Raw genomic sequence first — 263,625 nt, forward strand, 5'->3', positions numbered from 1 at the left:
AAAATTCATAAAGTCTCACGCAATAGGTTAAGAGTAGGAGACAATATAAAATGGTTTCATGGTTATAGGCTTCCTTGGTCATTCAGACAGTAAAGAATCTGATACTGACCCCACAAATTGCCATTCTTTCAAAGTTCCAATTACACACACACACACACACACACACACACTGCCTTCTATCACATTCATCCATATACAATTATTTATTGAGTGTCTGCCATGTCTGGGCACTGTTCTATATGCTGCCCATACAGTGAAAGACAACAAAAAAGATTTCTACTCTCACAGAGCTTACCTTCTAGAAGAAGAGACAGTATCAAAGTAAACAAGATCATTCAGATAGTAAGTGCTATGAAGATACTACAGTAGCTGCTTTAACAGTGAGAGACTGAGTGGGGAGGTGTAGCTAACTTTCTGACCACCTTTTTTGGTGGTCAGAAAAGGACTTTCTGAGGAAGTAACATGTGACATGAGACTTGAATGACTAAAAGGATTTAGCTTTGCAAAAATCTAATGGAAGGACATTCAAGTCCCTAAGATAGGAGCAAGCTTTGTATGTAAGAAACCTAAGTCTAATGTGGATAAAACATTGTGAGCAAAGAGGAGAGTGGTTGGAGAGGTATGATAAGATGCAGTGGAAGACTTTAAAGCCAGTTTGAAAAAATTGTTTAAGCCATTCTATGGGCAATAGGACTGTAAAAGTGACATCAGAGAGATTAGGAGGAAGTTACAATTGTCTAAGCATGGAATGGTGGTGGCTTAGACTATGGAAGCAGTGAAGAAAAAAGTGGATGAGTAGAGGATGCATTTTGAAGATAAAACCAAAGGACTCTGTGGGTTAGCTGCAGAAGATGCAGGCACTGGTTTATCAAATAAGCCCCTTGATTTACTCAATGGTGCTAAATCCATAGATTACTAGCTCTTCCCACTCAGCTCTTGGTGACGGGATGAGTCGTGTTCATGCCAGTTGACTCCACTAGTCCTAGCCACAGTTGGCCAAGAGTGGATATGTGACCCCAATCTATGTTATCTTTCTTGTAATTAGAATTCTGAGAAGTTAAGTCAGTGATGAGAATAGTTGCTAAAAGGTCATATAGTTTCAGAAAGAGAGGTGGTCATGACTTGCTCTAAGTATGAAGATGAGTGGGCAATGTGTCTGGTTTTTAGAGATAAGAATAAAACAAAAAGAGAAACAGATGAGACATTATTTAATTTCAGGAGAGTACCCCTTGAGGGGTTTTCTGAAGTTGGATGGGTTATGAGATCTTTTCACTTGAGCTAGATGGAATAACTGCCAAAAGCAAAAAGAGAGAGGTGATTCTAGCATACATAGGCCAGGTTTATACTTGTTCCTCATCTACAGTGTCTCAGGAATAGGGAGAGATCGTGGGACGAGTTGGCTTATCCTGCAATTTTAAGAACTTTTTGGGAAAGACCATATTTACCACTGCCAGAAACAGAGAAACAAGGGAGCATTGTCCTAGATCCAACATTTCCCTGTAATCCTAGCTCCAAATCTTCTAAGAGGTGTACAAAGGGTTTTGGAGAAAACTCAGCATTTGGAGGATCCTGGGAGTCATCTGAGGCTATTTGCTCTTCTTTACCTCCAACCCCCAGTGACACATTAAATTAATCGTTAAGTCCTCTAGAGTCTATACCCTTAATATCTCTTGAATCTATATCCTCATATCTAACCCCTTAGCCACTGCCCTAATTCACACCCTCCCATTTCTCATCACAATTACCACAGTCTCCTAACTGGTCTCTTTCCTCTAAGTCAGTATCCACACTGTGACTGAAGTGAGGTTTCTAAAGTTCGTATCTGTTCAAATACTGATAATATTGCAGAATATTTCTGCCTTTAACAATGCAAATAATTCCTTCTCTCGGTGATGCAAATTAATTTTGTCTGGAAGAGAATTTACATTTATAAAAGTCAAATACCCTTGTGAATCAGTCTTAGTGTCTTATTGGTTCTTTCATTAATTAGTGAAATATGGCTTTATTTTATATTTGTATAAGGCTCATGATTTTAACTTTTTGAAAATTATCCCATAACACAAATAACAGGAAGTAACCCACATTTGCTGAGGTCAAAAATAAAACCATATGAATGGATAGAAGGATGCATCATCAACCCAGGATAAGAGTTAAACGGCCTCAGTGAGAAGTAGAATCAGCTACTGGAGGCCCCAAGAATCTGGGGAGTAGTCTGTGTCTTCACTTGACTCCTCTCTAGGCAACAGACTGATACTTCTCAGCAAATTGGTTTTTTCTGCAACTCAGGCCATTTGACAAGTAAAATTTGACACCACTCTCAAATTTTCATGGTAAGTCTGCTGCTGCTAAGTCACTTCAGTCATGTCCGACTCTGTGCGACCCCATAGACGGCAACCATGAGTAAAAGTGTAATTCTCTCTCCCCCAAGTCCAAATTCTCAGGGAAAGGGTTCCAATTGGCATAGCTTAGGCTAAGGCCCCACCCTGGACCCTTTATCTGTACAAACATGCAGTTTTTCACTGGTCTCCCTGACTAAAGCCCTCTCCACTTTGCCCCCAGAATTGTAGTTCTAAAATTCATATTTGATTTACCATCCTGCCTCAAGATAAAATATTTCTCCACTGCTTACTGGATGAGTCCCAGCTCCTTTGTTTGTCATGGAAGGCTCTTCATTATCACATCCCTGACCATCTTTGCTATACTCTCTGCATCGGTCCCACATCTCGATCATATCAGTTGCTTTGCCCCATTGTTCTTATATGCATGCTTCCCCCACACCTTTTATCTCCCACTCATTATTCAAAGCTCAGCTCACATGACTTTTGTGAGGCCTGAGGATGTATTACACAATATGACGTTTATCTGCTTCCTTGACTGTGACCTAATGAGCCTGGGAGTGCCTAGAGCACAGGATCTCAGACTCTTTTTCACAAAGGATGGAACCTAGTGAGGTTCTAATAACTATTCATTGAAAGCCCACCTGCCCCCACCCCACTTTGGATACAAGAAGACAACAGTCTTCAGTGTCTCACATACACATACACCCTGCCTAGGAGCAGGAAGCACATGAGTTCTGATAAAGAAAAAAATATTCATTACACTTGTTAAAGATGGTAAGGCAAACTTTATTTGCAGGGGCGGGGCAGAGGGGAGGGTAGGGAGGGGCCGGGGATCATGGAATAGCTATAGGAACCACTGCAATGAGGTGCTGCAGTAGGGGAGAGATTGAGCTCAACTCAGACCCCAACAAAGACAAGTGATAATTTATTAGCAGGGTAGCAGCAGGGTAGAGATCAGTGGCTGGAAAATTACAGCCTTCATCTATTCTGGCTGCTATAATAAAACACCAGGGACTCCCCTGGTGGTCCAGTGGTTAGCCTTTGTGCTCCCAATGCATGGGGCAGGGGTTTGGTCCTTGGTTGGGACCGAAGGTCCTGCATGCTGCATGCCGTGGCTAAAAAACACACCACACTACAGACTGGGTAGCTTATAAGCAAATTTCTTAGAGTTCTAGAAGCTATAAGTCTGAGACCAAGGTGCCAGCATGGCCACTAGGTGCTCTCTGGTCAGCTACTTCCCCATCTGAAGGACTGGGCTAGGGAGCTCCATGAGATATCTTCTGTGATGCTACTAATCCTAATCATGCAAGATCCTCACGACCTAATCACCTCTCAAAGGCCCCACCTACTAATGTTTGGGGGTTAGGATTTCAACATATGAATTTTGGAGGGACATGAACATAGCATTTACTAAGAAAAAACATCAGAGGAAAGGGGGATTCTTGGTAGATCAACTCAACAGAATTCTTGCTGAAAGCAGGCCAAGGTGATAAATACCAAGGACGGTCAGATATCAAGAGCGGAGAATTTCCAATAAACCGATTTAAAGGGATTCTTGCTTAAACTGGATTCTACAAGGACAAAGAGGGAAGCCCAAAGTCAAGCCTGGTCCAGGGCCGACTCAGAAGAACCTGACTAAATTTTTGGCCAGAGGAGACAGTCTTTGTTCCGTTCTAGACTTTACCAGGCTTCTTCATCCTGGCTATGCTGGGGTGCTTTTAAAAATATCAAGGCTGGGCACCACCCAACCCCTACTCCACCCTACCCGTGCTTCTGGATCAATTGGTCTCTGCTGAGGTCAGGCTTTAGTTTTGTCTTTCTATTTTTCCCAAGAGGTTGTACTGCGGTGTCAGACAGAGAATCGCTCCATTAGGCGACGGCGGATGCGCAGATGCACCTGCCTTCCACACGCCAGTTAAGCCGCGCGCGAGGGTATTCTAGGTTCCAGCACACCCCAGCCACTTAGCCGGCACCACCCCGAAGGGGCGGGGCCCAGGCCGCAGAAGGCGGGGCCACGGCTGAAGCTCAGCCGCTCCCCTCTCGGGAAAGCACTGCGCGTGACTCGCGGCGCTCAATGCAGAGGGAGCCAGGAGGTGGGCGATCACCCCCACTGGCCCAGAGGGCCGAACTACTGGCCATCCCAAGGGGCGGCAGGAGGGCAATTCAGATCGGACCATCGGCGCCACAGCTGCAGGGGAGGACCGGGCGTTACCAAGCTGTCTGAGAGAAGGGGGACGACTGCTTGTCACGGCTGCTACGCGACCCCTGCAGGGCGCGAGACGCTTCCGCTGCCTGCGCGATAGGACCACGCCGAGGCGAGAAACCAGGTAGGACGCGTCTTTGGGGCAGGCGAGATCCCGGAGATCCGCTGTCCTCGCGTTCCAAATGATCCCTTGGGAGAAAGGCCCTCAGTTTGCTCACCTATCCAGTCCTTAGCGCGCCCTCCCTTCCCTTCAGCCCTTCGCCCTCGTCCCGTCAGCCCCACCCTTCGGTCTTGCTTGACCCTCTGGACCAACCTCATCTTCAGTCCTATCCCTTCAGTTCCGCCATCCACTAAATCCTCAGTCACCCAGGACAAGCCATCCTTTGGGGCGTCACCTCAGGTCCACCCTAACCGTCTCCTCAAACTGTCCCTTCGAGACACCCCCTCAGCTGACTCGCGCCCAGGGGTCATCGTTGTCCCCACATCTCCTGTGACGGCCCTGGAGGAGCGCGCGTGGCCGCTCAGCACCCAACCCGGCGACTGCGGCGAGAGTCCTCTGCACGCCGGGTCCTTTGCACCCTCCGCCCCTTTGGCCCCTGGTTCCCACTTTGATGCCTGTTTGAGCCGGGCTGGGATCGCTCTCTCACATACAGTTTTACCTTGGGAAAACCTGTGGCCTGGCATTTTGCCAGCCCACTGCTACCGCTCTTACCTGCTGCAAAGGGTATCGTGATCCCGTTGCCCAGGGCTGCCTTGGGATGCCAGGCTGGCCCTGAGGACACCAGGGGGCTGCCCTGGAGGCAAGGACCGTACACGATTCATGTGTATCTCCAGTGCCCAGCACAGTGCCTGGCACATGGTAGACTCGGTAAATATTTGATGGGTGAGTGAATGAATGAAACCAATGCAGAGGCTGTGAGGCAGTGTTTCATGGGAAGACGTGTCACTAGTTACATGAATTGGGGGGAAAAACGAAGGGCGTCAGGGGATTACTTGCGGTGCTCATGGTGGGAGCATAAAACTGAACATACTCAGTCTCTCAGTTCATGCATCTAATTTCATTTACATAGAAGCTTCTTTTTATTAGCTGTTTTACCTTTATGTTTACCAAAAAGAAAAAATTAAGGTCCAAGCCTGCAGAAATTTTTATTGGTCAGTCCTTCAGTGGCTGCCCAGATAATCTTTAAAGAGCTTTACCCAGGTGACCCCCCTCCTCTTGCCCTAGAGACTAACTGCTCCCTCTAGGGAAGAATTGTGGAGGCTAGCCACATCCTTCAAACCTGATTCAGTGTACCTGATCAGCTGGTGCTTCAGGACAGGTTGGAAGAATGACCTCAGTTACTTTACCCTTTTAATTCTTGGATACCTCCCCTTCCCCTGCCTCCAATGGAGAGGGGAGACATCCCAGCCTGGCCTAGTGTGAGACTTATCAAAGATTCCTAAATACTACTATAGTATGATCAGGCCATATGAGCCATTTATATCTCAGTAGACCAGCATCAGGCAGGGATTACCACTATCTGAACAGTGTCAGTAATAAACAAGAACACAGGCCTTTTAAAGATGGGATTCTCAAAGAACAGAGAGCCTGAAATCTGTTTTTGTTGGTTCCTAAGAGGATGACATGAACAGATTCAATTTCCTGAAGCTAAGACAGGGTTCGGCGATCTCAATTTTGGCCCAGGGTCCATGGGGAAATAGATGATACTGCTGACTGATGAAACAATGGCTGGAAAGCTGCAGGAGTTTATAAGAAGTAGTTGCCTGACGACTAGAGGCATTATTGTCACTGGGGCTCAGAGTACTGTTGTTCAGTCACTGAGTCGTGTCTGACTCTGTGACCCCATGTACTGTAGCACACCAGTCTTCTCGGTCCTTCACTATCTCCCTGGGCTTGCTCAAACTCTTATCTTTTGAGTCAGTGATGCCATCCAACCACCTCATCCTCCGTGACCGCCTTCTCCTCTTGCCCTCAATCTTTCCCAGCATCAGGGTCTTTTCCAATGAGTCAGCTCTTCACATCAAGTGGCCAAAGTATTGGAGCTTCAGCATCAGTCCTTCCAATGAATATTCTGGGTTGATTTCCTTTAGGATTGACTGGTTTGATCTCATTGCTGTCCAAGGGACACTCAAGAGTCTACTCCAGCACCACAGTACGAAAGTGTCAATTCAGAGTATTGGTAGGTAAAAACTGTGACTGGAGTTTCTTGGGGGGCTCCGTGGAAATTAGTAATGGCAATGGTGTCAGGGAGTTGGGAGATCCCACCGCTGTCTCTGGTGTTCTGCTATGCCAGTCCCTCCTCACTCACATATGTGCTCAGTTGTATTCGACTCTGCGTGTCCCTCCTACTGTATGGCTGTAGAGCATTCTCCGTCATTGTTTCTCTTCTGCTTTGAGCCAGGTCAAAATCTGATTTCCTCTGATTTTTATGTTAAGTGCCTAAGGTCCCTTTTTGAGGCCAGTCCTTCCTGACTGGAAGCTGGGTATGCTCTCACTCATTTCTAGCTTTGGTTTATCCTTCTCTACTTTTTCTTTCTCCCATTCTCTGACTTTGTAACTTTAGAAAGTAAGTCTTGGATCACAGATACTCAAAGCAGGAAGGGGCTCCTGAGCAGAATTAAGCATGGAGTTTAGAGACCAGTACTTTTAATTTTTTTTTTTTTTTTGGTTAACCAATATGTTTTTTTTGGTTGGTTTTTTTTAGAAGCGGAGCTAAAAGAGTCTTCTTCCACTCCGCGCTAAGGATTCTGGGAACAAGGAAATAACGTGAGAGACCTGGTTAACCAATATGTTTTTAATCAGCTTTTCTACACTAGTCTGTCTAGGTCCCTGTTAAGACCTCAGTATCCCCAAAACACTCTGGATTATTTATTTTATCTTCACTTCCAATATGGCAGAGCATTGCCAGATAAAATACAGGATGCCAAGTTAAATTTGAATTTCAGATAAATAACAGAGTATCCCGTGTTTTTATTTGCTTCCTGTATTTTTATTTGCTTCCCTAGTTCATGGGAAGGTTTATGTGTTCTATTTTTCTCTGTGCAACTTTAGGACAATAACTCATCGTTTTTTTCTGTTACTCATACACAATGACTGAGCACTTAGTAAAAGTCAGTTGACTGAGATGGCTCACTGACTGCATGTTAGGGTAAGGGCAGGCTCTGTAGAGATAGTCCGTTGATCAGTGTTGAGGTTACCCAGAAAACACTCACTCAAACATTGACATATGATATTATAGTTCCTGTCAAATGAGTCTGTCATGCAAAATGAGTGTATTGTTTTGAATGACCACATATAAACATTGCTCTGAGATTGACTTCAGGGGGTGAGGGTGGAGAATGGGATGCATTCTAATGAAAAGTTATAACTCATAGCAGAATCTCTCTGGTATTACATTTATTCTTTTTTACTTAAGTTGTGGTAAAATTTATATAACATGAAATTTACTATTTAAACAGTTCTTAAACATACAATTCAGTGTCATTAAGTACATTCACATTGTTGTTCAGTCATCACCACCATCTATCTCCAGAACTTTTATCTTCTCAGACTGAAACTGCATACTCGTTAACAATAACTCATTTCCTGTTCTCCCAGCCCCTGACAACCACCATTCTACTTTCTTTCTCTATGATTTGACTACTCTCGGTACTACGTGTAAATTAATCATACAATATTTGTCTCTTTGTGACTGGTTTATTTCACTTAACAAAATGTCTTCAAGGTTCATCCATGTGGTAGCTTGCATCCCAATTTCCTTCCTTTTTAGGGCTGAATAATATCCGTTGCAAGTATATATCACATTATTTTTATCCACATAAAAGCTTGGGTTGCTTCCACTTTTTAGCTATTGTGAATAAAACTGCTTTGAACATTGGTGTACAGATATGAGTCCCTGTTTTCAATTCCATTGGATATATATCCAGAAATGGAACTGCTGAATCATATGGTAATTTTACATTTAATTTTTTGAGGAACTGCCTTACCATTTTTCACAGTGGCTGTACCATTTTACTTTCCCACCAGCAATGTCAAGCATTCCAGTTTTTCCACAGATTTGCCAACACTTATTTTGTGTTTTGTTTTTTTAAATAATAGTCATCCTAATGGGTCTGAGGGCTTCCCTGGTGGCTCAGACGGTGAAGCGTCTGTCTGCAATGCTGGAGTCCCAGGTTCGATCCCTGGGTTCAGGAAGATCCCCTGGAGAAGGAAATGGCAACCCACTCCAGTACTCTTGCCTGGAAAATCTCATGGACAGAGGAGCCTGGTAGGCTACAGTCCATGGGGTCACAAAGAGTTGGACACTACTGAGCGACTTTACTTATTTTAATGGGTCTGAAGTGGTATCTCATTGTGGTTTTGATTTGCATTTTTCTAATGGCTTGTGATGTTTAGTATCTTTTCTTGTGCTTATTGGCTGTTTTTATATTTTCTTTGAAGAAAAGTCCATTAGAAATCCTTTGCCTGTTTTTAATTGGGTTATATCTTTCTATTGTTGAATTGTAAGAGTTCTTTATATATTTAGGATAGAAGTCCCTTATTATGATATTATGATTTGAAAATATGTTCTCCCATTTCATGGGGTTGCCTTTTCACTCTTTTGTGATTCTTTGATACACAAAAGTTTTTAAATTTTGATGAGGTCCTATTTACCTATTTTTTCTGTTTGTCTGTGCTCTTGGTGTAGCCAATAAATCATTGCCAAATTCAATTCTTCTTTATCCATTCATCTGTCATGAAGCTTTTTCCCTATGTTTTCTTCCAAGTTTTCTTGAATAGATTTATCTCTTATGGTTAGGTCTTGATCTATTTTGAGTTAAATTTTGTATGGAGTGTAAGATAAGGGCCCATTCTTTTGCATGTGGATATCCAATTTTCCTAACACCGTTTGTTGAAGACTGTCCTTTCCCCTTTGAATAGTGTTGCCATTCTTGTTGAGTATCAATTGACCAGAAATGCCAGGTTTATTTCTAGGCTCTCTATTTTTTTTTTTTTTATTGAGGTATAGTTGAATTACAGTGTTCAGCAAAGTGACTTGGTTATACATATATATACTTTCTTTTTCATATTCTTTTCCATTGAATATAGTTCCGTGTGCTATACAGTAGGACCTTGTTGTTTATCCATTCTGTACATACCAGTTAGCATCTGCTAATCCCAAACTCCCAATCCACCCCTCCAACCCCCCACACCTTGGCAACCACCAGTCTATGCTCTATGCCCCTGATTTTGCTTCTGTTTCTTAGATTCATTTGTGTCATATTTTCAATTCCACATACAAGTGATATCATATGGTATTTGTCTTTGTCTTTCTGACTACTTCATTTAGTATGATAATCTCTAGTTGCATCCATGTTGTTGCAAATGGCATTATTGTGTTCTTTTTTATGACTGAGTAGTACTTCATGGCATCACTTGGATGGCATCACCAACTCAGTGGACGTGAGTTTGAGAAAACTCCAGGAGATAGTGAAGGACAGGGAAGACTGGTGTGCTGCAGTCCATGGGTCACAAAAAGCCAGACACAACTTAGCGACAGTGCTTCACAGTATATACACACCACATCTTCTTTACCCACTCATCCGTCAGTGGACATTTAGGCTGTTTCCGTGTCTTGGCTACTGTGAATGGTGCTGCTGTGAACATAGGAATGCATGTATCTTTTTGTGTTATAGTTTTGTCTGGGTATATGCCCAGGAGTGGGATTGCTAGATCGTTTCATGGGCTTCCCTGGTGGCTCAGACAGTAAAGAACCTGCCTGCAATGCAAAAGACCCAGGTTCGATCCTGGGTCAGAAAGATCCCCTGGAGAAGGAAATGGCAACCCACTCCAGTATTTTTGCCTGGGAAATCCCATGGACAGAGGAGCCTGGTGGGCTACGGTCCATGGGGTCGCAAACAGTCAGACACGACTGAGCGACTAACACTTTCAACTTTTGTGGTAATTCTATTTTTAGTTTTCTGAGGAACCTCCATACAGTTTTCCACCGTGACTGCACAGCTTACATTCCCATTAATGGTGTAGGAGGGTTCCTTTCACCATTTGTTAGCATTTGTTACTTGTAGACTAAAAAAAAAAAAAATTTCAATGGTTGGTTTGTTTGGCTGCACCAGGTCTGTTACAGAATGTGATTTCATAGTTATGGCATGTGGGACCTAGTGCCTCAACCAGGGATTGAACCCTGGCACCCAGCATTGGGAGCATAGAATCTCGCCACTGGATCACCAGGGAAGTCCCCACCTTTAATGATGGCCATTCTGACCCTCATGAGGCAGTACCCTGCTCTTTTGATGACTGTAAGCTGTGTGGTAAGGAAGTATGACTCCTACAACTTTGTTCTGTTTTTCAACCTTTTTTTTAACTATTAAGGATCCCTTGTGATTTCATACAAATTTTAGAATGAATTTTTCTATTTCTGTAAAAATTACCATTAGGATTTTGAAAGGGATCTCACTGAATCTGTGGATTGCTTTGGGCAGTTGACATCTTTTCATTATTACAGAAAGAACACAGTATTAGTTGCTTAGTCATGTCCAACTCTTTGTGACCACATGGACTGTAGCCCACCAGGCTTCTCTGTCCATGGGGTTCTCCAGGCAGGAATACTGGAGTGGGTAGCCATTCCCTTCTCCAGGGGATCTTCCCAACCTAGGGACTGAACCTGAGTTTCCCTCATTGCAGGCAGATTGTTTACAATCTGAGTCACCAGGGAAGCCTCACATAAGATCTACCCTCTTAACAAATTTTAAGTTTACAATATATTGTTTATTGTAGGTATATTGTTTTACAGCATATCTTTAGAGCTCATTCATCTTGCTTGACTGAAACTTTATACCCAATGAACAACAACTCCCCATTTCCCTCTCCCCCAGTCAGCTGTCATTCTACTCTTTGATTCATGAATTTAACTATTTTAGATTCCTGATATAAGTGGAATTGGGCAGTATTTGTCATTCTGTGTCATTCTGTGATTTAGCCTATTTCACTTAGCATAATTTCCATCTGTATTGCAGGTGTTGCATATTGCAGGTGTTGACATCTTAACAATGTTAAGTCTTACGATCCATGAACACATGATATCTTCCCACTTACTTCTTTAATTTCTTCCAGTAGCATTTTATAGTTTTCAGTGTACAAGCCTTTACCTTCTTGGTTAAGTTTATTCCTAAGTATTTTACTCTTTCTGATGCTGTTGTAAATGGAATTATTTTCTTAATTTCCTTTTCAGATTGTTCATTATTTTGTCTAGAAACACTAAACTGATTTTTAAAATTTCTTTCTCTCATCCTTATTTATTTTTAAAATATTTATTTATTTGGCTGCGCCAGGTCTCAGTTGCAACACGTGGCATCCTTAAGTTGCAGCTCTCAGACTCCTAGTTGTGGTATGTGGGATCCAGTTCCCTGACTAGAGTTTGAACCCAGGTCCGCTGCATTGGTAGCACAGAGTCACCAAAGAAAAGTTAAGTTATAGTCTATATACTGTGTATAAAACAAAAGTGTGTAAGTAAAAGTATACATTTTAAAAGTTTTACCTAAATTTAAAAAAAATTATTCTGGATACTTAAAGCAGAAAATTGCTGTTCTCTGGAATTCTTGGAAGATGAGACTTTGAGCTCTGAAATGTATGCTGTTTTTGGCTTCTTGTGTGAGATCCTGTGGTCAAGGATGACAAGTTGATAACTGGGTGGAGAGGGAAAAAGAGTCAGCCAACTTCTGGCTAGATTTAGTTATTTTAGGATCCAAAGTTTATACTTAAGTTTATCTTAGGATCCTAAAATCTATATTTAACTTGTTTATCTGTTTTTATACTTTTGTACTTCCTTTCTTCTCTTATATAATTATTTTAAGAACGAAAATAGAACCTTATATATAGTGTCCTTAGGGAAAAAATAGAAAATCGGTTTTTACCCATGTTCAGGTAAAAGAAAGATCAGAATATTCCTAAAGTCAGTATAGATAGGATTCAGAAGACCCCAAGGGAAAAAGCAAAAACTCAGATGGGAGAGTTGGGAACCCACTCCTGATCCCATTCATCTGAGAGTTGTTTCACTTCCAAATGTTATTTTCTTGTTATCTTAAGGATAACAAGGATCTGTTTATTTAAAGATACAGCCAGGGACTTCCCTGGTGGTCCAGTGTTTAAGAATCCATCTTACAATGCAGGGGATGTGGGTTTGATCCCTGGTTGGGGAACTAAGCCCACACCCCACAGCTACTGAAGCGTCACACTCTGGAGCCCTAGAGCCACAACTAAAAAGAAGCCTGAGCACTGCAAAAAAAGATCCTGCATGTACCACAACTAAACGTGAAGCAGCCAAATAAATAAATTTTTTTTAAAAAGATACAGCCAAACTGTTATCAGACCAACCTAATCTCTGAAGGTTCTAGATAGCTAGAGTTTTTCTGCGAGGCTAATCATTTCCTTTTAAATATCCTCCAAATTAGGGTCCCCAACCTCCAGGATCTAATGTCTGATCTGAGGTGGAGCTGATGTAATAACAATAGAAATAAAATGCACAATAAATATAATGCTCTGGAATCACCCTGAAACCACAGCCACCACCCCATCCCCCGGGTCCATGGAAAGACTGTCTTCCATGAAACTGGTCTCTGGTGCCAGAAAGGTTGGGAACCACCTTTTGATCTCCTGCTCCAAAAGGATAGTAATTTAAACATTTCTGTCTCACTTATATATTACTGTTTAACAAACATTCCACAACTTAGTGGCTTACAACAATGACTGATTGTATCCAGTTTTGTGAATTGGCTAAGGGGTTTTTCACAGTTCCAAAAGATGAGTTCTTGAAATGTTTTGAATAGGAGCATTGCTGGGTGAATTGTCTCCCAAGGAGATTACTTTGAAGGACTTCTCTTATTTGGTGGGAGAGGGCCATTCTGCTTCTATTCAAAACATTTCCAGAACCCATCTTTTGGAACTGCAAAAAAACCCTTAGCCAGCTCACAAAACTGTGAGATATAATCAGTCATTGTTGTAAGCCACTAAGTTGTGGAATGTTTGTTATACAGTAATATATACATGAGACAGCAATGTTTAAATTACTGTTTTTTGGAACAGCAGTCCCCAATCTTTTACTCCTTAGATAGTGTAATGTCAGGTTCAGTTTATAGGCTGGTTTATGTGATATGCTTAGCCTCACATCCAACACAGCAACTTGCAACATTATTAGTTTATTCATCCCTAATGATAGTGGTTGGAGAAGGGAGTCCTGGAAGCAGGACCACCTGCCCATTATGCATTGTGAGTCCTTTTGACAGCCAGGTGGTGGTGATAGACAGTTAACAAGGAGCACTAACAGCTCCTTAAGCTATGGCTTTTTATTGGGTTGTTGAGAACATGTAGTAGAGAATAGAAATTTTCAAAATGTTTTTTAGAGGGGAGATCTTTGTTCAAGTATATTCCACAGATAAGTGGACACAAAAAGGTAAAGGCTGAGCTGTTTTGGTTGAAGGCAAGGGGTTGGGAGAAGTAGAGTCTAACCTGTTCATCTCTCCTTCCTTCCCTCTCTACCCCATTCACTTCCCTTTCATTGTCAATGGAAGGGCTCTGTAAAGCACACTTTAAGCCAGTCACGGTGACTACTGAGTTTTGCCTACTGAGTCATGACTCCAAAGTGGAAAGAGGTTGAAAGAAGTGAAGATCCCATCATCTTCAGCTGATCACCTGCCAGTAACCAATCATGGTTTGACAGAAATATAGCCAAAATATTTACTGCATACATACCTAAATTCCTATGTGAAACACTTAGCCTTAATTTAATGAGCTGTCTGGAACCAGGAATGAATTATAGATTCCTTTTACCCTTTGATCCAAGACCTATGCTAATTTGTCAACCTTTTTTAGTCCAAATCCAAGAAAATATTTTCTAGCCATAACTTCTAGTTTGTAGTATGGAAAAAGTTTGTTTTTAGAATATTTTATAATAATGTATATGCTTTAAATATATATATATATACACATTGAACATTGGATGGGCTCTGTACCTCCCTCCCTTTGCATACTATTAGCCTCTTTGCTTAATTTCCTCTAGATATGTGTTAATTCTTAAACTTGAGGCTGCATAAAAATCACCTGTCACTCCTGAAGTTCTGATTCAGTAAGTCCAACCCTTTACCAGTCTAATAAATTCCAAGGAGAGGCTGATTCTACTGGTCCATAGACTACACTTTGAGTAGAACTACTGTTAGACCCAAACTCTAGTCTCAGCTTCTTGATAAGTGGTTCTCAGATTTAATCAACATAAAGGTTTTGGTTTTGATTTTGAAAGAAATGAAAAGACTCTAATGCATAAGCCCTGGGAATCAAAGGCCAAATAGTGCCACTAAGAGTGTGATTTATGGCATATCATCTCCACAGTGTTTTCTTCCTTTAGAGATTAGGTTTATAAACCTATTACTCATTTAAGATTAAGAGATTGTGGAGAATACAGTCCAAAGAAATGCTATTCACTGCTCAGATTTTAACCTAGAAAATGTTTAAACTTAACTGTGTTTTTATGGAGACAAACGAAATGAAGGATACTATGATATTTTCCTTTGAAACAAATAAATCTTGTCTATTTTGTTTAAAAATATTTTCTGAGAAAGTGTTTGTCTCTTTCTGTAATTAAAGGTGAAATATATTTTCACTGTTGAAAATCTAGAAAAATACAGACAAGTATAAAATGACAACATATAATCCAACAGTTTTTGGAAACCAAATTTTTAATAGTTGGGTAACAAATCCATTGTTTGAATTTACCATAATTTACTTAACACAAATGTTAGACATTTGAGGTTTCTAAAAATAGCTTTCTCTTTTCTGAAAAATGTTCAGATTAATAACCTTATAAAAAAATCTTTGATAATTTCTTTAGTATAGAATTCTGGAGGTGGAGTTAGAGGATTTGAATATTTTTAAGACTGGATATATATATACATTTTCCCCCAACCTCAATATGAGGGTACCCAAATATGCTCATGGAAGACTTGACTCATTAGAAAAGACTCTGATGCTAGGAGGGATTGGGGGCAGGAGGAAAAGGGGACGACAGAGGATGAGATGGCTGGATGGCATCACTGACTCGATGGACCTGAGTCTGAGTAAACTCCGGGAGTTGGTGATGGACAGGGAGGCCTGACGTGCTGCGATTCATGGGGTCGCAAAGAGTTGGACACGACTGAGCGACTGAACTGAACTGAACTGAAATATGCTTTTATTGACAAAATGTGAAAACGCCTGTTTTAGTTGTCTTCACCAGGATTAACTATTACTGTTTTGTTTGATAATTGATGAATTTAAAGCAATATTTTAATAGTGTTTTAAATCTTATTGTATGCTTATTAGCTATATTCTGTTCCCTCTTCTATGGAATGTTTGCTCATATCCTGCCCATTTTCCTATTATGATCTTAGTTTTAAGGGAATAAGTCAGTCACAGAAGGACAAATACTGCATGATTCCATTTGTATGAGGAATCTAAAATAGTCAAAGTCATAGATATAGGAAAAAGAATAGAGGTTGCCAGGAGCTGGGGGTGGGGGAAATGAGATGCTGTTCAACTGGTATAGTTTGAGTTATGCAAGATGAATAAGTTCTAGAGATCTGCTGTACGTTATGCTTATGGTTAGCAATATTGCCTGTATACTTTAAAATTTTTTAAGTGAATAGAAATATAGAAAATTTGAGCACCTAACTACTCCTCAAGGATATTGCTTCATCGTTTAATTCCTCTCTTTCTAAATCTTCAATGTCAGTGGAGACAAAGTTACAAAAAAGAAAAGAAAGAGTAAATGTGTATTTCCCAGAACTAAAGAAGAGTCTCCAAATCAAAAGGGCCCACTGAGTGCCCAGCACAACCAATAGAAATACCATACCCTAGGGCAACTCGTCATGAAAATTTAGAACATTAGGGATATAGAGAAATTTTAAACCAGTGTTCTTTTTTAAAAGTTTACATACAAGCATCAGAAATCAGAATGGCACTGTACTCAACAAGAATGAAATCTAATTAGTAAGCAGTGAGCAGTGTTTTCAGATTCATGAGAGGAATTGATTTCTAACCTAGGGTTTTATGCTCAGCCAAATTATCAACAGTAAGAGTTTAAAATATATACTTTCAGATACTCATTACAAAAATATTCCTACTATGTATCCTTTCTTAGAAAGCTATTACAGAATATGCTTCAGCAAAATGAGAATATAAACAAGAAAGAAGAAATCATGAGATCTAGGGCATGGGATCACAGGGCAACTAAGAGAAGAGAGGCAAAGAAAATTCCTAGGATGAGGATAAAGAGATGTCCAGCATGATAGTGGTGTTGTAAACCATAGAGGAGAGTCAGTTCAAATGTATCAGGAGAACAGAAAGTTCCAGAAGGATTATGGTCCAGGAAAAAAAAAAAAAAGGAACTATGTTTGACTGTTTGGAAAATTAGATTGAGAGCAATTTTTACAGTTCTGCTAGAGAATTTGGGAAGAATTAGGGATAAATATATAGAAAACTAAACTAAAGAGAATCATGTATTAAAGTTACAACCCATCATTTCATGGCAAATAGATGGGGAAACAATGGAAACCGTGACAGACTTTATTTTCTTGGGCTCCAAAATCACTGCAGATGGTGACTGCAGCCATGAAATTAAAAGACGCCTGCTCCTTGGAAGAAAAGCTATGACCAATCTAGACAGCATATTATAAAGGAGAGACATTATTTTACCTACAAAGGTCCATATAGTCAAAGCTATGATTTTTCCAGTAGTTATGTATGGATGTGAGAGCTGGACAGGAGAAAAGTGAGTGAGTGAGTGAGTGAGTGAAAGATGCTCAGTTCAGTCGCTCAGTCGTGTCCGACTCTTTGCGAGCCCATGAATCGCAGCACACCAGGCCTCCTTGTCCATCACCAACTCCTGGAGTTCACTCAGATTCACGTCTATTGAGTCAGTAATGCCATCCAGCCATCTCATCCTCTGTCATCCCCTTCTCCTCCTGCCCCTAATCCCTCCTAGCATCAGAGTATTTTCCAATGAGTCAACTCTTCTCATGAGGTGGCCAAAGTATTGGAGTTTCATATTTAGCATCATTCCTTCCAAAGAACACCCAGGGCTGATCTCCTTTAGGATGGACTAGTTGGATCTCCTTGCAGTCCAAGGGACTCTCAAGAGTCTTCTCCAACACCACAGTTCAAAACCATCAATTCTTCAGTGCTCAGCTTTCTTCATAGTCCAACTCTCACATCCATATATGACCACTGGAAAAACCATAGCCTTGACTAGACGGACCTTTGTTGGCAAAGTAATGTCTCTGCTTTTCAATATGCTATCTAGATTGGTTATAACTTTTCTTCCAAGGAGTAAGCGTCTTTTAATTTCATGGCTGCAATCACCATCTGAAGTGATTTTGGAGCCCCAAAAAATAGTCTGACACTGTTTCCACTGTTTCCCCATCTATTTGCCATGAAGTGATGGGACCAAATGCCATGATCTCCATTTTCTGAATGTTGAGCTTTAAGCCAACTTTTTCACTCTCCTCTTTCACTTTCATCAAGAGGCTTTTTAGTTCCTCTTCACTTTCTGCCATAAGGATGGTGTCATCTGCATATCTGAGGTTATTGATATTTCTCCCGGCAATCTTGATTCCAGCTTGTGTTTCTTCCAGCCCAGCGTTTCTCATGATGTACTCTGCATATAAGTTAAATAAGCAGGGTGACAATATACAGCCTTGACGTACTCCTTTTCCTACTTGGAACCAGTCTGTTGTTCCATGTCCAGTTCTAACTGTTGCTTCCTGACCTGCATATAGGTTTCTCAAGAGGCAGGTCAGGTGGTCTGGTATTCCCATCTCTTGAAGAGTTTTCCACAGTTTATTGTCATCCACACAGTCAAAGACTTTGGCGTAGTCAATAAAGCAGAAATAGATGCTTTTCTGGAACTCTCTTGCTTTTTCGATGATCCAGCGGATGTTGGCAATTTGATCTCTGGTTCCTCTGCCTTTTCTAAATCCAGCTTGAACATCTGGAATTTCACGGTTCATGTACTGCTGAAGCCTGGCTTGGAGAATTTTGAGCATTACTTACTAGTGTGTGAGATGAGTGCAATTGTGTGCTAGTTTGAGCATTCTTTGGCATTGCCTTTCTTTGGAATTGGAATGAAAACTGACCTTTTCCAGTCCTGTGGCCACTGCTGAGTTTTCCAAATTTGCTGGCATATTGAGTGCAGCACTTTCACAGCATCATCTTTCGGGATTTGGAATAGCTCAACTGGAATCCCATCACCTCCACTAGCTTTGTTCGGTGATGCTTTCTAAGGCCCACTTGACTTCACATTCCAGGATGTCTGGCTCTAGGTCAGTGATCACACCATCATGATTATCTGGGTCGTGAAGATCTTTTTTGTACAGTTCTTCTGTGTATTCTTGCCACCTCTTCTTAATATCTTCTGCTTCTGTTAGGTCCGTACCATTTCTGTCCTTTATCGAGCCCATCTTTGCATGAAAAGTTCCCTTGGTATCTCTAATTTTCTTGAAGAGATCTCTAGTCTTTCCCATTCTGTTGCGAAAGATGCTCAGTTGTGTTCAACTCCTTGTGACTCCATGGACAGCAAAAAAGGCTGAGCACCGAAGAATTGATGCCTTCAAACTGTGGTGCTGGAGAAGACTCTTGAGAGTCCCTTGGACAGCAAGGAGGTCAAAGCAGTCAATCCTAAAGAAAATCAACCCTGAATATTCCTTAGAAGGACTGATGCTGAAGCTGAAGTGCAAATACTTTGGTCACCTGATGCAAAGAGCTGACTTATGAGAAATGACCCTGATGCTGGGAAGATTGAAGGCAAGAGAAGAAGGGAACGGAGGATGAGATGGTCGAATGGCATCACTGACTCAGTACACATGAGTTTGAGCAAACTCCAGGAGATCAAGGACACGGAAGCCTGGCAGGCTGCAGTCCACGGGGTTGCAAAGAGTCGGACATGACTAAGCAACTGAGCAACAACAAATAGACTCTTATTTGCTATACCAAGTCATAGCAAACACTGGATATTAATTAAATCAGAAAGTGTGAGAAAGGTGGATGTAGGAAGTAAAAAAAGAATGTTTAAAATTAAGAAATAATTAATATGCATGTGATTTATAAACATGAACATAAATGCCAGATGAGACTGCTAAAAGATTTGAAAGTAGTGGAAAATGACACAGAGATAGAAGGGGATTGGAGCTGTGGATTTCTATTATTGGTCAGAAGCTTTATAGGACAATGAATACTGGAGTGGGTAGCCTTTTCCTTCTCTATGGGATCTTCCCAACCCAGGGATCTAACCCAGGTGTCCTGAATTGCAGGTGGATTCTGTACCAGCTGAGCCACAAGGGAAGCCCTTTCACTTTTAACTTTGTAACCATGTGCATATATTAATTTGATAAGGTCTTTACTTTTTAAAATAAATCCCCTGACACACATCAGCCTCTGGGTAGTGACTGTCTTTACTGTAACAGCCAACCTTTGTTGACCACCCAACCAATCTGCTTGATTTTCCATTCACTTTTGCACCCTCTGCAGTCTAATTTCATTTCCACTAACCACTCCCCTGAAATTGTTTATGTCAAGGTCATCAGTGGACTCCTGGTTGCCAAATATGATGGACACTTTCAACGACTCTGTTTTCTTTCAGTTTGTCTAAGACACCAACCACTGTCTTGCCTCAGGGCCTTTCACACATGTCATTCCCTCTGCCTGGAATGTTGTCCCCACCTTTTCACCTGTTTAACTTCCTTTCAGCTAACCTTTCAAGGCTCAACATGTAATTACAGAGAGGCCTTCACAATTTACCAGAAAGGCCTTCCCTGACCTCTTAATCACATCTGTCATCAGTCTTAATCAGACCTTCTTAATACTCTGCACTTTATTTTCAAGGCATTTATCACATTTCATAATTGTATTTTTATTTATGTGATTGTTTGCTTTCCTCCACTAGATTGTAAGCTTCCTGAGGGCAGGGATAATATCTATTTTGTTTACCACTGTATTCCTAGCAATAGTCTATTCCTAGCCAATAGGAATCTTTGCCCAAAGATTGAATAATAGTCCTCGAAAGAGGTATTTCAGGAGGACCTAGAAGTAGAGCACTGATTTTAGGAATTAAAAGAAAGGATAGATTAGAGAGGCTTTTCTACAGCAGAAGCTACGGGACTTTGATAGGGTCTCCTGGGGTACATGTTTGGAAATAATTAGACCTTTTAAGTAGAATCTTGTCAGCCCATGAATTTATGTAGAGGACTCACCTTCACTGTCTTCTGCTAATGTAATTCAGGTAGTCATGTACCTGTATTCACTGGGTAGGAAAATCTTGATTCATAGATAAATTGCATATTCACACTGACTTTCTCTGTATATTATCTTGTGATGTTTCCTGAGATTGAGTCACTTTCCAGCTTCTAGGGGACAAAGAATAGAGCCATAGGGTTAAAGATTTTGAGGTGGTATGCCTGTTGAAAGGTACTGGGTATGACAGTGACAAGATTCTCTGCTGTGAATTGGTAAATTGAATAGTAGTGCAGCCTCAGAAGTCAATGGGAAGGATTTAGATTCAAGGAAAGGAGACATTCCTGATTCACATTCATTATAATTATTTACTGAGCCTTCAGTTCAGTCAGTTCAGTCACTCAGTTGTGTCCGACTCTTTGCGACCCCATGAAGCGCAGCACCCAGGCCTCCCTATCCATCACCAACTCCCAGAGTCCACCCAAACCCGTGTCCATTGAGTCGGTGATGCCATCCAACTATCTCATCCTCTTTCATCCCCTTCTCCTCCTGCCCTCAATCCCTCCCAGCATCAAGGTCTTTTTAAATGAGTCAGCTCTTCGCATCAGGTGGCCAAAGTTTTGGAGTTTCAGCTTCAACATCAGTCCTTCCAATGAACACCCAGGACTGATCTCCTTTAGGATAGACTGATTGGATCTCCTTGCAGTCCAAGGGACTCTCAAGAGTCTTCTCCAACACCACAGTTCAAAAGCATCAATTCTTCGGCGCTCAGCTTTCTTCATAGTCCAACTCTCACATCCATACATGACCACTGGAAAAACCATAGCCTTGAATAGATGGACCTTTGTTGACAAAGTAACATCTCTGCTTTTTAATATGCTGTCTAGGTTAGACATAACTTTCCTTCCAAGGAGTAAGCATCTTTTAATTTCATGGCTGCAGTCACCATCTGCAGTGATTTTGGAGCCCAGAAAAATAAAGTCAGCCACTGTTTCCATTGTTTCCCCATCTATTTGCCATAAAGTGATAGGACTGGATGCCATGATCTTCGTTTTCTGAATGTTGAGCTTTAAGCCAACTTTTTCACTCTCCTCTTTCACTTTCATCAAGAGGCTATCACTTTCTGCCATAAGGGTGGTGTCATCTGCTGCTGCTGCTGCTAAGTCACTTCAGTCATGTCCGACTCTGTGTGACCCCATAGATGGCAGCCCACCAGGCTCCCCCATCCCTGGGATTCTCCAGGCAAGAACACTGGAGTGGGTTGCCATTTCCTTCTCCAATGCATGAAAGTGAAAAGTGAAAGGGAAGTTGCTCAGTCGTGTCTGACTCTTCGAGACCCCATGGACTGCAGCCTACCAGGCTCCTCCGTCCATAGGATTTTCCAGACAAGAGTACTGGAGTGGGGTGCCATCACCTTCTCCAGTGTCATCTGAGTCTTCACTAAATGCCAATCATTGTTCCACATGTTTTCTATATCTTTTAACTTCCACCAGCACCCTGTAAGAGGAGGTATTATTAGCCCCATGTACAGGTGAAGAAAGTGAGGGGAGTCAAATAATTTGCCTTTAAACTTTTTCATGATGGCCATTCTGACGTGCACTCATCTTCTCCTGCAAGAACACCAAAATCACAACTAGCTGCCGAACAGCCATCAACAGGAGAATGTTGGATCCCACCAGAATTAGTCCTTAGAGGCAGAGTTATATACCAGCCGTTTCTTAGCTCCCTTCCAAGTGGCACAGTGGTAAAGAATCTGCCTGCCAATTCAGGAGACACAAGATACATGGGTTCGATCCCTGGGTTGGGAAGATCCCCTGGAGGAGTAAATGGCAACCACTCCAATATTCTTGCCTGGAAAATTCCATGGACAGAAGAGCCTGGCAGGCTACAGTCCATGGGGTCACAAAGAGTCGGACGTGACTAAGCATGTGCACAAGGTCAAGGTCTCTGTTGACCAGAAAGAAAAGTGCTTGGCCTAAAGCTGGAGAGAGCAAATCAGAGTTCAGTTTCTTCATTATAAATGAACAGCAGTTTCTTAGTTGAAGTGAGTTGTTATGCCTTAAACAAGTGTTTGATGTAAATAGGGACTGAACTCCTGCAGAATGAATGGGAATAAAAATGGGGCTCAACTGAGAGCAAGTTATTGATAGATTCTAGTGACTACTTGGGAGAGGGCAATGGCAACCCACTCCAGTGTTCTTGCCTGGAGAATCCCATGGACGGAGGAGCCTGGCTGCCATCTATGGGGTCGCACAGAGTCGGACACGACTGAATCGACTTAGCAGCCGCAGTAGATGACACCACCCTTATGGCAGAAAGTGAAGAACTAAACAGCAGCAGCAGTGACTACTTGAAGGGCCAGAGTTTTCAACCAAAACACATAACTTTGGTTGACAATTCAGTATAAACTGGTCCCTGATTTAATAAATATGCTAACCTCCTTCCATGGACAGAGATGGCTTTTATGGAATAACTGTGTATCCTTTGAATATAGCACATTCCAAAGGCCTACTTCATAGTTTGTGTGGTCATAATTATTTAGTTGTTTATTTAGTCTCCCCAGGCGAACTTATAAGCACTATATGAAGGCCAGCCCCGGATCTGCTTTGTTCACATAGTCTGGTGCCTTGAAATTCATAGATGCTCGGTTCATGTTTATGGGCTTATTCATCTTGTTCTTGGGCAAGACTGGCATCTGAGGTTCTCAGGGCCACAAACAAATTCTATACATCTGCCCAAAGTAGGGGAGGAAGGCCTCCCAGAGCCTTGTTGTGCTTCTAGGGTGAGCTATTAGACTCCCTAGGTTCTGCCTCGTTTGGGTGGAGCCTCAAAGACTTGATGCCACTGGTCTTAGCAGTGGGGCTCTGGTTTTAGTAGTGGGGCTCATCTTTGTTCTGAGATGTTAACTGTAAACAAATTGTGCTATTTCCTGTCCCCTGGGGAACTCAAAGGGGCCACAATTGAGGGGCAGTGACAGCACAAGAGTTACAGTGTTCTCTGCTGGAACCTCCCTATTGCTAGCCAGAGATGGCTCCAATATAGGCTAGCCAGTCAGGAAATTCCAAACTCTTTTCCTGAACTCTAAACAGCTAGAGGAATCTCTCCAGCTGGAGTTGGAAAAGCTCCCAGTGAGGAGAGCCGAGTCTTACGTAACTTTTATGGACTGACCATTTTTAGGAAAAAACAAACAGTTTCTCAGCTAGTGCTGGACTTTTTGAGGCACATCCTGCATTCTTTCCTGGAGGCTCAGCCTCTCACAAAACAGAGTTGAAGACTGGTGAGGTTCAACGGGGACGGATGACACGAGACAGAGAGAGTACACCTGTTGGACATTCTGGCTGGAATGTGCAATTTTGGTTCTCATGGTGCAGCTCCCACTAGCAGTGAAGGGAGTGCGGTGTTGGGGTGCAGGGAGAGGAGCCATACCTGGGGATACTCTCCCTGCACATTCCAGAGGCCAGCCACTACCAGCTCTGTCCACTCAGCACCCCACATCCCACTAGGGAGGAGTAGAACTTAGTGTGTATGAATACATCCAAAATTGTAATGAACCAAATTCTGCTCTGGAAAAAGAAATTTTCCCAATTTACTTTGGTAAAGATTCAGTTCCTCCTTAGTTCAGTTCAGTGAACATTATAAACCATGTGCCAGACTCTGCTGCTGCTGCTAAGTCGCTTCAGTCGTGTCCAACTCTGTGCGATCCCAGAGAGGGCAGCCCACCAGGCTCCCCCGTCCCTGGGATTCTCCAGGCAAGAACACTGGAGTGGGTTGCCATTTCCTTCTAGGCTAGGTTAAATGACTGCAAAGATGAGTAAGACCATTTCTGTCCTTAACATGCAATCAAGGGAGGAGAGAAAATGTATATAAACAGTTATAATATACTTCCTTGCCATATAGTCCTGTGTTTTTTATGTATTTCTTTTATTCTTAACTCTCTTATAAAGGTAACCATCAGTTTTATGTCTACTTGTGAACTTAGGGGGCTGCTTTATTGACTGTGCCAAAGCCTTTGACTGTGTGGATCACAATAAACTGTGGAAAATTCTGAAAGAGATGGGAATACCAGACCACCTGACCTGCCTCTTGAGAAACCTATATGCAGGTCAGGAAGCAACAGTTAGAACTGGACATGGAACAACAGACTGGTTCCAAGTAGGAAAAGGAGTACGTCAAGGCTGTATATTGTCACCCTGCTTATTTAACTTATATGCAGAGTACATCATGAGAAACGCTGGGCTGGAAGAAACACAAGCTGGAATCAAGATTGCCGGGAGAAATATCAATAACCTCAGATATGCAGATGACACCATCCTTATGGCAGAAAGTGAAGAGGAACTAAAAAGCCTCTTGATGAAAGTGAAAGAGGAGAGTGAAAAAGTTGGCTTAAAGCTCAACATGCAGAAAACGAAGATCATGGCATCCGGTCCCATCACTTCATGGGAAATAGATGGGGAAACAGGGGAAACAGTGTCAGACTTTATTTTTTGGGGCTCCAAAATCACTTCAGATGGTGATTGCAGCCATGAAATTAAAAGACGCTTACTCCTCGGAAGGAAAGTTATGACCAACCTTGAGAGTATATTTGAAAAGCAGAGACATTACTTTGCCAACAAAGGTTCGTCTAGTCAAGGCTATGGTTTTTCCGGTGGTTATGTATGGATGTGAGAATTGGACTATGAAGAAAGCTGAGCACTGAAGAATTAATGCTTTTGAACTGTGGTGTTGGAGAAGACTCTTGAGAGTCCCTTGGACTTCGAGGAGATCCAACCAGTCCATCCTAAAGGAGATCAGTCCTAGGTGTTCATTGGAAGGACTGATGCTGAAGCTGAAACTCCAAAACTTTGGCCACCTTATGCGAAGAGTAGACTCATTGGAAAAGACTCTGATGCTGGGAGGGATTGGGGGCAGGAGGAGAAGGGGATGACAGAGGATGAGATGGCTGGATGGCATCACCAACTCGATGGACAGGAGTTTGAGTGAACTCTGGGAGTTGGTGATGGACAGGGAGGCCTGGCGTGCTGTGATGCATGGGGTCACAAAGAGTTGGACACGACTGAGTGACTGAACTGAACTGAACTGAATTTATGATAAACAAAAATACAAGAAAATCTCCCTTTTTCAGGTGTGACCAGTTATATTTCTAAATTATACGTGAAATAGGCAGGCACAACTTTAAAGAATATTCTTATATTAATTGTTCTTATTTCCATAATTTTCTCAAGCTGAGATGAGGCATTTTAGAATTTTGAATGTAACTTGAATCTTTCAAAATAACAAATAGCTTTCTCACTGAATTAGGATTTGCCTTAGACAAGGATTTGCCTGTACCTTTTGCTTTTTCTCTCAAATGAAGTATTAGGCAGACATCTAGCACAGCAGTAGCTTGGTAGACTATTATTGTTGTTGTTTAGTCGCTAAGTTATGTCTGACTTTTGCCACCCCATGAACTGTAGCATGCCAGGCTTCCCTGTCCTTCACTATCTCCTGGAGTTTGCTCAAACTCATGTCCATAGAGTCAGTGGTGCCATCCAACCATCTCATCTTCTGTCGCCCCCTTCTCCTCCTGCCCTCAATCTTTCCCAACATCAGGGTCCTTTCCAATGAGTCAGCTCTTCACATCAGGTGAGATAATAAATATCACATAGATAGGAAATAATGGCTACTGTCATTGTAAGTATTATTCTTTAGCTACAGGTCATCCCCTTCTAGTCTATGTTGTGTGGTAAGGTAGTGAAAGGGCAAGTCGCTCAGTCGTGTCCAACTCTTTGCGACCCCATGGACTATACAGTCTGTGGAATTCTCTAGGCCAGAATACTGGAGTGGGTAGCCTGTCCCTTCTCCAGGGGATCTTCTCAACCCAGGGACCAAACCCCAGTTTTCCACATTGCAGGCGGATTCTTTACCAGCTGAGCCACAAGGGAAACCCAAGAATACTGAGTGGGTAGCCTATCCCTTCTCCAGCATAACTCTGGTAATTCCTGACTCTGCACATTGTCCTTATGTTGCTTTTATAGTAGTTTAAGCCCTGTTTACAAAGCTATTTTAACTATTAGTAAAGGAGCCTAGATTTACAGCTCTATGTCTTTACTTAAAATAAGCTCACTTCTCTCCTCATGCCTTTCACCCATATTTACTATATCCAAACTCATCTGACTGTTGATAGTTCCTTTGCTATCTACAACCATGCCACATATAGAAAAGGGAGGGATAGGTAAGAGAGAAGGACTTGAGACCCAGGTCAGTTCAAGTGTGGGTTTGGAACCTGGGGAGCAGGAGAAGAAGAAAAGAAAAAGGCCTGGTAGAGGCATGGGATGGTATTATTAAATAGAAATAGAAAGATAAAGGCTGTTTATGGCTCAGTCTGCACTCCAGAATGATAATGCAATAAGCTAAATTCCACAGATGTTTTTGAAGCACTTTATATGAAGGGAATTAGCCAGTCTGTCAGCTCCAATACAAATAAACTCAGAATTCTTCCTTCACATTCCTCAATGGCTCCTTAGAGGGGAGCTGCCTCTGAAATATATGCAACAACCATGTGGGAAGAGGAAAGAGGATCCCTAGGCAGGCCCAGCAGAGTCAGAATTTTGAGAAACAGACTTTGAATAGAGAGGCCTTTAAAGTCCAGAATAGAAATCAGCAAATTATGGTCCATGCCAGAATAACTTTATAAGGTTTTACATTTACACTGAGAATGGTTTTTACATTTTTAAAGAATTGTTTTTTAAAAAAAGGAAGAAGGGAGTATATAGCAGAACTTTATGGCCACAAAGCCTAAGTAGTAACTGTCTGGCCCTTTACAGACAGCGTTTGCTGAAAGGAGGGTTTTCTGAAAGCTCACCAGAAGCTGGAGGATGCAGGAAAATCTATTTTGAACCCTAGGGTAGGCACTTGCAGAAAAAAAAGGTACCAGCATCAATGACGAATAAATTTCTATTTCTACTTTCCAAAAGTGCTGGGGACCTAGCAAACTAATGATTGCTGGGCCAGAAAGAGAGAAGCCTTGTACTGGGTTTAGAATACACTATTGCCTTTGTTCTAACGGAGCAGCGGAATATATCCTTTCATTGACACTGCTTTATCAGGCCTTTAGATGGAGCAAGTGGGTGAGTAGAGGCATTTCTTTCTGTTTGCAATTTTCTACTTTCTCTATTACACATTAGTGGAAATTAATAGCTTGTATCTAGGGAAGCAGATTCCTGACTGTTTCAACTGTTCCTCAAGCCAGTGGTAGGGATTATATGCCTGAAAGAAAAGAACTCTACCTCCAAGTACAGGCCAGGTTCACTTCCCAACATGGCCACTGTGACCCAGAAGAATAAAAATATGCAAGACCAGGCCTCTCTACTATATGCATGAGTGACAGTCACAGTTTTAAAATACTTTGGTCCAAAGAATTTATAGCATTTAAATTTCTTGCTACTTATTTTTTATTGAAGTATAATTGATTTACAAAGTTCTAATTTCTGCTCTCCAACAAAGTGATGCAGTTTATATACATATGTGTGTATATACAGTATGCTCTGCTGTGCTGTGCTTAGTCACTCAGTCGTGTTCGACTCTTTGCAACCCCATGGGCCTGCCAGGCTCCTCTGTCCATGGGGATTCTCCAGGCAAGAATACTGGAGTGGGTTGTCATGCCCTCCTCCCGGGAATCTCCCCAACCCTGGGATCGAACTCAGGTCTCCCGCACTGGAGGTGGATTCTTTACTATCTGAACCACCAGGGAAGCCCAAGAATACTGAAATGGGTAGCCTATCCCTTCTCCAGGGGATCTTCCTGACTCAGGAATCGAAGCAGAGTCTCCTGCATTACAGGCAGATTCTTTACCAGCTGAGCTACCAGGGAAGCCCATATATATGTATATTCTTTTTTAAATATTCTTTTCCATTATGGGTTATCATAGGATATCAAGTATAGTTCTTTGTGCTATACAGGAGGACCTTGTTGTTTATCCATTCTATAAATAAAAGCTTACACCTACTAACCCGAACTTCTACTCCATTCCTCCTCCCCCCTCATCCCCTTGGCAACCACAAATCTGTTCTCTACATGTGTGATTCTGTTTCTGTTTCATAGGTAGGTTCGTGTGTCTCATATTTCAGATTCCCCATGTAAGTGATATTATATGATATTTGCCTTTCTCTTTCTGACTTACTTTACTTATATGATAATCTCAAGTTGTATTCTTACTACTTATTATTTGATTGTTCAAATATTTTCTTGCCATCTCACCAGAAGGTGGATATAATTAGCCCCTTCTCCAAATGGTAAACCTAGAACTTGGAGAGGACAGGTACCCTGCCCCAAGATGACCCAGCAAGTCAGAGAAAAAGCCAAGAATGAAAGCAGTGTTCCTATCCGGGCATCCTGCCACTATCCTAGGCATGAGTAGCTTCCAGATGGAGCTGAGATCAAACCGCATATCTTGAGTAATCAAATCTGGTTGATTCTGAGGCTGCATTGTTGTTCTGATGACCAGGTAGATAAGCCTTGAATGGCAGGAGAAAAAATGTACTGAATGGGTGGTTCCCCAGCCTACCTTCCTACTCCTCAAGACGTTGCTATGTGGTGTCTCTGACGATGGCTATGAGTCAGCCTGACGCAGGAAGATGATGGAGTCACTGTTATTGTGTGCTTGGCTGCTGCTTTTGCACTTCAGCATTCCTACCTGGTGTTGTACATTTTTGTCATTCCACAGCAGTCTGCTGTGCACATGACCCCTCAGTAGCCCAGACCCATCTATTTACATCAGCTGTCCAGCTGCCAGCCTCCTCACCTCCCTGTCTGCCAGAGGGGACTAGATGAAATCTGTGTTAGGACTGCCTTTCGGGGATGTAACTGGGATATCCACAGAGTTCTAGATTCTGTGTTCGAAGTGTAAGGTCCCTGGAACTCCACCTCTATGCCTTGGGGGAGAAGGAAGCTTTCACAAAAGATTTTTCTAGGCACTGACTCCTGGCCGGATGAGAGCTGGTTTCTTGGTATTTCTATCCTATTGTGTCATTTCTAGGAAAGAAGCTCTAGCCAAATGATTTTTCAAGGGATTTGATATACCTTCTGAAAATACCATGCAAATCAAATAACGACCAGCCTAACCATTCTTTCTTTGAAATATCCTATAAAACCTTCCCAGGTAGGTTTTTTTCTTTTTTTGCACAAGGTCAGCACTCACAGCACTAATGTGGGACTTGTGACTGATGAGGTGGAGCTTCTGCTTAGTTAAGTAACAGTCTTTCCTTAATTTTATTCAGATCATTTCAGTGCAACCAGTGTGTACGTGTGTGTGTGTGCTCGCGCACGTGCACGCATGCACATATATACCCACCCTTCCAAAACAATGTAAATAACACATCAGGTCCCTTGTCCAGGGCCTTCCTGACTCAGGAGGATGCTGTGAACAACAGCTCTCAATTGAGGTCCACCTGGTCCCAGAGATTTGGGACCAGACAGCTGGACCTATGACAGCTCTGTTTGTTCCTTTTCCCCTTCCCTGTCCTTGTTATTACTAAACTGTTTTCAACAAGGCTCATTTCCTCCAGAATGCAACTCAGCATCCTGGAGAAGACTGAGGCCACTCTTGTAGCAGGAAGCTGCCCTAGATTTGGGCAGTAACCAGTAGAACTTGATACTGACGCCAGAGTGTAAAAATAAACACCTCCTACAGTGCTGTCTTAATCCATTGGCATCAGAGTTGCTATTATTAACCCATAGGCCTCACAGGCAGCTGTGATGGGCAGACAACAGCCTGGCCGGACCTATCCTGCCAACTTGGAATCAGACTGTTTCTTTCCTACATCTACTGGAATCTGATCTGGGGCCCCTGGAGAAGCACCATCAGTCTGGGAGCATGCCCCACAACAGGTAACCCTAGAGATGGATTAGTATCTTTGGTTTGGGAGAGCCTTAGGTTCCTAGGGCCGGCCGGTGAGTCTAGAGTGTAATGGGCACAGGCTTACTGATTCAGTCCTAGTGGAAGGGAGGGGGAAAAAATGACTCTTTTCAGTTCCTTTGGCTCTTTTGAAGAGGTTTTGCCCTGCCAGTTCCCTGGATCTGGAGCCTTTAGGTTTTCTGGGAAATTGGGAAAGGAAAGAGAGAGGTAAGGTCTCCATTGGTCATCTGACAAAGCTCTAATAATAATAGTAACCATGGCTGAGCGCTTACCTTGTGTCAGGTACTTACGTGTAATATCTTATTCAATTCTCCCTCAAGCCCTTGAGGGAAAGTATCATGACAGTTTTGCAAATGAGGAAACTGAAGTTTAGTGAAGTTGAGTAACTTCCCGAAGCCCACAGCTGGCAGGAAGAGTGTCCAATTTGAATCCAAACCTGTCAACGCCAAAATCCATGCTCTGAATCATTACAGAACCTAGGCTCCTGAATATTCTGGGCCCAGGCAAGATTCTTGCCACCTGCTTTAAAAGGTTTTAAAGTAAACATCAGTTTGCTCTCACTTTAGTCTTATAACCAAAACAAATACAGTATTGGGTATGCAGGAATGGTCTTCGCTGCTGCCTGCTAATAAGGCAGTCCCAAGCATCGGGAGCCGGTCTTGGAGACTGTCATTTCAAGTCTACTGGGAAGTAAGTCACATCTGGGAAAAGGCTTTTGACTTGACGGAGGTGTCTCAGGGGCTATGATCCCTCTGCTGAGACTGGGGTGAGACTAGAGCACAGTTTCCCGGGAAGCAAGGCTTTGATGGTTTCTAGCAGTCCTGCTGAGGGTGGAGTGTGCTTGAATGAAAATATTTCCTTGAAGGGCAGCTAGGCGTCTCTCTCCTCTTTCTCCTGCCTCCCCCACCCTGGCTCCACAACTGGCTTGTGGTAATTCAATCTAGATTCTTCTCATAGCCTACTTCACTGTGCATATGTGGCCTTTTATTTACAGCTTTCGAGAGTCTGATTGGATAGCAGCTTACCCGCCCCGCACAACTCAGTCCACTGCCTTGGGGGAGGGGAAGCCGAAAACATTCTGGCTTTGCTTCCTAGAGGCTAGAAGCCAAAAGGAGCAGCCAAAGGAAGAGCAAAGGGTCGACCACACTGAACATTGGAGCAGCATAGGGACCTTTTTGTCCCAGCTAACTTGCTTCTGCAAATATATACTTGAGCGCTATCCTCCAAGTAGAGCAGCCCACGCTGGACCTTTCAACACTCACCCCTGGTTCACTGTCTCTGTCTTGGTGGCTTCCTGCTCCTTGCTGCTCCCCTGCACCTAGCGTTAGGAGGCTCTGTCTCTCTGTCTGTTTATCCACTGCTGCATCCTCCACCCCCTCCATCTGAAGAACTCAACCTGTCAAGGTAGGAATTGACTCTCCTAATTCTCTGTAGTCCTCCCCTCTCTCCCTAACTACATCCTCAAAAGAGGTAGATTTACAGCAAGTTCTCAGTCCTTTGAGACGTCTAACTGTGGCAGTTAGAAGCCAGGCACTTGGAAGTATAGGGGTGTATGTGTGTGTGTGTGTCTGTTTGTGTCTTTCTCTGTGTGTGTATATCCATGTATTTATGTTGAGAGGGAAGACGTTTATTAGCACACTGCATAGGGACCTTCCCTTGGGCCCAAGGTTTTAATTTAGCTTAGTTTATAATTAGAGTTGAAAGGTACCTTAAGAAGTTATCTGATTTAGCCTCCTGCCTCCAAACAGGTGCTATGAGTTGAACTAAGAAGGGAATCAAATGATTGATCTAATGGAGAAGGACATGCACTTGCTGGCTGGATTACTGGAAGAGAATATTTTTCTAGGTGTAATCCCATTTGAGCAGAAGGAGAAACTGGAACAAAGCTGAGTTGATTATCATGGTATTTCTTTGGAATAAAGGAGAGACCCTTTACAGCTCCATGAAGATCAGTGGCTTCTAGATTATTCTTTTCTTGGGTATAATTCTTAGTGCTGCACTCTCCTCACAACTGAGCCTGAGAGGTAAAAGGCTTGGAACTTGTTGGGGGTTTCACCCCAACATATTCTGTCTGTGATTTTTGGTTCCATTAAAGGTGCCTACATATTTCCAGTTCATAAGGGAGGAGATAGACTTTTGGCCACCTGATGCGAAGAGCCAACTCATTGGAGAAGACCCTAATGCTGGGAATGATTGAAGACAAAAGGAATAGAGGGCTGCAGAGGATGAGATAGTTAGATAGCAACACTGACTCAATGGACATAAACAAATTTCGGGAGATAGTGAAGGACAGGGAAGCCTGGCATTCTGAAGTCCATGAGGTCACAAAGACTTAGGTCACATGACTTAGCAACTGAACAATAATAAGACTTGGGGGAAAGGAGATAAACCCACACCAGATAGTCCTAGGAAAGAGCCCATTCTGTTGTACTTCAGAGTCAGACCTCTTCTAGAGTCTATTTGATTTTGGGGGGGTGGACTTTTAGCTGAACCTTTCTGTAACATATTTGAGAAGCCAAACACAAAGCAAGCTCTATGCTTCGAAAGAAGACTGTACATTAGGGAGGCCTGATAAGGAAGCAGCTGGGTGTGTCTGGGACAGCCTTTCAGGCTAGGCCTCTTCCAGCACACACCCAGCACACTGGCTGGCCTCGCTTGGAGTCCAAAATAACTTAATGCCAGTTCAGAACAGTGGCCTCCTCAGCTCGGAGCACACAACCTGGAGGAAAGACAGACGTGCTCCTGGGCATTGGCTGCTATTCCATTTGTGGAATCGGACTCCTGACGTCACAGCCTGGTGCTCTCAGGCAGCTAATAGCCTGTTTATCCTCTCCTTGCAATTCAGCCCAGGGACTACAGGCATTATTATTACCACCAATTCTTAAATCTCCAAATTCTTTCAGCATCTCTCACACATTTCAGTGAGAAGTACTTGTCGTAGAGGAAATTCAGTGTCCATCAAGTCTCATGGCCTGTAAAGACATAGAACCTTAGTAGGCACGGGGATAATTACACAAACTGATTTTTCTGAATTCACTTAGAAAGTTATTTTCTGTACTGTGAAGTGAGTCTGCTGCTGATACAGTTAATTGACATCATTTTCCAAGCATATATGATTTGAGAGTCATGAAGTAAAAAAGGTGATTTCTCTCAGTTTTTGTTTCACTCACCATTTCCCCGATCCCGACCAACCATGCTCAGTCTTGCCTTTGCCCAGAGATTTTCAGAATTTTTTCATCTGAGCCCTAGGGTCCCCTGGAAGTGCCTTTGGGGTGCCCCTCTGAAGTGGAGAGAAGGAGTTGGAGTATATGGGGCTTTAGGCCCTCCCTGCTTCAACCAGAGTTGTTCTATGTATTGGGGCTGAAAAAGCTTGAAACCACTGCTCTGACCCTTATCTTACATCCTGAAACATCTTTCTTGCTTCCCTAGCCCTCCACAGAGGCATGTTGCCAATGATTTTAACAAAATTATGAGCCCCTCAAGTTGAGCTCTTACCCCTAAACACCCAGCGCAGTGCTTTGTACACAGCAGAAGTGTGTGCAGTGGATACGACTTATTTGATTGATTGATTGACTCTTGAGATGATATTAATTCATGGCCTTGGGATGCTTCTCCCTCAGAGAAAAGAGTATATGGTAAATTGTGGTTTATTTTTATTCAGTATGATTTGGGCACTTCTGACCTTTCCTATTGGAATCACTCATGCAGTCTGAGGCAAAAACATGGCCAAAAGGAATTACCTAACATAGATGGTTTCTGGTGTAGAGGATACCTGACTAGGTCAGCACAGGCAAGTATTTCATGCTAATGTCCAAAGAAAAGTGTCCTGAGGTGAAAGGTAAGCAGAGCGATTGGGAAAGGCTAGGGACAGAAATGTATTCGGATCACATTGTCTTATCTGTTTTTCAGTACTGCCTTCACTGAAAGTTACCTGCCTGATAGTTCCCAAAACTACTCAGTGTCTTGAATATGGGAAATACAGATCTTTTTATTTGCTAAACTATACTTAAAACACTGTCCAAACTATTTATCTATAGCCTCCAGTATATATCTACCTATCTTTTGAAGGGGAGAAGGAGGGCTTTATTTTGTTTTAAAACAATTTACATTTTATAAAAGTTATATACATATGTATATACACATATATGTGTATATATATATAGTTTTTAAAAAGCCAAATAGTAAAAAAAAAAAAAAAAAAAAGAACATTAGTGGGACAACTGGCAAAATCCTCACAATCTGCAACTTCAGATAACAATACTGTATTCAGTGTTGATTTCCTTGTTTTGGCAAATCCACCATGACTATATAAGATGGTAACATTAGGGGATGCTGGTTGAAAAGACATAGGGATACACTCCTAACTATCTTTGTTACTTTTCTAAAAATTATTCCAAAAATAAATAATTTGAGGACTTCCCTGGTGGTCCAATGGTTAAGAATCTACCTTCTAATGGAGGAGATGCAGGTGTGATTCCTGGTCAAGAAAATAAGGTTCCATATGCTGCGGGCCAGCTAAGCCCACATGCCACAGCTAAGACTTGATGCAGCCAAAAAGTTTTTTAATGATTAAGTTTAAAAAGTTTGTACACAACAATAAAAATCTTTACACAAAAAAAGCCAAATACTGCCAAATCTGAAATAATGACCATCAAAATCAATAATACCCAGCAAGAGATTATGACCCACTGAATGTTTTTTAAAAAGCCAAGGATCTATACAGATACCAAAAAAAATAAATAGGAAGGAAACAGGAAATCCTTCTCATATTGAATGCCAGCTAATAAATGTCGGAGGAATAATAGAAAGAAAATCATCATTTTTCAACCATCACAGTAAACAACTATTAATAATTCAGGTAAATCTTCAATGGATGCTGGTATTTTTAAAGAGTAACAACAATGCATTACATTTCTATAAAATGTTTATAATTTATAGAGCATTTTCAGATAGTGTTTTGAATAGGCTACCATTCAGATCTACAGCAAGATGTTTATCTCCCCTTAGCTTCCATATCCTTTTTTTCACTTGGCAACTCCCTATAGCATAGCCTGGTCTAGGCATAAGAATGCTCAGCAGCCAATGATTATATTCAGATATGTTTTATTTTCACATCCCCTGGATCTTTCTAATAATCTCTTACTAACTGCTTATCTATGAGAATTTATCCTTTATTTAAAGCATTTTACCCATAGCTGATTTGTGTTCTGCCTCAAATGTTCTTAATATTTGAAGTTCTTGCAGTTTAAATCTATTACTTGTTGTTTTCTGTTATTCATTCATAGTATCTTGTTTCCATGTATATTTGTGATCTTTGATGAAAATTAATTTTTGCATACTCCTTAATTTTGAGAATCCTGTCGACTTAAGTTGGAGATATTTTTCTCCAAAAGTTTGGAGGAACCATCAACCCTGGATCACATGAGCTTGCTTCAAGGATCTCAGCCTAACTTGGGTTTAGCTATCCCTTGCCTTTCTAGTGGTCCAAGACTTGCCATTCTGACCACAGTAGAAACGTTTGTGCAAACCACATAAAGTCTGTCGACATACAAGATGTGACCACCAGGCTCTCACTTTGCAATCTTCACTCTAGGATCATGACTATGGAAATAAACAGTAGTGAAGTACTGACTGAAGACATGGCTGCTCAGTCATCTTTCCATCCTTAGTATGAAAATGGAAAGAAATGAGGAGTTAAGAGATATCTTGGCCTTGAAGATTTATTTACTAAGCACTTTGCTAAGGCTTAACTTTTTGGTTTTCATCTTCCTTCCTTCCTTGCCTCTTATCAATCAAATATGCTATTCTCTTACAAACAATAAATGCCAGTGAGGGTGTGGAGAAAAGGGAACCCTCTTACACTGTTGATGGGAATGTATACTGATACAGCCACTATGGAGAACAGTTTTAAAGTTCCTTAAAAAGCTAAAAATAGCACTACCATATGACCCAACAACCCCACTCCTGGGCATATACGTGGAGAAAACCGTAATTCTGAAAGATACATGCACTGCAGTGTTTATTGCAGCACTGTTTACAATAGCCAGGACCTGGAAACAGCCTAAACATCCATCAACAGAGGAATGGATAGGGGAGATGTGGTACGTTTATACAATGGAGTATTACTCTGCCATAAAAAGGAATGAAATTGTGCCATTTGCAGAGACATGGATGGACCTAGAGACTGTCATACAAAGTGAAGTTAAGTCAGAAAAACAAATACTGTAGATTAACTAATATATGTGGGATCTAGAAAAATGGTGCGGATAACCTGTTTACAAGGTAGAGATGGAGACACAGATGCAGAGAACAGACATATAGACACTAAGAGGGGGAAGGGGAGGTGGGATGAATTGGGAGATTGGGATCGACATATATACACATGTATAAAATAGATAACTAATGAAAACCTACCGTATAGCACAGGGAACTCTACTTAATGCTCTGTGGTGACCTAACTGGGAAGGAACTCTAAAAGAGAGGGGATACATATATATGTATAACTGATTCACTTTGCTGTACAGCAGAAACTAACACAACATTGTAAAGCAACTATACTCCAATGAAAATTTAAAAATAAATAAATGAATAAAAGAAACGATTTTAAAAGTTAAAAAAAAAAAAAGTTATTCTCAGGCTAAGCTAACCTGAAAGCTGACTTGAGTCCAACTAGCCCACTGGGCTTGCCATTCAATAGCTTTACCAAGCAAACATCAGTGGTGCCTTACTGAGTGCCAAGACTCTGGGCTCAGAATTACTTATCAAGATATAAGACAATCCCACTCTTCAAAAGTGAGCTGTCATCAAGAGATAAATAACAAAATAAAATGGCCAAGACTTGGTACTAAATGAGTTGTGTAGACAGTTGATATTGAAAAAGTTCAGAATAAAGACTTTCATGATAAAGAAAAGCTTCCAGACATGGTAGAATTTGAGCTAGATCCTTTAAAAAGAAACAAAGGCAAGGAAAATAGAGCATTCCAGATGTCTTCCCAGTGGACTGAGCCAAAATTCAGAATAAATTTGTCATCTGATGGAACATGGTTGAATAAGTGGGAAGGAACTTTGAATGCCGCATTAAGGGATTTGGATTATCCTGTAGGCAGTGGGGAGCCACTAACAACTTTTTAGTAGTAAGGTGAGGATACCAATATTGAGGCAGTACTTTGGGGAAATTATTCTTCTGTCAGTATATAGGATAGCTGGGAGGAGACAGCCAGAATGAAAGCAAGAAAACTGATTAGAAGACTGTATGATAATTCAGAGGAGGGGTGCCTGCAGGTCTGAACTCGGATGATAGAAGTAGTGACGGGAACTCGAAAGGCAGTGTGACAAGTAGTTAAGAACACGGACTTTGGAGTCAGATGGTTCTGTGTCTGGCCAGGTCAAACATTACTGACCGAGTTCCCTTTTGTTGTTGTTGTTCAGTTGCTAAGTCGTGCCCATGGACTACAGCACACCAGGCTTCCCTGTCCTTCAGCATCTCCAAGAGTTTGCTCAAATTGACCAGGTTACCTTAGGAAGGTCATTTAGTATTCCTGAGCCTCAGACTTCTCGTCCATAAAATGGAGATAATAATACTTATATTAGAGAGCTGTTATATGTATAAAATGAGACAATGTAAGTGCTTAGCATGTGGGCTTCCCGGGTGGCTCAGTGGTAAAGAATCTGCTTGCCAAGTAGGAGATGCAGGTTCAACCCCTAGGTGAGGAAGATCCCCTGGAGAAGGAAATGGTATTCCACCCCAGTATTCTCACCTGGGAAATCCCATGGACGGAGGAGCCTGGCAGGCTACAGTCTTGTTCAGTCGTTTAGTCGTGTTTGACTCTCGGACCCCATGGACTGCAGCATGCTTCCCTGTCCTTCACTATCTCCCAGAGTTTGCTCAAACTCATGTCCATTGAGTCAGTGATGCCATCCAACCATCTCATCCTCTGTCGCCCCCTTCTCCTCCTACCTTCAGTCTTTCCCAGCATCAGGGTCTTTTCCAAGGAGTCAGTCCTTCACAGCAGGTGTCCAAAGTATTGCAGTTTCAGCTTCAGCATCAGTCCTTCCAATAAACATTCAGGACTGATTTCCTTTAGGATGGACTGGTTGGATCTCCTTGCAGTCCAAGGGACTCTCAAGAGTCTTCTCCAACGCCACAGTTCAAAAGCATCAATTCTTCAGCCCTCAGCTTTCTTTATAGTCCAACTCTCACATCCACACATGACTACTGGAAAAACCATACCTTTGACTAGACGGACCTTTGTCGGCAAAGTAATGTCTCTGCTTCTTAATATGCTATGTTGGTCATAGCTTTTCTTCCAAGGAGCAAGCATCTTTTAACTTCATGGCTGCAGTCACCATCTGCAGTGATTTTGGAGCCCCCAAAAATAAAATCTGTCACTGTTTCCATTGTTTCCCCATCTATTTGCTATGAAGTGATGGGACCGGATGCCATGATCTTAGTTTTCTGAATGTTGAGTTTTAAGTCAGCTTTTTCACTCTCTTTCACTTTAACCAAGAGGCTCTTTAGCTCTTCTTTGCTTTCTGCCATAAGGGTGGTATCATCTGCATATCTGAGGTTATAGATATTTCTCCTGGCAATCTTGATTCCAGCTTATGCTTCATCCAGTCCAGCATTTCTCATGATGTACTCTGCATATAAGTTAAATAAGCAGGGTGACAATATACAGCCTTGATGTATTCCTGTCCCAATTTGGAACCAGTCTGTTGTTCCATGTCCAGTTCTAATTGTTGCTTCTTGTCCTGCATACAGATTTCTCAGGAGGCAGGTCAGGTGGTCTGGTATTCCCATCTCTTGAAGAATTTTCCACAGTTTGTTGTGATCTACACAGTCAAAAACTTTGGCACAATCAATAAAGCAGAAGTATATGTTTTTCTGGTCTTCTCTTGCTTATTTGATGATCCAGCGGATGTTGGCAATTTGATCTCTGGTTCCTCTTCCTTTTCTAAATCCAGCTTGAATATCTGGAAGTTCACAGTTCACATACTGTTGAAGCCTGGCTTGGAGAATTTTGAGCATTACTTTGCTAGCGTGTGAGATGCGTTCCATTGTGTGATAGTTTGAACATTCTTTGACATTGCCTTTCTTTGGGACTAGAATGAAAACCGACCTTTTCCAGTCCTGTGGCCACTGCTGAGTTTTCCAAATTTGCTGGCATATTGAGTGCAGAACTTATAGCATCATCTTTTAAGATTTGAAATAGCTCAATTTTGTATAATGGTAATTTAAATAAAGCTAATTTGAAATAGAAAAATTAAAAAAAAATTTTTTTGATTGGTTGATTGGTTTTTGTTTGGGGAGGGGCACACCACGCTAAGTGGAAGATCTAAGTTCCCCAACCAAAAATCTAACCCACACCCCTTGCTGTGGAAGCTCACAGTCTTAACCATTAGATCACTAGGGGAAGTCCCTCCATTTGGGGGAGTAAGAAGTACCTAATGGGGTATTGGAGATTTGATTCTGGAAGTTCAGGAAGAATGAAGATTTGGAAATCAATAGAATACTGGGAAGGGCTAAACACTTCTCAGGTTGAAAAGATTTCAGGTCTGAGCCCTGCTGTGAATCTATATTTAAATATAGGTCAGGTATTGTGATATTAAACAATGAAGAAAGAATGATCTAAGAAGAAAAACTAGGAAGCCAAAGGAAAAAGACGGTTTCAATAGGAGAGGGTGGATAAGTGTCAGGCAATTTAAATATTATGAGCTTAAAAGTTAGAACTGCTTTTAGAAAGCTCAAGTATTAATAAAAAGAAGACAGACTTCTGATTGTTTAAGAAATAATTAAGGAGAAAGAATTAACATAGTCCATCCTTCTAAGAATTTTGGTATTGAAAAAAAACAGACGAAAGAGGGTTTTGTCTGAGATCCTTGGGTTGACATGGCAGTGATGCCCTCTGTTTTCTAGTGCACCTGAGTTCCTGCCACCTCTGTGCCCACCCAGTTACTGAGCCTGTAAAGACTTCTGCCTCTGTGGTGTTAACAGCATTGTTCACTGCTGCAGCTTCTGTTTTTAACAGCTTTATTGAGACATAACGGATATCTGTTTCATCATTTACAGTATACTATTCAGTTGCTTCCCTGGTGGCTCGGATGGTAAAGAATCTGCCTGGGTCCAGTCCCTGGATTGGGAAGATCCCCTGGAGGAGGGCATGGCAACACACCAGCATAATCTGATTTTAGAACATTTGCATCATCCCCCCAAAAAATCGCATACTTGATAACAATCACTCGCCATTTTCCCTTTCCCCAAGTCCCTGGAAGCCACTCCAGTAATCTACTTTTCATCTCCATAGATTTGCCTAGTCTGGGCGTTTCATATGAAAAGGGCTTCCCTGGTGAAATGAAGTCAAACAATACATGGCCTTTAGTGTTTGGCATCTTCCACTTAGCATGTTTTCAAGGTTCATCCACATTGTAGCATGTTTCACTACATTACTTTTTATTACCAAATAATATTACATTTTATGAATACACCACATTTAATTTAATCTATTCATCTGTTAATGGATATTGGGTTGTTCCTACTTTTTGGCTATTATAAATAATGCTGCTATGAACATTCATATATAAGCTTTTGTGTGAAGATAGATACGTTTTCATTCCTTTAGGGTATATATCTAGGAGTGGACTTTCTGGGTCATATGGTAATTCTGTGTTTAATGTTTTGAGGAACTGCCACACTGGTTTTAAAGTGATTGAACTATCTATTGTACAGTCCTCCAAGCAGCATATGAGGGTTCTAATTTCTCCACATCATCAACATTTATTATTGTCTGTCTTTTTTATTTATCCTTTCTAATAGGGAAAAGTGGTATCTCATTTTACTTTTGATTTGCACTTCCCTAATAACTGATGATATTCGGTATCTTTTCTTGTGCTTATTGAGTATTTGTCTCCTTTAGAGAAATGTCTGCTCAGATCCTTTGCCCATTTTTAAATTGGGTTATATATCTTTTGTTGAGTTATAGAAGTACTTTATGTATTCTGGATAGAAGTCCCTTATCAGATATATGATTTGCAAATGTTTTCTTCCATTCGTTGAGTTGTCTCCTCCCCTTTTTTTTCTTTTCACTATCTTGATTGTGTTCTTTAAAGCACAAAAATTTTAAACTTTCATGAAGTCCAACTTATCTGTTTTTTCCTTTGTCACTTGTACTTGTGGTATCATGTCTAAGAATGCATTATGTAACTCAAGATTGTGAAGGGTTATTCCTTTTTTGCTAAGCTTTCTTTTAATATACCTCCCCCCCCCACTTATGAACAGCAAGCGTCTTCTCTGTCAGCCTTTTGAGTCAGATCTGCCCACCACTTACTTTCCTTTACACTCTCACTCTTTTTGGACTACTCTAATTCAACAAGACTTTGACTCACCACCTTCTACAATCTAAACACTGCTAGTATTTTGGGAAACACAAAATAAAAAATGATACTATCTTAAGCTCTGGATATTGGGAATACAAAGATGAGTATAACTTGGACTTTGCTATCTAAAAGAGCCATTAAAGCGGATATGCAAAAAAAAGAGCATAATCATGTCAAGTAACAAGTGATTTACTTAATCAAAACCTCTCATGAACTGATATTAGTTTCCAATGAAGTTTGCATCAGTATACAATGAAATGAGGAAAATAATGACTATGTTTTTTTTAATGAAATGATGAAAATAATTGATATAAGGGTTTTTTTGTTGTTATTGTTTTAATGATCTTACTTGGCAGTATAAGAAATTGGCAGCCCGTATTGACCCCCTGGCTTCTGTGGGATTTTTTTCTTGTCTGTAAAATCAACAATCTGCAACCACAGTTCAGTAGACAAAGATCATTTCTGGCTTCAAGGTGATCAGTGTAGACTTGACGCAGGAGTTGATCTGGGCCTTGTAGGTTTTGGATAATTCCTTATAGGTTTAGTCAAGTGTAACAGGCAGGAGAATCTGAACAAAGACAGCTGAGTATAAAGAGCTTATGAAACAGGTTTGAAGGACTACATGAATGGAGGAAGGAAAGTAAGGCTGGATAGAAAGTCAGTAGACAGACAAGATGGAGGGAACTTGAAAGCCAAAGTGAGGAGTTTGAACTTGATTCTCTAGGAATTGGATACCACTAAAAGGGGCAGGAGGAGTGAATGTTGAATCTTATAAGACTTATCTTTATAAGACTTCAGGGTAATAAATCTGGCAGTACTAAGTACGAAGTAAATTGCAGGTGAGAAGACTAGTTAGGCATTGTGGTTCATAATGTGATGGCGTTTATAGTTTGTTTCTAGTCAGAAAAAAAATTTATCTTCTCATCAAAGCCTTATAGATCTTTGGCAGTAATTGATGGAAAGTAGGTGATGGTGTAGTCTGTGATGTGGTGAAGTAAGTTAAGCACTGAAGGTAAGTTAAGCTACCTGCTGTAGGCAACTGGAAACATTTCCAGAGTAAGTAGCTTTCCAGTGCACAGCTTAGCCTCACAGAAATTTAAGGGACAAAGACCCTGGGTCCAGAGCTCTAACTGCAGCTCTAAGCACTGGTGGAGATTGACTTTGCCCCTGTCTACAGCTGCTTATCCAGCCTCCTTTGAGGTCTGTTCCAGCTGGGGAAGAGGGAAGCAAAGTGATACCTTCCAACATCCCAGAGGGGACCACTCATGGCTAGTTTTATGAACAGCAGCCTCCCTCTCTCCTTTTTTCTGCTTTGTAGGATCATGGGGCCATGGTCCCTCAAACAGGTCAAGGTTGGAGATAGGTTTGGGGGGATCTTTAGCCACTTCTCTCTAACTCAGCTCATCTCAGCATAACATCAGTGAGCACTTGAGTCTCATAGGGAATAGAAGCAACAATAAAGGGCAAGAAAGGACATCTCTTCTGGATCCTGAGTGGTGGCTGACGTGGTCCTGGCCAGTAGACCTAAGCCTTCTTTTTAGGGCCTGAAAATCCAAGGGCTTGGCTGTGGAGTCCAGATAGTGGTCCATACTGGAAGGAGCCCTGTGACGGCTAGTGCTTGAGGGCCAAGCCCAGCTTGAGACCATCCCTGTTTGGGGATGCCCGTGGGCGGCCCTGGCACGAACTGGCCAGAGACACACTGCTGCTCACGGGGCGCCTGGCTCCGGCTGTTGCTTCTCTACTGTTTCCTGATTCCCACAGAACTGGCCCAGAAGCTGACAAGGGTGGAGTAGGGAAGCGGTGGAGGGCTCTGTAGGGCTTCAGAAGGAACTGAGGTCTCTCTGTGGCCTGAGGGAAACCACTCCTTTCCCTTAGCCTTCCTTTCTCCAGGAAAATAGACTTCCTGCTCCCTGGCCTGACCAAATGGACACCACCTCCCCACAGGCCCAGCTGGTCCCTGCTCAGCACTAACCAAACACTGATGCAGGTGAGAGGGGGAAGGATTCTGCTCCAGCCACACCAACAGACCTTCTGAAGATCCAGGGAGCTGAACTGGACCCTGTGGTGGGAAGGGGCCTGCAGCCAACTTGATCCTAAGGCTCACTACCACTCGGTGTATAGCCTACCAATGGCCCAGTCTCTCTTTCTTTTTTTTCTGATTCAGATCCCATTTCTCTGAAGAGGCACACCCTAGATAGCCTAGTGTCAAGTCTAGGAACTCAAGTAACCGGTGTTACTGCTGGTGGAATGATGACTGGTCCCCACAGCCTCCCTCCGGGCCTGCAGGAACCCCCTCCCCGGCTGGCTGCTCCACCCTGAGGCTAGTCTGGAATCCCAGTGAAAGGAAACGGCTGGAAAACAAGGAGTCATTCAGAGTGGGTGAAAAGAGGAGGGAGAGGTTTTCTGGCTGAGATCTAAAAGGAGGGGCCTGAGGAAGGAAGGAAGCTCCCAGCCTCCTCCCAGACCTTTTCCCTGAGACTCCTAGGAATGAGAGTGGAGCCGGGCCCAGCTCACTAGGCTTCTCTTTGCCGCTGGGAGAGTTCTCGCCTTGCAGCACTGCCTGCCCTCTGTGGCTGACTCCCTTCTCTACCCTCCCCCTTCCCCAGGCTAAAGGGCCCGCAGGGACTGACAGGGAGGGAGGCTGAGCGGCTGCACTGTGGGCATGCCTGTTCCTTTCCCTTCCCCCTTCCCGGAGCAGCAACGTCACCGCAGCACCAGCGGCAGCGGCAAGGATACTGGGCTGGGATTGCGCAGCCTCCCTGCATTAGCAACGATGCCATTGTATTAGCAGAAATCAGATCTTAGGAAATCAGCCCACTTGCCCCTGTGCGGGCCTGTGGAACAGTGCCTCAGCTCCAACTGTCAAGATAGAGCTTGGTCGGAGTGCCGCGGAACAGAAATCTCGGGATTCAGCTAAGGCACCTTACAGAGGTATGGCTCAGCGGAGCTGGGGGGAGGGGCAGGACAGGGACGCTGGAATAACTGATCAGCACATTCGGGCCCCGGCTTCTGAGGATTGGCTTTGTCTTTCCGAGAGGGAGAGAGAGCGGGCGAGCAAGCGAGCAGGAGAGCAAACGTTAGACAAGCTCATCCATGCATACTTTTGGGCTGTGGTGCAGAGATGGGAAGAACAGGCTGGGGCTGATGCTATTTTGTCAAGAAGATCCCCTTCTCCCTTTCTGAGCATTTCTAATGAAGATGCTATAGTGTGGGTCAGGAGAGAGGGAGTCAGAGCTAGACACAAAGGCTTAATGGGAAGAGACACCCATACAGCTCCTGTAAGTTTATGATGGAGACCTGCAGGGATCCACTCAGCCTTCAGGAGCAGGCACTGGGAAGGGGAAGCATCGAGCCCATCTTGTTCCTCCATGTACATACATACATGCACACAGACACACATACCACATCTTCTGGTGCTACAGGAGCCGCGAGACTACAGATAAGGATGGAGTAAGAAAGAATGTTGACCAGGAGGCTCCACATTATAGGGAGAGAGAGGATGTTATGCCTAGGACACCTGACCTGTTATCATTGGCTTTCTTATACAGGCTTAGATTCCTAACAGGAACAGACCTAAGGATAAGTTGATACACCCAAATCCACCCTCCTGCTCTCCCCACTTCAGTCCTGTCCAAGAGAGAACCCGGACAGGAAAAGGCTTAGCAGTCCTACTGAGGCTCCCCATCAGACCTCAAGTCAAGGTCAGATTGCTGGAGAATAACAGCTGAGTATCACTATCTTCCCCTCCTTCTTCAGGAGGCCAAAAAAGAGGGAAGGGGTTCTATGATTGGCAGAAAGATGCTGATGACCAAAGACAAGGGAAACCTTTCTCTGGAGTTTAAAACTTCTTCCTGCCCAGAATTACCCAGAGTTCTATTGCTGAGAAGATAGAAAGAATTCTTTAAATTCCCCTCTCCATTGATCACCTTGGTGGAGGATTCAAAAACATACACTATTAGGAGTCAGTAGTTCCATGTTGCGCAAAATGTGATTGGGTAGGGTAATACATTGGGAAATTGTGGGAAGGTGTTAGTTCCCAGGAAGCATCTAGGAATGTGAACTATGGTGCAAGGGAAAAGGGTATTGAGGACTGTGAATGGGACAGGGAGATGTGAGCTGGAAACTGGAGCAGGAGGTAGGATTAAAGAGTGTTATTAGAGCCTGGGGCATTAATATGAAAGGGACTGTGGGTTCAGAGACTAGTAGAGTGGGTAAATACAAACTGTGTCAATGGAAACTGTGAGTCCCGGTGGCCCAGATGGTAAAGAGTCTACCTGCAATGCAGAAGACCCCCTGGAGAAGGAAATGGCAACCCACTCCAGTATTCTTGCCTGAAAATTCTATGGACAGAGAAGCCTGGCAGGCTACAGTCCATGTGGTCGCAGTCAGACACAACTGAGCCACTAACACACTCACTTTCAAGTAGAAACTAGAGTGTGAGCCTATCCAGGAAAAAGTAGGATGTGTCTGCGTTGGTAGCAGGGTAAATGCAGGGAGTTTGGGAAGAGGGTGTGACCCTGATCATTTTCTGAGAGGCAGTTGTAGTGGAAAGAATTAAGAATTGAGCAGACCTGGGTTTGCATCCATCTCAGCCATATAACTATGGCAAACTGTTTACACTTACTAAGCTTCAGTTTTCTCATCTGTAAAGTGGGGATGATTATGTCTACTTTAAAGGATTATAGTGGAATTAGAGATGCTGTATGTCAATCACCTTGAGTGTAAGTGCTCAGTAAACGATCACTAATAAATAGCATTATGATGATTGGCCAAGAGAGACTTGTTTGTGATGAGAACCAGGAAGAGGGCTCTTGTGGAAAGCTTTCTCTAATTTTAGGGATTCTGGACCTTGTAACTTTATTGACTGAGCCCACCACCTCTCTGTCCACCTGTTAGAGCTGAGTGCATTCTTCCACTTTCTTCTGGGTTCTCTATTCCCCGCCACCTCCATCTCCCATGTCTCTCCATTTCACCAGGTTACAGAAAGAGACTGGGATGCACTCTCCCATCTCACTGTTCTCTCTTCACCTTTCTTAGAGCTCATGGGCCACAGTATTAAACCTATCTTCTTATAGAACATGACACTCTCAGGGGAGAAGTCTAAGAGAAATGCTCTTAGTAAATGTGTTCTGTGGTAATTGAAATCAAGTCATATATACCATATATTCTCATTACATTCCTAACTGATGGAGAAAAAAGGTCAAAAGTTACGATTCCCGACTTCTGTCTTAATTCTGTCATTTATCCCCTGAGAGTTCTTGGGCAAGTCATTTCTTTTTTCTAGGTGTTGATTTCCTTATTTTTTTTTTTTTTAATGAAGTAATCTACCTGCTCTAGTGTGTTGTTAGGATCAATGAGATGATATATACATAAAAAGTGAAGTCACTCAGTCATGTCCGACTCTTTGCAACCCCATGGACATGAGCCTACCAGGCTCCTCAGTCCATGGAATTTTCCAGGCAAGAGTACTGGAGTGGGTTGCCATTTCCTTCTTCAGGGGATCTTCCCAACCCAGGGATCGAACCCAGGTCTCCTGCATTGCAGGCAGACACTTTACTGTGTGAACCACCAGGGAAGCTTTTGATATACATAAAAACTGCTTTGTAAAAACTGTGAAAGTATGGGGCCAAAGCATGAGTACTGAGACTTGTGAGATGCCTGTAGAACTTTACCTTAGTTGGCTGAACTAGAGTTATCTGTGGAGAAACTATTGCCAAGATTTCCCTGGTCGTGTGGCGATCAGGAAAGAATAAGACTTTCTCAGAGATACAAAAATGTAAAATAAAATGAAATCAGCCAGTGAAAGAGCTTTACATTTAAAATAGAATGCAGCACAACCTTAATATAAAAGCAAAAACTATACAACAATTATTTAAAAAAAAAAAACATGAAAATTTCTTGGGATAGGCAAAGATTTCTTAGAACACAGAAAGCTATAACTATAAAGAAAAAAACAAATAGAACTTCATAAAATTAAAAACCAATTAATTAAAAATACCATTAAGAAAACGAATGGGCAAGCCACATTTGAGAAGAAGCCACTTAAGAAAATATTCTCAAGATGTGTATTTGACAAAGGACTCATCTAGAATAAATTTTAAAACTCCTACAACTCAACAATAAAAAGACAAGCAAGTCAATTTTTAAAATGGGTGGAACAGGGGTCAGTAACTAACCTACCATGCCTACTGTGTTCCAAGCACTATGCATGGGTTCTAGGGACTAGGGTTTGACTATATCCCAGTTTCTGACCTCAAGGAACTGGACTCTAGTCTGGGGATAGATCTGTAAACATAACATAATAAACTGTCAGCGCCCTCCTGCCTGAGGTTCTCCATGGCCCTCCACATCCATTTGTGCCTTATCCATGATTCAGAGAGAGTCAGCTTACCAGGCTCGGTGAGTTGCTATGTTTCTTTATTTGAATATGTACATGACACCCAGTCAGTGGTTTTATGGGTCAGACACATTCTTCTGTGTATATATTTGAAAATGGTGCTTTGAAAGGGGAATGATTGGGATGGGGAATGGAATTCCCTGGTGGTTGGTTAAGACTTTATGCTTTCACTGCTGAGGGTGCGGGTTCCATCTCTGGTCAGGGAGCTAAGATCCCACCAGCCATGCTGCTACTGCTGCTAAGTCGCTTCAGTCGTGTCCGACTCTGTGCGACCCCATAGACATCTGGCAGCCCACCAGGCTCCCCCGTGCCTGGGATTCTCCAGGCAAGAACACTGGAGTGGGTTGCCATTTCCTTCTCCAGTGCATGAAAGTGAAAAGTGAAAGTGAAGTCGCTCACTCATGTCTGACTCTTCTCGACTCCATGGACTGCAGCCCACCAGGCTTCCCTGTCCATGGGATTTTCCAGGCAAGAGTACTGGAGTGGGGTGCCATTGCCTTCTCTGCCCACCAGCCATACGTGCAGCCAAAAAAATTAAAAGGGGCTGGGGGTGGTATTCATTGAAGAGCAAGTGATGGCCGTAGCCCATAGGTACTCCTAACATTTCTGCTGTGTGTACAAGAAAGTTCTCTGTGCTCCATTTAGTCCAGGCCTCAAATTATGGCCTGGACCCTGGGACAGCCTAGTACTAGATTTAGGGGGATGTCCCCTCCCCTAGCCCTGACCAACAGTATCTGTAGTGCTTAAAGGAAAAAAGTGCTTTAAAAACTGTTCAAATCGTGTACATAACAGACACTTATTTTTAGAAAATACAGATGAAACAGAATAAAATTTAAAATAATCCAGAGTCACGCAACAGCAATAAGCACTGTTAACATTTTGTTGTCAAGTCCACAGGTTGTGCATGCATAGATTCAACCAACTGGGAATCAAAAATATTCAAGAAAAAAGGATTCCAGAAAGTTCCAAAAAGCCGTACTTGAATTTGCCATGTTCTGGCGACTATTTAAGTAGCACTCGCATTAGGTATTATAAGTAATCTGAAGATGATTTAAAGTAAACTGGAGGACACTTGTAGGTTATATGCAAATATGGCACCATTTTATCTAAGGGATCTGAGCATCCTTGGCTTTTGGTACTGTGTATGCTTTCAAGTTTTCTTCCATGCATATTGCTCTGGTTTGAATATCTATGTGTCTCCTCCACCAACTCCACATTAGGTCTTGAGAGTAGAGCCCTCCTAAATGAGATTAGTACTTTTATAAAACAGAAAGATCCCTTGTCCCTTACAATCTGTGTAGAAGGTGCCAGGTATGAACCAAGAAGTGGGCTTTCACCAGAATGCAGCCGTGCTGGCACCTTGATCTTAATCTTGGACTTCCCAGCTTTCAGAGCTATGAGAAATACATTTCTGCTGTTTATAAGCCATCTGGTCTGATGTATTTTGTTATAGCAGCCTGAAGACAGATACAGACATATATTTATTTACAATAATGGTGTCATACTGTACATATTGTTTGTAATCTGCTATTTTCACTTAATCTTTTGTGAATATTTTCTCAAGTCACTAATAGGGAAATTAACACAACATTGTTTTAATGATACTGTGTTCTCTACTTTTCAAATTGATTATTATTGGAGTTTTAGGGTGTTCCTATCTTTTTGTTATCCTTGTGGCATAGATTAATATATTGGGTTGGCAAAAAAGTTCATTCAGGTTTTCCCATAATATCGTATGAAAAACCCTAGCGAACTTTTTGGCCAACCCAGTATTTGAGCCCAAAGTTTTCTTGGCAAAGAAAGAGAGAGATGGGAAAGAGTGAAGAGGAAATTATCTCATGTACCTCATAGCAAAATTTCCTAAAAATCCTCTTTATCCCTCTCTACAAAAATCCCAATACTTCCTCTCTTGTTCTCATCTTATCTGTGCAAATACGCATTCTTCTCCACTGCTAATACTGGTTCCCTTCCCTCTCTCTCCTTCAATCTTCTCATAAACCTTAATCTTTTTTCCTATTTAAATTTTTTTTAAATAACAGCTTTATTAAGATATAATTCATATACCATAAAACTCACCCTTTTATAAAATTGAGATATAATTCACTTTCCATAAACTCTGGAGTTTTGGTTTTATTCACAGACTCAGGTAACCATCACCACTGACTGATCTCAGAACATTTTCCTCACTCCCAGAAGGAACTTCCACACTCATTAGCAGTCACTCCCCATTTTCCACTCTCTCAGTCCCTGGCAACCACTAATCTACTTTCTGTTTCTGTGGATTTGCCTATTCTGGACATTTCATGTGAAAGGAATCATATAACATCATGCAAAGAATCCTTTTATGACTGGCTCTTTTCACTTACCTTTTGCAGTTCAGACATACTGTATCATATATCAGTACTTCACTCCTTTCATTGCTAAATAAGATTCCATTATCTTTACCATGGTATATCTGTTCATCAGTTGATGAACATCTGGATTGTTCCCACTTCTTTGGCTACTGTGATTAGTGCTACTGTGAATATTTGTATACAGGCTTTTGCGTGAACATGTTTTCATTTCTCTTGGGTATATACCCAGGAGTAGAATTTCTAGGTCATATGATAACTCTATGCTTAACATTTTGAAGAACTGCCAGGCTATTTTTCCAAAGTGACTGTCCCATTTTACAATGTCCTCAGCGATGTTTGTGGGTTGCAATTTCTCCACATCCTCACCAGCGTTTGCTATTGTCTTTTATCTTAGTGAGAGTGAAGTAGTATCTTGTTGTGATTTTTATTTCTCTAATGACTAATGATGTTGAACCTCTTTTCATGTGCTTATTAATCATTTGTATGTATTCTTTGGAGAAATATCTGTTCAAGCTCTTTGCCCAGTTTTTAATTGGGTTACATAGTTTTTATTGTTGAGTTGTTTATTGTTTATATATTCTGATTCTAAGTCTCTTGTCAGATACACAATTTGCAAATATTTTCTCTCATTCTGTGACTTGTCTTTTCACTTTTTTGATCGTGTCCCTTGGAGACTCAAAGGTTTTTGATTTTTATTAAATCTACCTTATCTATGTTCTCTTTTATCACTTGTTCTTTTGGCATCTTATCTAAGAAGTCATCCAATAATGACCTTAACCAAAGATAATGAATTTACTCCCATATTTTCTTCTGTAACTCTTAGTCTTGTGGCTCATTTAGCCTCTCTGGTTTCTGCCCTTCTGCCTGTCTACTCCTTACCCTAGTCAACACACAAAGGCTTGGAAATCTAACAGAGGAGCCTTCCTCTCAGAAAGGAAAGGAAGAAGAAAGATGGTAAATACTTGCTTTTTAATTTTAATGTAATTTAACTTAACACAAATAACATATTTTAATAGTGTCCCTCACACACATATTTATTAGCCATTTGAATTTTTCCTTTTATGTGTTGCCTGTCTGTGTCCTTGAACACGTGTGACTTGCCTGGCTCTTTACTGTACTCCATATGAAGAGCTCTGATCTAAATGAGTTACACTTTTAAAAAATCGGTGGTATAAAGGTTCAGCTAAATGATGAAGAACTTAGGCAATGAGGGATTTGGACTCGTTGTAGGTAGAGGAAAATGACAGGAATGATAAGGGAAAGAGGAGAAATGAATGAATGAGGAGAAATTAGGTATGAGAAGTCTGAGCAAATGAAGGCTTTGAGGACCTGACCTTGACAGCACAGAAGACTAGAACTTGAGGGGGGCCATCCTGCCATGGTCCAGCCAAGAGACCAGAGAAGCTCAGAATGGGCTCCGTGTAGAGAACTTGACCTTAGCCTATCAGAGGTAAAACCAGGAAGACAAGACGTTTTAGGGGACCCTCAGAGGGAAAGTTCTAGCTAAAACTGGACAGAATTGGGGCACTTCAGAAGATCTGTTCCCTGAGCTAGCTAAATATTAAGAATATATTATGCCTCAAGCCTTACCTGATGTTGTGCTGAAGTAATACAAAAAATATAAAAACAGACCCCACGCTGGGAAGGAAGAGGATGGCATCAGCCATACTAGAAATCTGCTGCCTAACTCAGTCGCTATTCAGGAAGCTCTAACACAGTAGTAGGAAGAGTGAGGACCCTTGCCCACAGCCAGTCAGAGTGGGACAGGTATTCTGGGGCTCAGGAGGGGAAAGGGGGTCAAAGATGACACAGGCATCAAGTGATATAGTACATTAAAAATTACCTTTCTTGCAAAATTGTAGCTTATTGCTGTGCATACCTAACGTATTATTTGTGATGTCCCCTCATCTGTAAGTGTGTGTGTTGTAGCTGTGTGTAAGATAATTCCGTGGCTCCTTTGCCTAGCACCCTCTCAGGCATCTTAGGTGGTTTTTCTTTAGTTATGTCATCATTCATAGTTTTTTTTGGACTCAGGACTGGTCGTTGTTTACTGCTAAGAAAGAGGAGAAAGAGCTGTCACTGAGATTCCCCAGACCTTCAGAGGTGGCATTAACAGGGGCCTAGCTTTTTGTTCGAGTGGATACATGGCGAGCTTACAGTGAAGGGGGCACTCGAGAGCTGGCCTTGTGCGGTGAGGCCGAGTACCCCATTGGGCTGAGTCATCCAGCTCCATGTTGACTGAATCTTTCTTCCTCTTGGGCTCTTCGCTATCTGCAAATGACATGGGTAGGGGCATGTCCCTGACTTCGGGGAGGTGACATTAGGTTCCCTTTCTTTCCCTCTCTTTCCAGGTACCAAGCTCTCCTGATGAAATGTGTTCTGCCCCACTGGGCTCCAGGGGCAGTGTCTGGTGCTGTTGATGCCCTTGTTCGAACTTTCCAGAATGGATAGTCCCCCAAAGCTGACTGGAGAGACCCTCATCGTCCACCACATCCCCCTGGTGCACTGCCAAGTCCCAGACAGGCAGTGCTGTGGAGGGGGAGGTGGAGGTAGCGGGAGCACAAGACCCAACCCCTTCTGCCCACCGGAGCTGGGCATCACCCAGCCTGATCAGGACCTCGGACAAGCTGACTCTCTGCTGTACAGCAGCCTGCAGTCTGCTCCAGGGGGCTCTACACGGTCTGCTGATAGTGCCAAGAGCAGGGGTCGGGATGGAAGAGGCCCCGGGGCCCCTAAACGACACAACCCCTTCTTGCTGCAGACAGGCGTGGCCGAGCCAGGACTTGGTGACCTATATGAGGATAGCATCAGTGACAGTGCCGCCCAGCAGTCCTTCCACCTGCACAGGGCTGGCCAGCCCACCTTCCATCTCTCCTCTTTCCAGCTGCCACCGCCTGGCCCCAGAGTGGGCAGGCCATGGGGGGCAGCGCGTAGTCGAGCCGGAGTGGTGGAAGGGCAAGAACAGGAGCCAGTGACCATCTTGGATGCCCCGCACTGCAGCACTGGCCGCTGCTGCCGGCCAGAGCCGGAAGCTGAGACCATGGAGCTGGATGAGTGTGGGGGGCCTGGTGGGAGTGGCAGTGGGGGTGGAGCCAGTGACACCTCTGGCTTTTCCTTTGACCAGGAATGGAAGCTCAGTTCTGATGAATCCCCAAGGAACCCCAGATGCTCAGGCTCAGGCACCCAGCACTGCCGCTGCAGTAGCACCTCCAGTCAGTCCGAGGCGGCTGACCAGTCCATGGGCTATGTGAGCGACTCCTCCTGCAACAGCTCAGACGGCGTGCTGGTCACCTTCAGCACCCTCTACAACAAAATGCACGGCAACTCCCGTGCCAACCTCAACTCTGCCCCGCAATCCTGCAGCGACTCTTCCTTCTACAGCCACTCGGACCCTGGCGCCTTCTACCTGGACCTGCAGCCCTCCCCAGCTGAGTCGAAGATGTCTTGTGAGTCCCACCACCCTGACAGCGGAGGAAGGGAAGGTGGCTATGGTTGTCCTCATGCCTCATCTCCTGAGCTTGATGCCAACTGCAACTCCTACCGCCCGCACTGTGAGCCCTGCCCAGCTGTAGCTGACCTCACAGCCTGCTTCCAGAGCCAGGCCCGTCTTGTTGTGGCCACACAGAATTACTATAAACTTGTCACCTGTGACCTGTCCTCCCAGTCCTCCCCAAGCCCAGCTGGCTCTTCTGTCACCAGCTGCTCGGAAGAACACACCAAGATCAGTCCTGCCCCTGGCCCTGGCCCAGACCCTGGCCCTAGCCAGCCCTCTGAGTATTACCTGTTCCAGAAGCCGGAAGTCCAGCCAGAGGAACAAGAAGCAGTGGGCTCTGAAGTGGAAGCGGAGGCTCCCATGGGCCGCACTGTGATCGAGGGGCAAGTGTACACCAACACTTCACCCCCCAACCTCAGCATTGGACGTCAGCGCTCTCGAAGCTACGACCGCAGCCTAGAGCGCAGCCCTCCTGTCCGCTTGGGCTCTCTGGAACGCATGTTGAGTTGCCCAGTGCGCCTCAGTGAGGGCCCTGCCGCCATTACTGGGCCTAGTTCCCCACCTCGGCGGGTCACCTCCTTTGCTGAACTTGCCAAGGGCCGGAAGAAAGCTGCAGGCTCTGGCTCCCCTCCACTGCGAGCAAGCACTGGGGACTCCTCTCAGGAGTTCTCACTCATCCAAGAAGCCCAGCAAGACAGGGTGGGACCCCTAGATGAGGGCACTCACTGTAGCCATAGCCTCCCACCCATGCCCTTGGAGCCGGGCATGGACCTGGTTGGCCCAGAGCCCTGGTCCACCCAGGTCTGTCAGGGCTCCCAGTCCAGTGAGATGCCACCCGCTGGCCTCAGAGCTGCTGGGCAGGGGCCCCTGGCCCAGCTGATGGATCCAGGGCCTGCTCTCCCAGGGAGCCCAGCCAACAGCCATACCCAGAGGGACGCAAGAGCTAAAGCTGACGGTAAGAAGCCTAGTGGCTGGAGAGTAGCAGGTTGTATGCATGGCCTTCTATCAGTAATAGGTCCTGCCAACCACCCCACCTCTACCACTAGAGGTTTCTCAGCCCAGACCCATCATCTTTCCAGTCCAGGGCATGTCCTCCAGTTATACTAGGGGGAGGCGGATAGGGAATAAAGCATACACCAAGGAGATGAAATCAGCAACTGAGAGATCGATGTATTGGGATAGCAGGTACTCAGAAGATTGTGATTCAAAGCCCGGGTGACTGGAAAGATGATGACACATGGGTAGGGACTGCAAACACAGAAGTAGACTTACTGGGAAAGGAATAAGGCCTGAGCTCCATTTTGGACATCAAGGAATTTGCCGTGTTTAAGAGAAATGTCAAACAGACAAACCACATTGGCCATCAGTAAGTTCATTCTTTGATCAGTGACTGTAGCCACTCTTCAAAGAACCTGAGACCTGACACTTAACCTTTGAGCCTCCTAGGCCAGCTCTTCCCTATTTATTTCATTTCGCTTAAGTGATTATTTTATAAAGGCTCTGTGTTGAGTGGGTGCTGGTGATAGACGAGAGGGACAATATCTGTCCTCGAGGAATTCTGATGAAGGATGGGAACAGAAAAGGAAGCACAATTAAACTGTAGAGGTGGCAGTTGTATGGCACTGGCCTATGAGAGGAGCACCCAAACAGACCAGAATGTCAGCAAAAGAGCGCTAACACAGTGTACATTTAAGCACAGTCCAGAAAAATGTTAGAGGAGTAGGCTTTGTGGACACTCATAAAAAGAACACTGTAGGCTCATACAAAAGTCGGTACAAACCACAAATGCATAGAGTATCTTGATGCTTTCCAGAAACTGCAAATAATTTAGTATAGCCATTGTAGAATGTGGATGGAACCATTAAAGGATTTTAATTAGGGAAATGGAATTTTTTGGTTTGTAATGGCATGTTTTGATTAGCATTTTAGAAAGATCACAGGTTGTTTGAATGGAAGGTAGATTCAAAAGGTTGTCTCCCTGGAGGTCAGGAGACCACCATGAGAGACCAGTCATTGGAATAAAAATAGTAGTTGAAGCTATGAGTGGGTGAGAACATCCAGGGAGAATGTGTAGAGTTATAAAGGGAACAAGGGGACAGAACCCTGGGGATACAGTGATTGAAGGGTGAGCAGAGCAGTCCTCAAAGGAAACAGAAAAATCAGCCAAGAAAATAGAGGGGAACCAAGAGAGAGTGAAGTCATAGGAACCAAAGAAGGAGAAAGTTTCAAAAAGAGATTCAACAAATGAGTTCTGAAAACAAATCACTAGGATTAAGGCTGAAAATCCCCAAAGCAGCATTTGGGAGTGATGAGGGCAGAAGGTGGATCTCAGAGGGTTTGGAAGGAAAGGGGAGATAAAGCAGAGGAAAGATCGATTATGGGGAATTTGCTGTCTGTGGCCCTAGGGCTTCCCTGGTGGCTCAGGCAATAAAGAATCCACCTGCAATACAGGAGACCTGGGTTCCATCCCTGGGTTGGGGTGATACCCTGGAGAAGGAAATGGCAACCCACTCCAGTATTCTTGCCTGGAGAATTCCATGGACAGAGGAGCCTGGCAGGCTACAGTCCATGGGGTCACAAAGAGTCCGCCACGACTGAGTGACTGACACTTTCACTTTCAGCCTTAGGTTGGTCCGTTGGCTTCTCAAAGAAAAAGGGTTAAAAACCCATAAATGGTGTTATACCTGCTGTTTGAGAGATGGCAGTATATCAGATGACTTCAGGCTCCTAAACACACATGGAGGAACTGCCCCAGAAATGCAAGAAGGTCTCTAGGGCAGAGGGGGCTCAGAAACGGCAGGGATTGGCCAGAGTCTTCTGAACCCACGCTCTTCTCAGACTGCAGTGCCTGGTGGGTATATCTGGGCATAGACAGTGCTTGGCTGGTACTCTGAGGACAAGGTCAGTCCTGATCAGATATGGGAGAAGAGGCTTTAAAAGTGTTTTTGCTATCAGATAAGATTTTTCATAATAATATAAGACTTTTGTTCCATAAATCTCCAGTGACCTATCATAGGGCTTTTCTTTTTGTTCTGTACAACTTTTTTATTTTTAATCAAAAAATGATGAATTCATGAATGACAAAAGAAGTGAGATCTCTTTGAGATTCTGAGCAACAGAATCTAGATTTTAAGAGGATTTTATCTAGTCTGGAAAAAAACATTTTGTTCTTTCAAGGACCAGTATGAACTTTGATATGTAAGTGTTCTTCTTGATTTGGGATATTTATTAATAATTGATTGCAAACTCAGAATGAGTCAGCAGTTAGGAAGGGCTTCTAAAAAGTTAAAATGGCTGGATTCATTTATAGACTCCAGAAGGGAGGAGTTGATAGTCCCCTCCACTCCTGTGAACCTTAGGGCCCACCTGGGATTCTGGGCGCTCCATTTTAAGAGGGAACTGAGGGACTGGGGCTCTGTTGCCTGCAACATGGACTTGAGTGAATGTGATCTCTATCTCCAGTGTTTCTAAGGGCTGTCTCAAAGAACAGGAGAAACCTTTTCCCCTGTATTCCCAGAGGGTAGAATTGATACCCGCTCCCCACTGTAGTCACCCCTCCCCCTTTCCCAGTCTTCCTCCTCTGCCTCAAACCTATCCTGAGAATTCAGCAGGGAGGAATTTTAAAAGAGTAGGAATAGATAGTCTAATTCAAACATACTCTATATAGCATGTACAGTAAAGCTGAGGTTGGGAGGGCCTAATCTGATAGCCAGGGTCAGCTCAGGCTTGAAATTAGATATTTAAATAAGTGGAGAGGACGAAGACACTGCCAGCGGGAAAAGCAGTGTGCTTAAAGATGGGAAAGGGGTGGGAAGAGCCGTGTCAATGCGGAGGGTAGCGCATTTGCCACAGGGGTGGCCACCAACCTGCCTGAGATGAGACTTTGTTCTGTGGGCAGCAGAGCCACAGGAAATAGAACTGGTGTTCTAAGAAGTGAGCTGGTCCGTGTAAGAAGATTTGGATGTAGCGAGACCATACTGAACCAAGGGTGCCAGTGAGGATTTGTTCGTGGCTTTTATTCAGTACCTACCATATACCAAGATCCATTCTAGGCACTGGGGATACAGCAGAGAACAATTTAAAAATCCCTGCTTTTCCAGAATCCTAATAAGGAGTAATGGACAATAAACAAATAAGATAATTTCTGACAGTGAAAAATGGCTAAAAAGGAAATACAACAGGGTGATGAGAGCATGACTTGCCCGAGGCACTGGGACAATCACAGAAGGTCTTGAGGAGGAGGTGATGCTTGAGTTGATGCCTAGCTGATTTCAGGCAGAAGGAACAGCAGTATACAAGACCCCAAGATGTTAATGAACTTGACATGTTTCAGGACCGAAGAAGGTATGACTGGAGCATAGTGAGCAAGGGAGATTGACAAGGGCTGTTTGCTAAGCCCTGACTGGGACTGGCGGGAGAGTATAGTCTGAAAATGTCCACGGACAGTGGTTCTGAAACACCTGCTTTATGGGGTTGTGGTCACCATCCCCTTAAGACTCGCCGAAGTAAATAAATGCAGAAAGATGAGGAGTAGGAAAATCCAGCCTCATACCATTTCATGTGTGGTGTGATGTGGCAGAGAGAACATTAGCCCCAAAGCCAAACTCTGACTTAGGCAGAATTCTAGCTCTGCCACTTCCTAGTTGTGTGATCTTGGGCAAATGACTTAATCTCTAAACTTCCAATGCCCAGGTCTTTTAACTATGGATACTAACTCCTGCTTCAGAGCTGTTGAACCCAGGGTGCGAGTGAGCCACACCCAGGGTTTCAGGTGATTGGGCGGTTATAGCGCCACCTTGTGTTTATTCGGGTGTTGACAGTGCGCTGTGTTTAATTAGAAGCACAACCCATAGGCAAAGACTTGGCCTCTGTGCAGTGTTGGAGCGTTGTGTTTAGTTCTGAGACACATGTTTTGTGGGACACTGACTAGAAGATTGGCTGAAAGAACAGGAGAGGACCAGCCTTGGTAAACACACCTCTGTGTGGAGGGAGCAGATGTGGACTCGGGTTCCAATGCTAGGATCAGTGAAGAGTATGACTGGGGTAGATTGGGTGACAGGAAGCTGATTCTGGCAGCAAGTAAAGAAATATTTTATTATGGTTAGATTTGATCAAGAATGAAATACGTGGGCTGTAGTTGATGAGGGGATGATGGGTGGAAGCTTGAAGTAAATTAACATCTTGACACTGAAAATATGTGACTGACTCCAGGCCTTTAGACCTTAGAAACAAAGGAGAAGGAAACGGCAGCCCACTCCAGTATTCTTGCCTGGAGAATCCCAATGGACAGAGGAGCCTAGCAGGCTACAGTCCTTGGGGGTCACAAAGAGTTGGACATGACTAAGTGACGCTTTCACTTTCACAAAGAAAATGGTGGTTCTGCCATTGGCAGAAATGGAAATCATCAGGAGAATGAATGAGGTATTTTAAATAGCAAATTTTAATTGGAAACAGAAACCTAAAGCAGAATGATCTAGAGATCAAGAGAAAGGTTGAGGCTAAAGCCTTGGGTTCAGAAGTCACCTATATGACTGTCTGAACATGAGCAATGCAGGGGAAAAAAGTGTAAAGGGAAATATAAGAATTGAGCCTTAAGATGCACCCACATTTGAAGTCAAGAAAAAGAAGGGCTGAACAGCCAAGAGACAAGTCAATATCATGAAAACACCAGGAGAAGATGGGAGAAGCAGTGGCACAATCCACAGAGTCAATTACCCCTACCCTACTCAGCTCCTCCAGCCCAGGTCCTGCCCCTCTCACTCTCCCTGGTGCGCATCATCTCCTGACTGCTTCTTTGCTTCCTCTCATGTGATCGCAGTGTTTGATTCCTTCTCCATCCCTGTTGCCGCAGGGGGTGGTGCTGAGAGCCGACCGGTCCTTCGCTACAGCAAGGAGCAGAGGCCAACCACGCTGCCCATCCAGCCGTTCGTGTTCCAGCACCACTTCCCCAAGCAGCTGGCCAAGGCCCGGGCCCTGCACAGCCTTTCCCAGCTCTACAGCCTCTCAGGCTGCAGCCGTGCACCGCAGCCTGCCCCCGCAGCTGCCCCCACTGCTCAAGGCCCAGGCCCAGCTCCTTCAGGAGAGCCACAGGCGCCCACCCACAGGGGTGCCAGGAAAGCCAGGCCTGAGCCAGAGACCTCGAGGCCATCACCCCTGGGCAGCTACTCCCCCATCCGGAGTACTGGCCCCTTTGGGCCCAGCACCGACTCTTCAGCCTCCACTTCGTGCTCCCCTCTCCCAGAGCAGGCCACAGCCACAGAAAGCCCACCTCCATGGGGCCTTTCCTGTCCTCCTGCTGTCCGGCCTGCCGTCTCCCAGCAGCCGCAGAAGGAGGATCCGAAGATACTGACCTTGGCTGAGTACCGGCTCCATGGGACAGGAAGCTTGCCTCCTCTGGGCTCCTGGAGATCTAGCCTCGGCCGAGCAGAGAGCCTGGCCCGGGGAGGTGGCGAGGGCAGCATGGCTTCCAGGCCCAGTAATGGTATGAAGCTCACTGCCCACCCCTCTTTCCCACCCCAGGCAGTCTACCTCCCCTTTGAATGATTTCCTGTACTCCACATGGGGTCACAGGTTACATTGTGTGCAACTGTAGCTAATACCCCAACCCTCCAGTTTTATACAGGCCCACTGGGTGGGTATGAAATGCTGTCTCTTAACTATTTCCTGTCTCTTCTGCTAATCTCTCCTGATTTCAGCCAACCACCTATCCCCTCAAGCACTCAAGTGGCGAGAATACAGGAGGAAGAACCCTCTAGGGCCCCCTGGTTTGTCAGGGAGCCTAGACCGAAGGCCACAGGATGCTCGGCTGGCCCGAAGGAACCCCATCTTTGAGTTCCCTGGCTCCCTCGGTGCTGCTGGTCATCTGAACTGCCGGCTGAATGGTGTGTGGGCCAGGTCCCCAGCAAACCCAGGGCAGGCTTCCCTGTAGCTGGGAGGGAAGGGGTCAGTCCCAAAAGAACACATCTCAGAGGACATGAGACACAGACCTGAGCTGCCACTCAGGAAGATAATTGCTTGGGATTGATTTCTCTCTTCTTTCCAGGTCAAGTAGTGAAGCCGTTACCACTAACCTGCCCTGACTTCCAAGACCCTTTCTCCTTGACTGAGAAGCCCCCCGCTGAGTTTTGCCTGTCCCCAGATGGCAGCTCAGAGGCTGTATCCATTGACGTGCTTCAGAAAAAAGGTGAATATCATTCCTAGCTCAAGACCGGAAATCTGCTGTTACTACCTTTTTATGCCTGTGGCCCAACTCTCTAGCCCTTCAGAATATTTCCCTGTCTTAGAACTCCAAGTGCTGGGAGGGAATTAGCATAAGCTTTGGGGCAAGAGGCAGAAGTCTGTACTATGGATCATGAGTATCTGCAAGTGAGCAACAGTCATTTATCAGATGCTTTAGACTGTCTCCAGTCTCTTCCCTCAGGGAGCTATGTGTAGGGAGGGAGACACCTGTGTGCTATACCAGGGGAGCTCAAGGGCTACAGGACAAGGTGGCTTGGATAAGCATGATTTAATCAGATGAGGACTGACAAGGAACCAGTCTATTTAGCAGAGCCGTTTAAATGAGATGATAAGGAGAAGATTGAGCATAACTGTGGGCTGAAGAGAAGGAGCTTGTGAAAGGGAGAAAGATGAAGCTAAAGTCCCTTGCAGAGACAGAGCAGGGGACTCAGAGCATCGAGAGGGAAGAACCTTAGGCAAGAAGGGGAATGGCCACCTTCCTCCAAGATGGAAAGGAAGTAAGGGAGGGCAGGTGGGAAGGATAGATGTGATGTAGTCCCGTCTTTTGGATGGGAAGTTGAATTCATTACCAGTGGCCTCTGTTCTCTGAGTGAAGTAGAACCAAGGGCTTGAGAAGAGGGGTAAAGATTTGGCATGGCAACCTGAGGGCATAGCAGAGGGTGCTGCAAGGCACGCATCAAAGAAGTACCCTTCCCAGGCCCTGGATGAACAGCCTTGGACTTTCTCCAACAGCAGCCAATAGCCTGGTTTCTCAGAGTGGAGAGGATGGAGAGTTAGACTGATCCAGGTTTGAAGTAAGAGGGCAAGGAAGTGAGTACGTTGAGTGTCTTAATGGAGTCGTTGGGGTGGGTCTTGGTGGAGAGGTTAAAACAGGAAGGACTTGAGAAGTGGGTAAAACCAGGAAGAAGCCAAGGCCTGTGGTACCTATGCAGGGACAGAGAGAGAGAGAGAGAGAATATATGTGTGTGTGTAAGCCCTTCCCTCTCCCCACTGAGGGCCCACTCCCAGCCAACTTGTCTGGGGACTCATTAGGGACCTGGCGCATCAAATTCTCACTTGCAGGGCTGGTGAAAGCTGTCAACACTGCTGTGGACCTCATTGTGGCCCATTTTGGCACAAGCCGGGATCCCGGGGTCAAGGTAGGCGAGAGACTGAAGAGCTGAGCTCTGTCCTGCTGACCGTCACCTATCCTGTGCTACCCCCGTCCCTTGCTCTCCTTCCCCCAGAATTCAGAGTTGGGTCCTCAGGGACGGGGACCACGAGAGAAGTACCATAAGGACTAAGGCAGTCAGAAAGGACCAAGGTTGCAGGTAATTAATTCCCTGTACTTCCCTGCTGCATCCACAGGCGAAGCTGGGGAACAGTTCTGTGAGCCCCAATGTGGGTCACCTGGTTCTGAAGTACCTGTGCCCTGCGGTGCAGGCGGTGTTGGAGGACGGACTCAAGTCTTTTGTGCTGGACGTCATCATTGGGCAACGTAAGAACACACCATGGAGTGTGGTGGAGGCCTCCACACAGCTAGGTCAGTGCTGTGGCAAGGGAAGAAGCCCAAGCTGAATTTTCAGGGTTCCAAAGATGGTGACCTCCAACTCTGGCTTCCTCCCAGGCCCATCCACCAAGGTCTTGCACGGCCTGTACAACAAAGTCAGCCAGTTCCCAGAGCTCACCAGTCACACCATGCGCTTCAACGCCTTCATCCTTGGCCTGCTCAAGTGAGTGTGTGGAAATCTGCAGCCCACCAGCCCCCTCCCCTGGGCCCCAGCACCTCTGAAGAACCAACTCCCTAGACTGAATCAGAAAGGGTGAATCTGCAGGATCTGTGGCCAGGCCCAGGCCCACTTTCTCCCCACCTTGCTACAGCCTCTCTTAGTGGGTCACAGGTTTCCCACCAGACCCATGACTCTGACCACCAATACAGGCTTCTGCTTTTATAAATCTATAATCTGGCTAATTTGGAAATTAATCTGGTTCTGTCTCCATGGGTATTGTAACCCTGAACCTCTCAGTTCCAGCACTGCTTCCGAATCCTGCTTGACCCAGTCCACCTTGGCACGTATATCATAGTATCCTTCTTTCTCGAGTATGAGCCAGGGTCACCCCCTCTGGCCCTGAGCTGCCCTGTCCTCTCATTCAGTAGCTGCCCTGACTTCTTCCATCATGGGCAAGTCAACCCCATCCTAAGAAGTGATTGGCTCGTGAATCACCCCCACCTACATCCCCTCTGAGTTTCTAGAACCATGTAACATGAAACTACCCCTGCCATAGAAAGGAGATGTTCACCTGTACCTTTGCTGTATGTCTGACCCCCCCATATCTGTCTCCTTTGTACGTCACGATCTGGCTATAGCCACACAAGACTCAACTCTTCATCTCTCTCCCTGCAGCATCCGGTCCCTGGAGTTCTGGTTTAATCACCTCTATAACCACGAAGGTAACACTCAGAACCCTGCTCTGTCTTGCCAACTCAATACAGGCCAGTCCTGGGAGGACCAAGAGGGGGCGGCGGCACTGCTGTCTTTGCAGAGTCTAGAGGTGGGGAGGAGAACCACACAAGCTTTCATCTCGAGGCTTGGGCTTCTACCCAAGTCCTTTCCCAGCCTCTGTTATGTTAGAGCCTGGGAGCCAGGAGGATACTCAGGCAATCTGGAAGTCAGGGTGGCCAGGAGCCTCTCCTCTGAACTCAAGGTTGCTGCTTAAGCTGATGGAGCATGTTCACCGCACAACTTCCGGAGGCATTGTTGACACCACAGTGCAGCTCAGTGGCACAGCCTGCCCAGCAGCATGCGATGGTTCTGCCCAGCTTGCCTTTCCGAGGCCCACCCCAGGCCAGGCTCTGCTTCTCTATGTGGCTCAGTCCCTCTGTCTTTCTCCCCTAGATATCATCCAGACCCACTACCAGCCGTGGGGCTTCCTGAATGCAGCGCATACGGTGTGCCCTGGCCTCTTTGAGGAGCTGCTGCTGCTGCTGCAACCCTTGGCCCTCCTGCCCTTCAGCCTAGACCTGCTGTTTCAGCACCGGCTGCTGCAGAGCGGCCAGCAGCAGCGGCAGCACAAGGAATTGCTGCGAGTGTCCCAAGACCTGCTGCTGTCCGCCCACTCGACCCTGCAGTTGGCCCGCTCCCGCAGCCAGGACGGCCCTGGAGATGTGGACAGGGCAGCCCCCGGGGAGCGGGTGAAGGGTGTGGGTGCCCCAGAAGGTGGAGAAGAGGAGGAGGAAGAGGAGGAGACAGAGGCGGCCGGGAGCTCAGGGCGCGGCAGGTGGGCCCGAAGTGGGCAGGCTGGCTGGTGGTACCAGCTCATGCAGAGCTCCCAGGTCTACATCGATGGCTCCAGCGAGGGCTCTAGGTTCCCCCGAGGTAGCAGCACTGGTAACAGCAGTGAGAAAAAGAAAGGGGCAGGAGGCGTGGGGCCACCCCCCCGAGAGGGAGTCGTGGAGGGAGCGGAGGCCTGCCCTGCCCCTGAGGAGGCCCTCGGCCGGGAGAGGGGCTGGCCCTTCTGGATGGGGAGCCCCCCTGATTCTGTACTGGCGGAGCTGAGGCGGAGCCGGGAGAGGGAGGGGTCCGCTGCCCCCACAGCAGAAAATGAGGAAGGAGCATCTGAACCTTCACCAGGGGGCATCAAGTGGGGACACCTCTTTGGGTCCCGGAAGGTTCAGCGGGAGGCCCGACCCACAAATAGGTAAGAGTTGGCCCCTGGTGGAAACTAGAGGGTGGGAGAGCCTGCTCTAAGACGGGCACAGATGGAGCCAGAGCCCTGGCCACTGTCCCCTAGGCTGCCCTCGGACTGGCTCAGCCTGGACAAGTCTGTGTTCCAGCTCGTGGCACAAACAGTGGGTGCCCGCCGGGAGCCAGAGCCCAAGGACAGTCTGCAGGAGCCACCCTCTCCAGGCCTGCCTTCCAAGCCTCCATGGTGAGCAGGGGAGACTGGAGGATTGGGGGGCAGAGGCTGGCTCGGGATGGGCTTTCTCTGACCTCCATTTGTTGTCTCCCCAGTGAGGTGAAGGCGCTGTGCCACCATCTGGCCACAGGTCCTGGACAGCTGAGCTTCCGCAAGGGAGACACCCTGCGGGTGCTGGGGCCAGCCGGGGCGGACTGGCTGCGCTGCAGCCGCGGCCCTGACACCGGCCTGGTGCCCCTGGCCTACGTGACTCTGACCCCAACTCCAAGTCCAAGCCCTGGAAGCAGCCAGAACTGAGGCCCTGTGCATGCTGGCGGCCTCAGGGACCCTCACAGCCCCCAGGCTCATCGCCTAAGAGCGCTTCCCAAGCCGTCTGGCCTGGTTACAGAGAGTAGACGGAGAGCTGGGGGCCGCATATCCCTGTGCTCAGTATTAATTACTCCCCATTACCTGTCCCAGTGACCTTGTCCGGACCTCCCCCCAGGAGAGGAGGGAAGGGATGCAGCACTGGGCTGCCAGAGTCTCCCCAGCCAATCTGGCCAGTCCTCCCATGGGTGCAGACAGGTACTTCCCTGTGGAGGGAGGTGACCAGAAGGCCCACTTGCAGGGTTCCCTCGGCCAGGTGGTGAGGAGGTTGGGTGACAGTATTGGGGCCAGTTCCCTAAGCCCCCAGCTGTAAATAGGCTGTGGCCAGTGCCTGGCGGTCAAGGAGGGAGGAGGAGCCCAGGCTTCTGTTTATGTATTTATTTATTTATTTATTACACCTATTAATAAAAAAGGTGCTCGGCCTCCAAACTGTTCTCTCTTTGTGCTTCCTCCCACCGGCCAACCCGCCTTTCTTCTTTCCAAAAGGATGGCTGGGATAGGACGACAAGGGAAGAGAGAACTTAAATGCCAGGTACCTATACCAGGAGCTGCTTCTGGAGGGTGCTGAGACCCAGAGCATCCTGGGTGAGATGCCCATACGTGCGGCCGAACTGGAACTTATACCCTGTGTAGCCAAAAGAGTCTGTCATCTGTAGCCAGAGGCACAGAAAAGTTATTTCTCAGCCAGTTACCCAGAACCTCCAAGTTATCCTCCAAACTCTGGTCCCCACTCCCCACTAGGAGCTATGTCAGTTCCTTTTCTGCCCAGTGATAAAGCTGAACCTCACGATCCAAGGACCCCTCCCTGTATCTACTAGTTCCCATCCCCCAAACCACCTCCACCTATCACTCACTCACACTCACACACATACACACACAAATATCCCAGTCCCCAAAGCCTCCTTCCTGGGCCATCCTCACCTGGCACATAGCCCCCGTATTTAGGTAAAAGGCCCAGGTGCTGAGGGTAGGTCCGGGACAGTGCAGGGAGATGCTTAGGATCCTTCTGGGACCTGCCCGGTGACTTCATCTCTCCAAATTCCTGCAGCGCCTGGTTGCTGAGCACAGGAAAGCTGGAGCCGAAGAGGAAGCGAGCACGGGGCACATAACCAGTGAAGCCTGGGGGGTGGGCACACTCAGTCGGTACCTTCTGGGCACACCCCCAGGCCTTTGGTCGTTACCCACATCCTCTCACCTGACATGAAGAACTTGCGAGGGTCTCTGTCATCCATGGAATAGGGGGAAGCCTTGTGAGGATAAATTGATAGAGGAGAAACGGCAAACAAATTCAGCCCCTGGGTTATAACACAAGCTCCCAGGGCAATGGAGGTGGTGGTCTGGCCCTGTGCCCACAGCCAGACTACACATGGCCACCACAGGCCTGGCCACACAGGGGTAAGGGCTCCCCGCTCCCACCACTGGACTCTGCCTCAGCCTTCTCATCTCACTTGTTCCGCCTCCTGCCCCAGCTCCGGCTCCTTTTCCACCTCCGGCTTTGGCTCTTGGTCTTTCTCCACATCTTTTTCTCCCTTGGCCTCTTTGGGCAGCTCCTGACTCCCCTGTCCTCCGTTCCTCTGAGTAAAACCATTCAGAGCCTCAGCCCAGACCTGGCTGCAGTTCTTGGCAAAGATGAACTGTGCCTGTGGCACAAAACCTAGGTGGGCAGGGGGCAAAGAAGATGCATTAGAGTGTGGGGCCCGTGTTCTGGGATGGGGGCCCCTGTTCATACCTGTGTCCGAACCTGTGTACCCGGGGACCATGCTGGAGCTGAGCCTTTCGTGTCCAGGCCTGACAGGCAGGCTTCTCCTGCGAGGCTCGGGGGATCTTGGAGGCTGAATGGGAGGCAGAAGTGTGCGGTGGGCAGGGGGCCAGGCGAGGCCAGGAGAGCCGCGAAGTAGCTGCCCAGTCATCTGTCCGTAGGTCTGGCCCATGCTGAACCGAAGTAGTGGGCAGTGTCCAGTGTACCTGCAGCACAAGTCTCACCCGCTCACCTCGAGCCCCCCGCCTCACCATCCCCAGACAGAGGAGCAGAGACCGCAGAGGCCCTGCTCATTCTGGACTCAACTGTGTGTATATTTGGAGCAGGCATTTCTTAGTTCTCTGTCTGGGTTTTCAACCTTCCCCTCGGCTGTTACCCTGTTGCCATGGAGAGTACAACACAAAGCTTCACAGCAGGCCCGGTTCCTACTATTCCTTTGCTTTTCCTTTTCCATCCAGCATCATAGACATCATAGATAACCCATCCATAAGCCGCCCATACCACAATGTCCACTTGGCCCCCAAGGCCGAGGTGGCACAACTCTATATCCTTATTACCCCTACTCCCAGAAGCAACGGGTATGCTCTTACCCCGGGATATAATGAGGGTTCTGGGGGTTCAGTCCTGGTATGAAGGTGCTGGCCATAGCCAAGGGGACCCAGGCAGTTCCTTTTGTTTCTCTTTGAGCTCAGCCTCTGGGCTCTGTGTACTGACTGTGTCCAGGGCTGGGAGGCTGAGTCAGCGGCAGAAGGCGGGGCTCAGACAGGAGAGAGGGGAGGGGGCCCTGGTGTGATGACGGCCAGGGCCAAGGCCAGCAGACCAGGAAAGCAGAGGCTTGCTGGTCTGTCTGCTCCTGAACAAAGGCAGTCCTGCCACCTGGGGGCAGGGAGAAGGCTGAGTACAGACAGCCTCCGCGCTGCAGGACCAAGGAAGCCCTCGAGTGGGAGGCAGGGGAGCAAAACCTGATAGATCCATTGAGCCATTCCTAAGCCCCTCTCTGAGCACCTGTCTGAGGAGATGTGGGTTCTCCTCTCTCTCAGTCTTGGTTGAAGGTGATTTCCTAGGAAAGCCCAGAGGGGAGGTGGTAGGGGAAAAAGGAACCAAGAGACCTCTAAGCAGTGACATTGTTTATTTTTAATAATAGAACTTGACAAGAATTACTGCTATAATCCATATCATCATCCACTCAACAAATATGCCCTGCTCTGCCGGGCACACACTACAACAGCAGAAGGTACAGAGGAGCAGGAGTCAGAATAGCTAAGCTCTATGAGACTATGGGCAAGTCATTTAGTATCTGAAGCCTCCCATCCTCATTTATAAAATGCAGGTACTACTACTCACCCTGCCACTGTTGCAAGCCTCAGATTAATGTATACAAACATGCTTTGTAACAATAAAAACCATGAAGCCAGAGTGGTGGGGTAGGGGAAAGGGCATGGGTGTGAGGTCAGGCAGCCATGAGCTCCTAATAGTTAGCGGCCTTTAGCTGTAAGCAGGTGGCTCCCTCTGAACCTAAAATCCCTAAACTCTTAACAAGAAAGTTAAAATAGCCTAGCCTACCAAGATGCTGTTAAGAATACAGTCAGTCACCGCAGCACTGTTGATAATAGCCAGGACATGGAAGCAACCTAGATGTCCATCAGCAGATGAATGGATAAGAAAGCTGTGGTACATATACACGATGGAATATTACTCAGCCATTAAAAAGAATGCATTTGAATCAGTTCTAATGAGGTGGATGAAACTGGAGTCTATTATACAGAGTGAAGTCAGAAAGAAAAATACCAATACAGTATACTAATGCATATATATGGAATTTAGAAAGAAGACGGAGGAGCCTGGTAGGCTGCAGTCCATGGGGTCGCTAAGAGTCAGACACGACTGAGCAACTTCACTTTCACTTTACACTTTCATGCATTGGAGAAGGAGATGGCAACCCACTCCAGTGTTCTTGCCTGGAGAATCCCAGGGACGGGGGAGCCTGGTGGGCTGCTGTCTCTGGGGTCGCACGGAGTCGGACATGACTGAAGCGACTTAGTAGCAGCAACGATGACCCTATATGAAAGACAGCAAAAGACAGAGGTAAAGAACAGTCTTTTGGACTCTGTGGGAGAAAGTGAGGGTGGGATGATTTGAGAGAATAGCACTGAAACATGTATATTATCATATGTGAAACAGATCGCCAGTCCAGGTTCGATGCATGAGACAGGGTTCTCAGGGTTGGTGCACTGGGATGACCCTGAGGGATGGGATGGGGAGGGAGGTGGGAGCAGGGGCTCAGGTTGGGGAACACATGTACACCCATGGCTGATTCATGTGAATGTATGGCAAAAACCACTACAATATTGTAAAGTAATTAGCCTCCAATTAAAATAAATTAATTTAAAAAAAAAAGAATACAGTCAGATAATGTGTGTGAAAAGACTTACCCCAGCACCTGGCACACAGCTACTAAAACTTAATTTCATTTCCAATTGTTTAGTATTATCTCTAAACTTCTAATACAAAGGGGAGATCAGTGAATGTGAGAGTTCAGGGGAAGGAGATATGAAGGTAATGTTAAAACTAGGAGGCAAATTAGAATTTGTTATGAAACCTTTCAGATTCTAAGAGAAGTACAGATCAAGAAAAAGAGATCTGGGGGATGCTACCTTTCCAGGAGGCAGAGCCTCTGCCCTCCTCCCCTCCCCCTCCACTGCCAGTGCCAGGGCTAACCAAGCATGTGTCACTGACTTCTTTGGCTTGCACAAGAGCACTGGGCACCAAAGAATAAATTTCATGTTCCTCACTGTTCTGCCAAGGACAACCTTGGTATGTGTCATGAGAGCTAGAATTGTAGGGGGCGTGGCTCACAGGAACTATGCTAGAGTGAGGGAGGGAGCTGAAGGCAGAGCCTAGAATAGCAGAAGTATGTCAAGGCTAACAACCTGGATTCTGTAACAGACACTGTTGGTTGCACACTTCATACCTATTCCCTACCCCCATCTCCCTTCTTCCTAATAGGACTTCAATTTTGTTCTGCCAAGCAGTCAGGAGCTTCAGGGAAGCTCGGAACCAGCCATAGGAATGAGTCTTGATTAGTCTAAGCCCATCATAGTGGTCCCGTTCCCCTTGCCAATGACTGGTTAGGTGTGGGCTTGTGGCAATCTGGATAATATGAGGGTAAGTCTGGTGGGATGAAGGAGCGTCCTAGGGAAAGTTTCTTTGCTCTTAAAAAAGATGCACAACAAATTAGGGAAAGAGAGATGGACAAAAAGGAATATCTTTTCCTGCCTCGAGAAATTCTGTGAATGTGATGTTGGAACTTTGGTAGGAATCATAAATCTTGTGGAAAGGTAAGGTAACCTCCAGACAAAGCCTTAATCCACCCAGGGTGGATGGTAGAATAGAAAGGCCTAGATCCTTGATGGTAATGTAGAATCTCAGAATTAACCAACCTTCTTATGAAGTGATTTCATTATTGTTAAGGCCACTTCTAAGTTCTCTTTTACTTAGAGTCAAAGGCATCATAATATAAAACAAAACAAAAACACTAGTTCAAATTCTAATCACTAGAGATACAGACCCTGGCTAAATTCATCTCATCAGACCCCAGTATTCTCATCTATAAAATGGTAAGCTAATGTTACTACCTCATTGAGTAGGATAAGGTAGCTAAATAATGCATAATGAAGAATCAGCAAAAGAGCCCCAGAAGGAGCCAATAAAATAGGAGAATCAAAAAACTAAAGGAAGGGGAATTCCCTGATGGTCCAGTGATTAGGATTCTGAGCTCTCACTGCTAAGGGCTTGGGTTAGATCCCTGGTTGGGGGGCTAAGATCATGCAAGCGCCCCCCCTACCCCCACAAAAAAAAAAAAAAGAAAAGAAAGAAACTAAATGAAGAAAGTAATTCAAGATGTGATAATGGTATTATGGTTACACAGAAAATTACCTTGGAAGATACTACTAATGAAATGTCATAATGCCTGCAATGTATTTTCAAATGGTACAATAAAAAATTATACTAAATAGTACAATATAATCATACTATATCAAATACCACACCATACAATATTATATCAGAGAGAAACAGAACAAACATAACAAAATAACAATTGTTGAATTGAACTGAGGGTATATAGTTGTTCGGACTTCCTTGGTGGCTCAGCGGTAAAGAATCCACTTGCAATGCAGAAGTTGCAGGAGATGCAGGTTTAATCCCTGGGTAGGGAAGATCCCCTGGAGGAGGGCATGGCAACCCACTCCAGTATTCTTGACTGAAGAATCCCCATGGACAGAGGAACCTGGCAGGCTACAGTCCATGGGGTTGAAAAGAGTCAGACACGACTGAAGCAACTTAGCATGCACATACAGATGTTCATTCTGTATTCCTTCAACTTTTCTGCATGTTTGGAATTTTTTCAAAATAAAGAGAGAGTGGAGGGGACTGTTTTAAAAGGAATAGGATATGCATATATCCATTTAACTGCTCTTCCTAAGGTCACACAAAAATTACCCATATTGAGGTTTCTAAATACCATTTCCAATGAAAAGGAATCATTAATCATTGGAAAAAATAACTGATAGCAGCTCCAGTCTAGCAATTCACAAAATGAGCCTAGAACATTTTATTATATCAAAGAGCAAGAAACCTTAAGAGTCATGTGAAAAGGACTCAGAAGCCAACTTGAATGTGTCCAGTGGCCAAAATAGGACAGTTTAAAAATCAAAAACTTTTTTTAATTGCCAGTGATTAAGACACATCATATATGTATTAAATTATGAGTTTATGATGATACTAAAAAAAAACACCTCATTGGTCACTGTTGGAGGATGCTAGAGAACCAACTCACTACTTTAAAAGCTGGTAAAATAAAAGGGAAACAAGCATTTTTTTTTTTTTTTGCCTTTCCCATATGAATATGTCTCTGAGTAACAAGTAGTTTAATGAGGAAAAGTTCTCAATCAGGAACAATTTTGCCCCCAGGGGGACAATGTCTAAATGACATTTTAGTCATCACAACTGGAGGAACTGCTACTGACATTCAGTGGGTCGAGGCCAGGGATGCAGCTACATCCCTACAATGCACCAGGACAGCCTCCTACTATAAAGAATCTCTCCAGTCCAAAATGTCGATAACAGCAATTTTCCTCCAATTACAAAATAAACTAATTTTAAAAAATATCAATAGTGCCACGTTTGAGAAACCCTGGTCCAGATAATAAGCGTGATTGGTTATTAACATCACAAAGACTGCCACTGTATATGTGTGTCTGCTTAGTCACTCAGTCAAGTCCGTCTCTTGGTGACCCCATGGACTGTAGCCCACCAGGCTCCTCTGTCCTTGGGATTCTCCAGGCAAGAATACTAGAGTGGGTTGCCATGCCCTCCTCCAAGGGATCTTCCCAATCCAGAGATCAAACCCAGGTCTCCCACATTGCAGGCAATTCTTTACCATCTGAGCCACTAGGGAAGTCCAACACTGTATATACCTCATGATAAAAGTGTTAAAACCACCTACAAATTAGTTTTGCCAAAATAATAAAATATAAATCTAATTGTCTCTACAACTTTACTGCAAATACAGGGAACTGAAGAACATGCTAAAAGCTTAGCAAAATTCAGATTCTGAGAAACTCTATAAGGACAAATGACCTGGTTTCTTTAAGAAAAAAACAAAACAAAATGGAGGAGGGGAGATAACGGATGGAGTTAAAGGTTTAAAAGATATCAGCCTCAAAGTATGGACCTTATTTAGATTTTGATTCAAATTAACAATTTGGGGAACTTGCCTGCTGGTCCAGGGGCTAAGACTCTGCAGTCCCAATGCAGGGGGCCCAAGTTTGATCCCTAATCAAGGAACTAGATTCCACATGCTCAACTAAAGATATGGCACACCTCAATAAAGATCGAAGACCCTGAGTGCCATAACTAAGACCTGGCACAGCCACATAAATAAATATTTTTAAAAAAATTAACTTTTAAAACTGAATATAATTCAATGGGGGAAATATGAAAAGCTAGATGCTTGATGGTATTAAGTAATTTTTTTTAAAAAAGTATGACATGGTACTGTGATTTTGTTTTAAAGAAGTATCTGTATCTTTTAGAGGTAACACACTGAAATATTTATTGATGAAATGACATAATGTCAGAAATATGCACCAAATAACTAGGTGGGGGAGAAAAGCAGTAGTATAGATAAAACAAGATTGTCCATGAACTGATTACTGGAGAATCACTGGCATAGAAGGTACAAAAAAGCAGATATTTTCACTTCTACCCAGTCATTTATGGCAACAGTATAACTGAGGCATGGGTAAGTGATTTTGAACAATGGTTCGCCAACAAAATGGTCTTACCCAAGGTAAATAAGGGTTCATTGTTCTATTCTCTTTTTTTCACATTTGAATTTTCCACCTTAAAAAGTTTGAAAAATGACAACAAAAGGATCTTCTAGCAGCCCAACTCAAGGAACATTTCAAGCTCATCTTAGCATACCTCTCTGCACTACTGTTCATTATTCCACTTTTCCTAAACTCTCCATTCCTTGGATTCCACTTGCCACTATTCGTTAAATCATTGGCAGTGAAAAGTATCCATTTAGACGAATACACAGATATAGTGCTAGTTCAGTCACAGACTGGAGTTTCATATTATAATGTAAATATATGTCAGCACTATTCTAAACAGCCTTATTATGACTTTAATTAAATAAAAAAGGCAAAATGTGTATGTGTATACCCTATGTGTACTTCTTAAAATAGGTAAAGGTCCTGACCCTTTTATACAGAAGTTTGAAATTGAAGGTGGCTCAGACGGTAAAGAATTCACCTGCAGTATGGGAGATTTGGGTTTGATCCCTAGGTTGGGAAGATCCCCTGGAGAAGGGAACAGCTACCCACTCCAGTATTCTGGCCTGAAGAATTCTATGGACAGAAGATCCTGGCAGGCTAAAGTCCATGTGGTCGAAAAGAGTCGGACACAAGCAACTTTCAGTTTCACTTGAATTTGAAATTACATTATAAACACTTATACTTTATTCTAAAAAAAGAATTTTATGCACTCTCAAAAAAAATCTCTTCCTATATTTCAGCATGTTTTTTCTGTTTCCTTCACAGACTTCTCTTCGTCCACCTACACTTTATTACTACTGGTGTTCCCTAGAAGTCCATTATCAGCCTACTTCTCCCTCCCTACTGGGATAATGGCATCCACATTCATAGTTTTCTTTTCCATCACATGACCCCTTTGTTTATGACAATTACCTACCGCCCCCAACCTGTCCTCCTCCTGTATTCTTGATCTCAGTTGATACTCAGTCATTTAAGCAAGAAATTTTAAAATTATCCTGGATGATGCTCTTTCCCTCCCCAGGACTGACTGGCTTTGGATACTAGTCTGTCAGCAAGTTTTCCCATTCTAGTTGAATGTTTCTTCCTCCCCTTTTCTATTATCCCTATCCTAGTTCAGTCCCTCATCTCTCCTCAATGAAGCATCATCAGTGCCTCCTTGTTAATCAGTCTTCCTGCCTCCATACAACCACTACAATAATCTGTCTAAACGGGCAACCTGGCTCCTCTGCTTGGAATTACTATTACCAACTACGGATATTCTCAGACTTGGGTAAAGGGTCAGACACGAGTAGATTAAAATATTATATTGCTTAAACAAAAGGAAGCATAAATTCCAAGTGTTTATTGGGCTTCCCTGCTGGTTCAGACGGTAAAAAGTTGCTTGTAATGCTGAGACCGGGGTTCCACCCCTGGGTTGGGAAAATCCCCTGAAGGAGGGAATGGCAACCCGCTCCAGTATTCTTGCCTGGAGAATTCCATGGACAGAGGAGCCTGTCGGGAGGGCTACAGTCATGGGATTACAAAGAGTGGGACACGACTGAGTGACACACTTTCACTTTTCACAGATTTCAACTACAGAAAGCAAACTTACAAATGAAATATTGTAGATGTTAACATTTAATGTGACAAATGAGCTTATTTTGCTGAGACAAAATTGCCTCTGGAGGAATGAATATGATGCATATGGCCTGTCTATACTGGCAGTGGAAGGGCTGTGAATCACTCTGGCTCTTTCTCCTACCCTGTGCGAAAACTTCCCTTGTACCAAGACAGCATCTGACCTTCTCCCGATCCTCCTGCACCGTTTGTAATTTAAGACTGCTTTATTCTTTTCTCATTGGCTCTTAACAATTAAGTAGTACGAGGCTCTCACTCCATAAATATGGGATAAGACTCTGTTAGAAGGTAGTCACCCACACGGATGCGGACTGTGCAATTAATTTTCTTTTTAGCTTACCACAGAAATAAAAATAGTACTTTAGAGTTTCTGAAAAGAATTCAGACTTGCTCCCTCAAGCTCTGTCGCAGACTGTTTCGTCCCAGGCCCGCGGCCTCCGCTCCTGCCGGACTCCACTCCGCCGCTAGGTGGCAAGCGGCTCACCGATGCCCACCACCGCTCTTCCCAGACCTGTCACCGGGATCGTGTGACGTCACCCATTCCAGGCGATGATTGGCTATACTGCCGACGACAGGAAGGAGGAGCCAGCGGAGAAGAGAAAGCGTTGGGTACGGCGAGCGCACCGGGTCCTGGAACGGTGCGTGCGCACTCGGGACCTCGCGCCGCTCTAGAGGCCGGTGGCAGAACTTCCTCCCGCCTGAGCCGGCGGACCGGATTCCTACGTAATGGGGGCGGTACCTGTCTAGAGGGTGTCACACTGATAAGGGCCACACTGAGGGGAGGAGTCACGTTGAGAGGCGGGGTCACAATGGCTGGTGGAGTCACTCTGAGAGGTGGGGTCTCTCTGGGCAGAAGGAACACACAAAGGAGGGTTGTCACACTAAGGGGTTCTGGTACACACTAATGTTGGTTGGCAGTGTCATACTGAGAGGTGTCACTGAGAGAGAAGTCTCCGAAGAGTTCCTTGAGGGGCGGGGTTTTGCTAAGGGGTGGGATCTTGAGCTTAGAGGGGCGTCCCTACAGGTGGAGTCTTCTCTTTTGAGAGAGAGGGGCATTCGGACGAAACAGTAAAAGGAAGGTGCAGGCTGGGTGGTCACTTGACCAGGCTCTGGAATCTGAACTTTATTCGAGGGAGGCGGGATGGATGAGGAGGAGTCGGGGCCACACTTGGAATGGGCTGGCCGAGGGCTCGCTGCAGTCTCGGGGCATCACCACCCCCCAAGAAGGTAGAAAGTGTCAGGGAGTCCGGAGATTTAAGGTGTAAAGGTCGAGACCTGGGAAATGGGCAGGCTGGGCCAGGGCGGAGGCTGGGAAGGTAGGTAGGTTGCTGGGCTGCCTCTGATTGTGGCTAGGCCAGAAGGATCCATTTTTCAGCCCTGCGTGTCCTTTAAGCCCAGGAATCTTGCGGCTCCCTGAGCCGAGTTGTCAACTGCCAGTGACCTGAGGGAGGGAGAGGAGAAAGGACTCCCAGGGCAGTTAAAAGACATTTGAACTGCGCGTACGCACAATCAGCCCTTAATTCCCTTCGGGTATTCAGCTCAGGCCTGACCTCATTTGACCCCGACGCCCCAGACCCACTCGCCTAGGGCATAGTGGCTTCCGGTTGCGGGGTGCGCACCTGAGGGGGCGTGGCCGCTGCCCGGAGGCCAGGCTCGAAGGAGTTAATCAGAGGCCCGGCTCAGCCCCGCCCCCGGCAGGCCGCGGAGCCTGAGCCCCAGCCGCGAAGCGGAGCGGCCGCCGCCCGCCCGCCCGCCCGCCCGCCCGCCTCCGCCTGCGGGGAGCCTGCCCGCCTGCCCGCCGGCGCCCGGGAGCGCCACCTCCACCGCCCGGCCCAGGCCCAGGCCCAGGCCCTGGCCCAGGCCCTGCGCAGAGCGGAGCGGAGCGGCGTCCACCAGGGCCCAGCTAGCCGGCGAGGCGGGGGCGGGCCCAGGATCTTCGGCGAATCTTCTATTCTCTAGGGCGGGAGCGGGAGCGGGAACCCGGGCGCCCCTGATCCGTCTGGGCCCGCTCCCATGGCGAGCGCGGCCTGCCCGGGGCCCGGGGATCCTGCCATGTGAGGCAGGCCCCGGCCTGGGGGCCCGGCCATGGCCGGGGAACGGCCCCCACTACGGGGCCCTGGGCCCGGGCCTGGAGAGGCGCCGGGGGAGGGGCCCCCGGGGCCGGGGGGAGCGGGAGGAGGCCCGGGCCGGGGCCGCCCCTCCTCCTACCGGGCTCTCCGCAGCGCCGTGTCCAGCCTGGCACGCGTGGACGATTTCCACTGCGCCGAGAAGATCGGGGCCGGCTTCTTCTCTGAGGTCTACAAGGTAGGACCAACAGAGAGGGCAGAGGGGCGGGACCGAGCCTCAGACGCGAGGCTGGAACTAGGGGCCTGGACCCTGGCAGTGTTCCCGACCTGCGCGGGACTAGCCATCCGTTACCGCCCGCAGGTTCGGCACCGACAGTCAGGGCAAGTCATGGTGCTGAAAATGAACAGGCTCCCCAGTAACCGGGGAAACACGCTACGGGAGGTGCAGCTGATGAACCGGCTTCGGCACCCCAACATCCTAAGGTGAGCGGGCCCCAGCCGCTTGCTGTGAAGCTTGCTGTGGGGAGGGGAAAGATCCCGCGGGAAAAGTGGGAACTGTGGAGAGGCCGAGGCTCTTACAGCCTACCCTATCTTTCCCAACCTCCTCCAGGTTCATGGGGGTCTGCGTGCACCAAGGGCAGCTGCACGCTCTTACAGAGGTGAGGATGGGCCAAGAAGCGGGGGGGGGGGGACCCCCTCACCACCAAGGGGAGAGGGTGTCAGCAGCCCCGTGCATCTGCAGAGGAGTAGTGGGAGGCGGAAGGACCCAGGGGAAGCTTCCCAGAACATCAGTTTAGGCAAACCACAAATAAAAGGCGTCAGCTGGTCCCATCCTTGCTACTCTTTAGAAGGGTGCTGTCCAACAACAGATCTTTCTGCAGTGATAAAAATGTTCTGTATCTGTGCGGTCCAAAACCATAGCCACTAGCCACAAGTTCCTGAGGAGCACTGGAAATGTGATTAGTGTGACAGGAACTGAATGCAATGGCACCACACTCCAGTACTCTTGCCTGGAAAATCCTAGGATGGAGGAGCCTGGTAGGCTGCAGTCCATGGGGTCGCTAAGAGTCGGATACGACTGAGCGACTTCACTTTCACTTTTCACTTTCATGCATTGGAGAAGGAAATGGCAACCCACTCCAGTGTTCTTGCCTGGAGAATCCCAGGGACGGGGGAGCCTGGTGGGCTGCCGTCTATGGGGTCGCACAGAGTCGGACATGACTGAAGTGACTTAGCAGTAGCAATAATTTAAATTTAAATAGATGTTCATGTATGGGTCCGGACTGCCTTAGGATATGAATGAGGGACCCTAGAGCACAGACTCACCCTACTGACTTTGTGATACTCCTGAGTGTCCCCAGGCTTAAAAGTGGGAGACCTAGAGAACAGACTGAAACTTTGATATTCGTTCCCCTTCTCCTCCCATGTCCCAGTATATGAACGGGGGGACCCTGGAACAGCTGCTCAGCTCCCCCGAGCCCCTATCCTGGCCTGTCAGGCTCCGCCTGGCTTTGGACATCGCCCGTGGCCTGCGGTACCTGCATGCCAAAGGGGTGTTCCACCGAGACCTCACATCCAAGGTAGGCGGGCCAGGTGGGTGGAGGCATGAAAGGGGATTTGAGAGTCATTAGATTGTAACTAGCCCATGGATACTGGAAAGTGGATAACAGGCAACATTAGGATGTTGGGGTAGCAAGACATTGGAGTATGGGGGTCTGGGATGAGGGGGAGTGCTCTGAGGGACTGAGAACCATTCTGTTTAAACCAAGAGATGGGTGATGCTGCAAGATTGGGGTACATTGGAGAACTGGGAGATCAGAGGAAGATGGGGTTATTCTGGAATGACAGGTCTTTGAGGTGCATAGTGGGAGATCAGAGAACAGAAGGTGATGGGTATGCGGGGATGCTATATGTATATGTCAGAACTGTCTGATCCGACGGGAAGACCGAGGCTTCACAGCTGTTGTGGGTGACTTCGGGCTGGCTGAAAAGATTCCTGTGTATAGGTGAGGTGAATGCCCCATCCCCCTAAACCTCCCAGAAGGCCCTTATCTAAGCAAAGCCCATAGGCACATTTCCTTTGGGGTGGGGAGTGGGCTGACCTCACCCCCTTTTGTTTGGGAACGGTGTTTGGATGGGATATTCCTGACCACTCTGCCCCTGCAGGGAAGGGGCAAGGAAGGAGCCGTTGGCTGTGGTGGGTTCCCCGTACTGGATGGCTCCAGAGGTGTTGCGAGGCGAGCTGTATGATGAGAAGGTAAGACGTCAACCCTTGAGGTCCCCAAGGCCTTCCAGACACCCTGGAGATTCTCTTGTAAGGCCCCATCCCAAGTTCCTCAGCAGCTCTGTGAGATACTCAGAAGACCCAAGACCTTACCCCTCTTACCCCCTCCAACACACGGCAACTGTCAAGACTCCCGCGAATTCTGACATATTCTGACATGGAACTGTCAGTGCATCCCACTGACATTCTTTCCTATCCCAGGCTGATGTCTTTGCCTTTGGGATTGTCCTCTGTGAGCTCATCGCACGAGTACCTGCAGACCCTGACTACCTACCCCGGACCGAGGTGAGTGATATGCCCAGGTTTAAAAGGATGCACTCCAGACTGGGCAGTTCATAACCACGGAGGGTTCCCAGAAGGTCGAGGCCCTAACTGGGGGCAGCAGGAAAACTGGAGGAAGGCTGACTCGGAGGTGTCTCATCTCTGTCCCCACAGGACTTTGGGCTGGATGTGCCTGCTTTCAGGGCCCTGGTAGGGGGTGACTGCCCGCTGCCTTTCCTGCTCCTGGCCATCCACTGCTGCAGTGTAAGAGCCCCACTCTCCCCGCTGCCCTGCACCCCCGGCCAGCCCAGGCGATGGGAGGAACACTCAGGGACACGCTTTTGGAGCTCTGAGTGAAGCTGCTCGTCTCTCCCTATCAGATGGAACCTCGCACTCGTGCTCCCTTCACTGAAATCACCCAGCACCTGGAGTGGATCCTGGAGCAGCTGCCTGAGCCAGCCTCCCTCCCCCGGGTTCCCCTGACACGTGGTCAGGGTAAGTGAGCATGGCTGAGGTCCTTTTGCTCTTCTCTTCCTTAGAACTCGGAATCATCTGAGGAGACTGAGTGTTTTATTAGTTGAGAAGGCTGGGGGTGGGAGTGCGGTGAGAGGACATCTCTAAGCAGATAGTTTTCTAATTCTAGAGCCTGAGGGAGGGGAACAAGGGAAGAAGAGGTACAGGAGGCTGGCGGGGACATCCCCCTCTTTCCAGAGCACCCTTTTCTCAGCTCTGGTCCCACCAGCCTCCCAGTCAGTTTATGAGGCCCTCAGGGAACTCGGATGAGTGCTGAGAACAGTGACCACAGACTTCTCTGTCTACAGGATCTGTTCCAAGAGGGGGTCCCTCTGCCACACTCCCCAGGCCAGACCCCCGGCTCTCCCGAAGCCGGTCAGACCTCTTCCTACCCCCATCGCCAGAATCACCCCCCAACTGGGGGGACAGTCTGACTCGAGTCAACCCTTTTTCACTACGGGAAGACCTCAGAGGTGGCAAGATCAAGCTCCTGGACACACCTAGCAAGCCAGTCGCCCCTCTACCCCTTGTACCTCCATCGCTACTGCCCTCCACCCAGCTGCCCCTGGTGACCACTCCGGAGACCTTGGTCCAGCCTGGGACACCTGTCCGCCGCTGCCGCTCGCTACCGTCATCCCCTGAGCTTCCCCGACGTATGGAGACAGCACTGCCAGGTCCTGGCCCTCCTGCTGTGGGCCCCTCAGCCGAAGAGCAGATGGAGTGTGAGGGCAGCAGCCCTGAGCCAGAACCCCCAAGACCAGCCCCGCAGCTGCCCCTGGCCATGGCCGTGGCCACAGACAACTTCATCAGCACCTGTTCTTCAGCCTCTCAGCCCTGGTCCCCTAGATCAGGACCTCCCCTTAACAACAACCCCCCAGCTGTGGTGGTGAACTCCCCGCAAGGCTGGGCAGGGGAGCCCTGGAACCGGGCCCAGCATAGTCTGCCCCGCGCAGCAGCCCTGGAGCGGACAGAACCCTCGCCGCCCCCTTCAGCTCCTCGGGAGCCTGAGGAGGGACTGCCCTGCCCAGGCTGCTGCCTTGGCCCCTTCAGCTTTGGCTTCCTGTCCATGTGCCCCCGCCCCGCACCAGCTGTGGCCCGCTACCGCAACCTGAACTGTGAGGCGGGCAGTCTCCTCTGCCACCGAGGGCACCACACCAAGCCACCCACTCCCAGCCTGCAGCTGCCTGGGGCACGCTCTTAGCAGTGGGGCCTGTGGTCTCTGGCCTCCACCTTGGCCTTCAGGATGCCCCATGAGGACGGAGAGCACACGCTGGACCGCGCCAGCCCTGCACAGGCTGAGCAGCTCTTGCCCCTGTACAGGGGAGGCTCAACATGGACGCGAGGAACAGAACATTTCCTTTCCAACCCCTGGGCTTGCTCTCCCGTGGGGATCACTGAACCAGACAATGCATTGCTGACACACGAGACTAACACGTGCAAATTATTTAAAAATATTTCAATAAAACTGCCTGGCTGGCTCCGGGCTGCCCCATCCACTCAGCCCGTGCGCCCTCCCCACCCATTCTACTATAAGAGGTTTTGGGGCGGGAGGGCGAAATCTCTTCTAGAAGCTTCTTCCCCGTTCCCTGGGAACAGTCCAGTTTCTGGGACAGGATCTCCAGCAGGCTTGCCTAGAGATGCTGGGCCTGGGTCAGCCCTTGGCGGGGCCCTGTCTGAGCAGAGTGAAGACACACTGGAGGAAGGCAGATCTTAGGACCCGCAGGCTACAGGTTAGGGCTGAAGGGCACAGGCTCCTGTTGTTGAGTACCTGGAGGATTAAAGCATCAGTGAGACCTGGAGGATTAAAGCATCAGTGAGCTCCACGCTTGACTGCCACTGAGAATCCTCCTCCAGCTCACCCCACCTCCTCCCCAGCAACCTGGACTGCCGCATCGCCAGCCTCCCTTCAGTTCCAGGCCTTCCCTGCCCAACACTCCCTTCCATAAGCAGACCAAGCCCCTGGAGGCTGTGACATGGCTGCCGCCTCCAGCAACAAGTTTTCCCCCTGCCCTCTGTGTGAGACCCTCTGCCCCCAGGCTCCATGCCTCAGTCCCATCCCCCACACTTACCCAGCTCAGTGCAAAGAGTGGTCCCTGTCTGGAGACCTGAAAGCTGACATCTCACAGATGGAGGGAAGAGGAAGGTGACAGGATGAATCTGTCTTTGAGTCCAGATTCGCCCACTTGATTTCTAGCGTGGGACATTTTGGACTGGGATACCTAAAGGGTAGTGAAGTAGCACAGGGTTAAGCTCTGGCCCCTCGTATCCCATCCTCCCTTCTCTTGCCCTGCACAAACCTAACCCAACTCCTAACTCACCCTGCCTGCTGTGTGTGGGAGGGTTCAGGGACAGGTGTTTGGACTCCGACCCAAAGAGGCACTAGGACCAAGGGAGGGAGAAAATGCCCAAGTTTTCAAAGACAGAAACTTCAGTTAGGTAACTACCGTGCTTCAAGATCCATGGGGTTGGTCCTCAAAGTTACCCCAATTACTTCCTTTCTCACTTCTCTGGGGCAACTCTGGTGCCCCAAGTGGCCTTGACTGAAGAAGTACAACTTCAGTTTGGGTAGCCTTGTTGGCTGTAAAGTTAGACCCGAGGTTCTTCATCAGCTGTAACCCCTAGCTAAATCCTCAACTTATCCCCCTGAGAGAAAAATGACATAGCTCCCAAATTAGTCTTTTTTTTTTTTTTTTTTTTAAGTAACACATGTGCCAGGGACTGCTGGGTACTGGGGACAGAATACAGAGCATGCCTGCCCTGAGAGTTAATCAAATAGAAGAAATGGACACATGGGCGATTATAACATCCAAAGTTTTGAAAGGATGACCTGGAGGGAGAGTTCATTACCATGTCTTTACGAAGGTATTATAGAGGATTTTTGTTGCCCCAAAGTCCTAACTTACCAACTCTGTTTTGTATGATCAGGCTGCCAGAACGGATTTCTGTGGGCAACCCAGTATTCACCTTGTGGCACCACCTTCCGTAAGTTTCTGATAGAAATCTGAGAAATCTGAAGGGAAATTAAGAGATCAGAGGTGTGTGAGGAGTGCTGGGAAATATTGGAATAGGGGGAGAGAGGGGGTGTCAAGAGGAGGGGAAGGAAATACTAGAGAGACTATGAGCTTCAGCAAGAGGACTGTACCCAACCTTGGTGCATGATATCGCCTCATCAGTGACCATCCCCACACCCTTCAAGTGCCACCCTGCAGATACAAGCTGACCCCTCATTACACATGCATGCATGCATACCCACACGCACATGCTGGGTAAGAATTTCTGCCAGCCTGTGAAGAGTCATTCTGTGGACGGTTCTTGTCACAGGAGCCATTCCCTACGATCCAGTGCACCAGGTATGGAACCTGTCTGCCTGGGAGACCATGAGAGTCAAAGAACCTGTTGAGCAGCCCAGAACTGACCAGAAAGCTGAGATGAGAAACAGGTTAAAGTAAGGATGCCTTGTAAGTTTCAACTCTCATGCCAGCCCTAATCAGTAGGTAGGGCCACCTGGAGCTCTGTGCTGAGAGGCTGCACAGTGCCATCCCTGACTCAGTGACATATGTCCCTTTACCCAACAGAACCCACTACAGTCTTTGAATACGGGTTTGCTTACTGCATATGGATAAGAACTGTCGCTGATTTTGGCCAAATCAGAAGACAGAGATTTACAGTGGCTTTGGCTTTCCATCCAATTTCTCTTAGTAACTGAGATGTAAAAGCAACTCCTCTCATTCTGTATCCATCCCAAGGGACAGCAGGAACCTAAAAAGCAGAAAGAGAGTGACAGCACTGCACTGTCCAGACCCAGGAGGGGGATCTCAACACTCAGCAATCTGGTTGCTAACAATATTCCCTGGAGTGGAACTGATCTGGTCCTTAAACTCTGTAATCTTTTTTTCTTCGACTACCCTGGAAATGCCATACCTGTGCATACTTAGTGAAAGCCTTTGACATTCAACAATTTTACTCCTTAAAAACCGGGGAGGTTTGGATTTCCCTGGTGGCACAGTGGATAAGAATCTGCCTGCCAGTGCAGGGGACATGGGTTCAATCCCTGGTCTGGGAAGATTCTGCATGCCACGGAGCAACTAAGTCCATGCCCTAGAGCCCACAAGCCCTGAGCCCACAACTACTGAGCCCATGTGCTGCAACTACTGAAGCCTGAGAATACCTAGAGCCCATGCCCTGCAACAAGAGAGACACTGCAATGAGAAGCTTATGCGATGAAGAGGAGTCCCTGGTCGCTGCAACTAGAGAAAGCCCACACAGCAATGTAGACCCAGCACAGCCAAAAACCAATCAACCAATCAATTTTTTTCCAATCTGGGAGGTTTATTTGAAAAGGGCTGGTGGTACTATCCCCAGTTCCTGAACAATTGCAGTCTACCCCCCATTTTGGTTAACCTTACCTGGGTCCCCAATAAACAAGTGATCAACGGGCCTCCCATTCATCTCACTGAGCTCCCTAATGCATTCCCCAGCGTATATTCAAAACTTCCCCTCATTCCTCAAGCTCCTAGCCACTAGCTTCCCCTCCAGTCTTCCACAAGTTGACAACCTTGCTTCCTGCTTTGCTGAAGTTGTCAGACACTTGACATGTGAACTCTCGCCATTTTCCTCCCCTCCATCTCAAAATATGTCTCTTTTCTCTCCTCCTGACTATTGGTCAGAAATAAACCTCCCTCTTTCTTTAATATCCGACACCCTAGTCTGTGCTCCTGATCCCAACCCACCTCTCTCTGCTTTGTCCCATCCATCCTACCTCCCCAAAAATCATTCCTTCCCCTCCAATTCCCTCTCTTCTGTCCATATTTTCTCATCCCCACCCAGCTACTCCCTTGAGTTACTGTCCCACAGCAACTTAAAGGAATATAGAAGTCAGTGTGGCCAAATGAACGAGGGTGAGGGGATGAGCGGCACACTGAAAGGTAGGTAGGGGCCATGGGGACCAGACTGAGAATTTTTTATTTTTATGTTATGAGCAAGAGAAAGTCAATGTAAGGTTTTACATTGAGGCATTTTGTTCTCTGACTGTATCCCAAATGCCTGGGCACAGTGCTGGACACAGAGTATGTATTCCATAACTTTTGATGTAATTAATTAACTGACATGATCTTAACTGGAATGACATGATCAGATTTTTGTTTTTAAAGGATCACCCTGGCTGCAACATGAAAAGTGGATTTGGAGGAGGGATGTTTAGAGAAAACATTCAGCAAGCCGTTGCAGTTAAATGCAAATGGATACACAGAACTGGTGGTGGAAAACAGAGGAAATTCCTCTCTGGCAGAGTAGGGCCATCTGCTGAGAGGGTAGTGGGGTACGGAGAGCTAGTAGTGTGGGGTCCCACCAGACGTTGAGACTCGAGTTTTGTGGCACCAAGCAGAATGACTGCACAGCTTGTCACCCCTGGGTGTAGGCATGTGTGTTCATCCAGAGTTGAGATATTGCCAGTCAGATATACCAGAAGGACACTGGAACCAAGGAGTGAGTGGGGTGGCTGAAGTAAGGGGACAGGCCCTCAAATCAAGATGGGGGGAGAAAGAAGTGAAGACAGGTGATGGCTGATGAGAAGGGAGGAAACAGGGGAGCCAGCAGGTTGAAGGCCTCTGTGAGATTGAAGAAGTGTGGGGACCCGTTGTGGTCAGAGTGAAGATCTGAGCCGTCCTTTCAGTGGAAGTGTGGTTTGGGTTGCTGAGGTCTAGGTTCAGCGGTGGGGATGGGGGATGGCAGTGGGGGTGGGCAGTACTGGCATGAAAAGTGAGGCTTGTAGAGAGTGAGAAGGTTAAAGAAACCAGGGCTGCAGGTGTCTGTACATAATCTCTTTGTTTAAAGATTTGGGGGAGTATCCAGATATCCCTGCACTAGACAGAGCCTAACCTCTAGACAACCAGTCCACATGCAGTCCCGTCCGCTCGGGCAGGGGACCCTCCCTCAACCTCAGCCTACTTTGGCAGACCTTCTGTGTGTCCCCCTCCTTCATCCCCACATACTGCTGCACTCCTCCTTTCAAAAGGGATGAGCAATTCCACCCTAGTTCACTGCCCTCCAGGCTCTCTGATAGAGCCTCAGCTGCCTTGCCCCAACTCCAGACTATACCACAACCATCAGTAATTCTTAATCTTTGGGGGAAGCTCAGCTGTAACAAGAATTAAGTAAAGCTATAGTTCCTCTCTCAGAGAAGGCAATGGCAACCCACTCCAGTACTCTTGCCTGGAAAATCCCATGGACGGAGGAGCGTGGTGGGCTGCAGTCCATGCGGTCGCTAAGAGTCGGACATGACTGAGCAACTTCACTTTCACTTTTCACTTTTATGCACTGGAGAAGGAAATGGCAACCCACTCCAGTGTTCTTGCCTGGAGAATCAGGGGAGGGGAGCCTGGTGGGCTGCCGTCTGTGGGGTCGCACAGAGTCGGACACAACTGAAGTGACTTAGCAACATAGGCCCTCTCTACAGAAAAACATGTGAACAATCAATTTCACATCCAAATTCAGGGAGTTTCCAGATCCTTGATACTGATATGCCTTGAGCCCTGAGATGAGCCAGATGAGCCCTGAGCTTGCTGCTCTGTATCATTTGCACTGCTGGCTGCCACCCTCTTCTCCCCAAGAGGATCCCACCTTAGAGCTGGATGAAAGTAAAAGTCAGTTGTGTCCGACTCTTTGCCACCCCATGGACTATACAGTCCATGGAATTCTCCAGGCCAGAATACTGGAGTGGGTGGCCTTTCCCTTCTCCAGGGGACCTTCCCAACCCAGGGATCAAACCCTAAATCCAGTAGGTGGCTAGATCCTTCCCCCTGCTGGCCAAGGATGCACAACTCATGTCCATGTCAGCCAGCACTCTGGCTCACCACCCCTTTCCTGAACAACTCAATGGCACCCCAATAGATAGACCCCTCTCTTCAATCCACCCGTCATGGCAGGCCCTCCCATCTCTCCTTTCCCAGAGCAGATACCTGGGGTGGAGCACTTGAAGAAGGGTTGTAGCCTTTCCTGCATACTGTTCAGCCTCTGCTCCAAGTTCATCCTCTCTGTCTCCTTATTTCTCAAGGCCTCTTTCGTCTTCTCTCCGTCAGACTGGCAGGCCTGCAACTGCTGTCTGGTAGCCTGGCCAGCCTTCTGTTCCACCTGTAGTGTTTCCTGACTCTGGGCCAGCTTCCTCCTGGATCCCTGCAAATCCTCTTCCCTCTGCCCCAGCTGGGTTATCTTCTGGCTCAGCTGCTGCCTCAGGCTGCTGTTGGTGGCTTCCAGAACCCTGTTCATTTGCTGGAGCTGCCGAGACACCTGCAGATCTGTTTGGCCATAAAGAGAGATTCAGGACATCATCAGCCATGCCCTGGCAACCCGAGGCTTCAGCATCAGTCCCTTTTCTGCTTCTTGCAAGTTTGCCCTAACAGGCTGGAACGGAATATAAGCTCTGACCGCCTAAAGCTTCAGGGGGCACTAGGTTAGGTCAGGACAATCTAGGAAGTCACTGCGCTCTGCAAACAGACCTGGCTAGAAATCAGCCCAAGGCTGAGGCTGTGATGGTAGTGACTCCCGCCCTGCTGAGGAAGGGCAGCTGTTGGGGAGAGTCCGGGGAGAACGTTGTTCCGGGTAAGTGGAAAACCAGGGGCAGCCATACTCACAGCGCACTCCCAGGCAGGTGGCAGCCACCCCGCACAGCAGGCAGGTGAGGAGCAGGCCCAGAACCAGGTACCGCATGCAGGCTGCATGACCTTAGGGAGACAGCGGGTTGGGGTGCGGGGGTGGGGGTGCAGTGAGCCCCACGAAAATTGACAGACCGAGGGGTTGGGGGTAGGGTGGAGATTCGCGGGAAAAAGCATCCCGCAAAGGACGTGGAACACTAGCTGGGCAGCGGGAGGCGCGGGCGGGGCTGGGAGCACCGGGTACTCACACCAGAGAATCCGCCCGGCAGCTGGTGACGTCACGGGGCTCCAGGCAGCTGTTGGCTGCTCCGACTGAGCCCCTGCGGAAGGGAGAGACTCCTGTGAAGGTGGGAAAGCCCAGGAAATGCCCCTTCTTCCCACTCCTACCCCCTCCACCGCGCCGAGACTCCAGTCTGTCCTAAGGTACCTTCGGCCGCCGCTCGGGGCCACCCTTCGCGCTCTCCGGAGCTCCTCATCTCCCCTGGGGCTCCCGTGCCCGTCTTGGGTCTTACCTTATCCTTTCCCCGGGGACCCTCTATAACCCTTCAGGGTCTCCCTTGATCTTTCCCTCTGGGGCCACTCATCTGCCTGCCAAAACCTCCCCAGGAGTGCTCTCCCTTCCTCCCCCTTCCCTCTCTCTCTCCCCTCTCCCTAGGGACTCCCATTTCCCACTGGAGCTCTGCACCCCAACAGGGCTGCCCTGATCCCTCCATAGAGCCCTCACTCCCCGCTGGAAGTTTTATTCTTCCTTGGCTCCCGTGATTGGTCCTCATTCTCTTCCTGAGAACCCCCATCCTTTCTCCAAGGATACTGTCCTCCCAAGAATGCTGTGGACTCCCCCAACTCAAAACATAGCCCCTTACAAACACACATCCCCCAGGCTCCCCAGACCTGCTTTATCCCGTAATCCAGAGGAGGCCAAGCTTGAGGGTCCTCCTGTGCCTGGAGGCACATTCTCATAGGTGAGTTCACCATCTTCATCAGTCTCTGGGTCTGGAGAGAAGAGGAAAGGTGGGATCAGGATGGGGGTCTGTGGGGTGGGAGTGGGGTCTTGAAGGAGGATGGAGCTGCAGAATCAAGGAGCCACTGCAGCTGCCCTTACCGTGTCCTAGCCGGCTGGAGTTGCTCTTCTTCAGGGGAGCCTTCACAAACCGCAGGTCTGCATAGGTGATGGCCTCAGCCATGGTCCTGGGCACCTCTGCTCCCACTGGTCCCCCTCCTCGTCCACCGCCCCGGGGCTACCCTGCCGCTCTCCCTCTGCCCCCTCCCCTTGACCCCTTCAAACGATGAGGCTCTGTGTTGCCTCTGTGACTGACGGCTTCACGCCTTGCCCTGTGACTTCCAGTCACAAAACAGGAAGATGTGAACCCGTTTCAGATAGATGGGCTCAGTGAAGCAAATGGCATCCCTGAGCCCTGGGCAGAGGGGCAGGGGAGGGGAGACTGAGGCCCAGAGCAGGGGGTCAGGTCTGAGGGGGTCAGAGAGCCAGTACTCAGGCCTGGCCTTGCACCTTGCCTGCGCCCCTCCTTCTTGCATCCCAGACCCGCCTTGACAGTGCTGGACTCCAACAACCCACCCTGGTCACCCGATTTGCCCCACACTCCTCTCCTGGCTGCCCAGTCCCTGGGCTTTCTACCTGCAGTCGGAGCTCTTTTATGCTCAACTGACCACAGAGGGTCTCCTAATCACTGCTCCAGGGTGGGGCTCTACCCTCCCATCAGATTGGGGGGTCCTAGTCTGAAGCCCTGGCTCTCCCTCATCCTGGGATTCCCAGCAGATCTGAGTTCCTGCAGGAGACCCCAGTTCGATTCCAGGGTTGGGAAGATCTGCTGGCGAAGGGATAGGTTACCCACTTCAGTATTCTTGGGCCTCCTCGTGATTCAGCTGGTAAAAAAATCTGCTTGCAATGAGGGAGACCTGGGTTCGATCCCTGGGTTGGGACGATTCTCCTGGAGAAGGGAAAGGCTACCTACTCCAGTATTCTGGCCTGGAGAATTCCATGGACTGTATAGTCCATGGGGTCACAAAGAGTCAGACACGACTGAGCAACTTTCACTTTCACTGAGTTCCCAGAATGGGGTTCCCTTACTTGGTGGGCATTTTCTCTCCATCAGTTTGTGGGGTTTCAGGGTGGTCCTGGCTCCCTTTCTGCTGTCGTCCTACACAGCTGCCAGGAATCCCACACTTGGGGAAATTTTCACTCCAAGCCCTTCCTGGAGATGTGGCAGCACTTTGGAGGACGCAGAGGATCTGGAACCAAATTGCGTCTCCTGTGTAAACACCCCCCAGACTCTTACTCCACAGTCTTTCTCTGGCCTCCTCCACCTTTGGTGCCCTACTGGTCACCCTTGTGGCCCATCCGCCCCTTCCTTGCCCCATCCTGCTTGGCAGCCTCTGTGACCCCTGTGTTCTGGTATCAGCTAGACGGAGCAAGCTGAGTCCAGGAGGCAGAAGCTCTGGGACAAGCAGGGCTGGGGGTGAGGGCAAGGGACACCCAGGGACACTCCCGTGTGTGTGCCCACACCACTGACTGTTCATGAATCTTGTTGGGGGTCAAGGAACAGACGGACAAAGGACTTGCATGGGGATGAAGATGGACTGCAGCTTCTCAGAGGGAGAATGGCTGGGTTCTGAGCGGGAAGACTTTGGATCAACCAAGGTTTTACTATCTTCTTAGTTGGGTACTGGCATCTCTCTTACTTTCCTAGTAAAATTCTTCCTTTAAAAATCCCTGCAGGAATTTCCCAGTGGTCCAGTGGTTGAGGAGGCTTCCCAGATAGTGTTAGTGGTAAAGAACTCACCTGCCAATGTAGGAGAGGTAAGAGACTCAGGTTCGATCCCTGAGTCAGGAAGATCCCCTGGAGAAGGAAATGGCAACCCACTCCAGTGTTCTTGCCTGGAGAATCCCATGGACAGAGGAGCCTGGTGGTCTACAGTCCATGGAGTCACAAAGAGTCGGACACGACTGAGGTGACTTAGCACCCACACCAGTGGTTAGAACTCCATACTCTCACTGCCAAGGGCCCAATGTCAGTCCCTGGATGGGGAACTAAGACCCCACAAGCCATGTGACATGGTCAAAAAAAGAAGCCCCTATATTGTTGTTTTACACACAGCCCCAGTAAAAAAGGGGGGCAGTTGTGGGGAAAGACCAGGGGCTAAGAGGCCTGGCAGATGGAGGACAGGAAATGGGGGGGGTGTTGCTGAGCAGAAGTGCTCCCTAAAGTTCTTTTACCAGGATGTGACCCCCCCAAAAAAGGGCCCACTTGGAGGGTGAGAAGAAGCTGGGACAAGATAAGGTAGAGAATTGGGAAAAACCCACCCCAAGTGGGTGACATCCGCCCCCTCAGAACCCCCCTCCCCCATCACCGCAGCTGTGAGGAAGAAAAAGGAAGGGGAAAGAGGTCCTCGCCACACGCTAGCAGCTTGCAGTGTATGGTTAGTGGTGTGTGGAGGGGCGCTGAGATGGTCCTGTGAGTCTGACGGGAGCCGTGCCCAACAGTGACACCCAGTTTGCCCCAGAAAAAGTGCCACTGACACAGACGAATACATTTGTCACCTGAGAAACGTGTCGGGGGGAGAGGCAGACGTCCACAGGGGTGTGAGTGTGTAGGCACGCACACACATCCCCAGGCCTCTGCAGTCTGTCGGGGTGTCTGTACGGGGTGACCATCTCTGCCCGAGCCTGTCGTGGGGGTGAGCCCAGAGGAGTCTGTGGCCTGAACAGTGCCTGTGATGGCTGTGGTTTTTTCCCAGGGTGGGAAATGACTGGCCATTTTCAGAAGTTTTTAAAGGTCATGGGTACAGATTCTGCAAGTATTTCCTTCTTTTAAGGCTCATGATTTCTTTCCTAAGGTGTTTCCCTGCAGCTGTTAACCGTCCCTGCTTGATTAGTTTCCAACAACCCAGCCCCCTCCCCTGGGGGAGGAACATGGTCAGGGCCTCCCCGAGACAGCGACAGTGGCACATGTTGTGACTTCCTGGGCCCTCGGGGGCCTGTGAAAGTGAGTGGGAGTGTACAGAGCAGCTGCGGTGAGTGGGGGCGGTCAAGGCGCTTGAATCTGTGGAGCACAGGGCTTGGGGTAGGGACAGCAAGTGTGTAAATCAATTGCAGGAACACTTGCAGGAATTCTGTAAACTGGAGATAATGTCCCAGTTTTCAGAACCTGTATGGAACAGGGCCTGGGTACCAGGTAAAATGTCAAAAGCAAGCTACCACTATGTGCTCAAAAGAGGAATCAATGGGCATGCTGCCTAACTCGCCTGTTGGAGAGGCTTCAGGAGGCAGTGTGCCCAAATGGGGTTGAATGAACTTCACGCTCATAATGCTTTGGATGTCTTAGGCCACCTGGCCTGTGTCTCTGTCCTCTTTAGCTCTTTTAGTGATGGATACACATTTCCTTATGACTCTCTGCATTCCCTCAGTCCTAGATCATCGTATGGAAGATGGTTATGAGAGCAGGGTCTGTCTCCTTCCCCAAGTGTGTCACGTGGTATCTTTGTGATATTGACATACATATTTCCCTCTGAGGCTGGACATCAGAAAGGACATCTGAAAGTCTGACCCGCACCTCAACTGCTCAAATGTCAGGAATGCCTGGGGGATTCTCAGAGCTGAGGGGCCAGTGCTGTACATTTCAGCTTTTCCAGGATCATAATTTCAGCTGAGATCCTAGAGGACAACCACCAGAGCCTATTTTTTGTCCTCTCCTGATCCTCCATGCTCATTTCAGGGAATGGTTCTACAGTAGACAAGAGGAGGGGGCCCAGCTAGGAGCATCGGGAAAGAATTTGCTGTGTGGAAAAGGGCTTGGTGAAGTGCAGCCAATATCAGGAAGTCAAGGAAGTCTCCCAAGACTCTGAAAGTCAGGTTCTGTCCACCTTTAGTAGCCTAACCCACTGACTCCAGGAGGCCCTGATCTCCGGACAGGGTGTGATAGGCGAAAAATGGCCTCTCCCCAGTGTTCACAATCTTAACCCCCAGAACCTGTGCAGAGGTTACTTTGCCTGATGAAATTGTTAATGTGACTAACTTGAGAATCTTTAGATGGGGAGATCACCCTGTTTTACCCTGAAGGCCAATCTAATCATAAGTCCTTGAAAAGAAAAAGTTTTCAGGGTCATGGGAGGAAAGAGGTTCGACCTTGGAAGACAGGGCAGAGAGATGAGGCATGAATAAGATGCTGCAGGCAGAAGAAGGGGACCATGAGCTGAGGAACGTGGGCAGCCTCCAGAAGCTGGGAAAGGCAAAATAACAGATCCTCACCTCACCTCCAGAAAGGAACCAGCCCCGCTGACACCTTGACTTTAAGCCAGTGAGATGTGTCAGAACTGTAAGATAAGAAACTTGTATTTTGTTTTTTAATTTTTGCTGGAGGATAGTTGATTAACCATGTTGTCTTAGTTTCAGGTGTATCAAAAAGTGAATCATTATATGTATACATATACTCCCTCTTTCTTAGAGTCTTTTCCCATATAGATCATTATAGAGTATTGGGTAGAGTTCCCTGTGCTATACAGTAGGTCGTTATTAGTTATCCATTTTATATATAGTAGTGTGCATATGTCAACTCCAATCTCCCAATTTATCCTTCCCCACTGGTAACTGTAACTTTGTTTTCTACATCTGTGATTCTATTTCTGTTTTGTAAGTAAGTTCATTTGTAGCTTTTTTTGATTCCACATATCATATCATACGACATATCATATGATAAGTCATATCATATGATATTTGTCTTTCTCTGTCTGATTTACTTCACTTACTGTGACAATCTCTGGGCCCATCCATGTTGCATTGTTTTGTTCTTTTTTATGGCTGAGTTATATTCCATCATATATATGTACCACATCTTCTTTATCCACTTCTCTGTCAATAGACATTTAGGTTCCTTCTATGTCTTGGCTATTGTAAATCATTGCTGCAGTGAACATTGAGGTGATGCATGTCTCTTTTCAAATTATGGTTTTCTCAAGATATATGCCCAGGAGTGGAATTGCTGGATCATATGGTAATTTTATATTTAGTTTTTTAAGGAGTCTTCATTATAGTCTTCTCTATAATGGTTGTACAATTTACATTCCTACCAACAGCATAGAAGGGTTCCCCTTTCTCCACACCTTCTCCAGCATTTATTAGAAACTTGTATTTTTTTAAGCCTCTAAGTTCATGGTAATTTTTTTACAGCAGCAGGAGATAAGTTTCCTGAACTGTGGAGGAAGCATGATGTAATGGAAAGAACTTGGTATAGATAAAGAAGCCAGCACAGCCGCAGTGTGTCACTTTGGGCAAGTCACAATTTCCTATCTGTAGAATATGGGATTGTCTAGATATCTGACATCAGTTAAGGGGATCCTGTCTGGAGATATTGTAGATGTCAATTTTAGCAAAAGCGTCACTGAAAGTCTGTTAAATCGCTTCAGAGGCAGGAGAGAGGACAGCATCATTAAGAGGGTTTGCAGCTCTTTGATCATGGAAGCCAGGGTGCCAGCAGGTCTCCAGTGACTACCTTGGGCCTCTGCTTGGCCCTGTCTTGAATGGCGACCCAGAAAGCGCATTCATATACGGTGATGGCCCAGAGCTCTACAGAAAAGCAAATACACCGAAAGGCAAACTCATGATTCAAATATTGCAGCAGAGCAAGATGATGGCTCCAACCACAGAATGAGATATAATAAAGATGAATAATAACAGCTAACATATATTGAAGAAATGAAATTTGGTGCTTAAAAAATTTATGTAAGCATCAGTTGGAGGCAGTCCTGGCTTAACGATAGTTTATGTATAAATGTTTGAGGCAAGAGGCAGTTACCAGTCATTTGGAGCTTGAAGGAATCTTAGTGAGCTCAACTCACTTATTTTACAACCTCGAAACTGCACGCAGTAGGCTACAAGTTCATTATGAGTTAGCCATATGACTAGGAGGGCAGGTGACAAAAGGCTGCCCAGCAGGACTACAGCTGCTTTACCACAAATGCCAAATACTGTGCCAGCCACACCTACAGCCCCTTCTAAGGGGTCAGACCCCTACTGATGAGGCAGCCCTAGACCTTCAACGTTGTGTTATGTGACCCTCCCCCCAACCCCTCTGACCTCAGTTGATTGAGATAACCAAGTGGCAGCAGATTCAAGGCTGGTCTGTCCAGAGACCTCCCCTCTGGGGTGGCTTGGCCTAGAAATCAGGGAGGATGTGAGGTTTTCAAATGCTAGCTCTCAGGGGACTTCCCTGGTGGTCCAATGGTTAAGACTCCAGGCTTCTACTGCAGAGAATGTGGGTTCAATTCCTGGTCAGAGATGTAAGATCCCACGTGCCACGCTTGTGGTATGGCCAAAAAGGAAAAAAGAATTTAGTTTTCAAGAATTTAAATGGGAGAATGTGGAGATAAGCACTTAGGTAGCAGTGGGGAGGCACACAGAGCCTCAGACATCCCTGGCCCCCAGGCCTTCCCACTGGGTGCACTTCTTCCAACTGCCAGGATCTTTGCAGCTTTTTATTGGCAGGCAGTGAGAAGCTGCGGGAAATCAGTGCCTCCTGCCAGAACAGCTCTTAACTGATGACTGGTGGGAACTGGTGTACATCCTAGCAACTCACCCTGGGGAGCTAACTCTGGGGGCACATAGTCTACCCTGGCTTTCAGAGTCCTCCAGTAACTGTGAGCCCCAGTTTTCCACTGGGGAAATTTCCCGAGTGGACACTAAGTGGTATCTCCTTATTAAATTGCATGTCCCTGACTCCTAACAAATTTGAACATATTTCAAGTTTGCTAACCAGTTGAATTTGCTCTTCTATTAATGTTAGATCCTTTGTATTTCCCTCCCCCTGAGAATTTTATTTTGAAAATTTGAGGCCTAAAGGAAAGTTGAAAGAATAATACAGTGAAAGCTTATACATCTTTCATCTAGTATGTCAGTCAAAGCTCAAACTGTTCTCACCACATAAAAGAAATGTTAACTATGTGACATAATAGAGGTGTTAGCTAACCATGGTGGTAACCATAATGCAATATATAAATGGATCACCTCAACACATTATACGTCTTACACTTATAAGACATGGGTTCAGTCTCTGAGTTGTGAAGATCCCCTGGAGAAAAGAATGGCAACCCACTCCAGTATTCTTGCCTAGAGAGTTCCATGGATAGGGGAGCCTGGGCTACAGTCCATGGGGTCACAAAGAGTCAGAAACAACTGGGCAACTAACTATAAGAGCTAAACAGTCTATGGAAGGCTGTTATCTTTGCTTCTGATGCTGAAGTGTGGGGTCTGCAGGGCAGGAAACTGGAAAGCAGGTGGATGAAAAGTAGGGGAGAAAGGATAGACCAGAACCCACAAGGATAGCCTGGAACCCAAGTCAGTGTCTCAGTACCTCAGTTTTGATGCTGTGAGTGTCCTGCAAGAGAAGCTGTGTTCTCCCCGACAAGGCACCACTGCTTTGGAACAAAAGCCCAGCAGGTACACAGTCCCAGCCAGGCATTGGCTCTCAGTAAGGACAGGCACCTGTTCCAGGGCCGTCTCTTATGTCATCCTTACTTTCTCCAACGTACTGAAATGCCATGTTCTGATATACATATATACCTAATTTTTTATTCCTGTTTACTTATTGATTCCCTTCTACTTATTGATTTGATTAACTAGTCTTTGAGCATGTTCTGATCTATTTGGTAAGACAAATCTCTCTTTCTTTTTAAAAAGATATTTGTCCTTGACTGTTCTTTGAGATACAAATTGGAACTATAGTAACTAACGGTATACTTTAATTTGGGGAGACCTGACTTTTTTCTGGTTTTTAAAAAACATTTATTTATTTCTTTATTCGGCTGCATCAGGTCTCAGTTGCAGCACGTGAGATCTTGGTTGAGTCATGGGGGACATTTTTTGTTGCCCCGGTGGCATGTGGGATCTCAGTTTCCCCGATCAGGGATGGAACCCACTTCCCCTGCATTGGAAGGCGGATTCTTAACCACTGGACAGCCAGGGAAGTCCCTTCTTCTAATACTTTATCTTCCCTTCCAAGGAGATGGTTGACAGAGTTCCCTGGTGGTCTAGTGGTTAGGACTCAGCACTTTCACTCCCTGGGAGATGGCTGATTTTCTGTTTGTCCCACGCTCACTTTGTATCTTATATTGTATGACTTCATATAAGTATGTATGAAGTCAATTCTTGACTAAATTTACACACTATAAAACTTCCAGTCAATTAAAACAAAAAAAATTAGAGACTTCCCTGGTGGTCCAGTGGTTAAGACTTTGTCTTTCAATGCAGGAGGGGAGGGTTCAATCCCTGGTCAGGGAGCTAAGATCCCACATGCCTAGCAGCCAAAAAACCAAAACATAAAGCAGAAGCAGTATTGTAACAAATTCAATAAAGACTTTAAAAAAAGAAGTCCTGGGAATGTAAGGTACAGCATGATGACTATAGTTAATAATATTGTGAAAGTGAAAGTGTTAGTGGCTCAGTCATGTCAGCCTCTTTTCATCCCCATGGACTGTAGCCTGCTAGGTTCCTCTGTCCGTGGAATTCTCCAGGCAAGAATACTTGAGTGAATAGCCATTCCCTTCTCCAGGGGATCTTCTCAACCCAGGGTTCAAACCTGGGTCTCCTGCATTGCAGACAGATTCTTTACCATCTGAGACACCAGGGATACTCCATTGTATATTTAAAAATTACTAAGGTTTTTTTACAGTTAATTTTTATTGGAGTATAGTTGATTTACAATGTTGTGTTAGCTTCTGCTATACAGCAAAGTGAATCAGTTATATATATGCATATATCCACTCTTTTTTAGATTCTATTCCCGTATAGGCCATTACAGAGTATTGAGTAGAGTTCCTAGTACTATACAGTAGATTCCTATTAAGAGAGTAAGTAGATCTTATAAGTTTTCATCACAAGAAAAAAAAAGCTATGTGCAGTGATGGATGTTGACTAGAGGTACTGTGGTGATCATTTCACAATATATACAAATATCAAATCATGTTGTATACCTGAAACTAATATAATGTTATATGTCAATTTTTTAAATTAACATACAGTATTATAGTGGTTACAAGGGTTGTCTCAGTGCCAGCTACTAGAATTCAAATTTCAACTCTTAATGCATTACTAGCTAGTGATATAGGGTAAATCACTTAATCGCCCCATTCCTCAGTGTTCCTTTCTGCAAATCAAGATTGGCAATTGTAATCTATCTCAAGAGGGTGTTGTGAGGATTGCTTAGAAGAGTGCATGGAATTATGATGCTGACTATAGTTGTTATTATTCTAAGAATTTGATAATTTTAGTGCATATTTCCCCATTTTTAATTTGAGCTGTTTATTGCTAGACTAGGAAAAAAGCATATTAAAAAGCAGAGACATTATTTTGCCAACGAAAGTCTATATAGTCAAAGCTATGGTTTTCCCAGTAGTCATATATGGATGTGAGAGTTGGACCATAAAGAAGGCTGATCACTGAAGAACTGATGCTTTTGAACTGTAGTGTTGGAAAAGACTTTTGAGAGTCCCTTGGACTGCTGGGGAGATCAAACCAGTCAATTCTAAAGTAAATCAACCCTGAATATTCACTGGAAGGACTGATGCTGAAGCTGAAGCTCCAATACTTTGGCCACCTGATGAGAAGAGCCAACTGTTTGGAAAAGCCCCTGATGCTGGGAAAGATTGAGGGCAGGAGGAGAAAGGGACGACAAAGGATGAGATGGTTGGATGGCGTCACTGACTCAATGGACATGAGTTTGAGCAAGCTCTGGGAGATGGGGAAGGGCAGGGGAGCCTGGCGTGCTACAGTCCATGGGGTCACAAAGAGTCAGACATGACTGACCGAACTGAACTGAGGAAAAAAGCAATTTGCTTTCATTATTTTATCTTGTATCCAGTCAACTCTCCTAATTGTCTTTATATATATACACACACTATATATGTATATATATAAATACATGCATATCTACTTTATTTGTCTATTTATTTTTGGCTGCGCCGGGTCTTCGTTGCTGCATGTGGTCTTTTGCTTGGTTGCAGTGAGGGAGGTGAGGAGTGCAGGCCTCCGATTGCGGTGGCTTCTCTTGTTGTGGAGTAAGGGCTCTAGGCACGTGGTCTTCAGTAGTTGCAGCTCGTGGGCTCTCAAGCATGGGCTCAGTAGTTGTACTGCATGGGCTTGGTTGCTCCACGGCATGTGGGCTCTTCTCTGACCAGGGATCAAACTTGTGTCTCCTGCATTGGCAGGTGATTCTTAAGCACTAGATCACTAGGCAAGCCCCTGTATTGTCTTTTTACTAGTTTTTTTTTTAACTCGTCTTGAAGTTTTTGATAATACAATCATATCAGCAAAAACGATAGATAGCTTTATAATTTTTCAGATAATCATAATAATCCATTCTCTTGTTATACTGCATTTGGTAAAACTTCCAAGATATGATAAACAACAAGGGTAATAGCAGGCATTTCTGTCTAAACTTTTATTTCAATAATGTGATTTTAGTGTTTCACTATTAAGAACAATATTTGCTGTTAGGATTTCCTAACAGCAAATACTTAGAGTTTTTATTGGGGATGGTACTAAGCTATACTGGCTCTGTTTATTAAATATGAGAGACTTTCTTCTTTTTTCCATAATCTTGACTATGGAAATAGCATGGCAATTACTCTTATTGATGGTTAGATAACACTTAGTTGTGGCATCAATTAAATGCAGTCTTTTTCAAAGGTAGATCCCTAATCACCTTTCTATTCTAGTTTTTTCTAAGATAAGTTGACCTTTTCAAACTTTTCTCTTTGGGGTCAATTTTGCTAATTTATATTTTTCCTGAAATGTATCCATTTCCTCTAAATTTTCAAATTGGCTGTTGAGGAATATTAAGTTGCACTTTTAAATAAATCTTACTCTCTTCTATCTATAATAATGTTTTCTTTCTCATAACTAATCTTTTCTATTTTTAACTCTCTTATTTTCTCTTTACTTATGCTTGTAAGATGTTTTTCTATTTTATTAGCCCTTTTAAAGAACTTTTTTTTAAAGTGTATGCTTTTTAGTATTTTTGTTTATTTTCCATTCCATTCACGTCAGCGTTTGTTATTTCCTGATTACTTTGGCTTCTTTTCTTGTTATTTTTCTAATTTTTTGAAATAAGTAATCCCTTTATTTTTCCTCTTTTAAAAAAAAAAAAAGCTTGGTATCTTTATCGTATTTCAGGGATAGACTGAATAATATAGGATACAGGGTAATTGAGAGAGTTTCTGGCATTACACTGTTTTTTCATTCAGCATTTAAATTTTGTGAACACAGTAGTTTTGTTCTTTTTTTAAAGCCAGCTTTCAGTTCAATTCAGTTCAGTTCAGTCGCTCAGTCGTGTCCGACTCTTTGCAACCCCATGACTCTTTGCACACCAGGCCTCCCTGTCCATCACCAACTCCCGGAGTTCACTCAGACTCACGTCCATCGAGTCAGTGATGCCATCCAGCCATCTCATCCTCTGTCGTCCCCTTCTCCTCTTGCCCCCAATCCCTCCCAGCATCAGAGTCTTTTCCAATGAGTCAACTCTTCGCATGAGGTGGCCAAAGTACTGCTGTATTGCAATTTACGTATGTTAAAATTTTTTACATACATTAAATTTCATCAGTTTTTAAGTGTACAGGCCTATGAGTTTTAGGCCATATGTACTTGGCCATGTAACCACAACCAAGAAACAGAAGAGTCCTATCACCCCCAATGTTCTCTCCTACTACTTTGTGGGCAGTCTTCACAGCAATTTCAGCCTGAACCTCAATTCTCTTTGTTGGAGATCAGCATTACCCCTGCTTTCTGTTTATTTGCTTACTATCCCTGTTCTACATCTTTATATTGAAAGTTTCTTTACCATTTTTTAAGTGTGTTTATTTTAAATAATATGAACCAGAATTTGATTTATAACAGTCTGACAGCCTTTTAATGGAGGAATTCGGTCCACTCATATTTATGTAATGAGTGATGTATTTGATTTATAATTTCCATCTTACTTATTTTAAATTTCTTTACACTGTTGTGAACTCTTCTTTTCTTTACCTTTGCTGGATTGAATGAATGGCTGTTCATTTTTCCCCTTTGTTATTTGGAGTTCATCCTTCTATTACTAGTTATCATCCCTTGCCCTGGTGGCTCAGAAGTAAAGAATCTGCCTGCAATGCAGGAGACGTGGGTTCCATCCCTGGGTGGGGAAGATCCCCTGGAGAAGGAAATGACAACCCACTCCAGTATTCTTGCTTGGGAAATCCCATGGACAGAGGAAACTTCCGGGCTACAGTCCATGGGGTTGCAAAAGTGTCGGACACAACTTAGCAACTAAACAACAGCAACAGTTCCTGCCCTGCCCTCTATATCGGCACCCATGCCTCTTCAGTGTGTGAACCCAGAACAGCTATTTCCATCCTACTCGGTTTATCTTCCACTTCCTTATTTTCCCTGCCCCCTCGCTCCCCTCTCATCCTCCCAATCCCTCCCCCTTTAGGCACTAGAACACTTACCTTCCCCTTATTCCCACCACCTGATTCCAGAGTTTTATTGATGTAATTTAGTCCTTATTAGAATTTCCCTCACAGTGTCTTCCACAGTGTGCCCCTCACATCTGTTCCAAGGGTCCTTATTTAGCAATTTATTACATGTTATAAATACACATATAGGTATAAATATATAGGTCATGATTCGTTGCTCCCCACTGCTTTCTTTCCTCTTCATCTTCCCCTATCTTGAAGTCTCTGTTCCGATTCATTTGTTGTTTCATTAAAATCTTAAAAGTATTTCTCAGATAAGATACTGAGTGGTTTTTGCAAATTTTCAAATACCTTTCTTTCTTCCTTGGCTGGTTCTGGATTTCAGGCCTTTTCTTTCATTAGCTCACATTCGATTTTGCTGTCTTTTAACTTCCAAAGTAGCAGATAAGAAGAAAGGAACTTCTTTCTGCATGAAAATGTGTATGAGTTCCCATATCCTTAGAGCTTAGAAATTTTGAATTGTATACGACTAAGTGTGTGGTTTTTCTTCTAGTTTTACTGAGATATAATTAACATTATAAGTTTAAGGTGTACAAATAAAGATTTTATGTACATACATCATGAAATGATTATTACAATAAGTTTAGTGAACATTCATCATCTCATATGGATACAAATTTAAAGAAGTATTTAAAAAATGCTTTCCTGTGATAACTCTTAGAATTACTCTGTTAACAACTTTCATATGTCACATACAGCAGACTTAATTTTTTTATCATGTTGTACATTATATTCCTAGTATTTATCTTATAACTGGAAGTTTGTCCCTTTCAACTGCCTTCATAAGTGTGTGTCTTTTCCTATAGATCCAGTCTGTAACTTAAGTCTTTCTTCAGCTCAGGGATATTTCATCTATTATTTAATCATGCCATAAGTGTGGTGTCATCTGCATATCTGAGGTTATTGATATTTCTCCTGGCAATCTTGATTCCAGCTTGTGCTTCATCCAGTCCAGCATTTCTCGTGATGTACTCTGTATATAAGTTAAATAAGCAGGGTGACAATATACAGCCTTGACGTACTCCTTTCCCAATTTGGAACCAGGCTGTTGTTCCATGTCCAGTTCTAACTGTTATTTCTTGACCTGCATACAGATTTCCCAGGAGGCAGGTCAGGTGGCCTGGAATTCCCATATCTTTAAGAATTTTCCACAGTTTGTTGTGATCCACATGGTCAAAGGCTTTGGCATAGTCAATAAAACAGAGATAGATGTTTTTCTGGAACTCTTTTGCTTTTTTGATGATCCAATGGATGTGGCAAAAAGCGGAGAAGAACTAAAGAGCCTTTTGATGAAAGTGAGAGTGAAAAAGTTGGCTTAAAACTCAACATTCATAAAACTAAGATCATGGCATCTGGTCCCATCACTTCATGGCAAATAGATGGGGAAACAGTGGAAACAGTGACTGACTTTATTTAGGGGGGCTCCAAAATCACTGCAGACGGTGGCTGCAGCCATGAAATTAAAAGATGCTTGCTCCTTGGAAGAAAAGCTATGACCAACCTAGACAGCATATTAAAAAGCAGAGACATTACTTTGCCAACAAAGGTCTGTCTAGTTAAAGCTATGGTTTTTCCAGTAGTCATGTATGGATGTGAGAGTTGGACTATAAAGAAAGCTGAGGGCCGAAGAATTGATGCTTTTGAACTGTGGTGTTGGAGAAGATTCTTAAGAGTCCCTTGGACAGCAAAGAGATCCAACCAGTCCATCCTAAAGGAAATCAGTCCTGAATATTCATTGGAAGGACTGATGCTGAAGATGAAACTGCAATACTTTGGCCACCTGATGCGAAGAATTGACTCGTTTGAAAAGACCCTGATGCTAGGAAAGATTGAAGGCGGGAGGAGAAGGGAAGGACAGAGGATGAGATGGTTGGATGGTGTCACCAACTCAATGGACAGGAGTTTGAGTAAACTCTGGGAGCTGGTGATGGACAGGGAGGCCTGGAGTGCTGCAGTCCATGGGGTCACAAACAGTCGGACACAACTCAGTGACTGAACTGAACTGATTTAATTATGACCTCTCCTCTCCTGTTCCTTTTTCTCCAGGAACTCATAGAATTTGCAGTTAACTCTCCTGGGTCTGTTCCAGTTTCCCATCTTTGACCACATGATTTGCATCCGCATGTTTTTGTTACATGTTTTGAGATATTTCATCGATTTGATTTTTCTACACCTGTTTTTGAGTTTTAGCTTCACCTTTGCTTTATCTATAAACATTTTTAGTTTTGATAACATATTTTCAGGCTCAGGGAAATCTTTTGTGTTTGAGTTTCACACACATCTCCTCCAGGCTCTCATTTCTTCAGTAAGAGTTTCGTCTGTTTCCTCTAGCAGGTCTCTCTGCCCTCTGGTTTGTTTGCATTCTCCCAGCCTCAAGGACTGAGAAAGATGATCCATCATGAGTTTTTTGGAGAGTCAGGGAAATTCAGCAAAGCCATTCATTGTTCTTGGGAACCTGACTGTTCTGAGACTTCTTGCTGTCCTGAGGCTGCTCTCCAGAAACTTGTCTGCAGGGAATTCTCTCAGCCAGTTCAGGAGAGCCCATGTAAACTTTATCACCTGTAGCTGGGAGTTGCCTGAGAAGTGTGGAAGCTCCTGTAGGATTGCCACATGCCCAGAATCTCCTCATTCTGGGTAGTCTAAGTATAATTGACAGATACATTGATATTCTGGGTTTCCCGGGTGGTGGCTCAGTGGTAAAGAATCCATCTGCAATGTAGGAGCCACAGGAGACTTGGGCTCAATCCCTGGGTTGGGGAATCACCTGAAGAAGGGCATGCAACCCATTCCAGTATTCTCACCTGGAGAATCTCATGGACAGAGGAGGCTGGCGGGCTACATTCCATAGGATCATCAAGAGTAGGATATGACTGAAGCAACTTAGCACACATGCACAATGATATTTACCAAAGACTTAAAAATAGAAGTCATGAACAGTAGGTACCTCTGGGAAGTACAGCTGGGTGTAGGAATGAGGTGGGCGGGGGATGGCCTTTTACTTCGTTTTTTCCCCCCTCTAGTAGGAGTTCTCAACTTTAGCACTTTTAACTTTGGGGGCCAGAAATTGTCTGCTGTGAGTGACTGATCTGAGTGTTTAGCAGCATCCCTGGCTTCCACCCACCACAGACTGATAGCACTCCCTCTCCAGCTGTGACAATCAAAAATGTCTCTGGATATTGCCAAATGTCCCCTGGGGTTGTCACGGTTACTTCTGGTTGAGTACCACTGTTGTATACCCTTTAGATCTATTTTATTTTCTTAACCATGTGTTCACATTATTCCTATAATTAAACATGTGACTGAGATCATGAGACAGAGGAGGAAACATAAAACTGTTGTGAGGAAGCAGAAGCATGAAGTAGAGAAAACACATTAAGGGATAGGAAGCAGGTTAGCAAAGTGGTAAGAAATTTGGGGAAAAAATAAAAGAAGTAGACACAGAGTGATTCACAGGGCTGGAGGAGAAGGAGTGTGAAGACCCACATCCTCCTGTCACCAAGGTCCCCAGTGATGCCAGAATCAGAGATAATAACAGTCTGCATATGCCCAGTCAGATCGCAGACACTGTTATGGGATTCCCATTCCATCCAGCCTCATAAATACCCAGGTGTCCTTACAATAAACACCGCTTTACTTAAGCTAGGCTAAAGGAGTGTATTTCTTTCCAAAAAAGGTCCTGTGGATTAAGTGCCCAATAAAGAGAGAGGCCCCCACGTCTTAGGATGAGTAGGCTGCAAATATGGTCTAAAAGAACTGTAAAAGGAACTTTAGAAAGCTGTTCCTGGGAAGAAGTGGTGGTGGAGGGGGGAGACCTCGGCCATCCATCAAGGCTGGCTCCAAATTCCTCCAGGGCTGTCATGTACAGGAGGTAAAAGATGGTATAACTCTAGCTCAGGAGGCAGAACTGGTGACAAAAGTAACAGGGAAGTAGATTCTGCTTAAAAAAAGAAGTTATAACAACAAGAAAGATTGGAAAGCAGTGTTTGGTAAGGAAGTGAGTTCCCAATCTCTGGAAGCTCACAGGGTGATTTCTGCAGTGGGTATAAGTTTCGGTCAGGTCTGTCAGCTTCCTTTACATCTAGAAATGTAAAAGCTTGGCAAGAGAGAGACTAGATTAACTCACACCATATGCAGAAATCTCTTAGGCTCAAATGGCATGATAGAATAGTTATTAAATCAGAGGAGGGTGGTTGGTGGAGTTAAACAATAAGGAAAGATCTCAGAGGTTTAGCATTTTCAGTTGGCCTTGATCAGCTGGTTTTTCCCCACAGAATTAGTCAGAACTCGTGGTTGCGAAAGAAAAAAAAATCTAACTTAGTCTGAATTACGCAAAAAAAGGGAATTTATTAGCTTACATAACCAAAACGGAGAAGGAAATGGCAACCCACTCCAGTATTCTTGCCTGGAGAATCCCAGGGACGGGGGAGCCTGGTGGGCTGCCGTCTATGGGGTCGCACAGAGTCGGACACGACTGAAGCAACTTAGCAGCAGCAGCATAACCAAAAAGTTCAGGAGGCTGGTCTAGCTCTGGGCATGGCTGAATCCAAGGCTTCAAATGAAATCATTAAGACTTGGTCAGTCTCCGTGTCTCAGCTTTGTTTCCCTTCCTTTGTAGCCAAAACTAGCTTGTAAATTTAGCGTTATCTTGACAGTGCAGAGCAAGGCCAACGCTGGAGGGGCCTTGGCTGAAGGGCTTCTGAGGCCCTTCCCCATCTAGAAGTAATTCCTTTGTTGTTCAGTCGCTAAGTTGTGTCTGACTCTTTGCCACCCGATAGACTGCAGCACGCCAGGCTTCCCTGTCCTTCACCATCTCCCAAAGTTATGAAGATTATTGCGCCTTTGATTGTCCCAAAGACCCTGCCTCTTCGCTTCTTTAGCGCAATCCTATCCTCCCAGCTGGAATCTTAGAAAGAGGGGGAAAGCTGGGCTGCCCTCCTGCCACCACCACCTCCCCACCGTACTCCACCCCACCCCCCGCAACACGCACCTCCTTCTCCCACCCCCAAACACACACACCCACCCCGGCCGTGGTGACTTCCCCTGACTCCACCCCTGGGAATTTGCGTAGGACATGGCGCTCCTTCTGGCTGGAAATAGACGCTAGGGAGGGAAGGGAAGCTGCTAAGGAAAGCACCTGGAGCTGTAGAAGGGGAGAGAACTGTCAGGTATTTCATGGTCAGCTAACAAGACGTGGCAAGGGCTGGAGGTGGGGAGTGGACCTTAGAAGGTGTCGGAGGCGGATCTGGCTGCCCCGACTTATTTTCTTGATGTAGGGATCAGTCAGTAAGTTGCCACAGTCCTGGCGTTCAGGCATGAGGACCTAGGCTAGGGGACGAGCCTCGGTGATAAGCAAGATGAGAAGGTAAGAAAAATCCAAGAGTTGTAGAAGAAAGAGAAGGCAGAGGATCCAGGCTTTGGCAACTGGAAGGAGAACAAAGTTCAAATAGCACCCAGCTTCAGACGGACGGCCGCCTCTCTGAGACCGCATGGCCCGAGTTCAGCGAAGTCCCAGGAGAGACTCGGAAGGGTAGTCCCGCGGGGTCGGGACTGCATCTCCCAGCATGCTGTGGGCCGAGCTGCAATAGGCCTGAGCAGAGGTGGTGGCGAGGCCGCGTCGCGTCGGGAGGGGGCGCTCGGGGCTTAGTTCTGAGCGAGCCGAGACCGCGGGCGTTGTGTGAATCCCGTGAGGGGAAGGCGTCTAGGGGCCAAGGTTTGCGGCCTGGATTGAGGGCGCTTTAGACCTCCGCCGCGGTTCCCGGCTCGTCCCAGGAGGCTGGCTGGACCCCAGGCCTTGCGTCTTCCACTGTCAGGGTCTCCTGTCTCCCGGGCCTCGGGCACATTGAGTCGTCTTTAGCACAGCAGCTCTCAGAACCCCACATCCCTGCCGGCGGTTCCCCACGTCCGGTACCCGCCCCTAAAGCCACCTTCCCTCCTACGCAGCCCCAGCTGCCTGCTGTTAACCGCGACTGGGACCTCTTCTGGGGAGACCCAGGTTGGGGTCCTCAGAGGTCCAGGAAGCCTAGAAAACCTACTCTGTGGTTTTCTCTGGGACTCTAAGTAGAAAGGAGAGAAGTTTGGAAGTAAAAGCCTCAGCTTCTCCCTGTTTTCCACTCAAACCTCAGTAGAGTCTGTCAGGAGATCGACAAAGGCTGAAGGGGGAAATGGCCCAGACCTCAGGTCGTGGGTGATGGCCCTGGGCAGGTAGGTCAGAGGCTGGGAAGCTTGAAGACCCCAGGTGATGGGAGTGGAGAGGCTCTGTGTGCAAACCCTGGGGACGGCCTAGCAACTGGACTCCGGCCCCCACCTGTAACACCCATCCCTGCATCATTGATGCTGCGGCCCCTTTTCCCCAGGTAGATGCTCCCAGAAGTGCTCTGCACAGAGAGCAGATTTCACACGCCCACCATGTGGGGCCTGTTGCAGGTGTGTGTCACTTTCTAGGTCAAATCGAAACACTTTTTTCAGAAGTTTTATTTAAAAACTTTGGCACACGACAGAGACGGCAGGATGGAGACTGGTGTTCTGCCAGGCTTCTCAAGTCAGAGACCAGGCTTGGGTTTCTCAGGTCACCGGATTCCAGGACCCGTCCAGCCTGTGGGCTCCTGAGGATACCCCTCACTGACCTTGCAGACTCTTTACCCCTCCCCTACTGCCCACTTCCAGTGTCTGAGGAGACACGGAGTTGTCAGGGGTAGACTAAACGGTGTGGAATGGGAAGGATCTGGAGTTTGGGGGTTGAGAGGAACAGATAGAGGGGGGAAAAAGAGGTGGAGGATGGGGCCGCTGCCTTTTCTTACTCCATCCTCAAGAAACAGGGCCTGCCATTCCTCTGAGAGGTCTCCCTCACAGCTCAGATAGGAAATTCAGGGACCATCAGTCCTGTGACTGAGAAAGGGCTGCCTGTCTTCAGGGGGTGGTTGGGAAACAGTCACGGCCCCAGACGGGATAGCAGTAACCAATGTAACGGCCCCCTGTCTCAGCTGGGTGCGGGATGGCTGTTGGCATAGGCCTGGTCTGGAAAGGAAGCTCGGGCTCTGCGCCCCTGGGCACACACTGAGGCGTAGAGCTCTGGCTCAGGGTCTGAGGCCTGGGGCTTTGGCTCGGAGTCCAGCAGCACCTCCGAGTACTTGATGGGGCTTCCAGGGCTGGGGACTCGGCCCTGAGGAGGCCGCAGCTGCAGGCTGGTATAGCACATCACCTCCTCTGCAGCCTGGAGATGCAAGGCTGTTAGAAGCTCACGGCTTGAGAAATCCCCCACTACCTTCCCTCCCCTCTTCAGCCACAACTGACTCACCCTGGCAGGGCCTCCAGGGGCTGAATCCTGTGGGTCTGGCCCTGGTTCCTGAGACAGCCGTCCTGGGGCAGGGAACAGGAGTCTGGTCACATCTTGTTCTTCCCCCTGCACCCAGGACCTAGCCACTTGCACCCCTCCCCTTAGCCAGCTTCCTACCTGTCTGCAGATAATGCAGGTTCCCATACAGAGGGACGTCTTCCACAGACTCCCCAGAGCTGCAACACAGAGTTTAGGGGATGAGAGGTGACTTGTTGGTAAGGGGGGAACTCTCGATCAGCCCATCTTTCTTGCCCCCCACTCACCGTCCATGTCCTGGCTGGCTCCTGCTCCGGCCACTGGTCCACTGGAACAAGTGCACAGCCAGTGAGATGAGGAGCAGCAGGGTCACAGCCCCTAAGAGGGCCCACAGCCCCCACCCCTTGGTCAGAGAGGGGATTCCTATGGATGTGAGAGAGTGGGGAGGGAGTGTTACTGCCCAGCCTAACCCTCCAGGGCCCAGCAAGTGGGACATGGGGCCACGTGACCCCTCCCCCTGCCCCTGCCCCGCCCAGCTCACCGGTCAGTAGCTCATCCGTGCGATGATCCGTGCAATTGCAGAGTCTGCTTTGGCCTGCTGTAGTCATCCTGGCCTGAACCAAAGGATCAGCCTGATTTATGATCTGACAGCTGTGGCAGCCCCCTTTACTCCCACCCCTCTCTGGGCCTGACCCCCACAGCTCAGCATCTCCAATACCGGTGGTGGCAAAGTCGCTGATTTCCGGGGAGGAAGGGGGAGGGGAGCAAGGGGGAGGGGAGGGATGAGTTAAAGAACAAAGACACCGCCCTGTGCCTGCACCTGCGCCACCCAGTAGCTCTTAAACTTCCGCCCCCACCCCCACCCTTCCCCTGTCTCTGTACCCATTTCAGTCAGAAAAGAGGCAGGCCTGAGTTTATTGAACACTGGGCACGGGAGCTCATGAAGACCCCAAGGCGGGTAGAAGTGGCGTGAGGCAGGACCTACAAGACAAGCCAGGCCTTATGATGGAGATTACTTTCTGCCCCAGGGTGTCTGCCTTTTCTCTCCATCACTGAGTCCCTTGACAGAGAATAAGGAGAGGGAGGACATAATCCTCAGTGGGCATGCTACAAAGTGAAAATGAGATGAGGAGGCCCCCTTCTGCCTACAGTCCCACCACATGCTGAGGCTGCCCCACAACCAAGGGACAGGGGTTAAGAATGACTTTTGTTATTATTATTACTGGTATAATAGTAATAGATTTAGACGATAGAGGAAACTTGACTCCCTCCTCCAGTCCACTTCATCCAAGCTGTCCCTAAGAACTGTGAACCTCAAAAGTTAGTTGAAGTAAAGAAACCTCTGCCCAGTCCTGTCCTGGGAACCAGCCCAGTGTTTGCACTTGTTCACTTCAGGGAGCGGCCAAATACCTGCCCCGCCCAGAGACAGCCCAGCCACATGGGATGCTACTGATGTGGGAAGAGGGACTCTAAGTTCCAAATATAAACCTTAGACCAGGGCTCAGAGATCTGTTTTGTCTGGCCCATATGATTTTTTTTTTTTTTTCAAAGATTTAAAATCACTGTAGCAGTGTGCCTGGGGTGGGGATGGTAGCAGAGGTCCTGCCACTCTAAGCAATAAGGTATTGTTTGTAAAGAACTTAAAAACAAAACTCACTAAAAGTCAGTGTCCTTTTCATTATCACCATGTTCCAGCAATTCTAAAAAAAAAAAAAATCAGTGATAAAATATTCCTTTCTGAAAAATGTATTTTAAATTATTTTTTGGCTGTGCTGGGTCTTCGTTGCAGCACAGGGGCTTTATCTAAATGTGTTGCTCAGGCTTCTCAATGTGGCGCCTTCTCTTGCTGCCAGAGCACAGGCTCAAGGGGGCTTCAGTACTTGCAGCTCTCGGGCTCTAGAGTGAGGGCTCAGTAGTTGTGGTGCACTGGCTTAGTTGCTCTGCTGACATCTTCCTGACCAAGGATCGAACTGATATCCCCTGCATTGCAAGGCCGATTCTGAACTACTGGGCCATCAGGGAAGCCCTCTGAAAAATTTTGTAGATATATGTTCTAAATTGTTGTGGTTACTGATGAGTTTTAATACTATGTAAAATTCAAATTTCAAATATGTAAAATTCATGGGAAGGACTGAGGCTGAAGCTGAAACTGCAATACTTTGGCCACCTGATGCAAAGAACTGACTCATCTGAAAAGACCCTGATGCTGGGAAAGATTGAAGGTGGGAGGAGAAGGGGACAACAGAGGATGAGGTGGTGAATGGCATCACTGACTCAATGGACATGAGTTTGAGTAAGCTCTGGGAGTTGGTGATGGACAGGGAAGCCTGGTGTGCTACAGTCCATGGGGTTGCAAAGAGTTGGACACAACTGAGCGACTGAACTGAAAATTCAAATTAGCACATTTGTGTTACTTACCCTTTAAAAATATTATAATCCACAACTTCCCTGGTGGTCCGGTGGTTAAGACTGCATGCTTCCAATGCAGGGGGCTCAGGTTCCATCCCTGGTCAGGAAACTAGATTTCACATTCTGCAACTAAGAGTTTGAATGCTGCAACTAAGACCTGGCACAGCCAAATAAATGTTTTTTGTTGTTGTTTTTTTAATATATATATTATAATCTGCATGGAAGTTAATCTGTGGAATCCTAGTTATACAGCTGTATAATCCTAGGTATACAGCTGGCTGTTTATATCCAGAATTAGTTCTTAACAGTTTTTAATTGTTCTTTGGTTTGGGCACAATTTCTGTGTCCAACTCCTATAATATTACATATTCCTGCATCTAACCAATAGATTTAAAAACAAACAATGATAGCACAGTGATTGAAAAGTCAAGTAAACTGAGCTTGAGTAGTTTAATTCTGCCATTCTAGGTGACCACTTAGTTTTTGTTTATATTGAAAATGTCTGGAATTTACTGTGAAATGGAACTTTTATGAATCTCTGCCAAACATCCCTTTGTTTAAGACTTTCTTTTCCCATTTGTGTGTCTGTTGCTTCATATGAAAGAAACTTTTTTGAAATGAAAATTAATAAAAGGTATTCTTTAATCAACCATGGGTGGAAATTGACAAATGTAGCTATATTCTCTATTGAATATGAATATGCCAAAATTATTTTTGACAAATTTTCAGAAGTTAACTTTAGAAAAAGAAATTATTCATTACTCAGCTAGGTTACTATGTAGGTACAAATTTTTTACCCCTTTCTCAAAAAACACAATAATGTAGCCAAGAAATTCATTACCCTTTCTTGTTCCGTAATGTAAATTCAATTTTAACTCTTTTTATATTGTCATGATATATATCTACAAACTCCAATAAAAGAGATAATTCACTGTCTGAATTTCTGGCCCTTATTATTATTATTTTCTGGGCCCTGTTATTTGTTTCATTTACTGTTTATTTGAAGAAGGAAATGGCAACACCTTCCAATATTCTTGCCTGGAGAATTCCATGGACAGAGGAGCCTGGCAGGCTACAGTCCATGGGGTCGCAAAAAGTTGGACATGACTGAGGCGACTCTCACTCCTATGCCACTGATTCGCTGTCAACCTTTAAAAACTGGAGTTCCAGTTTTTTGAAATCCCGATTCATTGATCTATTGGAAAAAAATCAGAAGGGCAATAGTGGGCCCGAATTCCCTAAAGGCAACAATCAGCTGGGGGCCATTTATCATATTACAACTGGCCTGAATCACTTGTTTACATTGATTATGTCAACTGGCTTAGTGTCAGGGTTTAGACTGCCAAGCCAGGTTGCCTCTGGGTATTCCACTAGACAGGACAACTGTCCTGAGTGACGGTCTCTCTCTGCCCTGCCCACTTCCTTTCTGGAAGGACAAAAAGATATACCTGTATTTCATTCATTTATCTAGCACAGCTATACCTCATTTGTTTAATACATACATACCGATTGCTTGCTTATATGTCAAGCTCTGGAGATACAAATGTGAGTGGGAAATGGTGTCTTCCCTCAAAGAGTTCTTGGTCTAATTAGGAATAGGGCCCTATGTATCCTAGACAATTAAAAGAGTGTGGAAAGGAGAAGGATTACTCAACTCGGACTGGAGAAGGAGCAGGAGAGACGATAGGTGGTGATGAGTGGCAGATCTTATGCAAACAAAAAAGGGTTGAAATCTCTGCCAGCCTCTTACCTGATTACAAACTTAACCTTCCTGAACCTTAGTTTCCTTATTCTTTAAAAAAAACTTTAATTATATTTACCTTTTGGGTCGTCTTGAACACATTAATTTCATTCAACAAGGATTCACCTGATGCCTGCTAGTGTCAGGTGCTGTGCTAGGCTATTGGAATAAACATGGTAAAGAAAAAGAGATATGGCCCCTGCTCTCATGGAATTTACAATCTAGTTGTGTTTTATTTTTGTAATTAATTTTAGTTTATTAGTTAATTTTAAGTAATTTAAATGGTTTATTGAAATATAACTGACATGCAATAGTGGTTTGAAGAAAGTACAATAGCTGCACTAATGAATAAGCCAGAAGTTAAGGGTTCTGTATATAGTCCATGGGGTCGCAAAGAGTCGGACACGACTGAACGACTTTCACTTCCACTTATGAAGGGAACACGCACATACAGGAGGAAAGTGAGATCTGAAAGTTGTATATGGATGTTAGCTGTGCAGAAACAGAGTGACTTCGAAACGTCCCGGAGACAGCTAATAGACAGTCTGGCTATATAGTCGCTCAAGTTAAAATGAGACGTGCTGAGAATGAGCCCCGTGAGGTTGGTGCGCATGGAGGCGCACTGCCTGCGTAACTATTAGAAGCTGACGGATGACACCCCGCAACACGCCGCTCGGCTTCCCCACCCCCAGGGTAGGATCGCTTCTTGGCGGGTTTAGTCGTGAGAAGCAGGGGAAGTCTACGTGCACGGGCACGTGGCACTCTCTGCCCACGGTCCGGGGACTTTCCCCTAGGCGCAAACAAGGAACTAGTCCTCCGTATGTAGCCTAGGAAACAGGCCTTCAGCACGAACTTCCCTTTTACCGGGGCATTCAAGCCCTTTATAGCTCGAGGAGGACATTTATTTTAAGTTAGGGTGAGGAGATTGGTGGTGTGGCATATTAAAAACCACTTCCCTGTATAACCTTCTAAGAATGTAGTCTTCTGGAGGCATTCTGGCTAACAGAACACCTATATAGAGATAAGAAATGAACTAGTTTCACAAATGAACTAAGCTAAGCCCTCAGTCCTATGCAAATAAGGCCTGGCCCCGCCCACACGCTAGGTGGGCGTGACCTCCCTGGGAGGCCCGGGGTGGGAATAGCTGGGGCTGGGGGACGCGCCTGCGTGCGCGTGCACCGGTGCGTCCGACAACGCCGGCGTCTCCCGCGGTCTCCCGTGTTGGCCTGCTATGGCGAGCGTGGTGTCGCTTGCGGGTACGCTGGGGCTGCTACTTGTGTCTGCGCTGCCCGAGGTGCTCGGAGACCGCCGCAGCCCCGACCGCCGGGCACACCCAGGTACCAGCGAGGGCTGCTGGAGGGAGGCTGGGACTGCCCCCAGGCCCCAAGCCCCAGCTGTACTGACCCGCCTCTGCCCTCCTCCTCAGGCGACGCCGGCCAGGTCGGCCCTGCGGCCGCGGAACCCCGGCGGCAGTCGCCGCCGTCCAAGAACCAGCGCGAGCGGGCTCGGTCCGGGGCGCTGCCCTTGGGGGCGCTGTACACCGCGGCCGCCGTGGCTTTTGTGCTGTACAAGTGTTTGCAGGTGCGGGACGACCAGGGGTGGGGATGCCCCGGCCCTGAATCTCGATGAGGGCGCCATGGTACCAAGAACAAGACACGTTTTCCCGTCATTTTGTAAAATGAAGACAGGAGTTCCCTGACTTTCCAACATGATGGGGTTAGTTAAAGCATCCCGCGAGGTAATAGATGTGAAGGGCCCTTGGTTAATTTTAAATAGTAACCATTACATTTAGTCCTTCCAACAACCCAGTGAAGAGGTTGTCAGTTGCTCAAGGTCACTCAGAGATAGTAACTGGTGGCCCTAAGATTTGAACCCAGCAAATGGCCATACTATAGTAAGTGCGGTTCCTAGTGAGTTCCCAAGCTTGGCACAAGCAGTTGATTACTGTAGCCAGAGTTTTTAGAGTTCAAGGAACTAAGCAGTCTCAAGTTATCCTCGGGAAGGAGGCCCTGAAATGTGAACTGACAGTACATTTTGTTGAATTAAAACTGTTGAAATGGAAAGTAGTACCTCCCAGGGCTTTTTCTTCAGCCCTGGCCCTATCACTTACGTTGGGAAATAGAGGACTGAGCCAATTTGGAGATGACATTAAACTAGGAGGTCTAGCTAATCATGATCCATAGTAGACTTAACAGGCTAGGATGAGGGGCTGAATTTAATGGTGAAATTTAACAAGGATTGATAAATTCTATTCTTGGACCCAAGTATAGCCTGAAAGAAACTTAATTTTCTTGAGGGCACTGTTCTAAGAGCATTGTTGTGGTTCAGTCATTAAGTTTTGTCTGACTCTGCGACTTCATGGGTTGCAGCGTGTCAGGCTTACCAGTCCTTCACCGTCTCCCAGAGTTTGCTCAAACTTATGTCCATTGAGTCGGTAATGCCATCTCTTAAACCAGAGTAAAGCACCCAGAGAAAACCATGTCAAATGAGCACTGACTGAAAAACATTGGTGCTATTAAATCAGAGAAGACAGGGAGTACGACCGTTGCCTTCAAATACCTGAGGGGCTGTCATGTTGAAAAGATGATTTTGGAAGGCTCTGCTCAGCACCATGAAAAGAAGATAGCGATGGACTGTGTCTGGCTTTGTGTATAAACTAAACCAGAGCTTTATCAAACAATAGAGCTTCTCCTTCCTGGAGGTGTTTTAGTAGATTGAACAGCAACCACTCATGGGGTGTACTGACATTGCTTCCTGTCCTGAATGAGGAGCTGGAATAGATATGACTGTGATTCTCTGAGATAAAAAAAAAAAAAAAAACCCACTCGTTTTGTCTATCTGGAATTATCCTTGGCCTTTATCTGGCTTTGGAGACTGAGATTATTGAGGTCCTTGTTGCTGCAGTATCCCCGTTGCCTTTTTCCACAGCAGGGGAAAGATGAGGCTGCTGTTCTCCAAGAGGAGGCAGACAAGAAGGATTCATTGCAGTCAGGTGGGTTTTGCAGAGGTCTGTGCTTGGTGGGGGATTAAGGGACAGCAGAAAGTAAGTAACCGTTGCTCTTTTCTCCCATACCCCCAGAGCAACACCTGGCGCAGCTGACACAACAGCTTGTCCAGACAGAGCAACACCTGAACAGTCTGATGGCCCAGCTGGACCCGCTTTTTGAGCGGTAAGGAGAGCAATGACCCTGTAGCTAGAGAGAGCTTGTGGTAGGTGGAAGAGGTGGGGACGGAGATCGGGCAGCCTCTGAATGGACATATCTGCAGTGTGACTACCTTGGCTGGAGCCCAGCAGGAGCTTCTGCACATGAAGCTACAGACCATCCACCAGCTGTTACAAGACAGCAAACCGAACAAGGGTGTGGAGGTTCCAGAACCAGGTACAGGGTTGGGAGGTGAGAGTCTGCTGGAAGTAGAGACAGAGCCTCTGAAACTGGAACATGCCTGATCTCCCCCTTCACAGAGGCCAGCATACCCTTTCTTGAGGACTTCTGTATAGAGGAGGACGAGGAAGAGGCTGGTGACAATCAGGCCTGGGAGGAGCCCCTAAATTGGAACACAGGGACAAGGAACCTAACTCCTCCCAGGGAAATGCAGCCCACGCTAAGGAGAAGATGTAGGAAATCTGCAGCACAGGGCCTCAGTCACAGCCCCCATTGGAAAGAAGGAAAAACAGTGGATGGTTTAGTAAAACAGAGTCTGTTCCTGTGACTGGATGCTCCTGTGTGCTTTTTCCATTCCAGCTGGACACACACACCCACCCACACCCACCCCCCCTTACTAGGTGCCTACGAACAACCAGGCCTTCTTGAAAAGCTTCCCTTATTAGGACATAAAGAGGCCGCCTTCCAGTGCAGGAGCCAAGAAGATAGAGGGAGCTCCAGTTCTTTTATTTGTATTCCTGAGGCCACAGTCATGCCAGCCTTAAGGGCACAAAAATCCCTTTTCTCATATTGCATAGCTGAGACAAAATGGCTTCTCCAAAAAAGAAAACACTACCAAAATCCGGTGGGGAAATAAATTATAGAAACTATATATAACATAAAAACAGCCACATTTGCAAAGCTGCAAACTTGATAGATAAACAGCTGTCCACAGACACAGCACCAAACTTATCAGTCCCAAATCCCCTCCTCTGTATTGGCGGAGCTGATTCAGCTGAGTCGGACTTGATGTCCTGATTCTTTAAGAGCTGGTCAAAGGACATGGTGTGTCTTGGTCTCAGGCAAACACAAAATGATTCTTCTCAAACCATGAAGAGTCCGTGTTTTGTTAGTAAGATTCCTTTGTACCCCTGATTCTGACCTATCCCCACAGTATCCTGGACTCTGGAATTGTAAGATTCTGCTAGTTCTTCTGGCTGCTGTGGAGAGAAAACAGTTCAGGCACCGGCATGAGCACTCTATTCTGACAAAATCACCTGGGGTGTTGGACAGGGGCGTGCCTGGGGGGTGGGGGTGGGTTCCAGACAGGAAATAGGCTCAGAAGTGCCATCTCCAGCTCCTGGGCCTCACCACAGCACTCTTCCTGAGGGAAAACAACTTACCTGATGGCCAAAGTCAGACTGTGGTACCAGTGTGACAGCTCCTCCTGGTCTGTGGACATAAGCAGTAGCTTCTCATGGGGAAAGGACAGCTAGAGAGAGATCACCTCTTAGCACATGGCTCAGAAAGGTCCAGCCTTAAGCCAAAGGCCCTGCTATTTCCATGGCAGTGATTTAGGGCTGAAGTGAGAACCAGGTATGAACCCTAAGCCCTGGTATGCTCTCAATGCAGGTGGCTCAGTTCCTATGAGGGGGGCTTAGGCCAAGGAGATGAGTGGTGCGCAGGCACTTGGTATATTTTGGGCCCTTCCTACCCTGCCGAGGGCTCTTGCCTGTTACTTACGCTGAGCAGTCCACCACAAGGGCCTCCTGAGTGGCCAAAGACCCTGTGGAGTTGACACTCGCCCATGGGGTAGAGGGCCCGGCAGGCAAAGGTGCCACTCTGCAGCAGATGCAATGGGGGTCGAGGCTTGGCCATGAGAAGTGCATCAGAGAAAAGGAAGAACATTCGGGGCCGAGGCTCCCCTCGGGGAGGCACCACCAATAGCCATCCCTGGCGTAGGAACCAGCGACCTGAGAGGTGGGAGACCCATTATTCTGGTACAGCTTCAGGACTACAACCCACAAAATGAAAGGGAGGCTGAGAAAATAGGAGGCAGGTGGTATGTGCTGGCAGTAGGGAGGATGGGGGTGAGAAAAGGGCAGTTTGCAGGTTGAGGGGAAGCACACCCATGGACTACCTGAGATAAGCCCCTTTGCTTGCCGTCCACTGAGCAGAGCCTGGATGCGCTGGAGATGCTGTTCATTCTTCTGTTTCTGACCAATGGTGTGGACTCTCTGGGCAGTCTCACTTATCAGCTGGGCAGCCCCTAGAATGATATTCCACACCCCACTCCCAGCACAACTTTGACTTTGGGTGAATGGTGGTGAAAGACAGGCTAATCCAGACATGACTAGGGTCAGAGTCTAATTTCTTCAAGAGTAGAGGCAGGGCAATAGGAACATTGTATACACATCATTGGAAGATTGGGGCATATCATACATGGTTGGAGGTCAGAACCAGAAAGGGAACAGGAGCAATCTCCAAGAAATGCTGTGGAAGAGCAAGAACATACTTGTGAGCTGTTTGTGTTCAGGGCTGTTGGGACCTGTGTTTTCAGCCAAAGCAACAGCGAGATTCTCATACCTGAAATTAGAAGTCTATGAGGGGAAAGTAGAGCTGGGTACAATTTCCTCTGCCTGACACAGATCACCCCCTGTACAAACTTCAGCTGGGGAACCAGGAAAGACCTGCCTGTGGCTGTTTTATCCCCCTCTTCCATCTGGGACTCAGATCCGGGTTCACTCCATATGGCCCTCTTCCATCCCACACTGAAGAGTCAGGGAGGCAGACCAGATCCAAGGTGAAAGTTAATCAACCCAAGGAGGATGCTACAAACAACTGACTATAAGTTCTTAACTCATTCCCAGGGACAGAAATTCTAAGCCTTTCATCTTCAGAAACCTTATTTACTAGCCTTATCACAGACCCCTCACTTCAGCTTAAGTTAAACAATCCCAGCTAAGGGCCTGAGGCTGCACAGCCCAAATACTCCAGTGAGTTCACATTTACTCTTGCAGAAAATTTTGAGGAGCAATTTGTCCCAGGAGAGAGACAGTGGGACAGATCCCATGAAAGCCCACAAAGATTGAGAGCAGCCATCGTACAGATGCAGAATTCTAAGAGAAGTTGGCTGAGTCGGGGTGAGTTCACGCACTGCTGGAGCCTCTGCAGAGGCAGAGGGAGCAGGTCCTGGAGCTGAAGGCCCCCGAACTCAGGGCGACCTTCCTGAAGTCGTACAAATCTCCGGAAATGTTTGTTCTTCTTTAGTTGCTCCTAGAATGAGGAGGAAAGGGTTGGCAGCAGGGAGAGAAGCCACCTCCTTATACTGCATTCTTCTGTGTACACATCCCAGGCCCTCAGGAAGCTGTATGCTCCTGAGAGAACCCCGTCTCCCTACTGGAAACTTAACATAGGGCTGGGTACCCACAGGGCTCTATAAATGCAGGAACAATATGAATGAAGTTTGGGTCTCCAGATAAAGAGGAAATGTACAAAGGACAAGGGGAAGGACTTGAAGTTATCAGGTTACCTGCAAGATGGTCCGGGACCTCTCAACATTGGCAGCAAATTGGGTGTAGAGCTCCAGGTGGTTGCAGAAGCCCTCCAACCCCTGTCCCCAGCGCCCTCCTTCGAGGTAGGGAAGCAGCTCTCTGTGTGGGTCAGGACAATAAAAGAGCAGCCCAAGAACTACTCAAGCACCACCTCTCTTAATTCTCATAACCCTGCTCTGGAGGTAGTACGGCCCCATTTTGTGGGAGGAGACTCAGTGGATATGAATCTGAGCAAACTCGGAAATGGTGAAGGAAGGGGAGCCTGGCGTGCTGTAGTCCATGGGGTCGCAAAGATTCCCACACGATTTAGCGACTGGACAGCAAGTGGCTGGAGAACTTGGGCAGATTAAGGCACTGGGTCAAGACCACAGGGGAGGTAACTGGCAGATTCTGGATGCGAATCTGGATCTCCCCTACTCTGAGCTCTCTGCACTGCCAGAAACCAGGTCTCCCTCCTCCTCTCTCCCCACTTCCCTTCTACTCACTGGCTGGCGCCGTAAATGAGTTCCCAGGGCCCAAAGAGGGCCTGGCGCTCTGGTGGTCGCAGGGTACCTTTGGCTCTCAAAATTGCCACGAAGTACTGCGGAAGGAGAGAATACCGGTATGTGGTCCGCAGAAAGAGGAGGCTGGTGCCAAGGCGCCGCTAGGTCACCGACCTAGTAGGCACCCTCCCACTCCCTGGGGTCCCCGCCCCCCTACGGGAGACTGTGGGGTTCGCACCGTGGCCACCAGCCCCAGCTGTTCCTGGTAGCGCCGCTCGGTCTCCAGCAGCTCCCGGGCAGTGCAGGCGCGTTTCCGCTCCCAACGGGCACGCTGCTCTTGCACCGGGCACCGGGCACCGGGGGCCGGGCTCTCCATGCCAGACTTAGGGGTTGCCACTTCCGGACGCAGCCCGCCGGAGATTCAAATCCAACCGGACCCGGGGGCGGGGCTGCTGGAGTGGGCCCTTGAGGGGAGTACGCCCCCTGGCGCCTGGAGGCTGTGAGCAGGCGAGGGCGTGCGCAGCGGCTCGCTAAACCGCATTAGGTCGGCGCCAGCGAGGCGTTGTAGGTATGCGGCCCCCGCCAGGGCCGGGCAGGGTGCGGCAAGTGGGTGGCCCTCCTTTGAGTGGCACTAAGTTGGAGCAGAGACATTACTTTGCCAACAAAGGTCCGTCTAGTCAAGGCTATGGTTTTTCCAGTGGTCATGTATGGATGTGAGAGTTGGACTGTGAAGAAAGCTGAGCGCTGAAGAATTGATGCTTTTGAACTGTGGTGTTGGAGAAGACTCTTGAGAGTCCCCTGGACTGCAAGGAGATCCAACCAGTCCATTCTAAAGGAGATCAGCCCTGGGTGTTCTTTGGAAGGACTGATGCTGAGGCTGAAACTCCAATACTTTGGCCACCTCATACGAAGAGTTGACTCATTGGAAAAGACTCTGATGCTGGGAGGGATTGGGGGCAGGAGGAGAAGGGGACGACAGATGATGAGATGGCTGGATGGCATCACCGCGATGGACGTGAGTTTGAGTGAACTCCAGGAGTTGGTGATGGACAGGGAGGCCTGGCGTGCTGCAATTCATGGGGTCGCAAAGAGTCGGACAGGACTGAGCGACTGAACTGAAGTTGGGACAGCAGCCTGGACTTTGAGTCAGGATACTTAGGGATTTAGACACTGGCAGGGTCGCAGTGTCCCACCTGTAGAATTGAGCTTCTGTCGTGGACCCATGCCAAATGCTGGGGTCCAGCTGTCCCCAGTCCTTTTATCATTAAGAATCCTCACGGGTCACCAGGTTTTGAATATTTTGGCCGCTGGACAAAAGTTCCTCGGTTTTAAGTCACTAACTCGTTTCCCCCTTTCATACTGATCCAAAGCCTGATAGCCAGTTAGCTTCCAGTCAGCAAATGTCAATAACTAACGTGGTGGGTCGGAATTGCTGTAATTCTGGCCAAAGGTAAAACAAAACCTTGGAGTTGATTAGTCTGTGTTACCTAGTCAGAGTTAAAAGGTACTATATTTTCCTTACTTAGTTAGGTCTTTTGGAAAACTGGCAATAGCCCTGGAGGGTAAATTAGCAGTGTCATTTTGTCAGTATGTATGAGATATCTTAAAATGTGCTTACTCTTATGACCCAGCAATTCCACTTCTTTAGTAATGCATCCTAAAAAAACCACTATGCGGACAAAAATATATATACTAGGATGGGTGGGAAAATGTTGTTTGTAACAACAGAAAACTGGAAGTCACTTAAATGCCCAGTGGTAGAGAATTAGCTAGGAAAATTATGGTACAACCATTTGAAGGAATAATATGAAAGCATGTAATATGATGTAAAAAAGCCATTAATTTTGGGAAACACGTAGTATATTGCCGAGAGGAAAAAAGCAGGCCATAAAACTGTATAATACGGTCTATTTAGGTATAATCAGGGAAGCCTGGCGTGCTGCAATCCATGGGGTCACAACTGAACCCATGACTAAGCGACTGAACAACAACAAAATATAAGACTGGAAGGATAAACAATCGAAAGGTAGTTGTGGTTTTTATCTCTGGGTGATGGGACCAAAGGTAATTCATTCAACAAATATTTATTAAGCACCTAAGCTGTAAGAGGTACTGGATCACTAAGGTTAAAGGGGTGAATGGGATCAAAAGGGTGATTTTAAAAATTCCCTTATACTTTTCTGCTTTTCCCAAGTTTTCTGCTCGAGCATGCATGTGTTACTATGTAAATTAGAAAAAAAAAAAAAGTGCTATTAAAAACCACAATGTTAGTTAGAAACCTTAGGCCCCATTACTACCACTGAGGACTCAGGAATCCAGGCCCAAAGCCAAAAACCAGGGTATTGTCAGGGTTCTGAGGTCACCTCTAGCTCTCTGACATTCTAAGAATTCTGAGGAAAGAGAAATGCTGGACTTAGATCAGGGAAAAACAACTTGAAGGGCTTGGTGGAGGCAAGAGAGTTTGGGTCAGACTGTACCTTGGACAGGTCACAGAGGAACTGGTGATACCATATAGGTGGAGCACTGGTTACACTGCCTCAGGTGAACGTCGGACAGTCCACACACAGAGCTGCAGGGTGAAAGGGGACAGGTCATCTCATGATAACTGGCATCACCATGAGCCCAGGTGATGAGAACAGAGCATAACCCCTGGGGGCACAGTCGGTAATGAGGGTGTCTGGGTGTCCTGCCAGTGTGAGTGTACCTTAGGTGGATGGAAGAGGAGATGGGAATAGAGTCAACTGTGAGCTCAGGTGGGGAAATCATTCAACTGTTGAGGCAGAGGAGGGCAAAGCTGAGCAAGACACACTGAGGACACTTGGAGACAACTGATTCCCTGGAGACCAAGTGTCCCACAGAGCAAATCAGGCACTATAGTCTGCCTGGAACTGACTCAACCCACAATCTCCCCTAAAGCTAAAGGAAGGGGCAGGGGACAAAGAAGAGGATCAGAGGGCAGTCAACAACCTCTCTATCCTTTAAATTTTTAAAATAAAATCCTGTGGCATGTGGGATCTTAGTTCCCAAACCAAGGGTTGAACCCACACCCCCCACATTGGAAGGTAGAGTCTTAACCACTAGACCACTGGGGAAGTCTATTCTTAAAAAAATATATATATATATATTTTTTTTTTCTTTATTTAAAAAAATAAAAATAAAGGAGTGAAGGTGATTCTTTGGCAGTCCAGTGGTTAGGACTCAGCGCTTTTACTGCTGGAGCCCGGGTTCAATCCTTGGTCAGGGAACTAAGATTCTGTAAGCTGTGTGGCACAGCCCCCCCCAAAAAAATGTTTTTTTTTTTTTTCTCTATCATTTAATTACCCTTAATCTCTGCTTTCAACCAACTGGCTGCTGGAGAAGCTCTCAGGATGCTTTAAACAATAACCACCAGTCATTCCACAAAAATCAAATGCCTTGGGACTTCCCTGGTGGTCCAGTGGTTAAGAATCCACCATGCAATGCAGGGGACATGGGTTTGATCCCTGGTTGGGGAACTAAGATCCCACATGCTGCAGGGCAACTAAACCTGAGCACCGCAACTGCAAAGCCTGCACACCACAACTAGAGAGTTCATGGACCCCAACGAAAGATCCTACAACAAGCAACAAAGACCCCACGTGCCGCAACTGAGACCCAAAGCAGCCACATAAATCAATATTTAAAAAATACTAAATGCCTCTCATGCATCAGGTCCTATGCTAGGCATGAAGATGGGGAATAAGAGAAATGTGACCCATGCCCTTATGAATGCTTTTAGTCCAGCATGACAGACATGGTAAGGAGTCACCATAAAGTGAGATACACATTACAAAGGAAATACAGGCTTCTATGCATGCAGGAGGAAGGGACTGACCCTAATCTAGGGGTCAGGGAGGCTTCTCAGGAAGTAACATGTGAACTGAAGGATGCCAGGAGAATAAACAGAACAAAACTTGACTAGGCAGAGCTGGCAGTGTGGGTGAGGTAGACAAAAAAATAGCATGGATAAGGGATTGGAGATAAAACACACACACACACACACGTGATGCATTCAAGAAACTGCTAGAAGTTTAATAAGACTGGAGCACAGATTGCAAAGGAGATTGTGATGAGAAGAGACTGGAGACATAGACACAGGCTATAGAGGGAATTTATATCAGTAAGACTATGTCACAAATAATCAATTCAAAGTGGCTTAACAATAATTTATTGGCTCATGTAACTGAAAAGTCCAGATACAGATTACAGTCCAGATATAGGCTCTAGGGTTAGTTTAGCCCCAAGGACTGCATTCCACAGTTCCTCTGTCTTTCATGGTTTTATCTTCATCTTAAGGCTGGCTTCCATTGGAGTTACAAGGTGGCTCCCCACAGTTCCAGAGGTTGTGTGCTTCCTTATCCATGTTTGGACAAAATGAAAGTGAGTTCCCTTAGTCATCAAATACTTGAAACACAGAGCTTCATTCTGATTGGCCCCACCTAGGTTCAAACCCATCAAGGAAAACAAGGCAAGAAAAGATGGTACCAGGTTTCTGACTTACACCACTTGGTAGAGGGTGGAAGAAGTAGTTTTGGGGACAGAGGAATTTGACTAGAGGCCTGTTGAATTTGAGATACTTGTGGGAGATCCAAGTGGGGACATCCATTAGGCAGGTGGTTATATATCTGAAATGAGCAGAGTCCAACCTGGGGATACTTGGCTGTCATCAGTTTACAGAAGCCATGGGAGTAGATGAAATTGCCTACAACATGAAGAGAGATGTAGGCAGAAGGCATGAAGGTCTCCAGCTCATCACCCTGTGTGTTCAATTCCAAAATGGCTGATGGTACAGTGGGCTAAATGGTGACACCCATAAAGACAAGCCTGTGTCCTAACTCTTCAAACCTGTGAATGTCACCCTATTTGGAAAAAGGGTTTTTGTAGATGCAGTTAAATTAAGAATCTTAAGATCATCCTGGATTATCCTGCTGCTGCTGCTGCTAAGTCACGTCAGTCATGTCCAACTCTGTGCGACCCCATAGACGGCAGCCCACCAGGCTCCCCCGTCCCTGGGATTCTCCTGGCAAGAACACTGGAGTGGGTTGCCATTTCCTTCTCCAATGCATGGAAGTGAAAAGTGAAAGTGAAGTCGCTCAGTCGTGCCTGACTCTTAGCGACCCCGTGGACTGCCGCCTACCAGGCTCCTCTGTCCATGGGATTTTCCAGGCAAAAGTACTAGAGTGGGGTGCCATTGCCTTCTCTGGGATTATCCTGGTGGGTCCTAAATCCAATGATAAGTGTTCCTATAAGAGACAACCAGGGCTGCTTTCACATTCTGAGATGGCCCACACTCTGTCTGTGAACTGTGTTCCCTCTAAATAAATCTCCTTACCTGTCAAAAAAAAAAAAAAAGCAACAGCCAGTAGAAGACACATGGACAAGAGAAGTCCATGTGAAGTTGGAAGCACAGATTGAAGTTATGCAGCCACAAGCCAAGGAATACCTGGAGCCACCAGAAGCTGAAAGAGGCCTTTGAACCTTCAGAAGGAACGGGACCCTACCAACACCTTAATTTCAGACTCTTCACCTCCAGAACTATGAGAGAATAAATCTTGGTTGCTTTAAGCTACCCAGTTTGTGGAAATTTGTTACAGCAGTCATAGGAAAATAATACAGATGGTGAGGTGGGCTCGGACTACAGGGCAGTCCCCAGAGCCCTACAAGGGCTGTGATTTGTCTTTGCTTCTGGTCCATGTCTGGGGAATAGGGGGATTTTTCTCCTGCTTCCCTGGTACATAGCTCCCTTCTCTGCAGCCATGGGATAAGCAGAGACATGGCTCTCGATGTCTTAAGACACAGACCCTAATGACCAAAGACTTGGCCTTAAGCAACCACAGAGAAATGTGTGCCAGGCCAAGACAGGAGAAGGGGGGTGACCCAGTCAATCAGCCCTGAGTACACTCTGTCCCAACCTAGGGAGACCCAGGAAACAAGACTCTGGGAGCTCAAACCTGTTCTAGAGTTTGGCAGACTCCCAGTTGCAAAGGCTCGATCCAGGATCAGAGTCCATGTTCCCCACCCAGACCAGAGACATAGTCACACACAGAGACGGAGAGCTCAAGAGACAGCACCCATGGAGAATGGCACTTGGGAAACTAGGGAGCCAGAGCACAGAGCTACACCTCGATGTAGATCTGGACTCTGAAATACTGAGAAAAAGCAGCAGAGACGGAGGGGAGACGTGTGGAGACACCACAGAGAAGTGTACAAGGAGACCCGACAGAGATCTAAAACAGAAAAAGATGGAAACATTCAAAACATTTGGAAAGGGAATATGGAATAAAACTATGATTGGTGCTGGAGAAAGTTCTGGACATGCAAACTTCAGACTTCAGGTAGCATGGTGTTCCTATCTCTGTCCTTCCCATGACTCCCCCATAGTCATTATCCCCTTCTGTCTTATCCAGGCCTATCTAATTTAAATATTATCATGTACCTTCCGTGTGTCTGGGTCCAACCAAGGTCCTGACAACACAGCTGTCCCAGGCAATGAGCTGACCATCAGGAGTGCCTGCTTGGATTGCCATGGATGGCTCTTAATTTAGCTCCAGAAATGGCAACCTAGATTGGTAGACTGATTGGCTCCTAAGATGACCGCTTGGAGTACAGCTGTTCAACCGTACACGTTTTGGCATACCGTATGACAGTCACTCTGACAAGGCACACAGTTTAGGGTGCTGTAGAAATGTGATGCCCCACTCCTGGAATAATTGTGGTTTGACATACACAGGTCATTGTCAATGGGCTCCCTGAAGGCAGGGAAGCTATCTTAGTCTGGTTTTTCTTAAGCCCTGGCACAGTGATCTGAAAAGAGAAAAATGATCAATAATAAAAGACAGTTGAATATCAGATGGACTCAGTCAAATACTGGACCCTGTCCTTATGAACCTCGAGGCTATTAGAGCAGATATAACGTCATAAATCACCTTAATATGAATTGGATGGTAAGCAAGATTATTAGTGCAGGCAAAGAACTGTGGTGGTTCAGAGTTACCAGAAATCTCTTCCTGTGGTGTAGAGTTGGTCAAGCAAGACTTCCTGGAGATAGCCTTTGAGCTGAGTCTTTTTTTTTAATATTTGGAGTATAGCTGATATACAATGTTTTTGTTAGTTTCAGATGTACAGCAAAGTGAATCAGTTATACATACACATATATCCATCCTTTTCCATATAGTAGTGTTCATATGTTAATCCCAACCTCCTATTTTATCCCTCCCCTCTACCTTTCCCCTTTGGTAACCATAAGTGTCTTTTCTAATTCTGTGAATCTGTTTCTGTTTTGTAAATAAGTTCATTTGTATCTTTTTTTTTTTTGGATTCCACATATAAATGATATCATGGTATTTGTTTCTCTGACTTACTTAACCATGAGAATCTCTAGATCCACCCATGTTGCTGCAAATGTTATTGTTTCATTCTTTTTTATGGCTGTGTAGTATTACACACACACACCCCTCCCCGCCACCCCCCCCCCACCACCTTCTTTATCTACTCATCTGTCAATGGATATTTGGGTTGCTTCCATGTCTTGGCTATTGTAAATAGTGCTTCAGTGAACATTGGGGTGGTGCATATATCTTTTTGAATTATGGTTTTCTCCAGACATATGCTCAGGTGTGGGACTGCTGGATCGTATGATAGTTCTATTTAGTTTTTTAAGGAAGCTCTATACTGTTCTCCATAGTGGTTGTATGAGCTGAGTCTTGAATAATAAAAGGGAGTTACACAGAAGAGGTAGTAAAACTATATAACACGGTAATGGGTATATAAGTACTGATCCAGAGTGGAAACTGGATGGGACACTCAAGTGGTGTCCAGAGCCTGTTCTGTGCCAAGCATTACTTCTTTAGATAAGAGGTCATAAGGCTAGGAGGGTCCCCAAAGGGGAGTGGGGTAGCAGAAGCACCCTGGAGTTAGAGGCTAGTTACAAACCAGACTATAAATTTTCAACATATTTAATTAGCCTATACAACCGTGATGGTGTACATACCTACTGAATATGAGCCCCAGAGAAGAATCTCCTGAGATGGCCTTACTGTCTTCTGATTTGTCAAAGCCACTGGGGCCTTCCTAGAATGTGAGCTACAGAACAGCAGAGGCTGTTCTCCAGGTGAGTGCTGCATCCCTAAGGCCTAGAACCGTGCCTGGAGGACTGGAGGGGGCTCACCAAATGTTAAGTGAATAGGCAGACTGGGAACCCCCAGCCCATTCTTGGGGTCCTCTCACTCTTCACCTCTTTGCACCCATTTTCACCCTCAAATCCATGCTCCACACTACCCCCCAACATAACCTAGTGTGAGATATGGATTCTGTCACTCTCCTGCTCAAAGTATTTGATATCTCTCTTTTGCCCAGGATCCCAGTTCCCCCACTTTTTTTTTTTTTTTTTTAAACCAATTGAACTGCTACTTCTTTAAACCCTGATCAGATTTTGCCAACTTCTGTGTTACTTTCTGAGGAAGAATTCATCTCTCTCCTCCAAATATTATGATAGTTTTGCCCTCAGTCACTAGACAGTGAGCTCCTCAGGACAGGGACTGTGTCTTGTTTCCATACCTCTAGCCTGACATATGCTATTATATGCTATGCTATGCTAAGTCACTTCAGTCGTGTCCGACTCTGTGTGACCCCATAGATGGCAGCCATCAGGCTCCCCCGTCCCTGGGATTCTCCAGGCAAGAACACTGGAGTGGGTTGCCATTTCCTTCTCCAATGCATGAAAGTGAAAAGTGAAAATGAAGTCGCTGAGTCGTGTCCGACTCTTAGCGACCCCATGGACTGCAGCCTACCAGGCTCCTTCATCCATGGGATTTTCCAGGCAAGAGTACTGGAGTGGGGTGCCATTGCCTTCTCCTGCCTGACATATGGTAGATGCTAAATAAACAGAAGAGCGAAAGGCATTCCCAGCAGCGAGAAAGAGATGAACAAAAGTGGTCAAAGGTTTGGATAAAAAACGAATAGTTTAATTTGGCTAGAATATGAGGGAAAGTAGTAGGAGATAAAATGGAAAAGTCTCTTGGGTAAGATTTTGAAGGGACCTGATGGAAGATACTTTGCAGAGTGTGGGAAGCCAATGAAGGTTTTTGAGCAGAGGTGTAATACAATGAATATTACATTCAGTTTTAACCCATCAGAGACTCATGAATATATGCAGCTGTCCATTCATATTCAAATTCACATCCCATCTATCCATCCATCCACTCTCCCACCCCCAGACTCCCCCAGGAGCTTTCCCTACCCCTTTACCTGCTCCCTAGCCCAGCCAGGGATGTATATATGGGCAGCTTCCCCTCTCAGCCAGAGGATGTGGGGGCCCCAGCTGCCTGGGGCTGGGAAACAAGCCAGGGTTAGCTGAAGCTGGCTGACTAGCAGTCGGGCGGTGCCAGAGAGAACCTGTATAGTGCCAGGTGGTGCCTTGGGTTCCAGGCTGAGCCCATGACCCCGATAACCTTCTGGCTGGGCACATACCTGCCCCTCACTCCACCCCATTCCCATCTTGCTATCGGGGAGGGGGCACAGGGCCAGTTAGACCCACAGGACTTTGGCTCCATCTCCAAAAGGCCCTTCTGTGAGTCAGCTTGCTCCCCTCCAGGCTTGCTCCTCCCCCACCCACCTCCTATTTCCTATGCACGTACAGCCCGTACACACTGTGTCCCAGGACACCCCACAGTCAGCCACATGGCTCCCCTGTGCCCCAGCCCCCGGCTCCCTCTGTGGATTCCGGCCCCTGCCCCAGGCCCAGCTGTGCAATTGCTGCTGTTACTGCTCCTTCTGGTGCCTGCCCATCCCCAGAAGCTGCTCTGGATGCAGGGTGCTCCCACCACGGGAGGAGATTCATCTGGAGAAGATGATCCACTTGGTGAGGAGGACCTGCCCAGTGAAGAGGATATACCTGAAGAGGAGGACTCACCTGAAGAAGAGGACCTACCTGGATTGAAGACAGACCCAGGAGAAGAGAATTCTCTGAAGTTAGAGGATCTACCAACTGTTGAGGCACCCAGGGACACTGAAGGCCCCCAGAATAACGCCCACAGAGATGAAAAAGGTAAGTGGTCATCAGCTCTGCAAACCTAGGCTCCAGGAGGTTGGTGCTTCCCCCTCATTAAACCCCAGCCCAGGGAGGGATTATTCAGGGAAGAAGAGGAGCCTGTGCTCTGACAGTGATTTTTCCCAACCCCAGGAGCTCCCTTGCCACTAGCCCCTTACTCCCTTTCAGAGCTAGATGAAGAGACAAAAAAAAAAAGGGACACAGATGGAGAGAGGTAAGCAGGAAGAGACAGAAAAGAAAGGGGGAGGTTGGAGAGGAAAAAAAGATCAGAATGTGGAGAGCAAAGTATGAAGAGACAGGAGAGGAAGGAGGGGGGCTGGTACCAGAGGAAGAGCAGGAAGGGTTTGTAGAAATCACCGCATCTTCAGTCTACAGATGAGGAAAGTGAGACCTAGGAAGCAGGAAACAGCAGGTAGAGGAACCTGGTTTCTTGACCCTCAAGCCAGGAACTTTGGAAAAGGAGGTGGAGATCAGAAAGGAAACAGGGAGAGTGGGGAGGAGGGATTTCTAAAGGAGAAAGATGGTCTACTAACCTGGGCCTGGGAACTGAGGTCTCCACCCACTTTACAGACCCTAAGACAGTGGTTGCAAGTGGGCTAGTAGAATCTTTGTGTGGCCCATCAAGCTATGGCCTTTTATCTGGCTGCAACCTATTGTGCCTGATTCTGGTGTTTCTGTTACCTGCTATGCTTTTGTAAGAATCTGAGTTTGTGAACGCTGCTAGTGAGGACGACCCACCTCTTTTTGGCCGCTGGGGAGGGACTGGGCTCAAAGATCAGCCTCTTCATTCTTCTCATTTATGCAGGGGATGGCCACAGTCATTGGCGCTATGGAGGTGAGACACCCACCCCTACACAGACCCAATCTGGGCACCCAGTCTGCTGATGCCCGCACACGCATCCCTCTCACCTCGCATCCACATCTGCCAGTCCCGGACAACACCCGCTGCCTGTCCCCCGCCAACCCCAATCCCCGCATCCTTTACCTGTTTCCCTCCCGGATGCCTCCTGACTCGACCGCATCACTTTTTCTACTCCGCTTTCCTAAAAGTTCCTGATCTTGTCTTCAAACTTCCTGTACACACTTGCCCACTCCAGGCGCTCCGCCATGGCCCCAGGTGTCCCCAGCCTGCGCTGGCCGCTTTCAATCCCCGGTAGACATCCGCCCGGAGCTCACTGCGTTTTGTCCAGCCCTGCGCCCCCTGGAATTCCTTGGCTTTGAGCTCCCGCCACAACCAAAACTGCGCCTGTGCAACAACGGCCACACCGGTGAGGTGGCCTCCCGGGGGAGCCTCGGGGAAGGGGCGGAGTCTACCTGGAGATGAGGGGACGGTGATTGGAAGTTAGGCTGAGGGTGGGGCGGGCCCCGGTTCACCTGCCTCTCACCACACAGTGCAGCTGAGTCTGCCTTCCGGGCTGAAGATGGCCTTGGGTCCCGGGCAGGAGTACCGGGCCCTGCAGTTACATTTGCACTGGGGGGCCGCGGGTCGCCCGGGCTCGGAACACACGGTTGATGGTCACCGTTTTCCTGCCGAGGTGAGCGCGCAGCTGTCCGCGAAGGGTCGAAGTGGAGTGCCGGGTAAGGGATCTCGCCCACTCCTACTGTGTCTTTTCCAGATTCACGTGGTTCACCTCAGCACTGCATTTGAGGAATTTGACGAGGCTTTGGGGCGCCCAGGGGGCTTGGCCGTCTTGGCCGCCTTTCTGCAGGTACCAGCCCTGGACACTCCCCACCTCTGCTTTCCTACGCCCTCGGGCTCAGAATATCTTGCCCCAGAAACTCCCATCCCTGCACCTGACTGTCATCTTCACTCATTAGTTCTTTGATTAACGCCCACTGTGAGCCAGGCTCTGGGCCACAAAAAAAGATCCCGAAACCGTTGATCCTGTCTCCCCGCAGCCAGTGAGGGAGGCTAACAGGGTAGACATATACAGAGGACACATAGTCAAAGAGGTAGTCAGGGAAGGCCTCACAGAGGAGGTAAAACTTGAAGCCTTTGCTAGTGCGAAAGAAAAAGAGATATTCTATGCAGAGCAAACAGTACACACAAAGACTCAGAATATGGCCCATTTGGGGAATGGCACATGTGGGGAATGGTCAAAAGGAAGAGTCCTTTCTCTAATACTTTTATAACCCATAATTTCCCCTTTGCAGAATGCACTGAGTCTAGAGAAGCATTTGACTTCTTTGGACTTGTACTGATCAAAGGTACAAACACAATGATTAGAAGAGGCTAATAGAAAGGAAGGATGGTGAGACACCTGTTAGACTCACTGCCTCCCTGACTCATTAACACCAGCCTCACAGCATTGCAGAGAAGCACCTTGGAAATAGCGTGTCCTGGCTCCAAAAGTCAAACTCATGAATTATTAAGGTGAATGCAGAGGTACCATGAATACAAAGGTTATTGGGGTTGTCTGTGGCAGGACCACAGAATATGTATAGAGTTAGTGATAAGTGAGCCTGGAAAAGTAAGTAGAGCCCATCGTTGAGAGCCTTGTATCCTAGTAAAATGGCCCCGCATCCTCCTCTTCCTCCTATTTGCCACTGAAAATGAGTCCACCTAGTTAGGTCAGTTTGCAAAGTAGAAGTAAATGGACTTTGAGTAATAATACATAAGATTTTGTGTTTCCCCAGCATTCTCAGAGCTGGGGAATGGGGGAGGATTGTGGGAATCCGAATCACCTATAGGCCTCCAGCCATGACTCTAGATGCATGCATTCATCTGTCTTGCACTGTCACCTCCTAGGAAGGCCCAGAAGAAAACAGTGCCTATGAACAGTTGCTGTCACGTTTGGGAGAAATCACCGAGAAAGGTCAGTTTGTTGGTCTGGCTCCTACTCTTGATACCCTTGTCACAAAGAACCATCCTTGGGGAGCCTCAGGTCTGAGGATGGAGAAGGACTACCTCCCACAGAGAAGGGGGTTGCAGTATGAACTGGCTTACTGTGACCTTGATAATAACTATGAAGCAGAACACAGCAAACAGGCAAAGCTAACTGCTGCCCATAGATTTTTTGTTTAAAAACCAAACAGAAACCAAGATAAGATGAAAACCAAATAAAACCAAAAAACAGTGTTTGGAACTCCAGGGGTTGAGTCTGGAGAGCTAAAATTTTTCTTGAGAACTCTTACTCCTTCAAAGCATCAAATATTTGACTTTATTTTTTTTAATAATTTTATTTATGTTTGGCTGTGCTGGGTCTTCACTACTGTGCAGGCTTTTTCTAGTTGCAGCAAGTGGGGGCTTTTCTGTAGTTGCAGTATGCAGTCTTCTCATTGCAGTGGCTTCTCTCGTGGAGCACAGGCTCTAGGGCATGTGGGCTTCAGTATTTGCAGGGTGCAGGTTCAGTAGTTGCGGTTCCAGGCTCTCGAGTACAGGCTCAATGTGGTGCACGGGCTTAGTTGCTCCGCAGCATGTGGGATCTTTCCCCGGCAAGGGATTGAACCTATGTCCTCTGCGTTGGCAGGTGTTCTTTTACCACTGAGCCACCAGGGAGCCCAGCATCAAATATTTTAAATTTGTAAATAATGTTGGAAATCTTCTTGTCCTTCTTAGTCACTCTAGGTCATTTTAAACTTCACCCAGCTGGATCTTACATTTTGCTAAACTAAAGAGAACTATGCTTTTTGAATTTTTGTGTCTTGTCTTTTATAGTTATAGGTATTTACTTACAAATTATTCAAATTACAAATTATTCAGAAAATTACTCATTTTCTCTTTTGATTCACTCTTGGCTTACATCTGCATTCCAGCATGTTGTCACAGTATACAAAGTAAGAGTGAAGACTCAGAAGAAGGGCCAAGGTAGCAGTTCTCTTACTCTGTGAGCCCCCAAAGCCTTTTACTTTCTACCGAGTCATGTCCTGTGCTGAGTTATAGGAAGGGATATACTCAGTGAAGAAATAGTCTGAGGGAGTTGGGTCAGCTTGGTTTCTGGGATTTAAAAATGTATCCCCAGCCAGGCTGTGACCCAGGGCCAACCTTCATCCCACCAGCTGGCTTCTGAGCAGATCTCAAGGGCCCGAAAAAGTAGCTCCTGAGTTGTAGTCCCTGCCCTCTGGCAGGGAGGCACCCCCTGCACCCCTGTGGCTCAGCTCAGGAAGGTCAGACCATTGACCAGCAGTATATGGCTGGAGCCGAATGGGGACAGAGGGGGACAAGTGCTAGGGAAAAAAAATAAAAAATAAAAATGTATCCCTCTACCCCAGAGCTTTGGTGTGTGTATGAGGGGAAGTCAAGATAGGTTGGACCCCAGCACACATCCTCTCCACAGACTCTGAGACTTGGGTCCCAGGACTGGATGTATCTGCACTGCTGCCCTCTGACCTCAGCCGCTACTTCCGATATGAGGGGTCTCTCACCACACCCCCCTGTGCCCAGGGGGTCATCTGGACTGTGTTCAACCAGACAGTGAAGCTGAGTGCTAAGCAGGTGGGGTTGGGGTGTGGTGGTGACACTGGGGATGAGGAGGCAGAAAGAGATGAAGGGGCCGTGTGGGGGAAGTGGGGGACGTGGACAGTAAGCCTGTGACCCATTTGCTTCTGTGTTATGAGCCCACCCCCCACTGTCTGCTGTCCTCCCCAGCTCCACACCCTCTCTGACTCCCTGTGGGGACCTGATGACTCTCGGCTGCAGCTGAACTTCCGAGCTACGCAGCCTTTGAATGGGCGAATAATTGAGGCCTCCTTCCCCGCTGGCGTGGATGGCAGCCCTAGGACTGTTGAACCAGGTGCCACTTTGTCTACTGATGCTGGGACCCCCTCTCCAGCCACAGGGCCTGCATCCTGTCTTGTGTCCTCACTTGTCTGTCACTGGTGGTCACAGCCCCCAGCTCTAACATCTGTTTTTTATCTTCAGTCCACCTGAATTCCTGTCTCGCTGCTGGTGAGTCTGTGCCCCCTTCCTTGGCACTGTTCAGCCAGGGGCTAGTCAGGACCACCACTGCTACCTCTGCGTTTCTGTAGAACAGACTCCAAACCCAATAGGATAGTGTTGGATCAAGGTGGGCTTACCCTGTCATCCCCAGAGCAAGAGTTGGTCAGAATGAAGCTCAAAAAACTCCTCCAATCCTCCTTCCCAAGCCACCTCTTTTGTCTTTAAGGAGGAAAAGGGTGCTTATCTTACCCCTCCTTGTGTACCCACCCCCTTCCCTTAGCTGGCCCCTGCTGGAGACACAGGGAGCAGCGGCGGAACTTCGGACGGAGCTGGTGGGGTGGGGTGCTGGTGGAAGCCTCTCTGAGGGAATCCTACGGGCTCTTCTTCACTCCCTGAGGCAGTCTCTTTCCTCCTCCCTCCAGGCGACATCCTGGCCCTGGTTTTTGGCCTCCTCTTTGCTGTTACCAGCATCGCCTTCCTTGTGCAAATGAGAAGGCAGCAAAGGTATTATACTGACCCTCTCCCTCAGGCCCAGCCCCCACCTCCCCAAGTGGAATCCAGAGCAGCTCCATGCAAATTGCATGCAAATGAGCTCATCCCTGGTGAGATTTCTGATTAGGCTTCCCTGTCGTGTAGACATCTAAGTGAGACCAAAGGCAGTGTTAGCTACCACCCAGCAGAGGTCACAGAGACTGTTGCCTAGAGGCCTGCCACTTGGAGAATACGCAGAGAAGCTGGTCAGAGGAATCCGAGGGGCAGCTGAAGACTGTCCTGTTCATTACACCACTTCCTTTTAAACCTCCAAAGATATTTTTAAAAATGAATATTTCTAATAAAACCTGTGGAAAGCAAATGCTTGTCTCCTAAATCAAAAGGATGGTGCATTCATTTCCTATCACTGCTATAACAAACTACCACAAACTTAATGGTAATGGAAATTTATTCTCTTAAGAGTTCTAGAGGTCAGATGTCCAAAATGAATCTTATGGGCTAAAGTGAAGGTGTCTTCAGGGATGGTTCCCTCTGGACACTCTTGAGGGGAGAATATTTTCCTGCCTTTTTCAGCTTCTAGAAGCCAAGCATTCCTTGGCTTGTGGCCCCTTCCTTGCATCACTCCAATCTCTTGCTTCCATTGTCACATCACCTACAACTGCATTGAAAGGACCCTTGTGATTATGTTGGGCCCACGCAGATAACCTAGAATAATCTCCCCATCTCAGAATCCTTAACTTGACTTCAAAGTCCCTTTTCCCATGTAAGGTGACATTTCACAGGATTAGGATGTGGACATCTTTGATGAGGCAGCAGGAGTCTGCCTAACATAGATGTCATCAGGAAGCGGGCAGAAATGACCTATAGTGTTGGAATGACCGTGTGTGTGTGTGTCTGTGTCTGTCTATCTGTCTATAGTGTTGGAATGACTGTGTGTGTGTCTGTCTCTCTGTCTATAGGGCAGGCTCAGTCTCTAGGCTTAAAATCAGTGAGGCTTTTGGGCTTTCACCCTGCTCAAGTGAAACCAATGTAGTTTTGTGGTTTTGCCTTCCAGTTGTGTTGTGCCCAGCCACCTGCTGGAATGGGGCAGTGCCCCTGACCGCAGCTCCTCTGCCCTGTGGGGAATAAGGGCCAGGATGCTCCTCCAGCCCTGCCAGGCTCCTCTGCTCCACACAACCCGTTCACAACCCCTCCTCGGTGAGCCTAGTGCCCCCATCCCTCTGGCTCACTCAGAGCTCCTTCCAACTTCACTTTTCCCCTGAGGCATCCTCTCCACCTTCTCCACTTTGGAAAATTACCACCACCACTGCCAATACCCAAGAAAGGCTTAAAGGGCCCCATCATGCTGGTAACATCAGTTTTATTGGTTGGGTTGGCAGCTAGCCTGGCTGGGGGCAGGGCCAGCCCTCAGAGGTTGTTGAGCTCCAGCAGTGTCTGGTCGAGGGTCTGGTGGATCTCCACGTTCTCCTCCTTGGCACTGGCCAAGGTCTCTGCGAGGGGAAGCAACCCGTGAGCAGGGGTGGGGTGGGGAGACATGAGGGGAGAAACATGGGGAGGCATGGACAGGGGGTGTGACAGACACGGAGCGGGCTGGAGGCATACAAAGACACAAACATTCAGGGATCTGGGGACCCCTTGGGTGGGACAGACAGATGGACTGACCAAGACAGGGATGCCTCACTCAAGGCTTTGGGGCCATGGAGGTGTATGGGAAGGCCCGAGTCATAAACTAATTTACCCTCCTTCTTTAGAAGGTTCAAGAGTTGGAAACAGGAGGAAAGACAAAGACTGAGCCAGGAAAGGGAGTGTCAGACAGATAGACAAACTCGAGGCAGAAAACAGACCTGCAGCGAAAGCCCCCACGTTGCTGGCATCCAGTGTCATTCCAAATGTCATCCCGGACCTTTAACAACCTTACATCCCTCTCCTACACTTCACCTGCCCACTCCCCTTCCAGTCATTCCTTTATATCCTGGAATCTCAGCTGAGCACTCTAAGGGCAGCAACATGCCTGGGTTTGCAGAAGGGCATGTATCTCAGAGGCACCAGAGGGCCCGTGGTGAATGACACAGTCATACGTGCCCACATGCGTCAGTGAGAGTCATGCAGAGGGGGTTCTGGGGTAGGCCTCAGTGTTTTGTGGGTGATCTCAGTGGGGGAGGGAGTCACAAGATTAGGGGTGCCCACAGGAGCCAGGGTCTCAGCAGTGAACCAGTGCTCTGTGGGGGTGATGGCAGTGCTTTAGAGGGCAGGAAAACAGCATGGAGACCAAATGGAGTTTATTAAGCAGCAGAGAGTGTGGAGGCCGACAGTAGAGGGAGGAGTGGATGGATATAGAAGGATGAAGCAAGTGCCAGGATGGGCAGCGGATGTGGTGAGGGCTCTCCTAGGCTGCACCCAGCCTGGCTTTGCAGTGTTGGCAATTTCTGCTCCTCCTGCTGGCCCTGCTTCCCATAGAGAAAATGGAAAGGAGAAGAGAGAGGGGGCCGAGGGCCACGCTGGTGAGGGGCTCAGAGGGAGGTGATGTCATTGAGCGCGTTGTCCAGCTCCTCACTGATGGCCTTGTACTTCATCTTCTGTGCATAGACTTCATCTGGTGGGGGGTCCAGGAGAGGGGGGCCAGGTGGGAGTGTGGGGAGAAGGAATGGAGGGAAAGAGGAGTGGAAGGAGAGAGGGTAATAGAGAGAACAAGAATCAGAGAGAGATGGATGAAGATGGAATGAGGGAGACAGGCCAGAGAACAGGCTGGACAGCCATCAGGGCCCCCTCCTCTCCTCTCTGTACCCCTATGTCTTTTATCCTTCTCTGTACCCCAAGTTGGTGCTTCCCCAAGGAGCTCCTGCCTCCCCCCAGGGACCTGGGGGCACAGTGCTTTACATAAGCAGGAGTGCTTGCTGCAAGGGGAGGACACTCAAGCCAGAAAGGTCTAAAGTCGGAGAGAAAATTGAGGCTTGCCTGAGAGGGCTGGAAGCAAGAGATGTGGGAGTTATGAAAGTGAAATAAAAGGGAAAGACAGTTTTAGGCACAACGTTATTGATAAGAGTGAGAAGTAGCTACAGACTAGCAAACACCTGGATATTTGTTTTCATTAAATCTAGCTTAGAATAGTATTTTCCATTAATGTTTTTATGAAAACCTAGATATTAAACCAAACAGCTCTCTATTTAATAAAGAGGGTGCTGTACTTGGAGACAGTGTTATCTAGATCAGTGCTACTCAGAGTCTGGTCTGAGGACCAGCAGCATCTGCATTGTCAGGGTGCTTGTTAGACACAGATTCAGTCCAAAGTCACCAGTCACTTCCGAGCAGGACCCAGGAATTTGTATTTTTTAAAAACTCTCTGAGGGGATTCTCATGCCCACTCAAGTTTGCAAAGCACTGGAGTTGATGGGGCTACATCATCTATCTACTTGGATGGGAGGCACAGACTGCCAAAACCTGTGGAGTCCTAGGGGATCCAGTCCTAATTTACCACTGGCAAGTCCCATGGGATAGGAAGATAAGTCATGGGGAGTACAGACCTATTTTGAAAGTCTCGGGGGTACAGAGGAATATCCTTTTTACCTTCCAGGTCATCGATGGTTTTCTCCAACTTTGCCACCGACCTTTCAGCAAACTCTGCTCGGGTCTCAGCCTGGGTGTAAAGGCAAGATGGGGAAAAATGACAAAAATCTAGGCCCTCCCAGACACTATCACTTAAGTCAACCTTCTGTTCTGCCCCTGTTCCCAATTCCTGCCATAGGAGGTCTCTGGTAGGGATTGGGGGGCTTGAAGGTCATTCGGACTGGAAGGACTCTCACCTCCTTTAGCTTCTCCTCCAGCAGTTTGATCTCCTCTTCATATTTATCTTCTTTGGTGGAATACTTTTAGGGACAGACACAGGTCATCAGTACACCACCCCCACAAAGCCTTCATTTCTTCACGGAGCCCCACAGGCTACTCCTGATTTTGTCTCCATCAAACACTGCGCCCCGCCCTGCCTGGGCCCATCGCCTCCCTTCCCTGAAGGAACCCATCCTCACTGCCCCTCTGCCCCCTCTACCTTGTCCGCTTGGGCTTCCAGGGATTTCAAGTTGTTGGTAACAATTTTCAGCTCCTCCTCTAGGTCCCCACATTTACTGCAGGGGGGTGTGTGGCAGGGTGGGATGTGAAGGCACAGTGGGGGAGACAGTGGAGGTGGCACAGTGGGGAAGGGGTGGAGGAGGGAAGAGAAGAAGAGCAAAGTTGTGAGAGTGACAGCAGGCAGAGACTGGAAGCCCCAGGCCCTTCCCGACCCCCAGCAGGTTGAGAGAGAGCAGCCTGAGGTGGAGGGGAAGGTGAGCCGAGAGAAGGTGCCATTGGCCAGAAAGGTCCAGAGAGGTGACTACCTCCTCCTCTGAGGCCATCAGGGACTTGAGGGCCTGATCCATGGTTCGAAGCTCCTCCTCCAGCTGCCTGGCTCGGCTGGGGGCCAGCAGGTAGGGGTCAGAGGCAGGACCTGTCCCTGGGGTACCCTGACTGGGGAAGCACCTCCCACTGCACATAGTGCCCCACAGCCATGGGCTCAGGCCGAGGTTCACTTGCTACCCTGGGGTGTCCTTACCTCTCAGCCACCTCAGCTCTCTCTTCTGAGCGCTCCAGCTCTCCTTCCAGGATCACCAGTTTCCTGGCCACCTGTGGGGATGGGGGAGTGAGGAGGAAATCCATGGTGAATGATTGGGGGTGCCTGGGGTTCAGGCGTGAGAACAAAGTGGAGCAGGGCTGTCACCTCCTCATATTTGCGGTCCGAATCCTCGGCGATGTGCTTGGCCTCCTTCAGCTGCATCTCCTGCAGCTCCATCTTTTCCTCATCCTTCATAGCTCGGTTTTCGATGACCTTCATTCCTCTGAGAGGCAGGGTGAGTGGTGGGGGTGGGGTTAGGTCCAGCAGGGACAGGCTCCCGGCTCCCTCCCCACCCCATCCTCTGAGGACCCCGCTGCCCACCTCTCGCTCTCATCAGCTGCCTTCTCAGCCTCCTCCAGCTTCTGCAGGGCTGTAGCCAGACGCTCCTGTGCCCGGTCCAGCTCCTCCTCTACCAGCTGAATGCGGCGGTTCAGGGAGGCCACATCTGCCTCAGCCTGTGAGTCAAAGGTCAGAGGTCAGAAAGGCTGTGTCTGCCTTGGATGAGGATCAGAGAGGCATCAGAGGGTGGTTAAGATGCTTGTCAGAACAAAGCTAAGCTTTCTGGCCTCCAGACATTCAACCTATTTTTTTTTTTTTTCCACTAAACCATCTTCTCCGCAGATTCTGTGTTCCAGCCCAAAACATGCACTCTTGGACAAGCTCCATTCCCCTGCTTCGGGGCCTCTGCTAGCACTGTGCTTAGTCTCCAGTGGGTATCTGCACACAAATCCCCTCGTCCTGTGTGAGAGCACTCCAATTGCTGGGATCAGGTCTGAGGTAGCCCTGACTCCTCAGCGGAGTCTGGCTCAGGCAAGGGGTGGGAAAGAATCAGGCCAACCAGGCCACAGTGCTGCGAAAATCCGCCAATCACAGAATCAAGCTCTGTGATGTCACTGGCTGCCAGGCAGACTCACAGCAGGAAGCTTAGGCGGCAAGCCAGGCTGTAGCAGGAGGCTCTCTGCCAGTGCTGGATACAAGTGGGGGCAGTGCAAGCGCAGTGTGAGTGGCAAATCCGCCACTGATCCTGCAATATAGAGGCAAAATCGTGGAGGTTTTGGAGATGGTCCATAGAAAGGGATGATACCTTGAGAAAAAGAGGACAGAGCAAGAAAGATCCCAAAAAGGCAAAGGAGAGAAGCAGTGCAATTTGGTGTTAAGAGCATCTGCTCTGAGTGACACTGCTGTCTTTGAGCTACTTGTGTGACCTTGGGTAACTTATTTAGTCTCTCTAAGCCTTGGTTCCTCCTTTGTAGAATGTTCTGAGATAATGCAGTGCTTCTAATGCTGGATTAATAACAGACCATTAGGGAGGAAATGAAAAAAAAAAATCCAAGTTCTTTAGCTCCATCCTGGAGCCACTGAACTGAGATCTCCAGGGCAGAGGCTTGAAAATCCTATCTTTTTTTCTTTTTTAAGCTTTCAAGGGATTCTGAGGAGCCTGGCAGGGGGTTGCAGAGTCAGACATGACTGAGCGAGTATCACTCATTCACTCAAGGGATTCTGATGATAAGCAATCTTGGGAAATAGTAAAATAACACACAGAAAGCACTTGAGCAGGTGCCTGCAGAGTCCCCATCCCATAAACATGGGACTCTAGGTTCAGGATTGGAAAGGAGAAGGGACCAGTGCAGGGGAAGAAGAGAGTGAGAGGGGAGAGACAGGTGGCAGCGCTGGGGGAAGGACAGGGGAAACAGCACCATATGTAGAAAGTAGTGTTGCCCTTACAGTCCAGGGGCTAAAGGCCACCTAGAGTGACAGGAACCCATCCTGGGCACAGGACTGGATGACTCCGTGTGCAAAGATTCTGGGGACCGCACTGGGGGTTGGGAAGAATGACTCTGAGGAATCTTGGAGGTCTAGAGAGAGGTGAGACTCTATAAAAGGGAACCTCTCTTCATGGTCATCGGGTAACAAGTGACTCTGGAGAACCTGGGAAGTCCTGGGGCCTGCATCACAGGACTGACTTTTGGCATTTTGTGCTTCTCAAGTTTTTCCCAGTTAGGGATGCTGCTCTCTTAACCACAGGACAGACAGTGCCATCCCCATTGCACAAACGGGAAGCAAGAGAGGAAGGAAAGACTGAGGCAGTGCGTAAGTTAAGTGCTGTGTTCAAGGTCATACAAGTCTGGGCAGTGCTTCCTCTCTACTCCCGGCGCTGCTGCCCCGCTTCCCCAGCTCTGTCCCTGTCCTCCCCTCCTCCTCTTCAGCCCCCACCCAGCTCCTTGGGTTTCCAGGCCTGCCTCCAGCTGCACTGGGCCGTAGTTATTTATAGAGTGTCAGATGCCCAGGGTCGCCTTCACCAGCAGCTGCAGGCCAGTTCCCTTCCAAGTGCCAGGGCGGGTGAAGAACCAAAACCAAAGACTGGAGGTCAGAGAAACCAACCTTGGGGGCAGAGTGGGGTGGGGAACATGGATAATGGTCAACACAAACAGTAATGTCATCTCTGATCTCGGATGTTCAGACCATGCTTATGCTAATCCCCCCATCCACCCAAGTTGAAGCCTCATTTTAAACTTAATCCTGGGTGGAAGGCAAATAGGGAACAGGAGGCAGAGAAAGTACCAGGTCCAAAGTGTTATGGCCATTCTCCTACCTCAAGGTGGGGGTTGGGACTGGCAGGAGGTGGAGATGTCTGGTTAGGAGGTGTGGGGTGGGGAGAGAAATCTCAGAGTGAGCAGGACTTGCCAAGGTGGCTGCCCTGGCATTTGTGGCCTTGTCCCTCTGCCCTGTGGCCTGGCATGGTCTCGAGGCTGACAGCTTAATGAGGGTAAATAAGGGACCGACAGAACCTGAGCTGGGGGCCTAGTGCACAGCAGGGCCACTGGAGCCAGAGGTCAAGGCCAGGGAATTTCTAATGGCCCCCCAGGGGTGTAACTGAAGTCAGGGCCCATCTTTGGATTCGTTTTCTCTCCCCCTGCCCACAGCACCTACACCCACAGCCCACATCCCCAAAATGTAGCTGCAGTTTTCTCTCCATTTTCAGCTGGAGGATTAGTTGAGGTGGAGGGTAAATTCTTGTACTACTCACCCCCACGATGACTCATTGTTTGATCACTGTACATTCTAAGAGCTGGAACCCAATGGAATTGCAATGCTATGTCCTCTGGGGGAAGTGGTAAGTGGTTTTGATTTACCCACTGTCTTGAATTATTTGTGCCAGCTTGCTCTAGCCTGGGTTCTTGCAAGGAAACCCTTTCAGTCCTGCTGAAGAAGGTCCCTCCATCCCCATCTGGGACCCCTTCCAGTGCACTAATTCTCCCACACCCCCAGGTCCACACTCACATCAGTGGCTTTCTTCTCAGCCTGCTCCAGTTTCTCCTGGGCATCCTTCACTGATTCAGAATACTTTTCCACCTCGTCCTCCGTCCCTTTTAGCTTTTTCTGGAGGGCCTGCTGCTCCTCTTCCAGCTGGGAGAGAAAAACATCAGTCAGCCAGGCCCAGGCCCAGGCCTAGGCCAGAGTCAGGGGTGTGTGTGAGGGGGTACTGAGATATTTAGAGGCTGTCAGGGAGGAAGAGGGATATCAGAGGACAGTGGGGGACAGTGCAGCTAGGGGTGTGTAGGGATCTGGTGGGAGTAGAGAGAAAGTTCCCAGCCCCAAGGAGCAGGCCCATCATGGCTCTCTGCAAGGGCAGGAGTGGAAATCTGGGAACTGGGGCTCCCCAGGCTAAGGTGGGTGGAATGAAGTGTGGCTCTGGTGAGGGACCTTCCGGGGTACTGTGAAGGCCCAGCAGCCCCCACACTGGACGGTAGAGAGCATTGGTGAGCAGGCCAGTGGCTGGGGGGCATAGCGCAGGGCCGACCCTGCCCTTATTGTGGGGTGGGGCGGGGGCTGCGCCGGGCCTGGGACCCCCCCACCTGCTTGCAGCGGTCCTCAGCTTGCTTCTTGTCGGCCTCAGCCTGCTCTGCGCGGTCGATGGCATTCTCCTTGTCCAGTTTTAACATCTGCATCTTCTTCTTGATGGCGTCCATGGTTGCAGTGGGGGACGGGCCGGCCGGCGGGCAGTGAGGACCGGGAGAACTGGGCTGGCCTCTCGGACTGGGCGCACGGGTGGCGGGCAAGGAGCACCAAGCGGGACTGGGATGTCCCTGCCGCGCGGGCGCCTAAAAGGCGGGGAGGGACCGGGCGGAGCTGGGGGCCAAGACCCTCCCCCACTGCTTCCCAAACCTTGTAGGGGCAGAAGCACTGCAGGGTCGGGGGGCGCGGCCACCCCCTGCGCCCACCCCCTCGGGACCGCCCCCTCGGGGCCCCGCCTCTCCCTTCTATCCCACCCATCTCCATCCTACCCCCACCCCGCCCGCAGCCGTCGGACGGGAAAGTAGATGGATAGTCGGCTGAAAAAACTAGCGCCGCGGAGGGGAGGGGACCCTGGGGCTGGGGGCTCCGCACTTCTCCTGAGTGACAGCGCGGCCCTGTGGCAGCTGCGGCTGGGGCCCGTGGGGCTATTTCGGGGCTTGAGCTCACGGCAGCTGCCCGGGCACAAGGACCAGAGTGCAGAGTGTTCCCCCCTCAACTGCAGCAGCCGCTGCCCTTAATTTAGAAGTTTCCTGTAAATCCCCTCGGATTAAATGTCTCTTGGGAGGAGGGACTCCTCTGCCACTTTAGTGCCTCAGTTTACCCTGAGTTCCAGACTCTGGCTTTGCGTTACCGACACGGCAGTGACAGCGATGAGTCTCACCAGGGACTTGGGGAAACTGAGGCAGGAGGGGAGCCCAGAAGCCCGGTCGCAGTGCAGATTGAGGCCGGGTTCGCTGCCTCCGAGGGCGGGCCTGACCTCTCTTCCCCTCGCTCCCCGCTTCCAGCCCCTACCCCCGGAGCCAGGGCCCCTCCTCTACTGCCGACCAGCCTCGGATCCCAGCTCCGCGCCCGCCCGCCCCGCCCCCCACGTGCCCCGCATATTTTCCACGTGGCTTCTGCCAGGCAGGACGCTGCGCGCTCCCTACCCCCATCCCCACCTCCACCGGGACGCGTCCCTACGGTCCCTTCCCCGTCCCTCCTCCGGACCCACCCCCACCGCCCTCCACTCACCCCCACCCACCCCCGTTTTCCCCTAGCTTCCCCGGGCGCCCTCCCTTCTCCTCCCCTTCTCCCGGCGGACTCTCCTCTCTTCCCTTGTGAGCCAACTTTACGCTGAAATTTCTTTTCTGCCCTTTTTTGGGATGTTTCCCGTGGGGAGGCGGGGCCAGGCTGGGGCGAGGAAGGCAGGGGCAAGGGTAAGAGTTCTGAGCTGCTGGGCGTCAGCGGCTGAGGGTGGGGGGAGGTGTCCCCCCTGACCGCGGGCGCCACAAACAGCTCTGGGAGCCGGGGCCAGGGTCGGGAAATCTGGGGCACGGGCGTGAAGCTGTTTGTTTTTGTTTTCGTTTTTTCCTCGGGGTGGGGTGGGGGGTGGAGAGGAAGTGGAGAGCTGCCTTGGAGGGGGGAAGGGGAGACCAGGCGGAGGAAGCCTTGTTCCCGAGGGGCAGGCGGGTGGGAGGCCTGGCTTTTGCTGGTGAGGTGGAAACCGTGGGAATCCTGGGTCCCCGGCTTGGGCGAGTTAGGGCGGGGAGGTAGGGGGCGGGGAAATGTATAGATGTGCTTAGCCGACTGCTGCTACATATGGACAAAACTGACTCCTTTTCCCCCAAACTCTTAAAAAGTCGCTTCTAGCCACCCTGTAGCCAGGGTCAAACCCTTGGGAGTCATTAAGAGCTCCCGTGTCCCTCATTCCCCACATTCCCTTAATCCTGTAGGAGGTACTTCCTCCAGATGAAGAAGACTTCTCAGACTTCTCTGGGGTTGCCTTGGGCAGTTCCTTATATTACCTCCTGCCTGAGTCTGTTGTGGTCTTGCTCCTGGTTCCCCAACTCTCCTTGACAGAAAAGTCTTTTTTAAAGTTGATGCAAGTGGGACCCTAAAATCCTTGCCAATGCCTCCTTTAGCCCTCCCTCTTTTGATGTTAAGAATCCACATCTCTTAATATGGTATACAAGGCCCTTTGCTTTGGCTCCTGCCCGCTTCAGCTCTAAGCTACCTTCTTTCACTTCCAAACTCACCCCCAGTGCACAGACTTGTACTGGTGTAGCACTCATACTGAGCTCAGTGCAGGAGCAGGACATCACCATTCTTTTCTTAAAGCTTCCACCTTTTATGCATTCTGTTCTCCCTGCCTTCCCTTGGCTGATTCCTGGTGGCTGTAAAGACAGACCAGGTGTCAGCTTTTCTGAGAAGCCTTCTCTATCGACTCCTCCCTCCCACCCTCTCCACCTCATAGGTGCGTGTTTTTCCTGCAGGCTCCTAACTAACATTCTCATCATAGTCCCCCTTAAGTATAAGGGTACTGTTCTTGTACCTGTTTGCTTCTCCACCTGTCTGTGAACCCTCCAGAGAAGGGACTCTGTTTCAGTTCTGAATCCCCACTGTAGCATAGCATCAGGCATAGAGTTGGCACTTGATAAACATTTGCCAGGTGAATTTTTTGTGCACCAGGTTCAGAATACTTGAAGATACTTTGTGGATAACTCATGGTCTAGTGGGGCAATTCTCAAACCTTTTCATTTTAGAACCCTATACACTCTTAACGGAGAAGGCAATGGCACCCCACTCCAGTACTCTTGCCTGGAAAATCCCATGGACGGAGGAGCCTGTTAGGCTGCAATCCATGGGGTCGCTCAGAGTCGGACACGACTGAGCGACTTCACTTTCACTTTTCACTTTCATGCATTGGAGAAGGAAATGGCAACCCACTCCAGTGTTCTTGCCTGGAGAATCCCAGGGACGGGGGAGCCTGGTGGGCTGCCGTCTATGGGGTCACACAGAGTCGGATACGACTGAAGTGACTTAGCATAGCATAGCATAGCATATACACTCTTAAAAATTGAAAGTGGGGTTTGAAGATTCAAAAAGCTTTTGTTGGAGTAGGTTATATCTATCCATATTAAAAAATTCAATGTTTATTAATTCATTAAAAATAAAACAAACCCATTACACATTACTGTGTTGACATACTTTGAATGAAAAATAACTATATTCACATCCCCAAATTAGAGCATGGCAGTTGTTTTACATTTTTGCAAATCTCTTTAATATCTGGCATAATAGACAGCTGTATTCTCAAAATCTACTTGTGCTTTCTACTGTTGCTATGTGTTGGTTGTTTGAAGTACTCTTTAAGAAGAAAATCTAGTCTCACACAGATACGTAGTTGGAAAAGAGATATCCTCTTTTCTGACCCTTGAATTCACTGACCCTTGAACGTGACAGGGGTCTGTGGAGTTGAAAATCCATAACATAACCCTCTATTTACTTGCTTCCTCCATATACATGATTCTGCATCCCTGGATTCAAGTAACCACTGGTCATGTAGTACTGTAAATATCTATTGATCCCAATATAAATGTAACAACCCATGTTGTTCAAGCATCAATAGCATGTATAGCCTTTTTGGGCAATTGTGGATATTATTCTTTGATCCTACATCAAGACTTGACTATTCTCTTAGTGGTTAACTGCAGTGAAGAACCTGACCCTATCAATAACCTTCCTGTACAATGTTTCATTAAAATCCATTGGTCTGTATTGACTTTGGTTGGATCATTTTTTTTTTCACTCGGATAATTTTGTAACAGCATGCATGCATTGGTCATTTGGAAAATGATTCACTGAGCTATGCAGGTGTTCCAAATGTCAACATGTTTCATTATATATTATTTAAAAAGTCATGATGGTTTCAACAGAAAAGCTTGTTTTAAGTTTGGGGAAGCCCTAAAGCTCATGGTGGCAGACACAAGTTTTCTAAAATTTTAGTTTTCACTTGAAACTTTGAATTGTATCATTGGCAACAAGTACTGGCAGGTTTTTCTCTGAAGTGACAGGTTCTGTTTTTGAGAAAAATCTGCCAGCTACTCAAGTCTGATAACTGTGGTTTGTCTGTCAGTCATTCCTGCAGGTAAATGTGGTCTATGAAAAAAGCAGCCAGTCCAGCTGAAAGAACTGTCTAGGTGCTTTCCTTGAGACACCATCACACTTGGGTGGGCACCAGAAAGGTTCTACACATACTCCCCAGTTCATCACACGGAATATTGAAACACTTGTTACTACAGGACTAAGATTTAACAAAATGAATAATTTTTGCTACTTCATCAAGGCCATTCTTCAGGAAGAAGCCAGCATTTATATCTTACACTTAGTGCATGGTGGTGAAGAATACAGTGACTACGGTAGTTTGGGCTGCTGCCCTGATTTGCACTAAGGCAGCTTACCTGCCAAATGCTCTTTCACTGTCAGTGCAAATGCTGACACTCTGAGAAAGGAGAATAATGTCTTAGTATTACTATGAAAGTAGTCTTTTTTCTATTCCTTTTTGGCTGTGCTGGGTCTTCATTGCTGCCTGGCTTTTCTTTAGCTGTGGTGAGCGAGGGCTACTCTTCCTTGCAGTGTGTGGGCTGCTCATCGCAGTGGCTTCTCTTGTGGAGCATGGGCTCTGGGGTGCGTGGGCTTCATTAGTTGCGGTGTGTGGGCTCCAGGGCACAGGCTTAACAGTTGTGGCGCAGGGGCTTAGGTGCTCTGCAGCATGTGGGATCTTTCCTGACCAGGGGTCGAACCTGTGTCATCTGCATTGGCCGGCAGACTCTTCACCACTGAGCCACCAGGGAAACCCATATGAAAATAATCTTGACCTTATGGACCCCTGAAAGGACGCTGGCACCCCTAGAGGCCTGAGGGTCAACCACACTGTAAGAACTGCTGGTCTAATAGGTATTTGAGTCTCTCCCCAGAAGGCTCCCTGAGGCATCAGTATCAACAGGAACGTGATTGGTCACAGTTTCTGAGGATATGGCAGGGAAGTGGTAGCAGGGGTCAGCAGCTGTCTGGGCTCATAGCTGGAGTTTAAACGGTCTGGACTACCACTTGTTGGGGAAGTGGTAAAAGGGATTTGATCTCTAAGGTCCTCAGCGATGCCAGGACATTGAATCTGGGGTTAGGGGGCCAGAGCCACACGGACTGCAGTTGCCAGTCTGCGTCAGAGAGGTGATAATACATCTGTGTTTTCCAGCGCTTAGCCTGGGCCTGGCTTAGTAAATATTGAATGAATTAATCACAGGTGACACAAGTGGTAGTAGGAAGCTGGCACCTCCCTAATGGGCTGCCCTGGGGAGGACAAAGTCATTCTACTTTAAACCTACTCTAATGGGGTAGTAGATGTCATGCCTTTAAGGAGGTGGCAGGAGGTGACAAGAGTAGCAGCAGATTGGGTGGTGCTTGTGCTCTACTTGGAGGGAGAAGCAAGGAAGTAACATACTAAGCAACAGGGCTGGTTGAAGAATCATACATGAAAACAGTGGCAGATCTGAGAGGGCTGCCAGGTGGCGTGGGCCATGTGGGCAGATGTGGGAGAAGTGGAAGCGCACGGCACCCCCACCTTCCCCACTCAACCTCCAGGTGAGCGGGGCAGCTGGCACAGGGCTCCCAGCACCCGCCTGGCCATTAGGGGAGCTCTGGCCCCTGACGATGCGGCCTCATGCTTGGTTCTGGCTTTTTCAGTTGCTTTCCTTCTACTGCTGTTCTGGGCAGGAGTGGCAGCAAGGCTGGGGAGGGGCTGGAAATGCCCAACCTGGTCAACAGTTGAGCCTACCTGAGGCAGCCTCAGGCTGGATTTTTGGCTTGTTAACTGCCTCAACCAAATCTGGCCCTAGTTCTCTTAGGCTCAGATACTTGTATCCATAGGCTTGTTTTCAGCAAAGCTGCTTCTTGAAAATTCGGACTTGGTGAGGGCCTAGGTTTGTTCATGAGTGATGAAGAACAGAGTGCGTCCCTGGCAGCCACAAAGAGCACTGGCAGCTGCTGTCCCAGGAACAGAAGAATGACACTTGGTGTGGCGTGGGCGCTGGCCCGAGAGGCAAGGGACAGCAGCGGCCTGACTGCTCAGGGACAGCTTCCTGACTAGGATGACTTAGGGCTCTGCATGTAGTGGGAGCAAGGGGCCTCGGGGCAGCCTTCTGAGCCCGTCAAGCTGGGCCACGGCACTCCATCCCATTCTCTCCCCGCCTGCACTCGGGGCGGGTACCTCCTCATGAAGCCAGGCTGAGGCTGCAGGCAGAATCACCTTTATTGGAGCATGACCTGTTTGGGGCTTACACCCCTGGCCCCCACAGGTAGCTGGGGGTGGGGGGCGGAGAGTATAAAAAAGGATGAGTAGAGCGGAGGCTGTGGGGACTGGCTGGAAGCTGCTGGCAGGGTGGAGCGGGCTGGGGCCCTGGCAGGTTCAGACTGAGGTACAGCAGCGTTAATAATACTCTGGGAACGTTAATACTCTGGGGAGGGGCAGGCACTTAGGGGGCCCTAGGGCATGAAGGCACTTGGAGTCCGGGAAGGGCCAGGAAACGTGCGGCGGGACCAGGCCTGAGGCTTGGCAGGCACTTGGGGGTGCTGGGGTTGGGCAGGCTGGGCCCGACAGCCCAGGAGGCTTTGGTAGTGAGGCACAGTCTCTGGGCTGGGTCTGTGATACACACAAGCGGCTGCCCTAGTGCTCGTCTCGAAGCTCTGAAGGTAAGAATTTGTACTGCTGCTGCCGGATCTGCGCCAGCTTCTTCCGTGCCTCCTCCAGCTCTCGTTCCTTCCGAAGCATCTCTTCCTGGGCAGCAATGATCTGAGGGACAGAGATCAGGGACTCAGTCAGTGAATATGTGCATCAGGGTCTGGGGGAGTGGGAACCAGTGCAGGCATTGTGACTGCCCTGCTGACATCCCTCAGAACTTACCTGGGCAATGCCCCCGACCATCTTCTCCTTCACCACCACGGTCTCATTCTCCTGTTCTTCAAAGGCTGCAGCCTTCTGGGCTGCCTTCACCAGGTTGTCTGAGGCTCGCTTCACTGCGTTGCCGGCAGCCTGGGTGGAGAGAGAGAGCAGTGTGAGGTGAGAACTCAGGAAGGTCCCAGCTGAGCAAGGCCCTCATCTCCCTCGCAGAAAGCACGTCAGCAGTGACAGTTGAAACCAGCACAGCTCAAGACACATGAGATGGGCCAGGGGGCCTCACCTGAAGCCGCTTCATTGCCTCAGAGTCCTGGTCGGCCTTGACCTTGCAGGCTACGAGGAGCTGGGCTGTGGAGGCGGCGACCTGCTTGGCTGATGAGATGAGCTTCTCCTGGCTGGCGTGGCCTTGGACAGCTGCATTGGCTGCCTCACACAGGTTGTTGGTGGCCGCAGCCACCATCCGGGCCTGAAGCAGGGAGATTAGGTTAGAACGTGCCTCCTGCCCTGGTCCATCCCCTCTCCAGCCTCTCAAGTGCCTGAAGTGCAGAGGGGCCCAGGGAGAGTTGTACACTCACAGCAGAGATGAGGCCCTGGGACCACTGTCCATCATCCAGTGCGTTGGCTGGAATGGCGCCCACCTGTGGAGGAGGGCAGGAATCCGCTCAGACTTGTGCCCTCCTGAGAGCCTCCCAAGAGGAGACCATCATGCCATGTGGAAGGCAAAGCTGGTGGTATCCAAGTCCTTACCTTCCCCTGGGCCACCAGTTCCCTCTGTGCAGCTGAGGCAGCCTTCACCAGGGCGCTGGTGGCTGCTGCGATGGACTTGGCAGCTTCCAGTATCTGCTCCTCAAAGTTCAAGGACTCGTCCGCCTCCTGCAAAAAAGAGACAGAAGTGGCAGACAGAGATGCAGGGTAAGAGGAGGCTGAAGGTGCAGACACTCTGAGCGGAGCGGAGGAGAAGGGAGCAGGGCTGACCTTAGGTTTGGCCCGGGGCTTCAGCTGCTCCAGCTTCTTGGCCGCAGCCTCAATGGCAGCCGCGGCTCCCAGGAGTTCATTCTCAGCAATGACTGTGGGGTCCTCTGGGTCCACCCATTCTGTTCCTGGTGGACAAAGTGAGGTGGGAAGGGGCTAAGGCAGAGCAGGGAGATCAGGAGCACCGGGCAGTGTGCTTACTATCACCAGGCCCTGGCATCTGTGAGGACTCTGCAGAGGCCATCTCTGAGCAGCCTCCCAGAAGCAGAGTTCTCCCCAGAACAAGGGTTTCCCTTCCCTCCCTGCCCCTGGTCACCCCTTACCCTTCATGGCCTCAGCAGCCTGGATGAGCTCAGTGACTGATCCAGCCACACGCTTTGAGTGCACCGTCAATTGCTGCTTCAATTCTGGGCTTGGCTTCTGCAGGGTCTGGGGAAGATGGGGGCAGAGGGGAGAGAGCATCAGATCTCAGCTTCTACCTTGACCCTTGAAACAGGGCAGACCCCACCCCCTCCTGCCACCCCCACCCTAGGCCGCTCCACACTGCAGCCTGAAACAGCACACAGCCTATCCAGGAGCACGCCAGACATCACATTGCATGCATGGTGAAGACAGTGGGGCTGTGTGTCACTCACCGGCTGACAAGAAGCCAGGAGAAGGATGAAATGAGAAGAAAGAAGAGATGAGGAGGTAGAGGAGGGGGAGGTCAGGCGGGAAGAGAGGAGACAAGAGAAAGAGGAGGAGGTGAGTGGGAGAACCAAAGATGCTAAAACTGATGGAGCCCAAGTGGAAGGGAGATGTGGAAACAAGGACACACTCGGGGAGTAGATGGTGGGGTCGGGGGGGAGATCTGAACAGTGCAGGGCCTGAGGCCTGTGTATTCAGGGAGGCCGCTGTGAGGAGCAGACACCTCCCGCCTTACCAGCAGCACGTGGTCCAGCAGTTCCAGGTAGCCATTGGCACATTCCCGGCCAAAGTGTAGGGCTCGGAGCCGCACGTCTGGAGCCACTTCTGGGTGGTAGGCAGCTTCCTGTAGCAGAGTACACATTAGCCTTAGGATCCTAAAGAGCTCCCAAGTCCCTGCAGGTTCTCCCCTACCACGTGCTGTCCTCAAGCTGCCTCACGCTTCTGCCTCACCGCCGGGATTTCTACCTTGCAAGCCCGGAGCATATCTGCAATAGCACGGCGACTCAGATTGGCTGTGGCAATGACATCCTCCTGGCGACAGGAGTTCCCAGCGGCAACGGCCTTGGCGGTTGCCATGGTGATACCCTTGGTCATGCGGATGAAATCTTCAGGGGTCGAGGTCTTGGCAGGTGGCTCTGGGGAGCAGAAGACCTGTTGGGGTAGAGCAAGAAGAAAACTCCACAGTGAGTGAGGCTGTGAGATGAAGCAGCACTTGTGTGACTGGTTCATTCCTCTGTGTACTCAGTCAACAGGCAGCCACCGAGTAGTTATTGTAGATCAGCGCTTGGAAACTTTCACACATTCACAGCTAACACAATAGAAGGCAGTTGGTCCTCATTTCTGACTAAAGTGATTGGGGAAAGTGTATTTGTTTGAAATTAAAGAAGTACCTTTCTGCTGGCTTTTCATTCCTAAAGAGAAGTCTTAATGTGGCGAGTGGCGAAGGTGGGTAAGGAGCTGGGTCTTAAGGATACAGACAACAGGAGTGCACTGACATAAGTGGCAGAGCACAAATAACCAGGACGTCAAGCGTGAGAGAGTATTAAGAAATGTTCTAGAGCACAGGGATGGCACAGCAAAGGCTGTTGGGACCTTGGGTATCAGAACAAGGAACTCAGAATTTCACACAGTATGTAAAAGTCATAGAAATATTTTGCTGTATGTATTCACCCAACAAATTCAATCCCACTAAAGATCAGCTAGGTTGGAGACTACGTGAGGTGCTGGGGGTGCAGTGGGGAATAAGGTAGACAAGGTCCTGTTGTTCTCATGGAGCTTGCATTCTGGTTTTGGGTACAAATGATAATAGGTGAACGACCAGGGAAACTACACTGTGAAGGGGAAAAAAAAGAGGGTGCTGTGACGAGAAAGAAAAAGGAAGTTCTTTTTCAGAAAGGTGGTCAAGGAAGCCTTTGGCGGAAGGGATGTTTAAGCTGAAGCCTGAAGGATCAGAAGGGGCCAGATGTTCAAAAAACTGGTAAAGCGCAAGAACAAGGGTCTGCAGTGGGCGGAGCTGAGAAGCCAGGGGCCTGGCCCCTGGCCGGGAGGAGAGAAGGGTGAGCAGAGACTGGGGAAGGCAGCAGGGGCCCTGGAGCCTGGAAGGCCCTGGGAAGGAGAGTGGACTTTACCACAGATGCCAGGGCAGTCACTGGAGGATTGTAAGCACTGAAGTGACATAACCTGATTTATATTTTTAAGAGATTATTCTGGGAATTGCCTGGTGGTCCAGAGGTTAGGACTCAGCACTTTCACTGCCATGGTCCTGGACTGAATCCCTAGTTGAGGAGCTAAGATCCCACAAGCTGCACGGTGAGGCGCCCCCCACCCCCCAAAATTATCCTCTGTATAGAGAGGATTGACTGGGGAGGGGGAGGTGAATGGAGAAGCAAGGGGTTTACATAGATGCTATCACATAAACACAGCTAAGGCCTGATGATGGTTTGGACAAGGTGCTGGTAGCAGAGATGGGAAATGAGAAAATGAGGTCTATTTGGAGGGACCACTAAAAGAACTGCTGATGAGCTCAGATGTGGGGAACAATGAGAGAAAGATGTTAAAATGGAGTTTCTGGCTTTAGGAACTGAGTTACTGAAAGGTACTGTTTAGTGATATGGGAAAGAGGAGGGAATGAATGATCAAGTTTGGTAAGTAGAAAGCAAGTTCAATTTGAACATCTCTGAGGAGAAGTGAAAACAGAAGATGAGAAAGATAAATTTAGAAGTTAGAAAGATGGGGACTGCCCCAGTGGTCCATTGGTTAAGAATCTGCCTGCCAGTGGAACATGGGTTTGATCCCGGGTCTGGGAAGATCCCGCATGCGGTGGAGGAACTAAGCCTGTGCCACAACTACTGGGCATAACTGAAGCCCATGCGCCTAGAGCCGGTGCTCCACAAGAGAAGCCACTGCAATGAGCAGCCTGTGCACCACAAGGAAGGGCAGCCCCGGCTCGCCACAACTAGAGAAAGCTCACGTGTAGCAGAGAAGACCCAGCGTAGCCAAAAAATAAGTTAAAAGAAAAAAAGATGGAAGTGACAAAGACTGAAGGCAAGGAGACCAGGTAGAAACCGGGCACAGCAGTCACAGTGAGGGAGAGTGCTGCCTGTGGGCTGGGAGAGAAGCAAGGAGAGGAAGAGACTGGAGGAGGGTGGGGCAGGACCTGGCGACGGCCTGCAGGCTGTGAGCAAGGCAGAGAAGTCACGGGCGATTGGGAGGGAGCCTGCTGGACCGGGAGGGCTGTGGCCATGCTTAGTGGGAAGCAGTGAGTCGGGAAAAGAGGCTGGTGGGGAGGCACTGTGTCTCGGTGCTAAGGTCAAACAGGAGGTTGAAAATGACTGAGCGCAGAACTGGAAGTCTACTTGTCAGAGAACAATGATGAGAGGGTTGAACCTGCCAAAGAGGAGTAAGAAGGCGATCGGTGCAGTTCCAGGAAGGCCTCTAAGATTTATCTGGTTGAAGGTGAGTGCAACTATAGAGGAGATGTGAGCGGCAACAGAAAAGCCAGTGTCACAAAGGCCAAAGGAAGAAAGGCTTTCAAAGAGAGGCTTGTTAGGGGGTCCACTGTTTTGGAAATGTCTGAAGAAGATGAAGGCTAAGAAGTGACCCCTGAATGTGGCAACTGAGAGGCCAGAGAAAGTTGGGGTGGGGGGATGAAGAGGGTAGGTGTCAAATGCCAAGGAGGAAACAGGCGAGGAAGGGAGACACAGCGCAGCATGCACAGGAAGTCTGGCAGCGGGAGAAGGCTGCACGTCAGCATCTTTGTGTGTGTGTGGGCAGCGCACACACGCTCACAATCCACCCAGACCCCGCTCCCCAGCCCAGGCCCCGTTCCTCAGCCCAGACCCCGCTCCCCAGCCCAGGCCCCATTCTCCAGCCCAGGCCCCGTTCTCCAGCCGAGGCCCTGCTGCACCAGCCCAGGCCCCGTTCTCCAGCCCAGGCCCTGCTCCCCAGCCCAGGCCCTGCTGCACAGGTGGGCTCACCGCCAGCTCCTGCCGAATATGCTCCGTTGTGGCCTCCAGGGCGCGCGTGCCTTTGGTGGCCTCATCCTCTACCGCTTTCACGGTCTTGAGCAGTGATGTCACATTGGTTACCATCACCTGCGGGCATCAGAGGAGGGAGGGCAGCATTGTTTTAAGGGGCAGGCATAGCACACTGGTCTACTCCCCGCCTGGGCAGCTGCTCTCTTTTCCTCCCACCTTGGCAGAGTTCTTGAGCTGCCACACAGCAGGGTCGTCGCCGACTTTGCCAGCCGCAGCCTTTGTGGCACTGATGAGGTCTCCCAGGGCCTTGGCCACATCTTTCACTGCATTGATCAGCACCACCTGTGTGCGAGAGCAGAGGCTCCGGTCTGTGGGAGGAAAGGGGGGAACAGGAAGCGGTTCTGGCCAGAGTGAGGCGTGTGGGGCGGATACCTGGGTCTCTGGGTCCTCAGCTCCCAGGCTGGCTGCACCCAGCTTGACCACATCGGCGAGGCGGGTGATGGTGGCCACGGAGGACTGGGCTGCCTGTGCCAGCTTCTCCTGGCTCCCAGCTGCATTCTGCACCAGGACCTTGGTGTCTTCCACCAGCACCTTGGCAGTCTTCAGAATGCCCTCTCTGGGGGACAGCCCAGCCCAGTCAGCTCTTCTCAGGCCTCCCCCAACCCCTCTGGCCCCACACCGCACAAGCCCCAGTTCCCTCCTCACCGGTGGTCAGCAAAGGTTTCGGCACCCTCACGGTTGAGTGTGCCGGCAGTGGCGAACATGATGGTGGTGTCCAGGTCGGCGATGATGCCGGACACAGCGCTGGCGGCTGTGATGCAGGCCTGGGTGCCACGATTCCCAGCCTGGAGCGCAGCCAGCACGTGGGAGACCTGAGGGAGGAGAGTCACGTGGTGACTGTGGCAGAGGCCCCGTGAGAGGATAGGTCCTGGGTCTGGGAGAAGGGACAGAGGAAAGGGCTGGGGAGCACAGCCCCCAGGCCATGGGGACGGGCTCAGTCACCTTCTCAGAGACTCTCCGGGCACACTCTATGAGCTCCTTCTTGGTGTAGGCATCACTAGGGCTACACTGCAGGGCGCCTGCCTTGGTGACCAGAGCTGCGCAGCCGTGCCCCAGCTCCTGAACCCGGTGCTTGATGTGGGCGCCTATCTGTGAGTAGATGAAACAGGGAGACGGATTTTACAAGAGGATTCAGGGATGTCCACTGCACTTGGAGGAGGTACTAAGGACCTAAAAAAGCTCGCGCTGAGGACTAAAGAGGTAGTGAGAAGTACCCTGCATAGACTTGTCCTGTTTCACAGCCTTTAGTCAGGAGGTCTCCTCCTACACATGGAAAATACTAGCCTGTGGGCACCAGCTGTGAGGACCGTGCTAATAAGCACAGCGAGGAGGAGGGGGAGAAGCCCTCATGCTGGGGTATCTGAAGCAGAGGCCACGGCTTACAGTTTGGCGTGTGTGGTTATGGAGGGGTTTGGGTTGGGGATTAGGTGTGTCATGCTAAGATCCAATTACTTGCTTTCTTGGAAAGGCAGGAGCTTAGGGAAGGAAGAGCTTCAGGGCTTTGTAACACGGAACAACTAGGAAGGGAACAAAGGCTTGCGGCACAGTGGAGAAGCAGCCACAGGGAATCAGGGCCAACGGGGGAAACAGTGGCAGCCCAGGCAATCTCTAGACCCTGGGCTACTCCTTATCCCTGTGATGGAGGCTTTGATCCCACCCTTTATGGAGCCCTGATCACTCTTTCATGGAGCAGCCCTGAGGATGAGTTCCCCTTTTTATGAAAGACCCGAGTGGCCGAGGGTGGGACAGCCCCAGAGGCTGACATCATGGGACAAGGGGTAAGCCTTGGGTTTTCTGTCAGGGGCAGGGGAAGTTACCTCTTCATTTTCAGCAGCCACAGCTGCAGGCTTGGCCTGGGAGGCAAGACGCCCATAGTCACTAGTCAGCTGGTTAGCGAGAGGGCCCAGCTCCTCAGGGCTGGTGTTTGACTTGGTTACCTGGTGACAGGAAGAAGTGAATTGATGTCCAAACTCAATGTCCAAACTCTCCAAGAGCAGCCCTCTTATACTCTCCCAAACTCACCATCTCCTGAACGGTGACAGCAATGGCCTTGGCTGTCCGCACCATGGTGGTCTGGTAATCCACGAAGGAACCCTCTGGTTCACCCATTGGTCCTTCATCTAGCTGAGGGGGGAGAATGGCAGAAGGGTAAGGACTGTGGGCTCAGGGACACTGGTCCACAGGCACCTCCGTCCACAGGCACCTCCATCCACAGGCTCCCCAAGACTCCAACCTGGTTGATGGCCTGGGTGATGGAGTCCACCATGCCACCGACGACCCCGGCAGCACTGGCTGCCTCGTTGAGGGTGGTTGTCAGGTCCTCTACGGCCTCTGTCATCATCTGCACAGCCTCCTCCAGGGCTTCCTGGGTGTGAGCTGCTTGCTGTGGGGCAGAGTGAGTGAGCTGGGGCAGGGAGCAGTGGTTCCTGCTTCTCTTACTATAGTAGCAGCCCCTTAGCTCAGTACCTTGGGGTTACCGCCAGCTTCCTTGGCTGTGTATAGCAGCTGCAGGGCAGACTCGGCCAAGGTTTTGGTCTGGTCCAGGAGCGCCATCTGCTGTGGGTGGCTCAGGGTTTTGGAGGCAGCACCCACGGCAGCCAGAGTGAGCGGCTCAAAGTACTGGGCCATCTGGGACACCTGCAGCAAGGGTTTAGGATGGGGGTCAGCCTGGCCAGGTACCCTGGTTCAGCCTACCCAAGCCCATGTGTCGCCCCAGGTACCTTGTGTCCCAGCTGGGAGGCTTCAGCCCGGGCAGCGCTGGCCAGCGGCTCAATAAGATGGGAGATTTCCTGCACCGCAGTGAGCATCTGGGTGTGCAAGGCCTGGGGAGGAAGTGGATTTTAGCCCTGACTGTGACCTGCACAGGACCCCACTCTTCCTTCCACACCAAAGTGACCCAGTACCCAGCACGTTCCATACCCTCCATGTGTCTATGAGCTCACTCCCAGATCCCCCACCTTCCTTAAGCCTGCCCTCCCTCCTCCCCTTACCTCCTGAGAGATCCCCTCACGGGGAGCGAGCTGCTGGCTGACTGCAGCAAGAGAAGCCTGGTCAAGGTCCCGCAGACAGCTGTTCAGAGCTGCGATGGCTGTCTCACACTCCAACTGCCCTGGGGCCTTGTCCCTGCAGACGTATCACAGGCTCCAACATCAAGTACACCTCTTGAGCACAAGGCTGGCCCACCTTTCCCTGTACCCCTGAATCTTGGACCACAGATGTCCTCCAACACTGGCCCATCTCACACCACAGTGCCCATCCCTCTGTTCTGTCAGAGGCGTGTGCATCCCCCAGCCACAAGGTTTTCCACCCTGCCCCCTACCTCATGCTTGTGATCAGCTTCTTGATGGAGTCTGAGACAGTACGGGAGTGGCCAGCCAGCACGGACCAGCGTGGTGGGTCCCGCGGATTGACCGCCAGGGCTCGGGCTGTCTGAATAAGGCCCCCAGCACTCTCCAACATTGTCTTAGCAGAGATCACAATGGGCTCCATGGCAGCCCGGCCCTGGGGAGAGGGGAGGTCGAGGGGTGAGTCTCAAGACTCCTTGAAAGATGAGGTGGCCGGCAGTTCATGCGTTCACCCTGCCTCACCTCAGGGCTGATCTGGGCAGGAACACTGGAGAACTCAGGGTTGGACGCAAAGGCGCTCAGATTGTCCACAGCCTCCAGCAAAGGGGCCGTTGCTGCTCGGCACTGGGCACGGTTCTCCTCTGTGAAGGCCCCATCCAGCGCCTGAAGTGGGAGTGACAAGGAGGAGCTCAGGATGGACTGTAGACAAAGGCAGGGAAGCCCAGGTCTCCCTCCTGAGCTCAAAGGGCATGGGGCGGGGCTGGTGGTGACCAGCGCGGACAGGCAAGACCTTGGGCTTAGGCAGGTGTGACTGCGTGAAGGCCTCAGGGAATGACGGGGTGCAGGGGTTGGGGGAGAGAAAACTGGACAGGTCAGGGAGAGGTTGAGAATTCCAACGCTGGGAACCTTGATGGTCTTGACAAGGTTGGCCGTGCTGTTGGCCACCTCCTTGGCTGACTGTACGAACTGGCGCTTGGCAGTGGGATTGGCGGTTCGGGCAGAAGCCAGGCGGCAGCTGTTACACAGCGCAGACGTGTGTTTGGCCACAATGGTGGCTGCAGAGAGCACCTGAGGAGACAGAGACGTGGAAGAGCCATGTGAGGGCAGGAGGGCCGTGTCTATACTGGGCAGCAGCCCCTTCAGCTTGGGGGATGGACTGCAATCCTTTGGAAGTCTCATTAGGAAAGACAGAGTCACCTGAAAGTCAAAATCTGGGAGACAGATACCCAAAGACGCGCAGGGTGGAGGAGAAAGGAAAATGAAAAGCCGACACACTAATGGAGAAATCGTTCACAGGCTCAGGAGGAGAGTGAACTCAAACCTCCATAGAGAAGTGGTGAGCCTGGCAGTAATTGAAGAAATGATGAGAAACACAGCCAGAGAAGACAATGACCCAGAGAAGCTGTGGGCAGGAGGTCAGCGCTGGGGCTCCACCCTCCTTCCCCACATGTCCTGCATCTCCTCCCGCCATGGGGGTGGCCTGTCCTGGCTCAGCAGCCTTTCCCAGGCTTGCTCACAGTGACTGTACCCCCGAGTTACCTGGGCCTGGGTGCAGCCAGGCTCCCCCAAACTCTGACAGGCCATCTGAATTGCCTGGTTTGCTCGGGCAAACTGTGTGGGCTCCACCAGCCCTTGTTGTCCAGCTTGGCTGTTGGGGTCAGACACGCCAACCAGATATGCAGCCTGTAGAGAGAGGAGTGGGGTGAGGAATAAGGAATATTCCTGAGGTAGGAATAGCCACAGTGGGGACAATGGGGAGCAGGGGTAGGTTCAGTGGCCAGGGTTCTACATGAGTGGAGATACATTAGCAAGCTGCGATTATACTATAAAAGAGGGAAAAACCTCTCCTGTTTTGTTAAATGTGTTCAAACATTTCAGAAGATTAAAAAATGAAAAAAAAAAAAAAAAAAAGGAAGCAGCACAGTAAGCTTTTTATCAAAATTCAGTTCACCTGTTTACCTGTTTATGTGTTTGTATGTTGGGTCTTAGGTAAAAAGTACTGCTTATTCTAAGTGTTGGTAAAAAAAAAAGTTTGAAAGACACAAAGACACACACACACACACACACAGCCTCTTTTAGAGACAGTTCTAATAAAACTGTGGGTGGTGTTAGGCTAATTAACACATAATGCCTCCAGGCTTCAGAGATTTGGAAAGAGGGAAGGGATGGTTGCCAAAAACTGTTTCTCTTGGAAGATCATCGTAAGGTTTGATTCTTACTTCACCCAACACATGGTAGCTTTGCATTTTCTTCTTCATGCTTTTCCAGAAATACGTCAAGCCATATAGAGCAGGCCCCCCAACAGAACAGGGTACAGGGAGGCAGGGAGATTGAAGGACAGGCTGAGAGGATGAGCTCTCAAGTCAGTTTGTTTTAAGGATTCATATACAAAAGCAAAATACTCTGAGCCAATGGATCGTTTTATACTTCGTAATGTAGCAAAAGGCAAGGTTAGGTGGTGACCCAAGTAACGGGGAATTTAGCCCCTGGTACTATTCTAACAGTGTAATAATACGTGTGGACTTCCCTGGGCGTCCAGTGATTGAGACTTTGCACTTCCACTGCAGGGTGCACGAGTTCAATCCCTGATCGCGAAACTAAGAGCCAGCATGCCGTGTGGCTCGGCAAAAAAGAAAGTACTCATTATATGAAAATAACGTGCATATGCTAGGCAGGCAGAATACACCAGGCAAGCTGGGGCCAGATTCAGTGGTTGGACAGTGTAGTCCCTACTGAAAGCACCAGGGCTCAGCGGTGACAGTGATCAGAACTGTTGGTGTTCTATGCTTGCTGGCAAACACCTCTACTTTAGGTAGGGGAAAGATCCCCATTTTCCACACAGCTGGCTTTACAAGCGTAACTTTGTCTTCTGCGCATGTGTGTCAGGCTGCGAGGAGGACGGGTAGGGACAACAGGGGAGTTCCAGGGACTATCCCAGGAGGATAACCTGTGCAGCTGCCTCGGTGAAGCCGCAGAGGGCCTTGGAGGCTGTGGCGACAGCCTCCCCAAACTCCGGCAAGTTTCCGTTCTTGGCATTTTGGGAGATGCCGGTCATGGCCTCACCCAGCACCTGGGGAACAGAGGGTATCGGGAGAGTCAGATCTTGTTCTCAGAGGGAGAGGGCAGCCCCTGGCTGGCTCGTCTTCCAACCCTCTCCCGTCCTTGGGAGGGGACTGGGTACACCTACCTTTGAGTTTTCCATGACGCTGTCCAGACAGCCAAAGTAGGACATGTCATTGATGGGCTGGACTGGGTTCTCTAGGAGTTCCCGGACCGTCTGTCGGGTGGGGGAAGGGGCGGTTGGTGGTGAACTGAGATCCAAGACGCCCCCTCACTGCCCTTAGCCAAGAACGCTTTCCTCAACTTCAACCCCATTTAGCCTGCCAAGGCCCACCTCCAATTCCCGCAGGGCATTATCACACTCCTTCTGGCCTGGCGCCTGCTGGGTGCACATGCTGATGAGCTGGTTGATGCTGTCGGTCACTGCCCTGGAAGGAACGGGAAGTTGAGTGAATGAGTGCATAGGTCATCACTTCTGCATCCTGCTCACGTAGCAAGTAAGTCTCTAGCCATTTCTTTTCTGTCTGGAACAATTCCTGAGCCAGAGACTTCTTACGAAACGTCCCCTCCCCAGTCTGCTTAATATGCAAGGGCTTGGTTTCCCAGCTCCCACTTACCGGGCAGCTGCAGCCAGCTGACTCTTGAGGGTTGGGGCTGCAGGGTCTGTGGACAGGGCCTTGGCAGCGAGAAGAAGTTTGCTTGAAGACATGGAGATGCCCTTCAAGTTGGATACGACCTGGGCACGGTCCTCCTGGCTCTGTTGAGGGCAAGAAGGCCAATGCATTGTTGAATCTTTTCTTGTCTGTCTCTAAAAGGGATTCTCTGTCCCAGACACCCAATTACAGCTAGAGACTGGGGAGGGGAGGGGGCCAGGAGCAGGTCAGGATTCCGTGGTCACAGAGATGCCCCTGACCCTTGAACCGTACCCAGCTCCCCTTCCTACCGGAGCCTGGCCTGCCATCTCCACGCCGGCTTCCAGGAAGGTGCTGAAGTCTTGTCCAAATCGACCTGAGGCTCGGGCCAGGTCCTGAGGGGTTCCCCGAGAGGCCTGCACCAGCTCTGTGGCTGCCTGATTCAGCCCGGCAGCGGCTTCATTCAGCCGGCTCTGAGCCTCCTGAAAGGTCCCAGTGCTGGGGGGAAGCTGCAGGATCAGAGATAGAGTCAGGAGCAAGGACGGGAGATGACCTGAGGGGAGGCCTGCTGAAGGAGCTTGGGGAGGTGGGCACAGGCCTGGGAAAGCGGTGAGGGGAGGGGGTGCATCTGGGGAGTTAGGGTGATGGAGAGGTCTAGAGGTAGATACTTGGAGTCCTTTGTCCCCATGTCCCCTCACACCCCTGTCCTCCTACCGAGTCACTCAGGAGTCGCTTGCTGGCATCTCCCACTGCCCTCAGGGCATTGTCCACATCACGCTGGCCAGGCAGGCAGCTGACGCAACGGTTCAGGGCCTGGGTCACAGCTTTAGCCACCTGAGGTGGGAAAGGAGACAGGGGTTGATAAGCAGAAACTGGGAGATCCCCGCCTCCACCCATGGGAGCCTCTGAAAGTGAAAGCGGAAAGGGGGTGCTATAGCTGAACAAGCCAGAGTATCAAGTTAGAGTATCAAACTTCCCCAAATGTGGTGCTTGGCTAGGCCCAGGCCTCGCTTTCGCTGAGACTCTTCTACTCAGATGGAGAAGAAGGGTGGAATCCAGAGAGGAGCCACAGTGCTGATGAGACACCCCCTCGAGACAGCCTTCTGAGGGGGTCGGGGGAGAGGGAGGAAGCAGCCTCGGCCCAAAACCGAACCTGGGCAAGCCGCTGCTGGCTCTCAGGGTCCCCTGGATGGCCGGCTGCTTTCTTTGCCTCCTCGATGAGGCTGCTGGCCTTGTCCAGGACATCGCTGGCTGTGTCGAGCACAATGGCTTGCACTGCAGGATCTGATGTCAGGGCAGCTACGCCCCTAGCAGCTTGGGCCAGTGACCGCAGCCCACCTGCCACATCCCGAGCTGCAATGCCTGGGGAGACAATGAGAGAGAAAGGAGGGGAAAAGGTACCTTCACTGCCAAGCCCTGATGCTGGGGGCTTCCTGTGTCGCCCCACCCCTACAGCTCCCATTCCCCCTCCTTCTCCCCACAGGCCCCATCCTGGCCCTGCCCGTGTACCTGCGTAATTCTCATTGCCCTGGGCGACCTCCCCCAGCAGCTGGGCAATAGCGGAGCTCACGGCTTTGGTGCTGTTGCCCAGGTCCTGGGCACATTTCTCCATCTAGGGATGACAGGGAGACTCAGGACTCAGCCGCAGGAGAAACAGGGAAGAGAGAGCTTGAGAAGCTACTGAGAGTCAGCAGGCAGTTTCAACAAATGTTCAGGGCAGCTCTGGGGCACAGGTGAGGAGACTTCAGATCTCACAAGTACTTACCGTCTCCCCAGGCAAGGGCTTCAGCTTGCCGTCTCGAGCAGCTGCCTTCACTTCCTGCAGGTCTCTCTCCAGATTCTGCACCACACTCAGAGCAGAATCCATTTCCAAAGGCCCACACGCTTCCTGAGCCTACAAACACACGGGGTGAAGGGGGAGAGTTTGAGGGGTAGGTGGTACACAGGGTCTCACTCGTGGCTCAGGTTATAGTTATCCATTTTAGGATAGCCTGAACAGATTCTCCGTCATCCCAGGATACCCCCTTCATCTTCCAAAAAGATAGCCAGCTCCCTTACCTTCTGGGCAGCAGTACGGAGTTCAGCCAACGCGGTGCCAAGGTTTTTAGCACACTGACTCAGCTGCATGGCCGATGCTTGGTCCTGAATTGTTGGCACAGAGGCCTTTGCGGCTGCCACCATCTTCCCACCTGGCTGTTGGGGAACAGGTGGGCAGATGAAGCACACCATATGTCCTCTGGGCTTGGGTACAGAGATGGATGAGGGTCAGGATGTGGTTAGCACTGGGGTTCAGTACAGGGAGAGAGACTACTGGCAGAAACTTAAACTGATGAGATCTAGAGGCCCTAAGAGGAGTGGTAAGGGTGTGGTCTGAGTGGTCAACGAAGGGGCCTTGCCTGCAGGAAGCTTTGGCTGGCAGCGATGAGGGCTAGCTGAGCACTGGGGCTGTCAGGCTGCGCTTGGCTCCCTCGGACGCCCTGCACCAGCAGTGGAATCTGCTCTGCCACAGCCTGTGGGTAAAAATGTCATGAGCACCACCTCCCCACAGGCTGCGGGAAAGTCCCCACCTCCCGTACCTCCTCCGGCCCCCATGTGCTTCCTGGCGTCTCACCTTGCAGCTCTGCACCAGCAGGGGCTGGGGGCCAGCAGAGGCCTTGGGAGTGGAGGTTGCATGTTGGGCTGCTGCGATAGTCTGTGTAGCCGAGGCTGCAGCCTGTTTGGCTGCATGCTTTAAGGACAGAACAGTAAGGACAAGGCTCAGACGTTCCTGTCCCCGTTCCTCGTCCCTGGCTTACCCTGCCCCTGCTATTCCCTGAAGAAGTAACTGCTGGCACTGAGGATGCCAGCATGCAGCAAGGACACCGAGCGTGCCCCTGCACGTGCCTCCTGATTTCATTCCTCCCGCAGCACCTACACACGCCTGTTTCCCAGCCTCACCTCAAGGCGCTGCACCAGCTTTTTCTTGATGGCGTTCTGTGCAGCGGCATTGGTTGCCATGCGGAGACCCTCTGCTGCCTCCCGCAGCCGCTGCTGTTGCTCCTCACTGTCAGGATTGGCGGCTGCTCCCTGAGAGGTGGCGAGAGAGACAGTGACCACCCAGAATCCCTGTGGATCCTAAGTAAGCGTTTCTCTGATGTCTCCATACTCACACTTCTTTTCTTAAAGTCACTTCTAACCACCCCTGCTGAAAGGTAATCATGGTTGAGACAAGCTCCCTCACGTGGGCAAATGGGGAGTCGTGCGGGCCCTGGCTTCCTTCTGGGATGCTGAAAGCCCTTCCTTAGGCAGGACTGTTTCTGCTTCCCCTCCTGGGAAGTGGCCTTATTTCTTCCCCACTGCCCACAAAATGCGACCAGCAAAGGGGAGTGAGCAGGGCTCTTGGGGACAAGGAGGACACGGTTTAGAGCAGGGATCTCAGAACACCAGAGCAGGGGCCCTGGTTACTCTGCAAAGTGAAGAGCCCAGTGTCCAGGGACCCAGGAATCTTTTGGCTTCTTCCTGCTGTCTTCTACACTTGGTGTTTCTGTGTCCCACTGCCTGGTCCTTCTCTGTGCTGATAGCAACAGATCCCCTGGGACTGAATGCCCATGTGCAAGCATTGAGGGAGCAGGCAAGCGGCAGCCGCACAGTAGGGAACAGTCGGAACCACAGACCCTGGACTTAGAGGAAGCAGAGGGGCATGGTCTCCTGTCTGTCAGCAAGAACTCTGCGAGTCACACTGGCTGAAAGCCTGGCGCCATCCGCTCACTGCCGAGGGGCGCATCTACTTCCTCAGTGCTCCTGTATTTGTTCTCTTGTATCTTCTGCTTTTCCCAGGTTGCTCCCATAAATGAGGGTGATTATCTGGACCCTTCTACTTCCCACAGGGCCCAGTCTGGGGGTCTGCACAGAAGGCTCCCTACCTTGGCAGCCTCCACCATCTTGGCTGTGGCATCGGCCAGGATCTTGGCGGCACTTAACAGCTTGCGGGAATTCTCCAGATCACTCTCCCCTTCGGCATCAGCCTTGATGGCGTTCACCAGGTCAGAGGTGGCTTGGGCGAGGATGCGGGCCTGTCGCACCATCTCACCTGAGAGCATAGGCACAGTCAGCAAACAGAGCCAGAGTTGCTGAGAGGGTGTGAGGGTGGGGAGAGAGATGAAGACAAGGTAGATAAGGCTTTTAGGGGCAGCAAGCAGATGCAAAAGTTCTTGAATTGATTTCCCTGAAGTTACTGTTTTCTCGGTTCAGGATCTTGGAAAGGGACAGATCTCTTGGTGGGTTTTGATGGGGGCAGAGGTGACAGGGGTGGGGTGACAGTGGGGAAGACAGTCTCCAATGAGTATTTTCCACAGTCTTAAGTGGAAGAGGCTCTTTGTGAAGGGTTTTGGGAGTGACAGAGTGGAGGCGGGACAGCTCTCTCTTAATAATGCCACTTTCCATCTATTTTTGTGTATACTTTGGTATGATCTTTAACTGCACCAAGGAAGGCAGGGCAGTGATTCTATTCTTGCCTAACAAATAGGGAACTGGAGATTTCAGAGACTGAACACCCAGCCCCGAGCTGAGTCCTCAGTGGGGTGGTGGCAGGTCTGCAAGGAAGAGTCCAGCAGGCTCAGAGAACCTCATTGGGGTTGTCTTCCCAAGGGGGTGTCCTTACCAGCATCACCCATGGAGCTGAAGATGTTCTCGGTGACAGTGAGGATGGTGTCAGTGGCCTGGTCGTAGCGGCCAGCAGGCCCAGCCCCTGTGGCATGGGCCCTCACGTGCTGCAGCAGCTCATTCAGGGCCTGGGTGACAGCTGTGGCCGCAGCACCTACCCCCCGTAACAGCTGGGCATCCTCTGTGGCGGCCTGGGAAGCGGACACACAGCCCTCCACAGCCTTGGCCACTAGTCGCCCAGCCTCTACCAGCTGTTCTTGGCAGACTGGGGAGCTGATAGTAGGAGCCACCACCTGTGGGAAAAGTGAGTGTCAGAGGCGTAGGCGAGGGGAAGGAGTCGTGAGGTGTGGTGTCTGTGGTTCTGTGCTGTTCACAATAGTGATTAGGTTGGACAATGAAGCCTTGGGGGCCAGAGAGATTAGATGAGAGGCTCTTGTGTGCGTGGAAGCATCAGCTCTTGGCGCAGGCTGGCGCACCTTTGGGGCTCACCTTGGTACAGGCCACCAGCTGGGAGGTGGACAGGGCACACTGTGTTGCCGCAGCGATGACCTGGGTCTGAAGCCCTGAGTCCTCTGTTCGCTGGGCCACACTCTTGGCCTTGAGGACCAGGGCAGCTGCAGCGCTTGCCACGGCCTTGGCTAGCTGCATGAGCACGTCCTGTGAGAAACCAGTGGTCAGCGTGGCCTGAGATCCAGCTTGGGGTCCAAGGGCCCTTCTCAGAGGCGTAAGCTGTTTCATTAGTCCCATTGCCTCCAATCACAGAACAGTGTGCAGAAGCAACCAGAACCTACCCAAGCCCCTGCCTCGAGCATCAAGTAGGACAGAACCCCCACCAAGGAACAAACCCACACCGAGAGAAACAGTGTACACCGAAGGGAGGCGGATACACCCGGACGGCGATGGGGAGGGAGGGCAGGCGGGCAGTGCCGTTACAACAGGATGGCAGGGGGGGTCTCTCCCACCCCCAGCATTTTTCTCTATTTCTTCTCCGTCTTTGGTTGGAAGCAGTCACCCTGGAGTCTCAGGAGCAAGTCCCTGCATGACCCTCTGGATCCCATTTCCTCAGGTCCTGCCTGTGCCACGCCTCCCCAGCTCCCGTCGTGCTCTGCTCCCCAGAGGCCAGGGCAGGGGGCAGAGCGAGTGTATGCGGCTCAGAGAGGACAAAGCTGGGAAGGCCCAGGCCAGAGGCCATTACCGTGGGGGGATCGGGGGGAGATGGAAACCCAGCCCCGCTGGGTGCACAGATCTGCATGGGAAATCCAGGATGACAAGTCAGCTGAGGAAACTAGCATGGGGTGGGGAGGGGGCAGCATCCTCTGGGTATGTGGTTACAGGACTAGAAGTGGGGTCAAGAGGCCCTCAAGTTGGGGTGAGGGCTACATATGGGGAGGCCTGGGAAAGACGATAGTGGCCAAAAAAAAATATCACCAATAAGGGCCAAGGGTGAACTAATAGGTTAAGTTGGGATTCAGGGGTTCTGAATTCTTAGCCCCCCAGAAAGGGACTTGGGGGTGGTTCCCAGTGTGATTCCTGGAAAGAGGTTCAGGTTGGCTCTGAGGGGTCAATTTATAGTAGCTGGACTAGAGCTGGATTCAGGATCAGAGGTCACCTCCTAGAAGCTGGGGTTCTGGGGGCTGGGTGAGTCACCAACCTGGAAGTGGGGGTCAGTATCACTTTCCCCAATTTGTTGCAACAGCTCCCCACTGGCCTGGCCCACGTTCCCAGCTGCTTGCAGCAGGTTCTGACGGGGCTGTGGAGAGTGAACACCGGTCAGAAGCTGCCCAGTCTCCGCCAAGATGTCCAGGGGTCCTACCCGCCCACGGTTCCCCGTTTCCACCCTGCGATCCCTGGGCTTGGACCCTGGCCCCTGACCTCGGCACTGGCTGGCTGGGCACTGCGCAGCAGCTCTGACACCGCCCCCGCCAGGCCCTTGGCCGCCTGCAGCAGGGGCCGGCCGCTGCCGCCTTCATCCTCCAGCAGGGCAGCAAGCAGCTTCACGCCACGGGACATCTCCGTCAGGTTGGAGGAGATGGTGGTGACCGCACAGCCCACTGCCGTGTAGTCTGTCTCAGCAGGGTCCCCTTGCGGGAGGAAGAAGATGAGATCAGTCACAGGCAGTTAGTCACTCACACACACACATACACACACATCCCACCCCCACCCCCTACGCTGAGGGAGACGCACAGTTCCTTCCGTGAGTCAAGGTGCGGTCACACTCCTGCTTGCCAACACTCGCTCTCACACCCCCATTGCCCAGAGACCTGGGCATCCAGCCTACCTGCTGTGAGGTTCACCACAGAGGCGGTACCAGCGGTGATGGCGTCTACCTGGGAGTGGATTTCATGCTTGGATTCATCCATCTTGTTCTTACGCCAGGCCTTTGAGGCCTGAGGGGAAGAAAAACCAACCTCAGGATTGGCTCTGCTCCAGTTAACCCCAACCCTGGTCCTTGGAGTTCCAGCTTCAGCACCACTGGCCCTCCTCCATCCCACACTCACAGCGTCCTGGCCCAGAGGGGGCAGAGTGTCAAAGTCATCCAGTGTGGCCTGGGCAGCTTGCACAGCCTGCATGCTGGAGTTGATGGTCCCAGTGAGCGCCTGCTGGGCTGACGTCTACAAGACAAGGAAAAGAGTAACAGAGAACATTTAGAGAGAAAAATAAAGGAGAGCCTGAGGCCAAGGAGAGGAATATGAACAGGGACACAGGAAAAGACTGCCTAACTCCCAGCTGGGCCCAGCAGAACTGTGGCAGCAGTAGGGCACCCTTACCAAAGGAGGCATGTGTCCTCGGTGCATCTGGCCACTGGTGATCTGCTGCTGGGCAGGTGGCATGCTGCCCACCTGGAAATTCTCGGGACCCGAGGCTCCGGAGCGCATGATGGCGGGCAGGGCCACGGAGCCATGCTCCACCTTCCCCACCCGGTTATACTGCTGCTGAAGCACAGTGGACCTGAAGAGGAGACAATCAGGGAGCGTTCTGAGGACCTCCTCCTCCTCTCATCCCCTTCCCACCTGCTATACCACGTGTGCTTGTCCTGTGCTCTGGGGGGTGTATGAGGCCTCATCACAGCCTGAGACTTGATAGAGAGCCATCCTAAGGACCCCCCACCCTCCCAGTCCTTGGGGTCATTCCGTGCCTTCCCTGACTGAGGAATGGGGTCAGCCCAGCTTCCTTCGTACTTTTTGGGGGACACGGAGTCCTCCAGCATAGTAGACTCCTCGTCTCCCTCCAGCCCAAAATGATCCTTGCTTTTTTTCTGTAGGAGAAAAAAGGAACAAGCGTCAAAGAAGAGGGAAGTGGAAAAGGCAGCCTCTTCTTTCCCCAGTCAGCCATCTTCCAGAAGCTGGGTCCCAGTTTCTAAAGGACCTGCGTGGGGCCAAGGTACAGGAAGAGACGGAGGAGGCGGGGGTGGGGGAGCCAGTGCTCACCTTCTTAAGGATGATGTCGATGTAGCCAGCGATGAGCTGAGCGATCTGCTCCCCCTCGGTCGTCTGCACCGAGTAGTAGCCATCTTGGTAGTCTCCGAAATCCTAGGGGGACAATGAGGGCAGGGCTCAGTGGGGAAGCCTGAGTCAACCTGGGACAGGAACGGGTGGGGCAAGAGCCCAAGGCCGAGCTGTTGAGGGTGCCCTCCCAAGCAAGCAGCCTCTGGGACAACAGCCTTTCTTCTGCCTCCTAGTTCTCTATTTCCCTTGGAGGGAAATACTTTATTTCTAAGGAGTATCTTTACACTACACAGTTTCAAATACATGGCATTTAGGAAATCTCTCTTCTGTCATCCTGATAAAATTGGGAGGACACATTCATCATTAAATGACCAGAGTTAAGGATGAGCACTAATATCCAAAATGGAAAAATCGCCTTTACTAATTTCCCTTCTCAGTGGGGCACTTCCTCAACGTGGGATCAGTCTTCAATTAGTAACGCTGAAACAGAAAGCTAGAGGCGGGGCTACTGTAAGGAGTCGCTGCTGAAAGAAGGGAGGCTTATTTTTCTATCATCTTTTTCTTCCCTCACTCCAAGTGGCCTGTGATCTCAGCTTGCTAGTTACAGTTTGGTTCTGCTGATTTTTAAAACTGTTTCATTTTAGCCTCTCTCATTCTCCAGGACAGAGTTTCTCCTCTATTCTAAACTCCAAGTTCCTAACAATGGCTCCAAAGTTCTCCTTTTTTCTGGGATCATTTTCAGGGTACCTACCCCTGCACAGAGGGGTTGGGGAGACCCTGCGGCTGCCCCTTCTTTGAAAACACAGCCCTTTCTCCCCCAAGACCCCAGCTCACCAGGGTGAAGCTCTTGGGAGACGCAGCCCAGCGTTTTATGTTGGTGAGGTTCCATTCCTGGATCACCTCCTTGGTCTTCTCGTCCACTCGCATCACACACTCCTTAGTGATGCCCAGAAGCCTGGGCACCAACTTGTTCTTTCCTTTCATCTTTTCCTATGAGGCAGAGGTCGTGGATGTTATTAGTCAGGAGATCAGATCCAGACCACAAAGGGGTGCTGACAGAGGCAGGAGAGCTAACCTGGGGTGTCTACGGATGGACCTGGACACGGCCACATCAGGATAAAGCGCAAGGGAAGAAAAACGCAGGGCAGGGAGGGAAGTGCTGACAAGGGGGCAAGTTTTCACAGGGAACAAAATGAAACTCTTGGGGAATGGCAGAAAATGTGACTCAGGGCAGGGCTAGAGACTCAGAGAGGAAAGGGTAAGGGCAGAGATACGGGTAGGCAGGGAGAAGGGTCAGTAACCCACCTTGACCAGGAAGAAGGAGACACCGTACGTCTTGAGGGAACGGGCTAGCTTCACGTAGCGTACCTTGGCCTCAATCTCACTCATCTGTCCACAGTTCTTGTGTGCCTTTGAGTATGAAATGGGTAAACTTTTAGCAAAATCTGAGTAACATGACATTGAAGACTAGATGTTAAGTTGGGATGTAAACTATGGTAGGAGAGTATTATGGGAACACAGAAAAGGTTAAGGGATGCAGGCTATGAGAAAAGAGGTGAGGGGATAAGCTGATATAGACTATGCAGAAGCGATGGTTCAATAAGCGAAGGATACAGTTAAGGGACTTGGAAATGTTCTATAGATGTGAAGGGATAGTTAGGAAGTAGGTCAAACAGAAGGCCTTTTGGGCTGAGGATTCAAAGAGCAGAGATAACACCTTCTGTCTGTACAAAGATCTACTCTTCACAGTGATTCCCTATCTGTCCTTTCCAGGGCAGATAGCTATCCCATGTTAAAGGGAAAGGAAAGAAAACAAGATTATTGAACTGAGTCCCACAGCAGATGCAGTGATGCAGCACAGACCAGAAGCCCAGGTCTTTTGCTTTCTGGGCACAGGAAAGGTAGAACAGCTTGGTGGGCGGAAGCAGGGTAGGGGTGACGAGGAGGGGGTCCATTCAGTCAGTAGGATTAGGCAGCAAAGCTCCCAGGTCATCCCAAACATGTCCCTTGCCCCCATTCACCTGGAAGATCTTACGCTCTCCCTTCTGCTTCACATACTCCTTGGGCAGGAAGTCCTTCAGGCTACACCAGAAAAGGGAGGGTCAGCATGTAGTGGACAGCATCAGGGCTATGTGGGCCGGGGACTGTGGGCCTGGGGGTGTGAGGAGATGTCTAGGAGAGTGTTATCTTTGGGGAGAAGGAAGATTCAAGGCACGAGAGTCTAGATTGTCCCTGAAATTGAAGTGACTTAGTACTAACTCTTGAATGCAGTCTGCATCTCTCTCTACAGGGAAAGAGACTGAGGGAACTTGAGTTGGAGGCTCATTTCCTGGGGAAAAGAATAACTAGATCACAATTTTAGGGAAACAAGAGCAGAAGGGGCTCACTAGAAGGATGACCATGCTTGTAGGAAGCTGAGAAAGCCACATCAAACTCTATATATTCTGAGAAATACCAGTGGATGAGACCTATGAGACTTCTGAAATCTGATGTTTCCTGTGACAAAAATGTACCCTGTTTGCCTCTGGCTATTGCAGCACAATTCTTCAGAGACTCTCAAAAAAGTGACATGCTTGCTTCAGAGGGAGGGGGCAGGGGCAGAGTCTGGACTACTTTCACATTCCACAAGGGAAGAGACACGTGGAGGACGGAGGCTAAACAGGCCCCCATGGGGGTCAGGCCCTGGGAACTCAGAAGAGGAAGCAGGGGAGAAGGCCTGGGACAGAGACAGGTGCACTATGCTAGGGCCACGGTGGCAGGGAGTCCTGGGCCCTGACAGGTATGGGATGAGGGCCACTCACTCGAGGAAGCCGGCCTTGTGCTTCTGCTCATTGTGGGGCCCAAACTGGATCTGGCATTGGAAGCCAGCAAACTCACAGGCCTTGTCGAAGGAGACAGGATGGGAGCCATTCAGGATGTCATCTCGTGCCTGGGGAGCACAGAGGAAACAAATGCTGTGTGGGGAGCAGGGGCGCCCCCCCGCACTCCTGCTTCTCTCCCTGCCGCCCACCACCGGGCCCATCCTCTCCCTACCTGCACGTAGAGAAGGTTCAGCTGGACGGGGTCCCGGGAGTCCACGTTCTGATCTGAGTAGAAGAACTTCCTCCGGAGCAGAAGCGTTTCGTGCTCCTCCACTCCCTGCTCCCTCAGGGTCCGGCCATGGTCCAGCCAGTTCACTGGGACACAGAGGGTCCCCTCAGTGCCAAGTCCCTGCAGCCCTTACACCGTCAGTCTTTGATTTTTTGTTTCTTCATGTCCCGCCCTCTCTAATACATTCCATTCCATGAGTGTAGGACTTTGTTTTACCACAGATGCAGCCCGTGTTTAAACAGTGCCTTGCAAAAGAAAACTCAGAAAATAACGCAGAAATGGCTGCCCCCGACACCCCAGTTGTTTTAAATGCCCTCGCCAGTCCCCTTCTGCTTACACTCGTCATCTGTGTGCAACTTCTGCTTCAGTTTCTCCATCTTCTTTTCGTCTCGCAGCAGTGTCTTGTCCTTTCGTAAGGTCCCTGTCACCTCCTCCTTCTTCTCTTCCATAATCTCTCGAACCAGTGAATATTCATCATGGTTGGTGATGCCTGGGAGAGGGGGTGGGTTGGTAGCATCCCCAGCAGAGTTTTTAGGCTTCCTTCTGAGCCCCCGGCCCCGCACGCCCCTTACCAATGCGGGCACAGATGGTCATGAGCATGTCCGTGACAGTCTTCGAGTCGTCCACCATGACAGTCTTCACGGTGCCGTCCAGCATGCGGATCTTCAAGGGCCTCTGTTTCTTCCTATACTCCATGGTGTCCTATTGTGTCAGAAACAGGAGGGGCCCACTTTAAGCTAAAGATATTACTTTCTTTTTAGGCAGCCAGAGAGGGAAGGAAAGTAGATTACTAAAAGAAAGACTGGTGGCTTGCTTGAAAACAGGGTATTATGACTGCGTATATTAGAAAGCATGGGAGAACTCAAAGACATCAGATATGGGTGCTGAATAGGAGGCAGAAGGAGGGAAGTGATGGCAGAGGATATTGGTGGTCCTTGTGAAGTGATACTCACCCCGTTTCGGAGCATGTAATAATCCAAAGCCTTCCCTGCCTCCAGCCATATACCCTTTTTGGGGTCATCATCTGACAGAAACAGCCCAAAGTCGCTGGCTAAAAGAGAAGATGGGTCAGCTTAGGCTTAAAAAAAAACCCCAATGTAGTTGAATGGCTACACCACTATCCCTTATTATTTTCCCAGTGACCCTGGGCCTAAAGAGGAGGGCGGGGGCCAAGGAACACAGACCTGAGATGAGAAGACTTGGGGGACAAGAGAGTCATCTCCCAAGGCCAAGAGCCTGGGAACAAGAAGGGACCAAGGGCTCCCACCCCAGCCACCTGGGCAGTCAAGACTCACGAGGGCCAGATAGGGCCTCTGGGATCCGCTCACGGATGATCCGACAGGCGTCATACACCATGGTAGACGGCTCAAATTGCATCGTCTTCACCACATTCCCAATGCTGATCTTCAGCGAAAGTGCAACCATGGCGGCGGCTTCTTCTCTCCAGCCTGGCTATACCTGGCCCATGGCATCAGGGCATTAGAATACACCCTCATTGGAGGAGAGGAGGCCCCCCACATGGAGACCCGGGAAAGGGAGTCACCAAAGCAGAAAACAGTGAGCGTGTTTTTTTTAATGATATTAAAGAGTGAAAGATGAGCTGTATCAAAAGGACTAGTCTTAGGCATCTGAGACCTCTGAAGGAGAGGTTGGTCTGCAAGGCACAAAGGCAGGTCTGAAACAGTGTTACCTGAGGACGCACCCCACCCCCAGCACTGGAATCTGGGCCTCCCTTCTTTCTTCCAAGTGTTTCTCTCTTACCCTTGTCCCTGCTCACCTCCTTTCCCAGTCCTGTCTCTGCACTATTTTCACCCTTCTTGGTTCAGTCTTTTTCTCTTTGTCTCTTACTATATCCTTCTGGCTTCTCTCTGTCTGGGACTTCCAGAGCGCTGCCCTGACTCATCACGTGATCTTTCCTTTCACAGCTTTATTCTCCTTCTCTGCAGAATGAAGACGTTATATTAGATAATCCCCAAGGGCTCTTGAGCCCTGCAAACACTGACTTAAGCTAGTCTGGCAGGGAGGCCCAACACTGCTGTTCAAGCCATCCTGGCTTACGTGTCTCAGCTCTCCAGTAACTTGACATGCTGGGGGCCTCCCGGAGCAGCTCAGTCCACATTTGGCTCCCCCAGAAGTCAAGCCAGAATCATGGTTTTTCTAATCCAAAGGGATCTCAAAAGTGATCTAGTCAACCCTTTAATTTTGCAGAACAGGAATCAGACTGGGTATGTGTATGTTTCAAGGCAGCTCAGAGAGAGAGCCCAGTCCCTCTTAACTCCTCAGGCCTTGCTGCTTCTAAGATAGCAGGTTAATACCCAGTTCTCACCATAACTCCTCCTATGCTCTGTCCTCTTCAGTAAGTCCTTCTCAAACACTGCCCTCCAGCTCAGCTGCCTCTCCTGATAGTGTCTTCCTTACAGCTGGCTGGGGACACTAGTCCCACACAGCCTTCCCCCGCCCTCCAGGCTCCACCCTCCATGGAGGTGGCAGGTGGCGCACAGTGCACCAGACAACAAGTCTGCCTGGCAGCTGATGATGTGACCAGCTCCGTCCAGGGATTGGTGCCTCTTACCTAAGAGAGGTGAGCACATCTAGGCAGCCCATTCCCCTCTCTGCAAACTGCTAGTCCCAAGGGGGAGAAAGCACAGCTAGAGGAAAGCTTGGAAGTGGAGGATGGGGTCTTAGAAGCAGAAGGTAGGAAACAGGAGGCAGCAGCTGAGAACCAGGGAAGCTGGGAAGGGGTGTGTTTTTGGAGGGTGAAGAGATGAGGAGAGATTGAAAATCTAGGTAGAAACAGGAGACAGGAGGCAGATGTGGCAAAGGTCTGCATCAGGAGTCTGACAGACAATTTCTGACCTTATAAATAATCTCGAGTCTCCAAAAAGAAGAAACCACAGCTCGCCCTCAATCTTTACTCCCAACAAGAGGGGACCCTCCCACTCTCCCCAGTTCTAGGTCTCTGCCCCCGTCCCCATCCCTGGCACACCTCTCCTGATAGCTGGACAGACCTGGCTGTAGGGTCGCTGGAAGGCTGGAAGGTCTGTCAAGCCGAGGACACACTGAAAAGACCTTCCACCCTCAGCTGAAATTGCACATCTCCCCCCATTTCCTCCGGACATATGGACACCCCCCTTCCTCCTTAAGCACGGAAACCTCTGTTGAGACCCCGATAAGGGAGTTGACTCATGGCTACCCTCACTTTCAGGCTGGTCCTGAGTGGACACCCACAAAGCTACAAGTGGGTGAAGGAGCAAATGGAATCAAATGAGTTGGGGGCAATGAGAGCACAGAAGCGGGCCCCTGGAAGTAAGGGGAGAAGCTATCCAATTTCTGTTCCGGCTAGAGAACTTTGCTCCCCTTTCTACTTTCTGTCATGTTTTATGGAACAGCAACAATCCCCCCCCCACCCCCACACCATGTCCCCCTCCCAGAGAGCTCCTCCTCCCTCAAGACATTCCTGAGATGCATTCCAGAGGAGTTGGGCAATTGGGGGGTGGGGGTGTGGGGAGGATAGAGGACAGAGGTCAAATCCCAGCAAGGAATGGAATGTAAGTGTACTAGGGGTAAGGAATTTGGGGGACATGGAGAATATAGTCAGAGCAGATACCCACAGAGGGAGCTGCAGAGAGACAGGGAGTTACAGAAAGGGACAGAGGGAGAGAGAAAGCTGAAGACAGACTCAGAATGTAAGAGGGTTGGGGGGAGTAACACTCAAGCCTGTTACCAAATTTGGCCTCTGAGTCTGTAACCGCGGGGAAGGGGGAGGGCTGTGGGTGAGACTGACATATCCGGCCTCAGGCTGCGGCAGGCTCATTTAGGGCTGGACTGGGCAGCTGAAGGGCTGGACCTGACCTCCCCCAGCATAACCCTTCCCTACCTCCATCCTGATCCATGCATATTCATTTTCCCTAAATGTACCCCAGCCTATGCACAGAGCTCTTTCCCACAAAGTTACTTATAGTCTCTACATACATACACATTATCTCAAGCACACAGCCCCTACACAGCTCCATCACAACAACGTTATCTTCTCATAAAGACTCTGCCTCTGTCATCAAGCACACAACACTCAGCCCCAACGTCTCTCTGTGTGCTTTCTCCTTCCAGTCTTCCAGTGAGCAGTTCTGAGGGCCTGTTGTGGGGAAGGCCCTGGTTTTCAGTGGCTGGGAACCAAGAAGGGTAAGCACTCGCATCTGCCCTCAGCAGAGTGGATAGCTACATACAGAGTTATAATAAAAGGCAGGATGAGGTAAGAACCAAACAGTACGTGCTCATGAGAGAGATCCCTTTCAGGTCAGGGAAAGGGGACTAAAATGTCTCCATGAAAAATGTCATTTGAAGTCAAGATTTAAACAAATAAAGGTAATCAGAAAAAAACAATGATCTATCTTTTATTGACGATATGTCAATTGCTTTGTGTACACAATTTCATTTAATCCTTACAACAACCCTGCAAGGTAGGTGTCGTTATTTCCATTTTTACAGATTAGGAAACTCAGGCTCAAAGAAGTTAAACACTTGCTCAAGGTGCTTGTCCAAAGTCACACAGCTAATAAGTTGTGAAGCCAGGATCCAAACCCAGGTCTTTCTGACTCCAAAGCCCAAGCTCTCTCCACTATTCCAACCAGCCGGAGATGAGTCAGGGGTGGCATTCCAGGCAGAGAGAATAGCATAAGCAAAGGTGGAGAAGCAGGAAATCACGAAGGAGCATTCAGGGAAGTGAGGAGCAGGCTGGCTGAAGCACAGGGTACCTGCAAGTGAGCAGTGATGGGGAAATCAAGGTTAGGATGGAAAGGCAGGGGCGGACTCAGGAAGAGGATGCGGGATTTCACCTACCAGAGGACAACAGGAGGCCAAGGGAGGCTATGATCAGAGAAGGGGCACAACCAGAACTAGACTTCAGGAAACTCACTCTGGCACCTACCTGGGAGGTTAGTTATAAAGACCCTGCACTGGCACAAGTCGGAGGTAATGAAGCCAGAATTAGAAAGGTGGAGAGGAGGATGTCACTCATCAGAAATTTGAAGAGGTAGAACCAACAGGATCTGATGACAGGCTTAACTCAGGAACCAGGGGCCCAAGTGAGGCTGGAGGCCCACAGCTTCCAGTCATCAGCAGGTACTCAAGAGTGCCTGAATTTAGCTAAGGTACTGGGGAGAGGGGAAAGAAAGGACAGGAGGAGGTGAGAATGCAAACATGAGGCTGCCTTAGGGGATGCAGTTAGCAGTCAGTTAGGGGTAGAAAGGATGGGCTTAGTGACTATTATCAGACTGGAAATGGGGGAATAGAAAAATGCAAGGACAGGCTAGGGAAGATAACAGTAGGAAAAATATGGATATAATAAGTTACTGAATCAGCCTGGGGGAAGAGGAAGGATACTTATGTGAATCGAGGCTAAGACAGGGAATGAGGTCAGAGGCCAGGTCAGGTGGTAGGAGGTTGAGAAGAGATGTGTAGTCAGTGGCTAAATCAGGTTAAATGAGTGGAACAGGGGTACAGGGAAGAGACGCTGGCAGTGTCTAAGTAAAGATGGAGTTGACAGGGATGGGCTGACGCCAGTGGCTGGGTCAGGCTGGGTAGGGGACAGTGTTGTGGTCAGTGGCAGGGTCAGGCTGGGAGTGAAAGGGGGTGTGGTCAGTGGCCTGGTTGGGCGTGGGATCAGCAAGACCCAGTTTCCTCTTTGGGTCTCATTTCCTCTTTTCTGTTGGGGGAGTGGGGGAAGGGGATCTATAACTGGACCAAGAAATTAGGAGGCTTAGAATCAGGGAATGGCATATAGCCGGGACTGTGAGGGCTTGGCAGTAGTGCTGAGCTGGTGGTGGGGTATTTAGCAGATAACCAGGAGGTATGTAGGTGAATGAGTGGGTAAATATGGTGGGAGAGTGCTTTAAAATGATGGGAAAGCTCAGATGTGGATGAAGGAAAATGAAGGTGGGATGTGTGGATTAAGAGGTGGGAAGGGAGGCAGAACTGAGGCTGAGAAGGTAACATGAACAGCATGGGAAAGCTAAAGGCAAGGAAAGTATTCTGTCAGTGGGTACGCCTGAGGGTGTGAAATGCAGGGCCAGGGAGGAGAGTTGGAGAGGAAGGCTTAATTTCGAGGGACTGAGGGAAAATGGAGGCAGTAGGGCTGAATTTTCAGAGAATTAAGCCACCCTCTTCTTGCATGGGAACAGTTTCCTTGGTCTGCTTCCCCCTTAATCACCAGTCCCTACGCAGTCCGCCACGATTACTAAGCCCTGTACATGTCCTGGGTGCCTAACTCTTTTCTAACTCCTACCTTGTAAACAACAGGATCCAAGAACCCTCCCCCTCAACTGTGGTGGTCACAGCAAGAGCCTGAGGCTTAGAGAATAGAATTAAGCTGAAATCCCTGATGCCAGCAATTCCAACTAGCCCAGAACCCTAGCCTGAAATTAGTCTGTCATTTCCCTGGGCCAAAGAAGCCTTCCCCACACAACAAGGGCATCTACCTACTGCCAATCTCTTAAATTTCACCTGCCTGAGGTCAACTACCCTGACCTCAACTACAGCACAGAAAACTGCCGGAAATTTCTAACATTAACGCTGACCGTAATTTGTCTCCTGATTCCCAGTACTGGATTTGACAGGCATCCCTGTCCTACCACATACCTGAATCCAATCCCTGATCCCTAATTTTGATCTAATTTTTACCTGTAGCACCAACTCCGGACCTTTAACCCTAAATCTTGATCCCTAAACCTAAAGTTCATTTGTCACTTGATTCCTGATTCACCCCTTTCTTGTTTATCCCTTGTACTGTCTATGCTAACCTTCTCTAATCCCTAAAACTGGATTTCTAACCTAGTTCCTGTTGTTGACCCTTAACCTGAACTCTGACATACGTTAACCTGAACCTGAACTCTAACTAAACTTGGTCGTTATAGAAAACAAAATAATACCTTTAATCCAAACTTCACCTACACAAAACGCACCTCACACTAATAAATCTAAATTTTAACCCCAGCTTTACACTCCTAAAGCTAACCTTAACTCCTAAAACCCAACTCCACTTAATCCCCAACTCACCCGTTCCTACGCACGTACCCGCTATCAGCTAACCTCAAAGCCGATCCCGGCCCTGCGCCACACTGCCACCCACTCCTCACCCTCCCTCAAAACTATCCCAGGCCGAGGACTGCTCCAGGAAGGGCCTGGCTGCCGAAAAACGGCCTATTTAACTCAGAGCAGAAGCCGAGATACACCGGACGCGAACCTCTCCAACATGACCCGAAACAGACGCAGAAGTCAGGGGCCCTGCCCGCCCGCCTCCCAGGCCTGGCGTCGCGGCCCCACCCTGAGGCCCCAGTTCGCCCGGTCCGGCCTACCTGCGCTGCCCGGCTCTGTGCCCCGCCCGCCGGCCCGCTAACCCGCTCGTTCTCCCGGTGGCTCTCGGGCTGCGGCCTCGCCCTCCCTTCGACACTCTCGGCCACTTCCGTCCCGGGAACGTCCCCCACCCGCGGGCGGCGCCCTGGGCCCGCGCTCTATGGTAGCAGGCACTGCAGGAAGCTGCTCTGGCCCCAGCTCTCGATGCTCGGGAGCCCGCCGACGACCGGCAGCCCCTCCCCAGCAGGAAGCGAGCGTGCGGTGCAGTCCCGAGGAAGCGCCCGAACTGCGCCCTAGTTCCCTTTTAGGCGCTAATCCTTCCTTTTTCTAGCCCGGGGCGGAGCCGCTTCCTCAGAATGCCCGCCCTCAGGAACTGCGGGGGCGGAAGGCATGTCCCCTCTATTTGCATCGCGCCCTGGACGTGGCGCGTACTGCGGCCGCCTCCGCGTCGGGGTCGGGTGGGGGGACTCCAACTCCCGGCATGCCTCGCGGGTATGTTCGTCACTTGTGTTCTGTTGGAAGTCTAGCGGGGAGTGGAGTCTGGGAGGCGTGTCCCGGTTTCAGAGTCATCGCCTGCAGCTAGGAGGAAAACGCCGCTGGAGAGCCGATAGGTGGGGCCGACTGACAGTCGATCGCGGTTACGCCTGGCTGGGGATAGGGTCCGGGTGGCGAAGTGAACTCCTGTGTTTCTGCGCATCTTTTCCGTAAATGTCTCATATGGAGCTGGCGTTGGACCCGGGTGACCACGACCTGCTAGGCTTTCTGCTAGAAGAAAGCGGTGGTTTGGGTGCGGCGCCCGACGAGGCCTTGACGTCTCCGCCGGATTGGGAGCTGCCACTTTCTGAGGTGAGTTGGGGGGCTTTGAGTCGGGGAGGCGTGAGGCGGGTTGGTGGGCGGGGTGTCCCTGAGGCAGGGGGTGGTGATGGTCAAAGCCTGTTAATTTGAACCCTGTGCAGTCTCTGAGCGACTGGGACGTGGAGGATTTCCTGAGCTGCCTGCCGAGTCCCCCAGCAGTGTTGAACGTTTTCAGCAACTCTGACCCCTGTCTTGTCCAGCATGACCACACCTATTCTCTGTCACAAGAGCATGTCTCCATCGATCTCGGTAAGCCTGAAATAAGTGAAGTTTGGGAAAGGAGAGGACTCCAGGGCCTGACTATTCATATTTGCCCTTTTGCAGATAATGAGAGCTATGAAAAAGAGAGGGCTCAGATGACTCCACTGCGTGTGGAGGAGCCGGCAGATCAGGTACTTGACTTGATTTACAGGAGGGTTATTCCCGTATTGCGCGGGTCGGGGCAGTATTCCGCGTTACTTTCTGAAATCCCTTTGCAACTCTGCTGCCCACCTCTCCGGAACCGCAGGAGATTGCTAGGCTGATACTGACTGAGGAGGAGAAAAGGCTGTTGGAGAAGGAGGGGCTTACTTTGCCTGGGATGCTTCCGCTCACTAAGGTAAGTCTCCCATTGTGGGGACGGGGGTTGTGTGTTCCAAGTAGGCCAGTTCTGTTAATTTTGTATCAGTAACTTGAAAAAGAACTGAGGTGAGAGATTAGCACATTTTTGAGTAGGAAGCTGGAGGATGTGGTTAGTATACTGCTTGCAAGGACAGATCCTGGTTTGTAGTGCTTGTATAAGTTTTGGTGTTCTTTTTAACTAAGAATTCAAAATTATCAGGGTAATATTAGTAAAGGGATTTGGAAAGTACTGTACAACCACGGGGCTGTGATACTTATATTTCACTGGTTTCATGCTAATTTACCTGTAGCTGAATAGTAAATTAAGTATTAGAGTTCATCAAGGCTGGATTAAGTAGTATAACAAGAATAAATGTAAAATTTGGAGTTTCAAGCAATGAGTGGCAGCTTCACACGCACGGTATTGTGATACTATGATGAAATCAATGTCTGTTAACAGAAAGGTTAGCTGAATTTTAATTTCTTAAAAATATAAGTTGAGCCAATTCCCTGGCAATCCAGTGGTTAGGACTCTGTGCTTTCACTGCTCAGGGTGAGGGTGCAATCCTGGTCTCACCAGGGTGCAATCCCCTGATCTGGGAACTGAGATCCCACAAGCTGCGAGGTGTGGCTAAAAAAAAGTACAAGTTGAGTCAACAGTGTGATATGGCTACTAAGGAAGAGAATGGGGTTTAGAAGCTGTATCATCAGATTCAGTTGTTGTTGTTGTTTGGTCGCTAAGTTGTGTCCAACTCTTTGCAATTCCATGGACTGTGGCCCGCCAGTCTCCTCTGTCCATGGGATTTCTCAGAGAAGAATACTGGAGTACGTTACAATTTCCTTCTCCAGGGGATCATCCCGACCCAGGGATGGAACCTGTTTCCTGAGTCGCCTGCATTGTAGGCGGATTCTTTACTGCTGAAGAAGAGAAGGCAATGACACCCCACTCCAGTACTCTTGCCTGGAAAATCCCATGGACGGAGGAGCCTGGTAGGCTGCTGTCTATGGGGTCGCACAGAGTGGGACACGACTGAGCGACTTCACTTTCACTTTCACTTTTCTTTACTGCTGAGGCACTGGGGAAGCCCAGTTGTATCATTAGATACCAGTTATCTAATAGTGTTGCCACTAGAAGGGCAGTAACCATCTTGTTTTCCTTTATATTGGCCAAAAAGCTTCTTAAGTTTTGAGCCTATTATCTTTGACAAATATTAAGAAGATGCAGTCCATCCTGAGAAGAGATAAGATGATGAGTTAAAATTTTTGCCCATTTTTTTTTTTTAAACTCTGAAGAAATGTCAAGTGCTTTAAAATAGCTGAAGACCTTTGTTCTATTATAGCCCCAGAGATTAGGTGCTAGGTAAGTCCAACAGGTAGAAATAACAGAGGCAGATGTTGGCTCATGATAAGGAAGGTTTTTTTAAAAAAATTATTATTTAATAAAATTGTTACAATGGTTTGGCTTGTGAGGACATTAACACCTGGTCCTCAGAAGCATTCAGACAGAAGCAGAGTGCCTATTGGTCAGGGAAATTGTAGAAGGAATTTATGCTTTGAGAAGATTGAACTCGGTTGCCTTCAAACTCTTTGGTTTAATGTACCTCTGATGGGATCCCTTTTCCTGTCTTCTCCCAGATGGAGGAACAAGTTCTGAAACGGGTGCGGAGGAAGATTCGAAACAAAAAGTCTGCTCAAGAGAGCCGCAGGAAGAAGAAGGTGTATGTGGGGGGTTTAGAAAGCAGGTATGAAAGGGAGCTGGACTTGGGGGTGGGAGAAACAGGTAATTGGAAGTATGAGGTTTTTGAAGGGAGGATACAGGCCATGTCCCCACATGCCTGTTATTCCTCCAGGGTCCTGAAATACACAGCCCAGAATCTGGAGCTACAGAACAAAGTACAGCTCCTGGAGGAACAGAATCTGTAAGCAACTCTTTCACATCAGGCTTTTCTCATCCCTCCCACTTAATACTGTCTCAATCTTTCTCCTGCTCCATCCTTGATTTCTCACAGGGCATCTCTCACGTATAAGGTCTGATGCTTGGTCTTTAATGGGTCTCTGATTCCATGAAGCTCACAGTAATAGGGAATAAATTCACAAGTATAAGTATTAAGAAGGAAGAGAGGGAGTAAGATCTCATGTGGCAGATGGCATTTGATAGTAGATATGATTCTGGGGTGGGGGTGGGGAGCATTCTAGGCAGAGAGGACACAGCTTAGTCCAGTCTGGCTGGAACCCTAACATAGGTGAGTTGGGCCAGAAGGTAGAGAATATAATCCCTGGTGAGGATTGTGTACAGAGCTGATCAGGCAGTGGAGAACCACTGAAGGGGTTTGCAAAAGAAGTTTAAGTCAGGGCAGAGACGTGTGTGTTTGTGTTAATGAGGTCTGATATTTTGGTCACAGAAGAGATCACTTGCAAAAAGTAAGAGAGGATCCAGAGCACACATAGAGAGGATGGCCTTAACAGGAGGGTTTTGTTGTATGGCAAGGTGCCAGGCTGGGGGTGCTCACTGTCCCCTTATAGGTCCCTTTTGGATCAGCTGAGGAGACTCCAGGCCATGGTGATTCAGACAGCAAACAAAGCCAGCAGCAGCAGCACCTGTGTCTTGGTGAGGATGGTGATGGAAGGAGATATTCTTTTCTCAGGTGGCAGGGAGAGGGGTGCAATGCAGAGCCCTTCTTCATCTCTTTTCTCCTGTGCTCCAGGTTCTACTGTTCTCCTTCTGTCTCCTCCTCGTACCTGCTATGTACTCCTCGGACACAAGGGGGAGCCTGCCGGCTGAGCACAGAGGTGAGAGCTCCATGAGGATACCACTAGGGAGGGGCTAGGGGAGAGCCCCAGCCTGCCCCTGAACAGGCTTTGTCTCCTCAGTGTTGTCCCGTCAGCTTCGTGCCCTCCCCAGCGAGGACCCCCCGCAGCTGGAGCCACCTGCCCTGCAGTCAGAGGTACCAAAGGACAGCTTGAACCCTGAGCTCCAGGCTGCTAGCAACTCTTGCTGCCTCTTCCATCTCATGCCCCAGGCTCCTAGAGCAGAGCCTCCCCTGCAATTGCCACTGCCTGATGGTTTCTCAGGGTGCTCCTGCCCAGATTCCATATCTCCCCTGCATGCAAATCTCACAAGAGAGGAAGGATGGCTCCCTACTCCCAGCCCCACATCTGTTATCTTGCAGGGCAGATACTCAGGCTAGATGTGAGGATGTGGGGGCCCTCTTATCAGAGTCTGGTGCCCCCTAGTCTGTGTTCGGAGGAAAGGGAGTAGGAGAGGGCTAGCCTCAGGTCCTGTACCCTGTCAGGAAGCCTAAGGACTCAAACACACCACACTCACTGGGTTTCTGGGTCTTTTATTTGAACCTGTGTATGTCTGTCACCCCATGAAAGGGCGTAAGAGAATCAGATGACCTCCCTGAACACGTCATGCAGTGAGGGGATGGGGTGAAGAAAGAAATAAATAAGTGATTCTGATGCATGGTTCACCCTCAACCCCTCTTTACTGGCATGGTGGGTAGGTAGAAGGGAGGGCATGATTGTCCTGGTGGCTCAGGGTTGCAGGAGACGGGGAGGTGGGGGTGGTGGCAGAGGAAAGGTCAGGCTAAAGGCTGGGCTGTTAGCGCCTCCTTCCACAGTTCACACGGCTCACTCTGGGCTTGGGTTTGCCATGGCTTCCTTTGGTCCACGTTTGGGCCTGGTGCATAGTCCTGTGCCCCGTTTGGATATTGGCCCAGAGGCCTTTTTATGTTGCTGCTGCTGCTGCAGGGCCAGCTGCATGGCCCAGATGCTCAGTGGCCGCATGTAGGCCAGTGAGCGGAACACCCGCCGCTGGCAGTACGCCTCAGGAGTCTGGAAGGCCAGGCCCAGGCGCTCCCACACAGTACGATAGCAGCCTTCAGCTGTCCGGAAGCCCTCCCGAGTCAGGCCCTGTAAGGGAGAGGGGGAAGTCATTACTTGGCAACCCTTGAATAGCTATTTCAGCTGGACAGATGGAGATAATAGGGTCTCTGCCCTCAGGGAGTTCCTGGCTAGTGGGGGAGATAAATTTGGCTCACAGGCAGAAGCCTGAAGACAGGCAATAGAATGCATGCCAAGGAAGGTGGGAGGCTCTCTGGATGGATAAGATGGCATTGAATTAGGTTATCAGAAGTCTGATAGCCAAGGTACAGATGGCAGAGAGCCGGGGAAGGGAGTGAGTTACCTCTTGGATCATGGTGGCTGCCAGCCCGTAGACCACGCCCACCCAGACTTCATCAGACTGGACGCTGGATGTGTCGGGAACACCACAGGGCTGCATGCCATTCACAGCCCCCATGGCCCCTCCTGCAAAGGCCTGGACATTGAACTCAAAGATCGTTTGGAGAGCACGGACCACCTGTTGGGTAGGAAAGACCTAGAGGGACAGAGAAGAAACATGGTCTTTTATACTTGCTTCCCACCCCCAGGAAAAACCCTCAGCTTTCTCTAGGACTTCTCCTAGTCTCTCACCTCACTGTCTCCTTCTCCTAGGCCACTGGCCCTTAGGAACCACTGGCCAGCACACTGGTCAGACATGATGCTACAGGACTGAGGCTGAGAGCTGCAGTCGTAGTTGTAGTAGCGGCCTGGAGAGGGAGGACACAGTAAGTCTCCTGCCTCCCAGAGCTGCCTTGAGATTCTTTAGGATTCCCCAACTCACCATTCCACAGCAGCCGATCATAGGCTTCCTGGCCCCGGCTAAGGATGGAAGAAAACTTATTCTGGGCCTCCTGTGCCCCACACAGAGCAGCCATCTGGACCATCACAGCCACGGCCGCCAGCCACAGTCCTCCGCAGTAAGCACTGATGAGGGACACGGGTTGGGGGAATCAGCCTGGCAGCTCCAGCCACTCTCGTACAGTATAATAGGCACACTGAGCCCACAATCCCTTGGTGCCCAGTTCCCCACCTCAGGCCCTGGAAATCCCTACCCCCCCAACCTGGGGCCTGTGGTGACCCATCCATCATAGGTTTGGTCTGCATAGCCTCCATTCTCGATGAGTCCATCGTGGTCCTTGTCAAACTTCATTTCAGACTCCATCACGGCCTAAAGAGGGATCAAGATACTGAAGACCGAGATACTAAGAAAAGACAACAGTAGCCAGCTGGGCTTTCCCCAGACACCCAGAAACATGCCACTTGTACACAGACCACTGCACACATGTCCCTTACCAGACACACAGGCCACATGTCCCTCAAGAAACATTGGTCACCCGTCAGGTAATAGTCCCGATAGACCTGCAGCACAAACTTCAGGTTCAGGTCCTTCCAGTCTCCAGTATCGTGGATCTCGTACGCATTGACCCGGAGCCATGGCTCGTCATCTGGGGAGGGGAGGAAATGTGGTCATCTGCACAGTGGGCTCAGGTGGAGGGTGCAGAAACGGAGGGAGAGACGCACCCTTGTGCTGGAGGGGCTTGTACCTGGGTCCCCAACATCATGGGGGATGACGTTCCTCCTCTTCACAGGCGCTGTTACCCCACTCATCAGGAACCGCCGCTGTGTCAGGTCCTCCCTGAGAGTGGCCAGAGCTGGGGGAGCAGATACACAAGGGGGGGTGCGGGGCAGGGAGTGGGTAGGCTTGGGGTGGCGCACAGAACTGTGTGTGGGACTCAAGTGAGCAGGATCCACATATGTCTGAGTGGAAGAGGCATCAGGGACCACCAAGGTTCAGGGCTGTGGGGAACTGAGAAGCAGAAGGGGAACAAAAGGGACCCTCACCCATGTCATACTGAAGGCTGAGCTCAAGTTTGGGCCAGAGCATGATGAGGGCGAAGGAAGCATAAAAGTGGACATCGTATGTGTTATACATGCGGTATTCCTGGCCTGGAGAAATGAAGGAGACAACACGTTGCCAGAATTCCTGCTGCTTCTTCATACTGCCCTGCCTAGCTGCACCTCTAGAATTGGGGTGTAGGGCACCATCACACTCCATGTTCTAGCCAGTACCCTGGGATAGGCAAAACCCATCCTCCTGCCGTGGGGCAGGGCACTAACTGGCCTCATGGACACACACCACGCCCCTTGGCAGCCCGTACCTTCAAGGTAGGCAAACCGGCCGTACTCCTGCAGGAGGGGGCGGAGCTGGCCCATGCTGCCCACCAGCTCCTCTGGCAGGGAGTCTTCAGGAACTTCCAGCCATACTGTGCCCCCGTCAGCCAGGAAGTAAAGTTCATTGAACAGTGCAGATTTGTACCAGGCAGGCAAGGATCTGGGGAGGCAGGAGGAGGTAATGGTCTCATGAGGGTGGCACTTCAGGAAAGGAAGGATTCTGGGGTTCAGTGAAGTAGGGGTCCCAAGTGAATCCCAGACCACCTCTGTTGACTTTGGTGGTGGAGAGTGAATCAGAGTCTTAGTGAAAGTGTGAGGGCCTGGGAGAAAGGCAAGAGACGGGCTCCACTGGCACCTGTCCTCCAATACCGGGCTCTGCCAAGCCGAGATCTTCTCTTCCCAGTCGGCATAGTGCCTCAGGGCATAGTGGCTGAGGGCGGGTGCTGCATCACCGTCTGGGCCAAAGAACCTTGTGTACCGCCTGGGTGGACAGAAGGGGAGGCATGAGAACACGGGCTCCACTCAGACCCCCAGCACCATGATCCGTGTACACTCGCATTCCCGTCACCTGTAGTAGACCTGGCCCTTTGCTCCAAACATGATTCTGGGCATGTCCCAAGCCAGTGAGAACTCTAAGCGGTGCCGGCCTCGTGGTGGCAGCTTGCCCGAAACACACACAGCCCCAGCGATGCCCACTCCTTTCTGCGAAGGGAGACTTTTTCCTGAGAGAAGCACAAAATGAGTGAGTACCCACTTTGGCCACAGAGATCCCTGACATAGGAAGAAGGCCTGTTGGTTACCAGGCCTCCCAGCCCTGCTCTGAAGACAGGGACATTCTCTCTTCCCTCCACCTCCCCGTGAGACCCCCCATCACCAGCGAGGGAGTCCAGCTGTCCATCCAGAAGTAGATCCTGCCACACCTGCTGCCCGGCGCTGTCAGGGTCAAAGGCTGTAAGGTGGGTTACCGTTGTGTCTGCCTGTTAAGGGGTCAAAGACTTTGTGAGGAGAAACTCCATAGGTGCGTGGCTCCTGACTAACTCCCCTCTATATCTTCCCGCCTCTAAGTTCCACCAGCTCAAAGGCTACGGTGAGGGTGGGACTCAGGAGTTGAAGAAGTGAAGAGATCACAGTGGATTGGGCTCAGGGGTCAGGCTGAGAGCAGGGCTTCAGGGCAATGCTATAGGGCAGGCGCCTCCATACCGAGAGTCGCGCAGCCACAGCCATGGTGTAGGGATTCGGGGGGGTTGGATGATGCAGCAGCAGCCCCTGAACAGTCTCCCCATCATGCTCCAGACAGAAGGGCTCATTCCACAACCCCCCGGGGGCGTCGTCTTCACCACCAAGTCCGTTCCGCATAGAGAACATGATGGACACTTCCAGGGCTTCATCCCCTTCATTTTCCACATCCCACACAAAGACTCCTACAGGCAGGCTGCTGTCCTGGGAGCAGAAGGTCAGACTCAGATGGCCCCTGTGTAGCCTTTCGGCCCCACTTCCCAGGATCAGTCCTTGGCACCGAGGAGCTGACTCAGATACCCGCTAATATAGTGTCTTCCACTTGCATCTCCCCACATTGCCTGGCAGGCTGTCTACTAGGAGACAGAAGACCAATTGGTTGGTGGTCCTAGGAAACCAGTGTGAAGTTCATGCCCCACCCCTCTCGCACAGGTCACGACACTTCCAGGAGAGAGAGATCCTGGGGAAGGGAGAGCCCAGAGGAAACCAAGGGGGAGCCTCACCTGGTAGTCATGGGGTAAGATGGGTGTGATCTGGCGGCAGGTGAGGGTGACGTTCTGGCCAGGAAGCTGATAGACAGTCCAGGCTCTGGGATAGAGGGCGTGGTAGAATGCAAAGTACCCACATAGACCCCAGTTCCAGCTGCACAGGACACTCGGGCGCTCCACCGACAGGACTTGCTGGTACACCGTCTGTCCTCTCCGGCGCAAACACACTGTGAACTAAACAAGAAGGTACGTGGGCTGGAATGGGGTAACAGGTATCTCAAACGAGACCCCTTCCCAGAGTGGCTTCTCCCCTGCCAGACCCTGCAGTGGTGACCCACGTCCACAGGCCTTCCCCCTACACTCAGTAAATTACTGCAAATCGTGCCTTCTCCATCTTTCTCCCTGCTTGCTCTCCCTTCTCACTGCTCTGGTCTTAACTGCCCTAAGACTGGCCCGCACCATCTCTGCCCCATCCCATCTGGATTTCAGACTGATCTTTCTTACAGAGAACTCAAGATATATTAGTCTGTGTTTATAATATTTCAATGACTCCCGTGGCCCTCAGGCTAAAATCTAAACTCACCTACCTGGCTTTCCAAGTTTCATTCTTGAGGTGGCCCCTCCCGGCCCATCAGATTCATTACTTGTTCAAGCCCTTATATTTCTGGTCATATCAAATACTGTTGCTTGAGCACAGTACATTTCCTTCTCCATGCTTTTGCGCATGTTCATTCTCCTTTTGGTAAAACCCCTCAGGCTTCAAGGCCTAGATCAAATGCCATCTCTCCCCTCAAGCAGTGAGCCATTCTCCTGTGTGCCCCCTACCCTTCTAGTCCAGCATGTGATAATGTGTTTACATTCTGACCCCCTGACTGCTCTGGAGGGTCCAGGCTGTGAGGGGTTAATATCTCCTCCCTCGGTTCAAAGTACGCCTAATATCTTTAATGTATACATCAAATAATTTTTTTTTATGTTGTTGGAATAGTAGGTAATGGTTAACATTACAGGCTTGTAACCAAGGGAAAACTGGTTCTGAATCCCACTGCTTCCCTTTACCAACCATGTGACCTTGGGCATGGTACTTAGTTGCCTCATGTGTAAAACGGGCATAATAATGGTACTTCCTTGTAGAACTATCTTTACATATTAAATATTATACAAAAAAAGAGTCATGATTCTGGAGGGCATTCGCCTCAGGATACCTCAGGAATGAGCCAGAGAGGAAGCCTGGGGCCTTGGGCAGGGTTGGTGAACCTGAACTAGGAAGGGCAGTGTCATTAATAGGATTCAAGGTCTGCTAGTCATTTCTCCTTTGAAGATGAGCTGGAGGCCTCCCTCAGACAGGAAGTAGGAACTTGGTGGACAACTCAACATGGGAGGGCACTAGAGACAGATGATGAAAGGTAGCCCACATGCCTCTGGCAATCAAAGGCCTAGCAGTGACGAAGTGGCTGACGGCTGGCAAATCAGGGCAAGCAGTAGGTGCTCTGTGCATGCATCTCTGTTCCTGTGCATTTGCAGACTTTTGGTTTGTTTTCCCTTCTGATCTTTCAAGCAGGTTAAGTGATCCTGGAATTGTCTGACTCTCTGTGGCTGGGGACAGGCTCAACCAGTGGAGCTGGGGCAGCAAGGCAGGTGGGAGGCATTTATTAGAGAAATAAAGGGCACCAGGGGTACCTTTTCTCTTTCAAAGAACATGAACTCTGAGTGTCTCATTCCTATAGTACACTCCAGCACAGGGCTTGGCACACAGAAAGCATCCTGAAAATACTACATGGAATCATGTACATCTCTAATCGCCACATCCTACACTAGCCAAGAGACCATTCCTGCCTGGGAGGTATTGTCCGGGACCTCTGCTCTACCTCCTGGCTCTTACTTGGTTAGCGATGACTGTCTGGTGCTGGTACATTCCAGGATTAAGCTGCCAACGACAGAACTGGCCTCTCCAGCCTCTGGTGATAGTGCCTCCCCCAATGCCACCCAAGGGACAACCTAGAGAAAGAATCAAGATGTCAGAGGGGCACGGGAGAAGAAAAAGAGCGCATTTCTCACTTTCTAGACTATAGAGATGGGTTCCCCTAAACCTGGGGTGGGGGGTGAGGGGAGAATATCAAATTCACACACTGTGCACTTTAAACTTATACAGTGTTCTATGTTAGTTATATCTCAATAAAGCTGGGGTGGGGGAACCCTAGGGAATGGGTCAGTGCAATTTAAAGAAGCTGAAGGCTTCTTTGCCTAGCTCCAAGTGGGCCTGGATGCTGCTCTCTCTGACTGGGCAGGACTGGAGTGAGGCTCACCGTAGATCTGTCTCAGGGGCACAGAGTTGATGAGGTCGATGAAAGGTTTCTTCTTTTCCACCTGGGTCTTACGGTACCACCACTGCAAGTACCTGAGGAGCAAGGGGTGCTGTGGGTCAGGGCAAGAGGCTGCAGTCACCTCTCTCTCTTTGGACACTGTGACTTCCCATGTTTAACTGTTCCAAGGACCCACTGCCTTCACTTCAAACTTCTCCTCTCAACTTCTCTGTAGTTCAAGGTCCTCTCATCTTCCCAGTCACCCCCAGTCATGGCACGGGACTATCTTTGTTTCTCCTTTCTACTCCTTAGAAGGAGCTCTCTGATCTTTCCTCACCTCTAACTCCACCACTGATTTAATTTATTCCAGGAGCTTCTGTCTGAGGTGCTGAAAGGGCCAGTTAGTTTCCTGACTTATAATCACCCCCACCCCATAAACAGGCATGTGAAGTCGCTTCAGTCGTGTCCAACCCTTAGCGACCCCATGGACTGCAGCCTACCAGGCTCCTGCGTCCACGGGATTTTCCAGGCAACAGTACTGGAGTGGGTTGCCATTTCCTTCTCCAATGCATGAAAGTGAAAAGTGAAAGTGAAGTCGCTCAGTCGTGTCCGACTCTTTGCGACCCCATGGACTGCACTCTACCAGGCTCCTCCGTCTGTGATATTTTCCAGGCAAGAGTACTGGAGTGGGGTGCCATTGACAAAACTTGAACGGCTTCAATGCAGAAACCAAGGGGTTCCAATGCCCATGGATAAAGATTTGCCCAAGCAAATTCTAGAGGACATGTACATAATTTCAAACAGGCATAGGCTGCTGCAGTAGCTTCTTTTTTAAAATGATTTTTCTTCTGATTATGAAAGGTTGAAAATCTGGAGAATGCACTAGGTGGAAGGTGAAAAAAATCCCACCCATATACATTTTGGGCCATCTTCTTTTAAGTCTTTTTCTTTTTTTTTCTTTTTCTGTCTCTTTTTAAGTTCAGCATTTAAACTGTAAGCTTTCTAATTTGTTCTCTTATTATATCCCAGAAAAACCTTCTAAAACCCCCAACATATCCTGATCTTATCACAGCTCTGTATCCAATAGGCAAATGATTCTGTTTGGGATTCAAGGCTTTGACATCTGTCTCAGTCTATCTTGTATGTGTGTGTGTGTGTGTGTGTGTGTGTGTGTGTGTGTGTGTTAGTCGCTCAGTTGTGTCTGACTCTGTGACCCCATGGACTGTAGCTCTTCAGGCACTCTGTCGATGGGATTCTCCAGGCAAGAATAGTGGAGTGGGTCGCCATTTCCTTCTCCAAGGGATCTTCCCACCCAGGGATTGAACACAGATCTCCTGCATTGCAGGCAGATCCTTTACCATCTGAGCCACCAGGAAAGCCCCAGCCTATCTTACTTCCTACAATTTCCATTCAGAGTGGGTCCTCACTAAGCAACCCCTTCCTGCCGGACTCTCTCCCAATTCCACTCTCCTCCCTCACCAGTTCGTTTATCCCCATTGTTCAAGCACACTGCTGAGAGCCATGTAATGGGGTAAGTAATCCTGCTGAAGTAGAGTCCTACCTCAAGTCCCTACCTCAACAGATGGTTGGAAGGGCACAATAGATACCCTTCTATTGGCACACCTGTGCCCTTCTAAGGTCACAAATGACACAATAGATAGGAAAGCTACAAAGTGGAATATACATGTCACATATCATCATTACTTGTACGTACACTATCTCAGCTCCCGATCAGACACTGTCCTGTTACTTTAGTGTTCCTCATGTGAGTCTGACATACTTTTCAGTTCCATGGGGAAAGGGACAGCGACAAAGACTTGTTGCTTATTACCCACAGCTTCAAGTACAGGGCAGGGCACCTGGTCTGCAGTCAACAAATATTTGCTGGGTTTGTAAAGAACGTATGTACAAACAGTGGAACATAAGAGAAATGAACAGGGACAGGAGCAAGTGGAGGAGAAATATGATTAAAGAACAGGGAGGGTACATTCTGGGAGTGAGGGGAGATGGAGGGAAGATGAACAGTGGGATGGTGGGAAGGCAGCTCTTCTTTGCAGCTTAGAGGAAACTGGACTTTGAAACTGGTGGCCAGAAAGGATTGCCAAATGGAGGGAGGGCACAGCTCCGATTAGGGCAGTGAGGGAGAAATGCAAGATGTGAAGATAGCAGAACAAAGGAGTGTCTAGCGCAGAACAAGCACTCAGTACATATTTACTGAATGAATGGATTCGGGCTGAAAGCGAGAGCAACCAAAATTGAGTTCTTACCATTCTGAGGCCAAGAGAACTCTGTCTTACTGGGGCTCCTGAGCAGTGTACCCCCAATTCAGCTCCCTCTTAGGGCCTATGTTTCTCTCACACCAATGAGCAGCTGGCTATTCCTGATCTATTTGTCCTTTTCAACCTCAACTTAATCATTCAGAATTCTTGTCTCACCCCTGCATTCTCCTCAGTGCAGGACCTCATCTCATCTCAAAACCCGTGTGTCAGTGATCCCCACCTGTCCTGGGATGGGGATCTGAGTCCAGGGGGTGAGGACAGCTTCAGGCATCTGTGATTCAGCTTATACTTAGGGATGGAACGGCTAAGATGCCCATGGACAGGTTCTTGTCCTCAGTGTTCCCACCACATATACCCCAAGGTGCTTCTCTCAATACCCTGGCCCCAGATCCTGTTTTGACCCAAAGCCTTTTAGGGTCAAAACTAGCCGAGTCAGTTTCAGAAGCAGCCTGGAGGAATTACTGTGCTCTGGTACAGGGCACCCAGAGGAACTGTCAGAGGAGTCAGACACCCAGGCAGCAACAGGCCCTCCCCACTGCCAAGGGCTTGGGTTAGGTCCATGGGCTCTCCACCCCAGCCCCACAGCACTGACCGCAGAAGAGAAGGAATCTCTACTTAAGAGGCTGTCAAAGCTAGGTTTCCCATACTTGAAGCCTCCCTCTGCAGTTCTGTGTTTACTGTGGCAACTGTCTCAGGATGACCTCAGGGTAATGCTTTCTGTCCTCACAGGCACCTGTCCCTGTTACTGGGTCTTGGTCCCCAACACTCAGTGAGGATCCGGAGGAGTCCTACAGCCTCCTACAGGATAAACTCTCAGCCTGTCTGCAACCCCTTGCTGGGGTGGGGGACCTGGAAATGCTCTGGAAGATTATAACTAATCTCTAGGAACACCTAAGGCAGGGCCATTCTGGTCAAAGGTCTTCTTTGCTTTTTATATCAGGGGCCATCTATTCCAGAATAGATTGAATATTACCTTTCATCACCCTCTCCTTAGGGTTGAGAGCAGGCAGGTTCTCAACCACTCCCTGGAGCCAGAGTTTGAGGAAAGAAGCCAAAGGGTGTTGGGACTATTAAATGCTGTGCCTAAGTGAGTGAGATTCAGTGAATACTCCAGTTGCTTAGGGGGATCTGGAGTTGAGAACCCTTTCCTTCCAGAAGACAACATTGTATCAGTACTGAAACTGCCGGAGTATCTTTCCTACCTTGTCACAAAGTATACCTAATCCCAAAGGGCAGTCTTCAGAGAAGAGAGAGCACCTGAGAGGGAGCCTAGATTTGTAAGGCTTACTACAAGGCTCAAATGCCCTTTCTTGCTAAAAAGACAAGTTACTGGAAGGAAGTAGGTTGCAAAGAGACCTGACCTGGTCTAACCCTCCAAAACTATGGGCTTAGATGATGTTGGGAATAGGGGCCACCTGACCAGGACAAGGCACCCTCCTGCTTTCTCACCCTTTCCTGCCTCTGCTGGAACAAAGTGAGGCACAAGGTCCTCTAGGCAATGGGATCGACTCACCTCAAGCCCATGCCCAAGTGCTTTATCAGGTTGCTCAGCGAGATGTCATTGGCATTAAAGGGTTTCCTCTTCTCTGCAAACTCGTGAGCCAGGCAGATGCGCCAGCCAAAGGGAGGCACCTGGTAGCCCTTAGCTTTCCCCTCGTAGGAAGCCATCAGCTGCCCGGAGTCCTCCGCACTGCTGTAACCCTGTTCATGCTGGGGTGGACTGTCCTCAGGGATTGGACAGTCTGTAACCTGCACAGCCTCCGTGCCATTTTCAGGGCAAGAAGCCTGTGGATCCCCTTTGGCACAGCTGGTCTGCTCCGAGGCTGGGACTCCGGTTCCCATATTCCCCGGATCCTGGGTCTCCAGGACCTAGGTGGTTTCAGTTTCCGAGCTTTCTGGTACCAAGTATCTGGCCAGCCAAGCCCAGATGCGGACGTGGATGGTTGTTAGGTGTTGTCTAGGAGAGCGGGCCACGGGGGAAAGCTGAAGCGAGCTGGTGTCTCCGTGCAACCAGGTAGCTGTTGCTGCTGCGGCGGCGGCGACAGCAATAAAGCCGCCACGGTCTCACCCTCGGTTGTCTCTCTGGGTCCTGGGCGGGAAGGATCGGGTCTCGACGTCATTGGGCCGCGGTGATTAGCTGGCCCGGCCAAAGGGCGACTGGGCCCACGGAGAGGGGAGGAGCCCCCGGGGCCGGCCCTCCAGGCACCGCCCCCGGGACCGGCCTGGGAGTTCGCCGCAGCCCAGGCCCCGTCCCCGGGCCGCGGCACCAGGCCCCCCAGCGGTGGGCGCCAGGTCCCGCCGGCCGGTGTCCGGGGCGGCGCCCGCGCCCGGGTACCAGCCCCTGGGAAGGTGACCCAGGGCGGCCGGCCCACCCAAGCCCCTTCCGGCCTAGCCAGCCCGGCGCTTCCGGCCGGAAGGGACTCGGAGGGAAGTCCCGCCTCTGCCGCGGCCGCAGCCACGCACTTGGCCCAGGCCCGGAGGGGCGGGCGGCCGAGGCCTTCGAGGCACCGGGTACCCTGTTTCAGTCTGGCCCCCTGTTTCGATCTGAGGGGTATCCGAGCTTGGGCGCGAGGTGCCGGGCGGCCGGGGCCCCGGGCTGGGAGGTGAAACCTCCAGGGAAGGGGTCGGGGGTGGCCTGGGGGTCCCGGCCGGGAAGAGAGGGGATGACCTGGCGCCGATAGGGGCGGGGGGCTGGGACCCTAAGCGGCGCCGTCTCCCTCTGCAGTGCCCGGTCAGCTGCCGCCGTACCTGCCTTCCGCCTTCCCGCACTCCAAACCTGGGCGCTTCCCTCTGACACCGTGGTACTGAACGCCCGTTTCCTCGGTCCTCACCCCCAGGCTCGCCCGAGACACCCTTCCCTGCCATGGTACTGACCTCTGATACGCCTTGTTTCCTTCTAGATCCGATCCCGGAGCTGCCATGATTGAAGTGGTAGCAGAGCTGAGCAGAGGTCCTGTGTTTCTGGCAGGGGAGGCCCTGGAGTGTGTGGTTACAGTCACCAATCCCCTGCCCCCAACTGCCACTTCTGCATCCAGGTGGGGACACTGGTACTGAAGAAAGCGGCCCTTCTGGGAGGAAGCCTGGTATCTGTAGTGCTGAGCCAGAGCTCAGATCGTCCTGTGGCTACATCACCACCACCTTGTTCATTGTGCTCTCATTGTAGGGAAGGGCTAGTTAACAGAAGATGTGGGTGACATAGCCCTCAGCTCGCCTTTCCTCTCTCCTCCCCCTGCTACCTATGGTATACTTCTCTTTGTATAATGGTTTCTCTTTGGGGTTCTGGATTCTCTGATCCGGATGACAGCCACCTCTCTGTTGGTCTTCTCAGTGTGGTAGGGAGTTTGGGAGAGCGTTTGTGAGGTCAGGAACTCCCCTCTGATGCCCTCTTTTCCTGCTCCCATAGTGAGGCTCTGGCCTGGGCCAGTGCCCAAATCCACTGCCAGTTCCACGCCAGTGAGAGTCGAGTGGCACTTCCTCCCCCCGACTCCAGTCAGCCAGATGTCCAGCCTGAGAGCCAGACTGTCCTTCTTCCACACCGAGGTTAGAGATGGGGCTTTTGCCCTCAGAGGGATGGAATCATTGTTACCCAAGGGTGAAGTTGTCAGATTGTTCCGGTGGGTCATTACAGTCTCTGTCCTACTGGGGATGTGGTGGAGTGTAATTATTGTTTTAGGTGGTGTAAAGCTGTTCCTGTCTCACCTTGAGGAAAAAGGAGTGGCTTAGTTTGGGTTGCCCTGTGTTGGCAGTGCTTACTGCCCTCACTTGCTGTGCTAGCCTTCTCCAGCGCTAGACAATGAGGTTATTAAGTTGCCGTCTTCTATTTTTTAGGTGAGAGAGGTCAATGTATCCTTTCCACTCCACCAAAAATCCTCTTCTGTGACCTGAGGCTAGACCCTGGAGAGTCCAAATCATGTGAGTGACTGCCCCCGCGCCCCTGGATTGCCTTCTGCGGCTCCTGGAGGGAGGACCTCTCTGGCTACTTCCAGCTGCCCTGACTACTGCTTCCCAACCAGACTCCTACAGCGAAGTGCTGCCTGTAGAGGGACCACCCTCGTTTCGGGGTCAGTCAGTCAAGTATGTCTACAAACTGACCATTGGCTGCCAGCGTGTCAACTCACCCATCACTTTACTGAGGGTCCCTCTGAGGGTTCTTGTGCTCACTGGTAAGCAAGGGTTCCTGGAGGGAGGGGCTGGGGAAGAGCCTCACCAAAGCAGTAATGCTCTTTAGAGAGTTTGTGAAAGGGGCTGGAGGGAAGCTTCCTGATCTTAGTCAAGGTGTGAGGGAGTTGGGGAGAGAAAGTCCTGGAGCACAGGTGAGATGCCTACCCCTCAGTTGTGGCGCCCTGTACCTTCAACATTGACAGTTGGCATCTAAAACCCTAACCACTGCTCTTCTCTCCCACCACCTCTCCACTCACTCTCTCTCTAGGCCTTCAAGATGTCCGGTTTCCCCAGGATGAGGCTGTAGCCCCATCCAGTCCATTCCTGGAGGAGGACGAAGGTGGGAAGAAGGATTCATGGCTCACCGAGCTGGCTGGGGAGCGCCTCATGGCTGCCACATCCTGCCGCAGCCTCCGTGAGGATCCTTCCAGAATTGCCCCGCCCCTTCCTCCCCTGTAGTATTCCTGTCTCAGAGCCAGACTCTCCTAACCGCCACATTCTTCTGAGGACCCACAGATAGTTCATGATTATAAAGGAAGGCCCACCTTTTGGACTCCCCAGTATGGACCCCAGGCTTACTGTGTCCGTCTCTCCCCAGATCTGTACAACATCAGTGATGGCCGAGGAAAAGTTGGGACATTTGGCATCTTCAAATCTGTATACAGACTTGGCGAGGATGTGGTGGGGACCTTAAACTTAGGGGAAGGAACTGTAGCTTGTTTGCAGGTGAGAGAGGAGCGGGAACTTTGGGGGAACTGGGCCTGAAGGGTTAGGGTGGAAGGAGAGGGCCTGCAGAGACGGGTGGCATGGAGAAGTGGGTGTCACCCAGGGCCCTCTGGTAAAACAGCATGAGGTTGGGCTGCCCTCCCGCCCAGTCAGCACGTCCCTGTGCCTGCCTACACACCCTTGTCTTCTTGATCGCAGTTCTCAGTGAGCTTACAGACAGAGGAGCGTGTGCAGCCTGAGTACCAGCGGCGCCGCGGGGCAGGAGGTGCCCCCTCGGTGTCCCACATCACTCATGCCCGGCACCAGGAGTCCTGCCTACACACAACCAGAACCAGCTTCTCTCTCCCCATCCCTCTCAGTTCCACCCCAGGCTTCTGCACAGCCATTGGTGAGACCCTGACCATTGTTGGGGGCGAGGGGAGCCCAGGGTAAAATGCTGTGCTTTGGTACTGTATAATGGATCCTGGTTCCTAACACACGCCCAGAAGTTTCCACATCCAACCTCTGACCCTTAACACTTCCTCAGAACTTCAACCTGTTTCTTGGGTGCACGGACCCCTAAATTCTTAACAGCTGTGCAGATCTCCTCTCCCCCTGCCCACTGGGACCCTGTGGTGCACTTATCTCTGATTCCTCACTCTGATTCCAAAGAGCATTTGCTTCAAGCTACCAAGTCCTGACTGTCCCACACTTGGGTTCTTAGGTACCTGATGCTCTTGTCCTTATTGTCATGTTTCCAGTGACAACACACTAGATTTCTTGAGCGAAATTCTCAATCCTGGCTCCCTGCCCCATGACTTCCCTGCTCTTCCTGAATACAGGGTTTCGTTTTTGTTTTCTAATTTACTAACCACATCCTGTCATTGGCTTTTACTCCTGGCGTCTAAATGCTTCTGCCTTTATCTCCCCCCCCCACCCCCACCCCCACCCACCGCAGTATCCTTGAAGTGGCGTTTGCATTTTGAGTTTGTCACCTCCCGAGAACCCGGTTTGGTGCTCCTACCTCCTGTGGAACAGCCTGAGCCCGCCACCTGGACGGGACCTGAGCAAGTGCCTGTGGACACCTTCAGCTGGGACCTGCCCATCAAGGTGCTGCCTACAAGCCCTACCCTGGCCTCCTACGCGGCCCCTGGCCCCAGCACCAGCACTATAACCATCTGAAACTGACCCACGTGGCACAGCCTTCTTCAGGATCCTGAGAACTCAGCCCCTGGGCTCTAGTAGGGCCCATTGTTCCCACCTGGGGTCCAGTGGCACAGATAATGAGAGACAGGCTTTCGGCTGGAGCGTTAACTTATTTATTCAGAATAAATCAGCAGCTGCTAGTGGTTTCCCTGGAAGTGGCAGCAGCAGTGGGCGGTCAGCAGAAGGGCAGTCAGTTGTGTTTAGCTGGAGTGGGGAGCAGGCGCCGCAGGCACAGGGGTGTTAGCTGAGCCCCACTCTGGGTCGGGCCCTCCCCCTTTGCAGGGCAGCCGAGGGTCAGATTTTTGCACGAGGGAGAACTGGCATGTTCCTGCCTCCTGGCGTACCTCACAGCCCGCAGGGAAGTCGATAGGATGCTGGGACCTGGGGAACCGAAGGATGGGGGAAGGGTCAAGACAGTGAAGGTCCACCTTTCTCCCTGCGCCTCATCCCCTCCCCAGCACTCCTCCCATGTCTCCCCAGTGCCCCCGGCCCTGCAGTATTTCTCTTGCCTGCCATATATGGATTTTTTTCATTTCATAGCAGGAGTACTTTCCCTCCAGATCCATCTAACTCCCCTCTCTCTGTAGCCTGAAGCCTCTCACACCTTCTTGTCGGTTCAGCCAGCCTCTTACTGCTACTCCGTTCGTTCTCACATCAGAGCAATCTAGTCACACCCTGGCCAGCTCTCAGTCCCTCATATCGGAGCCATTCTCTCTGGCCACCTTTGGTCACTCACGTATCACAGCAGCCCACACCGACCGGATGCAGACAGGTGCAGTGGAAGCAGTCCTTGCGGAGCCAAGACTCGCCCAGGGTGAAATATTTCCCCTCATAGTGGCAGGGGGCTGGGGAAGAACAGGAAATGTTAGAGCCAGAGTGGAGGAGTAAGGGCACGCTGCCCCTACGTGTGGTCTCTCCTCTGTCCCAGCTCCAGGGAGTCTGGGTTTGCTGCAACAGGACCACCTCTGAGCCCTTCCTCCCAGTGCCCTCTGCACCCATCCTTCCTTATGCCTCACCCAGTTTTACCTTGAGCCTGGAAGTAGCACTTGCTGTGGACTCCTGGGTGCTGGAGGAGCAGAGATACCACCAAGTAGATGACCCCCCAGCCTCCCCGAGTTCCCGCAGCCTGTCCCACCCAGGGTGTCCTTGGGGCCATTCCGGCAGCACAGCTCTTTCGGACCCTTCTTGGCTTCCGTTCAGGCTGCTCTGGCCTCGTCTTCCTTGGCTCTTCTCTGTTCCTCTCCTTGAGCCTTAGCTTCTGTCTCTCTCCCCTGGGCGCCTGTCTTACACCATCTCCGTGCCCTCTGTTCTCACAGGCTTGGGGATGTTTATAAAGTGAGGACCCTGGCCCCCTGCTGAGTGGAGCTGGAAAAGCCGTAACCTGTTTCCTGAGGTGAGGGCATGAAAACAAGAGGTCTAGCTTTAACAAGCTGTGAGAGCTGATTCATGCCCCCGCACAGCCAGGGGGAGGAGGGTGGCCGGGGAAGGGGTACTGGACTGGGCACTTCCCCAGCAAGGAGGGGGTGGGGTGAGGGCCCCCAGGTGGTCCCCAGAACTCTCCCTGGCCTGGAGAGAAGGAAGCATTCCACCATCTCCCCCCGCCCCGTAATACACACACACACACACACACACACACACACACACTCTCTCCAGGGGTGTGTACGCTGGGATCCCTGCCTGGACCGGAGGGAGGCATTTCCTGGGGATGGCTAATCCTGTGCCCCAGCCAAACCAAGGAGATGCAGTAGGGTGCGACGGCCAGAGGCTCCAGGAGAGCAAACAGGCACCTGGTGTGGAGGATGTTTCTCTCAGACCCCAGGGCAGGGTCTCCTTGCAGTGTCCTAGAGACATGGCTGCCCCTCAGAGGTTAGGGGTGGGGGGCTGGGGGCAGGTGTCTCTTTTTTTTTACAGGCATCCCAGAGATAAGACTATCCATTGTTAATCACCCCAAACACACAGCAAATAAAAGATCTTGCCATATCTGGGAATGGTTCTTTTCAAAGAGGAACATCTCTAAGTGCCCTCACGGTATGGGTCATTCCAGTTTTCACAAGAGAGGCCCCTCTTTTCTCCTATGTTACGGAATGAGGATTTAGGAACGTATCCTCTGACATCCTCTTTTGGATTTCCTGTAGGTTGTGGAGAACCTGAAGAGAGGTGATTAAGAGCATAGGTTGTGGAGTCAGACTCTGGATTTAGATCCTAATTCTACTAAAAAGCTATGTGACATTGAGCAAGTTAGTTCACCTTTCTAAACCTGTTCCCTTATCTGTAAATTGGAATAGTGATACCAACTCATAAGACCATCAAGAGGATTCCATGAGATAATGCATGTCATGCTCCTAGCGCTGTGCCTGGCACATAGCCCTCTGGAAAGAGTAAACTGCTGTGGTCAGTGCTAGATGTTCCATTCTTTGAATGATGCAGAGGAGCCCTGTGTGCACGGCCCACAGCTTCTGTTGGGGCTGCTATAGATTTTTTTCACTTGCACACGTATGCTCCTTTCATCCTACTACTTCCTTCAAAAATTACCTCCAGGATGGTTTTGGTCCTTGTGTCTTTGAAACTCTAAATGTGCGCTTTGAGAACAGAGTTGCTGATCAGCCTCCTTTTCCTAGGTCAGAACCCTCACTTCTTCCCGGGAAGACATATCAAATCCTTCCAGCTAACTTTGGGACTCCTGCTTTTTCTCATAAGGTTTCTGAACCATTTCTTCCCATCCTCCTGTGAACTCTCAAGTTCTCCTTTCTGACAAGTCTAATGCTAGCCTTTGGTATTAATTGCCCCAGCCACACCAGATTTCTTTCACTATTTCACACTCCAAAGACCCCTGTTCCAGCTATCACTCTCCTACCAACAGGGTCAATCACTTTGGCACTTATTCTATTTTCCTTCTAAGTCTCCAGTGCCATTTACCCCTAGACTACCCCTCCCTGTAACCCAGTGGTTCCAATCCAACTACTTCTAGAGGACTACCCTCCCTCTCCCCTTGTCACCATTCAGAAACAGCTTCATCAGTCCTCCGAACTCCCTATCCTTTTCCAAGAAGACAGCTTACATGGCTGGAGATGAGGACTGTACCGCACCTTCACCCTAGTCAGGTCTGATATGCTTTCCATCTCAGGAGCAGCAAGAGGAAAAAAAAAATGGGAGCAGGGTGCCCTGATGTAGGCTGGCATGTGGGAGGCATGGCCTTGGAATTCTCTGGGCTGGAGCAGGTGGATTCAAAGGCTTGACCAACACAAGGGCCCAGAAATCCTGTCAGTGGCCAGTAGCTCTGCTGCTGCCTTTGTGGGGACAGCAGCTGACACTCTTGATGCTTGGACCATAGACTTCCTTCTGCTCCTGCAACCTGGAGCCAACCCCATGGGGGGCAGACACTAGTGAGAGAGCTTGAAGGGAGTGGTGGTCATGCTGTAGGCAGAGGGGAGCCAGTGGGGATTGGTGTGTGAGAGGTCATGGGACAGGGGTGAGAGTTCCCGCCTGTAGTGAAGAGGAGGTAGGCACACAGGGGCAGGAGTAGGGGGCTGCTTCTGCAGGAAGTCTGGAGCGGAGACAGGAGCCCTCTCCAAGAAGTTGCAGGGTAGGTGTGTGGCGGGGTGGTTGAGCCGGTTTCTTGCAAGCCTGCTGGTGTGCGGGCTCATGTGTGCATCTGTGGAGCTTCTCAGGACCAGGGCCACCCTTGTTGGGGTGTGTGTGTGCGCGCGCGCGTGTGCCTGGGGCATGGCTGTCGGGGATGCCAGTTGTGGGGGGCGCGGCGGTTGGCTTTCGGGCCGGGAGGGACGGCTGGCTCGCGCTGCCTACGCGGGGACAGAAAAACATCCGCCGGAGGCCCGGCCGGGCGGCGCTCCAACCGCGCCAGGCAGGTGCGCGCCGGGAGGAAGTGAGCGCATTCCGACGCCCCAGCCGGACAGGACCGGAGGGACTGGCAGCGGCCGTGGGGAGATTTGGGGGCCAGAGCCCCAAGGGGCGGCTGGGAGTGAGGAGCCCGAGGAGGGTCGTGGATGCGCCGAGAGAGAGTTGGGGGGAGGGCCCCCGAGGGGTCGGGGTCTGGGTTTCGTCCAGGGCTTGAACACCTAACAGACGCCCACCGACAGCCCCCGCCAGCTCCCGAACCCTCGGGAGAATTCAAGCCGAGGGAGAGGGGCCCAGGGGCAATTGAGAAAGTCGGGGAGGAGGCCGGGAAGGGCAGCGAGGAGTGTGGGGCTGTGGAGCGAGATCGCTGTTGGCTGGAGTACGGGACAGGCTTGGGCCGCCAGAGCATTAGATGGAAGGCCACCCCCGCCCCCCACACACCCCCCCAGGTGGGAAGGGAAAATGGCCACCCCCCAGATGCCGGTGCACCCCGAGAGTGAGAAGCAGGTTAGAGAGGAGTGGGAGTTAGGGCTCTCAGGGTCCCATTGTGACGAAGTCGTTGAAGACCTTGATTAAGGCATGGCGATAAGGAGTCCGGACTGGCCCCGTAGGTAGAATCGATGGTCTCTTAAGTAATAATGAGGAGCTTGGAGGCAAGGTTATCTGTGTCTAGCACTACTACCATCTTTGGTCTTTGCCAAAGGGCTAAGCATTAATCCTCTAATTTTTATAGTCATTTAAAATTGCATGGCTACATTTGTCAAACAGCTTAAGTTATTTGAATTTTTAAAAATAGAAAAGTTGAAGAATCTGATTCAGTGTTTGATTTAAAACTCAAAGTTTAGTTACATGGCATCGAGTCTTTTCCTTTGTCTTGCTTTTGCGCCTCGTTCCTGTCACTGACGTGTGGAAATTCTTGTGTTGTTAATGCCTCAGTTCTGTGTCAGTGGCATAGAACTTCTTTTCCTGTCCCTCATCTATGGTCTTTATTTTTAACTCTAACTTTTGTCTGTGCAGCCCTTTAACCTGCAACTATATATCCTAAATCCATTAAAACATTTCATTGGCATTCAGTATAGAAAGACAAGTAACAACTTTACCATATATGTTAGGTTACTTATTGTCTTCTGTGGACGTGTGTGTAACTATAAAGTTTCTATATTTACCTTGTGGCTGATAAAAAGAGATACAGCTAAAGTTGTGTTATTCAATAATATTTATGTAAACAGCAATTTATTAGTCTGATTTCTCTTCTAAAATCAACTCTACAGTGTCAGAAACTTACACTAATTCTATCATGATCTTTTAAATGTATTTTATCCTGGGCCAAAGGCAATTGCAAGGATTAGGATCGTTGTAATTTATTTTAAAGATCCTTAAATTCCAGTTACTTTTGGCTCCACACAAGGAAATCTGGGTCGGTTAATTTTTTTAAAAGAAAATAATTTCCTACTTTGGGCTCTGTTCCTCTCTCCCGTGCTGTTTCAACCCCAGCCCTACCTTATTCCCAGTGGCTTTTACCTTCATTCCTTCTTTGCTCTGCTGGGCATCTTTAGAGGAAAACTTCACACCAACTTCCTCCACCATAAATTCTCTCCCTCCTCTCAACTCTACACTTCTCTTTGCCAACATACACCACTGCTTCTTCATTGATTTTTTTTTTTTTTTAAAGCCTGCAGCCCTTTCTGGCTCTTTTCCATCTTAAACTCTAAACTCTCTCATATTGAAAATCTTTTTCTTCCTTTCTCTTCGGTAAAACCTGGGATTTTTAAAGGGTTAGACCTTATTTATTCTGCATGATCCACTTTTGTCTTCTTTCCTCTTCTAACACCTTTTTCTTACTCTGAATTCTGTACACTCTATTATGCTTACTTTCAGCACGGGTTCAACCTTCTCCTTGTGACTAAACATTCTTCCAGTAGATATAGCACAAGATTCTTTTTCCCCCCATTATATTTCCTACAAAAATAAAAAAGTTTTCAAATTCACTTCTACTTCAGTCTCATCTGCCCACATTTTGCATCCAGAAGCATGACTGGGCTATTATTGGAAAGTCCCTTGAGTGACCACTTAAGCTTGGTGTTGTACTAGGTAGTGTATAGTGCATTTCATCAGCCTGGTGCCAGATTCCTAAATTCTTACCAGTAACAGGTGTTATCAATGTGTGTGTGCATGAATGTTCTCATATACATGCATATACCAAAGTACACAGACAATAGAACCATAAGTCAGTATATGACTATGAATATGTCTATTCAGTATATTTTACATTATGAGCAAGCCAAATACATTTGGGAGTGGAAGATCAGGGTGGGTAGATTCATAGCTAGGATAGAAGGTTAAGAGACAATATCCTTTGCCATTCTTATTCAGATGAGGAAGAGAGGAATCATTCTTCTGGAGATGAAGGGACAGTTTGAAGGTGACTGAGTTTCAAGAGTTGAGAGACATGACTTGTAAGGTTGTGGTGAATGGCGAGAGGATGGGGTGAAGGGGCCAGAGTTCCAAGAATAGTTGCTGTACCCAGACAACTCATATTCTCTCTGGCAGAGAATATAAAAGATTCTTTGGTTGTAGTACCGATTTCAACCATAGTCAGGTTTCCATTGATAATCTATATTGAAATTGCCCTGTGTTGTCGCTGTACCATTGGAACTATTACCAAATTTTTCTTTTTAACTTTTTCTCCTTACAAATTGCTATGTAAATGATAGCCCCCACTACTAATAATTAACCCCCAGCTAAGCAGCAGCAGCAAACACCATTAATTCTATCTGAGTTTCTTATCTATTTAGATGGTTCAATTTTTCATGCTTGCCCCACAGTCTACTTCTGATAGTAGTAACCTTTGAAATTCCATTTATGACTTTCATTTTTATCTCACTTATAAATTGCTATTAAAGTTATAGAGTCAAAACTAGATACTGAGAAGGCATCTACTTCTTGACTATCTCTGGAATATGACCAAGGAGGTCTTTGCTTGACTGTCTCTACTGAATGGAATGGATTACTGCCATCTGTAGTGGAAGCGGCCCATTCTGTGGTCAGCTAGCTTTAAGTTACTCGCGTGTTGTTCAGCAGAAGTCTGCCTTGCTAGCATCTCATCCATTCCCACAATTCTGCTCTTTGAAACAGTATGGGGAAATTGACTTGTTTTTCAATGCAGCAGCTCTTTAAAGATTTGAAAGAGTTTGTTTTTTGTTAGCTATTTAAGCTTTTTTTCCTTTACTCTCACACGGTTCAGTAGAACTTTTCTATTATGCTGGAAGTGTTCTCTACCTGTCCTGCCTAATCAGTAGCCACTAGCCACATGTGCCTGTTGAGCACTTGAAATGTGGCTAGTGTGACTGAGGACTGGAATTTTAAATTTTAGTTAATTTAAATTTAAATGGCCAGATGTGACTCTTGTGTTAGTGTAGTTCCAAACTCCAGGAGTTAGTACACTGTCATATGAGGCTGTCTTTCGGCTGCTCCAGAAATCTTATGGTCATCTCAGACATAGTAAAACATATGTAACTGAGCTCTTTATCTGTCTGGAGGCCAGTCTTACATGTGGTCGCACCTGGGAAAGAAACACAAACCCAACCCCAAAGCCCTGATGAGTAATGTCAGTTTTTACTGGACATTTCTTAGAAGAGATAGAAAAGGAAGCTTATATCTCATCTCCCATATTTCAAAAGCAACACTGAAAACAAAAATCTCTCCTTTAATCTTTGTCCCCGAGAGTCCCTGAAGTCCCTCGCGCTTATCTTTCCCCTTCCTCCTCTTCTCTGACCTTGCTCCTCCATGCTCCTAGAGCACCACCTTTGCCCCCTTCTCCTTGAAGAAGGGTTTCTGGGCGTACACTTCCTCCAGCTCTCCTTCCCTTTCCTTGTCTCTGCTCAGTGAAGCCAGGGAACTTTTTCTGGATCCATCTTTCTTGGGGGGTGATTAGGGCTAGAAGGTCATAAATAATTACATTTTTCCTTTCTTCACATAATTCCTAATTTCTTTCTAAGGGTCCTCTCATTTTTTTTTTAAATCATTGTTGAGAAATCCTTATTTGTCACTGTTTAGAAGAAGTGTCTCTAACAGTTTGTTTTCATTCCAGATCTATTCTTGGCCAACTCTAAAACTACTTCTTCACAGTTTCTTCATTTTCTTTCTTTTTGCTTCTGTGATATTTTAATAGATTTATCTTCTCTTCCCTGGTCTTCATGGCCTACATCCACCAGGAGTGCAGCATTCGTTTCCCACTGTGGTCACCCAGTGCCTTGTCCTCCCTTGATTCCCCTCTTAGCTCACCACTGTTGTCCATACCTGCCTCTCTTTATTATCTGTTATTTTCATCTTCTCCTTATCTGCGTGTGTACTAAGTCGCTTCAGTCATGTCCAACTCTTTGTGACCCCATGGACTGTAGCCCGCCAGGCTCCTCTGTTCATAGCATTCTCTAGGCAAGAATACTGGAGTGGGTTGCCATGCCCTTCTCCAGGGGATCTTCCTGACCCAGGTAATGAACCTGTGTCTCTTATGACTCCTGCATTGACAGGCGGATTCTTTACCATGGGCACCACCTGGGAAGCACCACCCCCCATCTGTGTTCTTTTTAAATCACTATTTAAAATAATCATTTAGGGGTCTCAAGTGATTTCCAGGGGGTCTCATATAAGTCTCTGTACTATGACCTAAGAATATGTAGGTAGCATTGATTTCTGTGGATTGGTAGGTGATGGGGTTGAGGGGCAGAATATCCTTTCAACCATGGCATTACTAATGTCTTGGGCTGGATAATCCTTTGTTGCAAGAGTAGTTCTGTATACTGTAGGATGTTTAGCAGCATCCTTAGCCTCTACCCACTGCATGTCAGAGGTACCTTCTCAGATGTGACAGCCTAAAGCATCTCCAGATGTTGTCAAGTGTTCCCTGGAGGGAAATTCTGTCCCCCGCCCCCACCACATTCAGAACTACCATGCTAGAATATCAGCTTTCTGAAATTGATCAATACCTTTTCTCCTCAACTGCTGATGTGTTTGCTTAGCCCAAGTTTTCAAAACTGTGATCTTTGTCTTAGGAGGTAGCTTCTTAAAATTTCAGGTTTGTGAGCTTATCCTGTATCTCCTGAATCAGAAATGCTAGAAGTAGAATCTGGAAATCTGATTTTTATAAGATACTACCCCCTTTCCCCAAAGTCTGGTAATTCTTATGCCCTAGGCTTGACCCTCTGTGGCATAACTGCTGCATTACCCGCATTTTTTCCCTGCAAGTCTTCCTGGTACTTCAGCTTTGCTTCCGCTCTTGGCCCCACAATGCCAACACAAATAGGGAGGCCTCAGGTTACTAGGACAACCAGGGCACAGGAAACCATAAAGTCTCAGCACTCCCACAGGCATCACAGACTGGCTATGCCAGCTTGCTTTCTCCTTAGGGACTTGGTCCTACTTCCTAATCCCCATCCCCAGATTACCCAGACTGGAAGAAACACAGGCCTAAGCCACACACCCTGATTTTGCAGACCTCATGGTGGAATATGGAACGGATGGATAAAGAATTGTGAATGAAGCTTTCTTACTAACATTGATATTCCAGGTCACCTTGGTGATAATTAAATTTTGTTACCTGTGAGAATTACATTCCCCTGAGAACTGATGAGATTACAAGTTTGGAGTCAGGCTGCTTCCATTTATTTATGTTATTTATATTTGTTTCTTTGGAGCTTGAGTCTTAGATCTTTTTGAATCCCTAGCTAGATGTTTTTCACAATTTGCTTTGGGTTAAAAGATTTAGCAATCTACTTCTGATACACTGGGACCAGCTAATGTTTCAGTTCAGTGCAGTTCAGTTCAGTCTCTCAGTCGTGTCCGACTCTTTGTGACCCCATGAACCGCAGCACGCCAGGCCTCCCTGTCCATCACCAACACCTGGAGTTTACCCAAACTCATGTCCATTGAGTCAGTGATGCCATTTAACCATCTCATCCTCTGTCGTCCCCTTCTCCTGCCTTCAATCTTTCCCAACATCGGGGTCTTTTCAAATGAGTCAGCTCTTCACATCAGGGGGCCAAAATATTGGAGTTTCAGCTTCAACATCGGTCCTTTCAGTGAACACCCAGGACTGATTTCCTTTAGGATGGACTGATTGGATCTCCTTGCAATCCAAGGGACTCTCAGGAGTCTTCTCCAACACCACAGTTCAAAAGCATCAATTCTTCGGTGTTCAGCTTTCTTTATAGTCCACCTCTCACATCCATACATGACTACTGGAAAAACTATAGCCTTAACTAGATGGACCTTTGTTGACAGAGTAATTTCTCTGCTTTTTAATATGCTATCTGGGTTGATCATAACTTTCCTTCCAAATTTAGTAAGAAAATAATGGTTTCCAGATAATGAATGTAGGTTCTATTTACACTTTATTATAAAGCTAGTCATTTATTTCAAGGAAGACTATCTGATTTGATTAACTCTTTAAAGCCTTGAAGAAGTGCAGATCTCTCCTTTTAGGTAGATGCTTAGAAAATGTTGATTTGATCCAGAAGTGGAGCTAGCCACATTTGTGGAACATTCCTGGCAGGCCAGAGCAAGAGAGAGTAAGTGGGGTTGTGGGGGACGGGAGTAAAGTAGACTTGAGAGCTCTTCTCAAACAATTGAAGGACTGTCCTTGGAGAAGGAAATGGCAACCCACTCCAGTATTCTTGCCTGGAGAATCCCATGGATGGAGGAGCCTGATTGGCTACAGTCAACGGGGTCGCAAAGAGTTGGACACGTCTGAGCGATTTAACTTTCAACTTTCCTGTGGAAGAGAGCTTAGATTTACTTGATTTAGCTTCACAAGGTGGAATAAGGACCTTCATTTCGGATGACAGTGATGGGGAACCAGTTTTGACTTAACAGGGAAGAACATTTGAACAGTTAGAGGATCTCAAATGGGAGTGAGCTGAATTGTTAGGCAGTGAATTATTTGTGACTGTATTGCTTGCATAGAGGTTAGATTACCATCTGCACAAGATTTAGATGTTAAGCTGGATTTGACATGTGAAGAGAAACAGGTAGATTTATCAGAAGTCAGTTCATCCTTTCTAATTTGATTCTGTGGTAACTATTAAAATCATTACTCTTTTTCTAGACATCTCTGCCAAACTTACCCCCTTGAGTCATTGAATATTAGAGTTAATAATAGAGCCTTTAAAGATTTCTCAAATGTTGTATCCTAGTCCTCTTGATTTCTCAAGAATGCCTCAGAGGTGTAACGAAGTGGCTGGGAGGTATAATGAAGGAGAGCTGGGGCTCTGAACCCTGTCCCTATGAGAGGAGCGGGGGTTTTGCTGGGAAAAAAAAACCCTGAAACTTAAAGCCCTGATATTCCAGGTTTTTCACTTTATTGACAGAGAAAAAGATATGGAGCAAGAATGTATATTACCAAATATCACACAGCTAATAAATTTCAGTCTTAGAATTGAAATCTAGCTCTTCTAATTCCAATCATTGTTTTTTCCACTCTACTAGTCTACCTTCTTAAAAATTCAGTAAAATTTCTCTCCATTTTTCTGACCACCACTGTAATCTAGAGTGTTGTTTCTTTAGATCTACTCCTCTATTAGCCACTGAACCAGTCTCCCTGCTGTCCAGGGTCTCCTTCTTGTCTATTATACTTGCTGTTGCCGTGTTATTCTTCATGAAACTTTGTCTTCATCATGAGATTTCTCTGCTCAAGAACCCTTATGTTGCCTGTAAGAACTTCTGAGCCTCACACGTAGTTGGCATTCTTTAGAATCTTTGTTCAGCCAGATGAACTTGAGCCCATTCTCTTATGAGTAATAAATGGGCTATGTAATAGATTAACTGAGTCCCACCCTATCCATAGACTCCAACTTTGGTGAGATTTTTGTGTACATCTTTAATCAGAAATGATGAGACGATACAAAAGAAATAGAAGATCACAGCTCAGGAAAAGCATGTTGTGTAACAACATGTATAATATAATCCAACTTATATGACATATACATGCATTTTTAAAAACAAAAATGGGATATGTAGAAATTGGAAAAACACCACCACCACCACCAAACTGGTAATAGACATTAACTCTGATGGAGGCGGGGAGATTAAAAAAGGATGAGGGGTAGGGGAGGGAGGTGGGAAACTTAAAATATGTATTTCTCCATGGAGGAAAGCCTCACAGGATGGATGGGAAACCTAAGAAATGAGGCTTGGAACTGACAAGAGAAAGAAACTGCTTGGTTGTCTTGCCTGGCTCCACTGCAAGCCATGTCTTTGCCTCTTGCATTACTCTTTGAAAGAAATAAAGAGTTCCATGAGATTATTTAATTGGCCAAGCTTAAGTCAAGGGCCATCTATGGCTCTATCAGGATAGAGAGAGAAAGGGTCTAGGGGAAGGAGTCCCTAGGATATCCCTTGGTTTCTGTCAAGGGAGGACAGACATTTAATTTTATTCTCCCAACAGGGCTTTGTGTGGAGCAGAAGAGTTAATTGCTGGACAGGACATTAGTGTACTATTATGCAATGACGCCCCACTCCAGTACTCTTGCCTGGAAAATCCCATGGACGGAGGAGCCTGGTAGGCTGCAGTCCATGGGGTCACTAAGAGTCAGGCACGACTGAGCGACTTCACTTTCACTTTTCACTTTCATGCATTGGAGAAGGAAATGGCAACCCACTCCAGTATTCTTGCCTGTAGAATCCCAGGGACAGAGGAGCCTAGTGGGCTGCCATCTTGGGGTCGCACAGACTTGGACATGACTGAAGCGATTTAGCAGCAGCAGCAGCAGCAGCAGCAAGATGCTGGAACTAGAAATGACAAGAGTTCATTGAATTCAGTCACCCTCCCCCACTTCTTATCTATCAATACATCCAGATCCTAGGCCTTCCTTTTCTTTTGGTTCAACCAAGCCCCCTGGTGTGGTTTTAGACTTTACTAGCGGAGGGGTAATGAGTTAAGGGGATGGAGGAAAGGAGAAGGGTAAGGTAAGGCAGGTGGAGAGGGAAGTTAGCAGATATACTTTGCTTTCTTCCCTTTCTGTGCTTGCAGAGAAAGCCTTTTCAGTGACTGACAGTTAAAAAAAAAAAGATCATAATAAACATTTGTGAGCCCAATTACAAATAAAAACCTTATCCCTCTGGCTATTCTAACAACCTGCTCCTGATGGAGAAGCTATTCTTCCACTGTGTGCCACATAGAGTGTGGTCAGGGAGGCATTTCTGTCCATCTGCCTGCCATGTGTGTGTGCTGCCCTCTTTGGAAGGTCCAGACGCCAGAGTATATGCCAGAAGTATTTTGTTTTCTCACAGTGGGGATTCTTTACTTTTGAAGCATTAACCTGATAAAAAATACCTTTTTGCACTTTTTAACATGGGCTTCCCTGGTGGCTCAGCTGGTAAAGAATCTGCCCGCAATGTGAGAGACTTGGGTTCGATCCCTGGATTGGGAAGATCCCTTGGAGAAGGGAAAGGCTACACTCCAGTATTCTGGCCTGAGAATTCCATGGACTATATAGTCCATGGGGTCACAAAGAGCTGGACATGACTGAGCAACTTTCACTTTCACTTTAACATAGCTTAGGCCTGACTTTTTAAAAATTAACTCCAGTTAATCACAAGAGGATGTATGAATTCACACTCTAACTTCTGTGAATTGCAAAGCAAATTCCTTGATTTTCTGCTGATAAGAGAATCTGTTCCTCTGGTATGTTTCAGGGGCTGATGGATCAAGGATACTCTTATACTACAATGGATTGATTAACCTTTGTAATGACTTGTTGGCCAGCCGTTATTGATAACCAAAAAGACTTAACTCCTTAACTGTTGTAAAATAATTATTTTTTCAACTTTATTGAAATATAATTTACATACAAGATGTGCCCATTTTATTTATTTTTTGATTTTATTTTTTTGCTTAAAATTTTTTAAATTGTCTATCAGTGAGTTTGACAGAAGTATTGTTAACTTTGTGACAAAAACATGCTAGTAATATCTGGTGGCTCATAGCCAACTTTCAGTGATTATAGTCTCTTCATATAATTACTCACGGTAATCCCTTTTATATAAGCATCTTAAAAACCTGCTTCTCTCACTAACCGAGCCTGACCAGTTAGAAGAGTTTTAAAAGGACAACAAATCTTTTTAAATTACAGAAGTAATACACATCTGTGAAAAATTCAAACAAGATGAACCCATTTTAAATGTGTAATCAGTGAATTTTGACAGGTATCTACATCTATGTAATCATCTCTGCAGTCAATATGTAGAACATTTCTGTCACTCTCCCAAATCTCCCTTTGCCCATTGCAATCGTCTCTCTCTACCCCACCCCAGACATCCAGTGATCAGATTTCACTGTAGATCAGTTTTGCCTACTGTTCAGTTCAGTTCAGTTCAGTCATGTCCGACTCTTTGCGACCCCATGAATTGCAGCACACCAGGCCTCCCTGTCCATCACCAACTCTCAGAGTTCACCCAAACTCATGTCCATCAAGTCAGTGATGTCATTCAGCCATCTCATCCTCTGTCGTCCCCTTCTCCTCCTGCCCCCAATCCCTCCCAGCATCAGGGTCTTTTCCAATGAGTCAACTCTTCGCATGAGGTGGCCAAAGTATTGGAGTTTCAGCCTCAGCATCAGTCCTTCCAAAGAACACCCAGGACTGATCTCCTTTAGAATGGACTGGTTGGATCTCCTTGCAGTCCAAGGGACTCTCAAGAGTCTTCTCCAACACCACAGTTCAAAAGCATCAATTCTTCAGTGCTCAGCTTTCTTCACAGTCCAACTCTCACATCCATACATAGAGCTTCATATATATGGAATCATATGGTATATATCCTGTATATGGCTTCTTTAATTCAGTGTTATGCTTTTGATATCCATCCATGTTTCTGTGTATATCAATAGTTCATCCCTTATGTTGTGGGGAAGTATTTCATTGTTGAATATACCACAGTTTATCCATTCACCTGTTGATGGACATTTGTTTCCACCTTCCAGTTTTGAACATTCCCATACAAGTCTTTGTGGATATGTATACACTTTCCTTGGACAGATAACTTGGAGTGAAATCTTAGGTCCTGTGGTAAGTGAATGTTTAACTTGATAAAGAAAAAACTGCCAAATTTCTCCAAAGTGGCTGTACGATTTTATAGTTACCAGCATTCTGTGAAAATTCCAGGTTTCTGCATCTCCATCGGCACTTGGTATTGTCAGTTAAAAAAAAAATTATTTTAGTAGGTGTGTAGTGGTGTCTCATTGTGGTTTTGGTTTGCATTTTCTCAATGACTAATGATACTGAACATCTTTTCATGTGCTTAGTTGCCACCTATCTTAAATTTGGTGAAGTCTTTTTAAATCTTTTGCCCACTTAAAGAATTGGAATGTTTGGCTTCTTGTTATTGCATTGTAATAGTTCTCTATATATTCTTTTTATTATAAAGGTTTTAAAAGTTTGGATACAAGTCTTCTGTGAGTATATGAATTGAAAGTATTTGCCCATGTTGGTGACTTGCCTTTTTATTTATTTTTTTTCAATGGTATCTTTTGGGCTCCCTGGTGGCTCAGAGGGTAAAGCGTCTGCCTGCAGTACAGGAGACCTGGGTTCGATCCCTGGGTCAGGAAGATCCCCTGGAGAAGGAAATGGCAACCCACTCCAGTACACTTGCCTGGAAAATCCCATGGACAGAGAAGCCTGGTAGACTATAGTCCGTGGGATTGCAAAGAGTCGGACACGACTGAGCAACATCACATCACTTTGAAGACCAGAAGTTTACATTTTTGATGAAGTCTAATTTCTTACTTTTTCCTTATCTAGTTAGCCCTTTTTGTGCCCTGCATAAAAATTTTTTGTTTATACCAAAGTCACAAAGGTTTTCTCCTGTGTTTTCCTGTATATCTAGAAGTTTTATAGTTTTAACTTTCACATTTGGGTCTGTTTATGTTTATGATCCATTTTGGTCACTTCTTAACTTTGTCCTCACTGCACAGCAGATGCAGTAGGAAAGGAAGAATCTAAAAGACCTCTCTCAAAAACGGATGTATTCTAGAACAGAATTATTAAACTTTTCTTCTGTGTCTTGTTGTCTTCGTCTAATATTGCGTACTAACTATTTACTAGTAAAATATGTATCATCATCTGCTGTGTGAATCAGGCACTAGAGATACATTAGTAAACACACTAGACAGCATCCTTGCTCCACAGAGTTCATGTATTAATGGGAGAGGCTGTGTTTTAGTGAGTAGCCACTGTGTGCATGGCTAAGTCAAGAAAACATTACTGCCTCTATCTCTGATTCCTCAAGTATTAGATCCTTGGCAATACACTTATTATATGATTGAGCAAGAACCTCTTTCCACAGAGGGTCACCAATCTGTAGAGAAAAGGGAATCTCAGGTTGTATACAGCCTGCTACAATGCAACACAGGAAGCAGTGTAGCAGTACTGGATGGAAAATCTGGGCTCGCGCTCCTGTTACTACTAAGGCACAGTGACTGCACTTAACGTTCTCCTCCTTGGTTTAAGCTAAACAGTATCTTGGAGTATCTTTGTCTCCAGTCCTACTTCTGATGTCTTTGCCAAAAGAGTTCGGTAATTGTATCTTCAAATAACTCCTCAATCTCTTTCCTGATAGCCAGAGAGCCAGATATCTTCTATAACTAACCATTCATATGTCCTTTAAAACTAGCCATAATTTATTTGTGTTAATTATTCCACCATTGTTCAAGTCACCGCAAACATCAGTAATAATTACCACTTACTATGAACATTTATAAACTAGTACTAACATTAGATAACCAGAGAGGAAGTGGTGTTAATTCAGAGCAGAATGAGATCACTATGGCTTGTTGTTTAGTCACACATGTCTGACTCTTTGTGACTCCATGGACTGTAGCACACCAGGCCTCCCTGTCCCTCACCATCTTCCGAAGTTTGCCCAAGTTCACATCCATTGTGTCAGTGATGCCATCCAGCCATTGCATCCTCTGACACCCCTTTCTCCTTCTGCCCTCAATCTTTCCCAGCATCAGGGACTTTTCCAATGAGTTGGCTGTTCGCATCAGGTGACCAAAACACTGTAGCTTCAGCATCAGTCCTTCCAATGAGTGTGCAGAGTTGATTTCCCTTAAGATTGACTTGTTTGATCTTCTTGCTGTCCAACGGACTCTCAGGAGTCTTCTCCAGCATCAAAGTTCAAAGGCATCAATTCTTTGGCACGCAGCCTTCTTTACGGTCCAGGTCTCACAACCATACGTAACCAGTGGCTTAGGCTGACCTTTAAAGAAGAAACAAATCTTGAACTAGACCTCAAAGATAAGTAGGAGTTTGGCAGATATGAATAAGGAGGGTTGATTAATTTAGATTAAAGGATTCGAGAAAGAAGAGATTAAGGACCAGCACACACATCATGTGTATCATCAGTCGTCTTCATCTATCAATAGCGGATGTCTAGACCATTGTGGCCCTCATTCTTACTGAGCCTGGACACAGTCCAGTAGGACTGGAACTGGATAATAAGGGGGAAAATGTAGATATTAAGTGGAGAGAAGCTCAGTGAAAATGTGTGACCCTGGAGGTTAAGATGTGGGTCATCTCTGTGTGGAACAGGGAAGCCCTTGGTTCAGAGTCTGTGAAGGGTTCCTGTTGCATCTGTGCTGAAAATACAAGCATCTGAGAAGTGTGATAGACTTTACAACCAGGCTCAGGAAGGTAGTGCTGGGAAAGACAATGAGATTTAGTCTGCCAGAGGGTGCTGCTCAGGCTATTTCTAGGCTCAGAATGACCCAAGAATTGTACCAGCCAGCAGAATATGCAGCAAACAGGGGCAAGGGAACATTGTCCTAGAGATGTAGGAAGCCAGAGGATCACCGGCTCAAGGAGTTCAACTCTATCCTGCTGTTACAAAGTCCCCTTCCCATCTAACATCTAGATCCATCTCTGGTTAGAGAAGCAGGGAGAGGCGACTGTGTGAGAGACAGAGATATTTTCATTCAAGAGAGTCTCAGCAGTATCTTTGTTATTGTTCAGTCGCTAAGTCGTGTCTGACTCTTTTCCAAACCCATGGACTGTAGCCCACCAGGCAAGAATACTGGAGTGGGGTGTCATTATCTGCTCCAGGGGATCTTCCCAATCAAATCCATGTCTCTTGCATTGGCAGGCGGATTCTTTAGCACTGAGCCACCAGGGAAGCCTGAGCAGTGCGGGACTGAATATGGAATGATGCAGGCCTGTGTACATGTTTCCAAGAGGGGCTGATTGGGCCCATCTGAGGTAGGTTAGGATGGATGCTCTGTGCGCTCTGTGCGCTCAGATGCAATGGGACTGCCTACACATGTGTACCTGCCTCAGCACCACCAGTGACTCAGCACTGGTGCACCCATCGCCAAGGAAGAACCATACAGCTGAAACACATCCACTCACCTAGCCTGGTCAGACACGGGAGGAAAGATTCCTGTGATCTGCTATTTCCACTGGCATCTACATTTTATCTGATCTGACTCACCTTGAGGAGCCCATTTTTTGAGGAGTCATATCCAAATTCCTTGGATTTTGTCACTGACTCATTTTCTCATTTATTCTAATATTAACTGAGTCTTTTATGCCATACAGTGTGCTAGGCACTGAGGATATACCCTTTAGTAAGAAATAAGGGAATAAGCACAAGTAACTATAATAAAGTTTGAGCAATATTAGGTTTGGAAAATATTACTGAGAAAGCACAGAACATTGCTGGAATACACATTTTTTTGGGGGGATCTTGTCTACAAAGGAAACAGTGATGTTTACTCTGTGATCTTAGGAGTGATTCTGAGGTGATCAGGTGAGAGGTGGGAAGAATGTTTCAGGAAGAGGGAACAGTATGTGCAAAGGTGACAGATATGAAAGGAATGAAAGAAGTTCAGTGCATACGGAGCCTAGACGGGGAGGGGAGGGATGTTATGTGAGACGAGGCTCAAGAGGTAGGCAGGGGTCAGATCATGGTGCACAGTGAAATCCATGAGTAGGTGTTTGTAGTTCATCCGTGTTCCACGCAGAGGAATGCCATTGCCAGCGCTGCATTTTGGCTGTTTTATACACGGAGGACTGGAGAGGATCAACACTGGATGCTGGGAGACAAGTTGAGGGGCTGTTACATCGGTCCATGTGAAAAATGATGGTGGTTTGGACTCTATAGGGTAGAAGCAATAGAGAAGTGGATGGATTTGAGGACATATTTGAGGGTATATCCAGCAAGACTTGGATGTGGAAAGTAAGGGAATTGGAGAATTCAAGGATGCCTCGGGTTTTTGGTTTGAGTGTGTGAGTGGATGGTAGTATCACTTACTGAGTTAAAGAACACTGTGGTGGGAAGATATCTGGTGAAGAAATCACATCAGGTTTTGGACATCAGAGTTCAAAGTGCTTGCAAGGCCATCAAGCGAAGAGATCCAGTGGACAACTGGATATATTAATTTAGATCTGGCAGAAATGGACTGGTGATTCATCTTTAACATGTAGAAATGGTCATTGGAGTTATGAGTATAGATAGAACTGTGGACAGAGGGTTGGGTGGAGAAAATCTAGAGTAGAGCCTCAAGAAACACTAATCGACCCAAGAGAAGGAAGAGTCAGTTCGAAACTGGGAGAGAACTGCCTGTCAGTTGGAAGAAGCTCGCAGTGTGGTGTCACAGAAGGTGTGCTATTATAGATGGCTCTAGAGACGTGTTAGCATTTGGCTGGACTTGTGATGGTGCTGAAGCTACCTATAATGTCTGATGGGGTAGGTGGCCTACAGAGGACCAGAGGAGCACAGCTGGAGCTCCTTGCCTACCTTAGTGACCTGGCAGCCTTCTGCCTGTCGAATCCGAAGAAACCTGGACTCCGGGAGATAGCAAGGACTCCGAAGAAGGAAATCATTTCCACACATCCTTGAGATGTGTTCCTCTCAAGGCTCTGCCTTTAACCTGGTGAGAAGTTCCGAAGAACAGAGTGAATCCTAGTCTATGGACCTGAGACCTCCCACAGGTTTTGTTGCATTCTTATCGCTTCCTAGAATTGTATTCTCATGTTTTTCTCTGTCTTCACCACTCTGATTCTGATGCCCAGTTGGTTCCCCTAATTCTTTTTTTTTAATAATTTTATTTATTTATTTTGCACACGGGCTTAGTTGCTCTGTGACATATGGGATCTTCCCAGATCTGGGATCTAACCTGAGTCTCCTGCATTGGCAGGCAGATTCTTCACCACTGAGGCACCAGTGAAGTCCTCGCCTTGGTTCTTGATCTTTAATTTAGTTTAGCTAGCTTGCCCTTTCTGAGAAGTAGCCTCCATATATACATACTTCTCTTTTTTTTTTTAATTTTATTTTATATTGGAGTATAGTTGACTAACAATGTTGTATTAGTTTCGAGTGTACAGCATTCAGTTATACATATACATGTATCCTTTTTCAAATTCTTTTCTCATTAGGTTATTAATACTGAGCAGAGTTCCCTGTGCTGTACAGTAGGTACTGTTGGTAATCTATTTTAAATGTGTATATGTATACATATTTCTAATAACCCCTTTGCTTGGCTGGCCAGCCCTGGAAGATACCTCCTTATGCACCCCTAATGAGCAGTCACCACAGAGCACAGCCCCGTTTTATGGGCCTAGGTAATGTAGATGTTTCCTTTACCCTCTCTGGGGGTGCTGGTGGCCCTGGGCCTTGATAGTCTATTCTCAGTCATCTCCTTCTCTTCTGTTTTGCTTGACTGAAACATATTTATTATGTTAAAGTGGTTCTACCTTTCAGTGAAACTTGGCTTTTCTATCTATTATTCTGGACTAGTATCTGGGCCCAGTCTTCCTTTCTTTTTTCTTTTATTTCTGCTCTGATCTTTGTGGGGGGTGTTGTTCTGCTTTTTCTAACTGCTTTAGGTGTACGGTTAGGTGGGCCCAGTCTTACTCATGGCCTTAAGGCTTTTGATAACTTTTCCTGTGTAGTAATATTCTGTGGCACTTTCTAGCATGTGCTTTCTTTCCTGCCAGGATTATTCAAAAATTGGCCCCAAATTGCCATCCTCCTATTCCAAAAGTCTATAACCTCTATGTTCCATGTACTGGGTCTGAGGAATGCCTGTAACCCTTAGCTTATTTCAGGACCTATGATCTACATACTCTGGGTCTACATAATGAATCTATAAGCCCAGTGGTGGCTTGAAATTTCTATATAGAATCTTAAGGGAAGAAATCTGGTTGGAAGGGGAGGGAGGCAGTTAAGGAGATTTGTTTTGAAGCTGAATCCATAAGAGTAGTGTGGTCAGCCAACTAGGACCAGCCACCAGAAAAATAAAAAACAGAGTTATGACTAATAAAAATATATACTTTGTTCATATAAGTGAGTTTTATAAATACAGAATCTAAGGCCTTTAAAAAATATTTTGTTGGCTAATTGTTTCATTTACTTAGTTTCTTCCTTCTCCAAACAAAGTATGATACCATTAACCTGACAGTTTTAAACACATGCTTTGCTGACTTTTTCTACTTGTGTGTTGTTATTTGGCTTACTTTATGGCATGGAGGAAGGAGTTTACAGCCGTTGATGCCAGCAACTCTTCTTCAGATCCTCCAGTCTTTTCCTTGGTGAGTCATACTGTAAAATTCTAATCATTAGTGTTGTGCAATATCAAAATGCCTTGCATATGTAACAATGACAGCACACTAGCGCACACCCAGGGAAACAAGGTCATGTTGCACCTGAAACTGAGGTGATAGATAATGCCATGACTGTGGATGAACTCACCGAGGAAGTGATTTACGGGGAGAAGAATGCAGAAAGCGGCAGGCTAGAGCATGAGGCTAGTGTGGAGGGGAAGACCACAGTTCCAAGGAGGAAGAGGATCCCCACCACAGTGAGTGATCGGTGGACACTGAAACGGAAGGATGACTGGGAGGATGAGCTGCGATGGAAGCCATGGTAAGAGATTTAACAAGAAGGTGATGCTGACAGACAGTGCCAAGTGTGTTTGAAGTAGAATGGAGGAACTTACTGTCATCTGTAAAGTATGAACTTCACTGGGCTCTTCCTCATCTCAACCATTTATAAAAATTTTACACTAGATGATTCAGTTCTATTCAACAAGTATTTATTGAGCTGCATACTGACTGTGGTGGGGTTGTATAAAACAGGCAGAAAGTGTCTTAAAGTAATATGTCTTTTTTTTTTAAAAAAAAAGGTTATTTTTACTTATTTATTGGCTGTGCCAGGTCTTCGTTGTGGCATGCGGGATCTTTAGTTGTGGTATGTGGGATCTAGTTCCCTGACCAGGGGTCGAACCCAGGCTCCCTGCTTTGAGACTTCAGAGTCTTGACCACTGCACCCCCAAGGGAAGTTCCAAGTCATATGTCTTTATAAATAAATCTCCTGGTTAACTTGTAAATTAAAAACCCCATCAATTTTGACTGGTGTATTGGTTAAATGCAAACTACAGACATAGTTCAGTGGCATTTAAAGAACATCTTTTGGTATCCTTTCATCCCTATGATACCTTTTTTTTTTTAAAGAAAAGTCTGCATATAATTTTTTCTTACTACAAAAGTGATACATAATCATTGAAAGTTAAGTTATTCATAAAATTATAAATTATAACATAGTATCCCCCCAGAATAGTTATCCTTAACATTTTGATTTATTCATCCCAGGTTTCGACTAGGTATGTATATGTGTGCATGTTTAATGAAACTGGGCTCATTCCATACATTTTTCAACCTTATGTTTTCATGTAATGATGTATGGTGAACAATTTTAATATCATACATCTCTGAAATAGTGTTTAGGGGGCTGTGTGGATTTTAATGTTTGAGTACAGTATACTTTTAAAAATTTTTATAGGAGTCTAGTTGATTTACAATGTTGTGTTAGTTTCAGGTATAGAGCAAAGTGGATCAGTTACACATGTATCTACTCTTTTTTAGATTCTTTTCCCATTTAGTTCATTACAGAGTATTGAGAAGAGTTCTCTGTGTTATGCCATAAGTCATTTTTAGTTACATACTTTATATATTAATGTACTATATTATACTATTATATGAATAGTATTGTATATATGTGAATCCCAATCCCCCGATTTGTCCCTCCTCCTTCCTTTCCCCTCCTGGTAACCATAAGTTTGTTTTCTACATCTGTGACTCTGTTTCTGTTTTGTAAGTAGTTCACGTGTACAATTTTTTTTTAGATTTCTCATATAAGCAATATTATATGATATTTGTCTTTCTATGTCTGACCTACTTCATTCAGTATGACGATCTCTGGGTCCATCCATGTTGCTGCAAATGGCATGATTTCGTTCTTTTTTATGGCTGAGTACACATAGCTGATTCTAAGAAGATGATGGTCAGTGGTGGTTTGATGGATGGTGCATAGATAACCTCTTGGAGACCCATCCACTGTCCACCTCACCACCAGCAGGTGAACCCTGTGCGTCCTCTTGCTCTTTCAGAGACTCTTAAGGTTAGTGCTCCAGCTCACTTTCCTCTCTAAAGCCTTCAGTTTTCCCGGGCACATATGAATTTAAGAACTCTCTACACTCCTGGGTCATCAGGACACTCAGCGTCCAGCACCTCACACCCCTATAAGAGCACATGCACCATCCCTCAGACGCTGGCCACTGGAGCTCTGGACAAGGCAGGCTGCCCAGGCCCATCACTGGATGATCCAGTGGGCTGACTAGGTATGTGCTTAGGGCAAAGCGGGGCCCCCAAATAGATTTGGAGGAAAAGATTTTGAGATATATACATATATATATATATATATTTTTTTTTTTAATGTGCAAGCAGTTACTATGGGAAAAATTCAAATTTATTGTACTTAATATTTACACTTACATTGTGTTGTATTATAAGTATAGAGGATTGACTTTATTTTCATTGATTTTTTGGCATACCATAATCTAAATTTTAGTGTTTAGGGTTTCTAAAGACCCTAACCTAGCTGTGTGAAGGTCCATTCTCTTTAATTTATCAGAATTTTAGGAGTGGGGGAGAATTCCTTGTCCTTGTCAGCAGCCTCTTCTGGAACCAAATTATCCTGAGGACAGGGAAGTAGTAAGTCCATAATGCTTCTTCCTCTCTCTTCCCCCATTGTTTTTCTCTCTTATTCTTGTGTGTTCTTTTGGGAGAAGAGGAAAATCAATTCTGTCTCTTCATTCCTCTGTGTTACTCACTCTGGACCCACACCAATAGCAGTGAGCTTTGAATTTAGCAATGGTGAAATCAGGGTCTTTGCTCTCAATAGCAGTCAGTTCACTTTTAGCTGCCACATATCATGTTCAGCCAGGAGAACATTAACTACTGTAAGTGTTTAAATTAGAGGGAACTTCATCCAGAGAACTAGCTATACAAGTGAAGGAAGACCTGGGAAGTTATTCAAGGGAAGGCAAGGCAACCCAGATATTAGCAACAGCAGGAATCTTCTGTCATCCCTAGGCTGGGGGAACAAGGATGAGTTAGAAGCTGGAAGGAGTGCCTACCTGAGGGCAGCGGCAGCCACAGGGAACACACAGGTTCTGCAGGAGATGCTGGCCAAGGTGGAAGGAGAAGGGGAGGAAACATTCTCGCTCTCTCACTTCCTACTGAGTTCTGTTCTTCTGCCAGTGCCCTTTGTTGACAGGATTCAGTAGGGACTCCAGGAGCCATGGGCTCAGTCTGTGACTGTCAGACTTGCTGAAGAGGGAGCGGCATGGATCTGATAAGAAATAGGCCAAGGACAAAGGGGTGAGTAGGACAGGAAGGAGCATGTCAGCACTTGGCCACAGCAACTGGTGTTTGTCCTTCCTAGTTAGTACACTTCTTGTGTGTGTGAGGGTCAAGCAGGGAGCTATATTCTGACTTATTTTTGTGTCCTCTGAAGACCTCTCAATAAAATATTTGTTATATTGAACCAAATTTGAACTAGAGTTTCTAACTCCTGGTCACGTATCACTGACTGGCTCCTCTTCTTAGGCTTTTCAATGAGGACATGAAAATTTTGAAAACCTTTGCACATTTGTTATGAAAACAAGCAGACTCATTCTTTTCAAAGATTTCACCTTTCCAGAATATGACTTCAAACTGCTGATGCTGGGGTCTAGTTTCTCTTCTTTGGGTAGGAAATATCTGTAATGATTACCATAATAATGAACATGTATACCATGCTGGACAACTTAGAACACACTTTTACATTTATTTTCATCATGAGTAGGTTTTAATATGGGGATCCTGGAATCCGTTTATTTGTCCTCTGTTAGATTACTATAAAGTTTAGGTTTGAAAGAAAAACACCAGGGTTCTTTTCTTGTTTTCTTCTGAACCACAGATGGTGGACCATCTTCTTGCCCTTTTTGATAGACAGTCTGGTTACTCTCAGTAGTTGGTGGGTCATGTTCTCAGCTGCTGTTTGGTGGGAGAGACTGGCATCACATTACTGCTCCATCTTTCTCTCTCAGATCTAGCAGGTGTTTGAGGACAGTGACTGTCTCATATACTCACATAGAGTCTCTGCAGTCATATATAGCACACCTGTTGTTTTTAGAGCCCTATTCTCATCCAAATATGTATATATGTACAGTCGACCCTTGGATAATGCGGGGCTTTTGGGCGCCAACCCTGCAGGCAGTCTAAAATTCACACAGAACTATATAGTTGGCCCTCCATGTGTGGGTCCTCATCTGTGGTTTCAACCAACTGTGTAGTACTGTAGTACCGATATAATGGAAAAAAATCTGCATGTAAGTGGACATCATGGCATGATACTGAAAAATAAGTTGAATAGTGTTAAGCAATCAGAATAGTTTAGATTAAACATTTCATTTAGAAAACTGACATCTAGCACAGACTGCTTCTGAGTGTATGCCTGTCCCTAAATGTCTGACCTTCCAGGATTTGCTTTATCTGCACAGATACCACTCCTTCCTCCTACATATACACGTGAACTGTCTCTTCCTGACTGCTTTCTCTTAGCTTAAGGCTTGTTAATCTGGGGTCCTTTGGCCTTCAAGGCTTTCAGAAGATCCTGGGTCCATGCATCCCCAAAATGATAATGCAAAATTTTGTGTGTAATATGTATACGTGCCTTTTTGGGGAGAGTGGGAGTGAGGAGAGAAAGTGTCCATGGCTTTCATTCAGTGTTCTGCCCCCAACCTATCTCTGTCTTCTTTCTTATTTCTGCCTAAACCTTTACCTCCCAGTTCTTTCCCTCACTCAGAAGATAGCTTTGCATCTTCATTTTGGAATGCAGTTGAGCTCTTTATTTTGTATAACTTTTCCTTCACTTCAGCATTCTATAGAAGATATTGAGTTCCTATTTCCCTGGAATTGGTTGCTAGGGTCTAAAAATGAGGACAAAGAAATACTAAGCATCACACATCCTGGAGAGAGCTGCAAATGGCCTGGGTCAGTCACCCTCTCGAGGTAGCCCAACTGGTCCTGGTACCTCTAAGCACTAACCCCACCCATCCCTCATCACCTCATCACCTCACCTCGATTCCAGTCTGTGTAAGGTGTACTATGACTCAAGGGAGGGAGTCATGAGCCTAGCAGCCAATACCTCCCCCTTCTTTTGCCCCCCAAACCAAGCAGGAGGGTATCAAAGAGAGTCTACAGAAAGAGACTAACTTCTGATTCCCTGGCTAGACTCTCTGTTTGGACAATGGACTTATTTAGCTCTGCATTTATCTAAGAAGAAAGGCAATTAAGTGTGGAAAGATAGAGAAGGGGCTTAGCAGTAGAATAGCCTGCATTCCTTCTGTTTGTCTTAGCATGGGCATGTGAGTTTCTTGTGGTTCTGGGGACATGGAGGAAGATAGCTGGACTTGAGCCATTCTGCTGGTAGTCCATGCAAGAGGCTCCCCGTTGGACAGAGGTTAAGAGGGTTAAAGGGGCTGGATGGTCTACACTGGGGCACAACTCAGTGGAGAGGTCTCACAAGTGCCATAAGAGATCTGGCATCTTGATGTCTGTCAAACAACAGTCTGGGCTGGCCTGTCATCCACAGCCAACAGTGGTTTGAAGTAACAATTACCTAGAAGCTAGACCCCCTTCTAGAGAACCTTCTAGAGAAGTAGAAGAAGAGGTGGAGAAGCCATAGGAGGGAACAGGCTCTCCACTTCAGGGTCCTTCAGCCATGGCTCAGGTTGGGCTGGAAGAGGGAAGGAGATGATTTCTGTGTTGGATCTGAGACTAGAGTTTAAACGAGTTGGGTTGGACCAAGCTTTCACATAACTAAAAGGGAGCAGAGAGACGTGGAATCTGTTTGTGCTGTTGTGAGGCTGTTGTGTGCTGTTTGTGCATGTCAAGGCACAGAGGAAGACTCTTATAGGGTGGGTGGGAGTGTTTATACCCATCTGAGTTCAGTGCTCAACCAACAGTTACATTGATTTATCACTAAACCCATCCCTGAATCCACTGTCCCATCTTTCCCTTCAGTCTAAAAGGAAATAATTATTTTCCTGTAAAGTGAATTCCTTCATCTGTACTCTTGTTTATTCATTGAGAGAACATTTATTTGATGTCTTAAATTTATTGCCAGTGTTGAGGTACAAAGGTTAAACATGAAGGAATTCTTTCCCTTGTGGAATGCACAGATTAGTGGGGTAGAGTAGAAGGTAACTACCTGCTTTAAAAACAATGTATTAAGGGTTATTAAAAGTGGACTGGAAGGTCTCAAAGAAGAATAGCGATCAGAAAGCAAAAGAAGACAAGACATTTCAGGTTAATTGAAAAACAGTGGGTATGGACTACATGCACTGTGTCCACTTAGGGAACAACAGATGGTTCTGTTGGGAAGGCAGACTTGGCAGCAGAGGAGGCTGGATAGAAAGGCAGGAGGCAGATCCTGATGGGCTAACCTGCTTGTTCTCTACCCTGTAGATGATGGTTCTTCATAGCAATGGTACTTTCCTGGGAGGGGTGTTATGGACATTTGTGGGTCATTTTTCATTGTAATGTGATGGAAGGTGGGTGCTACTGGCATTTAAGTAGTTAGGGACCACAGATGCTAGACTCTACAATGTGAGAATAGTTCCACATAGTTTAGAATATATTGTTTTAAAGTAGATATCTGCTTATTCCACTAGGTCGTATATTTTATGAGAGAAGTACTTTTTTTTTTTGCCACACTGCACAGCATGTGGGATCTTAGTTCCTGACCAGGGATCAAACATTTGCCCCCTGCAGTGGAAGCCTGGAGTCTTAACCACCAGACCACTAGCAAAGTCTGAGAAGGACTTTTATCCTGTTAATCTTTGTACTTCAACACTAGCAATATGTTTTTGATGTCAAACGTCCTGAGTTCAGCATAATTTTTGAATCTGGGCTATTGTTACTAATTCTAATATTGATGTATAATCTAGTATATTTTTTAAATGATATGGCTTCTGATCTTACTTCTTTTAAACCCTAGCTTACTCATTCCATACAATTAGGTACAAGAAACTGAGTGTTTCAGTAAGTCTTCTATATTTCATTATAAACTATTGTTTTTTATTTCTCTTTTGTGTTAGATTTAGGACATTGTATTGGTGTTTTGAAATTATGTGTATAGATCACTTATGTATTCCATTCTAGGAGAGTAAGGGTGCTATTATTTAAAATGTTTATTAGAAGAAGGGAGACTTAGGTCTGATAGGATCAAGAGCCACTATCATTGGTAGCCATTGGTTTCCAAAGTATTGTTGGAAGCTACAGAGCTCAGATGTTTTGCTCACGAGCTCCCTAAAATAGCAATAACCTCCTCACACAGCTTTACACTGAAATCTAACATTTACTATTCAAGTTAATAGGAGGCAGAAAATACTAATCACTTCATAAGTTGAGGACTGATTGTAATCATAAAAAATATTTCATGATGATTTGATGAAGCAGATTTTAACTATCTTATGGAATAACGCATGCCAAATACAAAATAAGTTACTGAACTTTTTATCCATAGATATTTTTCAGTGTATGTGAATTTTTTGGTGGCCCATAAAACTTTCCAATTACATTTTTTATTGTTTGTTTTTTTTTTTTTTTAAGTCAGGTTGCTGCTGCTGCTGCTGCTGCTGCTAAGTCACTTCAGTCGTGTCCGACTCTGTGCGACCCCATAGACCGCAACCTACCAGGCTCCCCCGTCCCTGGGATTTTCCAGGCAAGAACACTGGAGTGGGTTGCCATTTCCCTCTCCAGTGCATGAAAGTGAAAAGTGAAAGCGAAGCCGCTCAGTCGTGTCCAACCCTCAGCAACCCCATGGACTGCAGCCTTCCGGGCTCCTATTGAGGTATAATTTATAGATGGTAAAACCCAAATGTGTACTCTGGTTACTTTTAAAAGAAAGTATGTCACTGATGTATTTCCCTTTGGCTATGCCGATTGTAGGAAATCCCAGAATGGGCTTAACACCCCATCTCCAATGCCAGGTTTTACCCATAATAGAAGTCTGTATCTGGTGAGGAAGACAGGAAGCCCCAGTAGTTTAAGGCACTAACTAGCCTTTAAATGTCTCCCTAGACCAATGTGTTCATTTACATATCTGTTTGTTGGGTGTATTTACACTCTAGAACAATTCATCATAGTAAAGTTTGGTGGAGTGAGGGACAGGCCTTTCTTTTGTCAAGTGTGGGAAGGACTGTGTGAGCACAAGTTCATTCTCCAGCAGGTGAATTTTTGGAAACAGTTCATATGGAAGACGAGGATCTGGAAATGAGTTCCCTTGAAACCATCTGTACAGACATGGCCCGTGGAACATCCTTCTGTCCTCTCCCTGTTTGGAAGCTTCCACCCAGAGGTTCAGGGCCCAGGAGCTCTGTCTGAGAGAGCGCTAAGGGCAGAGGGTAAGGAGTTTGGGGCTCACCTCTACTACTTTACCTGGAGCACCTGGGCTTCTTTTCCATTTAATATTTAAACTTGTGTTTGAAGGCAGGGTTTTGCTGCTAAAAACAACACTTTGCAAAGCACAGCTTCCATGGAGAATCAGAGACAAAAGTGTATGGTGGCTTCTCCTGACAATTCTTAAATGGCTTCTTAGGAAATCACTGGCTCTCTATGAAAAAAACTATTCTTCTGCACTATCTTTTCACAAAATTTGTGTTTGTGACACTCACAGTATGTACCAGGTGAGTTCCCTTAACTTTTCTTGCTTTCAGTCTGTCTGCCAGCCAATCCTACATTGCCACTATGCTGCTGCTGCTGCTGCTTAAGTTGCTTCAGTCATGTCCGACTCTGTGCAACCCCATAGACGGCAGCCCACCAGGCTCCCCTGTCCCTGGGATTCTCCAGGCAAGAACACTGGAGTGGGTTGCCATTTCCTTCTCCAATGCATGAAAGTGAAAAGTGAAAGTGAAGGCGCTCAGTTGTGTCTGACTCTTAGCGACCCATGGACTGCAGCCCACCAGGCTCCTCTGTCCATGGGATTTTCCAGGCAAGAGTACTGGAGTGGGGTGCCATTGCCTTCTCCGACATTGCCACTATAGCTACTCTTTATTTTCTATGACATAATTCAGCCACACAAAAAGAGTACAATTTTGTCAAACCTTGCTTCAGATTTCTCCTCCTCTTCCAGTCTTTGGCTTCTCCAGAAAAATCCTAAGCATAGCAGAAGATTAAAATAGAAATTAATACATTTCCATTCTCTAGAAGCTATTGTTTAGGTCTATAAGATCGTATTTCCTTTGCTTCTTTTTATGTGAGATTTTTGTAAATTGAGCAGGACTTAAAAAGTGAGGCGACACATGCCACTTTTTCTCAGTGAAAGATTTTGTGAAGAAACTAGAATTTTAAGTATAGTGCAGAAAGAAATATAATTGAAAATATTTAAGACTTTGTGGCGTCAGATACTCCCAAGGAGTAATAAGTCATTATTGAGGATGGTAACAATGGTGAAGAGGGGAAATAGGAACATGGGGAAGCAGTATATGAACCTGGGGGAACAGGCCGAGTGTAGAAGAGCAATGGGAACCACTGGGACCTTCTTGGCCACCCACAGAGGTGTTAGTCCAGGCTTGGAGGGAGCAGATGGGTGGAAAATGGGTTCACTTGGAGCTTGAATCATCACAGAGATAAAAGTGCATGGTGGCTTCTCCTGACAATTCGTAAATGGCTTCTTAGGAAATCACTGGGTCTCCATGAAGCATTTTCCATGGAAAAAAACTACTCTTCTGTACCATCTTTTCACAAAACTTGTGTTTGTGACCCTCACAGTATGTACCATTTCAGCTTTTAGGATACATATCCTAATAGGTAAGTTAGAAGCCAGGGTTTGATTTGAAAATGTTTTAAAACATTTTAACTTAGAAAACTGTGTGTAAATTCAAAGTAAAAACCTTTGATCCTTTAAACAATAAGAGCAGCTCTTTGAGAATATTACATATGATAAGAAGGTGACCTCAAAGTCTAGAACCATGCTGTATGGAGGGGGAGGGGAGTCAGGAGGGGGATGGGAGCGGGCCACATGACCAAAAATGGGGGTTTGACTTGTTTTCCGGCTTGTCTCTTTCCCTCACTGGGACTATAAGAAATAATGTAGAATTATAGTGAGGTCTTTTTTTCCTTTAATATGTTTCACTATTATTTTTTTCTTTTTTTGGTTTTTGGCTGCAGCCACAAGCCTTGTGGGATCTTGTGGGATCTTTGTTCCCAGACCAGGGATTGAACCCACACCCTTGCAGTGAAAGTGCAGAGTCCTAACCTTTGGACTGCAAGGGAATTTCCACTATGTTTCTTTTTTTATACTGCATTCTCCTCTCCCTTACCAAAATGCTGCATTTGAAAATGTATCTTTTCTGTCTTATTTTATCTTACTTTCCATAATTGCTCTCTGTCCTCTGTTGGCAGGTTTTCTTGGACCTGTTTTGTGTGCAAAGCACGTATAAGTCAAAGCCTTTTTCCGCAAGTGAGGTTGGTTAAGCAGAGAAAAGACAGCGAGGTGTTTTGTTTGTCTGGAATCCTATGGGCTTGGAGGCACAATCTGGTGTACAGCAGGCCAGAGGGTCTGGAGTTAGCTGTGATATCAGGTAAGTTACAAGTTCAGTACTAAACTGGGAGTCTGTTTGGGGCATCAAGGCTTAACATGGAGATTGTCATGAGCCTGAATCCCATGTTGGTTTCAGAACTCAGCAAGGGTCTTGAGGCTCCTTTGGCCAGAGTGTGACAGGCCTCAGGATTTCTTTGTAATAAGGAACAGAACAACTTGGAAACTACCATAGCTTCTGTGGTTGTTTAGTCGCTAAGTCATGTCCAACTCTCTGCGACCTCATGGACTATAACCCACCAGGCTTCTCTGTCCATGGGATTTCCCAGGGAAGAATACTGGAGTGGGTTGCCATTTCCTTAGTAGTTAGCTAATTTGATGCTCCACAGTTTAGTTCTGGATCAGATATGAGTTGTTTCGGCTGGCCCTGTCCCAGAAGAAATTATAGAGGGTGTCTGCGAAGTAGTATGAGGCGTTACCAACCCTCCAGAGAGAAAGGTGACTCCTAGCTGGGTGCTGCTTAGGCCAGCAGGACCTTTAGGCTTCCAAGGCTTTGTATGAGTAGCAGTATGGCCACCAAATAGTAAAAATCTTATTGTCTATATGAGGGAGAACATAATTAGATGATTAGAATATATAGATATAATCAAAGTTCTCATTTATCTAACATTTTCGGTCTCTTCTTGCAAATGAAAAAACAAAAGATTTTCACTGGGTGTTAATTAGAAACAGCATTGCGGACTTCCCTGGTGGTCCAGTGGTTAAGAATCAGCCTTGCAATGCAGGGATGTGGGTTGCATCCCTAGTCAGGGAATGAAGATCCCACATGCTATAGAGCCACGAAGCCCGTGCTCTGCAACTACCGAGCCTTCGTGCCACAACTGGAGAGTCCATGCGCTGCAAGGCATGATCCCTCATGATGCAGCAAAGATCTTGCATGATGCAACTAAGACCAAAAGCAACCAAAAAAAATAAATAAATTTTTTAAAAAAGAAATAAGAAACAGTATTAAACAGTTAACTTTATTTCCCTGCCCTTCCCACTTTATAGTCTTAGTGGCAAGTTGGAAGGAAGAGGGAAGGGGCAAGATGCTTGAAATGATATATCATGTATTTGAACTCATCTGGAGAGTCTGGGCAACAGTGGTGTCTGATCCTCCCTCTCTTGGGTCTGCAGGTGTTCTAGAGAGACTCTTTTGGGTCTTTGGTGGCCATTACCCTCTAAGCATAGCTTCACATGGTAAGTTCCGTGAGTCAGCAAATATCTGTCCAGAGCCCACCTTAGAGACCAGGAAACCTGTATTCTAGTGTCTGATCTGCTATTAAGAAGCCACAAAGGGGACTTCCCTGGTGGTCCATTGGCTAAGACTCCACGCTCCCAATGCAAGGGGTCCAGGTTCAATCGTAGTCAGGGAATGTAGTGTAGTGTAGTGTCAGTCGCTCAGTCGTGTCCGACTTTTTGCGACCCCATGGACTGTAGCCCACCAGACTCCTCTGTCCATGGGATTCTCCAGGCAAAAATATTGATGTGGGTTGCCATTTTCTTCTCCACTAGTTGGGGAACTAGATCCCATATGCTATCGCGCTCTGCAACTAAAGACCCCACATACTGCACGGAAGATGAAAGATACTGTGTGCCTCAGCTAAGACCCTGAGCAGAAAATTTTTTTAAAAAGAAAAAACCATGTAGAGTTGGGGGAGAGGGGCAGGAGAGGAAGCTACAGGACTTCCCTCTCAGAGACTCAGTTTTCGAGAGGAAGTTATGGGACTTCCCTCTCAGAGACTCAGTTTTCAATTATCTTTAAATAACAGGAGTGAACAATATATTTATAAGATTCCTCTTAGCACTGAAATTCTGTGATTCTGGCAGAGACTGTGTCATTTGGATTTGCTTCTCTGATTAAAATGTGTGTAGTTGCTTGAAAAGTATTTGGTTGATTGTATGTGAAGCTAGAGTCATGTCTTTTTCAGGTTGTCCCATTACCCTTTTGTCTGGTCTATCCTTCTTTTCCTTGCTCAGATAGGATGAAGTTTCTTTGCACTAACAGTGTCAGGAGCTGGAACTGGAGTTACAAGTCTAGTTTAAAGAGCTATCCAAAGGTTTCCATTTCTACTGGCTTGAGGGCAAAAGAGGTTGTTGGGGGGCTTGCCTTTGGCCTCTGAGCCCAAGGGATTCCAAATGAATGCTCTGCAAAGGTAAGCCTGTATCATTCAGCTTTGTGCATTCATCCCCATAGCTTGTGCAAGGCAGACAGTGTTCAATAAAGAAATATTGTACCTGAGAATAAAATGGCATTGTCCTTTAGTTCCCTCCCCAAACCACTAGGTGTCGCCTCCACCTCAGAGAAACTAAGCCCCTCCTCTCCCTGCACACCCACCCTTCTCGCTCTACTCCGGGAGCTCTCAGCTTTTTGGAATTGTGATTGCTGGAGAAGTGGCCTGAAGCAGGAGATGCACTGTGGCTCTTGGGAGGGGGGAGGAAAATGGGTTGATGTGCATCTCCTTAATGACAATTTGAGGAAAACTCCCTAAGGTCCCATGGCAGTTCCTCCCAGCAACCATGATTTCATCCCTCCCAAGCTAGTCCTGGCAATCAGAACAGCTCCTCCAGATCTGGGGTGTCTGGGGTGAGCCTTCTAGGCTGGATGCTTAGGAGGGAGGGTGGAACCCAAAGGGGACACAGTGGGCTTCCACTGCTGGAAATGTTCTGCTGAGTCAGTCCCTGAGCTTTTGTCGGTTGCGAGCCTGGGCTGTGAAGGAAGACAAAGAGAAGAGGCTGTTCTGGGGTCCTGCCCAGGAACAGATGGTGTGATGGAAGCCCAGTGGGCTGTGGTGGCCTCTGAGGACCCGGGAGGGCACAGACGGGGCGTAGGGCCAGGAAGAGAGATTGGAGAGTTAAGTCTTAAGGAAAAGGGAGACTCATGGACTTCGTAAGGACTAGGGAAAAATCGGTCCTTGGGACACCTTGGTCCTGGAGGGGCCTGTTCTTCCAGGAGCAAGCATGTTTTGCTGGTGAAGAGGAGAGAGAGTTCGCAGCAGTGAGAAGGGTGGTGTGGCTCGCTAGGTGGAGGACCAGTGAGGATACCAAATACGTGGGGGTTCCAGACTTCTTCCTGAGGCTGGAGTGTCTGAGGGACTCGGGGAAATTGAGAAAGGAGACCCTAAGAAGAGCGGGATGTGCGAGGGCCGTGTAGAGAGGCCCTGGCTCCTGGGAGTGACATGGACAGCGCGCGCTGGGGTGGCCCGGGGGGCCCGGAGGAGACCGGGCAGGCCTCAAAGTGAGGGGACGCCCTGAACCTCGCCGGCCTGGGAGGCCCTTGCGCGGCGCCCCCTGGGTGGGTGTGAGACCTGGGAGGTCCCCGGGCGGCCGGGTAGGGGTGGGGGGGGGGGCGGGGGGCGGGTTGGGGGAGACAGCAGGCGCCGGAGGGTGGGGCCGGGCGGGGGAGAAGGAGGGGCCGCGGGGAGGGGGCGGGGAAGGCGCGGGGCGGGGGCGGGCGGCTTGCCCGGGGAGTCGCACTCGGCCGCCGCCGGCGCAGCGAGCGGAGACGGCCGGGCCGCGGCGACCTGACCCGGACGAGCGGCGCGCCCGGGGGCCCAGGCAGGGGGCGGGAGGAAGCGCGGGGCTGCGCCGGCCGCCCGGGCCCAGGAGAAGCGGAGCAGAGAGGAGCTGGGACACGGGCAGGGCCGCCGCAGCTCCGGATGGGACCAGCGCCCTGGGCCCGTTAGTCCAAGCAGGAGCTTCGGGAGAAGCCTTCTCCGGGAGATTCACCCCTGCCTTCCCTCCCCTCCGGCCCAGGCCTCGCTTCGCTCCCCGCCGCCCATGGTCCCAGTCCTTCCGCCGCGCCAGCCCCCTCCCACCTTATCCCCCTGGTCCTCCTTTCCGCAGCTCTCTGCCCTCCTAGCCCCTTCGGCCGTGAGGTGCCCCCCAGGCCTTCTCTTTATACCAGCCTGTCCCCCACCCCCACCCCATCCCAGTCTCGGATCCCCTTTTGCTCCTCAGCTTCAGATTCATCAGCCGACTTCACCCCTCACTGTCCACATCCCAGTCACAGGCCCCCTCGGTCCCGCCGTCCTCCTGCCACCCTACCCTTAGTCCTCCTCAGTCTCTGCCCTGGGCTGCTGGACCCAGTCCTCACCCGCTCCCTCCTTTTCCTCGCCCATCCTTGCCCCTCTCCTGTGTCCCAACCCTCCTGGCTCATCATCATTTCTCTTCTGGCGGTCTTCCCCTGGTTCCAGGCTGGGTGGTGCTGGTGTCTCCCCCGTAGGCCCGCCTGGCCCAGGGTTCTGGGGGCGGTGGGGCCGCCGCTTTCTCCCCATGGCACTGCCATCTCTCCTGCTGGTGGTGGCAGCCCTGGCAGGTGGGGTGCGTCCTCCCGGGGCGCGCAACCTGACGCTGGCGGTGGTGCTGCCCGAACACAACCTGAGCTATGCCTGGGCCTGGCCACGGGTGGGTCCCGCTGTGGCGCTTGCCATGGAGGCGCTGGGCCGGGCGCTGCCCGTGGACCTCCGCTTTGTCAGCTCTGAGCTGGACGGTGCCTGCTCTGAGTACCTGGCCCCTCTGCGCGCTGTGGATCTCAAGTTGTACCATGACCCCGACCTTCTGTTGGGCCCGGGTTGCGTGTACCCCGCTGCCTCTGTGGCTCGCTTTGCCTCACACTGGCGCCTTCCCCTGCTGACCGCGGGTGCTGTGGCCTCTGGTTTTTCGGCTAAGAGTGAGCATTACCGAACCCTGGTGCGCACTGGCCCCTCTGCTCCTAAGCTGGGTGAGTTTGTAGTGATGCTCCACGGGCACTTCAATTGGACTGCCCGTGCTGCCTTGCTGTATCTGGATGCTCGCACAGATGACCGGCCTCACTACTTCACCATCGAGGGAGTCTTTGAGGCCCTGCAGGGCAGCAACCTCAGTGTACAGCACCAGGTGTATGCCCGTGAGCCGGGGGGCCCTGAGCAGGCTACCCACTTCATCCGGGCCAACGGGCGCAGTGAGTGTGGCCCGGGCTGTGTTAGGGCTAGGGGAGGAGGGTTGCGGTGTCCCTGGGGCTCAGCACTGGGAGGCTGTAGATGTAGATAGGTGTTGAGGAGCTGATGGTGGTGGTTGGGATCAATAAGCAGACATGGATGGAGCTCCTGGGAGAGGCCCGAGGCATTGTATTGGGGCGGGGGGTGGGGTGGGGTGGGGTGGCGGCGCTGCTGGTGGCCGTTCACAGGTAGTGTGAACAAGGAATAAGATAGCATGGAGGGTGAAGCTTGGGTCAGGGAGAGTATGGGGTTGGGGGACGTTGAATCTGGAGAGCAATGTGAGTGCCCTGGAGTAGTGAATGTAGTTGATGGTCACTCCAAAATGTGTGCCTGTCTGTGAGCAGAGACTTCTCAGACTGGGCTGCCAAGACCCCTTGGAGGCATAAGAAGAGTGAGGACTCTGTTAATGGGCTTTGAGGTACAGCAGATTTGGTGGGGAAAGACAGGTAAAGCTCACACTGAGAGAAATTCTGAGCAATCAGTGCCTTTGAGCCTAGGGAGAGGCAGGGCAGAGTGGGGGAGTGAGGAGGTCTGGGTGGGGAGCAGAAGGCAGGGCTCTGGGAAGGGGAGGGGCTCTAGGGATAGCTCCCTTCCTTTGGAGTCTGGAGTCAGGCTCTGACTTCTGCCAGATGGTCCTTATGGCCCCAGGGTACTTATGACATAGACTCCCAAGGGGAGGGATGGGGCACATCTGGTGGGTGGTTGATAGGTTCGGGCCTCTATTCCTTGCTAAGTGTGGAAATGCAGACGGTCAGAAAGGGGGCTGTTGAGGGTCCCAGCCCCTCTCTCAGGGGCCCCTCTGTCATGTACCTGCCGCAGTTGTGTACATCTGTGGCCCTCTGGAGATGCTGCATGAGATCCTGCTGCAGGCCCAGAGGGAGAACCTGACCAACGGGGACTACGTCTTCTTTTACCTGGATGTCTTTGGGGAGAGTCTCCGTGCAGGCCCCACACGCTCCATGGGCCGGCCCTGGCAGGATAATCGCACCCGGGAACAGGCCCAGGCCCTCAGAGAAGCATTTCAGGTATCATTTGAACCAAACTTGAAGGAAGGGGGAGAGGAACTTTTGGGGGATTCTCTTTCTCTCATAAGACCCCACAGAAGCCCCAGCAATAGGGGAGAATTGTAAACTATAGGGGTGAAAAAGGACAGAGGATTTTCTAGCCTAGTCTCACCTTTGTGGCTCTTTCTCAGTGAGTCTGCCAAGGCCACCTCTTAAGATCTTGGAATGGCTGGCTTTCCTAAGTACCAATGGTAGATATACTGTCAGGGAGAAAAGTTCAGGAGAAGATTTAGTCCCAGCCCCTGGGAGGGCTTCCACCCTTTCTGAAGAGGTGAGGCATGATTGCAGTACAGTTAGATATAAGTATGAGATAGGATGTGATTATGGGTCCTGGAAGAGATGCTAAGAACTTGAGTGGTTCAGAGGAGAGAGTCACTGTGGGCTGGGTTTAGGGATGGCTTTTATAAAGGAAGCAAGACTCTATTGTGACTTTAAAGACAGATGTTGTTTTCCTAGTCAGAGTGGGAAAGAGGATCCAGGAGGCTAAGAGAAAAAGACAGGAATGGACCTGTTTGGAGGTCCAAGGCAAACTGACCTGATAAGAAAGAGTGGTTCACTTGGGACAGATTATAAGAAATAATGTTGCAGGGGTAGCCTCAGCTTAAGAAGAGCCCTGAACCTAAGATTGAGGTGCTTGGACTTGAATGGCTGAGTTTTCGAGGTTGGTTTGTGTTTGTTTTTTGTGATGAGAAGTATACTGACAGAATTCAGGTTGGATTGGAAGAGGAGAAGATGGGAGGCAGTGAGACCACCTGTATGTGCTAGCCTAGAATGAGGCCTAGAGGTATGGGCTTGAGCTGTGGTAAGGATGCGTGTTTGCTCATTTGTGTCTGACTCTTTGCAACCCCATGGATTGTGGCCCGCTAGGTTCTTCTGTCCACAGGGTTTTCCAGGCAGGAATACTGGAGTGAGTTGCTATTTCCTTCTCCAGGGGGTGTTGATGATAGCAGGAATGAAAAGAAACGGATGTGAGAAACAACTTGTAGGGAGAAGGGACATGACTCTGTTCACTTCTCTGCTCAAAACTTTAAATGACTGATTTCCTACTGAATGAAGTCCTGACTGCTTATCATGACCTTTAAGATTTTCTACAGTCTGTTCTCAACCCACTTTTAAAATCTTACTTTCCAGTACTGCTGAGTATGTCAGCGGCTAGACCTCTCTCAAATCCGCGACCAAACGCTGCCCCCCATCTTTATGCTCTCTGCTCCTTCTGTTCACAGTGCTCTTCCTCCCTTCACCCCAAATCTCTGCCTCTTAAAATCATACCCATGAATTGCTCCCCTCTTCTTCCACCAATTTTTCACCGATTTGTGTGCATAAGTATTTTTTTTAACTTATTTATGCATATCCCTCCTTTTCCCAAAAGGATTTGAGGTGGCATATGGGATAACCTTAAGGTCCTTTCAACCCTTAGATTCTAAGTAGGTATGTATAAGTGCTGGACTTGTTTGGCCACCTTCTTCAGTAAGTGAGGTTTTATATGACTGGTTTTTTTTTTTTTTTAATTGGAGGATGGTTGCTTACGATATTTGTGTTGGTTTCTGCCACACATCAGTAGGAATCAGCCACAGGCATACATATGTGCCCTCCCTCCTGAGACCCCCTCCCATCTCCCTCCTCAGCTCACCCCTCCAGGTTGTCACTGCGCACTGGGTTGAGCTCCCTGTGGCTGTGGTGTGATTTTGTATTTGGTTGCATCTGACTGTGAATGACACATCTGTTTGCCCTCCTGAGTCTGTGACTGTCACACATGAACACAGGCAGTGACAGGACAGGCTTTGTTGATACTGTAACTTTTGCCTAAAACGACCTTCTCACCTTTTGTCTGTCTGAATAAGGCATTCTTTAGGACTCAGATCAGTTATCTTCCCTTCTAGAAACAATCCCTGAATCCTCAGGCTGGACCGGATTTCCCACTATTGTGTCGAACTGTCTGCTCTGGAAGTTACTATTCAGTCAATGTTTGAGTCACCTGAAGACTGACTCATTCTATTCGAGTTTATTGAGCACCTGTTAAGTCTCAGTCGCTGTGCTAGGTACTAGTATACAGCAGAGAACATGACAGATATAGTCCCTGCCTTTTTGGAGTCCACATCCAGTAGAGTAGACCAACATAAACAAATAAGCAATAATACTAGTACAGAACAAATTGTGATGTGGTATGGTACTTTAAAAAAAAAGGAATGGAGTGGTTTGAGAAGAGAGTAATAAGGGAATTGTGCTTTCGCTACCGTGGTCAAGGAAGGTCTCCCAGACCCTCCCATATGGGAAGACTCCACAGCCTTCTGGGCCACATTTTCTTTGTTGAGGGAACATCTCTCTCTCTTGTGGGAGAATTCCTATCAGCCAAGAGGCCCCAGCACTTAGGATAGGGGAGGAGGGATATAGTCCACTAACAATTAGTTACTGACAATTGGTCTTTCAACATTGTGGGAAGTGGGACACCCACCCCTCCATGCAGTCAAAAATCTGAGCATCACTTTACAGTCGGGCCTTCCCATCAGAAGTTCCACATCTGTGGATTCAGCCGACCATGGATCATACAGTACCGTGGTCTGTGTTTACTGGAAAAAAAAAAAGCCACATCATCAGTGGACCCATGCTGATACCTGAGTTCATACCCATGTTGCTCAAGGGCCGACTATAAATTAATTCTCAGCTCTCCCACTCACTGTAGGCATTATTAAGACAGAAAAGCAAAGAGAGAGGTTTTGCTACAGTATAAGAGAAGGGGCAGTCAAGAACATGCCAACGGGAAAATCAAGGTAGTGAGGTGGGGAGAGAGGGTGATGGGGTATCCTCTGACAAAGCTCTTCTTAGCCTTTTCTGATCCTGAAGCCGGGCAGGGGGTTAGGGAGATTGTGTGGTCAGTTTCAGACAAGGATGAAAGAGCAGAGAGGCCACACCCCAGACATACCTGGCCCACTGTGGTCCTGGACCAGGCTAACCTGGAGAAGGCGGCAGCAGAGGTGAGGAGCTCCTGATACAGATATCCACGGCTTTCCAGGCGGGTGTCGTGCCCAAGGAAAGGGTCCCGGCTCTTGCTGGATACTAGCTAGAGTTGGGGAGGAGACCCTAAAATTAAGTATGTTGCTATGATTTTTAAATGTCATTAAACCGTAGCTGCTAGAGGGCAGGGATCATACCTATCTGTGTAGTCCATGTGCCCAGCACGTGTTTACTGAGTTAAATTAAGGTGTGTGTTGGGAAGAGGGGGACAGAGTCAGGAATTGTTCTAGAGAGGAGTAGAGCTGGCAGATACTATAAACCGAGATGATCAGTCAGGAGAGGGGAAAATAAGTAGATACAGTGGAGCTAAACAAATGACTCAGCTCTAAGGACCCAGAGCCTCTGTCTGGACATTTTGGAACATTAGACAGACTGGCCCAGAAACCCAGGCAGAAGCCACCACCTAGGTGACCAGCATGAGACTGGGTTACAGAGGGGGGACTCCAGCATCTAAAATGGAAGTTAGCACTAAACCAAGGGCTGTGTGGGGCAGCATCTCTTCTGGAGACCACCATTCTGTCCATTAATTGGGGTTAGGTGTGGGTGGGCCCACAGGCTGAGCCAGGTGTCTGCTACCCTTCCACATTTCCTGGGTGCCCTTCTGGCTTCCATCACAGCTGCACTCATTTTTGGCAGCCTTTGCTTGCTTTTTTTTTTTTTTTTTTTCCCACCTGGGGTCCCCTATGAAATGGGACACAATGACCTACCTCTTTACCTTCTCTCTAGCCCCTGAGCAAGAACAGCAATTCTTTGGAGGTTCTTCTGCTTCTCTCTCTCTTTTTTAGTAGCTAGTAACCACAGCAGAAGAGTCTAGCATAGCAGTTTTCAATGTGTGGTCTTGGGATCCTGGGGGCCCCTGGAATCCTTTTATGGGGACCGTGAGGTCAAAACTATTTTAAAAATACTGAGATGTTATTTGCCTCTGTCACTCTCATTCTTCCATGATTGTACAGTGGAGTTTTCCAGAGGCTACGTGATGTGAGATGATGTCATCACTCTGGCAGCTATAGAAGGTGTGCTTGTGTATTCTTGTGCTTTAAAACTTTGTCAGTTTTTATTTCTCCTATGGTAAATATTGATAGATGTAATCCAAATTACGGACTCCTTGGAGTCCTCCGTAATTTCTAGTAGTAAGGGGTTGTGAGACCAAAAACATTTGAGAACTGCTGTTCCAGCAAACAAACAAACCTAGGGAATTACTTTTTAAAAAGCACTGGAAATCTATTATCAACATTTGTATTGAAATGTAAATTGTGTGAAGCCTGATCTTTTCAAGTTTCTTTTTGTAATGTTTAAACATTTTATTTATTTATTTTGCTGTGCTGGGTCTTCATTGCTGCGTGTGGGCTTTCTCTAGTTGTGGTGAGTCAGGGCTACGGTCGTTGCAGTGTGTGGGCTTCTCGTTGCAATGGTTTCTCTTGTTGTGGAGTGCGGGCCCTAGAGCGTAGGCTCTGCAGCTGTGGCGCATGGACTCAGTTGCTCTGTGGCATGTGGGATCTTCTCGGACCAGGGCTCAAACCTGTATCTTTTGCATTGGCAGGTGGATTCTTAACAACTAGACCACCAGGGAAGTCCCTCGAGTCTTTTAACTAACTTTTTGCACTGTCAACCATATCCTACCTTTCTGTTTTTATTTTATTCATTGAGTAAGTGTTCCTGAATGAACCCTTCCAGCCCCACCCTCAGTCTCCCTCTCCTTTTTAATTCTGCCTGACAGTGGGAGAGTATTAGCAATGTGTGGTCAAGCATTCACACGCTCCAGTAAGAATAATTACCTCAGTAGGCAAACTCTAGTCTATATATTGAATATGTGTTATAAACTGACTTCACTATTTCGTACCTGGAGTGAATTGATCTAGAATAGATCATAAGTAATGTATCTAGTATCTCTACAGTACTTTAGGGATTAAAGACATGGATTAACACAATTGCTAGAAATGACTAGTTTTAATCTTTCATTTCACAAAATATATTGATCTAAAGTCTTTCCCCAAAGTTGCCATGCCAGTTTTCTGACCAAGGCAGAGAGGCTAGTGATTGTGGAGGCCTGAGGTGCAGGCCGAGGCCAGGAAGGGGGAAGTGTGGGAGGGCGGTGGGAGCCAGGCAGGCACCCCCGTGGAAGACAGAGAAATGCTGACCGTGGCCAGTGAGAAGTGTGCACAGCTGAGACCACATGTGTCACTGGCTTACCTGTGAGGTGTGTGTGGGCATGGGACCGTGTGCTTTCCTTGTGACTCATGACTTGTGGGACTAGGCTGGTATGCAGGGCAGTACTGCATATAGTGGGTGTTCTACACACGTTAAAGGAATGGGCTCGTGGCTTTTTACCGATGGAATCACTGTCTCAAAGTATTTCCCCCACTTGTCATAGGACCTGAAATCTCTTTAACTCACTGGGTGGAAGCACTGGGCCAACATTCTGCTGATAGTATTAGCAGTATTAACACCAGGGAGAGAAGCTGTTGCTCAGGGTTGTCCTTGCTGGTAACAGGTACCCAGAAAGGAAGGGACCGAGGAGCCTTGAGGGATAGTAGGAGCTTCAGGAAGATGAAGAGCCCATTTGGGGGATGGAGTTGACTTTGTCTGTTTCTTAGTCTCCACATTCCCGGAACCATCCGTAGACAGATGGTTCTATCTACCTTGTATGGAGGAGTGCCACCCCTTCTCCCAGATGTATTAAACACACACACAGAGTGTTTAGTATCCTCTCAGCCTTCAGGGTCAGCCATGTACATTTTATATCATGTGTATTTCACCACGTCTCTCTATCCTGCTTCCTCTCTTCCCCTAATTCCCATCTTGAATCCTTTTCACTCTCCCATGTGCTGTGGGTCCAGACGGTATTGGTCATCACATACCGAGAACCCCCGAATCCTGAGTACCAGGAATTCCAGAATCGTCTTCTGATTAGAGCACGGGAGGATTTTGGTGTGGAGCTGGCCCCTTCCTTGGTAAGCAGATCTCTCTCTCCCTGAGAGTCAGGCCAGGCTTTGAGGAAAGGCTCTTCTCCCTAACTCAGAATACAGCCTTGGCCACAGAGCCAGCCCTACTGTGGGGGGCTTCCATCTGGGTTTTTCCGTCTGCCCTAGTGAGGCAGGGATGGCCCCTTAGTTATGGGAGGAGGGAAGAAAGCAAACCAGGAGGAGAAGAAGGAGACCTCAGAGATGGGAGGGGGGCTGGAGAAGGGGCCTGGCAGGACCTTTGGAGAGCACTGCTGAAATTACCACCCCCAGATGAACCTCATTGCTGGCTGCTTCTACGATGGGATCCTTCTGTATGCCGAAGTCCTGAACGAGACCATACAGGAGGGAGGCACCCGGGAAGATGGACTTCGAATTGTTGAGAAGATGCAAGGACGAAGATACCGTGGTAATGGAGAGGGTCAGATGAGGGCCAGAGCGCTGCTTTCAGGCTCAGGAGTGGAGTGGGCAGAGGCAAACACAGACACCAGGGGCAGGAGAGAGAGTTAGCTGGGGTCAGAGCACCCGGCTGAGGTGGACACATGCTAAGAATGGGGGCAGGGACGGACCGCCAGGTAACTGGAGGGCTTGGGAAGATAGGAGAGGGACCAAGGGCAGATCTCCAAGTAAGGGGTGCTCCTTTCTGTCTTAGGTGTAACTGGACTGGTCGTTATGGACAAGAACAATGACCGGGAGACTGATTTTGTCCTGTGGGCCATGGGAGACCTGGTTTCCGGGGACTTTCAGGTGATGGGGGAGGAGGCAGGGAAGAGAGTGTGGGGCCCACAAACCCAGCTTTTAGGATCCTTTTGGGGGAAGAACCAAAGGCACTGGAGGCAGGGCCTTACTTTCTCTCCTGGAGCTGCATGATAGTGGTGGGGGGAGTGGCAGGTTGGGGAGAAAAGCAGCAAAGTAGCTGGGTATGGGGCGAGGAGGCTGGTGGGAGCAGGCCTGTGGGCCCCGTTCTCTCCATCCTCACAGCCTGCAGCCCACTACTCGGGAGCCGAGAAGCAGATTTGGTGGACAGGACGGCCCATCCCCTGGGTGAAGGGGGTCCCACCCCTGGACAATCCCCCCTGTGCCTTTGACATGGACGACCCATCCTGTGATAAAAGTGGGTGTGTGCAGGGACTGGGAGCAGCTCTTCCTCCCTTTGCTTTCCTTTCTCTTATTCCTCCTCATGCACCCCCTGCCCCCGACTCTTTGCTCTGTTTCACCTGTCTCCTCTACCCCCTCCCTCCTCTCTACCTCGAGATGGGTCTGCTCCCTGCACCTAAGAGCATCGCCCCCTTCTGGCTCACAAGGCCACACACAGTCTTTCTCAGGGTCCCCCTCTCCCCTTCAGCTCCACTTTCAACTCTGGCAATTGTGGCACTGGGCACAGGAATCACCTTCATCATGTTTGGTGTTTCCAGCTTCCTCATTTTCCGGTGAGTTCTGAGCTTTCCGCTGACAGGCTCCCTTAGCTGTAACTCCGTCGTCTCTAACCTTTCTTGTCATTTGTCTTTTAGCCTTGGTCTTGTTTCCCCGCCCCGACTTTGGTCTGGACTGGGTACACTAGTTTAGAATTACTGATTTTGAGTGGGGTCTTCTATGGGCAAAGGTGAACTTTCCATGGATGCTACCATGGCACTAGTGCTACCACCTGCCAGTGCAGGAGACATAAGAGATGTGGGTTCAATTCCCTGGAGGAGGGTATGGCTACCCACTCCACTGTTCTTGCCTTGAGAATTCCATGGACAGAGGAGCCTGGTGGGCTGTAGTCCATAGGGTTGCAAAGAGTCGGGCAGCATTTTAAGCAGGTACTTTATTTTCAGCCTCTGTGTTTTTACATAAGCACAGGGCTTGTGTCCGACCCACAGAGAGTGCTTCACTCTCTCTCTGTCCTGTCTCTCGGTGTGACAACTGCAGCCTCAAGAGCTGCCAGGAAGCCCCCGCCACCCTGCAGCTGGCTTCTGGGGTGGTAGGATCGGGCTTGCCAGTCAGCTGAGGGGTGCAGTCCTTACAGAAAACTGATGCTGGAGAAGGAGCTGGCCAGCATGTTGTGGCGCATCCGCTGGGAAGAGCTGCAGTTCGGCAATTCAGAGCGATGCCACAAGGGTGCAGGCAGTCGCCTCACGCTGTCGTTGGTGAGCCCTCCTCTCAGCTGCCCCTCCGCTTCCCTCTGAGTGCCTGTCCTTTCATACCCTGGACCTTTCCCAGCACATCAGCCTGTAATGATAGCGCCTGCACCACCACCACCATCTAATGTTCCTTTCATCCTTCCGCCTCCATGTTGCCCTTGGCCCCAGCGGGGATCCAGTTACGGCTCGCTCATGACAGCCCATGGGAAATACCAGATCTTTGCCAACACCGGTCACTTCAAGGTGAACAGTCATCCGCTTATTCTGGTCCCCACCATTTCACCCTGTCTCATCCTCATCTTTCACCTCTTCCCGTGACCCTCTGCCCCTTGTCAGCCTCCTCTCTCTGTCCAGCTGAGCTCCTGGGTGCTCCCACAGTTCTCTAGTCTTTCCCAGCACCCAGAGGCTCCTTCAGAGATTCATGTTCCTCTTCCCCTTTCACCCCTACCCTCAGGGAAACGTTGTGGCCATCAAGCATGTGAATAAGAAGCGCATCGAGCTGACCCGGCAGGTTCTGTTTGAACTGAAACATGTAAGTCCTGGTGTATGGGTTGAGGGCCCAGGATAGACACGGATGTGGAAGGGGAAGGAGAGGACTAGGGAATAGTAATACTGGCTGGGAGGGCAAGTGGGTCATTTGTAAATGACCTTGAGTTGTGAGTACAATTAAGAGAAAGGTCCTCTCCTGTAGTGGTAGATTTCTGTATCTAATTTTTAGCTCTTTGAATTCTCTTTTCTTCCTTTTTTTTTCCTTTTGGCTAGATGAGAGATGTTCAGTTTAACCATCTCACTCGCTTCATTGGTGCCTGCATAGACCCTCCCAACATTTGCATTGTCACCGAGTATTGTCCTCGTGGGAGTTTACAGGTGTGGGATCTAGGTGGGGATTATGGGGCCAAGGGAGATAGACCCAAAATTACATCAACTGTGTGGGTGACAGTGGGGCGAGGATAGTCACATCATCTATTCCATGTCACCTACCAGGATATTCTGGAAAATGACAGCATCAACCTGGACTGGATGTTTCGTTATTCACTCATTAATGACCTTGTTAAGGTGAGTCTTCCCCACTCCTTGAGTTCATCCACATTAATAATGCCTCCTTTTTTCTGTCTTTGCTTAGGATTTCTCTTCCTGGTCCTCTAAAAATTCCATTCTCTCCACTTCCCCTTATTCTGAAGATTGGCTAATAATGGGTAAACAAGGGATCTGGGGCTTTCAATTAGGAGGAATGAGTTTTATTTGCCACAAAGAGTCTTCATAGCAAACTTTTGTTTTCCTACACTAGACACCTCAAATCTCTCTCCATCACCCTTTTATTTTTTTTAACCTCCAAGAGTTTATATTAAAATCTCTTAGCAGGGAAAAATGAATGGGGTCTCCAAACATACTTATCTTCTGGGTTTTTTACCCTCATTTTTCTCTGTCATTTACCCTCTAGCCAATATTTGGCACATTTGCTCTTTTGTTCAGAAAAACTGAAATTCAAAAAGAACATTTTACTAAGTAAATGTAAAGTTTAAATTTACATAAAAAAAGTAAGTTTTACTTACTTCTCTAAATAAAACTGAGAAGCCAAGGAAAACGATGCTGATCATTTGGTATCTAAGATACTGCTGCTACTGCTGCTGCTGCTGCTGCTGCTAAGTCGCTTCAGTCGTGTTTGCCTCTGTGCGACCCCAGAGACGGCAGCCACCAGGCTCCCCCTGGGATTCTCCAGGCAAGAACACTGGAGTGGGTTGCCATTTCCTTCTCCAGTGCATGAAAGTGAAAAGTGAAAGTGAAGTCACTCAGTCGTGTCGGACTCCTAGTGACTCCATAGACTGCAGCCTACCAGGCTCCTCTATCCATGGGATTTTCCAGGCAAGAATACTGCAGTGGGTTGCCATTGCCTTATCCATCTAAGATACTAGGCTTCATCTATTTTCAAGTGACCCAGAGATCCATGGATTTGTGGAGATCTAAATTTGCATCTTGGAGAAGGCTGCAGTCCATGGGGTCGCTAGAGTTGGACACGACTGAGCGACTTCAATTTCACTTTTCACTTTCATGCATTGGAGAAGGAAATGGCAACCCACTCCAGTGTTCTTGCCTGGAGAATCCCAGGGACGGGGGAGCCTAGTGGGCTGCCATCTATGGGGTTGCACAGCAGCAGCAGCAAATCTGCATCTTGCATAGGTGTTTAGAAGCAAGTCCCTGGGTCAGTGAGCTAGCCTAGTGGATCACCTGTACCACACCTGATCTGGCTTTGGTTATTCTGATGAGTTCTAATGAAGTTATTTTAAAAATTTTGTGTGTAATGTAAAGTTTGCCATCACATGAGAGAGAAATTATTAGGTCACGTTGATGTGGTACTCAACTGGAGGTGTGATGATAAATTATAAGAAAAACATGACTCTTAAGAGAACAATGATTTGATGGAAAGGTGATTTATAACAAATCCAGAAGCCTAATCATATCTATATTCACAAATTTGGAGATTTCCAAAGGTTTGTTGATGTCAAGATGAAACAAATAAGAAGAAAGAGTTCACAGAGACTAGAGTTTTGAATTGTTTAGGCCCAAAGCTAAACATTTAGAAGAGTTTTGGTTAGCACTGTATCCTTTTTTTATTCCACCCAAACTGACTTCCCAGGGGAAGCATCACTCTATCCTCTTAGGACCTGCCTTAGAGTCCTTCACAGGCAAAGGTTCTCTCCTCTCTGGCCCTGTGGGGTCAGAAGTTTCAGGCTTCTGCATTGATTTGGCAGCTACCTCCTACCTTGGTCCATTTTCCAGAGTTTTTTAAAAAAATTATTTATGTCTCTATTTTTGGTTGTGCTAGGTCTTCACTGCTGCATGTGGGCTTTCTCTAGTTGCGGTAAGCAGGGGCTACTCTTCATTGCAGTGCATGGGCTTCTCATTGCAGTAGCTTCTCTTGTTGCAGGGCCCAGGCTCTGGTGCTCAGGTTTCAGTAGTTGTGGTTCACAGGCTTAGTTGCTCTGGGTCATGTGGGATCTTCCTGTACCAGGGATTGAACCTGTGTCCCCTGCATTGGCAGGCAGATTCCCACCACTATGCCACCAGGAAAGTCCTAGGTTTTCCTGATTTACCATCTTCTCCACTTTCTCTCTGGTCCGCATTCCCTCTAGTAGATCACTTTTCTTCTCCATCTCGACCTGCCTGCCTGTTTATGATTATATGTTAAAGTTTCCAACTGGCTTATCTTCCTTGGTGCATTTAGGTAGTCTTAATACCTGGATCTCAAAGCACGCCTTCCTGAGCAGTGGCCAAGCATTTGCGGCCATCATGGGTGTAGTATTCTTGGAGTTCACCCTCATAGTTCTGTTCCCTTCATTACTTGGAAGACAAACTACCCTTTCCAGGGTAATAGCTGATAGCTCCCCTTGTCCCTCTTCTTATGTATGTCTCCTGTCCCTGGTGCTTAGGCGCTGATATACTGCTTAAGGTACCAGGAAGAGATGGTGGTGGTTTAGTTGCTAAGTTGTGTTGGACTCTTGCAACCCTATGGAGTATAGCCTGCCAGGCTCTCTGTCCATGGGATTTCCCAAGCAAGAATACTGGAGTGAGTTGCCATGCCCTCCTCCAGGGGATCTTCCCAACTCAGGGATCAAACCCAGGTCTCCTGCATTGTAGGTGGATTCTTTACCATCTGAGCCACCAGGGAAGCCCATGGAAAAGATGACTCTGCTATTTTTGCCTGCTTCTTTAAGTGGAAACTGTACAAATGATGCCTTCCAAAATTAGCATATTGTTTTTATGGCCCTGAGATCTTTAGACAGCTAGCTAATGCCCATCTCGTGGAGAGGGGGTATCCTAAGCCAGATATGATCCAATCCTATGACTTGATCTGTATCCTGCAGGGCATGGCCTTTCTCCATAACAGCATTATTGCATCCCATGGGAGTCTCAAGTCCTCAAACTGTGTGGTGGATAGTCGTTTCGTGCTCAAAATCACAGACTATGGCCTGGCCAGCTTCCGATCAACTGCTGAACCTGATGACAGCCATGCCCTCTATGCCAGTGAGGCCTTTCCCCACAACCCACTTCTGCATTGCCCTCCCCTGGCCCTGATCATTTCCACTTAGCGAGGGTGGGAGAGGGAGATGGAGTGGCAGTACTGTGGCGAGTATTATGCGAATGAGCCCAGGTGGGCTTGGGGATTCCATCTTTGAGGACCTGGTTCCTTCTTTTCAGAGAAGCTGTGGACTGCCCCAGAACTGCTCAGTGGGAACCCCCTGCCAACCACAGGCATGCAGAAGGCTGATGTCTATAGCTTTGGGATCATCTTACAGGAGATAGCACTTCGCAGTGGGCCTTTCTACTTGGAGGGCCTGGATCTCAGCCCCAAAGGTAAGTCAATCTACTACCCAGAAAAAAAAAAAAAAAAAATCTACTACCCAGCGCTTCCCCTACCTGGAGGACCTTTTCTTCAACCAAGCCTTTGATCACCCTCAGAGATTGTCCAGAAGGTCCGAAATGGTCAGCGGCCTTATTTCCGGCCAAGTATTGACCGGACGCAACTGAATGAAGAGCTAGTTTTGCTGATGGAGCGATGTTGGGCCCAGGACCCAGCTGAACGACCAGACTTTGGACAGATTAAGGGCTTCATTCGCCGCTTTAACAAGTAAGAGGGCATGACGGGGCAGGGGCTCCCCAGGGATAGAGGCCTCATCAGTCTTAGTGGATGAGGTGGGGCTGGTGTGGCCAAGAGGGTAGGTGGGCTGGGTAGAAAGCCCCGGAGCCTTGACCATCTTGGAGCATGTACCATATCGTGGCCTCCTTCCAGGGAAGGAGGCACCAGTATATTGGACAACCTCCTGTTGCGCATGGAGCAGTATGCCAACAACCTGGAGAAGCTGGTGGAGGAGCGCACACAGGCCTACCTGGAGGAGAAACGCAAGGCTGAGGCTCTGCTCTACCAAATTCTACCCCAGTGAGACTTCTGACCCCTTCCTGAATTTTCCTTTGGTATCTGCTCTGTTGCTTTCTACCTCATCCAGCTCCTGACAACTCCCTTCCTAACCCTCAGAACCCTGCTTTGTCACATCTTTGCTACCATGAACCCATTCTGGCTCTAGACCATGTTTTTCATTCTGTCTCCAAATGAGCTGTGCTGCCTTCTTCCTGGCCTCCTATCCCTTCTTCTTAGGATGCTGCTCTACCAGAGCTTCACTCCAGTGAGTATAGGTAGAACAGTCCCATCTTAGGACATTTGGCCTGCAGCCCCAGGGATCCTCTTCCAACCCCCACCACGTGTCCACCCTATCTTGCTCTGGACTGTCAGGACTTCCCAGCCACCTTCCTTCTCCTCCCCTAGGCTCAGCTTTCATGTTAGAACCCATCTCTGCTCCAGCCATACACTCTTTTCCTCTCCCTTTGCCCACTTCTCTGAGTCTGGCTTGGACTGTACCCTTGCCTCCTAGTTCAGTGGCAGAGCAGTTAAAACGGGGAGAGACTGTACAGGCTGAGGCCTTTGACAGCGTTACCATTTACTTCAGTGACATCGTTGGCTTCACAGCTTTGTCGGCAGAGAGCACCCCCATGCAGGTGAGAGACAGGTTAGGGGCCAGGGATGGGGTGGGGACCTAGGGAAGCTTAGCTGGGGCATAGAGAAACTTGATAATAGGAAAGACTAGCTTGTTCTGGAGTTTCCATATCTTGCCACGGCTCGTGTGTTAAGAATTCTTAGAAAGTCAGGCACAAGTTTTGAGGCCTCTACTTTCCCATCCCTTTTAGGTGGTGACACTTCTTAACGATCTATATACATGCTTCGATGCCATAATTGACAACTTTGACGTCTACAAGGTGAGAGCTGGGGCCGCCCTTCCACTGACAGTCCTTTAAAAACCAGTCTCCCCAAACCCCACGTGCCTTACCTGCCCCGTGGTCAGTTTTCCTGCTTGAGTCTCCAGCATTCCAGTGCTGGAGTGCCCTTTATAGACAACTGAGGCTCTGGCACTGTAGTTGTACATCCCAGTCTAATCTCTTGTGAATCCTTGAGGCTTCCCTAATCAGAACCATCACAAGATCTAGTCTGCCACTTTTTGCCTGAGGGTATGGTCAGAGTCTAGCCATCTTTTCTCTTCATCCCCTCGACATGGAGGGAGCATACAGGATGTGGGTATAGAATGATATATTGGGATGAAGGACAAGCTATGTAGTGAAAGCTTTTTGTTGAAGTCATTGAGTCATTTAAGGTAGGCTTTATGGTGCTTGGGAGTAAAAAACAACCTGACTTTGTGGCTAACTGTTGGCCTTGGGCAAGTAAGAGAAGCTCCTTGAGCCTCAGATATTTTATCTGTATGATGGGAATAATAGACTTATTGTGAATAAGTGCCTAACATTGTGTAGATGATAAATACCCACTCTTGTCCCTTCCCTTTGGATTCACTCTGCCATCTCTTATTTACCATAATGAAGAATTCTGATAAACTCTTTATTCGGATTTACCAATTGTTTGTATTTCCCATTTGCTTTATTAAAAAAAACCTATCTATATATCCATATAATTTTTTTCTGAATCTTTTGCAAGTAAGTGGCAGACACAGTGCCCCTTCATTCCTAAATAAGTCTGTGTGTAGTTCCTAAAAACCAGGACCTTCTCTAACACAGCTTCAGTACAGTTAACAAAGCCAAGTGCCTGCTTTCTTTCCTTTGACACTTTGGGCTATGTAGGGCTTATTTCATTGGGCCTGCTTCTCCCAGATTCTCAGGACTGGGGCACTTATTTGGCAGTCACTGTCTGGCTTCCTGGCTGCCAGGATGACTCATAGTGGTACTCAGCTTGTCTCCTCTTACTCTTCCCCATGCCCATTGATACAGATAGAGATGACCTTTTTATCCCCCTCTCAATCAGGTAGAGACGATTGGAGATGCCTACATGGTGGTATCTGGTCTCCCAGGCAGAAATGGTCAGCGTCATGCCCCAGAAATTGCTCGTATGGCCCTGGCATTACTGGATGCAGTTTCTTCCTTCCGCATCCGCCACCGACCCCATGACCAACTGCGGCTACGCATAGGGGTCCACACAGGTAGGGCTGATTCTCCCTCCTGCTCTCGTATCCACTTTCCCCAGGCTCTTCCAACCTGTTTCTTCTCACAGGGCCCGTCTGTGCTGGGGTCGTTGGCCTGAAGATGCCCCGCTATTGTCTCTTTGGAGACACAGTGAACACTGCTTCCCGAATGGAGTCTAACGGTCAAGGTGAGACATCAACCCTCAACCTCAGCCCCAGCCTCCATCTGGGTTGGCCTTTTCTTCTTTTCAGAGTTCCTCCAAATCTCTCAATTGGATAGACTGCAGTTCCTGATTTCCCCGTCCTTGGACATATTTTGGTTCTAGTGCATGTGCCCTGGGAAGACTGAGACCCTCCTGAGGGATGGTGGTTGGGTAAAGCTCTCCCTGATACTGCAGTTCTTCGGTTGCCTTTTCTTTGATTCCTCTTTCCATCATCTCTCTTGTCCTGCCCCAGCCCTGAAGATTCATGTCTCCTCTACCACCAAGGATGCCCTGGATGAACTTGGATGCTTCCAGCTAGAGCTTCGAGGGGATGTGGAGATGAAGGTGATGGCAGGCCACAGGGAGGGAGTCATGGAAAGGGAGGATCAACGTGACTGTGGAGGCTGTGGGGGAAGAGAGGGAGGTACGAGGAATAACAGAAGAATCTGAATTATCTCTGCTCCCCCAATTCCAGGGAAAAGGAAAGATGCGAACTTATTGGCTCCTAGGAGAGCGGAAAGGACCTGCTGGGCTCCTATAAACCCTACTTCTTCCCAAGTCAGACAGTCCCCTGCTGCTGGTACCTGGGTGGGCAGTAGCCATCATCTCTCCACACATCAGAAGTGGACATTGTCACATGAGATGGAAATCAACATGCATAAAACCCCCACCTTATATGGAAGCTGTTGCCCTTTGCAGCTCAGTCTTGTACATATACCTGTCCCTCTCTGGCCTGGTCTCCTTCCTCCCTATCTTCTGTAAATATCTGTATCTAGACCAGAATATTTTGGCCAAATATAAAACAAACAAACAAAACAGTTTGTGACATAGTCTGCGTTAGGGGCGGCGCCAAGGAAAGGTTCTGGGGTATGGAAACAGTAACTCACAGAATCACTGAATCAGCAGTCTCAGGATGAGAGAGAACACTTTTTATGTGAAACCCTGTCACCAAGTACAGACCAAATTCATTTCCTCCCCACCTCTCCAGTTGAGAGAGAAGGAGATTCCATATTCCACATCTACTTCCCTCCTCAGCCCTTAGATAGGAGTAGTTCAACCCCCTCCACCACCCTGCCCCCCTCCCTGACAGGCAAGGGAAGATATTTCTCCGTGTTGGGAATAACTCTCAGGTTCAAAGGGCAACGGCTGCTCTAGAGACAAAGGCACAGGTGTTGAGAAACTGCAGTTCTTCCGGAACGGTGTGTCTAGTGTCCTGATGTTACTGACACCCTGGAGGAGTGCCAGAATGAGGACGGGGCCTGCTCTGCCCCAAGCTAGGACAGAACAGCCTCCTCCCCTCCTTTCACCCACTCCCAACAGCCGGTCACCCTCACATACCGGTAGCTGAGGTGCCCTCTCTAGCCAGAAGGTTTCAGGCTGCTCTGTATGGTAGTCGTGGATCTGTGAGGGAAATACTGCATAACTCTTGGCCTGAAGAGTTAACTCTTCAGCCTCTGGGCTGGCTGCTTTCCCACAGCCTGTCAGGACCCAGCTGTACAAGAGTGGGGGGTGGGGGTGACTGCGTTCTTACCTTTGTTGGGGCAGGAGGCCCTGCCTGCACCAGCTCCTTTTTGTAGTCGTGGTGTGTCACAGACTCGACCTCAGAGTCCTTCCTTGTGGGTTCCTGCTCTGCCTGCACCTCTTTACTACAGAGACCTGGGGAGTGTCAAGGGCATTCTCCCCTGACTTTTGTCCTCCCCCTCCCCATTTCCCTTCACCCAGCCTCTCACCAGATTTGTTGGCGCAAGAGCATCTCCAGTATGGCTTCACGCTTCCCTGGGGGAGGTCAGAGAATGGACAGAATAGAGGAGGCTGCTTAAGAAACAGGCCCAGAAGAAACAAAGTTGGGGAAAGGAGGAAAAATTGGGTTTTGTCCTTATACCCCTCAGACAACCATATGCCCACCTGATATTCCTTTTTTTCTCTACTGAACTCATTCTTGCCCATTCTCTCATGTTTCATACCTCGAATTGGCTGACAGTGGCTTTTTGGGGGCTGGTATGAGTCTTTCTGGGTGGTGCAGGAGGACGTGGGTGACTGTGGCTGCAGGGTCAGCAGTCCCCGGTGTCCGTGTCGGAAAAAGAAACTCTCAGAGCCATCCTGCATGACTGGGACTTGATCCAGGTAGTTGGTGGCTCTCTGTAGGCCCCAAGTTGAGTGACAATGATATCCTTCCTTGTACCCACCCCCATCAACTGGGGGCAGCCTTCAAGAAAAGGGAGCAGGTCAAACCTTAATACCTCCTCCTCCCAGTTGTAGAGAAGGCACTGGCCCCGTGGCAGTGTTTCACTGAGAACTGTACTCTTCCCTTCAACTTCGGGGGGCTTCCACAGCCCTCGGGCACCAGGTTCTGAGACTTTCAAAAATTTCCAGGATTGTTTCTGCGGTTCCCAGTGACAGTGGTGTTTGCAGCCGGTATAATTAGGGATAAGATCTCCCCTGGGGTTTCTGAAGCCTACAGGAGCAGAGAAGTTGAACCTAGGGCCATGGCCATGGCCTGGGCTATGCCTAGAATCAATAGCAGGACCAAGATCAGTGCCTTGACCAGAGCCACCGCCAGGACCCTGACCAGAGCCACCACCAGGACCAGGGCCATGGCCAGGACCTCGACCAGAGCCACCAGGACTACCACCAGGACCAGAACTGGAGCTAGGTCCAGGGTCAGAGCTGGAGTCAGGACCAGGGCTAGAGCTGGAGCCAGGAACAGGGCCAGAACTGGAGCCAGGAATAGGGCCACGGCTAGAGCTAAGGTCATTTGTAGTATAGGGATTCCAAGCAATATGGGAAAAATAGGCAGGCTGAAAGCCGAGTCTCCCGTGGCTTATCTTGTGGGTAAATCTGGGTCCAGTGTAGCGCTCTGTCAGACTGTCAGAGGAGGGCTCCGTGAGCAGGTTCCCATGAGAGTAGGGGGCTGGGCTCTTTGTCCATAATGCAGCTGCTCTGGCAGTGGAGGCGGCTGTGGCAGCTGCTGAAGCTGCTGCGGTTGCAGCTACCAGGGCAGATCTATGACGGCCATCCCAAGAAGAAAAGGGATCGGAACTGGACCCTAGTCCGTCCGAGCTGGGCTGTAAGTCTAAACATCTGAAAAAAAAAAAAAAGCGGCAAAGCTGTCAGAAGCACAGCAGTCTGTTAACTTCCTTGTCCCCTTCCGCCCGCAGCCAGAGCTGTGGTTCTCACCGCGACTGCGATCTGTCAGTAGACTCAGAGGTCTCCATCTTCCGACGCCAGCTACCGGGTTGCCATAGGGACGGCAAATCATGCCAGGAGACTGCGCAGAACTAGAGCTGGGCGGACGTGGAGGGTCAGGGTGCTGGCAAGTTCTCTGCGGGGCGGAAGTCTTAAACCCGCTGTGGTTTGGTATGGCTGCCTTCCGTCTGGATTCCCTTCCGCGTCAGCCCGGCTCTTAAAGTTCCGCTGGCCTCCGTACCTAAGCAGAACTTTTTGAGGTTTTCTAAGGTGGTTCTATGAGGTCGCACAGAGTCGCACACGACTGAAGTGACTTAGCAGCAGCAGCAGCAAGGTGGTTCTTCCAGTCCAGCGTTTCTCATGATGTACTCTGCATATAAGTTAAATAAGCAGGGTGACAATATACAGCCTTGACGTACTCCTTTTCCTATTTGGAACCAGTCTGTTGTTCCATGTCCAGTTCGAACTGTTGCTTCCTGACCTGCATATAGGTTTCTTAAGAGGCAGGTCAGGTGGTCTGGGATTCCCATCTCTTTCAGAATTTTCCACAGTTTATTGTGATCCACACAAAGGCTTTGGCATAGTCAATAAAGCAGAAATAGATGTTTTTCTGGAACTCTCTTGCTTTTTCTATGATCCAGTGGATGTTGGCAATTTGATCTCTGGTTCCTCTGCCTTTTCTAAAACCAGCTTGAGCATCAGGAAGTTCACGGTTCACGTATTGCTGAAGCCTGGCTTGGAGAATTTTGAGCATTACTTTAGTAGCATGTGAGATGAGTGCAATTGTGCGGTAGTTTGAGCATTCTTTGGCATTGCCTTTCTTTGGGATTGGAATGAAAATTGACCTTTTCCAGTCCTGTGGCCACTGCTGAGTCTTCCAAATTTGCTGGCATATTGAGTGCAGCACTTTCACAGCATCATCTTTCAGGATTTGAAATAGCTCAACTAGAATTCCATCACCTCCACTAGCTTTGTTTGTAGTGATGCTTTCTAAGGCCCACTTGCCTTCACATTCCAGGATGTCTGGCTCTAGATGAATGATCACACCATCGTGATTATCTGGGTCGTGAGGATCTTTTTTATACAGTTCTTCTGTGTATTCTTGCCACCTCTTCTTAATATCTTCTGCTTCTGTTAGGTCCATACCATTTCTGTCCTTTATCGAGCCCATCTTTGCATGAAATGTTCCCTTGGTATCTCTAATTTTCTTTAAGAGATCTCTAGTCTTTCCCATTCTGTTGGCTTAAAGCTCAACATTCAGAAAACGAAGATCATGGCATCCGGTCCCATCACTTCATGGGAAATAGATGGGGAAACAGTGGAAACAGTGTCAGACTTTATTTTGGGGGGCTCCAAAATTACTACAGATGGTGACTGCAGCCATGAAATTAAAAGACGCTTACTCCTTGGAAGGAAAGTTATGACCAACCTAGATAGCATATTGAAAAGCAGAGATATTACTTTGCCAACAAAGGTCCATCTAGTCAAGGCTATGGTTTTTCCTGTGGTCATGTATGGATGTGAGAGTTGGACTGTGAAGAAGGCTGAGCGCCGAAGAATTGATGCTTTTGAACTGTGGTGTTGGAGAAGACTCTTGAGAGTCCCTTGGACTGCAAAGAGATCCAACCAGTCCATTCTGAAGGAGAGCAGCCCTGGGATTTCTTTGGAGGGAATGATGCTGAAGCTGAAACTCCAGTACTTTGGCCACCTCATGCGAAGAGTTGACTCATTGGAAAAGACTGATGCTGGGAGGGATTGGGGGCAGGAGGAGAAGGGGACGACAGAGGATGAGATGGCTGGATGGCATCACTGACTCGATGGACATGAGTCTGAGTGAACTCAGGGAGTTTGTGATGGACAGGGAGGCCCGGCATGCTGTGATTCATGGGGTTGCAAAGAGTCAGATACGACTGAGCGACTGAACTGAACTAAACTGAACTGTGTTTTAGAACTAAACTAAACTGTGTTTTAGAACAGGCACAGGGCTGAGGTATCAGTCAAAAGCCTACCTTGTGTGTTTATGGAGGGACATTTTTTCAAAGCTTTTAAGGACGAAGAGGCATCAGACAAGTAGCTCAAAAGCAAAATGGTGAGACATGGGGATTAGCCAAAGGGTAGCCAGGTTTTTTTGGTGTGATTATTTCTCTTCCAGTAAAAGGCCCTCACATTGACAGTCCTCCTTACAGACCTCCCTTAGAATGTGGCTTGGCATGTAAATTGAGCAAGTCTTGGGATTCAGTCTCTTCCTATCCATTCAGGCGAATTCCTACCACTACTTTTCTAGAAGCCTGCCCCAGGTAGACCACGAGTCTTGAGCTCAGAGATATATAGGCAAATACTCCTTTACAGAATGGGATTCCTTAAGTGTCTCAGACCATAGTCAAGGGGGATCATAGTCTTGAATCAGTTTTCTTTCCTATTTGTAGTATAAATCTTCATATATTTAAGACAAGGATTCAGAATTGAGGGACAGCAAGTTTATTAGCATCACAGGGTGCCGTTTTCCCCCATCCCATCCAAACATCCAGGTCTGGGGTCCCTGGTCATTTGGTAGGTTCAACCTGGAGGCCACTGGAGCTGTCGGCCCCCAAGTACGTGAATGTGTAGGTGATACACAGACTGTGCACCCAGCTTGCCATCGTTGATCACTGAAATGGAGTTTTGGGGTGGGGGTGAGGATCATGGGAAGGTCAAAGAATGGTCACACAGAGGGGCAGGTATGAGAATTAACAGTCGAGGGAAGGGCTCAGGGGCCAAACATCACTCACCAAGTCGGTATCCATCACCCAGCCCCTCAGCCTTTGCTGTTTCCTTGGCCACAAGGAGAAGGTGTCCAAGAAGCTACAGGGAAAGGGGAGGGAGACAGGTTGCTTCATTTATAAGGGAGCAAAATTTCTAGAGGAATACAGGGCTCCCCCAGCCAAACCCTGGCCCTGTCCTTCCCACCTGTTGGTCTTCCTCTTCAGCCTGGCTAATCCGAGGAATGGGCTTCTTAGGAATGACGAGAAAGTGCACAGGAGCCTGAGGGGCCACATCCCGGAATGCGAGACACTGGGAGCAGTGACAGGCCAGAGGCCAACATGTTACTTCAACAGGCTGGATGGTATTTATGAAATTCCTAGGGGGGTGGGTCCTAAGGGCACCTCACCTGCTGGTCCTCATATAGGATGTCAGCTGGGAGGCTTCTATCCAGGATCCGGGAGAAGATGGTTGGGGCTGCTCCCCCAGGAGCTGCCTGCTGGGCCTTGGCTACTTCATCCCCATCAGTCACACCTGCAGCTCCTCGGACCTGCAGGTGGGTCAGACACACCCAAAGGAGGAAGCTGGCAATACCTCTCTCATGTACTTAGGTGGGGCTGGCAAGAGACTGGACTCTTGATGGCCATTAACTTCACCCTTCTAAGAACCTATTAGTGGTTCCCACTAAAAGAGAGAGTTCCTCACTTTCACAGTATCAGCAGCAGGGAGTAGGCCCAGATAATGCTGGGCCTGGTTATATAACAGGCAGTATTACAGTGCAGGTCTCAGCAATGCGATTGAGTGCTGCCCCTGAAGCACTAAGGAAACATATCCCTGTTCAGGGGAAAGGGTGCCAAGTGAGAACCCAGAGGCTTATGTCCTGGTTCCTATTTTACTACTTTTTTTTTGTTTAGTAGTGTGTGTTTAATTGTGAGTTTAGGCGCTCAGTCTTGTTCGACTCTTTGAGACCCCATGGACTATTGAATTACCTTAGGTAAACCTCTTCTCTCAGCATCAAATATAAAGGGGTGATTTGTATCATCTCTTAAGACTACTTTGGATCTCTTTGTTTATGTTTCCACTTCCATTACTTTTTGTCTGATCTTTATGCTGTCTTACTTGTTTTATTGAGGTTTAATACAATTGCCCTGTTTGACACCAGGGCGTCTGGGTGTCACACCTGACCTCTTAATGTGAATTTTGCCTCCAGTCTCCTGAATCAGTGGAGGGAGGAGTTGAGTGCACACAACCCCAGCCCCAGGGAACTGAGGGTAAGTCTCAGTTTCCCAGGGGCTGAGAGAAGGCTGAAGTCAGAGGTGTCACACTGTGGGAGAAAGGAATGAGGTGCATCTGACTCCTTGAATCGTTCTAGTAAACGGGGAGAAGAATGGCTCCCTCTAATTCTGCAGGGTAGGGCGGGGGGGGGGGGGGGGGGGAGGCGGGGAGGCCTTCGGTTGGCTGGGAAAGGGCAGCACATGGTGCAGTGACCTTGTGTCGACCTCGGGGCCAGGGCCTGTGTGCGGCATAGGTCATCGCCGGCTCGTTTCTCCCGCGGCGAGGTTTTAAGAGAGGCCACCTCGACCATCAGTCCGACCTCGGCGCAGAGCCCTGGAGCCTGCGCTGCGGGAGGGGCAACGTACCCCGCCGGGCACTCAGGCTGCGGTCCCGCGAGGCCTTAGGGCTGCTCTAGCCCCGGGGGGGGGGTTGGGGGGGTGCGGAGCGGGGGTGGGGTGGGGGGGTGGAGTGCGGGGCGGGAGTGGGGGGCGGGGCGGGGGAGCCGAGGAGGAATGCAGACCCCGGCCCTGGAGAGAGTCAGAGCCCGCGGGACCCCTTCCTCGCCCCATAGCCACCTCTCACCTGCACCCCCCGAGGCCCTGCCACCGCCACCGCCCGACGCGCCACGCAGAGCCCGGCGGCCAGCACCACTGCCGCTGCCATCTTTCCCTCGGCCGCGGGAACCTCCCACCTGGGCCAGCAACTCGAGCTCTGCAGCCTGTTGAGGTGGGGCGGCGGGGAGCCGGCGAGCGACTGCTATTGGCTCTGGCCGAGGCCGGAAGCGAACTCCGTCATCCCATTGGGTAGCGTTTCTGGGCCCGGCACTCCACTGGCTCCGCCGCCACGGTCGTTGCGGAATCTTTTCATCCCATTGGCTTCTTGTGCCAACTCGAGGGTGAATTTTTTACTCCATTGGCTTCGTACTCTAGTCAGAGTGAAAGTTCCTATACCATTGGGTCCCCTCACTAGTTTTCGCTGTGAGATAGTTTCTCACTCTATTGGAAGGACTGAGCCACCTAGAGGTGGGATTTTCCTCCAATTGGCTCTCAACACAAAGTCGGCCCATCTTAGGCTGCGGCTCCCGAGTAGTGGGGCTTTCACCTTACTGACACCGCCTAGTCGGGTCGGGCCCCTATTGGTGGGCTGAGAGGAAGGGGGCGGTGCTCCGTCACCTGCCGCGCAGAAGCTCATTGGCCAGTAGGAGGGCGGGGTTTGGAGAGGTGGCCACTTGGCGCTTATTGGCCCCAGGACACTAGTACCGAAGTTCCAGACCGCCGGAGTACCGGGGAAAGAAGCGGGTGGGGGACGCCCGGCGAATAGGGCTGAAAGTGAATAGGGACGTGAAAGAAAAGAAAGTGAAGTCACTCAGTCGTGTCCAACTCTTTGTGACCCCATGGATTGTAGCCTACCAGGCTCCTCTGTCCATGGGATTTTCCAGGCAATAGTACTGGAGTGGATTGCCATTTCCTTCTCCAGGGGATCTTCCCGACCCAGGGATCGAACCCAGGTCTCCCGCATTGTAGACATTTTAGTTCGCTGATTCCTAGAATGTCCACTTTCACTCTTGCCATTTCCTGTTTGACTACTTCCAATTTGCCTTGATTCATGGACCTGACATTCCAGGTTTGTATGTAGGGACGTGATCT

The 263,625-nt window shown here is 48.4% G+C and overlaps 16 protein-coding genes, 1 long non-coding RNA gene and 3 other non-coding genes across 69 annotated transcripts; 8 read left to right on the top strand and 12 right to left on the bottom strand.

Annotated features, from left to right (window-relative positions):
• Positions 1-4,359: 4,359 nt before the first annotated feature.
• On the top strand, positions 4,360-66,231 carry RUSC2 (RUN and SH3 domain containing 2). 11 transcript variants are annotated; one of them, XM_059888990.1, is made up of 14 exons: positions 4,360-4,666; positions 30,506-30,655; positions 32,432-44,987; positions 53,159-55,255; positions 60,119-60,781; positions 60,996-61,181; positions 61,343-61,483; positions 62,602-62,678; positions 62,887-63,061; positions 63,146-63,251; positions 63,924-63,970; positions 64,416-65,217; positions 65,311-65,448; positions 65,532-66,231. In XM_059888990.1, exons 4-14 carry the CDS (start codon positions 53,227-53,229, stop codon positions 65,731-65,733), a joined length of 4,566 nt encoding a protein of 1,521 aa, XP_059744973.1. In that variant the 5' UTR covers positions 4,360-4,666; positions 30,506-30,655; positions 32,432-44,987; positions 53,159-53,226; the 3' UTR covers positions 65,734-66,231.
• MIR2285DA (microRNA mir-2285da) lies at positions 50,155-50,213 on the bottom strand. Its single transcript, NR_162376.1, has one exon. It is a non-coding gene; the product is annotated as a microRNA mir-2285da (primary transcript).
• Positions 66,166-77,815, bottom strand: FAM166B (family with sequence similarity 166 member B). 5 transcript variants are annotated; one of them, XM_024995542.2, is made up of 8 exons: positions 77,728-77,815; positions 75,860-76,960; positions 68,152-69,619; positions 67,544-67,767; positions 67,251-67,456; positions 66,998-67,049; positions 66,724-66,921; positions 66,166-66,427 (listed from the first exon to the last, which is right to left on the bottom strand). In XM_024995542.2, exons 3-8 carry the CDS (start codon positions 68,205-68,207, stop codon positions 66,339-66,341), a joined length of 825 nt encoding a protein of 274 aa, XP_024851310.1. In that variant the 5' UTR covers positions 68,208-69,619; positions 75,860-76,960; positions 77,728-77,815; the 3' UTR covers positions 66,166-66,338. The 5 variants fall into 5 exon arrangements, with proteins under 5 accessions (XP_024851310.1, XP_005210131.1, XP_059744976.1 ...); XM_005210074.4 differs by having other exon boundaries at positions 67,532-67,767; XM_059888993.1 differs by having other exon boundaries at positions 67,251-67,767; positions 75,880-76,960.
• On the top strand, positions 77,245-82,143 carry TESK1 (testis associated actin remodelling kinase 1). Its single transcript, NM_001172227.2, has 10 exons — positions 77,245-77,823; positions 77,947-78,068; positions 78,196-78,244; positions 79,019-79,165; positions 79,509-79,591; positions 79,752-79,842; positions 80,071-80,154; positions 80,305-80,394; positions 80,511-80,625; positions 80,952-82,143. The coding sequence occupies exons 1-10, from the start codon at positions 77,605-77,607 to the stop codon at positions 81,842-81,844; spliced, it is 1,893 nt and encodes a 630-aa protein (NP_001165698.1). The 5' UTR covers positions 77,245-77,604; the 3' UTR covers positions 81,845-82,143.
• On the bottom strand, positions 82,085-92,042 carry CD72 (CD72 molecule). Of its 5 annotated transcripts, XM_002689678.7 has the most exons (9): positions 89,395-92,042; positions 89,184-89,285; positions 88,541-88,612; positions 88,272-88,361; positions 87,600-87,935; positions 84,254-84,402; positions 83,547-83,653; positions 82,713-82,862; positions 82,085-82,411 (listed from the first exon to the last, which is right to left on the bottom strand). In XM_002689678.7, the coding sequence occupies exons 1-8, from the start codon at positions 89,474-89,476 to the stop codon at positions 82,718-82,720; spliced, it is 1,083 nt and encodes a 360-aa protein (XP_002689724.2). In that variant the 5' UTR covers positions 89,477-92,042; the 3' UTR covers positions 82,085-82,411; positions 82,713-82,717. The 5 variants fall into 5 exon arrangements, 3 of the variants coding, with proteins under 3 accessions (XP_002689724.2, XP_005210198.1, XP_059745541.1); XM_005210141.5 differs by lacking the exon at positions 88,541-88,612; XR_001500844.3 differs by lacking the exons at positions 82,085-82,411; positions 82,713-82,862 and adding an exon at positions 83,903-84,010 and having other exon boundaries at positions 83,566-83,653.
• A 16,218-nt stretch (positions 92,043-108,260) lies between these two features.
• Positions 108,261-109,820, bottom strand: SIT1 (signaling threshold regulating transmembrane adaptor 1). Of its 2 annotated transcripts, NM_001206418.1 has the most exon segments (5): positions 108,264-109,017; positions 109,102-109,163; positions 109,258-109,316; positions 109,404-109,539; positions 109,658-109,820. In NM_001206418.1, coding segments are annotated over 5 exon segments (558 nt in total). In that variant the 5' UTR covers positions 109,725-109,820; the 3' UTR covers positions 108,264-108,783.
• Positions 109,821-113,838: 4,018 nt separating this feature from the next.
• On the bottom strand, positions 113,839-114,119 carry RMRP (RNA component of mitochondrial RNA processing endoribonuclease). The gene is given in 1 exon segment (NR_036646.1): positions 113,839-114,119.
• Positions 114,120-114,433: 314 nt separating this feature from the next.
• CCDC107 (coiled-coil domain containing 107) lies at positions 114,434-116,982 on the top strand. Of its 2 annotated transcripts, none has more exons than XM_005210081.4 (6): positions 114,434-114,603; positions 114,693-114,847; positions 116,198-116,258; positions 116,346-116,436; positions 116,534-116,646; positions 116,730-116,982. In XM_005210081.4, exons 1-6 carry the CDS (start codon positions 114,498-114,500, stop codon positions 116,975-116,977), a joined length of 774 nt encoding a protein of 257 aa, XP_005210138.1. In that variant the 5' UTR covers positions 114,434-114,497; the 3' UTR covers positions 116,978-116,982. The 2 variants fall into 2 exon arrangements, with proteins under 2 accessions (XP_005210138.1, NP_001069149.1); NM_001075681.2 differs by having other exon boundaries at positions 114,450-114,603; positions 116,195-116,258; positions 116,730-116,977.
• A 153-nt stretch (positions 116,983-117,135) lies between these two features.
• ARHGEF39 (Rho guanine nucleotide exchange factor 39) lies at positions 117,136-120,868 on the bottom strand. 2 transcript variants are annotated; one of them, NM_001079800.1, is given in 9 exon segments: positions 117,276-117,629; positions 117,813-117,901; positions 118,153-118,382; positions 118,550-118,678; positions 118,925-118,995; positions 119,567-119,685; positions 119,942-120,062; positions 120,449-120,543; positions 120,684-120,868. In NM_001079800.1, coding segments are annotated over 9 exon segments (1,008 nt in total). In that variant the 5' UTR covers positions 120,822-120,868; the 3' UTR covers positions 117,276-117,613.
• Positions 120,869-124,608: 3,740 nt separating this feature from the next.
• Positions 124,609-131,613, bottom strand: LOC112447810 (uncharacterized). Of its 2 annotated transcripts, XR_003036063.2 has the most exons (3): positions 131,497-131,613; positions 126,900-127,267; positions 124,609-125,165 (listed from the first exon to the last, which is right to left on the bottom strand). It is a non-coding gene; the product is annotated as an uncharacterized lncRNA (long non-coding RNA). The 2 variants fall into 2 exon arrangements; XR_009495748.1 differs by having other exon boundaries at positions 124,609-127,267.
• Positions 128,458-136,243, top strand: CA9 (carbonic anhydrase 9). 2 transcript variants are annotated; one of them, XM_002689698.5, is made up of 11 exons: positions 128,459-130,508; positions 131,317-131,346; positions 131,609-131,779; positions 131,904-132,046; positions 132,128-132,220; positions 133,261-133,327; positions 134,789-134,946; positions 135,100-135,244; positions 135,373-135,399; positions 135,813-135,894; positions 136,027-136,243. In XM_002689698.5, exons 1-11 carry the CDS (start codon positions 129,899-129,901, stop codon positions 136,091-136,093), a joined length of 1,593 nt encoding a protein of 530 aa, XP_002689744.2. In that variant the 5' UTR covers positions 128,459-129,898; the 3' UTR covers positions 136,094-136,243. The 2 variants fall into 2 exon arrangements, with proteins under 2 accessions (XP_010806261.1, XP_002689744.2); XM_010807959.3 differs by having other exon boundaries at positions 128,458-130,508; positions 135,813-136,243.
• Positions 136,244-137,225: 982 nt separating this feature from the next.
• On the bottom strand, positions 137,226-144,603 carry TPM2 (tropomyosin 2). 4 transcript variants are annotated; one of them, XM_005210068.3, is made up of 9 exons: positions 144,382-144,603; positions 143,807-143,932; positions 140,846-140,979; positions 140,630-140,747; positions 140,465-140,535; positions 139,925-140,000; positions 139,683-139,745; positions 139,447-139,516; positions 137,226-137,372 (listed from the first exon to the last, which is right to left on the bottom strand). In XM_005210068.3, exons 1-9 carry the CDS (start codon positions 144,493-144,495, stop codon positions 137,290-137,292), a joined length of 855 nt encoding a protein of 284 aa, XP_005210125.1. In that variant the 5' UTR covers positions 144,496-144,603; the 3' UTR covers positions 137,226-137,289. The 4 variants fall into 4 exon arrangements, with proteins under 4 accessions (XP_005210125.1, XP_005210126.1, NP_001010995.2 ...); XM_005210069.3 differs by lacking the exon at positions 139,925-140,000 and adding an exon at positions 140,250-140,325; NM_001010995.2 differs by lacking the exon at positions 139,925-140,000 and adding an exon at positions 140,250-140,325 and having other exon boundaries at positions 137,226-138,475; positions 144,382-144,590.
• Positions 144,604-148,346: 3,743 nt separating this feature from the next.
• Positions 148,347-148,403, top strand: MIR12021 (microRNA mir-12021). Its single transcript, NR_162383.1, has one exon. It is a non-coding gene; the product is annotated as a microRNA mir-12021 (primary transcript).
• A 2,187-nt stretch (positions 148,404-150,590) lies between these two features.
• TLN1 (talin 1) lies at positions 150,591-182,016 on the bottom strand. Of its 4 annotated transcripts, XM_010807953.3 has the most exons (59): positions 181,732-181,821; positions 176,160-176,322; positions 175,678-175,840; positions 175,336-175,433; positions 174,955-175,084; positions 174,720-174,872; positions 174,326-174,468; positions 174,094-174,221; positions 173,314-173,374; positions 172,598-172,702; positions 172,127-172,282; positions 171,275-171,376; positions 171,026-171,102; positions 170,615-170,795; positions 170,345-170,458; positions 170,125-170,233; positions 169,719-169,927; positions 169,498-169,596; positions 169,042-169,092; positions 168,336-168,503; positions 167,845-168,139; positions 167,108-167,274; positions 166,143-166,271; positions 165,817-165,933; positions 165,602-165,715; positions 165,264-165,398; positions 164,971-165,099; positions 164,715-164,817; positions 164,359-164,567; positions 163,920-164,039; positions 163,517-163,714; positions 163,191-163,330; positions 162,908-163,001; positions 162,701-162,790; positions 162,461-162,583; positions 161,053-161,196; positions 160,420-160,581; positions 160,036-160,176; positions 159,768-159,949; positions 159,439-159,571; positions 159,169-159,270; positions 158,915-159,085; positions 158,682-158,831; positions 158,471-158,572; positions 158,266-158,385; positions 157,391-157,537; positions 157,094-157,260; positions 156,821-157,004; positions 156,605-156,730; positions 156,389-156,505; positions 153,378-153,563; positions 153,148-153,255; positions 152,549-152,654; positions 152,229-152,353; positions 152,001-152,126; positions 151,829-151,891; positions 151,537-151,719; positions 151,260-151,388; positions 150,591-151,148 (listed from the first exon to the last, which is right to left on the bottom strand). In XM_010807953.3, exons 3-59 carry the CDS (start codon positions 175,805-175,807, stop codon positions 151,023-151,025), a joined length of 7,677 nt encoding a protein of 2,558 aa, XP_010806255.2. In that variant the 5' UTR covers positions 175,808-175,840; positions 176,160-176,322; positions 181,732-181,821; the 3' UTR covers positions 150,591-151,022. The 4 variants fall into 4 exon arrangements, with proteins under 4 accessions (XP_010806255.2, XP_005210183.2, XP_024851763.1 ...); XM_005210126.4 differs by lacking the exon at positions 176,160-176,322; XM_024995995.2 differs by lacking the exon at positions 169,042-169,092.
• Positions 182,017-182,446: 430 nt separating this feature from the next.
• On the top strand, positions 182,447-186,638 carry CREB3 (cAMP responsive element binding protein 3). The gene is given in 9 exon segments (NM_174286.2): positions 182,447-182,575; positions 182,686-182,833; positions 182,909-182,976; positions 183,093-183,182; positions 184,820-184,926; positions 185,035-185,103; positions 185,708-185,792; positions 185,890-185,974; positions 186,056-186,638. Coding segments are annotated over 9 exon segments (1,098 nt in total). The 3' UTR covers positions 186,373-186,638.
• Positions 186,510-197,909, bottom strand: GBA2 (glucosylceramidase beta 2). Of its 3 annotated transcripts, none has more exons than XM_005210145.5 (17): positions 197,058-197,909; positions 193,269-193,360; positions 192,845-192,960; positions 190,981-191,199; positions 190,442-190,681; positions 190,116-190,218; positions 189,810-189,963; positions 189,597-189,722; positions 189,229-189,401; positions 188,912-189,016; positions 188,614-188,721; positions 188,429-188,514; positions 188,131-188,237; positions 187,851-187,993; positions 187,661-187,776; positions 187,374-187,565; positions 186,510-187,099 (listed from the first exon to the last, which is right to left on the bottom strand). In XM_005210145.5, exons 1-17 carry the CDS (start codon positions 197,384-197,386, stop codon positions 186,818-186,820), a joined length of 2,691 nt encoding a protein of 896 aa, XP_005210202.1. In that variant the 5' UTR covers positions 197,387-197,909; the 3' UTR covers positions 186,510-186,817. The 3 variants fall into 3 exon arrangements, with proteins under 3 accessions (XP_005210202.1, XP_002689726.1, XP_059745540.1); XM_002689680.7 differs by having other exon boundaries at positions 188,363-188,514; XM_059889557.1 differs by lacking the exon at positions 190,442-190,681 and having other exon boundaries at positions 188,363-188,514.
• RGP1 (RGP1 homolog, RAB6A GEF complex partner 1) lies at positions 197,782-203,596 on the top strand. 12 transcript variants are annotated; one of them, NR_198872.1, is made up of 12 exons: positions 197,782-198,095; positions 198,270-198,345; positions 198,445-198,579; positions 198,948-199,084; positions 199,373-199,456; positions 199,558-199,707; positions 199,974-200,120; positions 200,304-200,431; positions 200,630-200,819; positions 201,369-201,520; positions 202,204-202,430; positions 202,933-203,596. NR_198872.1 is itself a non-coding variant. In NM_001434930.1 (11 exons), exons 3-11 carry the CDS (start codon positions 198,464-198,466, stop codon positions 202,948-202,950), a joined length of 1,122 nt encoding a protein of 373 aa, NP_001421859.1. In that variant the 5' UTR covers positions 197,975-198,095; positions 198,270-198,345; positions 198,445-198,463; the 3' UTR covers positions 202,951-203,596. The 12 variants fall into 12 exon arrangements, 11 of the variants coding, with proteins under 11 accessions (NP_001421859.1, NP_001421858.1, XP_059745174.1 ...); NM_001434930.1 differs by lacking the exon at positions 202,204-202,430 and having other exon boundaries at positions 197,975-198,095; NM_001434929.1 differs by having other exon boundaries at positions 197,975-198,116; positions 201,369-203,596.
• Positions 203,597-236,895: 33,299 nt separating this feature from the next.
• Positions 236,896-255,595, top strand: NPR2 (natriuretic peptide receptor 2). 7 transcript variants are annotated; one of them, XM_059888946.1, is made up of 23 exons: positions 236,896-238,364; positions 238,746-238,847; positions 239,221-239,426; positions 245,315-245,428; positions 245,711-245,846; positions 246,090-246,184; positions 246,419-246,551; positions 246,783-246,867; positions 247,437-247,566; positions 247,729-247,803; positions 248,015-248,092; positions 248,323-248,427; positions 248,545-248,616; positions 251,424-251,583; positions 251,758-251,913; positions 252,019-252,187; positions 252,350-252,496; positions 252,987-253,110; positions 253,300-253,368; positions 254,420-254,594; positions 254,666-254,764; positions 255,033-255,124; positions 255,255-255,595. In XM_059888946.1, exons 1-23 carry the CDS (start codon positions 237,698-237,700, stop codon positions 255,318-255,320), a joined length of 3,255 nt encoding a protein of 1,084 aa, XP_059744929.1. In that variant the 5' UTR covers positions 236,896-237,697; the 3' UTR covers positions 255,321-255,595.
• A 98-nt stretch (positions 255,596-255,693) lies between these two features.
• Positions 255,694-258,108, bottom strand: SPAG8 (sperm associated antigen 8). Its single transcript, NM_001434923.1, has 7 exons — positions 257,957-258,108; positions 257,020-257,860; positions 256,744-256,918; positions 256,510-256,555; positions 256,311-256,425; positions 256,118-256,180; positions 255,694-256,009 (listed from the first exon to the last, which is right to left on the bottom strand). The coding sequence occupies exons 1-7, from the start codon at positions 257,992-257,994 to the stop codon at positions 255,833-255,835; spliced, it is 1,455 nt and encodes a 484-aa protein (NP_001421852.1). The 5' UTR covers positions 257,995-258,108; the 3' UTR covers positions 255,694-255,832.
• Positions 258,109-260,427: 2,319 nt separating this feature from the next.
• HINT2 (histidine triad nucleotide binding protein 2) lies at positions 260,428-262,698 on the bottom strand. 2 transcript variants are annotated; one of them, XM_024995481.2, is made up of 5 exons: positions 262,193-262,657; positions 261,114-261,254; positions 260,912-261,016; positions 260,734-260,806; positions 260,428-260,613 (listed from the first exon to the last, which is right to left on the bottom strand). In XM_024995481.2, exons 1-5 carry the CDS (start codon positions 262,235-262,237, stop codon positions 260,522-260,524), a joined length of 456 nt encoding a protein of 151 aa, XP_024851249.1. In that variant the 5' UTR covers positions 262,238-262,657; the 3' UTR covers positions 260,428-260,521. The 2 variants fall into 2 exon arrangements, with proteins under 2 accessions (XP_024851249.1, NP_776765.1); NM_174340.2 differs by having other exon boundaries at positions 260,430-260,613; positions 262,562-262,698.
• Positions 262,699-263,625: the final 927 nt, after the last annotated feature.

This window comes from Bos taurus, chromosome 8, assembly GCF_002263795.3.
Source record: "Bos taurus isolate L1 Dominette 01449 registration number 42190680 breed Hereford chromosome 8, ARS-UCD2.0, whole genome shotgun sequence".
Classification (NCBI taxonomy): domain Eukaryota; kingdom Metazoa; phylum Chordata; class Mammalia; order Artiodactyla; family Bovidae; genus Bos; species Bos taurus.

Excerpts from the sequence above, each read along its gene's own strand:
- TPM2 (XM_005210068.3), bottom strand. The coding sequence starts at position 144,495 with ATGGACGCCATCAAGAAGAAGATGCAGATGTTAAAACTGGACAAGGAG. Across the intron at positions 140,536-140,629 it reads CGGACCGCAAATATGAGGAG|GTGGCCAGGAAACTGGTGAT; the intron begins GTGACAGCCCTG and ends CCATCCCCACAG. Across the intron at positions 139,517-139,682 it reads TGGAGGAGAAGCTAAAGGAG|GCTGAGACCCGAGCAGAGTT; the intron begins GTGAGAGTCCTT and ends CTTTACACCCAG.
- CCDC107 (NM_001075681.2), top strand. The coding sequence starts at position 114,498 with ATGGCGAGCGTGGTGTCGCTTGCGGGTACGCTGGGGCTGCTACTTGTG. Across the intron at positions 116,259-116,345 it reads GAAGGATTCATTGCAGTCAG|AGCAACACCTGGCGCAGCTG; the intron begins GTGGGTTTTGCA and ends CCATACCCCCAG. Across the intron at positions 116,437-116,533 it reads CTGGACCCGCTTTTTGAGCG|TGTGACTACCTTGGCTGGAG; the intron begins GTAAGGAGAGCA and ends ACATATCTGCAG.
- GBA2 (XM_002689680.7), bottom strand. The coding sequence starts at position 197,386 with ATGGGAACCGGAGTCCCAGCCTCGGAGCAGACCAGCTGTGCCAAAGGG. Across the intron at positions 192,961-193,268 it reads GCCCCTGAGACAGATCTACG|GTTGTCCCTTGGGTGGCATT; the intron begins GTGAGCCTCACT and ends TTCTTTCTCTAG. Across the intron at positions 187,777-187,850 it reads TGATCGGCTGCTGTGGAATG|GCCGCTACTACAACTACGAC; the intron begins GTGAGTTGGGGA and ends CTCCCTCTCCAG.
- TLN1 (XM_005210126.4), bottom strand. The coding sequence starts at position 175,807 with ATGGTTGCACTTTCGCTGAAGATCAGCATTGGGAATGTGGTGAAGACG. Across the intron at positions 157,261-157,390 it reads CCCGGAGAGTCTCTGAGAAG|GTCTCCCACGTGCTGGCTGC; the intron begins GTGACTGAGCCC and ends CTCCTCCCTCAG. Across the intron at positions 152,354-152,548 it reads GGCTGCTGAGGCCATGAAGG|GAACAGAATGGGTGGACCCA; the intron begins GTAAGGGGTGAC and ends TTTGTCCACCAG.
- RUSC2 (XM_059888990.1), top strand. The coding sequence starts at position 53,227 with ATGCCCTTGTTCGAACTTTCCAGAATGGATAGTCCCCCAAAGCTGACT. Across the intron at positions 60,782-60,995 it reads GGCTTCCAGGCCCAGTAATG|CCAACCACCTATCCCCTCAA; the intron begins GTATGAAGCTCA and ends TCCTGATTTCAG. Across the intron at positions 61,182-61,342 it reads TCTGAACTGCCGGCTGAATG|GTCAAGTAGTGAAGCCGTTA; the intron begins GTGTGTGGGCCA and ends TCTTCTTTCCAG.
- FAM166B (XM_059888993.1), bottom strand. The coding sequence starts at position 68,207 with ATGGCCAGCACCTTCATACCAGGACTGAACCCCCAGAACCCTCATTAT. Across the intron at positions 67,768-68,151 it reads AACCCTCATTATATCCCGGG|GTACACTGGACACTGCCCAC; the intron begins GTAAGAGCATAC and ends CTTGTGCTGCAG. Across the intron at positions 67,050-67,250 it reads TGGGGCAGGAGGCGGAACAA|GCTTCCCCCTATTCCATGGA; the intron begins GTGAGATGAGAA and ends TATCCTCACAAG.
- NPR2 (XM_059888946.1), top strand. The coding sequence starts at position 237,698 with ATGGCACTGCCATCTCTCCTGCTGGTGGTGGCAGCCCTGGCAGGTGGG. Across the intron at positions 246,185-246,418 it reads TGGTTTCCGGGGACTTTCAG|CCTGCAGCCCACTACTCGGG; the intron begins GTGATGGGGGAG and ends CCATCCTCACAG. Across the intron at positions 251,914-252,018 it reads CCTGGATCTCAGCCCCAAAG|AGATTGTCCAGAAGGTCCGA; the intron begins GTAAGTCAATCT and ends GATCACCCTCAG.
- SIT1 (XM_059889032.1), bottom strand. The coding sequence starts at position 109,612 with ATGTCCCACTTGCTGGGCCCTGGAGGGTTAGGCTGGGCAGTAACACTC. Across the intron at positions 109,317-109,403 it reads AGCCAGCCAGGACATGGACG|CTCTGGGGAGTCTGTGGAAG; the intron begins GTGAGTGGGGGG and ends TCTGTGTTGCAG. Across the intron at positions 109,018-109,101 it reads CCCCTGGAGGCCCTGCCAGG|GCTGCAGAGGAGGTGATGTG; the intron begins GTGAGTCAGTTG and ends TTGCATCTCCAG.
- SPAG8 (NM_001434923.1), bottom strand. The coding sequence starts at position 257,994 with ATGGAGACCTCTGAGTCTACTGACAGATCGCAGTCGCG. Across the intron at positions 256,556-256,743 it reads CCACTGTCAGCCAATTCGAG|GGAAGCGTGAAGCCATACTG; the intron begins GTATGAAACATG and ends GACCTCCCCCAG. Across the intron at positions 256,181-256,310 it reads GGCCTCCTGCCCCAACAAAG|ATCCACGACTACCATACAGA; the intron begins GTAAGAACGCAG and ends TTTCCCTCACAG.
- CD72 (XM_002689678.7), bottom strand. The coding sequence starts at position 89,476 with ATGGCTGAGGCCATCACCTATGCAGACCTGCGGTTTGTGAAGGCTCCC. Across the intron at positions 88,362-88,540 it reads TGCCGGGCGGATTCTCTGGT|GTCATGCAGCCTGCATGCGG; the intron begins GTGAGTACCCGG and ends TGTCTCCCTAAG. Across the intron at positions 83,654-84,253 it reads ACAGTTCTTATCCATATGCA|ATTTCTCAGATTTCTATCAG; the intron begins GTAAGCAAACCC and ends ATTTCCCTTCAG.
- CA9 (XM_010807959.3), top strand. The coding sequence starts at position 129,899 with ATGACCCCGATAACCTTCTGGCTGGGCACATACCTGCCCCTCACTCCA. Across the intron at positions 132,221-133,260 it reads TCTTGGCCGCCTTTCTGCAG|GAAGGCCCAGAAGAAAACAG; the intron begins GTACCAGCCCTG and ends GTCACCTCCTAG. Across the intron at positions 134,947-135,099 it reads TGAAGCTGAGTGCTAAGCAG|CTCCACACCCTCTCTGACTC; the intron begins GTGGGGTTGGGG and ends TGTCCTCCCCAG.
- TESK1 (NM_001172227.2), top strand. The coding sequence starts at position 77,605 with ATGGCCGGGGAACGGCCCCCACTACGGGGCCCTGGGCCCGGGCCTGGA. Across the intron at positions 78,069-78,195 it reads CGGCACCCCAACATCCTAAG|GTTCATGGGGGTCTGCGTGC; the intron begins GTGAGCGGGCCC and ends AACCTCCTCCAG. Across the intron at positions 80,395-80,510 it reads TGGCCATCCACTGCTGCAGT|ATGGAACCTCGCACTCGTGC; the intron begins GTAAGAGCCCCA and ends TCTCCCTATCAG.
- ARHGEF39 (XM_024995991.2), bottom strand. The coding sequence starts at position 120,821 with ATGGAGAGCCCGGCCCCCGGTGCCCGGTGCCCGGTGCAAGAGCAGCGT. Across the intron at positions 120,544-120,683 it reads AGCTGGGGCTGGTGGCCACG|TACTTCGTGGCAATTTTGAG; the intron begins GTGCGAACCCCA and ends CTCCTTCCGCAG. Across the intron at positions 119,686-119,941 it reads GGTCCCGGACCATCTTGCAG|GAGCAACTAAAGAAGAACAA; the intron begins GTAACCTGATAA and ends TCCTCATTCTAG.
- HINT2 (NM_174340.2), bottom strand. The coding sequence starts at position 262,642 with ATGGCAGCGGCAGTGGTGCTGGCCGCCGGGCTCTGCGTGGCGCGTCGG. Across the intron at positions 261,255-262,561 it reads CAGGGCCTCGGGGGGTGCAG|GTCCGAGGAGCTGCAGGTGT; the intron begins GTGAGAGGTGGC and ends ACCCACCTGCAG. Across the intron at positions 260,614-260,733 it reads GGGTGATGGATACCGACTTG|TGATCAACGATGGCAAGCTG; the intron begins GTGAGTGATGTT and ends ACTCCATTTCAG.
- RGP1 (XM_059889189.1), top strand. The coding sequence starts at position 198,464 with ATGATTGAAGTGGTAGCAGAGCTGAGCAGAGGTCCTGTGTTTCTGGCA. Across the intron at positions 199,708-199,973 it reads GAGGGTTCTTGTGCTCACTG|GCCTTCAAGATGTCCGGTTT; the intron begins GTAAGCAAGGGT and ends CTCTCTCTCTAG. Across the intron at positions 200,432-200,629 it reads GAACTGTAGCTTGTTTGCAG|TTCTCAGTGAGCTTACAGAC; the intron begins GTGAGAGAGGAG and ends TCTTGATCGCAG.